Source organism: Tenrec ecaudatus, chromosome 7 (genome assembly GCF_050624435.1).
Source record: "Tenrec ecaudatus isolate mTenEca1 chromosome 7, mTenEca1.hap1, whole genome shotgun sequence".
Classification (NCBI taxonomy): domain Eukaryota; kingdom Metazoa; phylum Chordata; class Mammalia; order Afrosoricida; family Tenrecidae; genus Tenrec; species Tenrec ecaudatus.
This window is the reverse complement of record NC_134536.1, coordinates 7121768-7408485: the sequence shown is the minus strand read 5'-3', so window position 1 is coordinate 7408485 and position 286718 is coordinate 7121768. Positions and strand designations below refer to the sequence as shown.

Genomic DNA, 286718 nt, shown 5'->3' with positions numbered 1-286718 from the left:
AGCCTTCTTCTGCAGAGTGTGCTCTCTTTCCGTGTCCGTCAATTAGAGGCAGTAAGGTGGGTGGTCGGCTGACAGCCAACCCCCGGGGCAGGGTAGAAATGAGACCCTAAATTGGCACTGACTTGATGGCGGTGGATTCGGGCTTGGGTTTTTAATGTGGGTCATGCTACACGATTCATGGGGAAAGGTTGGTTCATGAAGAGTTTGAGACTCAGGATAGTGTGTGGCAGTGGTTCTCAACCTTCTTAATGCCGTGACCCTTTCAGCTCCTCATGTTGTGGTGACCCCCAACCATCAAATTAGTTTTGTTGATACTTCATAACTGTAATTTTGATACTGTTATGAATCCAGCGACCCCTGTGAAAGGGTCATTCACTCCGAAAGGGGGTCAACCCACAGGTTGAGACCCGCTGGTGTATGGGCTATCCTGCTTCCCCAATGGGCTTCCCAGGCCTCAATCAGTCCTCTGATGCTGGTCAAGCTACCCCACACAGTGCCGGCCAGGAGCAGGCCCGAGCCACTGCTAAACTCAAGAGCCATTGTTGGCTTCCTTTAAGCAGTTTATGAAAGCGTGCGTCCTCAGCCAGGCCTTTGCCGTGCCCGCTGTATGGAATAAAGGAGACGGGAGAAGAATCAATGCATCTGAATGACAGTGCTGGCGAAGGATATTGAATGTGCCGCAGACTGCCAGAAGATCAACCACATCTGTCTTGGAAGAAATACAGCCAGAAGGCTCCTTAGAAAGGGGGGTGTCTCCCCTACTTTGGATGTGTTATCAGGAGAGAGACCTCATGCTTGGTAGAGTAGAGGGTCTGTGAAGGGGAGGAGCTTCCGTGAGATGGAAGGTTTGTGAGGATGGTGCAGGACCAGGCGGTGTTTCCTTCTGTTGCACACGGGGGTACCACACCAACCTGGCCAGGAGGGGGCAGCAAACCCCATGCTTTCCTTGAACCAGGCAGTGGATGGCAAAAATCTGTTCCTCCTTGGTCCCCAGGCTGCAGCTGGCAGATGGACCCCTTCCCTGCAGGGGTGGGGGTGCTGAGAGGGGAGGATGACTCCCAGGGAGAGTGGGCAGTAGTGCAGGCCCTTGGCTAACTCCTGTCACTCTCACTTGGCTGACCAGACAGAAACCTGGAATGTAGGCCAGAGCGAGAGCCTGTATCCTGCAAGGTTCTGGGGACATGGCGGGCACCCAACAGCCACTGCCTGGAGCAAGGCAACAGCAGGCATTAGCCAGCCCCCCACCCCTTCCAGGGAAAAGATGGGGAGACAAAGCTAAGGCAATCGCTCCTGCCCTCTCCTCACTCCCCCCCCCCCGGGGCTTTGAGTGCCTTCCTCCTGAGCAACACCCTGATCTTTGATTAAGGTGGGGACTTCACCTGCTCAACACACTGCCCCTTGTCCAAACAAATCCAGGCAGATTGGCTGACCATTGGTGAGGAATTCCCCTTTCCTAGTGTGCTGATGAGTATCCTGGGGTCCCAGATACGGAGCCTTGGGACCAGAGCCTGGGGTGAAGAGGCTGATGGATTTGTGCCGGGTAGGAAGCTCTTTCTTATGTGCAGAGGCTTTCAAAAAACTCGTGGAGAAAATGAAATTAGAATTGAATGGAATTTTCCCCCTGGACTTTATTCTCAACTCAAACCATTCCTAGAACGGGAAAGTCCCACCACCAGCTGCGTCTCCTGCTCAACAAGCCCTCTTTGACTTTTCTCCAGGTTCCTCTTGTTGGAGGCAAAAGGTGAGTTTCTAGGAAGTCAGGCAAATTCGTGTGTGTTTCTTAAGTCTCACGTCTTAGCTGAGGGGTGGTTTGCTGTGAGCAGAATGGTGGTAAACAGAAATTCGTCCATCTGAAACTCAGATTCTCCCACAAGGTCTGCTTCATGCCAGCGCATTGACAGATGTCAGAGTCTCTTCCCCACAGCTCAGAACTGGGGAGGGGGGAGCAATTGGGAAAAGGTGCTTGCTTTCTATCAGCTGGTGTCTGGAATGGGACGTGTGGTCACGGATTTCAGAGAGGCCTTGCCGTTCTCAACATCTTGAAAACACCTTGTATTTGGTTTCTCTTGACAGTTAACCAACCAGCTGGTTACTTAATTGTTACATCGAAAATCCAAACCCAACCCACTGCCGTGAAGTCAATTTCTGACCCTGGTGCCCCTGCCCCACTGCACCCCCGCCCGTCCCCTGCTGGTCATAGGACAGAGTAGAACGGCCCAATGGGATGGCCAGAACCACATCATGGAAGCAGGCAGCTTCATCTTTCTCCGGCTCAGAGTTACATGGGGGTGGGGGGATGGGGGGGACAGGCGGGGAGGAGACGTCCTATTTCTATTTTAACATTTCTCACTCCCTCTGTGTACAGAGGGGCCCTGGGAGCACACTGGGCTCCTGACCTCAAAGTCAGCAGTTCAAGACCACCAGCTTGTCCCGTGAGAAAGACAGGGTTTTGTACTCTTCAGAGAGTTACTGTCTTGTGTTATCATGCAAAATGCATTGGAAAGTGGATTGTTGCAGGGGCACTTAGGTTAAAATTTAGCACCCTATCATTTGATCTCCCATATGATCCATTTAAATTTGGTTGGTTTTTAATATTTTCTGATTTCTTTTGGATTGGGGCTTTTAAAATCTTAAGGGGAGATGGGGAACTGATAACGATGAGGAAAATGTTCCAAAACTAATGGTGGTGATGGTCATGCAGCCCTTCTTGATGTGGATGAACTACTGAATTCTGTGATATGTGGATCATATGCCAATAAAACTGTTGGGGCGGGGGCAGAATCACAGCCTTGAAACTCACGGGGAAGGTCTGCCCTGCCCTCTCGGGCTGCTGAGCCAGCGTTGACTCAATGGTAGTGAGTTTGGTTTCTTTGGGGTTTTTTGCGTAGGTAAAGCAGTGAGAACCCCTGGTGGCCTAATGGTTACCAGTTGGGCTGCTAAGGGCAAAGTCAACAGTTCGAGATCACCAGCCACTCCCCAAGGGAAAGAGGGGGCTTTCTACTTTCACAAAAAGTTACAGCCTCAGAAACTCACAGGGGCGGTTCTATCCTGTCCTATAGGGTCACCGCGAGTCAGGATCGACTCTGTGGCAGTTTGTTTTAATAATTTTATATATACACTCCAATTTTTAAACATTTTATTCATTATCCATTTGACCTCGATAATAGAGAGGAGCATCTGTATCTCCTTATCCAAGCGAGCGTGTTATATAAGGGCCAGGGAAGTGTATACATCCCCTACTCAGCTCCAAAACTTCTTTTCCCTTTTTTGTTTAGGACAATATTAATCTGAGAAACAAGCATCAAATTCTTAAAGGTGCATTTTTGGGGGGTTACATAAACACACAACAAGGTAAATGCAACCGTCTCAGTCAGCATTGTAATGGGATACGTCGTCACCAGGTCCAAAGTTTGAAACCACGAGTCCCTCCTCAAGACAAAGATGAGGCTCTCCACTTTCAAAGAGCTGAACTTCAGAAACCCACAAGGGCTGCTCCACTCTGCCCTATCGGGTCTCCGTGAGTCGGAATGGGCTCGATGGCTGATGGCCCCGAGAAGGTTTGGGCCGACCAGGCAGGGTCGTCACCACTCTCGGCTGCAGTCTGTGAAGCACTGACGAGGGAAGGGGGCAGGTCCGAATGCCAGGATGTCCTGCCCTGAATGTGCTTGCTTAAAAAAAAATCATTTCATTGTGTCAAGCACATTTGTACATTGGTTGTCATCATCATCTTCAGAACACTTTCTACTTGAGCCCTTGGTATCAGCTCATTTCCTCCTCCTCCACCCTCCCTCCCTCATGAACTCTTGATAATTTACATATATTTTTTCATATCTTACACCGACCACTGTCTCCCATCACCCATTTTTCTGTTGCCCGTCCTCCTGGGAAGGGTTACATGTCAATCATTGTGATCAGTTCCCCCTCTCTCCCCTTTACCTTCCCCTTAACCTTGTGGTATCACTACTCACATTATTGGTCCTGAGGGGTTTATCTGTCCTGGATTCCCTGTGTTTCTAGATCTTATCTGCTGTACCCATGTATATGCTCTGGTCTATGGGATTTGTAAGGTAGAATTGAGGTGATGATAGTCGGGAGGAGGAAACATACAAGAACTAGAGGAAAGTTGCATGTTTTGTCAGTGCTATACTGCACCCTGACTGGCTCTTCTCTTCCTTGTGACCCTTCTGTGAGAGGCTTGTCTACAGATGGGCTTTGGGTCTCCACACCATGCTCCACCTCATTCACAAAGATATGATTTTTTTGTTCTGGGTCTTTGATGCCTCATACCTGATCCCACCAACACCGACTGATCACACAAGCTAGTGTGCCTCATCCATGTGGGCTTTGTTGCTACTCAGCTAGATGGCCACTTGTTTACCCTTAAGCCTTTAAGACCTCAGATGCTATATCTTTTGATAGCCAGGCACCATCAGCTTTCTTCAGTAGATTTGCTTATGCACCCATTTTGTCTTCAGCGATCGTGTCAGGAAAGTGAGCATCACAGAATGCTGGGTTATTAGAACAAAGTGTTCTTGTGTTGGGGGAGCACATGAGTAGAGGCCCAATGTCCATCTGCTACCTTAATACTTAACATATAAATATATGTACATAGATCTATTTCCCTATCATTATATAAAAATATATTTACATGCCTGTATTTAGGCCTCTGTGCATGCCCTTTGCCTCCTAGCTCTTTCCTTTTACTTTCCTCTTGTCCTACTATCATGTTTGACCTTCTCCTATGTCCCCTGGAACTGCCAGTCCCATTGTTTTCTCCTCCAGATTGTTTATCCCACCTATCTTATCTAGATAGACATGCAGAGACAATAATAAGCACAAAAACAAGACAAAGAAAACACAGCAACAAAAGAAAACAACAACAAAAAGGACAAAAAAAGAAAAGCCTATAAATAGTTCCAGGTCTGTTTGTTGACCTTTAGGAGTGTTTTCTGGTCGAGTCTGATGGGGTGCCTGCCCTGGGGATTTTGCTATTCCCTGGGGACTTCATTGCTTTGCTCCCCTTGCTGCTCTTTGGCATGCCCTTAGTGCAGCGGTTCTCAACCTGGGGGTCGTGGACCCTTTGGAGGGGTGAATGACTCTTTCACAGGGGTTACCTGATTCATAACAGTAGCAAAATTACAGTTATGAAGGAGCAACGAAAATAATTTTATGGTTGGGGGGTCACCACAACATAAGGAACTGTATTAAAGCGTCACGGCATTAGGAAGGTTGAGAACCACTGCCTTAGTGTTTCACCCCGGTGTGATGGAGTCAGATTGGGCACAATTCCCACACTGTGTCTCCAGTGTTGTCTCCCGTAGCGCTATGGGTCAGTGAGGTACGCCATGTCTCATGGTGGGGCCGGCCCTATGGTCCTCTCTGTCCTCTCTGCTCTGAGCAGGAATATCATCCTCTGCACCTGGTGAATTCAATCTTTTGAGTCCAGTGCTGGTTGTAGCTCTGGAGTTGGTGGTGATGGTTTGCCTTCCTCTAGCATAATGTTTCTGAAATTCATTCTTCTGTATCAGGACTTTATTTCTTGTTATAGCTGAATAATATTTCATGGTCTGTGTAGGGCTCGATTTACTTATCCATTCATCCACTGGCATTTGGCTGATTTTCCCTTCTCCGGCTGCTGTGAATAATGCTGCTAGCAGTGTTCTGGGCACGTTTTTTGTATGTTTGCTATATATTTTCAACTCTTTGGAGAATTGCTGGTTCCACACCTAAAGATAGACTCCTTCCACCGACACCCCCACCAAAAGACTTTGCTCACTCACCTGTCCCTGCCCTGTAGGGCTGGCTCGCGTGCTGCTGTGAGGCTGAAAGCTAGACCATGGAATTTCAGTACCAGCAGGGTCACCGGGGGTGACCAGGTGCCAGTGGAGCTTCCAGACTGAGCCAGACTAGGAAGCAGGAAGAGGCAGTCCATCTCTGAGGGATTCACTGCTGATAACCTAATGAATGCATCGAGACAAAAGCAAGGGTAACTCTTCAGCACTGCAGGACATGGCCACACCTAGAGACCGTGGTGCTTAGCAGACTCTGTCCATCTTACAAAGATAAATATGTAATAGCACCGGGTATAAGGAAAAACCAGGAAAAGAAGAAATGTGGGTTATGCACCACTAGACAAGACTTTGAGGGGTGGGGGGAGGGGTGTAACAGGGAGAGGATGTCAAGGAGTCCAGGAAGAACAGGAACGTTTGGAAACTGATTGTGGGAGCAAGTGTACAATGCTGCTTGATGTGATTGAACTAAGGAATGATATATCTGTATTAACTCCCAATTAGTAACAATAATAATGCTTTGATGACAACGAGGAGGCCAGGGACGGGGCAGGAAGAGGGAGAGAGGAGGAATGTGGGGGGAGTAAAAAATGGAGGGTTTCACATGCAAACATTAATTAATTAATTGCTTCGTGGGAAAAAAAATAACCTTCCAGAATCCTTACCCCTCAGATCCAAATATTGGTCTGAGCTGCTAAAATCGAGGAAAAGTAAAACTGAAATGGACTTGAAGTCTTTAATGATTTACAAGTTCATTTCAAATATTATTTTTTTAAAAGCAAAGCAGTGGAACAGAGTCTGGGGTGGTGCTGGCAGGTGTCCCTCTAGGTCGGAATCACTCCAAATATGTATGATGAGGCAAAAGCGGCCTCCTCGACGTGGAGACCACGAAGGATGTGGATAGAGCGAAGCTTTCGGGGCCTTCCTTTGCTGATGGGGAACAGGTCAAAAGAAGAACCAGCTGCAAACACTCATTAAGAATCAGAGCATGGGATGTGCGGAAAGGACATCAAGCCGGGTACAGTGGAGGGTCTGCAAGACAGAGGAAAATCTCCATCGATGGGGATGGACGGGCAGCAGCAACCATGAGCTCAAACGCACCAGTCTTGCGAGGACGGTGCCGGAGCGGGTGGTGTTCCGCAGTGCTGGTCTTTAGGGTCTCTGAGTCAGAATCGACTCAATAGCACATAGCAACCACATGGTCATTCTGGGGTCAGAATGCTCGCCTTCCCCATGGAGACCCAGGGACGCCAATGCCCAGCCAGTCCCACTTCTGTCAGGAGACTTGCATGTTGCCATCATATGGAACAGGTTTCGGCAGAGCTTCCAGATGGAGATGCGCTAGGAAGAAAGGCTAACCAATGATCCGATCTACAACCAATCAGTGGACGATGCAGGACAGGGCAGCGTGTTGTCCCCCTGTGCACAGGGTCCACTCAGTGGCAGCTCACAACTGCAACAGGAAAAATACGACACCTAAATAATTGGCTGTGTTTCACCTTGATCAATTTTTTTCATTTATAAGAGAAAACAGAAATTAAAATGAAAGGCAGTAAAATCCACGTTGTCCTGTAACCAATGGGCATAATGTGTACCTTGCTTGGGTCCTGGGATGAATCCAGCACAGGGAGCAGGTCCGTCTGGGCAAACCCACACTGAGCTTGCAGCAACCTGGGCAATACAGACAAGAAAGCAGGCATCTGTGATAGAAGGCCTGGGGGGAATGCTGGGGGAGAGTTGGGCTGCTAAGCGCAAGGTCAGCAGTTCAAATCCACCAACTGCTCTGAGAGAGACAGACGAGGCTGTCTGCTCCAGAAAAGATGTGCGGTCTCAGAAACCTTTTCTAGGATTGCTGTGAGTCATCATCACTGTTACGGGGGTGCCTTTATGAGCTATTGGACCCAGATGGATGCAGGTGGGTGGTCCAGTGAGTCTACTGGGGTAGTTTCCGTGCTGAGATGTGAAGGAAGGAGACAAGTGTGAGCTGGTGGATTGGGGCCAGGCCAACGCAGAGTCACGTGCATGGAAGGAAGAGGTAGTTTATGGTAACCGTTACTGTGAAATGCTATTGCATCGATGCCAGCTCGTAGCAACCCTGCACGACAGAGCAGAACTGTCTCGTCGGGTGGTGCTTACTGTCGTGATCGTTACAGGAGCACATAGGCAGGGCCTTCCTCCCTTCTCAGTGGCCACAAACTATCGACCTGTTCCTTAGCACTTGAGTGCTCATCTCCTTTCACGGAGACTGGGTGTGCTGCGGGGGTCGGGTGGAGGGGTGTTACCAAAAAGTGGGGCCAACCAAAACCCGAGCTCCAGGCTTTGTGGGGAGTGGCCTAACTGGATTGGCATGCCTAGCTCTGTGTAATCAGGAAGGAAGCTGTCACAGGATGAAGGCGATGGTAGTGTAGTGGGCTTCTATTGGGCTGCTAACCACAAGGGCAGCAGTTTGAATCCACCAGACACCACTAGGGAGAAAAAAAAAGGGGGGGGTTTCTGATCCTGTAAGGATTTATAGCCTCAGAAATTCAAAACACTCATGGCCCCTAAGAACAGCAGCCTGTGCTTGAACAAAGAATCCCTAGTGTCAAGGTGACTAAGCACTCATCACTGTCGCTAACAGAACGGTTCGTGGACCCAGCAGACACTCCACGGGGGAAAGGTGTGGAAACAGCTAGGGGCAGTTCACCCGGCCCTCCAGAGTCACCAGGAGTCAGAGTGACTCAATAGCAGTGCGTTTGGGAGTACTTCGACTTATTGTATACTTTCTCTTTGTTCTGAAGGGAAAGTTTTAGTAATAGCTCATGAGAAACTTCAAAATGCGACCAACAGTAAGTTGGCCTTCCCATTTCAGTAACAGCATCGAGGACGGCAGCTGCTCCGCAGGAGTCCAGACGTGCCGGTGGGGAGGGGGCTTACAATGTTAACTGATGCGGCCTGAGCCATCCCTGCTCTCCTGTTCGGCACAGATTGCTTTGCATGTTTGGGCCGATATGGCTGCGGCCCGTGTGTTTGTCTATCAGCCATCTGTGACCGTACATTTGAACAAGCAAGCAATCTCTATGAGATCTATCAGCTTTCCTGCAATGCTCCTTCCAAAGCAAAAGAAAATGTTGATTTGACTCGTTGGCATTGGGAGCAGTGATGGTGTGGTAGGTTATGTGTTGGGCTGTTAGCAACAAGGTCGGCCGTTCCAACCCACCAACCACTCTGCAGGAGACAGACGTGGCAATCTGTCAGGAATTACAGCCTTGGGAATTGTGTTAGTCTGGGTAGATTAGAGAAACAAATCCATGGACACACATATGTGTATAAGAAAGAGGTTTATATACAAGAGCAATTGAACATGGAGAAAACATCCCAGCCCAGTCCAGATCAAGTCTATAAGTCCGATATTAGCTCATATGTCCAATATCAATCTATAAAGTCCTCCTCAGACTCACAAAGCACATGCAATGAAGCCAAATGCAGGATGATCACAGGCCAGTGAGTAGAAAGTCCTTGGGTCCAGAGGTGTTGTAAGCATCTCAGTACTGGCAGGGGTCTCTCTGTGGTTTCTCCGGCTTCCGAGGTCTGGTTGCATCCATGTGGCTTATCTTCTGCAGTGTCTCCCAGGGAGTGACAGAGAGAGAGAGAGAGAGACAGAGAGACAGAGAGACAGAGAGACAGAGAGAGAGATGTGTCTTCTGCCTCCAAGGAGGGAGTACCAGATTTCCCAGAATTCTCAGGAGAAGGACATGCCCACAGAAATCTCATTGGCTATCTCCAGATTGACAGCCCTACACTCTTAATCCTTAAATTGACACCAGATTGGGTGACTTCCATGGGAATCTTATGGGATAGTTCTCCTCTGTCCGATAGGGTCACTATAAGTCAACATTCAACTCCGTGACAGGGGGTTGGATTTAGGATTTGGTTTTCCTTAAAATCAAAGGATCGTCTAAGACAAAGTACAGACTTAGACAATTAGAAGCGTAACAGCAAGAGAACACCTAGAAATCTAGCGTTATAAGCCACATTAAAATGTCTTTTAAAGCTTCACTACCCTTGATTCCAACCCATCGCCCTATAAGCCAGAGCAGAACTGCCCTTGTGGGTTTCTGAGACTATAACACTTTACAGGAGTAGAAAGCCTCGACTTTCTCCTTCTGAGCGGCTGGTGGTTTCAACCTGCGGACCTTGTGGTTAGCAGTGCAACCCCCTACACAACCAGATGCCACAGAGCACAAAAGAACCTACTAAAGGCTAGTATTTCACAAAGCAGAGATGCTTCGATTCTAAATCTGCAAGGTCAGAGTCACTTTGCTGGACTGCATGTTATATATCCTTTGAAGTTCAACACTTTTGCAAGAAAGCCATCAGTTGCTCTGTGTACTAATTTCTTGGCAGCAGTTGGATGAACATCTAGATTCTAACTTGGCTAGAGGCGGGCCTCTTTTTCTTTCCTTTATATTTTTTGTGTTTTGTTTTTTTTTGTCAAAGTGGCAATTTTCAGGCTCTTTGGCCCAGCCACGGGCACATGTGAGTGTGCGCACACGCAGACACACCACCTCGGCGTTGTTGGCAGAAAGCTGCCTCACCAAAGACCTACTTTTAGATGAGTGCAGACCAAACTATGCTGGTTTGTTGTCTTTGGGGGCGGTGCTTCATTTTGTTTTTAGGGGAAGAGCAATCTTTCATTTAAAATGTTTTTTGCAATGCGTTCCAGCCTTCTTGGGAATCATCCAGCGGTTCAGCTGCATCCCTCTCCTTGCGTTCTGATGGGTACTGGAGTACAAGGAGCAGATTCAATGTGTCGCATAAAGGGTGTCCTTCAAGAAAACAAAAGTTTCTTCTTGCTAGCCAGTTCTGAGCCATTCTGGTAACCATTTATCACAGTTTGACAAGACACACTTTTTAAGTTTGGGGTTAAGAAGGAAGGAAAAACCAGCTCTGGGTAGAAAAGCCACTCCTACACAGAACTATAGAATGTGATGTGACGCTGTACCTGACACACCCGCACTGTAAATAAATGCAAGTGGAGTCCAGTTTCAAACGCCTTCAAATACTCGCTGGGTGGAAACGAAACCATATTTGCTATATTAAGAGAAGTGAGGTGGAGAGCAAATGCCTTGAGAATGATTGGGGCAGGGAATGTATGGATGTTCTTTATACAATTGATGTATGTATATGTATGGATTGTGGTAAGAGTTGTATGAGTTCCTAATAAAATGTAAAAGAAGAAAAGAGAAAAAAATGATTAGGGCAAAGACTGTACAGATGTGCTTTATACAATTGATGTATGTATATATATGAACTGTGAAAAGAATTGTATGAGCCCCAATAAATTGTTAAAATTAAAAAAAATAAAAAATAAAAAAAAGAGAAGTGATATATATCACGGTGTGCTTATGTAAGGATACATAAATGCTTACTTTTCTGCTCTCTCCTGAATTAAAAAAAAAAAGAGAAGAAGGATGGATTTCATAAACTTATTCAGAGTGATTGTACAATGAATGTATCATCTGAAGTTCAGATGACATGTGGCTGCGTCTTGGTGGTCAACATTGTGGAGTATCAGTAGCTAGCATGCCATCTGCGGTGATGATTTTAAAATCTAGACCTTCTCTGAATTCTACCCAAACATTTCCAAAGGTGTGTCTCCTTCCAACGACCTCCCTAAGATGCCAGGTCAGTTTCACTAATATAATCCACGAAGGCAGTTTTCTACATTCCACTTCTCCGAGCAGCAACTGGACGCTCAAGGTTTGTGGGTGGCCATGTTAGGCGCAAGCATTGGCTTTTCTCTGTCTGGAAGAAAGAAGAGTGAAGAAAAGCAGACATACATGGGAAAAAATTAGTCCAATGTGTAACTGGACCCCAGAAAGATCAGTCTCCACAACTTTGAGACCAGAGGAACTAGATGGTGCCCAGCCACCACTACCACGTCTCTGAAAGAGGGCACATTAGAAGGCCCAGAAAAAGTGGAAACAAAGCAGAAGGATTAGTAGTTAGAAACTATGGCCTTGATGATAGAAATAAAGCTGGAGATCCCATGATAGAATCGTGCGATGTCAACGACTTCTTCATTGCAGATACCCTTTTTCAACAACATAAACGGTGACTATCCACATAGAAATTCCAGATGGAATAAACCGGAATCAAATTGACTCTATCTGTGGGAAGAGATGATAGAGGTACTCAATATCATCAGCCGAAACAAGGCCATTGGCTGTGGAGCAGATCATCAATTGCTCACATACAAATTCATGTTGAAGCTGAAGAAAATTAATACAAATGCACAAGCACCAAACTACAGCCTTCATTATGTTCCACCTGGATTTGGAGGCCATCTGAAGAACAGATTTCATGTGTTGAACACTAATGACAGATGACCTAAGAAGTTATGCAATGACATTAGGAACATCATATGTGAAGAAAGCAAAAGGTCATTAGAAAGATAGGAAAGGTAAGAGCCCCCCAATAACATGATTTAAAAAAAATTTATAAAAGATAGGAAAGAAAGAAAACGCCAAAATGCATGGCAGAAGAAACTCTGAAACTTGCTCTTAAATGTAGCAGAGCTAAAGCAAATGGAAGAAATGATGAAGTAAAAGAACTGAACAGAAAATCTCCAAGGGCAGCTCAAGAAGACAAAGTAGCATAGTATAATACAATGTACAAAGATATGGAGTTAAAAAGGAAAAACATTAAGCATAGCTCAAGATAAAAAAAATTCAAGCCTTGAGTGGTAGTATTGAAGGATTATGTGAAATACACACTGTACCAAAAATAATTGGTCCTTGTGTTAGACAGCATTCTCTAGAAAAACAAAACCAGGACACTAATAATTATATATATTTATATAGACAGATATATAGATAACATAAGAAATAGACAGTTAATTAAGCTATAAAGCAGTACAAATGGTTCAGTGCAACTCACTTCTGTGAAAGAGCTAGTCCACTGGCAGTCCTTCAAGTCTTGAGGGCCGCTGGGTAGTCCTCTGTAGAGCAATTCAGGCTACCTGGGCACAGGCAGCAAACAGCAAGGCAGGTCACCAACAGTCAGCCAGATGACAGGGTCTGACAGTCCCCAGCTCAAGAGATGTACCTTCCTGTGATGTGGAGAAGCAGGTCTTGATGGAACCTCAAATTACAGCAACACAGTCCACGGGTTAGGTGTCCCACAGGTAGCGTGGCTTGCAAACGGAGGCACAGAACAGGCAAGGCAGCCACACATTGGCCCGATGATCAAAAAGCAAGAGAGATAGAGTCAAGGCTCGTTGATCCATTTATCTCTCCACCATTCAACTAACCTCACCTGTGCTCATTGGCCATGTTAGGAAAGAGAATGCCAGAAAGATGCTTGCTTGTGTTTTATGGACTAGGCCAGGGCATTCGACTGTGCGCATCATAACCAACGGTGGACAGCCTCGAGAAGCACGGGGATTCCAGAACACTTCTTTGTGCTCGTGTGAATCCGTGCACACACCAAGAAGCAGTCATCGGAACAGAGCAAGGGAATACGGCATCGTTCGAAATCAGGAAAGGTGTGCAGCAGGGTTGCATCCTCTCACCGCGTTTATTCAACCTGTGTGCTGAGTGAATAGTCTGAGAAGCTGGACTACACAAAGAAGAACACAGCATCAGGATGGACGGACTTAGTGACAATCGGAGATATGCAGATGGCATAACTGCTTGTTGAAAGCAAGGAAGACGTGAGGCGCTCGCTGAGGCAAACCAAAGACTATTGCCTTCGTAATGCATTGCAACTCAATGTGAAGAAAGCCCAAATTCCCATAACTGGACTGATAGACAACCTCACTCACTAGGAAAGGTTGGCGTTGTCAAGGTTTGCATCTTATTTGGATCCACAGTCAATGCTCATGGAAGCAGCGGTCAAGAGGTCCAAGGCGGGTAATGAGGAGCTAATAATCATGGGTACAAGAATGAAGAAATTGTTCTAAAATGTATTGTGGTGATGACTGCACAGCTTTTTAAATATTTCTAAATCATTGAATGATAGGGTACGTGAATTATATCTCCGTAAAACTGATTTGAAAAGATATAAAGCATCGTACGTTGTGGGTGGGGGTGATAGGGAATCAAACGCTGTATTGCACTGAACAAATCTCCTGGACAGGACTGCAAAGTGTGGAAGAACAAGGACGTCCCTTTGAGAAGTAAGGTACACCCGCCCCACTCCATGGCGTTTTCAATCGCTTCCTGAAACCAGGACAATGACTCCAAAGAACAAAGAACTGATGCATCTGAACTGTGGTGCCGGCAAAGAATGTTGAAAGTACTCTGGGCTTCCAGAAGAACAAGCAAATCTGTCTCGGACGAAGTCCAACCAGAATGCTCCTTAGAAGGGAGACTAGGAGACGTAGCCTCGGGTACTTTGGACGTGTCAGGAGAGACCAGTCTCTGGAGAAGGACATCATGCTGGGCAAAGAAGAGGGGCAGCAAGTCTCTCAAGGAGATGCGTCGACACGGTGACTGCGATGGTGGGCTCAGACATAGTCAAGACTGTGAGGCGGGTGAGGACTGGCACTGTTCTGATCTCTTGTACCTGCCTAGCTGACTTGACGGTACCTCACAAGAACAGAGGGAGAGAAACTGAAACCAAACTCCGGATCATCAACAACCAAGCCCACAGGCTTACTGGTTGATTGGAGAGTGGGAGAGCCTCTGGGACCGTAGCCCTTTCGACACCCATCAGGTCTGGAGACGGGCTCACCCCTGTGGCTCAGCTTTCATCCAAACAAATACCCGAGTCTATAAAGGGAAAACGAATCCCAGCGCTCGGGGAAGCAGGAGTCAAGAGATCAATCCTCTCGTATGCCTGTGAACGTTGGACATTGAATAAGGAAGATCAGAGACGACCATGCATTTGGATTATGGGACTGGCCAAGAATATTGACAATACCTTAAACTACCAAAAGAACCAACAAATCTGGCTTGGCAGAAGTACAGCCAGCGCGCTCCTTAGAGGGAAGGAGGGCAAGACTTCCTCTCATGTGTTTTGGACGTGTCCCTGGAGAAGGACATCATGCCTGGGAAAGTAGAGGGGCAGCGAAAAGAAGGTTCGCAATGAGATGGATTAACACAGGGGCCCCGACAGTGGGCGCAGGCCTAAGAACAATGGTGAGGATGCCACAGGTCTAGGCAGTGCTTCGTTCTGCTGCGCATCAGGTCCCTCTGGGTCAGAATCACCTAACAGCAACAGCACCAACTCTAGGGAGGTCCCCTCACCTCGGAATCATCAACCACTTGGGATAAAATGAAACACTCATGGCTGTGGCATCCATTCTGACTCGTGGCAGCCCTATAGGACAAATTAGAACTGGCCCTGTGGGTTTCTGAGACTGGAACACTTTATGGGGATACAAAGCCTCCTCTTTCTCCCATGGAGCCACTCAACCACTACGCTACCAGGACTCCTTGAATATTGTACGGGGTGATGCAAAAGGAGAGAAAGAGCAACACACGAAAGACTTTCAAGAGCAGGCACACCTCAGAAAGCCTCTGAGATCCCTGGCCATTGAAAAGGCCACCCTCCCTTATGTTTTGAAGTTCTCATACAGAAATCAACTCAGAGGTGATATTTGCTGTATATTTTCTGGGGGCCATAGCCACTGTCTTGAGGTTTATTACTTTAGTAGTTAAACAGGAGAATCAATAAGTCAAACAGAGAAGTCAACATTCACCTGCATTTGAACCTGAGTTTTCCAAAAAGTACCACTGAACACTCCTCTTTGTGGCCACTACGTTGTTGATGGATATTGTCCAGTCAGCTCCCGCTCATAGCAACCTTGTGTGCAATAGGATGAACCCGGCCCGGTCCTCTGAGTTGGCCAGGCAGCTGTCTTCCATATTTCTTGGCACAGATGAGAGAGTGCGTCCAGGCCTGCATCCGTTTGTTGAAACGTTTCTGTTGGCATCCCATCAACTCCTGGAATCTTGTTTTTCGCTCTCACGGGTTCTTGATCTTGCCCTACCTCTTGAAATGGTCAACTGTCAATCAATTCTTTTGATGCAGTGTTTTCCTTCCATCTTCTTTGAAAGCTTCCTGGATTGCTCAATATTTAGCCCACAGTATCCTTCAACATTGCAACATGAGACCTGAATCTTCTGTTCTTTCAGAGCATGTCTTCCCTTGTCAGTAAGAGTGTGCTTCAGAAAGTTCATGAGAAAATTCCATGATGTTTTTCATGTCATTTGTGCTAGTTACATAATCTGCTGTCAATTTGAGACTTACAAGGGAAGGGGTGGAGGTCAGCCTGTCAATCAGGTTGCACCTGGATGACCTCATTTGGAGGCGCTAAGAAAATTGATAGCTCCTTGGACGTGGGCCACACGCTCAGTCCCTGTGAGACATTCTTGTTGACAAGCCACACATGGAGACAGGCTGATGGCAGCCAGAGCCTCAGAGCTGGAGATGCTACTTGGAGACCCACACCAGTGCTGAGATGCTTCCACCACCACTGGGTCCACAAGACTTTCCACATCCTGCATTCGGCATCATTGCATGGACTTCGTGAGTCTGAAGAGGAATTTCTAGATTTATAGATTGGTATAGGACTTGATCTGGACTGGGCTGGGATGACTTCTTAATATTCAATTTCTCTTGTATATAAAGCTCTTTCTGATACATATTCAAGTCTCCCTGGACTTATTTCTCTAGTCTACCTGGACTAACATGCCATTTTCCACAAACTTTTAGATGCCCTCTTGTATCTGTCTGTTCCTAAGAAGCCTGGCATCGATTCTGCTTCTGAGAGGCTTCCCCTGTCTGCAAAGCATCATTATACCCCCATGGGAAAGAATGCGTGAGCTCAGAGGCGTCTTTGTCCAAACATCTTGGCCAGCAAATTCCTTGAACTTTGGAGACACACAGGAGATGTGTGCTCCCGGCTCTGTGGAGGCGTGCAGGCAGCCCAGGCTGGAACCTGGAACTGACCTGTGAAAATTTAACCATGTAAGAAAGGATGCGTTGCTGTTGTCTCGTTCTAAACAAGCGGGAGAAACATAGGCTTTGCCCACTTGACAGTGACTTTCTTGTAACTATGAATGTAGCATGCTGAAATAATCAACTGTCGCCTACAGATTAAATTTCTGTGACTCAAATACACAGGAAAGGTGGGGAAAGGGTGAGCTAAAGGAATTTTTCCGACTCTCTTTAAATGTAAAAAGTCAATTTTATAGGGAACTTTCCTAAGTTACCTATCTGATAATTTGTCTCTGGTTTCTACTGCTGTTCTAACAGAAATCCTGAATTTTTAGTTTAAGAGTCTCAAGTTCAAACTCACTGTCATCAAGTCGATTCCAACTCATAGTGTCCCCGGAGGGCTGAGGAGAAGGGTCCCTTGTGGGCTTTGACTCTTTCTCCCATGAGAGGCTGGTGGCTTTGGCACCGCTGATCTTACCATTAAAGTGTCCTCGTGGCGCAGCGAGTTACGAGTTGGGCTGCTAACCCCAAGGTCAGCAGTTCAAAGCCACCAGCTCCTCTGAGGAAGAAAGATGAGACTTTCTACTCGCATGAAGAGTTACACACAGGGGCAGTTCTACTGTGTCCTGCAGGGTCAGTATGAGTTGGATCTAACTCCATGAAGAGTTGAGACCTGGTGGTTAGCAGCCCAAATTGTAACCCACTATGCCACCAGGAAGCAGAAAGTCCAAATTCAAGCATCAGGTCCCGGGCGGGTTCTCTCTCTCTCTCTCTCTCTCTCTCTCTCTCTCTCTCTCTCTCTCTCTCTCTCTCTCTCTCTCTCTCTCTCTCTCTCTCTCTCCCCCCCACCCCAGGAGAGTCCTTGTCTTTTTTTGATCTCCTGCTCCTAGTGGTGTTCATGTGACTTGGAATCTCTCTTGGCTTTCTTGTTTAATCTCTTTCATATCTCAAAAGAGTCTGACTCAAGACACACCCTTCACTAATCTGTCCCGTTAAAAAGACATCCCTTCCCAAATGGGATTATAACTACAAGCATGTGGTGGTGGTGCTTGGGGAGTGTGAGGGGGGGTGATGGTTAGATGCCCTCGAGCCCATTTTGGCAGATAGCAGTCTGAGTGCGACAGCAGAAAAGATTACCTGGTCCTGTGCCACCGGCCCAGTGCTTACGTTGAGTTCATTGTTGCAGCCACTGTATCGGTCCATCTCTTCCGGAGTCTTCCTCGTTTTTATTGCCCTCCTAATTCACCTGGCATGGTATCCTACCCAGTGACTGGCCCCTCCTAAAAACGTGTCCAAAACAGTCCTAAGCCAAAAACCAAACCCACTGCCACTGAGTCCATTCTGACTCTAGAGGATAGACCTGCCCCTTTGGGTTTCCGAGACTCTCCATCTTTATGGGGAAGAACACCTCCTCTTTCTCCTGGAAGGAGTATAGAGGTTACAATTGACACCTATTTGGGAAACACAATTGAATCCTAAGCAGAGTTATATATACTATTACATCCGAATAGCTCTTTCTACCTATCTTGGTCCAAATACTGGTACTTCTCCATCAGTATTATTGTGCAGTCTTGTAACTAACTCACCTTAGGCCCACCTGGTTCTCAATCCAGCAGCCTTACTGAGCCTCTTAGAACATAAGCCCCAAACCACACCTACTGCCGTCAAGTTGAATCCAACCCACAGTGACCCTAAAGAACAGAGTGGAACCTGTTTCTTCCCAAGTCCATAAATCTTCAGGGGGACAGACTGCCGCCTCTCTGTCCCGTGAAGCAGCTGGCGGGTTGGAAGCGCTCACCTTTCAGTTAGCAGCCTAATGCTTGACCCGGCGCAACATCGTGGCTTCCTTTCAGATGTGAACCCTCTATCTGAAATACCCTAACAGTGCCCCGCTCACTCAGCATGGAAACCAAAGTCCTCTGTCCCCTTCCTCAGCTGGGTCTCTGTGCGGGCAATGCCCCTCACCTGGAGTGCTTCCCAGATCTCCACCTGGCTTTTCCAGATGTTTCTCAGATGGTACATCTCAGGGTGCCCTACCGCAACCATTCTATTTAAACCTGCAATACCACCCCCACCCCTCTTCATCCCCTTTCCCATAAATCACCCCAGGACACAGTATATAAGGGGGCTGTGTATTAATCTGGGTAGACTAGAGAAAAAAATTCAAAGATACTCATGTGTATAAAAAAAAAGAGCTTTATACAAGAGCAATTGAATATTGAGAAAACATCCAAGCCCAGTCCTGGTCAAGTCCAGAAGACCAATATTAGCCCATCTGTCTGATACCAATCTATAAATTCCTCTTCAGACACTTGAAACACATGCAATGATGCCAAATGCAGGACAATCACAGGCCAGTGGGTAAAAAGTCTTGTGGATCCAGTGGCAGTGTAAGCATCTCAGCGCTGGTGTGGGTCTCCACCTGACTCCTTCAGCTCTGGCTGCCATCAGCCTGTCTCCATGTGGCTTGTCAACAGTCTCTCCCAGGGAGTAAGCAGAGAGAGAATGTCTCCCATCTCCAGGGAGGAATACTGGAGTTCTCAGAATCCTCAAGAGAAAGCCATGCCCACACAGAGGCCTCATCAGCTATGACCTGATTGACAGTCTAGACTCTACCCCTTCACTCTTAATCCTCTCAAATTGACAAATGAGTATATAACGACCACAGGCTACAAAAAGTTGGTGGGAAAACCCCATGGTCTTTTCGTTCCATTTTTCCATGACCTTTCTGAAGGCCCTGGTCTTTTTGTCCTCTGCCTTCACTGCGCTCCATGTCCATAAAATGGAAGCTGAATGAGGGCAGATATTTTTCCTGTTTAATTTGGGACTCTATAGCCAGGGCCTAGGGGGATGCCAGTGCAGAGTAGGGACTCAGGGAAGGAAGGAGGGAGAGGGAGAAGAGGGAGTTGCATATGTTCATGTGCAATGTAAATGCGATCATATATTCCTTTTGTATATATTTTTAAAGGAGCCCTTGTGGTGTAGCGGTTACATGTTGGGCTATTAACTGCAAGGTCAGCAGTTTGAAACCACCAGCCACTCCTTGGGAGAAAAACAAGGCTTTCTATTCTCTTAAAGAGTTTCAGTCTCAGAAACCCACCAGGGTGGCCCTACCCTGTCCTATCAGGTCACTTTGAGTCAGAACTGACTTGATGGCAGTGAATTTGGTTTGGGATACAGTTTAAACCTATGGTAAGAATAAAATCTATTGGTACATATATTTTTCACAATACTAATGTTTGTAAAGAGTTTGTAACAGGAAATTTTTTATGGCATAACAAATAATAATGACTTGAACAAAGCTCAGGAAATCTGGAGCCCTGGTGGTGTAGTGGTTATGTATTCAGCTGCTCCCAGAAAGGTCAGCAGTTCTATACCATCAGCTGCTGTGCCGGGAGAGAGATGAGGCTTTCTGCTTCTCTGAAGCGTTCCAGTGTCAGAAATCCACAGGGATAGTTCTGTACTCTACACTCTTCTATAGGTCTGCTACGAAGCAGGTTCAAGGGAAGCTTCAGGAGACTTGGAAGATAATGAAGCAAGCTAAGGGTCAGGCACTGGCTTTCATGGTGCTCTTGGTCATGTGTTGGCGCTGATTGCTACTGCTGCCATGGGGTGAGAGATCAGGCGCACAAAGTGCCGGCTCATCGCTGATCATTATTGCCTTCACCTACTATCCACAGCTGCATCTTGCTCTTCAGAGCTGTGCCGGAGATGACCTTGGGGTCCTGTCGAAGGAAGACTTATCTCCAAGCCAGCTTGCAACACAAGAGCCTACGTCCTGTTGGCCCCACTCTGCCCATCACTCCAGTTAGGGGTCTCTGTTCCAGGCATCCAGCATGCCAGACGGCAACCATATGGCTCCAACAAGCGAAAGGCACCTCCAAAGAATGCTGCTGCTCTTGCTTCTGCCCTTGCCTTTGACCTTCGTAGAGCAAGCCCCTCCCCCTCACACTGATGGCCTGCTGCATGTGATGGTGTTGGCACAGAATCCATTACGGCGCCACCCTCGCCTGTGAAATAGACAAGGCAGCTGCTGTCATCATGATCCTGAAGGCTTACCTGTGGCTACAAGGCCTCCCAAGTGACCTTCTCCCCCTTTGTTCATTTCTACAGCAGACATTGGCCTGTTCCTTGTCCAGCCAGCACTGTTCCAGCCACTGGAAATACACCAATCACTTTGTCCTCAGTCATACACGGTTTAATAGAAGATTGAAGACAGTGAACAAATGCCAAATAGATACTAGGGAGGTGGAGATCCTCAGGGATGTCTTGCAGGAAGTGAGCCTTGCCAGTTGAAGCAGGGAACTTGCTAAGGCAATTGCACCCTGGTCCGACCATCACAAAACAAGAGACCCGAGAACTAGAAAGATGAGGGTCACTGAGCCACTTTTCCCTCCGCCCTTCAACTAACACCACAAACTAACTCACAGGGGCTTGGGTAAGGCTCACAGAGAAGGTGACATTTGAGCAAAGATCTGATGTACGATGTCTGTCTCGTAGCTTCCTAGAGGGACGCTGCCATGAGGGCACAACAGATGCAAAGGCCCTGGGGCAGGAACGTGACTGGGTAGCAAGAACAATAAGCACGCCAGAGCGGCTGGAGCTTGGTGAGTACCTGAGGGGTGCTGGCGGGCAGGGGGAGGGAGGCACATGGGAGACACTGGGGGAGGGCCTGGAGGACTTTGCTGGCCATAGAACGACTTGGGTGTTACTCAGGTGAGCTGAGAAGCACTGACGAGTCTGAGGAGAAAAGAGACATTGTCAAACCTCTCTTTCAACAGTGTCGTTCTGGCCATCATGCTGCTTAGTCTGAGGGAGACCAGGCCAGAGCTAGGGGGCATGACCTGGAAGCAGAGTCTCTGGTTGGCAGCTTAGACCAGGGCCCTAGCCAGAGGTGTGGAGAGGGGCTTCAATTCTAGATCTGCTTTGCAGTTAGAATTGAAAAAAATCAATGAACATGGAGTTTGCAGATAGAGAGACATTATCATTGGGCTCCAAGATTTTGGATCTAGGAACTGGAAGGCGGGAGCAGGAAGTCATGTAGGCTTGGTCACTGCAAGCAGTCCAAGAAGCAATCTAGGCAAGGTCACTGTAGAGCAGAGTCTTTGGGGTTTGCTCGCCTGATGGCTTCTGCGGAGGGTGAGTTAATTTGGTTTGACTATGAGGTAGCAAGGAAGGTATCACGAAGTGGGGGGATGAAAACCACAGAAAGGTTGTTCTCACCGTTCTGGAAGCTCGGGGTCCAAAACCCAGGTGCCAGTTCCCTCTCAGAAAAGAGCCATCCTTGTCTCTCCCAGCTTCTGGTATGGATTGTGGTAAGAGATGTAAGAGCCCCAATTAAAGTATCTTTTTAAAAAGGAACAAGAAGAGAGGGGTGTGAGTAAAAGCGTAATGGAGAAGAGAGACCGCAGCCTCTGCCCACGTAAAATGCCCTTTAAGATGTAAACACTGACGCAGTGATGGATGTATATATTGTGATTAGAGCTGTATGAGCCCCAATAAAATGATTTGAAAAAACAACAAAACAAGTTCTGGAAATGCTACAGTTTACGGTGGAAGTCCTAAATCCTTGTATGAGCCTTCACATCAATTCAACTTCCATCAAATTCCTTCGCATGATTAACCAGAAATCGGAATAGATTTGCCTTGAGGCCGGGTGCATTAGAAAGTGGACTGCTACCACTCCCCAGTCAATTCAGGAGGCGGGGGGAGTCTTTCCTTAGGGACTTGCCTGCGCACGCCCTTTATAGAGTCTCCTGGTCATGGGCCACACCTGACTGCCTTGGTCAGAGGGCCCTGGACCAATCTTGTGTGCTCTTCTCTCTAGCATAATGTTCGAGTCCCAATCATGGGCCCATTTCAGCTTCGGCAATCCTGCCTGCAACTGTGATGTAGGGATCTCCTGCCGAGCATGTTTTTGTGACACTTTCCTCTGCCCTCCATGACCAATTTAAGCCTCCGGTTTCCCATACGCCCTTGGTGCCACTGGACTTCATGCTGATGGTCTCCGCATCTGGGCGGTGCGTCTTCTTCTTGTCTTTTGTGCTATAACTTAATAAATGTTCTTTTTCAATTATGTTTGACATTTGAGGTCTCTTTGTGACTGAATGCCTTTGTGAGTAACATCTTCAAAGGCCCTGCTTCCTAACAAGGCCATATTTACAGGTCCCCGAAGGCTAGGACTTCAACGTATCTTTTTGGGTGGGCACAATCCGATCCACAACAAAGATAGGGAAATCAGTAGTTCAACGTGGGCTTACAGCATTTATGGATATCCAAGTGGATATGTCCAGTGGTCAAGCTGTTAGCAGTCTGGAGGGAATACAGGGCCTAGGCTAGAGACACATATTTGAGAGATACCAGCAAATTTTATAAAACACAACCTCACTGCCATCAAATAGATTTTGACTTATTATGACTCTTTATAGGGTTTCAAAGACTGTAAATCTTTATGGGAGCAGACAGCCTTATCTTTCTCTCACAGAGTGGCTGGTGGATTTGAACCCTTACTTTGCAGTTAGTAGCCTAATACCTAACCCACAGCACCACGAGAGCACCTGATATTACACAATTCAAACAGCCCAAACCAAATTCACTGTCGTCTAGTCAATTCTAACTCATGGTGAGCCTACAGAACAGGGTAGAATTGCCCCTGTGGCTTTCCAAGATGATAACTCTTTAAGAGAGTAGACAGTCTTCTCTTTCTCCCAGGAGGTTTGGATGGTGGATTCAAACTGCTGACCTTGTGTTTAGCAGCCCAATGCATAACCACTATAGATAGATAGATAGATAGATAGATAGATAGATAGATAGATAGATAGATAGATGCTGTTTAAACCTATTGAGATAGTTAAGGTTTACTGTGCCAACCTGGCCAATAAACACATGTGGGGTTAATTGAAGGGAGGAGAGATAAATGGCTCAGTGAACCTCACCTTTCTAGTTCTTGGGTCTCTTGCTTTGTGATGGTTGGACCAGTGTGCAACTCTCTTTGCCACTTACCTGCTTCAGCTTGCAAGGCTCACTTCCTGTGAGACACCCCTGAGGAAAAGTCACATGGACTTACCCTGATGCAGCCCTGGGTGCTGGAGCAGCCACATGGAGACCCCTGCCAGCACTGAGATGCTTACTCACTGATTCAGATTTCCTTCTGCAGTTGCCATCATTGAGTGAGTTTGGTGGGATTGAGGAGAACTTTGTAGATCGGTGTTGGACATATGGGCTAATGTTGGATTTATGGGCTTGGACAGCACTGGGTTGGGAAGCTTTCTTAATGTACACTTACCCTTTATATAAAATTCTGTCTTATACATATGAGTTTCTGTGGATTTGTTTCCCTAGTTTACCCAGACTAACAAATCCATGAATGGAAACGCCTTGAAAATGGGTATAAACCAAGAAACCTGAGGTCGGAGCAGCCTTTGCCAATGTTATGGGATGTCACAGAGGCCGATACCCTTCTTAGGAAGAGATGGCATTGGAAGATCCAGGACACGGAAAGATGGGGCTCCCCAAAAAAACAGCCATTACAGTCTCAGAAACCCACGGGGCAGCTCTACCTTGTAGACTCAATGACAGTGAGTTGAGATTCTAACTAGGAGCCCTGGTTGCACAGTGGTTAAAGTGGATGACTGCTGATCTAAAGGCTGGTGGTTCAAACCCGTCTGCTGACCCAAGGAAGGAAGATGTAGCTTTCCTAAAGATACACAGCCTTGCAAAGTAAAATCCACTCTGTCCTAGCTGGTTGCTGTGAAGCAGCATCGACTCGCTGACAGTGGGGTTTTTTTGGTTTGGGGGTCTTCCAAAGTCAGCCAGTAGAACAAGGCAGCAAGACAGTTAAACACCTGCCTGAACAGCTCTGTGGTTCTGTTGTTGTAGTTCAGTGACGTTGAGTAGGTTCCGACTCACAGCAAGCTTAGGTACAACAGAGCAAAACACCGCCAGGTCCCAGTGTCCTCCTCACAAATATGTCTATGCTTGAGCGCATTGTGGAGCCACTGTGTCAATCCATCATGTTGAGGACCTTCCTCTTTTTCACTGCCCCTCTACTTTACTAAGCACGATGTCCTTCTCCAGGGACTGATCTTCCCTGACAGCATGTCCGAAGTGCGTGAGATGAAGTCTTTCCATCGTGACGTCTAAGGAGCATTCTGGCTGTACTTCTCCCACGGCAGATGTGTTTGTCCTTTTGGAAGTTCATAGCACTTTCCAAATTCTTGGCCATAATCCCAATGCAGTGATTCTTCTTCAGTCTTCCTATGGCATGTCCAACTTTTCATGTGCATATGAGGTGATGGAAAATTCTGTGGCCTGATTCAGGTGCACCTTAGTCCTCAAAGTAACCACCTTGCTCTTCAACACTTTAAAGAGGCTTTGAGCAGCGGATTTACACCAGGCAGTGCGTCATTTGATCTCTTGACTGCTGCTTCTATGAACATTGATTGTGGATCCAAGCCAGATGAAACCCTTGGCCACTCCCATCTTTTCTCCATTGATCATGATGTTACCCAGTTGTCCAGTGGTGAGGATTTTGGTCTTTACATTGAGCTTTAATCTATACTGAGGTCTGCAACCCTTGAGCTTCCTCAGCACAGGGCACTGCAGATGATTTTAATGAACACACATTTATTTTCTCACAGTATTGGGGGCTGAAAGTCCAACTCAGGGTCTTGGCCATGTCAACTCTTTGGTTGGTGTTTCTTAGTTCCTTGACTTGTAAACAGTCCATGTATGAGCCCTGTCACCCCAGTGTCTCTGTGCCTATTCTGCTCCTTTTAGAACTCAGAAATGGTTAGGTTTAGGATCTGCCTGACAATGTTATATTAACCGACCCGATAAAAGCAAACGTCTATTTCCAGACAGGGCCATCTTCTCGGGCTGAGTGGTGAGGACTTCCACACTAATTTGAGGGGGAGCACAAACAAGACCATAACACCAAATGCAAGGACCAACCCCTGGAGCTTACCCAATAGTCAAGTCATTGAGATGCCATCGTTGTCTGTGACATCACATCATTCGCTCCAGCTGGACAATCCCTTCCAGCCGTGTGCTTCAGGATTTCCAAGCTCCTTGCTGTTGGACACTCCCCCGGGGTGTCTTGATGAGCCACTGGGGTGTGAGGAAGGAGATAGCCTAGGAACAGAGCCCCGCTCCGTGAAGAATGTTTGTGGAGGTGTTTAAGTCCGCATCGACATAGAATGGGAAGCAACACAGGCTTTTCCTTAAACCTGTACTCCAACTCTTCAATCTTCTTAGCGACTTGGCCTCGGCAGATCTTGCATTCCCAGAGCACCACACCTCCTCCTTTGCCCTCCTGACCCCCAGGAGGCTGTGCTCTTCTCACAGGGCCAGATGGTGACAAGGACCTGTGGGCTCCTTAGAGGAACTGACTTCTTCAAAAAGCTTCTGCCACAAAACGCAGCCACAGCAACGTCCAAGAATGCTTAGATACGAATACAAAGTGGGGTTCTGTTTTCCCCGCTCAGTCTTGTTAGGTGCAGTCCGTTTGGCTTGGAATCACATGGATCCTGTGTACAACAGAAAGAAGTGTGTGTGTGCCGTCCTCACAACCATTGTTATGTTTGAGCCCATTGTTGCAGCCACCGTGCCAATCCATCTCATTGAGGCACTTTCTGATCCTCTACTTTACCAGGCCTGATCGCCTTCTCCAGAGACTGGTCCCTCCTGACAAGGTGTCTAAACATGAGACAAAGTCTCACCATTCAAAGGGCCCTGTGGATGAACTTCTTCCAAGACAGCTTTGTGTGTTGTTTTAGTTGTCCATGATATAGTCGATATTCCTTGCCAACGCCATAATTGAAAGGTGCCAATCGTCTGGTCATCTTTATTCATTGGTGAACTTTCGCGTGCATATGAGGCAATCAAGAAGACCATAGCTGGGATCAAGTTCACCTTAGTTCTCAAAGTGGCACCTTTGCTTTGCAACATTTTAAAGAGGTCTTTCATAGCCGATTGGCCCAATGTGGGAGCACCGCCTATGGACCTAAGTACAATGGAATCCTTTCTAGAATGAAATCTGCGATGATGTCAACCTCTCTCTCCACATTCCATGATGTTGTTTATTGGCTCAAGTGTGAGGATGCTTTTTTTCCTTATGGGGAGCTATGATCCATCCTGAAGGCTGTAGTCTCTGATCCTCATCTAGGAGCCTGATTGTTGTTGCTGTCGAGTCACATTATACAACCGAACAAAACACTCTCGGGTCCGGCACCATCCTGGCAATGGTTGCCATGTGTAAGCAAACTGTCGCAGCCCCTGTGTCAGTATGTCTCATTGAGGGCCTTCCTCTTCCACTGGTCCTCTGCTCCCCTGACCATGATTGCTTTCTCCAGTCCCTGATCCTTCTGCACGATGCACTCCAACTGCAAGAAACGAAGTCTCACCATGCCCTCTTTCAAGGAGCGTTCTGGCTGTACTTCTGGAACAACTGGACCAACAGACAATGTCATGATCGTTGGAGAAAAGATTGAGCATGTCAAGGGTTTCATTTTCCCTAGAGTGACAATCAATGTGTGTGGAAGCAGCAGACAAGAAACCAGATAACCTCTTGCCTCTGTTGTACATTGGGGTCACTATGAGTCGGAACCGGCTCGATAGTACCTGACAAGAACATTGCCTTGGGCATGTTGCAGCACAAGGCCTCTTTGAATTATTAAAGAGCAAGCATGTCACTTTGGAGACTAAGGCGTACTTGGCCCGGGCTATGGTATTTTTCAGCCGCCTCTCATGCCTGTGAGCCCTGGACAATGAATACGGAAGACCACAGTGGAGGTGCCGCGTTTGCACTATGGGGTTGGTGATGAATGTGCAAAGGGTTGTGGTCTGCCAGAAGAACAAGTAAATCTGCCAGAAGAACAAGTGTCCGTTCACGGTGCCTTATTTATGTTCAAGCCCATTTTGCATGCTGAGGAGGAACCACCTACTTCTTGGACTGCGAACCACAAGACCAGCAGTTCAAATCCACCAGCCACTTCATGGGAGAAAGGTGACTTCATGGAGTGACAGTCTCAGACACCCACAGGGCCCTGTCCTATAGGGTTGCTGCCAGTTGAATACACACAATGACAGGTCGTGGTGATTGTTTAGGACTCAGTCATATTGTGTCAAAAATTTGTATGATAGTCATTTCTTGTGAAACCATCGCTATTTGGATCCACAAATCTGCCCTGACGCTTAGGCCGCGTTTAAACATTTATTGAGACACAAGTGCACGGAAGCTTAAGCTCCACAGGGCCCTTTATCCTCATGGTTTTCGGTTACACGTTTACCATCATCTCCGGAATCCTTTGTTGTCATGGCACATGCTGCTCTCTGTTTTTCCAAAGCACAAGCAGGCCACCAAGCCGCTCTTAAAACCAACAGAGTCAGACGCACGCCCAAGTGCCGCCCGTTACATGTGTGCAAAGCAGACCTTACAAACCCAGTCCTCCTGTGTGCTGCCCGCCCTGCAGGTGTTTCCAAGCGTTATTTCCAAAGCACGCTTTGCTTCCAAGTGATGTGAGGAGGCCTAGCAATGAGCGATTTTCCAGCCGAGTCTGAAATATCAAAGGTTACTGTCCAGCGATCTCAGCGCAGAAAGAATGGGAGTTCTTGTTTGAAGACTCAGCTTTGTTGATTTTACAATCTCTGAACTGGAAGGTGGCCAGAGACTTGGCTAATGTAGTCCATGTTTCCAAAGAATCCTCGCATTTCTCGACTGTCGGTGGTGCTGAAGGACTCCTGCTTCTCGCATTGTGCACTGGTGGCGGCCGGGACTCACAGGAGAGCTGTCTGGGTAGGGATTGGCAGCACCAGAGACCTTCGTGGCCCTTGGCACATTCCTCACCCACTTGTAGGGCATCTGGAAGCCCCGGGTGGTACAAATGGTTAACACACTTGACTGCTAACCAAAAGACTCAATGTTCCGATTCACCCAGAAGCATCTAGGAAGAAAAGTGTGTTGATCGACTGGGGGAAAAAAAAAAATCAACCATTGAAAACTCTGTGGAGCCCAGTGCTGCTCAGCCACTCGGGATATATGACCATGTGTCAGAGCCAACACCATGGCAACTGGGAGAAAGTCTCTGTTTGGCCTGTCTTTTCTGTCAAGCTCAGCACCATCTGGAGACCAGAAGGAGGAGCAAAGTTCTGACACACACCTTCCATTTGGTGCTTGGCCCTCATCTTGGGTTTCTCTCGACTACCCCGTCCCCTAAGTGCCCTTGTGGCATAGTGGTTACATGTGGCTAACCACAAGGTCAGCACTTCAAAACTACCATCCACTCCTCAGAAGAAAGATGAGCCTTGCTACCCCCGTAAAACCCACTCAGTGGCGCTTAGCAGTCACAAGGAGGATCGACAGCCTCGCTGGCGGGGACCTTGCATATGCATGGAAGCAGAGCGCCAGGCCTTGTCTCCCACAGCACTCACTGCTGCGTGGGTTAGAACCACCAGCCTTGAGGTTAGCAGTTGTCGGTCGCCAACTGTGATTCTTAGGAGTCCCACTACAGAAGCAGAAAGGAGTCCTGCTTACCAACAGGACACTGGTTGAGGAAGATGTGGCAGTCACATTCAGTCAAGATTGACAGTCTCAGGAACCCTATGGGGGGCGGTTCTACTCAGGGTCTCCATGACCCGCTCAGCTCAGCAAAGCACAGCAATGCCAGCAGAAGCCCTGACCCCCAGACCCTTGCTTTGCTGGGCTCCCTTACAGGGTGGCCCCGAGACTGGGCCCTGCGCCCAGTGGTATGACTGGGAATCAGTATGCTCTGTCCTCAGGAGCACGCTGCGGTGGGATGAGGGGGCTCTGAGGACGGGTCTGGGGAGCTGCTGTTGGGCAGCAGTGGGGCAGGGAGCAGTGTCTTCGCTGGTCAAAGTGAGCTTACAGGTGATGCTCCTTGTCGTCAGGGCCGCTATAGCAGAAATACCGCGCTGGAGGGCGGCTTCCACGAGCAGGAACGATTCTCTCCTGCTGCCGTCGATTCAACCGGCCCAGAGCCAGCCGCAGGGGTCCCAACGCCCTAACTCCTCAAGGAAGCCCATTGCCACATGTTTCCCCAGCAGAGGGATGGTGGGTTCAAACCATGACCTTTAGGTAAGTGGCTGACTGGGTCGTTGCCCACTGCACTGCCGGGGCCCTTCCTCGTCGTCTGGGAAGAGGGGAGAAGTCTGCATTCAGAGCACTGACTCTGGGGGAAGGCGTCCCTTTGCCAGCTGGGGAGGCACCTCCTTGGCTCCCTTCCACACCTATAGGCCCAGCATTCCTTGGCGATGTCCAGGGGTCTCAGTATCACCCTTCCCCTGGGTTCAGGAGGTTCTCGCACAGGGACCCCGGCCCCAAAGGACACACATTCTCCTTGCTCTTCTCTCTCTGGCAATCAGGCCTCTTCTCCCTGCGGGTGCCTCCCTTCCTCTTGAGCTCTGATGAGATAACAGGTGATTGGGGCCACACCCGGGGGAACTCCCCTTTCTTCTGATCAGGGCTGTGACCTGGGAAGGGTGTTGCTGATTGTCTGGTCATATCACATCACGTCATGGTGTAAGGGGTGGGGGGGAGTGACATCAGTATAGAGCTACCAATTACATCCTCATAACTGTGAAATTCCATCATCGTGTAACTGGCAGACCACTGAGCATCGTAGCCAGGCTGACTGCAGTGCCGTGGACTATATAGCCCTTTAGATGGACTGCACGGTGCGATGGTCTGTAAATCCTAGGCTCCATGCCTGTGGTTACCGCCCCGGTTTGGAGTGAGTTGTCCACTATGCCAAGAGGCAGGATTACCGTGGAGTGTCTCGTGCGTCTCCACATTACTGGAGGTTGTGACTCAAGTTGCCACCTTTCATATCCTTGGGAGTGTGGTCTGCATCCAAGAGCTAGACATGCTCTGGCCAAGTTCTCGGTCTTGCTCTGGATCCAGCATCTTACTGACCTTTGTCTGACCGCTGTTGATTAGAACTTGAGCCAGCAACCTATCACTTGACCGGATCCAGCAGTTTCCACAATTGTTGCCTTATCTACTGCCCTGCCGATTTGGGCTGATCAGGTCCTGCAACCACATGAAGGTGGAGAATCCTCCAGACTGGTGTCGGAGCCATACAGTTGAGACTTGCCAGCCTCCACAACTGCAAGGATCATTTCCTTGACAGTGTGTGTGCTCTGTGAGAGATTGCAGCCAATTGTGGAACTTTAAGATGGCACTGGAATTAGGCTGTTGGGGAAGAATATGGACAGAATCACCAGAAGAACAGCACGTCTGTCTTGGCAGAAGTGGCGGCAGAATGCTTAGAAGGATGGGCAGTCTTGGCCTCATGTACTTTGGGCACTTTAGCAAGAGAGACCCGTCACTGGCAAAAGTCATCATGCTGGGTAGAGGGGCAGTAAAAAAAGAAGACCATCAAGGAGATGTACTGACAGTGTGGCTACAACTACAGGCTCAAATCTGACAAGTGTGATGATGGCACAGGGCCAGGCAGTGCTTAGATCGGCTGGTCACAGGATTGCTATGAGTTGGGACCAACTCATGCCCCCTAACAGCCCGAGATGGGAGGGAGAGGGGCAGTGTAGGTGGGTGATGCTAGGCATGATGAAGTGGGTCAGCAGTTTGGAGACGCTGGACGTTTGAATCACCTTTAACCTCCTCCGCCTCCTAGGAACCAGCCTTGGGCTGATTTTTCCTGAAGGAATCATTCATGCACCGGCATGTATTGGAGGGAACACAATTCTACCTAGGACACTCCCACTGGGAAGCCCAGGACAGAGCGCTCCTGGCTTCCTGGGAACACTGAGGTCGCGGAGTACTCTCTCCATGGAATTGTTTATTGACATACACGTACATGAGAGTGTGCCAATCATGAGAGGACCTCCTGATTAACTTTCACAATCTGGACTTCCCCCTACCGAGGACACATACCAAGAGACAAATCACGACCCGGCACCCTCCTCACACACCATGACATTTGACACTGGTTGCCATCCCGTCTGCCCGGATTCGTGGCCACCCCACACGTCACAGAGTGGAAATGCTTCAGAGAGTTTTCAAGGCAGTGACCTATTGGAAACAGAGCGCCAGGCCATTCTTCCAGGGTGCTTCTGGGAGCCCTTTGGTTAGAGACTGCGTGCTTCACCCTATGTGCCACCCAGGGTGTTGGGTGTTGGGCTTCTTGGTCTCGCATTTCACGGAGAGACGCACCGTGTTGTTCTCTATGGTGGCAAATCATTCATTCTCACTGCTGTGTTATTTTTCTTGGGTGAAAAGACTTCTCACAATTGATGGCGATCTATTCTGCTGCCCAGGAACCCTGTGGCATAGGGTTTACACGCTGGGTTGCTAACCCCAATATCAGCAGTTCAAAACCACCAGCTGCTCCTCAGGACAAAGATGGGGCTTTCTACTCCCACAGAGAGTTACAGTCTCAGCAGCCCAAGCGGCAGTTCTACCCTGTTCTAAGGGTCACCATGAGTCAGAACTGACTCCATAGTAGTGATTTTTTTGAGGTCTTTGACTATCAGTGGACATTTGGCTTGAGCTCGGACTTGACTTTTATGAATAGCGTGGCTGTGGACATTATTGTATAGCCGTATTCTGTTTGGTAAAGTGGAAGGACAGCGATAAATAGGAAGGCCTTCGACAAGATGGATTGACACAGGGGCTGCATCAACCGGCTCAGGAATAAACACAATTGTGAGAATGGCACAGGCCCGGGCAGTATTTTGATTTGTTGTGTATAGGGTCGCTATGGGTCGGAGCTGACTCGATGGTGCCTAACAGTAATAACATGTGTGTATATCTGCATGTATGTAGAGACATATAAATAGTGTTGGTGTGAGTGTATATGAAGAGGGCTAAATATAGATATATAATTTATGGATATATTACATATGTGCATATATGCATACAGCTATGGATACTCTTACTTTTCTATTGTGAATTAGGTGGGGGTTTACGGATGAGATCATGATTATTTTATTCAACAACTTAATCCCCCAATAGCTTACCCCATTTCCTCCCTTCCCCTTTCCCCCCATCTCCCTCTTGCAAGATATTATATCCCATCAACAGTTAGCCCCTGTCTAATCTGCCCCCTTTCTTCCTCTTCTCTCCATTTCCCCGCCCACCCTCCCTTGACAGTTGTCCAAGTCTGTGTCTTTGGGTAAGAAAATCTTTGTCCTCATTTTAGCAATATATAGCAGTCATCTCAGACAGTACTTTTTTTAAAAGCAAACATTTCCTTCCCCCTTGACCCATTTGGAGTGGATGTCCATAGTGTTCAGTGAAGAACTCTGATGCCCGGAACATTCCTGTTCCGTGCCCATTGCTCGGGGCTTCTTACCAGAGGCCCGTCTCTTCGAGTTCCTGAGGACACACTTGTGATCCTCGCAGTTCGAACAGCTTCAGTGGAGAACTGCCGGGACTGCACAGGCAGAGCCCCCAACCTCCGGGGAACGCCGTGGCTCCCGCATGCCAGCGTTTTATGGGAGAAACGCCTTCCAAGGCCGCTGGCTCTGGAGGGGTAATTAAGGACACTATAGCATAAAAACTGAGATGTCATTTAAAGGTCAGACTTAAAACTGGGATATTTATAGAATTAGACCTAATCTTAGAAGGGGACTAGGGCGTGGGCGTTCCAAAGACAAGCCACTGGTTCTTGATTATGACCTTTGTCACAAACCACTTCTCAATCTTTCTGCCTGTTCCCCCCCCCCCCCCCCGTGGAACCTGGTCGGGGGAGGGGAGCGTGAAGGTCCTGGACTGAAAGGTGCTGTGTGGGAGGAAAGCACAATTATTCCACGGAGTATTGATTCCTGCAGGTACAGTTGGCATCAGCCTGGCAGGAGGCTAATGTCACGGTGCCAGGCAGGACAAGAGGACCCTTCCTGGATGTGTCCGCTAGTAGATGTACAGCGAGCACCAAGACAATGCATGAGACTCTGACCAAAGGTACCAGAAAGCACCCATGAACCTCATCCTCTGGACTCTGCAGGCTCCCAAGGAAACTCAGCTGGTGATGCTGAGGATCAGGCTATGCTGAGACAGTCTCCTCTCAGGTTCCTCCCCTCTGGTCACTATGCCTCTCACACAGTTCATAAGAAATACCTAAGAAGGTATCAGCAGACGGCAGTTTAGCATGGCCTGGCCAGGAACAGTGACTGCAGACATCTTCATGGGCACATTCCCAGTTCTAAGCACATACAACTAAGGAGCACTGGTGGCAGAGTAGATTATGAGTTGGGCTGCTAACTGCAAGGTTAGCAGTTCAAATCCACCAGTTCTCCTGGGTAGAAAGAAGAGGTTTTTCTACTTCCATAAAGATTTGCAGTCTTGGAAACACAAAGGAGGCAGTTCTACTCTGTTCTATAAGTTCTCTGTGAATCAGAATCAATTTGATGTCAGTGCCTTTGGTTTTGGATTGAGCCTTACCTAAAGGGCCCTGGTAGCCCTGGTAGTTGGTCATGATTTGGGTTGCTAACCACAAGGTCAGTGGTTCAAAACCATCAACCGTTCCTCAGGAGAAAGATGAGGCTTTGTATTTCTGTCAAGGACAGCAGTCTCAGAAACCCGCAGAGGCAATTCTCCCCAGTCCTATAGGGTCTGTATGAGTCATCTTGACTCCGTGGCAGTGAGTGAGAGCCCTGGGGGCAGAGACTGGCTCTATTTTGAATGAATAACTTTGTAGTGTGTTGCCAGGAGCCCTGGTGGTGTAGTGGCACCGAATGGTAGCCCTTCCCACCCTCCAGGGGGTCCCCAGGGAGAAAGGTGACAGGCAGTCTGCATACAGATAGCAGCCTGACTCTGTAAGGGACTCTGTAAGGTCCCTGTGAGCTGGACTTCAGGGGCCCCGGCAGGTATGGTGTGTTGTTGGTCTTTGCTTGTTGGTTAATGTTTTGCTCTTCAAAAGGCTTCGGCCCTTTCTGGTTGATTTGTGTGTAACTGAAGCAGACAGCATATGGGACCTTGAGTGGACTTCGGACCGGCTGCTCACCAGCTGCCCCTTGGTTAAAGGAACCCCAGTGGTGCACTGGTTAAATATTCATCTGCTATCCAGTAGGTCGGCTGTTCAAACCCACCCGCCACTCTGTGGGAAAAAGACGAGGCCACCTGAATCAGTAATGATGACAGCCATGCAAACCCCTGGGGCAGGTGGCCAGGAGTCCAGGTCGACTCAGTGCTCAGGCGTTTGGCTTGACTTTGGTACTTTTTTGATGCTGGGGCTCCGCCTTGGACTCGCCCTCCTAACCTGCAAACTGGGAAGACGTTCCTGCTCTTGGAGGCCTCTCCCTGCACGCCGGGGTCCCTACCAAGGAGCAAGACTTCCTCTCAGCCTTATCAGCCCCGAGGGAGTTCAGTGGCTGCGAGCAAAGACGTTAGAAGCCGGCAGACGTCTGCTCTGGAGTCAGTTGTGCTGTTGTCTTGCTGTGTGCGATATGCCAACCGCATGGCCGTGCGCTGCATGGAGCAAGTCATCAGTGCAGAGAGCATTATGAGCCACGCAGGGCAGTTGTTGTCCGATGGTGTTGCATAGTGAAGCGCTTCTCTAACCGAAGTACCAAGTCCATTAAGAAGGAAGAGAAAATGGAATTGAAAGATAAAGGCATTTTCCCACAAACTTTTTAAAGGCCTCTGGTGCATGGAAGAGGAACTCCGAATGAGAGAGTCTCTGTCCCTGGGCCCCAAATTTAGCTCTGGGTTTCCAAGCAACCAGGGCAATAAAAGAAATACAGCAGTTTACATAATTCTCATTATCAGTTATCATTATGTGAAGGATTGGGGACCCTGGGAGCTGGAAATGTGTTGGAAATATAAGATACACGCTGGATTAGGAAGACTTCCTATTTTTTAAATCAGTCAACTCTTTGAGTAATAACCTTTTCTAACGATAACATGTTAAGGTGACACTAATTCAGACCTATTGGATTAAATTAAATGTCTGATTAAATGTCACCCATTTCACCTTTTTTAACGCGGCAACTAGAAAAAATTAAGTATCACATGTGGGTCTCCTGATGTCTCCATTGGAAAATGCCAAACTAAAGGGAGCAACTCCCCTCACCTCCCCCCACCCCCATTTCTTATTTTTCTAACTGGAATTTATTGTATAGTTTTACAAAGACTCAGTGAATAACTAGATGGGTAATATCTTCACCTATAATGTTAAAGGAAATTTGATAAGCATCTCGATGAGGGTATCAATCCTAATGAAACTCACTGCCTTCGAGTCGGATTCAACTCATAGCAACCCTCTAAGACTGAGCAGAACTGTGTCTTAGGATTCCCAAGTTGGTGACTCTTCTTCTCACAGACAAGCTGGCAGGTTCCAACTGTTAAGCTTGCAGTGAGCAGTCCAATGCTTAACCCCTGGTGCTACCAATTCCCCTCAAAAATCCTGATAACCAAACCAAGCTCACTGTTGTCCATTCAATTGCAACTCATAGCAACCTTATATAGGATTCCCAAGACTCTAGTTCTCTATGGGAGCAGACACGCTCATCTTTCTCCTGCCAGGTAGAGGCTGGTGGATGTGAACTGCTGACCTTGGGGTTAGCAGCCCAGTGCCTAACCCCTACACCACCAGGGTGTCTATAGCCATGATTTACTGAATGCTCAGTCATGGTGTTCAGGAGTAAAACCTCACCTTCCATGTAAGAGACTTGGGTTTGATTCTCATGTGCTGTCACCACCCATCTGCCAGTGAAGGCTTGAGTGTTGCTCGGACACTAAACAGGTTTCAGCAAAACTTCCAGGCTGAGACAGACAAGGAAGAAAGGTCTGGTAATCTACTCCTGAAAACCAGCCAGGGGATGTTTTGTGGACCACGGTGGTCTAATCCGTGAGGGGATGTGTCTTGGGCCGGGTTCCCCAGAGAAACAAAACCAGTGATTATATATATATATATATAAATGCTCAGACAGTAGTAGAAGCATGCAAGTCCAGGCAGGTCAGGTGTTCAGCTGGAGGCTTCTAGATTGCATGGTGGAGGAGGCATGAAGCCTACAGGATCGTAGCTGCAGAGGCAATGAGTCCAAAGTTGGCAGGTGACAGGCTGCTGAAGGCAATGCGGACCCAGATGAGCAGGCAATATGTCAGGCCCTTGGCTCCTCAAGTCCAAAGGTCCAGAAGTCAATGGGACAGTTGCAGGATCCAGACTCCACAAAAAAGCAAAACGAACTTTCCCACAGCATCCATCTCTGTTAGGAGGGGCCACGTCCCTGAAGAAACTCCCTTTCGATGGTGTGAGGGCTGTGCCCTGAGCAGGAGGAGTGTGGTAGAGCTAATGGGTGGCAGTTCTGTGCCAGACCCAGTCTACATTCCTGACAAAGGCCAGCTATGTGAAATGCTCACGGACTGTGATCATCCCTACATGAAGCCAAGACCCCTTGTTAACGTCATTGTTGGGACTGGGTGCCATCACGCTGGTTTTCTTTCATGACGAGTCCGCTTGACGGAGCAGGATCACTCCAAAGCACTCCCCCTAGACCATCATCTCTATGGGAGCAGATTGCCAGGTATTTCTCCTGGCGCAGCCTAAGGTAGGGTTAGAACTGCCAATCTTTCAGGAACTGCCACGCACATCGTAACTAGTACACCACCAGTGTAAGTTAGAGAAACCCCATTTTCTTTCCCTCCTCTTTTGTATTATTCTCAGCTTTTCAGAGGGCTGGACACCAAACAGGGAGGAGGGGGATCGCTTAGTGACGCTGATCCATAGGGTTCTCTCTGCTCCCTGAGGGCTCGGCTTCTCCCGTGCCATCTGTGTCTTGTAAAGCCTCAGAAGCTGCAGAGGTTCTAAAAGCTGAGGAAGTAGGGGACTCATGGTGCCCGAGGTTGTGTTGTGGGTTGATGTCAGCAGTTGACCAGCCACGTAGGGAAGGGCACACTCACTGCTATCGATCTCACAACAATGCTATAGGACAAGGTAAAACTGCCCCCTGTGGGTTTCCCAGGCTGTCACTCTGTCTGGGAGTAGACACCCTCCCTGTGTTTCTCCCCAGGAGAGCGACCGGGGGGTTGAAGGTTCGGGTAGCAGCCTAACTCCTAACCACCATGTCACCAGGGAAGAGCACCGTGTGGCAATGGTCACAAGCCGATCAAGCATGTCCCTTGGGTCACTGTGCTCCTGCCCCACCCTCACCGTGTCCAGTGAGGTAAACTGAGGTTGGAAAAAACAAAGACACAGCTACTTTCTGTCAGTGAAAAGTATCTGGTGGAAAGATTTTTCTTTTAACCCCCCTGCATTTTGAAGAAGGAGCAGCGGTGGCCTAGTGGTTATGTGTTGGCCTGCTAATCACGTGGCCAGTTGTTTGAAACCAGCAGCCACCGTGCAGGGGAAAAAGGAGGCGTTTCATTTCTGTACAGTCACAGTCCTCGGAAACCCACAGGGGCAGGTCTACCCAGTTCTGTAAGGTCACTGCTCTGAGTCAGCATCCACTTGATGGCAATGAACATTTTGAAGAAGCATCTTGCAACCCTTGTAAGTCTGAGTACATTGAAGAGAGAAGAAAGCAAGAGAACGCTCAAAGAATAAATAGTTCTTGCAGGAGGTAAACCTGTCCAAGAGAGTCACAGAATCCAGTCCTCTTATCTCCAACCGTCTAGACCTGAGGCCAGGACAAGGAGCCAGCATGACATTGGGAAACTTAACAGCCTGTCAAAAATATAAAGACATGTGCTGCTGTTCAGGTGAATTTCCAGACAGGCCAAGTAAAGTCAGGTTCTGTTTCAGATTTCATGACTTTCAGGAGACAGGAAACACAAATCATTCAGAAGACCTCTGAGATGACCACTGGTTTGGAAAACCTGGTACCTCCATCGCCACCAGCACCAGACAGGCCACGTGGTCTCATGGGGCGGTAAAATGAGTTCCTGTCTGGGGCCTTCTGCCTCAGTTCTTTGGAACACAACTTGAGAGACTCCTCCCATGCCCATCCCAAGCCCTGAGGAGTGACCTTTGCTCTAGTTTTCTACCCCAGAGGGCTTGTTGATTTGTCCACGTTGACTGGCATTTCCCAGGTAAACTGTAAACAACGAGATGGTTTGTCGATTCTCATCTGACCCTGGGCTGCTGCCTGGCCTGTGCTTGGTGAACACTTGGCAGGGATTAGTCGAGTTACAGAGCAACTGAAGCGACTCTGGGCTAGGCAACTGAAGAGGGGATTGGTCACTGTGGCTCAGCTGAGAGGGCCATGCCTCAACGTTCACCAGGAGTGTGCTTACTACACATGCAGACGGCTTCAGAGGTGGGGGATTAAAAAGGAGAAGCTGGAGGAGGAACCTGGGCCCAGAGCACTGAGCATGAAGTAGCAAGAAGCCTGGAGGGGTCCCTGCAGCAGAGCCGGAATGACAGCAGAAATGGGTTGCTGGGAAGGCAGATAAGAGAGGGTGGAACACACCTGGCCGCACTGCCTAGGAGCTGAGTCAGCCAGCAGAGGGAGAGTCCTGTGTGACTGAGAGAGAATGTGCACACAGCCAGGAGGAGCCTGCCCTGAGGGGAGCAAGAGGATCTTGTCCTGAAGAGACCGTGTGCGGGCCTGTCCTGATGGGATCCAGAGGAACCTGTCCGGAGGGGACCATGAGGAGGCCAGACAGGAGGATGCTGTGAGGAGCCTGTCCCCAGGGGGTCATAAAGAGGCCTATCCTAAGACGGGCCCGAGGGGGCCTGTTTAGGGCAGGGCTGTCCTGAAAGGAGACTTGCGTGGCTGAAAGGACCCAGAGGCCTGGCGGAGAAGGCTCTGCAGGGCCAGGCCTGAGGAGGCCAAGAAGGGCCTGCGTGGCCAAGAAGGGTGTGCACAGCAGAAAGAAGGTCCTCCTGACTTGCAGGGTGGTGAGGAGGCAGGAGAGCCGTCCTGCGCTCGGGAAGGAAGAGAAGGGGTCTCCACTTAGAGAGAGCCTTCCAGACTTCCTGCGTGCTTCCCGACCCTGATCCTGCGCTGCCCTTTGCTGCCGCGCGAATGCTAAGTCTGGTGTGGGCGCTCTGTGTGACCATTGCAATGGATTATCGAACCCAAACAGAAAAGGAGAGGGCGTCCTGGGGGCTGAAGAGGCGTTCTGAAAGGGTTGAAGGGGCTGGACAGTGGAAGTCGGTGTGACCGCTACCTCAGGAGTTTACACAGGTGCAGACCTACGATCGGTGCATCGCAGATGGAGAACACACTCAGTCTTGTTTTAAATTGTCATTTTATTGGGTACTCTTTTTTTAAAATATTTTATTAGGGACTCATACAACTCTTATCACAATCCATACATATACATACATCAATTGCATAAAGCACATCTGTACATTCTTTGCCCTCATCATTTTCTTTTTTTTTAAACATTTTATTAGGGGCTCATACAACTCTTATCACAATCCATGCATATACATATATCAATTGTATAAAGCATATCTGTACATTCTTTGCCCTAATCATTTTCTTTCTTTTTTTACATTTTATTAGAGGCTCACACAACTCTTATCTCAATCCACACATATACATACATCAATTGTATAAAGCACATCTGTACATTCTTTGCCCTCATCATTTTTAAAGCATTTGCTCTCCACTTAAGCCCTTTGCATCAAGTCCTCTTTTTTCCCCTCGCTCCTCATGAGCCCTTGATAATTTATAAATTATTATTTTGTCATATATTGCCCTATCCGGCATCTCCCTTCACCCCCTTTTCTGTTGTCGGTCCCCCAGGCCTCCCTGGGGGAGGTCACATGTAGATCCTTGTAATTGGTTCCCCCTTTCCAAACTACTCACCCTCTACCCTCCCAGTATCGCCCCTCACACCCCTGGTCCTGAAGTATCATCCACCTTGGATTCCCTGTGCCTCCAGTTCCTAGCTGCACCAGTGTATAACCTCTTCTCTATCCAGACTTGCAAGCTAGAATTCGGATTGTGGTAGTGGGGGGGGTGGGGTGAGGAAGCATTTAGGAACTAGAGGAAAGCTGTATTCTTCATTGGTGCTACGTCGAACCCTGACTGACTCATCTCCTCCTCTAGACTCCTCTATGAGGGGATCTCCAGTGGCCGACAAATGGGCTTTGGGTCTCCACTCTGCACTTCCCCTTTCATTCACTATGGTAAGATTTTTTTTTGATGATACCTTATACCTGATCCCTTTGACACCTCGTGATCGCAGAGGCTGGTGTGCTTCTTCCAAGTGGACTTTGTTGCTTCTGAACTAGATGGCCGCTTGTTCACCTTCTTATTGGGGACTCTTACAGCCCTTGTAACAATCATAGTTGTACATATGTTGCCAGCATCCTTTCCTAAACATTTGCTTTTTGGTTTTTTTTTGAGCCCTTGGTATCAGCTCCTCTTTTTACCCCCTCTCCCCTCCCACCTTTGTGAACCCTTGATACATTATACATTATTACTATTTTCATATCTTACACTGACCACTGTCTCCCTTCACCCACGTTTCTGTTGCTCATCCCACTGGGGTGTGTGTGCGTGTGTTATGCACCAATCATTGCAATCGGTTCCCCTTTCTCCCCCCACATTCCCTCACCCTCTGGGAATCGCTACTCCCATTTCTGTTCCTGAAGGGTTTTCCTGACCTGGATTGCATGTGTTGTGAGCTATTACCTGTAACATTGTGCACGCTCCAGTCTAGCACAAACTGAAAGGTAGGTAGAACTGGGGTCATGATAGTGGGATATGAGGAAGCCTCAAAGAACCTGAAGAATATTGTGTGTTTCAGGGGTGCCATATGGCACCCTGGTTGACTCATCCCTTCCTTGTGACCCTTCTGACGGCATGTCCTATTGGCACACCCAGACTTAAGCTAAAAAATCTCTTCACTGTCTGAGTGACAAAATATTGACCTGAGCAGCTGCGGAGTCATGGAGACGCTATCTTTCTGGAATTCTTTCAACTGGCTGATCTGTGAGCTAGCTGTGGTTGATCTGGTCGGAGGACTCTGGGCCCTGAGCGTGCTGATTGTAGCAAGGGGAACATCGCCAGGCTCCCTAGGAAGGAGCCCTGGGGCGCCACAGTTAACTGCTCCGCTGCTAACCAAATGGTGAGTGGCTCCGTGATAGAGAGCCCTAGTGGTCTGCTTCCTACAGCCTAGCAACCTATGGGGGCAGGTGCCCTCTATCGCCTGGGCTGGCAATGAGGCCTTTTCTACTTGGCGGCCCCCACAACAACGTGCACCCTAGGAAGCGTGATCTAGACCAGGCCCTGGGAGAAGGACATCCTGGCGGCAGAGGAGCAGAGTAAACGAGGAAGACCCTCGACAAGGCGGATTGATCCCGCGGCTGCAATGATGGGCTCCGACGTCATCACGCTTGTGAGGCTGGGGAGATCCCGGCCAGGTTTGCATTCTGTTGTTTCTGGGATTGCTTGGGTCGGAACCGACTGGGCGGCACCTCACCACAGCAGCAACCAGCGACCAGGAAGCAGCTCAGGATATTTCAGTCGTACCTCTTTTTGTGCCCGGCTGTGGACCTCTCACGCCGATGTGGGTGAAAATGGACAGAGCTAATCCGTTTCCCACTCAACAATCTACACGCATGTTCTTCAGGACATCAGTTATAATCCCATCGGTGCGCTAGCATGCTTCCCACTCCCTCCTTGCGCCCCTGTGTCCATCCGTCCTTCTTTCCGCTCCCTTCCTGCCTTCCGACATTGTGATGTGTATGCACATGCTGCCCTTTGGCTCCCTGGCTGATTGCTCTGAGGGCACACTCAGGAGCGCGAATGTTAACCTGACTACAGACTGGCTGAGATCCCTGGGAGTGGGTTTGGTTCCAGGTTTGCAGGTTGGCAGGGTGTCAAAGGGCCACAGTCTAGAGGCTTCCACCAGCCTCCCTCAAACCAGTAAATCTGATCCTTTTCATGATTTAGAATTTCATTCTACAGTTCTCCCTTACTCTGCCAAGGACCCTCTCTTGCGATGCTAAAGGGTGGTTGAGAGTGGTGGCTGGGCACCATCTAGTTCTTCTGACCTCAGGTCGGGGGAGCCTGTGGTTTGCACGCACCCTGATCTTATTTAGTCTCAAAATACAATGGGCAGATACAACCCAGAGGTCCAGTTGCTATTTGGTAAATAGGCTTTAGTTTGAGAAAATGATACCTAGAAATTCAGAGATTGGCTCTTGGTGGCACAGGTAGTCTCGGGGCCACAAAGAAAGCCCTCACATCAGCCTCAAGCCCTTGCGCTAAGTTTGCGGAATCGGTGTTTGGTCCCTTGAGCTTCCTGCAGCGCACTACTTGCAGCCATATTTAAAACTACTGGCCCTTAGTTAGTTTAAAAGTACCCATCCTGAAGTAGTGTATCAAGGTCCCACAAGGCCACTTTTCAGCGGTTTGATGCAGCAAAGACCGCGCCATGGTGGGCCACTACGGTGCAGTCTCCTCATCCCAGGGAAGGGACCGGCACACAAATTCATCTGACCGTGGATTTGGCAGCTCAGCTCCGAAGTCGCCCTGGCTCGCTCACCTCAACAAACGACAAGCGTTCATTAAAATGGAAAGACCTCAGTAAGGCCGCTAATGCTCAGAAACGAAGAACTGCGAGTCATGAGACCACGTGGCACACAGGCAGTGGTGGTTCTTACAGTTTGCACGTGTGGTTCCACTTCCAATAGATGGTAAATTACCAATCCATCCCTGGCAGACCGAGAGTGCAACTCCCACTCCGCCTGGTCGGCCTGATGCCCTTGTGGAAGGGCTGTTACGCGCTGCAGACTGGAGAGGTCAGGGCTTATTCTTCGCCCATGGATTGCTTGCCAACCAGGTATGTGGTGCCGAAGAAGGACCGTCGTCAACACGGGAGCATAAAACTGCACTCGTGCGCACCGGCCAGTGTTCTCTGCAGCAGGATTCACAGTAGCTGGAAAGTGGCGCACATGGGCCTCCACCGATGACTGGTTGGGGAGATGGCACACACACTCAATGGAGCACTATTCGCTCAGAGAGAGGAAAGAAGTCCTGCGACCGGAGCGGACAAGGACGCACCTTGAAAACATTATGCCCGAAGGAATGAGCCCCCCACAGAAGGATAAATATTGCCAGACCCAGTTCTGCTAACTAGTCAGAGCTTATAAGCCAAGCACAGAGACCAGAGATTGCTGGCGGGTACCAGGGACTGGCCCGGGGTGCAGTCTGTACTGAAGGGGCACTGACGTTCTCTGCAGGCCACACCCACTGCCTGCGTGTCGATTCTGACTCTTAGCAACGCTGTGCGGGGTCTCTGCGGCTGTGAATCTTCAGGGGAACAGATAGCCGCATCTTTCTGTTGGCTGGTTTGAACCACTGACCATGCGGTTAGCATTCCAAAGCCTCTGCTGTCGTGAGAGCCTTGGCACCACCCCGTCGGACTCCTCGTAACCTACCCAGACTTTTCAGTCCGAGCAGAACAACAGAGCACGTGGAGCAAATCAGGAGTGAGGCCGTGCAGTCGCAAGAGTACGAGCGGGCGACCCCAGGACTGCCGGGACAGCAGAGCCAGCCAGCTCCGGGCTGCAGAAGCCCAGCAAGGCTCTGGATGACGTGCTGCTAGCCCAGGCAGAAACCAAGCAGCAGCTGACTGTCCGGGGTTGCCACAGAAACACACAGATGCCAGCTTGGCCTCCCCAGGAGGACGGCCCGCACCCCTTGGGTGGGGCCCTTCTCCCGGTGGCAGCCTGGAGCCTGCAGACTGGCAGTGGGTGAGGGATTCCTGTGTCATGACATGGTCAGTCACCCCCGTGTTTGGAGCCAAGGGAGTGGCAGGGGGTGGGTGAGCGTGGGGGTGGGGGTGGGATGCAGTTCACCAGGGAACCCAGTGAGACAAAGAAGGTTGCCTCATGGTGGACAAGTCCCTCATGTCACGGAATAGTTAGTGTAGAAATTGTCGAGGGAGAACCAAACTTACCGTCTAGAACTTCACCCAAGCGCAGCACAATAGATATTGTACAGAATGGAAGGAGAAGGCGATTTTCCACTCACTCTCTGCCACGGAGTTCATTCCTACTCCCAGCTACCCCACAGAGCAGGTCGCACTGCCTGGTGGGCTAAGGGAGTGGAATGCCTCTTCTTTCTCCAGCAGAGCAGCGGGAGCCCCTGACCTTGCCTCAGCAGCCCACTCGCAAGCCATTGCACCACCAGGGCTCCACGTTCATTTCCAAGGTGTGGCCTATAGCAGTGTTTCCCAAAGTAGGCAAGACAGACTCCGCAAGGGGGGCTGGAACGATCAGGGGTGGGAGGCTGCTAAAACACATACCTACACTTCATCTTGTATCATAAGCTGCAGTACAACCGATTTTCATTGCGAGAGGCAGGCCCACGTTTTTCTGTATCTGAAAGTAAGTTTGGGAACCTAGGGCCGAGGAACAGGCTTCTCATCAAGAGATGGCGTGAGTGCTGAAGACAAAACGGGTGCATAAGCAGATTTGAGGACGAAAGCTGATGGTGCCCGGCTAACAAAAGATATAGCATCTGGGGTCTTAAAGGCTTAAGGTTAAACAAGCTACCATCTAGCTCGGAAGCAACAAAGCCCACACTGAGGAAGCATACCAGCCTGTGCGATCATGAGATGTTGACGGGATCAGGTAACAGGCATCAGAAGACCCCCAAACAAAACAAAACAAAAAACATATTATCGAGAACAAGGGGGATCGGAGCAGAGTCCCCAAACCCATCTGTAGAAAATGGGACATCCCCTCACGGAAGGGTCACAAGGAAGGGATGAGTCAACCAGGGCACAGTACAGCACCGATGAAACACACAATATTCCTCTGGTTCCTTGAAGCTTCCTGATCCCCCACTATCATGACTCCAGTCCTGCCTCTTACTGCGTGTTAGACCAGATCATGTACACAGGTACAGATAAGAGATAAGAGCTCATGACACACAGAATCCAGGAACAGGAATGTGAGTTGCGATACCAGGAGGGTAGAGAGGAGAGGAGGAAAGGGGAACCGATCGCAATGATCAACACATAACCACACACCCACTCACAGGGGGATGAACAACAGAAACCGTGGGGGAAGAGAGACAGTGGTTGGTGTAAGATATGAAAATAATAATAAGTTATAATTTATCAAGGGGTCTCAAGGGTGGGAAGGAGGGGGGGAGAAAGGAGCTGATACCAAGGGCTCAAACAGAAACCAATGTGTAAAAAATGATGGCAACATATGTACAAATGTGCTTGATACAATTAATGTATGGATTGTTATCAGAGCTATAAGATCCCCCAAGAAAATGATCTTTTAATTAAAAAGAGAGAGAGAGAACCTGGAAACCTGGTCATTATGGATGACGGACTCAGGGCATTGATCTTCAGTGTCCAGTGCGAGCCTGTGTGGTGTCCCCTGCAGCAGGAGGGAGGAGGTGGCAAGGCTGTGTGCCCACCCATGCCAGCCCTCCTTGTCTGCTGAGCACAGTAAGTAGCGGATCCTGGGAAAGGGAGCCAGAAGCTCCCACAGCACGTGGTGACCAGCAGCTCGTATTTCACGTAGAAAGCATTTTCCTGCAAGGTGTTGGGAGACTGTTCAGTCCAGCACACGGGCCCCAGCAGCAGAACTCTGCTCCCTGGCTTCTGAGCCAACCACCAGCTGTCCTGCCTGCTCACAAACAAGCCTGGGGTGACCTGAAGCAGAGGACACCCAGCAGATGGCCCCTGAGAATGTGGCCTGGGGCTCCCCTGGGCATCTGCTCTCAGTGAATCCAGCCAGAGTGCCACCCAGAAGCCTGCTCTGTACTTCAGGCGCTGGGTGTTTGTAGCCTGTGACCTATGCAGGACAGAACTTGGTGCCCTGCCTGGGCTTGGCAGGCAGACCTCAGGGACTACCCAGGGCATTCCTGTCTGTCCCCTTATGTGACACTGTGTCCTGAGAACCTGCCGTCTGACAGTCAGTGCCATGTGCACGCTGAATTATCGCTGCCTTTGCTCTCATCTCTCCCGAGCCCTTCTCCCCGACTCTGGGCACATGGCCGTCCTGTCCCCCAACCAGGGCACTGCCAGTTAAGTTTAATAAAATAGATCAGCTGATCATCACAGCTCTCCAGTCCAGCAAAGACTCAAAGCCAAATTCACTGCCATTGAGTCGATGCCAACTCCCAGTGACCCTATAGGACAGGATACACCTGCCTGGGAATTTCTGAAATTGTAACTGTTTACAGGAGTAGACAGCCCCATCTTTCTCCTAAGGAGCGGCTGGTGGTTTCAAACTGCTGACCTTTTGGATTGTAGCCCAAAGCGTCACCACTACAACAGCAGGGCTCTTCCACAGGGCATGGTCATTTATTGAACTCACATTTCTGCTCCAAGAACAGGATGAAATGCTTGGTGCAAAGATGGAGAGGAAGCCAGGGACCTAACATTACAACTTGGGCTCTGGGCCTGGGCCTCACACGTATTACACTATCTGTGTTAGTCTGGGTTGACTAAAGAAACAAAATTCATAAACACTTATGTGTGTCTAGGAAAGAGCTTTATATACAAGAGCAATTGATTATTGTGAACACATCGCAGCCCAGGCCAGGTTAAGTTCATAAATCCAATATTAGCCTATATGTCCATTACCAGTTTATAAATTCTTCTTTAGACTCATACAGCAAATGCAATGATGCTGAATACAGGAAGAAAGATCACAGTCCAGTAGGTGGAAAGTCTTGTGGATCTAGTAGTGGTGGAAGCATGTAGGCGCTGACAGGGGTCTCCACACGACTCCTTCAGCTACAGGGCTCTAGCGTAGCTCCATGTGTCTTCTCAACAGGAATGTTTGGCAGGGAGTGAGTGTGTGTCCCGCCTCCAATAAGCTACCTATTCCTTAGTGCCCCCCAGTGAGGTCATCAAGCTGCGACCTGATTAACAGGCTGAACTCTACCCCTTCACTCTTAATCCTCCAACTGACACCAGATTATGTAACACCACACCATTTGTAATTTGCCAATGCATATATGATTGCATGTCATTTTTCCAGTGTGCTTCCACTTCATCTTGTATGTCAGTATTTGCTTTTCACATAAAAGATGATCATAAATTGCCCTTTTATTATGGTGGTGGTAGTCGCCATTGAGTGGATTCTGACTCTGGGCAACCCCATGTGGGCAGAGTAGGGCTTTGCTGCTGGCAAGCACTTTTTAAAGGCTGTGATCTTTTGGAAGCAGATCATCAGTCCTGTTCACGAAGGCACCTCTAGGACGACGTGGGTTAGAACTGCCAACCTTCTGACTGCAAATCCAGTGCTTAATCCTTTGTGCTGCCTGGGGACTCCTATTTAACTATAATAAGATGAATAGCAAGCTGATGAAGTACTATAAACACTCATCTATGCCAAAAAATTTGGAAGAGAGCTACTTGGCCAAATGGCGGGAACAGACCCATCTGTGTGCCCATTCCAAAGAAAGATGACCCAACAGAATGCTCAAACTAGAGAACAATATCACTAGTACCACATGCAGGTAAAGTTTTACTGTGAAATTTTGCAAGTGAAGATGCAAGTAAAATCATCCAACAGTAGATTGACAGGGAACGGCCAAAAATCCAGGTCGGATTCGGAAGAGGACATGGACAAGGGATATCATTGATGTCTGATTGATCTTGGCTCAAAGCAGAAGAGACCAGAAAGAAATGTATTGACAGTAAAATGTTGGATTGACTATGCCTAGATATTCAGTTGTGTGGACCATAAAAAACTATGGATCTCCTTGAGAAGAATGGGACTCCCAGAACACTTGACTGTGCTCATGAGGACTTGTGCGCAGATCAAGAAGCAATTGTGCAAACAGAACAAAGAAATACTACGTGGTTTAAAGTCAGAAAAGGTGTGTGTCAGGGTTGTATCCTCACACCACGTGTGTTTAATCTGTGTACTGAGAAAACCATCAGAGAAGTCAGCTTATGTGAAGAAGAACGTGGCATCAGGATTGGAGTAAGTCTTATTAACAACCCGTAGTATGCAGATGACACACCTTGCTTGCTGAAACGGAGGAGGACTGGAAGCTTTTGCTGATGAAGATCAAGGATTGCAGCCTTCAGTATGAATTACAACTTAATGTTTAGAAGACCAACATCCTCACAACTGGACCATTAGGTAAGATCATGATAAATGGAGAAAAGGTTAAAGTTGTCAAGGTTTTTGCCTTACGTGGGTCCACAAGCAATGCTCATAGAAGCAGCAGTCAAGAGATCGAAAGACATATTGCATTAGGTAAATCTGCTGCACGAGTACCGAAAAGCAGGAAAGTGACTTGGAGGACTAAGGGCGCCTGACCCAAGCCATGGTATTTGCAATCGCCTCATAGGCATGTGAAAGTTGGACATTGACTACGGAAGAACAAATAAGAATCGATGCATTTGAAGTATGGTGCTGGTGAAGAATATTAAAACCATCATGGATTGCCAAAAGAACAAGCAAGTCTGCCTTAGAAGAAGTATGGCCAGAGTGTTCTTTAAAAGCAAGCATGGTGAGACGTAGCTTTTCATACTTTGGACATGTTGTCAGGAGAGACCAGTCTCTGCAGAAGGACATCATGCTTGGTAAAATGGAGGGGCAGTGAAAGAGAAGAAAGCTCTCAAGGAGATTGTGGCAGTTATATAATCTGTCAACTTGAGTGAAGGGGTAGAGTCTAGCCTGTCAATCAGGTCATAACCAATGAGGTCATAACCAATGGGCCTGGCCTTCTCCTGAGGATTCTGGGAACTCCTGTCTTCCTCCCTGGAGATGGGGCCCACACTCTTCCTGTGAGACATTCCTGTTGACAAACCACACGGAGCTATGCTGATCGTGCCAGAGTCCTGGAGCTGGAGGAGCCACGTGGAGACCCACGCCAGCACAGAGATGCTTCCACCACCACTGGATCCACAAGACTTTTTACCCACTGGCCTGTGATCTTCCTGCATTTGGCATTATTGCATGTGTTTCATGATTCTGAAGAGGAATTTATGGACTGGTATCAGGCACATGGGCTACTATCAGACTTAGACTTGATCTGGGATGGCCTGGGATGTTTTCTTAATATACAATTACTCTTTATAGAAAGCCCTTTCTTATACACCTGAGTATCTATGAATTTGTTTCTCTAGTCAACCCGGACTGACGAAGAGATGGACTGACGCAGTGGCTGCAGCAATGGGCTCAGACATAGGAACAATTGTGAGGATGGCGCAGGGCTGGGCAGTGTTGTGTTTTGTTGTGCTTAGAGTCGCTACATGTCAGAACCATCCGATGGCACCTAACAACAGCAGCAGCAACAACAATCACAATGTCATTGTATTATGATGTGTGCGTGTAATAAGGAACCCTGGTGGTGGCGTGGGACCCATGTTGGGATACTAACTGCAAGGTTAGCGGTTCCAACCCCCCAGCCTCCTCACGGGGAGAGAGATGAGGCTATCTGCTCCCATAAAGATTTATGGCCTCCAGAACCCTTCATAGGGTCACCATGAGTCAGAGTTGTGTCGATGGCAGTGGGTGTTGCTTTTGCTTCATATCCATGTAATAAAGATACAAATGTGCAATGTCTAAATAAAACACTAAAACGCATTGCCATCTGGTTGGTTTCTACTCATGGCAACCCTTTAGGAGAGCGTAGAATTGCCTGCATAGGGTTTCCAGGACTGTAAATCTTTATGGAAGCAGACTCTCTCGTTTTCCTCTCATGGAGAATCTGGGGGCTTCAAACCACTGATCTTTCAGTGAGCAGGCAAAGTTGCTTACTCACCGTGCTATTGGGAGTATTTCTGATAAATCTATACAGTCCTCACTAATAAAAGCTCAAAAGATCTGCCACTGAGTCAATTCTGACTCACAGATACCCTCCAGGACAGAGCAGAGCTCCCGCTGTGGGTTTCTGAAACTGTAGCCACGGCAGCAGAAAGGCTTTGGTTAACAAGCCAAATGCATAACCACTACACCGGGCCTGACTGCTGGGATTCGGACTCAATAATTCCTGGCTGTGGCCCAGGAATCTGCATTCCTGAGCACAGCTTTGGGAAGCTGGTGGCTTGGGGATCCTGCTAGGAGGACCAGAGGCTGGCCCTGTTCTCTGCCCAAGCTGCCCTTGACTGAGTTTGATGAGAATTCCACTTCAATCCATCTCGCTGGCAGCCAGCTTCTCTGAGTGGGAACTGAGTCACCCCTGGGGGCTTCGCAATGCAGCTTCATGGTCTGCACCCCGCAAGACTGCCCAGCGGGCCTGGTGGCCCCAAGATCTGCACCCACTAGGATTGCTTTCAGTGCATGGCTATAGCTCATTTCAGGTATGAGCTGCCCCCATGCAAAGCACCAGGAATGGTACAACAGGGCTTCTTTGTAACCAGGCTTCTGGTTGGGCATCCACAACTCACATGAACGCGTCCACTGGGGCGCATTTGGGTGTGTGCCAGGGACTACATGACCCTGCCCATTCTCAGCAACTCCAGGATTGGACAAAATCCCCAGGACTCTTGTCTCCAGGCGTGGCCAGGATGCGTCCTGGGAGAAGGCCATCAAGTCAAGTGGGAGCCCATCCACGGGGACGATTTGGTCTTTGAGAAGGGCAGAGTAAGCCACAGTGTGGTCTCTGAAGTCCTGGCGTCCTGCTGGATGGCACTTAGCACGAGGGCAGGCACTGGGTCTCCTGACCTGGGACTCCTCACTATGTGGCCTCCACGGTGTGGCTCAGGACGCCCCTCCCCCACCCCCAATGCTTCAGGTGGGCAATGTGCTCCTTGGGGTTTCCAATGGCTGATTTTGTTAGAAGTTGATTTGGGGGCCCTCTTCCACTGTGCCCCTCACTCAAAAATTCAAACACAAGGCCATTGAGTCAATTTGACTCGTAGCGACCCTTTCTGACAGAGTAGAACTGCTCCCAAGACGGTAGCTCTTTATGGAAGTAGAAAGCATAGCCTTTCTCTCAAGAAGTGGCTGGTGGATTCGAACTGCTGAGCTGGTGGTGAGCAGCCCTTACATAACCACTGTGCCACCAGCACGCTTCCCGTGGTGTCTCAGAGGCTGTCCATCTTTCTCTCACCAAGGCTGGGGGTTTGAACCACTGACCTTACGGTGGTTAGCAGCGGAATGTTTAACCAGGGCACCACCAGGGCTCCTGGATACATAGGACTAGAATGCCTTGTAAAGCTGAGGGGGTGGGGGAGGGCGGGGGTGAGCGGCGTGGAGCCAGGATAATTAGGACTGTTTGTGCCTGACGCCTGTTAGGAGCCTATTGGCTCACAATCTTTCTGATGGGCTGCAGAGCTCAGTGGAAATCCGTGTTTGGTGGTGGAGTGTGTTACGTGTCACACTGCTAATCATGAGGCTGGCGGATCAAGCCCACCAGCTGCTCCACAGGAGAAAAAGGCGGCTGTCTGTCTATAGATTCATAGCCTCAGAGACCCACAGGGGCAGATCTGTCCCATCCTCCGGGGTTGCTACTACTTTTGGGTGTGGTGCTGGCAGAGAATTCTGAAAGCACTGTGCACTGCTGAACGGACAAGTTTGTCGTGGGAGAAGTATGGCCTTAGAAGCGAGGATGGGCAGGTTTCGTCTCACCTGCTGTGGACATGTTATCCGGGGAGACCAATTCCTGGAGAAGGACATCATGCTTGGTAAAGTGGAGGGGCAGGGAAAAGGAGGCCGTCCTTTAGGAAGATGGATGGACATCGCGGCTGCAACAATGGGCTCAGGCGCGGGAACAATTGCGAGGGTGGCTCAGGATCAGGCAGTGTTTCCTTCCATTGTGCGTACGGTTGCTAGGGGCCCAAATCAACTTGATGGCACCACCACCACCTCAACCAACAACAGCAACAAGGGTTGCTATGAGTCAGCATCAACTTGATGGCAGCGAGCGAACGAGGTAAGATTTAATTTCAAAACCCATCCACGCATTGTACTGCTAATCACAAGGTCTTCGGCTCAAATCCACCAGCCACTCCAATGGGAGAAGGATGGGACTCTGTACTCCCATAAGGGGTTCTAGTTTCAGAAACCCACAGAGACAGTTCTACTGTATCATGTAGGGTCACCATGACTCAGAGAGGACTTGGTGGCGGTGAGTGAGGTTGTGCAGCATTTAAGCATTCTGCTGTTAACCGTGGCCTCTGGGAGGAAATCGAGGTGACTGCTTCTGTAAAGGACACAGCCCAGGAAATCCACGGGGCAGTTGGGCCCGCTCACATAGGGCCACGGTGAGTTCTGACTGGTGCAATGGAACCCAGCAGGGACCTTTCTTGTATTCCCATGGGAGGGATCCACGAAGCCTTTGGTGAGTGTGTAAGGGTGTACCCTCGTGATTGAGACCTTTGCATGCTATAGAGGTCTTGTGGTTGTCAGGTGCCATCGAGTAGTTCTGACCCCTCCCCATCCTGTGCACAACGGGACAAAGCACTGTCCAGTCGTGCACCATCCTATGGTCCTAGGCTTGAGCCCATGGCTGCAGCCAGTGTGTCAATCCATCCTGTTGAGGGCCTTCCTCTTTTTCGCTGCTCCTCTACTTTGCCAAACATGATGCCTTCTGCAGGGCCTGGTCTCTCCTGACAACATGCCCAGTGAACGCAAGAAAAGTCTCTCCATTTTGCCTCTGAGGCGCACTCTGGCTGTACTTCTTCCAAGACAGATCCGTTTGTCCTTTTGGCAGTCCGTGGTGCATTCGATATTATTCACCAGCACCACCCCTTTTGTAGAAGTAGGACCACTTTCCCTACTTTGTACGGAAAGTTTGTTTTAGACACTGTGTCCCTGCTTACTTGTGTCTGCCATGGAGGTCTCTGGCTCTTTAGAGATGCATGTTCAAAGCCCTCCTCCCTACGAAGCTTCTGCTCATCGGCTTGCACCCCAGTAGTTTTTAATCTTAGGTTTAATTTCCCAAAGGGGATCCACCCATCTCTCCATCCATCCATATATGCATCCATCTTTCCAGCTCATTTTCCCCAACAGACATTGTACTGACCGTTTGCTATATTCAGGACGGCATCCTAAAGAATATTGCCACCAGAGGGGAAGTGACACACCTGTCATTAACTGAGTATCTGGATTAGCTAGGCCCACCGGTGGCCCAATGGGTCAATGGCAACTCGCAGTGTCCCCGTGCTTGTTAGCACAGAGCTTCACTCTGTAAGGGTTTTCCTGGTTCATGTTTCAGAAGCAGATCACCAGACCTTGCTTCTGAGGTGCCTCTGAACTACTATCTCCATCCTTTTGGGTAGCAACCAGGTGCATTAACCATTTGCCACACGAGGGCCTCCCGATAGGTAGGTTTGTAGGTATTGCTGCAATCACCGTTTTGCAGCATGTTATGGGGACACCACTAAGGGAGGAGGCACCTAACTTTCAGGCTGGGTGCAGCTCAGAGGCTAGGGGAGACTCAACTCTATCTGGAAGACTGTCCGTCTTTGCCACTCAGCAGTGGAGGATACTGTGAATGGCCGCATTATCAGATGGAGAGGACCGTAGAGATGATTGTAGTCTAGCTAGGTTACAATGTAATATCTTGTTTAATCTCCCCTTTGGCCCATTTAAAAGTTGCGTCAGCCTTTACAAAGGGGGCTGAGGCATGCACTTGGATTAAGCCTCTGAACATAGACCAGGGACGTGACTGACCATGCTGCCATTCAGGGTGCATTGGAGAGTGAATTCTGGCAGATGCTGTCAGGTTAACTTCTAATACCTGATGATCTGATCTCCTTTTTCTTTTTATCTGATATCCCTTTTGACCCATTCTAAAGTTGGTTTGGTTTTCAATATTTTCTGCTTTATTGTCGACTGAGATTTTTCTCTACTTTACTAACTTTTTTTTCTTTCTTTGTTTTTGGATGTTTTCAGGTTTATGAACTCCAGGATGGGTGGATCTGCAGACAGTAACTGGATTAACGGCTCCTTAGGGTTCTGGCAGAGGAGGCTGGGTTGGGGTGTGTGGGGAGAATGGGGAGCTCATAACGATGAGGCCAACAAAGAAGAGCATGTTCTTTCTGAAATGGATTGTGGTAAGGATTGTTCGACTCTTCTTGGTATGATTGAATTGCATGATATGTAGATTATGTCCAAGTAAAGCTTAAAATAAAAAAGAAAAGAGCTGAGGACAGAGGGCAGAGGCATATAACCGAGGGGCTCGAGCTCCTGGCGGTCACTCGCGGACATCTGTGCTCTTCTTGGGCCTTCTCGCCTGTACCCAGGACACACTCGTTGATCTCAGGGACCTGAGAACTCTTTCGGGATGGCAGGCTGCAGCTTCACGGTCCTACCCCCCTCGCCCCTGGGCTGCTGAAGGAGACACAAAAGTCAGGGTCCCCCAGGGAAGTTCGGTAAAGATTTTGGTGGGGAAATGACAGAAACTTCTGGCTTTTAATAATAATGATAATGTTCATATGTAATATACTGAGGGCTCAGGGCGGTGGTAGGGAGGGGATATCAAGGAGGTCAAGAAGAAAAGAAGATGTATTGAAAATGATGGGAGCAGCAATTGTGCAATTATGCTTGATCTAATGGTACTATGGATTGTAATATCTGTAAGAGCTCCTAATAAAATATTTTAAAAAGAAGAAGAAGAAGGATAGGATGCCTCTGAGGATTTTTTTCTTAAAATGACCCTTCCACACATGGCAGTGTCCTTGGGAGACCACTGAGGCTGTCATCCTGGTGGATCAGGGTCTGGGATCTGTGTGGCGATCGGCAGAAAAGCCACAGGTAGAGGGTCTTAACAATCGCTGCAAGGTGCCCACTGCCGTCCAGTCCATGCTGACTCCTAGAACCGTATAGGACTGGGTAGAAGCGGCCCTGTGGGTTTCCAAGAGTGTAACTGATCTGGGGAAGTGGAAAGCCCCCTGGATCCCCCACTAAGAGACTGGAAGTCTGCATTCAGGACACCAGCTGGGGGTGGGGGTGGGGGGAGGCTGGCTCTGGAAGAAGGTCCTTCTATCATCAATCTTCCCCCAGGCCTAGGAGTGCCTCAGTGTGCAAGAGAGCCACCCTTCACCCTCCCTGCCCCCTGCCCCACTCGCTCCTTCTTTTTTTCTTGTAAGATAAAAGGTGAGGCGGGCCACACCCTGGGAAACTCCCCTGGCCTCAGAGCAGGGCTGTGACCCACCCTGAGCCCCAACAATTGACGGGCTGATCTCATTGACATAGCTCCCGTTGAGACTCAGGCCCCGCCAAGGTGACGCAGCCAAGGTGACGCATCCAGGACAGCTGCCATCCTGTCAGTCCCATCTCACGCAACCCCACCCCCACCCTGAGCGGGGTAGAACTTGGCCCCGCTGGGAAGCAGAATGCCAGGTCTTGCTTCTAGAGGTATGGCTGGCTGCATAGGCTGGAAATACCAACCTTCCCGCTAACAGCCGGTGTGTCACCCTTGGCCCCACCAAGGACTCCCGGAGCCCAGGAGACATGGGTGGCAGCTGGTGTTGGTTCTTACAGCACACATGTCACTATCTTCTCTGTGCCACCTTGTTCAATGTCAGAGGTCACTTCCTTCTCCTTGGCTCAGACATATGAACTTAACCCCTCAAAGGAAAAATACAGGAATAAAAAACTTTCTATCTTTCCTACAAAGCGCCGGAGAATCCTCAGGGCGCACAGTAGAGGCATCGCTGGTTGGTACAGGTGGTTACCACTTCTGGCTGCAAAGCCAAGGTTGTAGATTCGAATCCACCCAGAGGCCCGAGGCTTGTGAAATCCCGTCTGGGTGGAAGAGCCCACGGGTGCCACCAGAAGGGAGAAAGTGCTTTTACGTCAAATCCCAAGTAAGCTGCGAAGAAGGGCCTGGCGATCTACTCCAGAAGCTTAGACCATGTGAGATCCCTGCCAAGCCCGGCTCAATCCACGCATTTGGTCCAAATCCATGGAGAAGCAGAGGAGGACGTCGGAAATAAGGGGCCACGCGTGTCCTGGTGGGGAAAGAACAAAAACAGGTAAATCAGCTCTTAGGGAAAACCTGAAAACGCAAATAGAACAGGAGGGCTTGTCTAAGCTCGCCGCTACTCCAAAGGGAAGCGTAAGAGGAGCCTGAGATGCTACAGTGACTCTTTAGTCTTTTGTGTGTATCCAAGTCTCTTTCTGCTTTCGTAGTAGGTAGGGCTGGATGCCAGTGATCACGGCAGGAAGACACCTGGCTGAGTGCACAACATCCTTCTGTGGGCGCAGCAAGGAACATGCCTCAAGGCCCTCTGGTCGTGGGCACACTGCGACCTTCATCCTCCCTGTGCGCCTGCTGGCCCAGTGGGTTACATGTTGGCCTGCTAACGGCAAAGTCAGCAGTTCGAAACCACCAACTGCTCTGTGGGAGAAAGATGAGGCTTTTCTACTCCCATAAAAAGTCATCAAGTCTCAGAAACCCACAGGGCAGTTCCAGCCTATGCCATAGGGTCAAAATTGACTCCATGGCAATGAGTTTGGTATTTGGTTTGGTCTGTTCCCCTCTGTAGCGCTGGGGGGAGCCTCAGAGGAGCCTTGAATGTGTGTGTGGGGGTGGGGGGTGGTATGTTGGTGATCTGCGTGGAAGAACCCACACTGGAAGGAAGAAACTGCTTTCCAGTCAAAGTTAAAAGTAAAACGCAAAATTAAACACCATAGCGCATGATCAGCTGACCCAGCCTTCTACTTGCTGGGGGTTTTCTTTGAGTTTTGCTGGCCTGTTTTGTTAAAATAACAAAGACGCAGTCCTCTTCGCAGCACAGTGTGGCAGACCTTACATTTATTAGTCACCTCTTCACAAAAGCCCTAGAATTGGCTTTCTCGGTGCCCTTGACCCCCATGGGCCCAAGAGTTGGAACCTTCACAATGTTAGCAGCACCTGTCCCAGGTCGGTGAGTTTTCTGGCAAACCAGGCCGATGTGGCAGGGGAAGGTGTCATGTGAAAGGTGGTGCGTATGTCCAAATTGGGCCTAAAGTGAAAAGTGAGCCAGGAGAAAGAGGGTATTCTCGGGTCCAGCCCCAGCGCCTTGCTGCTCGTGTATTCCACGCAAGTCGTGCTGAGTTGGGTCCCTGCCAGCAGTCCTGGGGCAGACAAGCTCTCTCAGGTACGCACTTCGTCTTGGTCTCCTTAGCGCATGCTCAAAACAAACGCCCATTCGAAGGCAATGGTGCCCGAAGGGGTCTTCTGGGCCAGCTCGATTCAAGGCAGAGAAGTGGGGTTAGCTCAGAAGGAGATGGCAGCTGTATATCTATTGTTTAATCCCTAAGGGGCCATCTTGATAGATTTGTTTTTAGAAGGGCACAGAATGGTCATAAGGAAGATGTTTTTAAGAAAATGACAAACTGCCTTGGTGAGAAAAAGGGCAGGAAAGATTCTTTGAGAAATTCCAGTGCACACAACCCTCCCCACCCCCGCAAGCCTGACGTGCACTTGGTCATTGTTAGAGGGAACCAGGGATGCCTTACAAGACTTGTAAGGGAAGCTTTCGCAATCCATCCTCCAATCCTGATCTTGCCCCCTCGACTTCTTTTTGTGCCCCAAATTCAGACCCATCAAAAGGAACACTTGGGTCCCTTGGGGATATCAAAACTGCCGTTTGAGGTGGTGTAAATTAAGAAGTGTAGAACTCTCCTGGAAAGTGTGAGAGAGACTGAAACAATAGCTTCACACGTTGATGTTTTTTGTTTAAGGAAGGCTTGCTTCTAAAGCTCTGTAGCAACTGATCCTGGAAGAGTTCAATTGAAATTGGAGCTTTATAATACTTTCATTCAGATTCTGTGACTCCTTTTAAGAGGGGGAGCTTAAGTAGAGACAGGGAGCGCAGCAAGGAGAGAGTGCAAAGCAGTCCCCTGAGGACTTGGCCGTCACTGTTTTTAAGGACACGCTGAGAGACCAGCTATGTGCTACGTGGGGATGTCACATTCAAGTTGTGGGGGTAAAATTTTTAACTTCACCCAGACCAGTGTTACCTTTGTCCTTATTTCCCCAAGGGTAGCTCTAAGCCCTTGGGATTTTCCTGAGCAATTGAGGTGCCTTTTTTATCTAAACCTTACCTGAGGGTTGAAACTGATGAGCGGGGGGGCTGGTCTGACCGGCAAGACCACGATGTGGCCCACAGCCGCCGACCTTGGGGAGGAAGAGGCACGTGATCAGCCACGATTGTGCAATGCTGCCTTCCACCATGACTATGCCAGGAAGCCGGGATCTGAGCACGAATGCTCCAAGGTCTTCCTGGGCGGTGGTGTGGACACGCCAGGTCGATTGCTGCTGTTCAGAGGGGCCACTGAAGCAGTGTCCACCTTGAGTGACCGCGTGTGCAGCAGGATGACACACCGCCTGTCCTTTCACAGCTGTTGCCATGTGGGAGTGCCCACATGCAGCCCTTCCTTGGCTCATGCTATCTCCTCGAGGGTCTTCCTCTTTTCCACAGAAGCTCCACTTTACCAAGTCCAATGTCCTTCTCTCTCTTGGGGCACAGGTGCTTCACGGTGGGACCCTTCTAGACCTTGTCCTGTGTGTCGCTTCATGTTGATGTGATCTGGATCATTGTCCTTCTGCGGTTATAAACCTGAAATCCTACGCATAGTTCTGAGGGCTGTTTTGGAGTGGGAGCCAGCAGGTAGAAGCGATGGAGCACTTGGGGGCCTTGGGCTTGCAGCTGGCCTCCTGAAAGGACCCTAAGGAAAGCTGGCGTTGGCAGCCAGAAGGGCAGAAGTAAGAGTGTCACGTGGACTCCCGAGCTTGTGGCCCGCGTCTGCCTGTTTGGAAGTCTGAAGGGCAGGGTCTTTTTCACCAGTAAACAGAGAGGAATGAGGAGTGAGAAAGTGGGGACTGGATAAAACTCCCCCATTTTTTCCTTATCCACAAAAGACCAAAATTCTCATAATCTGACCAATAGGTAACATCATAGTAAATGGAGAAAAGATTGAAGTTGTCAGGGATTTCATCTTGCTTGGGTTCGCAATCAATGTTCATGGAAGCAGCAGTCAAGAGATCAAATGACATGTTGCTTATTAAAAAGCAGGGAGGTGACTTTGCGGAGGAAGGTGCTTCTGACACAAGCCATGGTCTTTTCAACTGTTTCATATGCATGTGAAAGTTGGACACCGAATGAAGAAGACCAAAGACGAATCGAAGCATTTGGATTATGGTGCTGGAGAAGAATATTGAAAGTACCATGGACTGCCAAAAATTTTTTTTTGTCTTGGAAGAAGTACAGCCAGTGGGCCCCTTAGAGGCAAGGACGGTGAGACTTTGTGTCACATACTTTGGCTATGTTGTCAGGAGAGACCAGACCCTGGAGAAGGGCATCATATTTGATAAAGTCGATGAGTAGTGAACAAGCGGAAGGCCCTTCACGTGATGGACGGATACAGTGGCTGCAACAATGGGCTCAGGCATAGGAACCATTGTGAGGAGGACACAGGGCTGGGTAGCAATCGTTCTGTTGTGCAATAAGGTCGCTGTGGGTCGGGACTGACTCGATGGCACCTAGCAACAACATCCATAACATAGTTGCTTGTTCAGGTTTAAGCATACACACGTCATGGATTTAACAATATTTTCCACGTTCCTACCATGCGTCAGCCCTGAACTCAGTAGCAGAGACACTAAGATGAAACGGTTTCCTTTGCCCTCTGGGGCCTTTCGGGGTCCTGCAAGGAGCCCCGCAGGCACAGCGGGTTATGTGCTGGGGTGTTAAGAGAGTTACAGCCCCCGCCGCCCACACGGGCAGGTCTGCTCTGTCCCGTGAGTCGGAATGGACACGATGGCAGTGAGTTTTGTGAGAGTTTGGTGTCACACGGTCCATGATGGAGGGGAGAAGGCACAAAAGGAGTCTGTTGCTTGAGGGGTGTAGGTGTTGAGAGAGGGTCTTGGGGGAGCCAGGGAGTCCCAGTGTGGATGGCAGGGGCCAGCGCTGGACTGGGCCAGCTTCCCTGAATTCTATATGCACCACAGTGAAGAGGGGGTGTGGCTACAAGTCAGTGCATTTCAGCTGCACATGTAGTCCAAGGTAACTTAGGTTCTTACAGGCGCCAGCTTAGTGATCAATGAACTGTAATTGCGTCTGGCTCCTGCCAAGTAGACAGAATGCTCAGTGGACATTGAGGACACAAGAGCCCTTCTCTGGACCAACCTACTGTGTCATTGGGGGAATTTTGGCTCAGAGAGACCCTGAACTCCCCTGGTGGGTTTTCAAGCATAAAACTCTTTATCAGAGTAGAAAGGCTCATATTTATCCCGAGGAGTGATTGGTGGTTTTGAACTGCTGACCTTGTGACCAGCAGCCCAACTCACAACTGCTATGCCACCAGGGCTGAGCCTGTGCTGGATTTGGCAAGTGATTCTGTGATTGCGCTGCTCTGTATTTTCCAGGTGTTTCTGGTACTCTGGTACCTGTGTGTGCATGCTAGTGAGCCTGAAGTCAGCAGTCCCAGCTAGGTAGAGGATCCAAGCCAAAATCTAGACACGGGCATAACAACCTGACCATCTCAGCTGCCTTCCAAGAACCATTCTGGCTCCAAAAAGTTCTAAGAACTAGAATCACAGCTACTGGGAGAATCACATCTACTGGGAGCACTTTGGAAAACTTCCTTCATGCGACCGAAATCCACCAGTAAGTGATTCTGCCTTTAGAGATCATTTTTATTGTGACAAAGTAAAATCCCTCCATTAGAACGAGTGGTTTCCAATGAGCACTTGAATGGATGCTTATCCATAGCTGGTAAAGCACCCACATTGCATTCCCCTGTTCCCTGTCCCCAGGAGTGACTAAGGAAGCAGCAGGCCAGGCACTGCCGGGAGGCTCCAGGAGTTGGCTGCGTGGCAATGCGCGGGAGGGAATAGAAACAGCTTTTGCAAAATGCTCACAAAATGAGCACAGGTGGAGCCTTTGAAGACCTGGAAGAGCCGAGTCACCGTCTTCATCCTGGTAGCGCAGAGCTATGGAGAAAAGAAAGTCAGTGTGAGAGTGATTGATGTGTTTAGGCAGAAAGCATGGGGATTCCACCTGGCAGTGTCAAGAACAGATCGGGTGGGGAATTCGGCACCCACATCTAGCTGGTGGTTGTGGGGCAGGGGATGTGGGCAGAAAACTCTTGCTGTTTGGCTGGAGTGAGGAAAATGGAGAGGAGTGGACGGAGCCCAAAGAGACTGGCAGGTAGAATCCCGAAAGGTCTTCTTCCATCTACTGGTTTCAGGGAGCCGGGAAGGGTACTCAGAGTTCTGCCCATCACAGAGTCAGAGAACTCGGGTAAGGGGCAGGGTTGAGGTCCATCGGGGTGGGGGAGGAGGAAAGGCATTCAGATATTGAGGTCTTGAATACTGAACTGCTGAGATCAGGTGGCTCAGAACAGAAGGACATAAATGAACAGAAAGGTGGAGGCAGAACCTCCCAAGTAAACTCAGCAGTGAAGGAAGGTTATTACTGGCAGGTCACAAAGAATTTAAAAGCTTGGTGGCCTGAGCATGGGCCCCAAACTTCAACTGTCTTGAGCAATTATTTGTGAAAAGATGACTTGCCATCAAAATGCTAAAATCTTTCAAGAGAGTTACTGGGAATGAAGTCCTATGGCTTACCCAGACATGTATTTCTGAAAGACATGATCAACCTTTCCTATTTATAGCATTATGTAGAATAATGCTGAGATCTAAATATGTAACTAATGAAACAATGATTGGGTAAATATAGATCGAAGAAATGAGGATTTGACTGCTACCATCACTTCTTTAAACTGGGAAGTGTCCTCTTGCAGGGATAGAGGTCATTATCAGCTCTCCGTAGTTTTGTGCATTCATTCCATCGATGCGAGGATTCAGTTGCTGGAACCCCAAGGTAGGCAACTCCAACCCACCAGCAGCTCTGCTCGAGAAGGATGAGGGGGTTTGCTTTCGTAAAGAATTACAGCCTTAGCAACACTGTAGGGCAGCTCTATTCTGCCCTATGAGTTGAAATCAATTCAACAACACTGGGTTTGGGTTTTGATTCCCCAACACCTAGTACAGCATCTGGCCCATCTACACACTCAGTAAGAACTTGTTGAGTGAAATGTTACATAAAAAAAGAATGCCAGTTTAGAGATTCAGCTATCAGGTCGCTTTGTTCTTAGATGCCCTCAAGGCAGTGCCCACTCATAACAACTCAAGACAGGACAGAAGGAGATACTGCCAGTGCAGCGCCATCCCCACATGGTTACATCTGAGCCCATTGTTGCAGCCACTGAATCAGTCCATCTCCTTGCAGGGGGGGGGCCTTCCTTTTTTTCGCCGCCCCTCTACCCAGATGATGTCGTTTTCCAGGTCATAATCATAGAATGCACTTCTTCACCTCAGAGACATTTCTGTTGCGGGCTTTGAGTAAGATTACAGCTAATCCCTAGGGGCTCTGGTGGCCCAGTGGTTATGCGTTGGACGGCTAAAGGCAAGGTTGCCTGCTTTGTGGGAGAAAGAAGAGGCTTTGTACAGTCTCGGAAACGCACAAGCGCAGTTCTTCCCTGCCCTATAATGTGGTTGCTCTCAGTCGGCAACAACCGAAGGCAGTGAGTTTTATTGTTAATTCCACATCCTTGCCTTTAAATAGAATCCAAAGTTTTCTGTCTTGCCAGTTTTTCATCCGCGTTTGCTCAGAACATCTATTTTGTGTACCAAAGCGCCAGTGAATGATGTCTTTAAATGCAGGCGAGATCCATACTTCATTTGAAACCATGCTATTTTTGAGTTAACTTTGGCCTTGCACATCCTAAGCCATGGGAGACTTAGTATATGTTTGCAAATTGGAAGTGTGGCAAAGAAAATGCTCTGGAAGAGGCAGTGAGCCAGCGGAACTTCCAGACTCCCTGGGATATCATCCTGGGCGCTTGGCACTGTTCTTCCTTTGGCAGCGCAAGTTCACGACCTTGTGATTGATTCTGCAGTTCATAACTGCTTTTTCCTGCCAGGTTGATCTGGAAGAGCTTATTATGGGGAGTTCCGGAGACCTTGTTTCAATAGTTCCCCAAATATTAATTTTACGTGTCATGTGCAGGTCAGATCCTGGGGCACCCTCAAAGCCTAGGCACTCGAGTCTGACCACGAGCTTCCCGGGTTCCAGAACAATGGGGTGTCCTTTCCTGGCGGTGATCCCTTAGCAAACGTTTACAAAACCTTAAGAGCTCCTCAACAATCACAGCCGTGCCCCAGATCCAGGGGCGCGGTCCGGGGCCGGTGGCCTTCAGAAGCACTGAAGCACTTTCCGGGAGGTTTCCACCCAGACTCCTGACGCCTGCCGGGGTGGGGTGGGGAAAAGACACTGGGCGCCCGTGGCCACGCCCCTACAACCACCGACCCCGCCCCTCCAAAACCCCGCCCTTCCCCACCCTCTGGCCCCGCCCCTCGCACGCTCGCTCCTCCTCTCGCTAGAGTCTAGCGCCCTCAGCAGCGGCCCTAGGCCCCGCCCCTCACTCCTTACAGGCTCACAGCCTTTCGTGGCCCGCCCCTCTCCCATCGGGATCCCGCGCCCGTCGGCCGTGGCCCCGCCCTCTTTCGCTCCTTCCCCGCCCATCAGAGTCCAAAGCCAACTGCTGCAGCCGCCGCCCGCGCAGTTTGTCCCTTGCCGCCCGCCGTAGCCCGGCTCGCGGCTGGTCGCCGACTCCAAGATGGCCGCGGCGGGAACGGCTCCTGCGGCGGGATAGAGGCGGAGGCGGAGCCGAGTCACTCCGCACTTTGGGGCTCCGCTCCCCGGAGCCCGGCTGCAGCTCGCTGCCCTCCGCTGCCATGCGGGGCTGCGTGCACGGATGAGAGAAGCAGCTGCCGCCGAGCTGGTCCCCCCTCCCGCCTTCGCCGTCACTCCTACCGCCGCCATGGAGGAGCCGCCGCCGCCGGAACCCGAGCCCGAACCCGAGCTTGAGCCGGATCGCTGCCCGGCGGCGAGGTGAGTGTAGCGGCCGCCGGAGGGCAGGACGCGGGTCCTGTCCTGACGGCGCTTGACCGGAGCCCAGGGGGCGTGGGGGCCGCGTTCCCGCCAGGTGGGGCGGGACGCGTCCAGGCATCGCAGGCTGGGACTGGGGGCCGCGCGTGCCGCTGGGGGGCCGGGGGTGCGGCCGGGGCGCCGCGGGCTTTGCCCGGCCCTGGGTCGGCGGGTGATACTGCGGGCTCCTGCGCTTGCCTAGAACCCTGCTGTTCTCTAGGTGACCCCGAGTGCACCAGCAAAGCGGGAGTGGGGTGGGGGCGTACGTGCAATGGGGCCCCTGCCCCGTGGGGACCACAGTCCCCGCTCCTGGGCGCGGCTTTTGCAGGGCGGCCACCAGCGCCAACAGTTCCTCCCCTCCGCCCCCATTTCTAGTGATCCAGTGGAGCCCTGCCCCTGCCCCGTCCCTCTCCCCCTGACCCGGTTGTGTCCCCCAGGAGAGCTGCTGCCCATCCTGAGAGGGTGCACACAGGCAGGCTTGCGCCTGTCTCTTTGTAGGATTGTGCAGGATGCCGGCACACGTGCACTTAGAGGAAGGATTGATTGCTCTTAAACTTCCTTTGATGTGGAACTTTGGTACCCAAAGTATTTGGGGCATAATGTCCCTGAGTTGTATTAGGTGTCTTCGAGTCAGTTTGAGTCGGAACAACGAAATGCAACATTGCCCTGCCCTGCCCTGTGCCATCCTTTGAATTGCTGTCATGTTAAACAACTTGTGGCAGGAACTTTGTCCCTTAGAGGCTCTATTAATTAATTTCCTGCATGACTTTGTGGGATTTTTTAATTGGGAGGAGACCATTCTTAATCAATTGAATAACTTCCCTTTTATGTACAGATGTCTGCATGTCCACATGCCCCGTGCCCCTCGCATTTCTGAGTAAACCTGCAAGCTGCTGCTTCCTGGCCCCTTGGGTGAAGATGCCCTCTCCTCCAGGCAGCCTGCGGGGGGGGGGGGGGTGTCTTGCTTTTTAGGTGGTTCAGGAATGAGGCTGTTAGCACCCCTCCTTTCTCTTGTGGAGCTCCCTTCCTTCTTGCCATGATCCTGTTGGCAGAAACAGATTGGTTTTGTTTTTATAAGCTGTAGATGGTCATTGCTTCATTTTCTTGACTTCTGGTATGCCTCTGTGAACTCTTAAGGACCAGCGTCTCTAAATAATGGAATAGTGTGTCCTGCAAATTCCTTTCTTCATTCCCCTTGGAGAGACACCTAACTTTTTAGAAGTTTTTGCCCGAAAGCTTATTATATAAATTTGTTCATTCATTTTTGGAGCACTTGTGGCAGCTTTAAGTAAAAACAGTAATAGCCAACACTTGTTACATGCTTATTACTCGGTCCCGTTGCCTCTCTTTCTGCCAACTCATTTGACCCTTGCTAATAACCCTGTGAGGTTGACCTTGTTCATACATCTGCATTTTACAAGCTAGGAAACTGAATCAGCGAGATTAGAATCTTGTCCAAATCTTCCCATCTAGTACTGAACTGAATGCCAGTTGAGTCTCTTTCTGGGCTCTGTGGGAAAGGTGTGATTTTGTTTTACGAATACGCAGATCTGAAGCTATAATTACATGTAATGATATTCTGGGGGAAATACACCAACAGTGGTAGGTCAAGTAAAAGGGCAGAGAGAAACGGAAGGGCATGGTAAAAAAAAGACCACCTTTTGACTGATGAACAGAAACCTTGATTTCTAGCCAGGCTTCTGTCCATCTGTGCTGTCATAAAAATAGGCCAAGACCATGGGTTGCCTCCAACTTTAAGTGAACAGCAGTGCATGGAACAAGGAGATCTTAGCAATATTTTTCTTAGCAACATTGCAGTTAATTTTACAATAGCAAATCGGGAAAACAGATTACTTGACAAAGCTGTTGTTTTCGCTTTTCACAGTCTTATTGTCACCACTTCCTTTCCAATACACAGCTGAGCTCTGACAGCCTGTGTGTGGGTCCTTGAGTTTCAGTGAACCTGCTGTCCCCAGAAGGTGCTTCAGGGGTTCTGCAGTTGTTGATCTGAGTTGCTTTAGTTTTTGTGTTAATCCATTTAAAAGCTGCTCAACAGGCACATGCCAAATGGTACTTTTTAGCACAGCAGAGACCAGTAATGGGCTCATTCCTTTTTCTGGTGAGCTGGCTTCATGAATGCCCAGCATTCCCTCTGTGTCCACCTTCTGCATGTAACTGGGTTGTTGATCAGAACAGTTGCATAAACGCACATGTCTTCTGTAGCATTCAGGCCTGCACTTGTCGGCCTGAAAAGCTGGATAGCAAGTGCAGGTCAGGCCGATGCCGGCCCAGCCCAGCTCCAGTGCACGCACGCACACCTCCTTACGTGGTCCTTATGCAACGACAGGGACACAAGCAGGTTGAGAGGTGACAGTGCCCTGTCACAGCGTCACTGTGTGCGCTGAGCTCCTGACGCTGAACTTTGGTGTCCTTATTTTTGAGAAAGAGTTCCTGGTAAGGATGGCGGTGACACCTTACAAGAAACGCTCCTTCTGATTCTTTTTCAAGCTTCTGGGCCAATTGTAGGATTACAAGGTTGAGGTTCCAAGGAGAGCAATTAAAAACAGTTTGTCACAGTGTACCTTTGTGAATTCTCGAATTTGTGTACTTAACAGCACAAGAGTAATTCTGATAGTAAAGCTGACATATGAGCACGCCTGTTTTGTAACCTTTCATGTAACATATTTATGCCAAAACAGCCTTGTTCTCGTTTACTGACCTCGTAAGTGCACGTTGTACAAACTTAAAAACATCTCTTTTAGCTAGTGACTTTGTTTTCTGTGGTCCACCATGACCATCTGCTGTTCTGGGAATGACAAATTGAAGAGGAATGCCATGATGTGCATCAACAAAAAAATGTTTCAAGATCCATTCTGAAGTGCAACACTGTCAGTGAGAGCGTGACTCCTACAAGAAAATCTGGTGAATATGATTGAATTAAATCTGGTCATACTTCTAATTTATGCACCAACCAGTAATGCCAAAGATGAAGAACGTGGAGATTCTTAGCAACTTCTATCTACAGTCTGAAATTGATGAAACATGTAATCAAAATGCATTGATACTAGCTAAGTCCTCACACACCAGCCTTTGTGAGCCAAGGATTGTAAATAATACCCAAATCTGAAGGAGGGAATGGTATCAGAGCTTATATTGTGAATCCCTAGTTTGCAGAGGCTGTGGAGGACAGTGGAAGCCCAAAATTCATTTCCAGGCCCACACATGAATTAAGCTTCCAGTGATTCCCCTCTGACTACAGTGAAGGGCTAGGAATAACCTTATCAGACAGCATTAAAAAGTTGATTATGGCAGATGTAATACCTTATTCAGTTGAGCTCACTTTGGACCCATTTGATTTATTTTTCTTTTTTTTAAATTTATTATTTTTTTTTAATTTTAACAATTTATTGGGGCTGATACAATTCTTTTCACAGTTCATACATATACATACATCAATTGTATAAAGCACATCTGTACAGTCTTTGCCCTAATCATTTTTTTCTCTTTTCCTCTTTTACATTTTATTAGGGACTCAAACAACTCTTACCACAATCCATACATATACATACATCAATTGTATAAAGCACATCCATACATTCCCTGCCCCAATCATTCTCAAGGTGATTTATTTTTCTTAATGAGTTATTTTACTGGGGGTTCTTACAGCTCTTACAGCAATCCATACATCAATTGTATCAAGCATATTTATACATATGTTACCATTATTATTTTTAAAACATTGTCTTTCTACTTGAGCTCTCCTTTTTTTCCCTCCCTCTCCTCTCCTCCCACCCTTGTGATCCCTTGATAAATTATAAGGCATTATTATTTTCATATCTTACACCATCTGCTGTTTCCCTTCACCCACATTTCTGTTGTTTGTCCCACTGGTGGTGGTGGTGTGTGTGGGGTGTTATGCATCAATCCTTGTGATTGGCTACCCCTTTCTCCCCCCTACTCCCCCTATTCCCCCTACTCTTCCCCCTACCCTCATGGTATCGTTACTCCCATAACTGTTCCTGAGGGCTTTTCTGTCCTGGATTCCGTGTGTTGCTGGATTTGTAAGGTAGAACTGGGGTCATAATAGTGGTGGTGGAGGGTGGAGCGGGGGTGGGGGTGGGGGTGGGTGGAGAGCATTAAAGAACTAGAGCAGTGGTTCTCAACCTTCCCCATGCTGTGAATCTTTAATGTAGTTCCTTATGTTGTGGTGACCCCCACCCCCAAATCATAAAATTATTTTTGTTGCTGCTTCATAACTGTAATTTTGCTACTGTTATGAATCAGGCGACCCTGTGAAAGGGTCGTTCGACCCCCACAGGGGTCGCAACCCACAGGTTGAGAACCACTGAACTAGAGGAATGTTGTGTTTCATCAGTGCTATACTGCACCCTGCTGACTCGTCCCTTCCTTGTGACCCTTGTGAGGGGATGTCCAGTTGTCTACAGATGGGCTTTGAGTCTCCACTCCAACCCCCCTCATTCACATCGATATGATTGTTTGTTCTGGGTTTTCTGATAACTGATTCCATCAGCACCTCATGATCACACAGGCTGGTGTGCTTCTTCCATGTGGGCTTTGTTGCTTCCCTGCTAGGTGGCCGTTTGTTTAACTTCAAACCTTTAAGACCCTATCACCATATCTTTTAATAGCTGGGCACCATCAGCTTTCTTCACATTTATTTATGCACCCATTTTGTTTTGACCCATTTTCAAGTTATGTTATTTCAGTTTTTAATATTTTCTGCTTTCTTCTTGATTGAGATTTTTCTGTGCTTTGCCTTGGCATTGTTTGTTTGTTTGCATCTTGCTTGTGTTTTGTGTGATTTTCTGTATATGAATCCAGGATAGGTAGATCTGCAGAGAGTAACTGGATTGGTAATTGTCTAGGGATAGTGCAGAAGAGGATGGGGAGAACTGGGAAGCCAACAAGAATGATTATGAGAAGAAAATGTTCTGAAATTGATTGTGAAGATTGCACAACTCTTCTTAATGTCATTGAAGATTAAATTGTATGATGTGTGAAGTATATGCCAGTAAGACTTTAAAAACAGAAATGCGTTGCTAATTGTTACTGGTGATGGGAATATGAAAGTCGGACATGAAGAAGGATAAGTAGTTGGAAAATAAGGCTTTTGTCATGCACTTGGGGAGATCACGTGGGAGAATTTAGCAAGACTAATGACTTACTCAATTGGAAATACCTTTGTTTTGTTTTTAAATGGCGACTGCACACTTGGGCTTCTGGACGGCATGTGTAAGGAATCACATCATATATATCCGTGGAAAGCGGTGATAGAGCTGCTTATTCTCATCAGTCAGCATGGGAGCAGACCAGACTAGATGGAAGTTTGTGCAGTCATGGGAGTTCAAGTTGAAGCAGAAGAAAATTTAAACAATCCTTGAGGACCAAAGTCTACCTTTGAGTATATCCCACTTAAATGTAAAGGCCATTTTAAGAGTAAATTTGACATTGAACACAAATGATGGAAGACCATGTGAGCTGTGCGTAGGCCAAAAAGTTTTGCTGCCAAATCATAGATACCTTTATTAAAGCAAAACATCAAAATGAAGCTCTTGTTTCTCTCCACATCCTCCATATGGGTCTATGAGCTTCTGAAGTCCATTCTTCCACCCTTCCCTCTGGCAATTCTGTGCTCTTCAGTGAGCACCGTGTCCAAAGGGCAGATACAGCAGCCTTGAGAGACTCCAGCCATGTTCCTTTCAAATATTTGAGTCTGGGAACAAAAAGAGATCCATCCACAGGGAACAGGATGAAGGATGTAAGGTGGATGGCATAGGATTGCCCAGTGAAAGTTCCTAGCACAGCCCTTGCTGCCCAAGAATCCGAGGTAGCATTGTTGTAAGGATGGAAAAAATTTCTCGGCACAACTTTGCCAGCCCTTTCCTTACTGCTGGTATTTCCAGTTTTCATACAACTGCTTCCCAACATGCCCCAGTGATTGTTCTGCGTCCTCTGAGAAAATCTATGTAGATTGTCCCTCTGCAGTTCTAAACAAGTCACCATAATCTGAGTTGAACTCTGCCTTGAATTCGTCTTTGAATTCTTCCCTGCTTCCCTCAAAATGTATGATCCATCTATGTCCCCCCGCCCCTTTTTTTGTGTGACAGCAATCTCATAAGTTGGAAAGCTTCAATGATTTGGGAATGTTAAAAATATGTTATTAGCCCTGATCTCCAAATTATTCCACCCCCTGTGGCGTAAAGACATTAACTTTTTAAAATTATAATTATTTGCAGGTACTCTAGTGATACTAAGACAAGCGTGTTACTGAAAGAACCTGTCTGCGGTCAGTCACTGGTCAGAGACATGGTTGAAAACACCTTAAAATAAATATGTGCGTATGTGAACTAGAAACCGAGTAATAATTCTTTTTTACTTTCCCTTGGATGTGAAGAAAACAAAAGGCTATTGAAGAGACGGGAAAGAAAGAAAAGACCAAAATGCTTGTTAGAGGAGACTCTCACACTTATTGTTTGAACAGAGTAACAAAGTTAATGGAAGAAATAATGAAAGACTGAATAGAAGATTTCAGAGGGCAGCTCCAGAAGACAGAATAAAGTATTGTAGTGGAACGTATAGAGACCTGGGACTAGAAAACCCAAAGTGGAAAATACACCGGTGGCGCTTCAAACTGGAAGAAACAATCAAGCCTCAAGTTGCAATATTGAAGGACTCCGTACTGGCAGAATATTGGGTGGCGGGGCGGAGTCAGCAAAGTGCAACCTCTTGGACGAAACAGGAAGCATCAGAAGCATATAGAGGTGACTCAGAGTTATTGTGTCATAGAGAGTTGGTCGATGTTCAGCCGTTTGGGGAGGTAGCGTATGATCGAGAACCAGTAACACTTTAAAGGAAGAAGTTCAAGCCGCACCAAAGATGTTGATGAAAATCAAGGCTCTAGGAATTGATGGATACCAACTGAGAAGTTTCAGTGGATGGATGCAACTCACTTAACTGTGCCAAGAAATTCGGAAGACAGCTACTTGGCCTGCTGACTGGAAGAGATTCATATGTCGGCCCAGTCCAAAGAAAGGCAATCCAGAAGAATGCTGAAATTATCAAGAGATATCATTTATATCCGATGCCAGTAAAATCTTGCTGAAGATAATTAAATAGTTTTGCCACAGTATATTGAAAGGGAACTACCAGAAATTCAGAAGAGGCCGTGGAAGAAGGAATATCCTTTCTGATGGCAGATGGATCTTGGCTGAAAGCAGAGATTATCAAAAGATATTTACTTATGTTTTATTGACTATACAAAGGCATTTACCTGTGTTGATCATATAAAATAATGGTTAACATTGAGAAGAAAGGAAATTCCAAAACACTTCATTTTGCTCATGCGTAACTGGTACATGACAGAAGCATGTGATATCGGGATTGGAGAAAGACTCATGAACAACGTGCAGAATGCAGATGACGCAATCTTCCCTGCTGAAAGGGAAGAGGACTTGAAGTAATTAAGGTTGAAGATCAAAGACTATAGACTTTGACATGGATTATACTTTACCATCACACAGAAAGCATAAGTAGACTAATAAGTAACATCATGATAAATGGAGAAAAGATTGCAGCCGTAAGCATTTCATTTTACTTGGACCCACAATCAACTCCACGGAAGCAGCAGTCAAGAAATCAAAGGATGCCATGTATTGAGCAAAACTGCTACAAAAGATATCTTTAAAGTGTTGAAGGAAGAAAATGGTCACTTTTGAGGACTGAGGTGAGCCAAGTGAAGTGGTGGTAGTTTTCGTCAGCACATGCAGGTCAAGGCTGGGCAGTGCCTGAGGAAGGCCAAAGCAGAGTTGGTGCCTTTGGATGACGCCATTGGTGAGGAAGTTTGGGAGTACTGTGGATGGCCGATGGAAAATGAAATCTGTGTTAAAGAAATTCAGCCAGAACGCTCGTTCGAAGCAAGGAAGGCACGAACTTTGTTTGCCTCCTGTACTTGGGGTGTGTTATCAGAGGGACTGACCCTGGAGAAAAAGCTGCTTAGTAAAGTAGAGGGTCAGTAAAGGAGGAAGCCCCTCACGGAGAGGGCTTGGCGTGGTGATCCTCAGACAGGACTCACACAAGGCGGTGACTGTGAGGCTGGTGCAGGTGGGATGGCAGGTTTGGCTCTGTTGCACTGGACTCACTGAGACAGAACTGGCTGCTTGGCACCCACAGCTTTGTATAAGAAAGGAACTCCCAGAAACTCCTGTCCTCTCCCAGGGGGGGGGGGGTGTTTCCATTTGAATGCTCACGGTTGTTTGCCATTGGTGCCCTGCTAGATGTTACACCGGCCTCTCCTACCTCTCTCTGCCACCCCACCCCCCACCCCCCCAGCAAGGCCAGCCCTGTGGGCTAGCTGGACCAGTAGCTTCAGCATCAGTAAGCACACCAGCTGGTGACTTTAGGCAGAGGGAAGTAGTGATGCAGCTCTGGTGATGGCAGGAGCTCTTTTATGTTTTGTAATGGGCATCACTGGCCTCTCCGGAAGCCTTGTGGTTCCCTGTCATTTTCATAGTGTTCGAGGTTGCTCTTACTTCCTTTCCAAAGGTTTTCTGGTGTCTTGCATGTCGAGTTTTGAGCTCTGCAGAAATATGGGGATATAAGGTGTTGGCTGCGTTTGGGTTCATTTGCCTTAATAACTTCCTCCTACTGAATAATTCCTCATCCCTCCGTGTGATTATCTTTTACTCACAGCCTTCTGCTGCCTCCACCTTCCCACTTGGCCACACCCAAACTCACTGCTGCCTAATGGATTCGGACTCAGACTCAGAGCAAACCTGTGGGACAGAGGAGAACTGCTCCATTGGGTTTCCAAAGCTGTCAACTTCACAGAAGCTGACCACCTCAGTTTTCTCCTGAGGAGTTGGCCATGGGTTTGAACCTCTGACCTTTCGGTTGGCAGCCAAGTACTTTAACCACTGTGCTACCAGGGCTCCCAGTTGTTGTTTTTTTGACCAGGCAATTTGTATGCTTTTCATAAAGACACTCAGGTCTCAGGTTGCCTACCCGGAGAAGAGGCCTCTTTAAAGGGAACATGGAGATGGCTGATGACACCTGTAGGTCTCTGGCCTCTTCAAACACCACAAGGCCTTGGCAGCCGTCTTCTCAGCACAGACACCCAGCTTCGTGGCCCACTTGGTAGTGCAGCGCAGCTGCCTGGAGACCAGCAGGGTGTAATTACACGAGATTGATTGGTGAGCATGAGCTCAGCAAGGGAAGCGAGTTGAATGCGTATCTCCACTGTTGGGGCTTGGGGGATGGGCAGCAGCTGCATCCCTGCAAGGTGCACCCTCTGCTCAGGGACGAGCAGCCTTGTGACAAGTCTAAGCCCCAGATCCCCTGTTGCCGTCACACAAGTTGCCTTCAGTTGGCTGGGTTATAGTGTGGTTGCTTTCCCTGCCCACTCTGTCTTTAATTGGGTCAACAAGCCATGCTTTCCTGGCTTTCGTTTGGGATCTGGTGCATCCTGTTTTCCTTAAAGCTGTCCTTCGTCTGACACGGTGGGGCTGTGCAGACTGCTGGGACGGGGTTGCTGCAGAGCTGTGGCAAGGAGGGTGCCAGTGCTTGGTATTGTGGTGCTTTGAGCGTTGCATTGCGAAAGGGAAAAAGGGAGTTAAGTGGCTTTTCTGGATTTCAGTCCTAGAAGCACACTGAAACATTTCAGACCCACAGTCGGCTTCCTGTGCAGCTCTTACAAAGCTGCAGGTGAAAAGCCATGGACCTGAGTTTCTGTTTCTAGAAAGAGGTTCAAGTACATGTGTCCACCACGATGGGCCATGAAAAGCGAGGTTCTGAGACCCAGTTTGTGGGAAATGGTGGCCACAACCTGAGGTGACTTTTGGCCAGTAACTACAGCATTTCTGTGTCTGATGCCTCTGGCCACTGCCTTTTCCGGCAATGGGAGCTGCCCTCACCACCCCAGCCACAGGACACAGATCCCAGCTGTGGGGAAGGAGCCCTGGCTGCAGCCTGGTAGCTCAAGTGCTTTCCTGGGGGTTTTCAAATGGTGCCCGGAGAAGAGGAAGTGCTTTTTGAACATGACTCCATCCTGTGAGTTCAGCCAAGCCTGGTGCTAGCTCCCTGAACTGTGGACAGTCTCAGAGTGGCAGCTTCCAGCAGCGACTCGAACTGACCCCGGGGGACAGCAGAGAGGCCGCCTGACCAGGCACAGGCCCGAGGCTGGCGGTGCTGGGTCTGCCTCCGCTTTTCTTCCGATTTGATTGGGAGCTGATAGTGTCTGTCGTTGTGCTGAAACTCTCTCATGCAGTGGATGCCCTCACAGGTCAACGAGGAGCAGATACATAGGAACCCCTTTATTCTTTTTTTTCTACAACAAGTTACATATTTTTATTTTACAACAGAAATAGAAAGCCTAAACTGGTAACTAGTCCAGTGTTCATTTGAAGTCTCCTTACTGTGAATGAAGGCACCTTGGTGGTCCTGCTGGGTGAATAGTGGACTGCGAACGGGCAGGGCGGCGGCTCAACGCCACCAGCTGCCCTTTAGGAGGCAGATGAAGCAGTGTGGTTTCGTAAAGATTGACTGCCTCAGAAACTCTGTTGCGAGTCAGCAGAGCCCTGGTGGCACAGTGGCAGATGAGCTGGGCTGCTAACTGGCCTGCAGTTGGAAGCCACCGGGGCTGCGTGGGAGAAGGACGAGGCTTTCTGCCCCTTAGCGAGTCACAGGGCCACTTCTTCTCTGTCCTGTAGACTTGCTCTAGTCTGAAGCACCTCGATGGCGGTTGCAATTGACTCGGGCAGTGGGGCTGGTTTTGACTTGGGTGGCATCGTGGGCTAAGTGTTGGGCTACCATCACACGTGTGAGACTATCTGCTCGGTTATCTGTTCGCGTAAAGATTTACAGCCTTGAAAAACACTGGATGGAGCCCTTTGCTGTGAGTCAGAACTCCCGGCGCTGAATACCACAGTGGGCTTGGGTTGGGTCTATTACTTTGAATGCTTACTCCATCGGAACCTGATGAGTTTCCATGTGTTATACAAAGAGTGTATTGTGGCCAGATTGTTGAATTAACTGAAACGTAACTTTTATTTATTTTTGGCACCTGTGAATGAAAGGACTTTAGTAAGTTGGTTTTGTGTAACCCCTTCTGACTAACGTAACAGAATGTGTAGATTAGAAACGACATTCATGGTAACAAACTAAGAAGGGTGTGCTTTATGGTGTCACTCCTTGCTGTCATGTTGAGGCCAACTCCTAGTAACCCTACGGGACAGGTGGAACTGCTTCCCCGGGTTCCCAGCCTCACCCCCTCATGCCACGACCCCGTAATGCAGTCCCTCATGTGGTGGTGACCCCTCAACTGTGACATTATTTTATTTGCTACTCTGTCATTTTGCTACTGTTATGAATTGGGTGACCTCTGTGAAAGGGTCGTTCGACCCCCCAACGGGGTAGCGACCCACAGGTTGAGAACCGCTGTTCTTTACAGGACTAGAAAGCCCTATCTTTCTCCTGCAGGGCTACTGATGGTTTGAACTGCTGACCTTGGATGAGCAGCCTAGGGCTACTATGAGCAACCTACCAGGGCTCTGTACTTTATGATCTTCTTGGATATTTCTAGAAATGCTTTTAGACTCTTCACCTGCGTCCTCAACATGTCTGCTCTGGGAAAACTTGCTCCCCTCCTAAAGAGGCATGAGGGAAGCTGCTCTGCTGATGCAAGGTTTCATTCCCCTGAAGCATTGTTTCCAAAGCGGGCAGTGCCCTCTCTTGGAGGGCCTTGGATCCCGCTGGGGCTGGGGCGGGGGCTGCAGAAGCAGACCTCTGTCCTTTCTCCTGGGCTGTGGGCTATAGTACACACACTTCTAATTGCAGGGGCGCTGAGTAAATTCTGAAATGTGTAATCACCAGCAGCGCAGGCAGACGGCAGCCTTGCATTGAGCAGGATGAATCTCCACATGTCACCTTCTGCGGGCATCAGGGCAAGGCTGAGTTCCAGGGCCCGATGGGCCTCCTGCGTTTGGGGAGCAGCTGGGAAGCTGGGAACACGTGGGCATTTAGTCAGCAAGCCACCTCCAGACACTGGACCTTAGAGCTGTGAGCATCAGCAGACACTTTCCTGGGCACAGTGCTGAGCCCTCCTGGTCAGGCTACTCACTCAGCGCTTGGAGGGAGAAGGCTGTGGCAGTCTGCTTCTGCAGGCTTCTAGCCTCTCGTGGGGGTGCTGGAGTCGGCATCCGTCTAATAGTGGGCTGGGGGTGGCTGAGAGACTAGGACCTTCTGAATCTGGTCTGTTAGAGGACAGTTAGCTGAGGAGTGGAGTTATCAACCGTTTTAGTCTCTTGGTGGAGGCGTTGTGTAAGGATATTGAATATGTCCATTATTTTTATTGTGCCATTTTAAATCCCAGGCTTTTATGGAAGCACATAAAAATGTAGATAGGTGACCTGGTTTTCTTATACAAGTTTTGAGCTAAGTGTTTGAATATGTCCGTTCAAAGAGTTGGTTCTTCCGACAAGGCATGAACGTGTCCTAGTGCAAGTCTGAAGGAAGCCCCGGTGGGGGCGCAGTCATTCCGAGTTGGACAGCTTTCAGGGTCGGCAGGTCGACACCACCACCTGCTGCAAGGCAGAACCAGGAGGCTTTCCACTTCCGTGGGGAGTTGCAGACTTGGGAACCCACAGGGGCAGTTCTACCCCGCCCCATAAGGTTGCTGTAAGTAGAATTGGCTTGGTGGCAGGAAGTGGTTGGTACAGGGGTGGACTTCTCACTTTCCATGCAGGAAATGGACTTGATTCTGGCCATTGCCCGTGCACCTGATGTGTGGCCACCACCCACCTGGCAGTGGAGGATTGTGAGGTGCTGTGGTCTTGAACAGGCTTCAGCAGAGCTTTCAGAAAACCTAGGAAGAAAAGCCTGGTGGTCTGTCCCTGAAAACCAGTCAGTGAAGACCCTGCGGATCTCAGAACTCTGGTTCTGCAGCCAGGGTGGCAGCCACTCAGTGACTGCCAGCGGCAGTGGAAGGCCTTGGGCTGGCCTGGGGGTGGGGAGGATGCTGAGCTCTCTCAGGCAGGGCTTGTACAATTACAAGGCTGCAGAGCTGGAGGAGAGCTTGGAGATCTACTCTTTCAGGCCTGCCATTCGAGTGGGGAGAGAACTGCAGCTTGTCCAGATCTGAGCTCAGTGCCTCGGCAGGTGCAGGTCATGACCCCAGGCTCTCGGTTCCCTTTCCCTCGTGTGGCCCCCACTGGTGAGGGGCCAGAGCCAAAGTGATCTTCAGCTGTCAGGCTTTCCTAGCCCAGCTTCAGCTCAAGACCACATGCCCAGTAACTGGGATTATTGCATTTGTTTTACTGGGTTGAACAGAGAAGGGGACAGGTTTCATTTGGGGGACAGGAGCAGAGAGCTAAGGAAAAAGATGAAATCTCCCCCAAACTCGTTGAACACAACTTGCATTTTCTAGGTGTTTGAGACCCTTTGATCCTTCGGCCACTGTAGGTGGGGCGAGGCAGGAGATGCTCAGCTCTTTTCTGTGCTCGTGGTTAGCAGCGAAACTCGGTGGACGCCACAGTGTGTCTATTGTGCAGGTAAACAATACCAAGACACCACACTACATCAGGACAAAACACTAAGGGCGTGCAACAGAGCAGAAAGTGGGGAAAGCAATGAAGTCCCTGGCAAATGCCAAAAATAGACTTTGGGGCCAGGGTGTGGCACCCCATCCGTCTCCACCTGCAAATACTCCTAAAGGTTATCAAACAGACCTAGAACTACTTATAGGCTTTTCTTTTTTCTGTCATTGGTTATTGTTGTTGTTTTATTTTTTTGTTTTCCTTTGCTCTTGTTTTTGTGCTTATTATTGTTTCTGCATGTCTATCTAGATCAGATAGGTGGGATAAATAATCTGGAGGACAAAACAAAGGGAGAGGGGCCACATGGGAGAAGGGGAGGCGGGGGAAAGGAAGGAGGCTGTCAACCAACCCAGGGACAACGGAACAATAAATGATCTAAAATTGATGGCAAGGAGGGCATAGGATGTCTGGTAGGGCTTGATCAAGGGCAATGTAGCCGGGAGGAATTACTGAAACCCAAATGAAGGCTGAACATGATAGTGGAACAAGATGAAAGAACTAGGATGCAAAGGGCATGTATGGAGGTCTAAATATAGGCATGTACATATAAACATATTTATACATAATGATAGGGGAATAGATCTATGTACATATATTAAATGTTAAGTATCAAGGTAGGAGACAGACATTGGGCCTCTACTCATATACTCCCTCAACACAAGAACACTTTGTTCCAATAACCCGGCATTCTGTGATGCTCACCTTCCCAACAAGATCTCTGAAGACAAAGCGGGTGCATAAGTAAATGAGGCGAAGAAAGCTGATGGTGCCCAGCTATCAAAAGATAAAGCATCTGGGGTCTTAGATGCTTGAAGACAAACAAGCAGCCATATAGCTGAGAAGCAACAAAGCTCACATGGAAGAAGCATACCAGCCTGTGTGATCATGGTGTCTATGGGATCAGGTAGGTATCAGGCATCAAAGGACCCAGAACAAAAAAGTCTTATCAATGTGAATGAAGGGGAGTGCAGAGTAGAGACCCAAAGCCCATCTCTAGACAATTGGACATCCCCTTACAGAAGAGTCACAAGGAAGAGACAAGCCAGTTAAGATGGAGTATAGCACCGATGAAATGGACAACTTCCCTCTAGTTCTTTAATGCTCTCCCCACCCCCACCCCCAATGACTCCAGTTCTACCTTACAAATCTGGCTAAACCAGACCATGTACACAGGTACAGATAGGAGCTGGAAACACAGGGAATCCAGGACAGATAAAATCCTCAGGACCAATAACGAGAGTAGTGATACAAGGAGTGGAAGGGGAAGGTGGGGGTAGAAAGGGAGAAATGATCACAATGATCTACATATAACCTCCTCCCAGGGGGACGGACAACAGAAAAGTGGTTGAAGGGAGACAGTGGTGAGTGTAAGACATGAAAAAAAAAAGAATAAATTATCAAGCGTTCATGAGGGAGAAAGGGAAGTTGGGGGAGGGGGGAAATGAGCTGACACTAAGGGCTCCAGTAGAAAGAAAATGTTTTGAAAATGATCATGACAACATATGTGCAAAAGTGCTTGACACAATGGATGGATGGATGGGTTGTGATGAGTTGTACGAGCCCCCAATAAAATGATTTAAAAATATATACCAAGACAAAACAAAACACTTAGGAAACGGTGTTTGACCCTGAAATGTGATGCAAGCTGACCATTTTTATTCTCTCAGTAGATAAAAAAACAAAAAACAAATTGAACCTCTTGACCTGCTTATTGATTTCCTTACCCACGGATGAGCTGTGACCCCGGCTGAAATGTGACTCTTCCTGTGATGGGAAGGGTGTTGCTGTGCTTGTCCCTGCTCCCTTGACTGAGTCAGGAGAGCAGGGAGAGCTCTTTCCGCTGAGGAGCAAAAGTAATTTTGGACAAAGTAGTGCTTCAGATTGAAAAGTGTCTGTTCTGTGTCTTCTCCCCCCCCCCCCCCCAATTAAGTGTTACAAATTGTTAACCCTTGTGCTTGGGAATTCAAGCCTATATGGGAATAACCTGTTCTTTCTTATGCTATTGAGGTCATATAAATGTGGAGTATGTCTTAAGCCAACCGTCTTTAAGATAGAAAAAGAGATTAGCACAGGGAAGGCATCTTGGTGGTGCATCTGGTTAAGGGCCAAGGGTTAGTTTTTCAAACCCACTCACTCTGTCCCAGGAGAGAGACCTGGTGAGCTGTGACTTCTCTGAAGATATGGGCAGTTTTACATGTGACACAAGTCAAATGAAGAGGGTACTTGCCACCTGGAGACCGCTGAGGAACTTGGAGCAAAAGCGGAAGAGGGACTCAGACCTTCCCTCAGGGCTGGCAGAGAGAGGGAGTCTTCTGGAGACTGGACCATGAGTTTGCATGTGTAGTCTCCTAAACTGAGGGGGAAGTAAGCACCTTTCTGGTCCTTAGAGCCATGTCTGCCTGGTATTTCCATCGCAGCAGCACTAGGACAGGAAGACCCTGGGCACGGCTAGACAACGCAGATGTCCTTTCCTTGAGAGCACTTGTGCTGCCCAGAGATGCCCCCGGGCTTTGCCTCACAGCGCTGCCTCTGTTCCTTAGCTGCGGAATGCAGTCAGTGTAAAGGGAGCTCAAACTTTACTTTCAGATTAAAGTTGGGGTTGAAATTCCTGCCTCCTCCTTCATGGCTCTCTTCTGGGTCAGCCTCTCCTTGATGTTCCGTGTCCCCCCGCCCCCCCCCGAGTAGATTAGGGCCTTCCAGGAAGACTACAGGGTTGACAGTGGAACTGCAAGGACCGAATTCACTGGTCAGCCCCTAGAGACCCTGTTGTCTTCCTGTGTCACCCTAGTGGCTTAGTGGTTATGCATTGGGGTGCTAACTGCAAGGCCAGCAGTTTGAACCCATTAGCTGCTCTGAGGGAGAAAGATGAGGCTTTCTACCCCTAAAGAGTTGCAGTCTTGGGAACCGACGGGGCAGTTTACCCTGTCATATAGAGTCACTCTGAGGGACTGACTGCTTTTTGAGTCTGCCATCATAGCCCTTCCCAGCCTTGGGAATTACACATTTGTGTGAATTTGCTTATGGTCTGTGCCTTCATTAGTCATTAAACGCCATTCGGGCAGGGCGTTGTTTGTGGTTTTGTTGACTTGACCCAGTGGCTAGTCCGGTGTCTACCAGCCGGCTCCCCCCCACTGTGCGTTGGGTGAAGAAGGAGATGCATGCGGTGGTTAGAGCCCAGGTTTTGGTGTCAGGCTGACTTGAAGTCTTGCCTTTGCATTACCAGCTATGCGCTGTTAGAGAAGTCACTTAACCTCTCAGAGTCTGTTTCCTCACTTAAAAGCATCTCCCTAGGTTGATATTGATTAAACAGTGCCTTTTTAGTAGTAACAGGAGAAAGACGGCCTTTCTACTTCTGTAAGGACACATCTCGGGGACTCACGGGGCAGTTCTAGCCTGCCCTGTTGGGTTGGCTTAGTGGCAGTGACTGAGCTTTCTCGTCTGGTTTGGTTTTAGGTAGTCAGTGCGCAGCAGCAGCAATGAACTATCATGAGGGCAGTTTTCCTCCTTTTTGGCCTAAGGGGCAAGAAGAGGATAGCCATTTGTAATTTCTTGAAAAGCCACTAGGTAACCTTGAGGTAGGTTCCTTTTTAAAAATACCTGTAGCCACCTGGATTATTGTTCAAGGATACCCCCACCCCCTGTCGGAAGAATATGCCTCAGAAGAGGGCTTTGGTGTCTGGCTTTCTCATATTTTCCTTTTTGGGCTTCCATTGTGGTTTATGTTGCATATTATTTCTAAAGGTGTTTGGAATTCTGCCTGGCCCAGGAGGGCCAAACTACTAAATATAAATCATGCTACTCAATCCAGAAGAGCAGCATTGCTGCTTCACATTGTTAAGTCAGCGTGCACCGCTCAGCCTCTTATTTTGGAATATTCTCTTTCCTTCATTTAACTTGGCATAGTTTTATAACTAAGATTTATACCGTTTTCAGCTTTTGAAATGTGACTGCCTTACAGGTAGGTGTGGCATGGTCCTTGAGGACAGCGTTGGACTGCCTCTGAGTTGGTGGGTGAAGATTTACTGGGGAAGGGCTCAGGAGGCAGGGCTCAGCTGTAGCTGCAGTTCAGAGTGCATGGGCTGCAGGTTCAGTGACTGTAAGCCACCTCCTTGCTGGGCACGTGGGGGGAACTGGCCGAAGAGCAGCTGCCAGGCTTCTGGTGGGTCCCCTGGTTGATGCCTGCAGGAGAAGCTGTGTAGCTGCTTCACCTGTCACCTCCCTGGGACTGATGATTCTGATCAGGTTCGCCGGGACTGCTCAGAGCGCTGTGGGCCCAGGATGAGTCAGTTTCGGGTGCCAGCATGCAAGCCCCGAGGCTCCTCGCTAGCAGAGCCGGAGCAGCATGGGTCTACATCTGTCAGACACGTGTACACAAACATGTGCTGTGCAGTGGGGTGTTCATGCAGCATCCAAGCCTCATGACACCTTGCTTCACAGAACAGCTGGGAGACGGTAAGCGACATATCTGTATATTCCAGCATAATCTTTGTCAGATTGTTCTCCTTGCTACATCAGAACACAAACGCAGTTTGTTTGATTAATAAAACTACCCAGCTTGACATTTTTCTGGTTATAAAAGCAACATATGTCCATTTTGAAAAAATAGGAAAAGTATAAAGAAAAGAACTAGTCATAATCCTGCCATCTAAATTGGCTATCCCGAACATTTTGATACAGTTCTTCCCGAGCCTTTTCTCGCTCTCTGTGTGTGTGAAAACATTTTGTACTTCAGATAATAAACGCAGATAATCTTAAAAACAAAACACTTGTGTTATGTAGACAGCCTTTCTGTGCACATACCATGATTTAACTAAGTGTTCTTGAATTGTTTTATTGTATGTATGATGTTTGTACCCCTTTCTTCTTGTAATTGATGATTCAGTGAGTATCTTTTCTTTTTTTTTCATTTTTAAAATCATTTTATTGGGGGCTCGTACAACTCTTTTTTTTAAAACATTTTAGTAGGGGCTCATACAGCTCTTATCACAATCCATACATATACATACATCAATTGTATAAAGCACATCTGTATATTCTTTGCCCCAATCATTTTCTTTTTTCTTTTTCCCTCTTTTCTTTTTTTACATTTTATTAGGGGCTCATACAACTCTTATCACAATCCATACATATACATACATCAATTGTATAAAGCACATCTGCACATTCCCTGCCCCAACAGTGAGTATCTTTATGGAGAATTCTCAGTATATGTCTGTAGATGATCCCTGGGTCATAAGGAGTTTAAAGTTCTCCTGACATGTGGCCACACTGGTGTCTAGAAAGACGCTAAATTGTTTGGCTCATGTCAGTGTGAAAGACAAGATACAGTGGGCAGTTTCAGTGACAAGGTAGCTTGTGACAAAATGACGGGGTCTCCTGGTGTATCCAGAAAATGGACCAGGAATCCATCCACAATGCTCCAAGCAAAGCCCACCCTCCCTGTTCGGGGATTCATTACATTCTCTGCAAAACGAACAGCTCTGTCTTCCGTCCTGAGCCCATCCCAGGAAGCGCAGCTCTAGAAGTCCTGAGCGCAGGTCTGTTTCTGAGTTGCAGAGACTGGCAGAAGCCAGTCATCAAGGCCTCCTCACTGCTCCGCTCCAGGCAGTCCTCCTCCTGCCAGATGCCTTCAGGGAAAAGCTGGGTGGCGCTTGCCTCGCTGTGTGCATGACACAAAGCTTCAAGGCCTGTGGTTTGCTCACTAATGACAGTTTTCAAAAGCGAAAGCTCTGATGGGGCTTTTTGACAAGAATAAGGACACCGATAAAGGAAATTCAGTTCTTTCTGTGACATACCAAGCAAGATAAAATCCACCCCAAAACATTTTAGACAAAATGATATTAAACATAAAACAATTAGGCCTATTTTCAAAGAAGAGTGAGTATTAAAAACATCTAATTTCTGAAAATGCAAACTGTCTTTACAGGGGTGGGGGGGACACTTCAGCTGTAACCTAATAACCCTAAAAACGGATATGTTATCCAAGAATACACCATGTATGCAGTCGTGCATACAGGGACATTTTGGGAATAACCAGTAAAGCAAACCTGTGAACGCAGAGTAGCCACTATCCATTGGTATCCTCATGAAACTCTGTAGGCCATTGATGCGACTTCAACTGGCCTGGAAGATGGCTGCGGTGAAGTGAAGTGGCTGGGTAGGACTCTTCTACCAGGGTCTTTGTAAACCCCACCAAAGGATGAGGTGGAACCATGCAAACAAGTGTGAGAAACTCTTAGAGGAGATTGGTCAGAAGCAGCAACAGAATCCCATGACCACCAAGACAAAAGAGCCAGGAGTTGAAGTGCGTCTGAGATGCCCGTTTCTGAGTTGTTGAAAGCAGCTGCCGAGGAGCAGCGTGGGGCCCACGAGACTGAGGAGAGGAGCAGAACAGAGATGGTGAGGCAGCTCCGGCCCGTGGAACGAGTGAAGCTGGGTGCCGCCGGGGAGGGGACTGGTTTGCAGAGTGGGCATATGTCCGCATTAAAGGATCTTTGGAACACGAGCTGGAACAAGGCAGAGGCTGAAGGACAGTGTGACTGAGAAGGAAAACACTGGTGATTCTGGTCAAATACAGAATCAATGCCAATAGGGAGATTAACAGAAGATCAAAAAGCTTGTCACAACGTCGTGTTAAGAGTAGACAAATAATCTAAGACCTTGATGTTTTTCTTTTTTTTTTGACCTTGATGTTTTTCATAGAGGAAAACCAAATTCTAGTTCTGCTTTAGTATATGATGTGCTACTATAGCTCTGTTGAGAACTTTATTAAAAAAGCCATCAAACTTTGGACTGCGATGACTTTCTGTATCAGTGGACGTGCCCTTGAAATGAACATCTTCAGTAAAAAGATCTAAATAGACCTATAGCCTCTCTAGCACATTGAAATGAGGAACAAGGGTATATAAACGTAAACTATGTGCAGTAATTAGGTTTTAATGCTGTTTTACTTAAACAGGAGCTAGTTCCTGGACGTTTGTTTCTGTGGGGAGCACAGACTTCCAGCACTGCTATTGAGTCGGTCTGACTCAAAGCATCCCCCAAGGACAGAGTAGAACTACTACGCTATGGGACTCCCAGGCAGCCCCCTCTTTCTCCCGAGGCGCAAACCAGTGAGTTTGAACTGCTGGCCTTGCTGTTCGCAGCTCAGTGACTAGCTCACCCTGCCACCGTGGCTCCTGACCCAGATATCTAATTGTTGCTATTAGGTGCCTTTGGGTTGGCTCCAGGTCACGGTGACTTTATGTGCTACGGAACAGAATGTTGCCTGGGCCTGGCCTATCCTCATGATTGTTGGCATTTTCTAGTCTGTTTTACCTATTGTGTCAGTCCTTGTCACATTGTTCCCTTGTTTTCAGACTTTACCAGACAGAATGGTCTCTCGATGTTGTGTCCAAAGTAAGAGGGCCAAAGTCTCTGCATCCTGGCTTCTCAGGAGCATGTGGTCGTACTTCGGGAGCTGTGAGGTTTGTTCTTCTGCCTGTCCACGGCATAGTCAAGCATCTCTCCTCCCTTTTCTCTGTCAAGCTTCCACATACATAGGAGGCGATTAAAAAGACCAGGCCCACCTGAGTCATCAGAGTGGCATCTCTGTTATTTCAGAACTTTCATGAATCCTTGGCAGCAGTTTTGTCCCGTGCAGTATGGCCTTTGATTTTTGACTGCATCTACTATGGGCATGGATTCTTGATGCAGTAGAATGAAATTGCTGACAGTGTAAACATTTTTCTCCAGTTCTCCTGTTATTTATTGGTCCGGTTTTGAGGGTTTTTGTTTTCTTTAAGTTCACATATAATTCATCGTAGGCTGTGGTCCTCAAACTTCATCCTTAAGTGCTTCAAGCTGTCCCCATTTCCAGCATGCAGAGTTGTGTCACCTGCCTGTCACAGTCGTCCTCCAGTCCTGGTGCTGTGGAGTTCATCCAGCCCAGCATCTCACGTGGTTTGTTCAGGAAGTAAGGTGGGAGGATGCGGTTTTGCTGCATCCCTTTTCCAGTTCTGAACCACCCAGCATGAATCTTCTTGATTCATGTACAATTTCTGTGTGAGCACAATTAAAATTATTTATAGTTTGTAGGAACTCACACAATCAAATGCCTTTGCTGATTTGCTGAAACACATGGATTTCTGGCATTTTCTACTTTTGACCAAGCTCTGTGTGACAGTTTGGTTCCACAACTTCCTCTGAGTCCAGCTCTAGCTCCAGCCGTTACCTGTTGGCGCACTGTCGGTACTGTGACTTTGCAGTGGGTGATTTTGTCGGGGACTTTCTGAAGTTCATTTGGTCACTCTTCTTTGGAATGGGCATGTCTATATGGATCTCTTCCATTTGATTGGCCAGGTAGCTGTCTCCAATCTCTGGACATAGACGAGGAAGAGCTTCCAGCATTGGGGCATGTGTTGAATCATCTCCAATAGCCGTGAATTAACTCTTAGCATCAGTCCATGAAGGTGACACTGGACCGAGCAGCATTTTGTCCCGTTATCCAACAGGTCATCATGAGCTGGAGTTGATTTAATGGCAAGGAATAACTGATAGCAACTGATAATTATGATTATCTAAAGATCTGGAAAATTATATTCAAGATGATATAATTACCATTGGAATAAAGTGTCAGAATAACAATTCAGTAAATTTACCGTTTCTATATTCTTAAGCATTTGTAGAAGTTGTTAGTTGTGGTGGAATCCTGGGAACCTGATGTCTGGTCAGTGCCATCTTCAAGAGTGCTGCTGGCTTTGAGGCCCCCGTGTGGCAGCTGTGCCAGTCTGTGTCATTGCGTGTTCCTTGATTTTGCTGACCCTTTACCTTGGACCCCCGCTGTTTCACCACTGGGCTCAGACATGGCCGCAGTTAGGAGCTTGGCCCAGGAACGGGCTTTGTTTGGTTCTGCTCCACCCGGGTCTCTCTGGAGTGGAGTGGACTCGGTGGCACGTTCTCTGCCCTTTATGCACTAGCTTTGTGACCATTACGCCTGCATAAGTTTTGAAAGGATATCCCCAACGGAAATTTTGCATACATTATACCTCACACTGACAAAGCCACGAAGACGTAGCTGGCTTTATTAAGTCAGTAATATGAACTGTTTTCAAAGATCTACCTGAATATGAACTGGAATTCTTAAAACCGTCTTTGAGTGAGTTTCTAATATAAACCTGTTCTTCCTCCATCCAACTCCAACTGAAATCAGTTAAGTAAATTTCCTTAATTTTTGAGAATCTTAGAAATATTAAATTTTCTTAATTCTTTATCTGTAAGACAATCACAAGAGGTCCTTTAAGAGATTTGATCATCTCATTTGGTAACACCGTCAGAAAATAGGAAAACACATACCGTCTATACTCGTGTATAAGCTGAGTTTTCCAGCACATTTTTAATACAGTTTTTGTGGTAAAATTAGGTGCCTTGGCTGATATTCGAGTTGGCTTATACTCGAGTATATGTGGTACTCCCAGCATGAGAAAGGTGTTTTCAGCCTTACAGACATTGGAGCATACAGACTCACAGGGAAAGCACAGAGTTTCAAGGTTTAAATTGTAGCCATGAATCCAGTCTAGGTAGAAAAGTATGAAATTCACCTGTCAGAGATCACTGCCTTGTAGCATGAAATTCCTAATTGATTGGAACTCAAAGTAGACACACAGGACAAGCCAGATTCTCTGTCATTTCATTATCAACTGGCGCCCCCCCACCCCCCCAAAAAAAGAGAGAGACAGACAAGTGCACAGGCAGGCTCAAAACCAGAAGCCAGCACCAGAAACAAAGCAAGAACTCAACAAAGACTCAAACCCTGCTCCTCTCTGTATCCTCGAGATTCAGCCGTGAGGGACGGGCCACTAAGGGATGGCTGAGGGCTTGTGCCTGAGCAGGGTGAGTGGAACTGGTTGCAAGGGCTTAATCTGCGTGATGCTGGTGAGGGAGAAGAGGCACAGCCAGTCAGGACGCTTTCAGCAGCTATCGCCACAGGGAGCATGTCCACTCCTGAGCAGTGCCTCCAAGGAGAGGGTGTTGTGGAGAAAGGACAGAGATGGTTCTTGCCTCATAATATGCCAGTACTCTGGAGGTTCGTGTTTCTAGGAACACAAGATGGTAGGGGGCTTTCAGACCCGAAATGTCTTCCTAGAGCGAAGACTCAAAAGTTGCCAGGTTACACTGTCACTAGCTTAGCATGCCCGCTACAACACTGCAGACTGGGGAGTGCATGGCTTACTGGACTCCCAAGAGCCTCGGACCATCTCAGTCCCGTCATCAAGTCCACGCTGACTCACAGTGACTCCCCTGCCCCCTGTGGGGTTCCGAGGCTGTTTACGGGAGTAGAAAGCCCAGTCTTTCCTTTGTGGGGGCTGTTGGTGCTTTCCAACTGCCGACCGTATGGATCATCGCAGTCAACCTTGAGAGCATCTCACTACACCACCAGGGCTCCAACCTTGAGGCTTAGACAATGAAATTGCTCTTTCTTCACATTTTATTTGTTACTGTTGTTGGGAATATGAGAGGCTTAAAAAACGTCATGGGGAGAAAATTCCATTATGTTTCGATTCCATTTATCTATGAATTTTTTGACACTCCCCACCCCCACCCCCATCCTCACCCCCGGTACAGCAAAGCATACCAATTAATTCCACATGTACAGTCCAGTGAGTGATTGCAACGTTCCTCCCTTATTAACATGAACTCACAGTACCTTAACCGTGGGAATGGGCTGTGTGGAAACTCTTGATAGAGGGAATTGATCGATTTTACCATTCTACTGGGTATAAAGAGCTTTCCCAAAGCAGGAACAGGGAATTCCCTGACTAACAAGAAGGAAGAGCGAGGAGTGATGTGAGTCTGTGACCCCTGTGGGGAGAGGCAGCAGAGGAGCAGCGCTGAGAGTGGGGAGCAGATCTTTGGGCTTCTTGGCCTATGGGTCAAGTAAAGTTGAATGCCTTTGGGTCAGGAGGCTGGTTTGCAGAGTAGGTGCCCTTTGGCCACTTGTCAGCACTCAAGGAGCTGTGTAACACTTGGGGATGGTGTGACTGTGAGCTGGGGACCAGAGAGGGACATCCAGGGCAGCACAGCACTGCACACCAAAGAGCTGTAGCCTTAACCTTGTGTAGCCTGTTAGCGTCCTTCATAAACCCCAGGATTGTGAGTATTGTCTGAGTTCGGCGTGGCAATGGCAGTGTATTATTGAACTAGCAGAGAAGTAGAATGTTGTGGGAGGGATGGCTGGTGTCAGAAAAAGTAAAGGAGGCTAGAGGGGGGAGATGATGTGTGGGAATCATCCTTTGGCAGACCAAGTGGAGTCGGAGTCTCCTTTCCCCTGATGTAACCAGAGGAGGTCAGATGAAGCTTCTCCATTTCTTTCTCCATCATGGACAGCAAGCAATAAACATACAGAGAACTTGAATTTAGACCAACTTAAACCTGAAACTAATCTAACCAGCTTGATTTCTAGGCTGCTTTATTCAGTACCAGTAGAACATGTATGAGGGGGCTTCAAAAAGTTTATGGGAAAATGGAATAGAAAGGAAATGGACATTTTCCATGAACTTGCATAAAGGCGCTCGGTATTAGTAGTCACTGGGGCTGTTAAAATGCACAGCGAGATAACGCAGAGGCCTGCTGGACGCCTTTAAACCAGAGCCGGGGCTGGTGCCGCTGGAGCTCTCTCACCTTGCTGTTGGGGACACTCAATGATGCCGCACTCTGGCAAGCAGTGGCTGGCTTTTCTTACAGTTACAGGGAGTTTTACCGTTTGGCCTGCCACTTCACCCACATGGTAGGAACACATGTCTACCCCGAGAGCTGTACACAGAAGGCCACTGCATCTTTACAGATGTCACGGTAGACATGTTTCCTACCTCTTGGGTAAATAGCTCAGCCACAGACGGCCACCAAGCAGATGCCCAGGGACTGGTGAGCGAGTCAGCCAACTGTGGTGCACTCACTTAATGGAGAGTCTCTCGTCATCAGCAGTGAGTGAGCTACCAGACAACACCACCGTGTGGATTAATCTCAGCAACATTCTCAGTGAAAGAAATCAGTCATTCAAAACATACACATTTTATGGTTTCATTTGTAGCAATCTCTGTGGAAGACGATGTAAAAATACAGTGATAGGAAGCCTATCAATGATTGCCTTGAGCCAAAGATGGGAGTTGGGGATTGACTGGCAAGGGCCACAAAGGAGTGAAGGAAATATTCGATATCTTGTTGGGTTCATCATTTGGCAAAACTCAGACTTTTCACTAAAGTGTGTGCTTTGTACTTTACCAATCCCTGTGCTACCCGCAAGTGAGGTGGATGAAAGCACCGTGTCTTGGGTCTGTCACACTTTGGTTCTCCCAGGGACTCCCTTGCTCTGGCACATTTCAAAGAGGTCTTGTGCAGCAGGTCCCAGTGCAGTGTGTCCTTGGAGCCCTGGGCTGCTGCTTGCGTGAGCCTTGGTTGTGGATCCGAGCAAGGCAAACTCTTTGACAACTTCACCCTTTTTTCTCTCTGGACCTGTTGGTCCACTTGTGAGGATTTGACCCTCTTTATGTTGAGTTGTAATCCATCCTGAAGGCTGCAGTCTTTGATTTTCACTTAGCGAGTGCCCCAGTGTATTTGAGTCAGTTTCACCTACTTTTCCTGTTCCTGCTGCCCAGCACCGTTTCTGTTCCTGAGGAACCTGTGTCATCCGTGGCCCCCACTCTGCTGTGCCCTCAAAACCTCCTGTTAGTGCTTTCCCCTTCGAGTTTTCACTGGCTCCATTTTCTCATGCCGTTGCTAGTGATCCAACACAATCCACGCTCTCTTTGCACGCGCTGCCCATTTCCTACCCAGCTGTCACCCTCACTCATAGTGGCTCCAGCGCCCCGAATAGAACTGTCCAGTGGGGTTTCTGATGCGGTGACTCGATGGAGGCCAACTGCCACATCGTTCCGCTGCAGCATTCAAACCGCCGACTTTTCAGGTCACAGTCCACTGCTAAGCCCTCTGCCTCACTCTGGCTCCCTTAGCCTGCCTTCTTAGAACCCACCACCCACTGCCATCAGGTCATTTCCAACACAAAGACAGAGAAGAAAACATGTAGCGCAGGATCCTACCTCCAAGGAGTTCTACCGTTGGCAGCCACACACATAAACTGTCCCTGGCTGTCTTTGGGAAGGTTTTCTATTGCAGAGAATCTTCGTGGGTTCAGTTTCCTTTGCTCTGAATTCTGCAGATCAGGAATCTGGTCTTTCCTCCTTCTCTAGGGTGTAGCTCAAGGGACACTTTGCCTAGGATACCGGCTCTTTTTATCCGGCACTGTTGTCTTTGCTGTTGACATTTTTGTGCTATTGGAAGTTTTTGTGTACAGTTTTGACTTGGAAATTGACTGTCTAATGAACTACTAAATATATTTTGGCCTCACTGCAGTTCCGTTAGAACAGTCCTGTTGTCTTCAGTGCCTCGCTGGTACCCGGTCGGGGACACTGAGTCTCAGGAAATACTTACTGCGTGCGCACGTGAATAAAGGCAGTGTGATGAATGCTGAGGAGCCCTGGTGGTACAGTGGGGTTACCAGTTGGGCTGCTAACCCCAAGGCCAGCAGTTCAAGACCACCAGCTGTTCTGTAGGAGAAAGAGGAGGCTTTCTAGTTAGAGTCTCTGAAACCCACAGGGGCTTTCTACCTGTCGTCATTGTTAGGTGCTATCCAGTCAGTTCCAACTCAGCAACCCTCTGTACAAGAGAACAAAACACCGCTTAGACCTGTGCCTTCCTCACAATTGCTGGAGCCCATTGTTGCAGCCACTGTGTCAGTCCATGTTGTGGAGGGCCTTCTCTTTCTCACGGCCCCTCTACTTTACCAAACACGACGTCCTTCCCCGGGACCCATCTCTGGATGACATGTCCAAAGAACGGATGCTCACCAGTTTTGCCTCTAGGGCACATTTTGATTGTACTTTTCCCAAGACTGATCTGTTTGTTCTGTTGGCGGTCCACAGGACTTTTAGGTACTCTCTTCCAGCACCAGAATTCAAATGCATCAATTCCTCTTCCACCTTGCTTATTTGGTGTCCAATCTCACATGCATATGAGGTGATTAAAATGTCTGTGGCTTGGGCCAGGTAAACCTTTGTCCTTACAGTCTCCTCCTTGCTTTTGAAGAGGACTTGTCCGGCAGAGGCTCCACTCTGTCAGTGAGTTCAGTGTTTGTTCGGATGCCTCCTGTGGCAGCTGGTTCTTAGGGAGCCGTGGAACTGCACAGGTAGCTCCACTGCCTGGGGGCTTGAGGATGATGCAGTTGTGAAGTGATGCTGGCCTTGGGCAGTAGGCTTGGCTGGGACCATACCTTCGGGAACAAGGAAGACATGCACCAAATTGTGGAAACTGCGTTTGGGTGATAGTCTTAACTCTGAGTATTGATAATTTACTTGCTATTGATGTTATAAATCTTTTGCTCAGAATAAAAACCAAACCCACTGTCATCGAGCCAGATAGGACTCCGTGATCCATGTGGGGTTTACAAGAGTGTAACTCAATAGAACTGACAGCTACGTCTTTTTCCTGAGAAGCAGCTGGTTGGTTTGAACTGCCAACCTTGTGGTTACTGACCCAACATTTACCAATTTATCCGACACGGCCAGCAGAGCCCCTTTAAGTATATACTAGACACACAGTATGCACCTCTCATCAGCAGCGCGTTTGCCATCCAGGTGACGGCTGTACACAGAGGCTCTGGCAGGGTTCGCTGAGAGGAGCGTGGTGTTTGGCCCTGGGCCTGCAGGTGGCAGCATGCACTGCCTTCATGAACCGCAGCGTTGGACTGTCCCAGGAAAGTAGCGCCATGCTCACAGGGTAACCTGGTGCACAGCTGATGAAGACTCACATGCCCATATAAATTTTCTCTTTGCTACTCCATGCTGCCTCCTTGTTTTGATCATGGACTTGGTTTTTGTTTTTAAACATTTTATTAGGGGCTCATACAACTCTTATCACAATCCATACATATACGTACATCAATTGTATAAAAGCACATCTATACATTCTTTGCCCTAATCATTTTCAAAGCATTTGCTCTCCACTTAAGCCCTTTGCATCAGGTATGGACTCGATTGTAAGACATAATCTGCCACTCTCTATGTTTGATCATCAGCAAGGGCACGGGCTTACCTGGTGCAATGGGTCCGTCTTCCAGCACATGTGTAGTTCCTGTATCGTTTTCTTCCCTATATACAGGTGCCACCTGTCTTGTTTACTGAACTATTTTCATTTACTTGCTTCTCATTGAAACTCACATTTGTTTGAAAAGGACACTTCCTCCTGACAGCATATATGGGAAACCAGGAATAGAAAATAGCTGTCAGAGAACTGTCCTGAGCAGAGGGTGCATGGACCTCCTCTAGCCCTGCGGCCTGCTTGTCCTTCCATCCGTCAGCCTAGAGCATTGCTCAGTGGTGGCAGATGGACCCCTCTAGCTCCTGGCTGATGCCCCGCCCCACCCCAAAGAGCGTCTCCCTCCACAGCTGCTACGAGCCAAGATGGTCACTTAAGAGAGATTTGCTGTATGTGATCCTTGTTTCACTCCGCTTCTGGCACGGGGCCACGGATCAGCATCTCCTGTAGGGCTTGTTAAAATATGATTTCAAAATCTTAACCCAACTTGTCTGATCAGAGATGTGGGTGGAAGATGGCCAAAGCCTGTTAGTGTTATAAGAAGTCTGGGAATTCTGGTGGACAGCCCAGTGTGTTGTTACTGTTATAACCACGGCTTCTATATTGTTTTGCTACCATGCTCATCAGACATACGTATAAAGGGTTAGTTAATTTTATTACTGCTGTTAAAGTTTTCATTTACTCCTAGCTCTTACTTTCTAAAGGAGCCCTGGTGTCTCAGTGGTTCCGCGTTTGACGGCTAACCCAGAGGTTACTGGTTTGAACCCATAGCCCCTCTGCAGGAGAAGGATGTGACTGTCTGGTCCATAAAATGCAGCCTTGGAACTCCTGTGGGGCAGTTCCACCCCATCCACCAGGGTCCTTCTGATATTTGGAATCGACTCAACAACAGGGGTTTTGGGTGCCCATTCACTGAAAAGTCAGCAGTTGGAACCCCACTGGAGAGATGGCAGCCTTGGAAACACTGGGCATTTCCCCTCTGCCTTGGGAGATCATTAACAACTGGAATCGACTCAGCACCTGCGCCTTTGGTCTCCTGTACCTGTGCCTAACAGCATGTGTGTGTGTGTGTGTGTGTGTGTGTGTGTGTGTGCACGCGCGCCTGCAGCATGGCTGTGGAGTGCTTCTTCCGTGCCACATGGCTAATTACTCATTTAAGCAAATGAGTTTAGAATCATTGTAGAGTTCTAGACGGCTGTAAAGTTTGTGCAGTCTTCTCTCATGACCCCTGCCCACTCTCACCTGTTGGCACCGCCATGATAACAGCACTGTGCACACTGCCCTCTGCCAGTGACCAGTGTTGGCACGCCGACTCAGCGCTGGACTTACTCCTTTCACTGGCGGTCCCTCCCACCCCCGTTTCTTAGAGCACCACCTGGCAGTCAGTCTCGGCTTTGATGGCTCCTTAGACTTGACGGTTTGGATGACTTTACTGTGGTGAGGCTGCCTGTAGACTGTCCGTCAGTGGGAGTTCAGCCGGAGTCTTTCTCATGGTCTGATTGGGGTTACGGGTTGTAGGGGGAGACCACACTGGGGAAGTGCCCTTCTCACCACATCCTGTCAGTCACGTGCTTTCCACACAGGCCTGGTGACCGAGACCCGCTCCACTGATTGTCTGCTTTCAGCGCCACTTCACTCAGTGTTCCTGGACCAGAGTCCCTCCATGTGTAGCCCACCCTGCTGGGAAGGAGGTCCAAGGACCGCCTCTCCTGAGAGGGGAGTAGCTTCATAAATAACCTGCAGATGTGGCTCTTGCCCCGTTTGCAGTAATGCTAGCTGCAAGACGCATGGTCTCGTGGGCACCCTGTTATTTATTGTGCCACTCATGTGGTTCCTGCCATGGCCCATGGGAGCTCTGTCATTGGGCTCCGTGTCCCTGGCATCGGCCCCTCTGTTTTGGATTTGTGAACACTTATTCCCCCCTCTGCTGTGACCCCGCTTAGAGTCTGCCTTTTCTCCCGGAGGGCCCCCCCACCCCCCCGTTCATTGCGGCCTGAGGCTAGACACCCGGAGCTGGCCCCCAGTGAATGAGCTCCTGTGTGAGCAGAGCAGAGGTCAGCGTTGGAAGGTCCCCAATTGTTCCAAGTTCCCGCCCAGCGACCCACCCTCCCCTTTCTATTTTTCTTCCCTGAACACCCTGGGAAAAGGGGCTTGTGTCTCCCAGCGTGTGCCCTCCAGGCAGGAGGTGGGCTCTGGAATGTGTGCCAGCCATCCCGGGCACATTGACCGTGGAGGGATGTCTGGTCACCTGAGCGCAGGGTGCTTCCCTTGCCTCATCTCTCTCCTTCGGAAAGTGGTCCTTCAGGTGCTTGGTTTCTAAGAATGCCGGTGAAGTAATCATGACAGAGTGTTTTCCCATAAAGCGGCTCTGCCTGGAGGGAAGAACGAGGGGATCATAATGCTTTTTCTTCTCTTTTTGGCATCTTTCATTGCTGGCAGTTTCAAGCTGTTCCGATTTCTCTCCACACCATCCAGTTAGGTTTTTGTTTGGTTTTCCGCAGCTCTTGACATCTTTCCTTTATGATGGCTTCAAGCTGTTCTCCGATTTATCGCGACACCATCACATGAGTCTCTGTGTGGGTTTCCTCAGCTTGAACTGAGGTCTGGGTTTCCTCAGCTTTACCTGAGATCTGCATTTCCCAGACCTCCTTGGGAATGTTGCTTTTAGGAAATATCCTTTTCTGTAGGCTTGCCATTGCTTCAGTTCCCCTGTTCACAGGGTCTCCCTCTCTTCTTTACAATTGGGCCCATCCCCGGAGGGTTTTCTTGCAGTGTTTGGATCTTCTTGGCGATCTTGACACTTAACAGCTAGACCTGGTTTTTAGAGCTTCTGATATAACCCGGTGCAGTTGAGTTGATTCTGACTCAGGGTAACTCTGTAGGACAGGGCTGTGCCCCATTTGGAAGTGCACTGCCACCTCTTTCTCCTGGAGGTCTGCTACCAAGTGCTTTACCACTGCATCACCAGGGCATTGGCATGAGAGCCGGTGAGAATGAGAGTGTGCCCTTGGGCTCAAGTCCCCACCTATGTGCAGCCACATTGTGCCTGTAACAAGAGCAGTCCATCTGTCTTCATCTGGAACACGCTCATGGCTTCAGTGCCGTGTTTCTCCTCTTCCTTTTCTCCATCTCTCTATGTGGTTTTTTGGTGAGCCAGAGGGACTGATAATTTGTGAAGTCTTTAAGTCATTTTGTAACCGTGTGTCTAATTGACTTTATAAGAACGTATTTTCTGAAAGCCTTTATGTGGGCTACTTATCATTCCTTTCCAATGCTGGACAGTTTGTCCTTGGGGAGCGTGTTCTCTTTACATTGTGTTTGTTTCTGTCTTTGTGTGCCTGCTTTGTTCTATTTCATCTAGGGCTGACAAAGTATACTTTATATGAATCTCTGAGTGTAACAAGAGACTTCGATTAGGAGGCTTCCTAAGTGTGCCTGGCCTGGTTCACCCATCTAACTAACTGCTTAAAACCAGCGCTGGCCCACCAGATGCTTCTCAACGCCACATAGCTGGTGGTGGATGGACTCTTTTCTAGGACTCCTGGGACTTTTGGTTCCCACCCGTTGAACTTGATGCTAGTCCTTGTTTGCTGCTAAATCTGTGTGAGCCTTTTGTACTTTTCAATGGTGAGCTCATAATTTAGGAAACTGTTACACAACTCTACGAAATGTGGAGGCAGAAAAGAATCGTTGTTCCTGTGAGTCTTCCTGGAGTACTGGCGGAAGGCCAAGGTGTCGGTGAGTCAGATGCCCCAATTTGCCATCACTCTAGGTGAAGAAGAGAACTGTGAAAGGTTCAGCAAATTCCTGAAAACAGAACCTGCTCCACAAAAGTCTGTACGCTCTGGCCCTTTTAGTTAAAAAAACAAACAGACTGCAGATGCTGCCTTGAACTTGTGGTGTCTGCAGTGAAGTCCCCACACTGAAAGACAGTGCCACGGCCCACCACTGGGGGAACCCGTCGTCACGGGCTTAGTGAAAATCAAATGCCTCAGGTTTAGTGAAGGTGGCAGTGAGAACTTAATGGTTAAAATCAAAACCATTTATCTGGTCTGGAGTTGGGGGGCTGGGCTTATCGTCATATTGGCTGGGGCCTGGGGCAGCTGGGTATCTAAAATAGCCTAAGCCACGGGGCAAGCAGCCAGGGTTGGCTGGCCGCTGGGTGCCCACTCACCCTGTGACCTCATCATGGCCTCTCCACAGGCCATCATTGTAAAGCAGGGAGACTGCTCACATTGTGCCTGGCGTCCCCTAGCGTACCAAGGCGGCTTTCTTAGCTAAGGCTTAAGCCGAGATGGTGCAGTACCTTTGTGCTACATTCCAGGACTTCAAGCAGGTCCCAAGGTCATCCCTGAAACAGGAGCTGTTTGTACAAGGCTGACGGGTTCACTGAGTACCACCAATGTCACAGCCTGCCACAGTATGCTTCAATTTTTAATTGGCATGCCTAACTTTTTTATTGCTATTCATATATTTGAGTGGCATGATAAAGTAAGGAAGGGGATACACCAGGTGAAAGTGCTTGAAGACAACTTGTGATAATTTAGTCGTTTGTTTTCTGACCAATTAGCTTCAAGACATAGGATATCCACCCATGTTCACTCACCTGTGCCAAAGCATCTGTCTTCCGGTGCAGCTTGTGGCCACTGGCTGGGTCAGTAGATGGCAGTCTTGGCAGCCAGGGTGACAGTAGTGCTGAAATCACCTTGTCAGAAACCGTCCTGCTTCCATGCTGGTAGTCTTCTAAGCACCACTCTGAGCCACAGGAAACTGTGGCTGGGCCTCACGTGTCACTCCAGAGCCGCCACAGGACCCTCACTGTGTCTCGGATAGACGGTGGCATTGTTGAGCCTCTGGGGGAGAGCTGTGACGAGCACAGACGGTCCTGCCCAGGAGCTGGGGCACCAGTGTGTGGGGGGGTGGCCTTCCTATTCATTCCGAATCCGTCCTGTAGGAAAACTCTGATATTAGGGAATGAAAGGCTGAGTGTCCAGCCTGGAAAGTAACCCAGAGTAGTCGGGTTCCTAAAGGTTCTCTGCTCTGCACCCAGGCAGGGGGAGATAGTGAAAGGAAGGTAAGCGTGAGGTTTGTTGACTCACCTGAGGCAAACTGATAGATCCACCTGTAGACTGATCATAAAAGTCAGCCCACTTACTATTGATCTTGCACTAGTGGAGCCCACCATGCACCCTCAAGCTTCTGCTAGTGTCCGTTCATTTATACTACAGGCCAGGCAAGTGATGTCCACTCCTAGCTAACAGCTAGAACATGCCCCCCTTGGCATACCTTGCTCTCTCCACTCTCTCAGTAGCAGAAACCACCCTGACCCCTAGAGACCCAGTAGGACAGGGTAGCACTGCTCCCCAGAGGAGGGGGTGTTGGCTGGCCCAGCACCTCACTCACCGCGCCACTAGGGCTCTTCCCATGGCAGGCTAGATGTCTGTGATAGATGCCCTTTAGCTATGGCCTAATCCAGCCAGGATGATGGTGAGCAGAGGGGGGTGAGGGTCGAAAGACTCTCATACAAGTCAGTGAATAAGACACCCTTGTAAGAATTGACTGAAAAACATTCAATGAAGCTCTTTTCATCTGAATGATTTTTTGTAGAACGACATGTTTCAGAGATGTTTGAATCTGACTCCATCCCACTTTACAGATGTGGTATTTTAGGTGCCATTGTGTCCGCACAGAACTGCCCAACCCCGTGCTACAGCGAGTTTCTTAAAATGTTACTTTCTGTCACACATTTTTCATTGAAAATGATACCAACCCCCCCACACCACCCCCCATGGATTAATTTCTAGACCTCCTTTTTGTAGACCTGAGAGAAGGATGAGGTTTACTGTTCCTGTAAAGAGTTGCAGTCTGGGAAACCCACAGGGACAGTTCTGCTCTGCCCTACAGGGTCGCCGTGAGTCAGAATGGAACCAGTGGCAGTGAGTTTGGTTTTTGAGTTTCCCTTAGCCCAGATTTCAACAAGTTCTGTTAACAGAACAAGATGTGACTTGGTTGACTGTTAGGTGTTGGCACCAGAAAGCCGCCTCACCCTGACCGTCTCCAAACCCAAGACAGTGCCTCGGAGGCACCTCTGTCTCCCTCACTGGTTTCCGTGGCCCAGGGATGGACGGGCCACCCTGCAGAGGGCTCATTCACAGGAGCCAGTACAAAGCGAGGGATTGGGCTGCGTGCGTGCTTAGTGGTTGCTAAAATACAGGTTCTAGAACTTGCCATGAGTATCTGTTTTTCCAGTTTTCCTTTTCTCCTTGGCTGATTTTAGGATTTTTGTCTTTATCTCATTGTTGTTACCAAAACCAAAAAATCAAACTTGTTGCCATCGAGCCTGTTCTGACGCTTGGAGACCCCGTAGGATAGCGTAGAGTAGCGCAGCCCTTGTGGGAGCAGAGCAGCTGGTGGTTTCAAACTGCCGACCTTGTGGTTAGCAACCCAACTCGTAGTCAGTTCTGACCGTGTGTCCAGTAGAACAACACACTTCCTCACCGTTGTTCCTGTGTTTCCGCCCAGTGTGGCAGCCCCTGTGTCAGTCTCTCTTTTTATTAAGCGTGTGGGCCATTTCCAGGGACACGCCCCTCCTGATGTCTTCCTCGCTGGTTGTGCACAGCTTGGTTTTGCCGTGCACCGGAGTGGTCCTTCAGCTGGGGCTTCACTGAGTTGGGTGGTCTGTAGAGGCTTAGGGTTTCCTTCAACTTGAGAGCGTTTTGAGCCCTATTTCATCAGAGTTATTTTCCGCACGCACCGCACGGCCACGCTTTCTCTTGTAGAACTCCAGTAATACATGTACGTGTTCAGCTACCTGATATTGTCCCCCAGATTATTGGGGGTGATTGGGTTTTGTGCATCGGCTGCCTTCCTCTGCCCCCTCCCCCTGAGTCTTTTCATCTCTTCTGTCTTGTGGGCACTTTCTTCTGCTGCGCTGTCAAGTTTCCTGATGTTCTCTTTCTCTGTCTAATATGCTGTAAAGTCCATGCAGAGTGTTTTTGATTCCAGATAGATTTCTCATCTCTCTCCATTCTATTTGAGCTATGTCTGTGTCAGTTTCTATTCAAGTATTTTTTCCTGGTTTGGAAAAAGTTCTCCTGCTTCTTTGGCAGTTTTCAATAGGGTGGCAGGCTTGGTGCATTTTATTTATTAGACTGCAGACCTTTGCTATTTCCTTAAATAGTATTGGGCTTGGTGCTGGCATATCACAAAGTTACTAAGTTACTTCGATGCCACGTAAAGCAAGACCCTTTCCAACCACTGTGAATCGCCGTCTCGACTAAGGAACCCCGAGGGAAGTGTCAGCTGCGTAGCTTCGCTGGTGTGTGAAGCTCGTCTCCAAATGTGTTTTAAGATAGAGGCATTTGATTTCTTTAATTATACCTGCATACTAACATGTAATGATATATAACTAATTATATACACGTTAGCAATTATGTGCATTTAGTAAATGCAGGGACTGGCAGCATCACGTGGCATATTTATTTCTCCCTAATTTTCCGTGACGTATGGTGATTAAAAATGGAGAAAGCAGTTCACACTACACATCATTATATTTTAAACTATCTGTGAACTCTTCATGTATCCTTCATCCATATCCATCTGTACTTCATAGATAATGTTTATGAAATATTCATCTATCCTACATTAACACTTCATGAGGTTCTCTGATATTTGCTGCTAGAATAATTAAATCATCTGGGAACACTTTGAGGTCCCTAGTAACTTTAGTATGTCCATGTGAAGGTATGCAGACATAAGAGGGCTTTGGGTACAATTAATGCAAGCAGATTAGAAAACCAGAGATACCAACAGCAGCCTCCTGAGAACCATCCCGAGATGGCGTTTCCAGTGAGGAGCTGCAGACAGCAAGGTGTCTAAAGGCACAAGCATTGGAGTCAGGTGACCTTGTATGACTCATGACACACTGGTGTGTCACTTCAAGACTGTTCCTCAGCAGGACCGTAGTCCCGGGAGTCTCCAAGGCTAGTCAGGATGACAGAGCCCACGTTCGACTTCCGACGTGGGTGGGGTCTTAAAGCTCGTGAGCAGCCGTTTGAAGGGCACCCGCCGGTTGGAGCGTAGCAAAGAAGAGTGAAGAAAATTGAAGACGCCTGGAAACAGGCAGCCCAGTGGACTCATGGGCCACACTTGACCCCAAGACAAGAAAAAACAGATCGCCGCTAGTTAATTAATAGCTTTCCCAGGCTTGGCCACAAGGGCTGGGCCCTCGGGTCACATACCCTTGTCACCTGCATAGCTGTGTGTTGAGGGATTTTGTTCAAAATTTCCTCTTTGTCTCCATGATCTGCAGCTGGGGCTCCTCCTGTCTGGCCTGTGTGTTTTAGCCACCTAAGCCTTTGCGCCCGCTGGCTCCTGCTGCTTCGCCTGGGAATGGCATTGTGGTGACTGGAAATATGGAGTATTTGTGTGCAGCGCGAAGCCATTGGAGAAAGGAAAGTCGGAAGACCCACAGTACTTCCTTCCCATCCTATTAGTAGGATGGTTACAGAGAAGTCAAGGGTTGCAGGACATGTTAAAGTGGTTTGCAGGAGGCACGGTGCTGAGCGCACGATGACGGGGCCACTCCCAGATCCTTAAGCTGACGAGGAAGGGAGTACAGGGGCTTCCAAGGCCTCTGATGCACAAAAATCATTGCTTTCAGGGAGCTTCCACAAACCCTCTGCTCGTAAGCTGATCCCAATTCAGAAGAATCCTGCTGGACAGAGCAGCCCTTCCTGTCTTTCTGCCACTGAAAGACTGGTGATAGGTTCAAGCCTGGTGCTTAATCACGGCTCACCAGTGATGCACAATTGGACTCGATCCTCGTAGATGTGGAGTCTAAGTTTTCATTATCCTGGCTTGCAGATGTGCAGCCTGGAGGTTTGCAGTCATTTTTCTCAGGCTTATAGATCCAGCATTGGAACCTAGACTCATCACACCAGGAACGCCTGGTTAGTCATCCTCAAGTCTCTGCTAAAGCGCCGCCTGCTGTCGAGTGGTTCTGAGTCTTGGCAGTCCTGGGTGGGCCCACGTGGAACGGTGCTTTGCAGGGTTTTCAGAGGTGCCTCTGGGCGGACTCCCACTTGGAGCCTTCTGGTTAGCAGTCGATCGTGGCAACCCATTTCTGCCACCCAGGGACACCAGGCCTATGGCATTGTCCACTGAAGTATTACAAACACCCAGGTGGAAATGGAACAAGTGACCTTGGCCTTTATGGCAATGCACCCCAGTCACCCGGCTCAGCTGTGTGGCAGTGAGCATAAAAGAAATGGGTATGAGAAATTTCAGGCTAATCTCTGAACTGTGTTATTTGTTTTCTGCCTTATGGTCCTTGAGTAGGTACATGTAGGAGGTCTGAGGTGACAGGGGAATCGGAAGCATTTCTGAATTTGATCATGGCTTGAGTTAGTTCACTTTTAGGCATAGAACTTGTATGTTTTTATTGTGTGCACATGTGTGGGGCTGACTTACCTGATTTTTAAAAAAATCAGTTTTTGTCCTGTTAGCATTATAAATCTATGTAAATCTCCAGCCTTGTTTCATAGTTAAAAACTTTTTTGATAAAAGCCATATATGTCTATTGTAGAAACTTTGAAAAAAACAGACATTCAAAGGAAAAAATGACGTGTAACCTCCCATTGCTCAGATAACACAATGAACATTTTCATAAATGTATTTTCTTTTCTAAGGAACACTTCTGGCAGTCCATAGTACTGTCCATGTTGTTCTCTAGTGCCATAATTCAAATTCATCCACTCTCTTTAGGTCTTCTTTACTCAGTGTCCAACTTTCATGTGCACTTGAGGCAATTGAAAATACCCTGGCCTAAATGAGGCACACCTGAGTCCTCAGCGTAACATCCTGCTAGTCAGCGCTTCAAAGAAGTCGTGTGCAGCTGATTTGCCCAGTGCAGTGCATCAGTTGATTTCCTGAATGAGCATTGATTGTGCGTCCAAGCACGACGGAATCCTTAACAACTCTGTTTATCATGGTTGTGTTAGCCTGAGTAGACTAGAGAAACAAATTCATGGAGACTCATGTGGATAAGAAAGAGATTTATATATAAGAGAAGTTGAATATTGAGAAAATAGCCCATCGCTTCTCAGCCTTTTGGCTAAGATCAAGTGTGGAGAAAATATCCCAGCCCAGTCCAGATCAAGTTTGTAAGTCCAATTTTAGCCCGTATGTCCGATTCCAATGTATGAAGTCCTCTTCAAACTCATGCATTACATGCAAGGATGCCAAGTACAGGAAGATCACAGGTCAGTGGGTGCAAAGTCAGTGGCGGTAGAAGCATCTCAGCACTGGCAGGGGTCTCCATGTTGTTCCTCCAGTTCCCAGGACTGCATCAGGATGTGGCTTCTTAGGGATGTCTCCCAGGAAGTGAGCAGAGAGAGAGAGAGAAGTGTCTCCCACCTCCAAAGTGGGAAAACAGGAGTTCCCAGAATTCCCACACAGAGGCCTCATTGGTTACATCTTGATTGACAGGCCAGTATATCCACCCCTTCACTTGTAAAATCCTCTCAGGTTGACAGCAGATTATGGAACTACCACAATGATGTTACCTGTTGATCCAGTTGTGAGGATTTGAGTCTTGACGTTGAGCTGCCATCCTCACCAAAAGCCGCAATCCTTGATCTTCATCAGCAAGTGTTTCAAGTCCCCCTCACATTGAGCAAACAAGGTCGTGTCATTCCTCCAGTCCTGCTGCCACATTCTTCTTCATATAAACCAGCTTCTCTGCTGATTTGCTCCGCGTACAGACTGGATAGGTATGGCGAGAGAACACGGTCCGACGCACTTCTCTCTTGACTCAACCATGCAGCTCTCCCTTGTTCTGCTCTCACGACTGCCTCTGGATCCATGACCAAGTTCATGTGATGACCACTTCCTCAAGGCTGTCCATATGCGGGAGTTTATGGTGCCAGCCTGGCCGATCAACACAAGTGGGATTAATTGAAGGGCGGAGAGATAGATGGCTCGGTGAGCCTCGCCTTGCTTGTCTCTCGCTCTTTAATCATCGTCTGTGCCTCAATTCAAAGGGCACACTACCTGTGAGATGTCTAGCCTGTGGACTGTGTCGCTGTGAGTTGAGGTCCCTTTAAACCTACACGATTGGAATGTACATCTCTGGAGCTGGGGACTGACGGTTGGTGACCTGTTTTGCTGTTTGCTGCCTGGGTATATATAGCCCAGCTCTCTCTACAGAGGAGGAACTGGTGGCCCTCAAGACTTAAAGGACTGCTAGTGTCTCCCTGCTTTATAATTTAAAATTTAACTGTTCATTTCTGGTATTATATATCTATCTCTCTGTATATAATTTAACGGTTCATTTCTTGTGTTATATATCTTTATAAATAAAGATATATATAAAATTACTAGCAATCTGGTTTTGTCTCTAGAGAACCCTGTCTAACACACCGTAGTCGATTATGATCCCTGTAGTTGAATGCCTTTGCATGGTCTGTAGCACAGAAGTAAACATCTTTCTGGTATTCTCTGCTTTCATCCAGGAGCTTTCTGACACCTTATGCTGCATGTCCTCCTCTGAATCTGACTTGAATTTCACTGACTGAACTTACTGCTGCGACCATTGTTGAATGATCGTCAGCAGACTTTTATTTACATGTGATATTAATGATACTGTTCGATAATTTCTGCATTCTGTTGTGGTGCCTTTCTTTGCCTTGGGTACAAATATGAATCTCTTCCAGTCGGTTGGCCAGGTAGCCAGCTGTCTTCTAGAACGAGCCAATTACCTCTAACCATAACCTTCTAAGCTGCCCTCTTTTCCTTGAATTGAACGAGCCCAGCAGGCCCCCTTGGAAGCCAGTGTTTTGATTGGACGTTTGGATCCTATTAGTAAGTTCAGGATTTGTCCTTGGTTCTTATTTGTTCCCTAACATTGTCTCCATTCACGTCACTCTTCAACCACTGATGGAAAGATGAGTTCTTGGAGTTAGCTGAGCTCTGTGTAAGCTTGCCGTGGCCCAGATCTGCGCTTCACATCGATGTCAACAGCTGTCTCCTCAGAGGCAGTTCTGAAGTCTTCCACCAGTTTCTGGGCTTCAGCTGTTCCTTCCTCCGTTGAGGGTGACGGTCTCTCCTCTCTGGACTCATCTCCCAGACTTTCCATAGACAATTGATCCATGTGAAAACTGTTGTTTTTAATCTGAGGCAGCATTCCCGTAAGCTTGGTGCAAAGCCTCAATGATTTGGGAAAGTATCCACTTTGATTTTGTTAGAAATTTGGTATGAACTCTGACCTCCACATTTCTTCCCACAGCCAAAAAAATCGATCCTTATTTTCTGAAGGCACCCTAAGGAGACGAAGGTGTGCATGAAGGCACGGCCTTGGCTGCAGCCAGCCACTGGTTGCAGAGATATGTTTAATAAACACATCTTGTTTGGAATGAGCCTGTGCTTGCATGATCTGAAACCCCAGTAGTGGCAGGTCTTTTGGACTTAACCCCGTATTAACATAACATTGTTTTTAAGATCTGCAGAGAGTGCTCCATCACATGCACAAAGGAGTAGCCGACAAGTCTCCTCTTGCTCGCCTACTGCTAGCCTGGCAGGCAGTTGTCGCTCCTCCGACGTAAGAAAATCAGAGTAATAAACACCTGTATTTCTTTGTACAAGAAAGATAATGTTTTGTTTCATTCTAATATAACCAGTTACTTAGCAATGGGACGTATGCATCCTACTAGCCACTGCACAGTGTCTCAGGCCTTGGCCTTAGGTCACATCCCAGAGTTGTGCTGCCTGCCCCGCGTTGGTTTTTACTTACGGATGGCGTGGTGGGTTCCCCTGGGGCTGCCGACTGCAAGGCTGCAGCCAGAAAGTAGCCGCTCCACTGGAGGACGGCGGGCCTCTCTATCGTGGCCAAGGTTTTCTGTCTCAGAAGCTCACAGTGGTAGGTAGCTCCACTCTGTCCCAGAGTTGCCCTCATTCAGAATTGACACAGTGGCAGTGAGTTGTTTTTTGTTTTTTATTTTACGCTCACTTTTTTATGATACCACATGCCAACAATCTAGTTTTACAAAGTTAGTATACCATCAAAAGGAATTTAGCAGCCCAACTGTCATGACCCTGGTTCTACCTTACAAATCCGGCTAGACCACAGCACGTACACTGGTACAGAAAAGAGGTCGAAACACAGGGAATCCAGGGCAGATAAACACCTCAGGGCCAAAAATGTGAGTAGTGATACCAGGAGGGAAAGGGGAAGGTGAGGGAGAAAGTGGGAACTGATCACAATGATTGACATATAATCCCCCCTCCCCAGGGGGATGAACAACAGAAAAGTGGGTGAAGGGAGACAGCAATTGGTGTAAGACATGAAAAAAAGTGATAAATTATCAAGGGTTTGTGAGAGAGGGAGGGGGCTCAAGTAGAAGGAACATGTTTTGAAAATGATGATGGCAACATATGTGGAAATGCACTTGACACAGTGGATGGAGGTATGGACTGCAAGGAGAGCTGTACGAGCCCCAGGAGAGTGATTCACAAAGAAAGGAAGAAAGTTTCAGAATCTGGTCAAAGTCAGTTGGCATGACACCATGCACTTTATTAAGCCATCTACTTGCAGAGAACTTTTGGACACCCCAATGGTGGAGTGGACTTCCTTTTTCTTTAACCCCTTGATTCTGACAGTGTTGATTTTATACCAAGATGCAAATCGCAAGGACATAGCCTGATTTTATCCCAGATGGAGTATGCACTTAGTCGTGCAAGGCCTGATGCATCTTTATCATGAATATTAGAATGAGGTAGAGCGTGGTGAACCACACTTGGAAGAGATTTTATTGTGGACTCCATAGTTCCTTCTTTGGGGAGTGTGTCTGTTTGGGTAGGAGCAGGGCATTTAGCGTCCTTAGTGTTAGCAACGCAGAGCGAGAGGCTGGCTGAGGATGGAGCATCAGCCATGGAGTTTCCTTTGATGAGGCCTTGCCTTGGGAAGAGCTTGGGCTCATCCCGTCGCTGTGGGCCCTCCCTCAGAGGATGGGGAGCCAGGGGCTTCGTGGGCTCCTAGGGGCGCTGCTGCCAAGAGGTGGAGCAGCCCTGCGAGTCAGGGAAAGGTCGGGCTCATCCGCTCAGCAGCTTGGTCAGTCAGTCTGTCTGAGTTGTATCTTCCAGTTCTTTGATCTTTTTATTTGAAATAAAAAGTTTTGAGATTTAAATTTCACTTCTATTAGAAACAGTTCTATAAACAGCCTTAAGAACCTGCCTGTCCTAAGAGCCTTGGGGCACTCCTGACTGCTGGTGGGAACGAGGCCGGCCAGTGCTACACCCTCCCCCTCCCCTACTCCCCCTGTGAGTGAAAGGTCTCCATGTAAATGCCAATATAGTCGCTGTACAAAGAGCTCTTAGTACCAATGATAAGTTATTTGCATATGAACCTACATGTTACTGAGTACTTTCTCTACGGCTTGTCCTCCTTAGGCAGGAGTGCCCACTGGAAGGCACGCCTGGCAAGAATTCTGAATCTGACCTGGAAGACTTTTCAGATGAGACCAATACTGAGACTCTGTATGGCACCTCGCCCCCCAGCACGCCGCGGCAGATGAAACGGATGTCAGCCAAGCACCAGAGGAACAGTGTCGGAAAGCCGGCCAGCCGGACCAACTTGAAGGGTGAGGCCATGGCGCTGTCTTTACATCATCTTTTTGTGACATCTAATTATCCATTGATCCCTGTATTTTAAATTTGATCTTCCTGATGCTTTCTCCCTGTCTTTAACCATTAGCAGTGTGAGGGGGCTTCAAAAATTTTTTTTTAGGAAATTCTGTTGTCTTTTCCATTTGAGAGTGCCATCGTCCGCTCCTGTCACTGGGATTGGGGATTCCAGTCGCTCTTGGTGATGGGGCACAGTAGCTAGGCTTTATTACCTCACTCTAGTAGGTCAAATGCCCTAGAGTCCGTCTGCCTAGAACTGAGGACCGAGCTGGGCATTTTGGGAGACCCTGAGGCAGGCTGCCTCCCTCAGTCCTCCCTAGCCTGCCTGCCTCCTGTCCTCCCTGCTGGGGACACTGTGCTTGGTACCCAGGCCCTGTTTTCTTCCTCACACTGGGACGAAAGGGGACCCTTGCCTTCTAACCACTCAAGGACCCTGTGACTGCCTTTCCCTGGTGTTAGTGACCCATGCTCCTGAGAGGCCCTGCCCCATGTCATTTTCAGTCTCCGCAGCTCAGCCCGCCTACCAGTTAGACCCAACGTACTCCCGGTGTGGGAGCACAGCTCACGAAGCCTTTGGGATTTAGACGTTCCTGTCTGTGCAGCAGCTTGGGCTTGAACTTGGCAATTGGCGGATTTCCTTTTTTAAGTCTACCCACCCACCCTGTTATATGTTCTTCCAGCGCCCTGGCGGCACAGTGGTTAAGTGCTCAGCTGTGAGCCCAGAGGTCCAGTGTTTGAACCCTGCAGCCACTCCATGGAAGACAGATGTGGTTATCTATTTACGGAAAGATCATAGCCTTGGGCCCCCCTGGACCAGTTCTGCTCATTCTCTGGGGTCATTTCTCTGGATCCTCCTCACGTTTCTCCAGTGTTGCTCCTTCTCCGGCTGCCAACTTGCTCACCTTGGGTCTCCGTAATACCCCTTCCTCTGGAAAGGAGGAGTACAAGAGACATGGCTTTACTCTAGTCATTCCTTCTCCCCTCCTCCCAAATTTTATTGGCATATAATTCACATATTGTACAATTCAGTCCCATCAAGAAGAGTTGTACAATCACACCACTATCAGTTTTAGAATGTTTTCTTCAATCTTGTCATCATCTTTTTGAGGGAAATCTTATCCAAAGAATGATGCCTATGTGGTCCGGAGCCTTCCTTTCCTATGAAGATCATTTTTTAAGCTATATTTTTAGTAGGATGATACCTTGGTCTTCTGAAACAGTATTGCAGTGTATCGTCTTTACAGCCTTCCTTCCCCTTTTTGTCACAGAGACCCCTCAGTGGTAGCAGCCTCTACGAGCCCTCCCCGCCCCCCCCCCCTGTACTGTTGGTCTGTAACATTTTAGAAGAATTGAGGACACTGTCCCCATTTTATAGATTAAGAAACGGAGGCTTGTGATTTTAAAGCAACTTCTTGTAAGGCCAGATGCTTGAATACAGTTTAACATGCTTGACAGCTGGTGCATGATGTCACACCAAAGCTCTTGTTCATAAATACTGAGGAAAGGTGCCGATGAAGCACCCACGGTGGCCAGGTGGCCACAGATGTGTCTATACTGTGGAGTTTGTGAGGGCATGATGGTTCTTACATGTATACTGGCTCTCAGGACAGCATGGGGCAGGAAGGAGCACCGGCTCGGTCAGCAGGCGACATGGAATCCCACTAACACGGCCTCTCCCAGGAGCAGACTCGGTGCCGCCTCTTCTTTGCCTGTAAACGAAAGCCCTGCCCCGATGCTCTAGTGAGGACTGCGGGTCGAGAAGCATTACCGTCGCCCTGTTGTCAACAAAGTGCTCTTTTCTTGTGACTGTTGCTCCTTTCTAGCCTTAAAGTACATTAAGTAAATCATGTCACTTATCCTTATTCATATCAGTGTCCACCTCTTCAGGACTTTGAAACCTAGAAGAAATGATGTTCTTAAGTCATGTCACTCACAAATTCTGGAGCCAGGACTCCAGCCTGACTCTACTCTGCTAGGAGTGCAAGTTTCTGGGCAGTTTCTTCCAACTCCTTTCTTTGTCTCCACTGTGTCTTTGGCCACCAGAGATTGCTCTCAGTTAAGTCTGTTCTTCCATGCTGCTTTCCGTCCGCCCTTGTTCCTCGCTTTTCTTCTGCCACTTGGCTCTCCTTTCTTCCCTTCCTCCCTCCCTCATTTCTCCTTCATCCTTTCCATTGACCAGAATTTGGGTGAATCCACAGTCCTACATGCACTGTTGTAGATGATGAATAAGGTACATGCTGTTAGGAGGCCAGGTGGCACTGCCAGGTAAGCACTGGACAACTAACTCTAAGGTTGGCAGTTTAAACCCACCAACGACTCCATGAACAAAAGATGAGGCTGTCTGCACCTGTGGTGATGCTGTGTGAGCAGAAAGGAGGGTCCCACAGGTGGACACGAAGTACAATACTACTTGGTATAAGTGGTGCAGGGGATCTCGTCTCTCAGAGGAAGCACACAGACAGATAGGAGGAAGCACACAATGCGAGCAGCATGGCGGGGCTTCTCTCCACAAGAAGCACACCAACCGGAAGTAACCACACCACATGGTGTGGGCAGTGTGGAGGCGCCTGCGTCTCAGGATGCTCACAGACGACCGGGAAGTACACCACCATTCAAGGTGAGCTGTACCAGGTGCACATGGTGCACTAGGTGGTGGGGAACTACTGAGGAGACCTGGGTCTTAGGAAGACTTTGGGAACTGCTGACATTTATGCTGTGACCTGAACACTGGTCCAGGAAGACCCATGTTTCAGGCTCACATGTGACTCACAATCACACACAATCTCCTCAGTATTTTGAAGACCTTTTTAGGAATAGTTGGTCAGCTGTGTTTTAAAAGTTTTCCAGGGAAATAAGAATGTGTGTATTGTTTCCTCTCCAATCAAAGGCTTTCTGAATCACACCATTGAATGTGTTGGACTGCTCACTGCAAGGCCAGTGGTTGGAACCAGCAGCCACTCCTTGGGGAGAAAGAGGAGGCTTTCTACTCCCGTAAAGAGTTACAGTCTCAGAAGCTTCAGATACGTATGTCTTAGTGATTCAATTGTTGTCAGAAGTATCGTTTCCAAATACAGTATCCCGGTTACTCGCTTGTCTTTATACTTGTGTTGGCAAGGTCTTTGGCAAACACAAGTCAGTACTTTTTATGAGGTCCTATTTATCTTGTCTTTTTCTATTATTTGTACTTTTTTTGGGTACTTTTGTTATTATATTAATTCATTGTTAAAAGCTAGGCTCAACAGCACTGCCCTTATATTTTCTTCTATGAATTTTAGTTTGCACATTTAGGTTCTTAAATGCATTTGGAGTTTGTTTCTTGGCACCCTTGTCAAGAAACAGTTGAACCTCAAACATGATCTTGGGACAGGAGGAAAGTCCAAGGAAATAGAGGAAAGTAGGGGCTAAAAGACATTGAAGGAGTTATCAGTACAGGCATGTGCATATGTAAACATATTAATATGTAATGATAGGGACACAGGACCACATACATATATTCATAGGTTATAAAGATAGCAGACGGATATTTGGCCTCTACTCAACTTCTCCTTCGATGCAAGAGCACTTTGTTCTATTAACCTGGCATTCTGTGATGCCCACCTTTCCAACATGATCGCTGAAGACAAAATGGGTGCATAAGCTAATGTGGTGAAGAAAGCTGATGGTGCCCAGCTGTTACAAGATACAGTGTCTGGGGTCTTAAAGAATTGAAGTTAAATAAACAACCATCTATCAGGGAAGCAACAAAGCCCACATGGATGGGGCACACTGGCCTGTGTGATCACGAGGTGTTAATGGGATCAGGTATCAGGCATCAGAAGACCCAGAACTAATAACCATTTCAAGGCAGATGAGGGGGCTTGGACTGGAGACCCAAAGCCCATCTGTAGACAATTGGATATCCCCTCACAGAAGGATCACAAGGCGGTACGAGGCAACCAGGGCGCAGTATGGCCCCTATGAAACACACAACATTAATGCTTCCTCCCTGCCACTCTCATGACCCCAGTGCTATCTACAAATCTGGCAGACCAGAGCATGTACACTGGTACAGAGAAGAGAGCTCAGCACACAGAATCCAGGACACATAACCCCCTCAGGACCAATAGTGAGAGTAATGATACTATGAGGCTAAGGGAAGGTGTGGGGGAGAAGGGAGAAAAAGGGGGAGAACTGATCAGTGTGCATCCTCCCCGCCCCAGGGGAGGAACAGCGAAAACATGGATGAGGAGAGATAGTGAATGGTGTAAAATATGGAAATAAAAATAATTTATAAATTATCAAGGGTTCACGAGGGAGGGTGGGGGAGAGAGGGGAAAAAAGAGGAGCTGATAGCAAAGGCTTAAGTAAAAAGAAAATGTTTTGTAAATGATGGCACCATGTGTACAAATGTGCTTATTACAATTGATGTGTGGATTGTTATAAGAGCTCCCACATAAAATGATTTATTAAAATAATTTTTAAAAAAAGAGTTGACCTGGGCTGTACTGGTATGCCCCTTGGTTCCCGAGTCTGTGTTGTGGTGTCTGTGCCTACTGTTAAACTTGACCAGGCTGCTTTTCCGTGCTTCACTGTGTTGTCGCCAGGGCTTCTCAGGTGTATCAGACTTCCGGCTCGCTCCCTTCTGGAGTCCTAGGGGATTGCTCATATTGGACTCCATGGAGCTACGATTTGTAGTATAGAGTGCACAGCTAGTATTAGGGGCAAATAGTGGGGGATACTAGGGAGTATGGTATGTTTTTAAAGCTATGTTGTTTAAAATTTTTAACAAAACAACCTCATCACCTTCACAGTACTCTCCATTACAGTTACTACATTGGTCAAATCTGTGATTCCATTCTTGGAAACATTTTTCAAACTCATCTGTTTGGATGGCTGACAGCACCTCCGTCGTCTTTTTTCTACACCTTTTCTGTGTTGTTAAGTTGCTGTCCTTTCATGTCCCTCTGCATTTGTGGAAACAAAAAGAAGTTGCACGGAGCCAGGTCAGGTGAGTTCGGTGCGTGAGGCAAGCAAAACATGCTGTTTTTTTTGCCCCAAACTGGCACACTGAAACGGCAGCGTGAGTGAGTACATCGTTGTGGTGGCAAAGCCAGTCCCCGTCTGCCACAAATCAGGCCTTTTTGTCACACACTGTTACGGACTCTTCAGAACCTCTAAATAGAAAGCTGATTCACAGTCTGACCTGATGCAACGAATCCAAATGCACTACGAGTCAACCTTTTTGTCCATTTGGGATGTTGACGGACATGCAGAACCAGGTCGGCATTTCATCTTTTTTGAAATGAGCAAACCACTCATGCGCTCCAGTTATTGCCATAACGCTCCTTGTAAGCGGTATACAATATCACAATAGTTTTCTGGGGCATTTTTTCCTGAGCAGAAAACAAAATTTCCCAGCCACATGCTGTTCTTAAATCAGCCATCACTAAAAACGAGGTTCAAGCAAAACTGCTTTTACAAAATAATTCACTGTGACCAGAGAACCTTCCAGGTGAAGCCACTGCATGTGCCAACTCAGAGCAAGTTGCTCGATGCTCGCCTCACAGGACAAATGCGCACAGTGAAAGCCTCCCCTCCGTCGGGCACAAATCTGGGTATTTTGGCTACCCCTTGTATAACGAATGTAGCAGGGAGTTTTTTTTTTTAATTCAAGGGGAAAAGTTACATTTAATTTTTGCTCCATTTGATTTTCAGACTATGGTAATTTGTGTCCCTCAGAACAGCTTGAAAATAAAGTGCCACGTGCACACCGTTTTTCATGAGACTCGTCAGAGTAACTCCACGCCATAGAGTAACATCACGCTCTGTTTCTTTTCCTACCAGAGAAAATGAGCACGCCCAGCCAGCCTGCCCACAGGGAGCCTGGGAAGACAGTGGAGAGCGTGGACGACTACAGCTACAAGCACGAGAAAAAGATCCGGGCCACCCTCCGCACAACGGAGCGCGATCACAAGAAACACGCCCAGTGCTCCTTCGTGCTCGACTCCGTGGGCAACTCTCTGCCCAAAAAGCCCATCCAAGATGTGGACCTGCACAAGCCTTACCTCAGCCTGGGCTGCAGCAATGCCAAGCTACCGCTCTCTGTGCCCATGCCCATTGCCAGGCCCGCCCGCCAGACGTCACGCACGGACTGCCCAGCCGACCGCCTGAAGTTCTTTGAGACGTTGCGGCTCCTTCTGAAGCTTACCTCAGTCTCCAAGAAGAAGGACAGAGAGCAGAGAGGGCATGAGAGTACCTCCACCTTCTGGTTCAACCGATCGAACGAGCTGATCTGGCTGGAGCTGCAGGCCTGGCACGCGGGGCGCACCATCAACGATCAGGACCTCTTCCTGTACACGGCCCGCCAGGCTATCCCCGACATCATCAGCGAGATCCTGACGTTCAAAGTGAACTACGGGAATTGTGCCTTCGTGCAGGCTGGCTTCAATGGCACCCCCTCGGAGGGGCAGTGCAGTGGCCCTCCTCGGCACGCGCGGCTGGGGGATTACTCCACTTACCACGAGCATCTCCAGCGCCAGAGGGTCTCGTTCGAGCAGGTCAAACGGATCATGGAGCTGCTCGAGTACATAGAGGCCCTTTATCCTTCGCTGCACGCTCTCCAGAAGGACTATGAGAGGTACGCTGCCAAGGACTTCCAGGACAGGGTGCAGGCTCTCTGTCTGTGGTTGAACATCACCAAGGACCTGAATCAGAAGCTAAGGATAATGGGCACGGTTTTGGGCATCAAGAATTTATCCGACATTGGCTGGCCAGTGTTTGAAATCCCTTCTCCTCGACCATCCAGAGGCCCCGAAGCAGAGGACGGGGGAGCTGACCTGGAGGGTGAGCTGGACGAGCTAGACAGCAGTGCCGAGGAGAGCGAAGGCGAGCACCTTCCTGCCCGGAGCAGACAAGAGATCAGGCAGCCCCCCGAGGACAGTGTTGATGGGCACCCCCAGGACGGCGTGCCAAAGAAACTTGCCCGGCGCGAGTCTGAAGAGGAGTCGGCAGGCTGGGGTGCTCCAGACTGCAGTGCAGAGGCAGAATTCAGCCGGCACTGTCGGACTTCTATCTATAGACCCTTTGTGGACAAGGCCCTGAAGCAGATGGGCCTCCGGAAGCTCATTCTGCGGCTGCACAAGCTAATGAACGGCTCCTTGCAAAGGGCGCGGCTAGCGTTGGCAAAGAGCGAGCCCCCCACGGAGGTAGGTGTCCAGTGTTCCTGGGTGCCACCTGGTGGTATCCCTGCCACTGGGTGTTGAATGGGGAAGTGCATCTCTGAAAAGGCGTGGAACTTGATGGGTCGAGGGTCAAGTGGTTTGCAGCGTGGAAAAATCCCGCCATAGGAATAGCTGGGGGACAGGACAGCCTCAGGATGAGTGCGGGGGAGAGCCTGGGCTGAATGGGAGTCCCTCATGAGGCACCCACGCCGATGCTGGATGTGGCGCCGGGAGCTGTGGCCTTGGCTCTTTCCTCTTTACCGTGGACCACACTCCCGGGAGCATGGCTGGTGTACGAAGAGCAGTGGTTCTCAATCTATGGGTCGCGACCCCAAACAGGGCTGCCTAAGACCATCGGAAAACACATATTTCACAATATATAATTACATATTGGTTTGTGATTCATCACTGCATTAATTATGTTCAATTTGTAACAATGAAAATATATCCTGCATAGCAGATTTTTACATTGTGATTCGTAACAGTAGCAAAAATATAGTTATGAAGTAGCAACAAAAGTAATTTTATGGTTAGGGCTCATCACAACATGAGGAACTGTATTCAAGGGTTGCGCCATTAGGAAGGTTGAGATCCTCTGGTCTAGATGCTGTCCGTCTAAGGGAAGGTTTCATTGATGTCCAACATGTGTTTTGATAGGTGAAGATGTGTGTCCAAAAGGGGGGTTGATAGTTTGCTCTCTCAGAACATCCTTCAGTTCAGGGTGATCAAGCTGGAAAGGAGCAGGTAGAACATCACTCTGGAGAGTCTGAAAAACACAAGGAGTTTCCTGCTGCGTGTTTGCACCCAGATCTTTGAGGTGCCCTAAGCCTAGGTTGAGTTTGTGGTTCTGCATTTCAGTGGGTATATGCAGGGCTGCAAAAACGTTCATGGAGATTGGAGAGCATTATGCTGAGTGAATTTAATATTTAGTTAGTCACAGAAGGACAAATACTAAATGTGTTCATTATTATAACCAGAAAAGACTTTTATACTCATAGAAACATTCTTTGATGGCTGCCAAGGATGGGAGGGAGGGCCAATCCCTGGCCGGAGTAGATATGTGTTACTTTGGTGAAGAGGAAGGCTAGGCTGTGTGCAATGAGAGAGGTTGGCAGAAGATGATGGAGGCAGAGCAAGACAGTGGGAAGTTTGCAAGAGTTAAATGCACCAGAGACAGTTGAGTACGCAATCTTGTGATCGTGGTGAAGTACAACTAAAGGACTAAAGGCATGGGTAGACTTCAGATCGATTTGGGAGGGCCATTGGCCTATGTATGCCCATGGATGTAGATAGGTTTGACATATTTGTGTTTGTGTATTTACCTTTGCTGGAAATGCATTTTTGAATGTGGTGGAATGGATACGGGGCAAAGTTATGAAAACTCAAAAGCAAGCACCTTGAGGAAATGAGTCACTGGGCCTGGAGGCTCAAGGCCACCAAGGTCAATGGGCACATAGCCAAGTTCAAAAAGAATAATGTTCTCCACGCTACTTGGGTGAGTAGTGATTGGGGACTTCAAAGCTTGTGAGCAGTCGTTTAAGGTGCAGCTGTTGGTCTCTTCCCCGTCCGGAGGGAGAAAGAGTGATGGAAATCTACAGATGATATGGAAGTAATTAGTCCGATGGGTCTAATGGCCCCACGCAGACATCAGTCACCACCAACCACTCTGAGACCAGAGCTAGATGGTGCCCAGCCACCACCACCAACTTCTCTGGAAGGGACCCAGGACAATCTCCTGGATCGAGTGGGAAAGAAGGTGGGGCAGAACTCAAAATCATACAAGGGACTAGATTTACTAGCTCGATAGAGACCAGAGAAACCCCAAGATTTGGCTCTCAGTCACCCATCAGGTCTGGAGCGGACTCCAACACGTTCTCCCCCCCACCCCCCAAAAAAAGTTAGAATTATCAAAAGCTACTCAAGATCAAAAGGGTAGCATTTCCTGGAATCAAGAAACACCAGGGAGGAGGAGGAGAAGGGGTGTTACATTGAGAGGACTACATTCAATGAACTGAGACAAAATGTGCGTGAATTGTTGACTGTAAAACGGATGGTCTGCTCTGTAAACCTCCCCCTAACTCATAATTAAAAAAAAAAAAAGCAGCATTCATAGAAAAATGCCATTATCTACTTTATTTTCCACATACTCTCTGAAGTCCACACCGGAGGCTCCTCATATCCGTCCACACGTGTGCATGTATGTATGTGTAGGCACTTGCATGTGCTTTTTGTGTCTCAGCCTCACTGCCCAGCCTGGCTGGCTCTGGGGCGTGACGGCCGTCTTGGTGAGTGTTTCTCACTTGAGGAGGAGCCAGGTCTGCTGCACTCGGGGGGTGATGGACAGCTCTGTCAGCACTCTCAGGGGAGGGCAAGGAATAGCTGGGATGTTCATGCAGCACATCCTGGGGGAGCGGTTTCTCAGTGGTTACTGACGTTGCCTGTGACTTTGATTTCGATTTAAATGAGTTTGTGTGGCTCCTGTCTGTTGAGAAGGACTCTGTGTGATTTCGTGTAGGTAGGCACATCTGGTTTTTGCTGTAAGTCCCCGAGTGTCGATTTGGCTGCTAGATTTTATTGTACTGCCACCTTCAAGAGTGGTGGACACACAGCAAGACTGTGGACATGGACTCAGGGCATCTGTCGTTGACTGCCAGTGAGGACCAGCTGACTTCCTGTCAGAGAGTTTGTTTGGGCTGGTGCCCTGTCGTCACAGACGCGTGGAGGCAAAGCAGGGCTGACTCGGGACTTTCATGTCTAAGTCTGCTAGGGGACAAAGCTGAGAGGGCACCCAAGCCCTGCTCTCCCTCCCACCACCACTGCCCCTGCACCCAGGGGTGTCGGCGCAGCAGCGGGGGAGCAGGCAAACGCGAGCGCCCCTGTGCGTGGAAACCCAGCGTGGACAGCGGCTGCAGCCATCCCCGTGGGTTGGGCTGGCCGTCACGGTTGCAGTCCCCTGGCCTCTTGTTTCTGAACACGGAAGAGGCGGTCTGTGGTTGGCAGAAAACTGAATCACAGAAGCTGTGCTTTTAGTCTGGGCTTAGGAAGTGTTGCGTGGAAGAGGGAGCAGAAAATGAAGATAGGGCTCCTTCCGTGTCGGAGACTGAAAGACGAGAGCCAGGGGTGACGGGGAAGGAAGAGTCGAGTCACACCCCACTGTTGACATTTCTGTGAGGGGAGACCTGTGCAAGGGTGAGTGTGTCCATGTCTGTACCCCTGGCCTGGGCTGGGCTTGTCTCCATCTTTGCTGAGTAGTTCAGGGGACACCTGAATTCTGGCCCCCCTTGCTAAGCCTCGTTCTAATCATATCACTTTGGAAATGACTTTATCTTTCTGAACCTAAATTGTCTCACCTGTAAAATGGGTCTGAAGTACCTCCTTCCCTGTGAGGTTTAGGAAGAGAAGCAATATAAGCAGGCAAATGCTTGGCACGTCAACACGCTCTCTGCTAGGGAGTCGCTGCCGACTCAGCGACCCTAGAACTGCTCCTGTAATTTTTACTGTATGGGCGGCTACAAAGCCTCACCTTCCACCCTCAGATTGCCAACCTTGTAGCCCAGCGAGCGACCACTACACCACCAAGGTTTCTTGACAGGTCACACACTGGCTTAGTTTTCAAGGTTTGTCACAAGCACGCTTTCTCTCCTGGATTACACTTGCCCGTTTCTGCTGCGTTGGCAGCTTTGGCAGTAGCTTCTTACATTTTGTGGATACCAGTACCCTGCTGTTAATGCTTGTGTGCTTTTTATCCAAGTGGGGTGCAGGCTGTCGACCCCGTTGTGTCTGCTGCGAGCCTGGTGCTTGGCACCTCTCGCATCCTCTAGGAGCTCGTGGCAGACACATAGAACCCAGTGCCAGTCATGTGCTGCAGTCTGCGCGCCATCCTGGCTGATTTTTTCCAACTTTTTGTTTGCAGGTCTCTGGGTTTTGCATATTGGTCTGAAATACCCATAAAAGAATCGAGCCCTAAGCCGTGATGTGCTTATTTTGTGCCCTCTCGCTTTGTGTTCCCTTATTAGATTTGTTTATATTCAGAAGAGAGTGAGGAAAGGAAACATTTATTTCAGTGTGATGTACAAACAAGAGTCCTTACCTCCAGTTCTGAAGGGTTTGTTTTGTTACCTTCTATACTTCACATTAGAAATGATTGTGCATTTATTCTAAATTTATTGGACAGTATAGTGTTTGTCTTTGGAGTCCACAGGCATTTGTTTTTTATAAACACCAGAAACCCTCAGGAAGGCTGCCATTATCCATCAGTGATCGTCACCGGTGGGGGGGGGGGTGTGTGATGTCGCCCACCGCCATCCACTGGAATCCAACTCGCAACGTGCCTGTTGGACAGGGTAGACCTGCTCCATAGGGCTGTTGAGTCAGTAAATCTTTACAGGTGCAGGCGGTCTGTCTCAACTTTCTCCTGCCGAGCGAACGCTAAGTTCAAGCTGCCTGCTTTGCGGTTAGTCGCCCACCACGTAATCCAGTGTGCCGCCAGGGCTCCTGTTTAAACACGGAAAGGCGTCGCAGCTGCCACTTGCCTGGGCTCCTGTCTGGTCGAACCGAGCAGCCCTGCTGAGTGGTGCTGCCCCCTCTCTGCTGTGCAGGCTGAGACGGTCTCACAGTCACTGAGCTAGGCATTGTGGGCCCAGGATTCAAACCCAGGACCTGGGCTTCTAGACTCTACACTACCCTGTAGTTTCCAAGCCTGGCCATGGAGCAGCACTGCCCAGTGGACTGCCTGCCGTGCATTTGGGCCAGGTTGGAGTCTCCCCAGAGTGGGACCGGAGCTGCACGGCTGGGAACCCCCCAGGGTACGCACTTGTAGCCAGGCCACTGGAAACACTAATTAGGCTTTATGATCAGTGGTTATTAGTGTAGTTAGGAGCATTAGCTTTTAATTTGTTCTAATCATCTTCTGTCTGGTTACATCCATAAAATTACACCAACTTTACTGGAGCAGCAAGCTGGCAAGCACATGCTTGCTTATTTCCATGTAGGTTTTGTTTCCCTAAAGGAGACATGAGGGCAGATTGGAAGCGATTTTTGACTGCAGCGATCCAGTTGAGGCAAGCAGGGTGTTCGGTGGGAAAGATCAGAGAGCAAGCAGGAACCTGCAGCTCGTCGCCCGAGATCTGGATCCTGTGGTGCGTGGTCTCTTCACATCGTATGATGCTGAAGTGTGGCTGCCGCTAGGTGAGCAGTCACTGCTGGCTGGGGAGCCTGAGCCACGTGGCATGGGGCTTTCCAAGCTGGCTCAGAGTGTCGTCATTCCCACCTCCACCCAAGTTAGAGTTTGTTCTCCGGAGCATTTTCAGTCTTAGTGACTAGCATTTAACAATTGGGTGATTTTACATGAAAACCTGGCTTTCTGGTTCTCGTGATATACTGGAAGGTCTGCCCACACTGGGGACGTCCTCCCTGCCCACATGGACACAAGAGGCATGAGCCCCAAACAAAACACAACCAAACCACAGCTCTCAAGTGGATTCTAACTCATATAGCAGTGTTGTTGGGCACAATAGGCTGTGTAGTCTTTGTGGAATACGACTGCTCCTCTTTCTCAGGCAGAGCTGCTGATGGGTTGCAACTGTCGACCTTTGGTCAGAAGTTAAGCACTTAACCACTGCGCTACCAGGCTTCATCTAATTTCATCTTAACTTCCAGCCGCCCTAGTTCACTCAGTTGTAGATCCTGCCTGGGCCCCGTAGGGGTTCTGTGTAAAACCACAGAAACCGATGTTTGAGTGGTAATGTGAAGGCTACTTTGCAACGACCTGCAATTAGAAAACCCAAAGAAACATGCTTAGTATCCTTCGAACTGAAGAAAAAATTCAGGCCCCAACTTGTATTGCAAGATCTATGGCCCAGATACTGAATGTTTCAGGAAGCATCCAAGGAAGATGGAAGGAGTGAGTGCACAGTTACAGTACAAACAAAACAAAACTCCTACATTTTAGGAGGTAGCATAAAATCACTAACTGATAGTGGTGGTGAAGGGAAACAAGACGCATGGAATTGATGGGGTACCAATTGAGAAAACAAGACTCATGGAATTGATGGGGTACCAATTGAGAAAACAAGACGCATGGAATTGATGGGGTACCAATTGAGAAAACAAGACGCATGGAATTGATGGGGTACCAATTGAGAAAACAAGACGCATGGAATTGATGGGGTACCAATTGAGAAAACAAGACGCATGGAATTGATGGGGTACCAATTGAGAAAACAAGACGCATGGAATTGATGGGGTACCAATTGAGATGCTTAAGCAGATGGACATAGCGGTGGAAGTGATCCCTGGTCAGGCCAAGAGATTTGGGGGACAGTTGTCTGGCCAACCAAGTGGACGAGATACATATTTGTACCCATTCTCTAGAAAAGTGATCCAGCAGAATGAGGAACTAGTCAAATAATATTATTATTACATTGCAAGTCAAGTTTTGGCATAATTTTTAAATGGCTGCAGAAGTACAATGACACAAAAGTGCGAGAAAGTTATACCAGACACAGAGGAAGAGATGTGGCGCGTGGAATGTGGAGCAGCATCGTTACTGATGTTGGATGGATCTTAGCAGAAGGGAGAGGATACCGCAGTGTTGTTTACTGCTGTTGTTTGTTTTTTGACCATCCAAAGACATTCAGCTTATAGGTCATAATAAGTTAAGGATCGCATCTCAAAGAATGGGAAATCCAGACCTCGCAATGTACTGATGTGGAATCTGTACCTATTGCACAGAGATGCTGCATGGTTTAAAATCAGGAAACGTGTGCGTCAGGGCTGCATCCTCTCACCATACTTGTTCCAGCTGTGTGCTGAGCGGTGCTTTGAGAAGTTGCAGTTAATGAAGAACCAGGGCATCGGGATTGGAAGGAGGCTCATTTACAACTTTTGATTTACACGTAACACACAAGCTTGCTTGCTGAAAGTGAAGAAGACCTAAAGTACTTACGGTGAAGGTCAGGGATGACAGCATGTAGTGTGTATTACGCTTCAACACTGAGTAAGTAGCAGATCATTGGACCAATATGCAACATGCTAAACAGAAAAGATGGAAATTGTCAAGGATTTCATGTTACTTGAATCCATAATTTGTATCCATGAAATGATAGATCACATTAAGCTGCACGAGACCTCGTGTTGAAAGTCAAGAGGCCACCTTGACCTGCCCCAAGCCGTGGGTTTTTGTTATCTCGTGCAGCGAATAAGGAAACTGGCTAATAAGTAAGACTGAAGGAGAATGTAGGGATTTGAATTGTGGTGTTTGCAAAGGAAATTGTACTATGAGCTGCCAGACAATGAAGAACCCTGTTTTGGTAGAAGTGCAGCCAGAACACTCGTTGGAAGTGAGGATGGAGAGACTTCATCTCATGCACTCCTGATAACTAAGCCTGTCATCAGGAGGCACCCATCTCTCGAGGGAAAACGTGACGCTCGGTGTAAAGTGGAGGGTCGGCCAAAAGAAGAAGGCCTTCAGTGACCGGGACTGACAGTGGTGGCTGCCACAATAGGCTCAGTCCTGGCAAGGTTTGCAGGATGGTGCAATACCTGGCAGTGTCTTGTTCTCTTGTACCTGCCAGGACCTACCAGTGACAAGAGGTGGTTAGTGACATGTCACTATTTTGTGTGCGGTTCTGTAGTGGCATGGGTGTTGCACATCTTTCCCTTGGACTTATTTGCTGTCTGTGTGTCCTCGGTGGCCAGCTGTGTCTGTTCAGATCTTCCGCTCTTGGTTTTATTCTGTTCTTTGTCTGATTGTTGACTCTGGAGAGGTCTCTGTAGTTTGGATACAAGTTTGTCATTAGGTAATGCGTTTTGCAAGAAGTTTCTCAGATCTCTGGCCTCTGGTCCTTGCATTCCCTTACCAGAGTCATTCACAAAGCAGACATTTTACATTTGAATAAAGTCCAGCTTTTATATATTTCTCTCGTGGATTGCTCCTGGTGCTGTATCCTAAAACCGAATTCCATACCTAAGATCACCTAGATTTTGTCCTATAATAATTTATTTGTTTTTTTTAATTGTCCCTTTTTCTTTTAAAAATCATTTTATTGGGGGATCATACAACTCATCACAAGCTATACATCCATCCTTTGTGTCAAGCACATTTGTACATTTGTTGCCATCATCCTGAAAACATTTTCTACTGGAGCCCTTGGTATCAGCTCCTCATTTCCTATAATAGTTTCCTAAATGTTTTATAGTTTAGCATTTTACAGATTCAAGACTGATTGATTGCCTTGCTGTGTTGGGGAGCAAATTCTCTCGGTTCTTTTCCCTCCCCTTATTTTTACATGTCGCTTTCACTTTATTGTGGATTTGCCAAATTTACAACAAATACCATGAAAATCATTGTAATTGTACTGTATGTCCATCAATGCTCTTTTATCTGTGGCTAAATTGATCAGGGGTATCTGCCATATTTGATCCTGTATTCCTCACTAGAACGAAGAAAGAGCACATAAGCCATTTCTGGCCCGGTGCAGCATCTCCCCCCCCCCCATTCTATTCTTTTAAAATAGTTTGGAATTTAAGATCCAGGCTTTTTCTTACTGTTCTCTATTTTTGATTTTCAAATATGAGGAGGCCTCAAAAAGTTCACAGGAGAATTCCATGATCTTAGAATTCTAATTTTTATGAACTTTTCAAAGGTATCCATCCCCGCCCCATTAATTTATAGAATTTGTAGTACAATCTATAGCTAAATTATCATGTAGGCTTATCTTTAAGGTTTTCCTGGATTTATTCTCACTTGCTAGGGCTTTTCCCTTTAACTTGGCCAGACTAGCACACTGTCTTCAATATTCCGTTGGTGGGTGTCCTGAGCTCTTCAAAGAGCCGTCTCTAGGGGCTAAGGTCCTTCTTCACATAGTCCTATGGACCGTTCATGCTTTCTGGAAGGATGTTTCCGTGTGCTTACATTAGCGCTCTTGGTTTTTGTTTTGGGTTTTTTTTGATAAATCATTGTATTGGGGCCTTGTACAACTCTTTATCACAATCCATACATTTATCCATTGTGTCAAGCACATTTGTACATATGTTGCCATCATCATTTTCAAGACATTTCCTTTCTACTTGAACCCCTGATATCAATCAGCTCCTTGTTTTTTAACTACCTCCTTCCCACCCTCATGAACCCTTGATACATTATAAATTATTATTTTCATATCTTACACCGTCCACTGTCTCCCTTCACCCATGTTTTTGTTGTTTGTCACCGGGGGCATTATACGTGGGTCATTGCCATAGTTTCCCCCTGTCTCCCCACACTTTCCTCCTACCTCATGGTATAGAAAGGTACTCCCATTATTGTTCCTGAGGGGTTTATCTGTCCTGGATTCCATGTGTGTTGAGAGCTCTTATCTGCACCAGTGTACATGCTCTGGTCTAGCCAGATTTGTAAGGTAGAACTGGGGTCATGATAGTGGGGGGTGGGTGGGTGGACTAAGTATTAAAGAACTCGAGGAATGTTGTCTGTTTCATTGGTCTTTGCTGTTTCTTTTTGTCACTCGGGTTTCCATTTCTTTTCCCATTGTGACCCTTTGCTTTCTAGTGATCTTCTCCGCACTTGGGCTCCAAGCTGTTTCCGATTGGGGCGCTTCCATCCCCGCTGCCTCAGAGGGCTTCCAGAAGGACTTGCTGTCCATTGTTGCATGAGGCTCTCTGGCTCCCTGTGTTACATCTGACTCTTGCAAATCCCTACCCCAAGCTCTGCTGCCTCTGAGTGTGTAGGGAGTGTTGGCAGGCAGTTCTTGGTGTGGACTTGCCTGCTGACCCCAGGCAATGCGCTTCCTCAGCAGCTGTGTGGCGCTGTCTGCCCGCTTGCCCTGACTGTCCCTTTCCCCAGGCTGGAGCCTGAGCACATGGGTGAGCAGGCAGAACTACAGGTAATCCCGAAAGAACTCCAGAATTAATTCATAGACAGTTTCCTGAGTTTTATAGAACTCTAAATGAGCATTTTCTCTGACATCATTTTCTGTAGGAAAGCGTGTCTAATGCCTCAGACTTTAAACAAGCATGTTGTAACCTGACCATGTTTTAAAATCACGAGCCTATATTAGAAATGTTTGCCCGCTATGGGGACCTTAGCATGTGGATTTAAGTGCAAACATCGGAACTGAGCATAGCAGACTGCGGCAGTCCCTTTGTGCCGGTGTGCCTGTAGAATGCTGGTCATGTCCCTGATTTGTGGGCCTGGCCTGTGGTTTGTTCCACATGGGTGTGTTTTATTCTCCCAGACATAAGTGAGTCGTTCAGTTTAGTGGGTTAAGAAGAAGGCCACGTCCGCTTTTTTGTCATGAAATGTGTGTGTTACACCAGGTCTGTAAGGATTACTGCTAAAGAACAAGGCATCCCCTTTAAAGACATCTGAACTTGCCTGAGTATTGCTTATGGCCGAGCTCCCAGTGTAGTCCAGGGGAAGGGCAGCAGAGGGAGGGAGCGCTGCAGTGCTCGGGGACACACGCAGGTCCCAGGTGTATTGACCTGGGAACCTGTGCGTTAGATATCGGTCGCATACCTGTGTGGTACCAGGAACTGAGGGTGGAGTTGGAGATGCATGGGTTAACTGAGGAGTCTGATGGTCTCACAGGGCAGGTCACTCGGTAATACGGTATGTTGTCTTAAAGCAGAATTGGCACAACTGTGGACGTACTGCCCCCCCCCCCCACCCGCAGAAAGCCCGGCAGGAAGGAAATACAGGATCTGAGGCAATCCTAGGAAGCTTCCAGGAAGGTGCCCCTGAATTTCCTTCAAAGGGTTGGAGGATTTCATTGGATAGGACATTGCCTGCAGGTGGTAACTTCTGATAGGAAAAATGTGAACGTGTTCGGAGGCACTGAGGTGTGCTGCTGGAAGGCGGTGCCTTGTCAGAGACTTATGGGTAAAGGCTAGAGGAAGTACCAAGTACCTGGTTGTACTTGTGACGTCAGTGATGTCTGCTAACCGCAAGGTCAGCAGTCCAAACCCTCCATCCACTCCAAGGGAGTAAAAAGAGGCTGTCTGCTCCAATGAAGACGGCCCGCTTCACACACCCATAGGGTCACTGTGAGTCAGAATCCAGTGGATGGCAGTAGGTTTGGTTGGTCTTTTCTCTCTCTCTTGTTTAGGCAGTACCTGGTGGCTGACCAGAAGCTGGTTGTAGGAACCCACCAAGCTGCTCTACAGGACAGATGTGGCGGTCTGCTCCTGTAACGGTTGGCAGCTTTGGAACTCCGTGGGGGCAGTTCTGTTCTGTCGTGCTGCGTCTCTCTGCCTCAGAATCAAGCCGCCAGCCTTGGGTTTGGTACTCGTCCTTTTGGGTGTGCATGGAGGCCGGTTTCCCAGTGGTTAACCTCTCGACTGCTTAGCAAAAGGTCAGCAGTTCTGTCCCACCAACCATTCCATGGAAATAGCTACACTCTGCTTCTGGAGAGTTTGCAGCTTTGGAAGCCCCGTGAGGCAGTTCTTGGTGGTCCTAAAGCGTTGCCGGCAGCGGGTACATAGTGTTCGTCATGCTGGGGAAGCATCGTCCAGCAGAAGGGATGAAGCACAACTTTCAGAACAAAACCACTTTTGGGCACCGCTGTGAGGTCAGCGGAGTGAAATGCTGGACTCAGGACACAATTGAAAAGCCAATGCGTATTAAGGCAGATAAGGTACCACTGAACACTGCCCTTGAGCCAATTCATAGTGACCCTTTAGGACAGAAGAACTGCCCCACAGGGTTTCTAAGATTAACTCTTTCTGGGAGCAGTCTGCCTCATCTTCCTTCTTTCTGAGTAGCTGGTGGGTTTGAACCACAGACCCCTTGGTTTGCAGCCAACCACTTAACCATGGTACCACCGGGGCTCTTACGTAGGTGTAAAGGACAGTGGTGATTGGCTGGTGGAACCGATAAGGCTCGTTAAACATCCGCACGCGGGGCTCAAGGAAGAGAGCAGCCATGCACGGGTGGATAGATGTGGGGCCAGCTGACAGGAGATGGGAGGCCCATACAGGCCTGCCCCCACTGGCAGCTGGGCCCTGTCTGCAGCCTCAGAATTAGGGCAGCAGGTCGGCACAAGTCTAACGTAAGGTGAGCTTACCTGTGTTTGCTCTGAAACAAGTCATGGTCTTGTGGGAGAGACAGACATCTTAATAGCAGTCATTTGATGAGCACCTAGTGTGCTTTTGAAAGCACTTAAAAATCCATATTCTGTTTAATCTTTATAATACTGTGGGGTTGGAGGCTGGCCCCATTTTTTAAATGAAGAAAATCAAGGCTGAGAGGCTAAATAATGTTTCGAAAATCACATAGCAAATTAAGCTCCTGGAACCTGATTTTCTGACTTGGGGGTGCAAGTGAACTTGACGCCCGGCAGTGTCGCCGCCTGCGTGCGGTGGGGAGAAGGAGAAGGAAGGAGTCCTGGGCAGGTCCTGGCGGTGAGCCTGGGGAATGAGAGCTGGAGCACGTCCAGGAGAGGAGCCCCCGGGAGAGGACAGGTGGTGGGCCGGGCGCCCTGGGAGCCCTGAGAGGCAGGAGCTGCTGTGGACAAGCATGATGAGAGAAGTTCAGGAGCAGCCCAGGAGTCTGACAGTGCAGCTCATTCTTTGGGCTTTATTTCAGGGGTGTGGGAGCGGGAAGAATTCAGAAGGTTGTAGGTGAGGGTGTCATTCATTAGTCACTCAAGTGCATAGTAAATACTGAGAGTTCAAGTCCTTGCCCAAGATGCTCTCCATCAGCAAGTGTGAATTCCTCGGAAGGCAGGGCCAGGGTCATCTGGGGAAGGCTCCCGGGCAGGAGCAGTGGGTGGGACTCACTGCAGGCGGCACTGAGGGGCAGAGCACTGCGGTAGAGGTTCTGGAGAGGTAGATTCGTGGGAAAGAGGGAGGGACGTAATGGGCGTAGTGGAGAGAGTGGGTGACAGGAGCCCCAGCACTCGCCGAACGCGTTGCCTGACAGGGATTTGCGCTGTCCCCTTAGGCCAGTTTCGTGATTCCTTCCTCCCTTCCCTTTCATCAGCGTCCTTCATGACCTCGGGAGACACATGGCTAGAATACTTGGCTCAACTTCGCAGTTCTTATGCTCATGGAGGTGACAGTTCAGGGTGTGCTGCTACCTGCTTTTGTCATCTCTTCTCAAATTTGAATAATCTTATGGTTTTCTCAGCCTGGAGATAACTGGCTCATACTGTAAAAAACCTTAAAATGTTAGTGTTATGGTCATTTACAAAACTATTACAGATGAGCCCGATTCTCTATGGAGAATACGTTTTGATGTAATATTTCAATTTTAGTTCTTAAGGTTTTCTAACACTTGTAGAACTTTGGGGGAGGGTCTCTGGAAAATGTTGAATTATTCTAAAGAAAAATTGTCTTCTAATAGGCTTCTGTAGCGTTGTCAGCAAACTGGAAGAGTTGTTTAGAACCCCCTCTTCAGACAGCCTAATTTAACCTGGGGGCTCCATTTTTTATGGTAGTTTTCAGAATTCCCGGACCCCATGTGGGGCTCAGATTATGTGCAGCTGCCCAGCGCTCCCTCGTCCTGTGAGCAGGAGGACAGCGCCGTACCCTGGGAGGAGCTCAACTCCATGGACTTGCCGTCATTTGAACCTGCCTTCCTGGTCCTCTGCCGCGTCCTCCTCAGCGTCATCCACGAGTGTCTGAAGCTGCGGCTGGAGCAGCGGCCGGCCGGGGAGCCCTCCCTCCTCAGCATCAAGCAGGTGCGTGCCAGAGGCTGCCCGAGGCCGCGCTGTCATTGCTGCCCCTTACAGCCCCGCATGGCAGGTGTCGAGCACATCTTCTTGATTGAGATACATGGCAGTGTGTTCCAGCTGCAGGTGCAGTGCTCTTGTGTGCACCCTCCAGGCTGAGGTCCCCCTCCCGCCTGAGTAAGAGCCAAGAGCATGGCTCCCCTTGTTGCTCCTGCTGCCAGTCTGTAACTCCGAAGAACTTTCATAAGAGATGCTGTTTACGTGTCATGTGTGTATGTATGTATGCATGCATGCATGCATGCATGCATGTATTTGGAGCGAGCATAAGCAGATATCCAAGGGTAAGTAGAAACAGTCTTGTTGGAGCTTCATAGAGCCCTTCCAGTAGGAAGCTGTTGGTTCTCAGCGTTCCCCATCTAGGTCTGGACACATGTGGAAGGTGGTATTTCCCGCTCTCTAGCCCTTCTTAGAAGAACCATGTCAGAACAGCAGTTTGGGGATCCTTGGTGGGGGCGTGGTGGGGGGTGACTCAAGAAAAAGAAGCCAGAAGGGGCAGGCTCAGACCTGTAGGGCGGCTGGGCTAAAATTTCCCAATGAAATTCTCATAGACAGCCTTTTGCTGCCTTCAGAGGTCGAGCAGGGCATTATCACAATGGGGAAAACACACCGCATATTCTTGTGTATCAGCTGAGGTTTTCATCACATTTTCAATGCAGTTTTGGTGGTAAAATGAGGTACCTCAGCCGATACTCGGGTCGACTTACACTCGAGTATATAGGTGTGCATACAGGCCACCTTTCCTGACCTTTTGTTACTCATGCAGTTTTCCATAGTCTTACACTTCCTCAGAATTAGACTCCAGGAGTGTCCTTTGTCCTTCCAGGGCATCTTTGTTAAGGTTGTTACTGTTCCGTGCCACGGACTTAGCTCGCACTCCGAACCACCCTGGCTGTGTGCAACTGAGTGAATACCATCCATGCTCTTGAGTATAAGCCGACCCCACTATCGGCCGAGGCACCTAGTTTTACCACAAAGACGGCATTTAGAAATGTGCTGAAAGCTCGGCTTATCCACGAGGCTACATGGTCCTGCGCAGCCCGGGCCACCCATCCGCACAGTCATCCCATTGTCGTCGCCCCTGAGCCAGTGCTTCCTAACCTTCTCTTTTACCACGCATGGTATCCGTCTCCGGGGACTGGCCCTTCCTGATGACATGTCCCGTTCTCACCATCCTTGTCTCTAAGGAGCCTTTGGCGGCCCTTCTTCCAAGACAGATGGATTGATTCTCCTGGAAGTTCCTGGTGCTTTCCATATGCTTTGCCAGTGCCACAATTCAGATGCTTCGGTTCTTCTCAGGCCTGCCTGACACATTGTCCACATTTCACATGCGTGCCACGTGATAGGAAGTACCATGACTCTGGTCCGCGCTCCTTAGGTGGTGCAATTACAGTTGCTGTCAGCCGAGTGCACGACTCTGCCTTGAAGTGAACCGGCCCCGCACATCCCTTCCAGAGTGCTCTTTTGATTTGACCTTGCTCTCTGGACACCTGTGTGGGTTTTGTAGTAACTCTTGTATTGTAACATAAATTAGTAGGAAAGAAGCTTTCATTGTCTGGAATTTATTTTGTATACGACTTTATTTCTATATTTCAGCCAGTCTTTGGTTGTCCGTATAGTATTTTTTCTGCTGTGCATGTGTGCCACAGTTGTACATGTTTTTAAAAGTTTCTGGTGCTGTGTTCACTGGGTCCTGTGGAGGATATATTGATGTGGACTCAGTACTAGGCTCCCTGGTGTGGGTCGTCAGTGGGAATGCGTGGGCCCTGACGCACGGGGTGTGGACTCTGCACTTGTCTCCTGCAGCTGGTGCGAGAGTGCAAGGAGGTCCTGAAGGGCGGCCTCCTGATGAAGCAGTACTACCAGTTCATGCTGCACGGGCTGCTGGCCGGCTGGGAGCACACCGACTGCAACATGGACGCCTTTGAGGATGACCTGCACAAGATGCTGATGGTGAGCGGGCGGGCGGCCGGGAGCTTCTGCGAGCACACCTGTGTGTACGCACACCTGTGACTGACTGACCACATTTTTTTTTTCTGGGATGAGGTAGATGACATTTACTTCTGCTAAATCCACACCATTCTTTTCACCACTAGACAGGTTGACAAGTCCTGCCACAGCTCATGGTTTCGTTGCAGGGGGCCATCCTCTGGCAGAGTGACTCCGACTAGACTCCTGCGATGACCTGTTTTACGTAGCTTTTTGGCGACAGCCCTGTTTTGAGCCCTGGGATGTGCCAGGGCCTTGGCAAGGCTAGGGGGGACACAGTGGTGACCAAGAAGCAGTGCTGGGCACACTGCAGCCACAGAGCATGAGGGCTGCAGGCCTGGACTCGGGACTCATGAACACAGGACATGTGCTCTAGCCGGGCCCTCAGTTCTCCCCTGGGGGAGCAGTGTCTCAGAGCCAGAGCTTAGGGTCGCCAAGGAGTCAGGCCCATCTGAGAAGTGGCCCAGGCTGGCTTCACGTCTGGCTTCAGCAGGAGCTGGCTTCTCTTCACCCCCAGCCCTGAGATGGGCCTGCTGGCCTTCCCCTGCACGCTGCCCTTGTGCAGAGCCGGCCTCTCCGCCCGCTCAGTGTGCCTCGAAGACTCCCGTCCAGTGGTGTTCAGTTTCTGAAACTTGCACAGACAACACTGCACGATAAAGACAATGATTGCCTTTGGGGAGGCGGTAAAGAGGATGGAGGTGAGAACCACGGGGCACTTGCTGTACTTGGGATGCCCTATTTCTGACTGCGGGGCAGGAGTGGGGCAAGAACTGAGGCTCCAGGACCCTCCCTGAAGGGCTGGTTCTCCCTGCTTGCAGGAATAGACAAGTTGCAAGCCTTTGAGTAGTGCCTCTGTAGGCTTGGACAAGAGTGGTTTGTTACCTATTTTAAAAAATATGTAAGAATTTGAAAGAAATTGGGGGCTGAAACTGGCAAGATTCAATGATGAGGGGCCGGGGATCAGAGCGGCTGCTGGCCGTTCGATGGGTGCTTACTAGAAGTAGGTTTTTGGTTGAAGAGACAGACCAGACCGTGCAGGCCATGAGACGGTGGCTATGAATGTGCAGAACAAGCATGGCTCCCGCCACGTGACTTTGCAGTGGCCTGCATCCTTGTGTGGGAGCCTGGGGGTTGGGGGAGCAGATCAAGCTTGGGGTTCTGACTGAGGGGTGGCGAAGGATAGACCGGGGTGGGGGGTGAGAAAGGGTGCCACACGGTGCGTCATAACCAGGTACAACGGGCAGGTGCTGTCGAAAGGAAGGAGGGAGAGGAAGCAGGGCTGGTTGGTTCTCAACCTCGTTGTAGCCTGTGACTCAGACGAGCATGCTTCTACTATGTTAATATATTAATGAGAAACACACCTACGGACATACCGGTGTAGAGAAAACGTCACTGTGCTTGGTTGCTGTTCAGAATCTGGAGGGTGGCTGTGGCCAGTACCGGGTGCTCTGTGTCACCCTCACCCTTTTGGTGGGGACATCAGCTACAAGCCCCAAAGGGGCTCCTGGGCTCTGAGTTGCCTGCCTTTGGGAATATGGGGAAAGCCAGCCCTCTGAGTTCTGCCCTCAAATGTCTCCCTCTACGTTTCTGTGTTTAAGGTCTATTTTGATTACATGAGAAGCTGGATCCAAATGCTACAGCAGTTACCTCAAGCATCCCATAGTTTAAAAAATCTGTTAGAAGAAGAATGGAATTTCACCAAAGAGATAACGCATTACATCCGGGGTGGAGAAGCCCAGGCTGGGAAGCTTTTCTGGTAGGAACCCCGTGCCTGTGCGTGTGGCCCCCATCCCGCAGACCCCCTCCCTCTGGTCCCTCAGAGTCCGCTCATGCGGGAACTGTGCCCTTGGGCTTGGTAGGCGCCCTGTCCCACCATCGTGGCGTGCGGCACTGGCTTCTGACCAGGGCTTGTCCCAGGGACACCTGGGGCGATGTCAGGAGTCACTTTTGGTGGTCTGATTGGGGGGCTCTTCATGGCATCTCGTGGATCAAGGTCAGGGGCCTGCTAAGTATGGTGGTTGTGTAGGACAGCTCCCCCAGCCTGCAAGCCCGGCCTCAGGCAGCCCTCCCGGTGAGGCCCTCTGAAGGGGCAGCAGCCTGCACAGGGGCTGCTGGATGAGATGGTCTGCATTTGCACTGCTGTGCACGTGCACGTGCTCAAGGGGAGCAGGGTGCTGTTGGTGGGCTGGTCTCTTCATGGATGTGGACCCCAGAGACAGGCGTATGCTGGGTGACAACCAGTCTCTGCTGTCTGACCCGAGTGACGCTAAGCCTTTGCCTTTGCTTCCAACGGGGCTGTCCCATCCCCCAGTCAGTCAGCTTCTTCGGGCTCTGACGCTCTGAGGGCTTCGTCTCAGCCCTTCCTTCTGTCCCCTGTGATGGTTGATGCACCATCCCTGCCGCAAACTTGTGTGCCCTGTGGTGCCACACTGAGCTCACTCTGGGCTCTGAACCCCCTTCTCCCTCCTGCAGCCCTCCCGCAGCCTGTGCGCTCCTCCTCCTCCTCCAAGTTGCCCATGGCTGGGGAAAGAGGACAGGTAAATCAGGGAGCTATTGGCCATTTGCCCATGGCCTCCCCCCACAGGGCTCAGACTTCTCCCCAGCTCCTGCTCACGGCGTCCCCGGGAAGCCCCGCCAGCCTTGGAGTCAGCTGCCTCAGAGCTTCCAGAAGAGCTCGTGCCTGGCTGCTGCCCTGCTCTGCCCTATGTCCTTTCTCCCCTGGCGACTCCAGCACCTCTCCCTCTCTGTAGTCTGTCTCTGCAGAGAGACCAGACAGGTTCTTCTCTGCCAAAATCGCTCCTCCCCCTCCTCCCTCAGCAAAGGCAAGCCTGCCTGAGCTTGGACCAAGGCTGCCGCACAGGCTGCTTGTTAGCCCTTCACCCTCCTTAACCCAGCCCTCTCCTCGCTGCCACTGGCCCTGCTCTCTCCTCCCGCGCTGCCCCAGGTCACTTGCACTTGCTGGTCACTCTGGTGCTGCCCCTGGCTGGTCAGCATTTCTCTTCTCTCAGATGTGTCCTCATGCCTGTCCGTCATGCTGACTGCTGTCTGGACTGCCCCTCCTGCTCCCAGCCTCCTGACCTTCCCCTTCAGCAAAACCGCTCCCCCTCCTCCTAACACACTTCCTCAGCCATGGCCACGGCCTCCCCGTCCCCTGCTGCTGTCCGTCTCTCTGCAGCGCCTGCCGGCACCCAGGGAGTCCTGGTCCTTTTGCCTCGCCACAGCCCACCACTCACCGTCCACCTGGGCTGCTCTGGGCTGCGCACCTGCGTGCGTGGGCTCAGGAGACTGTAGTTGAGTGTAACCATACCCCTGGGGTTCTGTTACAGATTCGGGCTTGCATGTCAGCATCGATCCTTCTATGTGTCCGCTGTGTAGGATGTTTCCTGACCGTGAAGTGACAGTTAGGTTTAACGACCCATGGTGTCACACTATGTAACATCTCAGCTTTGAGAGCGTTCTAAAGCTCCTGCCATGCACGTGAGATCGTTTTATAGAGCATCCTGCATTTAAGGGGAGATGACGTTCCTGTAATGGCTGCATAACTGCTAGGACTATAAAGAGCTCTGAGGATTATAATGAAAATCTGGAAGTAGAACCAGGTAGACACAACGGATTTGTCTACGTTTTCACATCAATCACCATTTTATACTCGAGGAAGAGTCAACGCTGTTGACATAATGCCCGGGCCATTCCGTGACCAGAGGGTGGGGCCGGGCACTTTCTCTGCACAAGTGACGTGGTGGCTTTTGTTCTCGCAGTGATATTGCGGGGATGCTGCTCCAATCCACAGGCAGCTTCCTGGAGTCCGGCCTGCAGGAGAGCTGTGCTGAGTTCTGGACCAGCGCAGACGACAGCAGCGCCTCCGAGGAGATCAGGTCCGAGCCGCCCCTCGGGCTCCGCTGGGGCTCCTCCCCAGCCAGGCCCAGCCTCTCGGCCGTGAGCCAGCATGAGCCTGCACACCGGCGGGTGGGCCAGAGGGACTTACTGAGGATGGTCTTGTCTTGATAGGAGGTGGTGCAGTGGGGTGCATGTTGGTCAGGGGCTGGAACCCACCTGCTCCATGGGAGAAAGGTTGACAGCTGCAAAATCCTCTGTCCCCACCCCCTGCTTCATGATGGAGACCACAGTTGTGGGGTTGGCTTTGGTCTCTCTGATCTCTTGGTTATGGTTTATGTTTGAAGAGTCAAGAAAGCAGTGGTCTCAACCTTCCTAAGGCCGTGACCCTTTCATACAGTTTCTCATGTGGTAGTGACCCCTCAACCATAAAATCATTTTGTTGCTACTTCATCATCACTGTAATTTTGCTCCTGTTATGAATCGGGCGGCCCCTGTGAAAGGGTTGTTGAACACCCAGGTTGAGAACCGCTGATTCAGCGGTTTGTGTGGCCTAATGAGTTGTGCCCTTCAAGAAAGCAGTGGCAGCTTAAGATCACCGCGCGCTGTAGATCACCCTAACGAAGCTCCTGTCTGCCTCTCAGTAGCCCCACCCGCCTGTTCATGCATCTCGTGACATGCACTGTATTGCGATTGTCACTACACTGTACCCACCCCTGCTGACGATGATGCTTCAAGCCCCTAACACCTTGCCTTACTCATTCGTCTTCCACCCGCTCCATGCAGAGAAGATGGAGGGTGAGTGTGGGAAGCTGGCTTGGTGACCTCGAGCCCGGCCATGGCGCCGCTGTGTGGGCATCTGCCAGCAGTCTCCCGTGGAGTAAGCTTGGCACAGATCCAGGTAGAACTGACATCGTCAGAGCAGGCGGATGTCTCTGTCAGCACTGGAAGGGTCATAGGAACCAATTTTGAATCTTGGAACCCTGGGAAGTCTCAATTTAGAGTCAGGGTCTCAGAAAGAAATCCCCTCCTCGCGCCCACCTGGGCCGTTGTTGAACAGCCGAGCAGAGGCCGAGTCTGCTGGTAGAAGGCCTTGCCCTGAGGAGAGCTCACGGGCAATGTCAGAATCCATGTGGGCATAGAGACCTACGATGGCAAACAGGAGACACTGACCCTCGGCATCTCTTTTCCGAGGGCACCTGTCCGGGGCGGGCTGGTGCTTATCTCTGCCCACTGGCGTCCCACTGGGAAGTCAGCTCGGCTGGGCATGTTTGCACCATGGCACGCGGCAAGCCCCACACGAGACAGTGTTCTCAAGAGCCGCATTTACCAGTGCATACCATGCATCATCTTTTCCCATTGGATCATGAGCAGGGACCCAAGAACTCATCTAAACCCCAAAAACTGAAGAGTAAGATCTGGAGAAAATGGAATTTACCATTATCTGAAGGCTATTTAACAGTGCCCCACTTAGATTTAAAGCACGCTGAGTTTTCTAGAAAACTGAGGAGCACGCTTCTCTTCCTAATCAGCCTGTGTTCCTGTTTTAAAATCTTCAGTCATCATTTATGAAGGAGGTGTGGACTTCTCTCCCCCTCTCCGTGGTTGGGCATCTCTCCTGCTTTGGGGATCTTCCTGAGACCTCCTAACTGGACCCCCTGCTTTGCAGGCGATCTGTTATAGAGATCAGCCGGGCGCTGAAGGAGCTCTTCCATGAAGCCAGAGAACGGGCCTCCAAGGCACTTGGATTTGCTAAAATGTTAAGGAAGGTGAGCCGGCAGTCCTGAGGAGCTGTTTCTTCATGCTCCCTAGCTGACCCTAACTCTGCGTCTCTGCCGTGTGCCCTAGGACCTGGAGATTGCCGCCGAGTTCGCCCTGTCGGCCCCCACGCGAGACCTGCTGGCTGCGCTGAGGGCCAAGCAGCATGTGAAGGTAAGCTTTCCTCCTGCCGCCAGGCTTCGCACGTGGGCCCTCAGCACACAGATCCCTACAGGCCCGGCCACCTCCCAGGTCTCTAGGGGCGCGGTGGGGTAGATTCCTTCCCACGTGGCAGTGTTTCCTTGTTTTAGGGTGCAGATGAAAATACCGTAACGTTACTCCTATTGCTTACACCATCCCTTAGCCGCTCGTGTGCACCTGAAATGGAAGAACTGGGTTTATGTTGCTGCTTCCCACCTCACCCTCCCTGACTCAACTCACACTTTGCACCCGCATCTTGGACACCAGTGCCCTGCCTGTCCCTGGGACCACTTTGAGCCGACATCTTGTTTCCCATTTATGCAGTCTGGGATTTAGCACTCCGAGCGTTGCTATGTGTTATTGTTGCTAGAAGTTTAATCTCAAACCCACCAGGCCCATCCCCAACCTCAGGATGGTCGTTGAAGGCTCTGCGTGTTGCTTCCAGGAGGAGGGCGTGCATCCTGGCTAACGCTCTCCTTTTTTCCCCCGAGTCCGAACCCTTTCTGGAACTTTCCATACTGGCACTGGTGGGGGTGGTTCCACACAGACTTCGCTCTAGAAAGATTTTCTTTGCCTTTGAAATATGTGTCCCTGGTGGAGGGACCTCACAAGGACCTCATCGTGTGTGTGTGTGTGTGTGTAATGGACGATGTGACTCGGTTTATCTGGGTGTTAGCCCAGTGTGTGTCTGTAACTGGCGACGAAACCTGGTGTGAACTATTGGGTTCCTTTTCTCCAGATACAAATCCCTGGGCTGGAGAACCTGCAGGTCTTCGTCCCAGACGCCCTTTCTGGGGAGAAGAGCATCATTCTGCAGTTACTCAATGCGGCGGCGGGCAAGGACTGCTCCAAAGATTCCGACTACATGCTCAGTGACACCTACCTCCTTCTGACCAAGCACAGTGACCGGGACCAGGAGCCCGACCATGGCTGGGGCACGTGGGGTGTGCCGCCCGTCAGAGTGGTGCCTCAGGTGGAGACGGTGGACACGCTGAGGAGCATGCAGGTGTGTACGTGCGTCTTGACCCATCCTGCCAGGGAGGCTGGCCTGAGCTACCTGCAGGCTTAGAAAAAAACGAAGTTTTGTAGCTCCTGTAAAATTGATTTAACTGTCCTAATCTCCAGATTACAGTTGCCAGAAATAAGCCTTGGTCTTTTTAACAGCTATGTTTTTGACATAGCGTATACCAAAATATTCTACAAAGTTCTCTCCGTGTGTGAAATGATACTGGAGCATTTGAAACACACCACCTGTGTTGTTTGTTAGGTCTGTGTGCTCTGTCTCCCACAGCGGGGGCTAACGGGCCAGGGGGTGCCAACACAGATACCCACCCTTCATCCTGGATTATGGGCTATCGCACAGAAGCTTCTAATTACCAAGGGGGCATTTCCCCCCCCTGAAAAGTGGCCAGTAGGCCAAATAAATAGAGGAACCCGGGATCCAAGGAGACGGTCACTACTTCTCCACCCTCGCTCGGTCTTTAAGGTTCTCCTTTTCACTATCGTAGCACAGGCTGCCACCTACCCACTTCCTTCTCAGCGCCTGTGAACACGTGTAACATGCTAATTATACCTCAAGGACTGCCGTGTGTCTGCATTCAGCTCCAGGCCAGGGTGGGGGTGCTCCTGTGTGCCTCCACCTCCACCTGCCCAAGTCGAGCCTGCAGCTCCCACCAGCCCACTTCTTCTTTTCCCTGCCTGGGAGCTGACACTCCACCTCTCCTGGTCATCACAAACCCTGCCAAGCCCAGGCCCCCTGTGCCTCTCCACCTTCACGCGATGATCTAACCTGCCACCACCATCCCCCCGGGCCCCTGCAGCTGCCTCCCTCCTGCAGTGCTCCTGCTTCAGGTCTCACCTACCTCCACGTCTGTGTTCACGGCCTCGCTGTGGCACCTCATCACATCATCGGGGAGCTCGCGCTGAAGCGGCCCTTCACCGCTGTAAAAGGAAAGCAGCCAAGTGCCCACCTCTTCCCGCGTTGAGCAGGCCCTTGCCCTGCCCCACAGCTCTGCTCGCTTTCATCCTCCCAGGCATTCCCGACTGTCCACCTGGCCTGTGCACACACCGATGCCCGCGCCCACACGTGGGCATACACATATGCTCACTCTGCCTCTGTGCACACGCGCGCACACACATACACCCACTCTGCATACTCACAAACACACGCACACACTGTCCTCCCATACACACTGCTCCTTCCCCCCCCCACACACACACTCAGACTCTTCCTTCATCCACATGTGCACACAGGAAAGATAAAGTGTTGTCTCCAAACTTGACCCGGCAACAAGCATGGTCAGCATTGTTGTGCGTGTCCGTATACCGTTTGTCATTGGCCTAAGTACGCGTAGACACTGTTTCATATGGTTGATGGTCTTTACATAACAGCGAATTCCATCTAAAAACTTTATTTACTCTCTCTCATCATATTTCACATGGTTAAGCCTTTCTGGAAATGCTGTGTTAGGTAGTGTTTGGGCAATCTGCCCCCTGTCGAGATCGCAGTCTGTCTTACCCCACACTGGAGGTGGGAAACGCCTTCGCCTGCTTGTCAGACTCTGTGAGCCGGGCGGGCATCTCGAGGACATCCACTGCTTGCGCTTTGTAGCCCCTGCTCACACGCGCAGGAGCTCCACGTGGCTGAGTTGACTTTACTGCCGGTGCCTCAGAGTCGTCTGGGCCTTATCAAGAATGCTCATGGATCTGTTTCCTTGTGCAACTGACTCCCGACCATGCTCACATGCATGCGGTAATCATTGCTGATAGACTCAGGAGCAGATGCAGGGCGGCTAATGAAGGGCCCTGAGTAATGGGCGCCTGTGTCCGGGCTGCAGTGTGGCCAGTGCCAAGGGTTTGGAAGTAGACCTGTTAGACATGATCGTCCACTAGCTAGCATGAAGAGAGGAGCCTGTGGCATCGTGGGGTACTTGTTGGGCTGCCAACCACCAGCCCTTCTGCTGGAAAAGGGGGGAACTGGCTACCCCCGTGAAGGTTACAGTCTTGGAGAAGGACAGGGCCAATTCAGCCTTCTTATCAGGTCGCTAAGAGTCAGAATTGGATCTGTGGCTGTGAGATGACAGTGGAATGGGTACTTGTAAATCGCTCAGGTTCGTAAGTAGTTGAAGCGCACTTTCCCATTCTGCAGTGTTTCCAATGTTTATACAGCTTAGTCTTTGGACGCCCAGTTGTAGTGTAATTCCATCTGAATTACTAGTGTTTTGGAGGTGCCTCTATATCAAGCACTGTTTGTGAGACTGGAATCTGTGTTCTCAACAAAACCAGGGCTCTGACCAGGTGTGATCAGAAGCGTTGCCAAGGCACAGATGGTTGAGTGTCAGATTTGTCTGGGATGCGCCGGGACAGGAGGGAGCAGCTGAAGTGGCAGTGCTGGTCCCTGCTGGGGTAACGTGCATTCAGCCAGCGTGGGTCCTGTCCTCTGCGCCCCAGCCATGCCGAGCGCACTTGCTCTGTCTCTGTCCTGTGAGTGGCCACAACTCTCCCAACGCCACCCACCCGTGACTCGGGTGCCCACTGCAGTGTCCCTGGGGGAGCAGCTGTGGCCTGGCCGTCTGCGAGGCGGCCTTGTGTGGGGCTGCAGAAGGCCGAGCGCCGAGGGCTGTTTCCATGCCTGCGCTTGGTCTGCCTCAGGTGGATAACCTCCTGCTAGTCGTCACCCAGTCGGCCCATCTGACGCTCCAGAGGAAGACCTTCCAGCAGTCCACGGAGGGCCTCCTGACCATCCGCCACGAGCAGACCTCCAGCCAGCCCGTCATCGCCAAAGCTCTGCAGCAGCTGAAGGTAGGTATCGCCAGTGTCCATCCCCTGTCATGTGCGTGCGTGATCCCGGAGGGGCTCGGGGAGCCTGCCCTCCGTCTGCACCCTGGTTAAAACGCTCACTACCTGCAACGAGGTAGATTGAGGCTGTCTGCTGCTCCAAAGAGCTGCAGCTGCAGAGAGCCCACGTAGGACTCCTGTGAGGCCCTGGCGACCCCGTGGCATCTGGCGCGTGGGTCTTAAAGCAGCAGTACTCCCTATGCTGGAAGGTGCTGGGTAAACATTTCTTACTGGCTCATCAGTTTGGTTCGTCCCCCTTACCTGTAGGTGGTCGATTGTTCTCTCACTTGTCAGCTTCAGACCCGCTAGTCCCCAGGGCAGGGCCTTTGTCGGTGAAGTCTGGGTGGATTGCGCAGTAGCACATGTTGGGGACTACACGGGTCCGCTGAAGGAGTTTCTTGTCGCCAAAACCGACTGCTCCAGCCCCGGGGAGGTGGGGTCAGAGCCACAGGGAGCAGCTGGCCAAAGGCTTGGCTGCTAATTGAAAGGTCAGCTGTTTGCACCCAACCCACCAGCTGCTCCGTCGGAGAGCTTCCACAAGGATTCACTTCTTTGGACACCCTGGCGGGCCATTCTGCTCTGTCCTAGAGTCCTTTCGAGTCAGGAACCACTGCAGTGGGCGGGGGCAGCAGCTGGGAGCTGTCCCCAGTAGCCCTTGAGCCTGGGAGCGGCGTATGTAGCAGGCTCGGGCTGGGCAGGAGCAGCTGGGCGTGGATCCAGGCCAGAGGCGCGCTCCCTGCCTCCCGGCGTCTGGCTGGGCCGTCTCGGCAGCACGCACAGTTGAGAGCAGTCAGAGGCAGGCTGGTGGGAAGGACAGTGAGGGCAGAGGTCACGTTGTCGAGAGTTGGGCTTGCCTTTTGGCTGTCCAGCTGTGGCAAGGATTTGGGGTGGCACTGCCCAAGAGTCGGTTTCGTGGTGGAGACCACGGGCTCACGGGCGTGGCTGGGAGGGACAGTGGGCTGAGTTGCTTCAAGGGCATGGAAATCCGCTTTTCGGCCTCCACTCAAATGGCGGTTGAGCCAGTCAGTCTGGCGGGGACACCCTGTGCACTAAAGGAAGTTGGCCGCCCCGGCCTCTCCCCACTCGATGCCAAAGGCATTCGAGAGTCTGGGGGGGGGTGGTCAGTGGCGGGGGGTGGTCAGTGCCAGCTGAGCGAAGACTCCCAACTGAGGGCAGGGCAGTACTGGTGAGCAGCCGTCAAGGGTGGGAGCAGGTCTCATAGATACAGCCTGTGTTCTCACTCGTGTTTGTGCCCCAGCACCCCAGGAGGGAGGGGGCAGGGGTGCCCAGGTGGTTGGCGGGCAGGTGCTTAGACACGCATGCTCATCTGCTGGGAGAGAACTGGTGCCACACTGCCGTTTCAAGTGAGCATTTCCTTGGCAGTAAAGAAAGCACCACCCAGACGGAAGAGCATCTCCCCTTTCCTCCATTCCTGGCCGTGACCTCCAAGCCAGCAAAGCAAGCTCAGACTGTTGGGGCTCATTTCCTGGCGCTGACTGAGGGGGGTTTCCAGTAGCTTCTGTGAGCACCGTGTAATTGCTGCCTCTTGGCCTCTGTAGAGCAACGCCTTAGAGCTGTGCAACAGAATCAGCGATGCCATTGACCAGGTGGACCACATGTTCACAGCCGAGTTTGATGCTGAGGTCGACGAGTCCGAGGCCGCCACGCTGCAGCAGTACCACCGGGAGGCCATGATCCAGGGCTACAATTTTGGGTTTGAGGTGGGTCCCAGGGAGAAGGGCACGCAGCGCAGCCCTTCCGGAAAGGGCTGCCAGCCTTACAGGCAGCCGACTCAGTGCTTCGCTGCAGTCACAGCTTTGTCGCAAATGCTGTGTGCACCTGCCGGCCCTTGGAGAGGCCCGTTTACTTGAAAACTGCCAGATGGCAGCTCCATTTTTATTTTGTGCTAACAGCTGTCTCCTCCCATTTCAGAGCCTCTCAGATACTTAGTGTCAGAAAAGCACATTCTTAGTGATTTCTTTGTTTCTTTTCTTTTTTATTAAACAACTGAGTAAAACAGTTATGAAACTGCATTTTGAGCCCCTGTAATCATTCCAGACTCTTTTCGGAATATGCAGGTCCTGGTGGCTCTTGCATCTGGCTCAGACACAGGGCATTCTAGAAAGACAGGTGTGTCTGCCTGCTGCGCTCTCCCTCACTGGTGTGCGTAAACTCTCCTTTTGCAGTATCACAAAGAAGTTGTTCGCCTGATGTCTGGAGAGTTTAGACAGAAGATAGGCGACAAATACATAAGCTTCGCCCGGAAGTGGATGAATTACGTCCTGACCAAGTGTGAGAGTGGTAGAGGCACAAGACCCAGGTAATGACCAAGGAGGCCCGTCCCATTTGTGAGGCCGGTGGGCTGGATCATTGTCCTCGGGCACCTGGGGCGCTCGCTAGCCGGGGGTCAAAGAAGGAAGAGGAAGTTCAGAACTCTTGGGAGACCAGTTGGTTTGTTTTTTCAAATGAATCATTTTCTCTGTAAAATTCCATAGTTCTTAAAAACAATTTGTTTCGAACTGAGTCACCTCTAAGAGGCTGGTGTTTTCCTGGGCAAGCTCTTCCAGCTCTCTGCTTTCTCCTCTCTGTTGGGATGCATTCCTTCACCAAGTATCTGGGGGAAGCAGACCTGCAGCCGGCGGGAGGGGAGGGTGTCGGGTGGTGGGTCTTTCTTGGGGGGTGTGCTGTAAGCCTCCTCGACTCTCGCCGGCTGTCTGTGTGGACAAACGGGCCTGGCTTGGGGGCACGCGTTTTCCAGCTGGGTCGCTTTCAGAGTTAGGTCGTCCCCTGGGCCACCGCCGTGTTTTCTGGGCGGGTGTGAGCATTATACTCTCTCCTATAACAGGTGGGCCACCCAGGGGTTTGATTTTCTCCAAGCCATTGAACCTGTCTTCATTTCAGCTTTACCAGAGGACGACTTTTTGGTAAGAATTCTTCAAAAGGTTTTTGTCATTAAAAGCAAGGCCTCTATTTGATCCTGGACTGGCCTTCGATGGTGTCTGTGTCCTTCTTTCTGTCCTGGTGTCCGGGTTCACATGTCTTTTCCGAGGAGATCGTTGTGCTAGTGCAGGGTGAGGAGGGAGCGGGCTAGTGGCCGGTGATCTAGATGTCCTCTATAGCAGTCCTGGGCAGCTGACCTTGTGAGTGAACAGCGAGGAACCCTGGGACTTGTAAAACATGTGTTAGCCCTGCATTTTCGAAATTGCCCACCAAGTCGTTGTGGGGGCAGTTCAGTGAGGAACAGGGATTGGCTCGTTCACTTGCCTGGGTGCCTGTGGTCAGTGCTGTCGCCATCCCTCCCCCCGGTCACAGATGTTTCAGGTGTGTGAGCCTCCGTTTATCCTCCGAGCAGTAGTGTTGGTGGCTTGAGCAGTCCCAGGCTCCTGCCTCCGCTGCTCGTGGGAGGGCAGAGCGAGCGAATTCACAGCCATGTGTCAGAGTGCAGCTGCGGGCCCCCATCCGGGCCGAGTCCGTGTGGTTGTTGCTAATCTCCGTCTGCACCCTGTCTTTGGAAGCTGGCTTGCAGGTCAGCCAGTTCGGACAGCATGCATTAAGGGTGACATGCTTCTTTTGGACGCGATTCAGCAGTGCCATATGTCCCTTTACTCCCTGCTTTCCCTGTTTCCCAGAGTTTGCAAGCCTTGATGAACGAGTGCATCGGCCACGTCATCGGGAAGCCGCACAGTCCTGTCACAGGTCTGTACCCTGGTAAGACCGCCACCGCTCGAGGGCTGGTTCTGGTGAGCAGACCTCGTCCTGGGGTCTTGCACGAGGCTCGGGGAGTGGTGGGGAGGGAGGACTCCAACGTGGTCTTTCTCAAGTCCATAGGGAGTAGAGTAGAACAGACTGCCATGCAGGGTGCACCCCGTCTGCTCTCCCGCCAATTCTGCTCCGGTGGTAGGCGGGCGTGGGTCCTGTCGAGCAGGAGGTGAATGAGCAGAATGGCCTTCCTCCTCCTCCCCTTGGAAGGAGAGGTGCCTGGTCTTGCCCTTGGCCAGCCTGGGCCCCCATTTCCCACTACTGACAGGCAGATAGACTCCCATTTTGTTTTACTTTAAAAACCATTAGGCCACAGTGTTCATCTGGCCTTAGGTGTCCAGTGAGAGCCTTGCAGAAATGTCCCACGTGAAGAGCTTTAGTGAGTAGACGTCTCAGTCTCTCACTGTTTCGGGGCCCCAGCTCCTGAGGCAGGCTTTCTGGGAGAGGTCCTTGTCCCCTCTGAGCTTCTGCTCGGGACCTTCAGCATATGGTTTGGCACCCCCCAGCCTTTGATGAATTTCTTTCATAGCCGGAAAAGAGATCGACTCAGAGATGCCCTGCACTAGTCCCGCCCAGTGACGTTCCCGAGTGGTGGTACAGCCACAAATGTGCAGGTTAAAATTTACAACATAATTCAATCCATAACATTCCGTTCTTTAGTGATTAACACCCCTACCCCACCCCATTTCATGCGCTCACCACATGCAAACCCCATCACATCATCCGGAAGACTTAAGGCCACTCCTGATTCCATATTTCATCTCTTGAGCCTCTAAATCAAATATATGCAAAATTCCTCTTCATCGATGAACCTGAGGCAAGGACCATGTTGGGACGGGTGCCCTTACAAACGGGGGACCTTGGAGAGAAGGGAAAAGGCCACAACTGCAGTAGAGCCCATCGCTGTCACTCTCAAGGCTGGACTTTCTTCTTCCCGGAGTCTGTAGGCAGTGGGGGTTGCCCAGCTCTCGGGACTCCAGGTGGAAGCCCTCTGCTCTTGGACTCTTCCCCACCTCCGTCTTCCAGGCCAGGACCTCTGCTCCCTTTCGTTTAAACAGTGCCGTTTTCCCAGTCCTTGTGAGTGGTGACCCCACTCTGTAGGCCCCAGCAGGCCCTGCTCTTCTGCCCCTTGCTCATCTCTGAGGGTCTCCCTCATGCCCTGCCACACCCTGGAGCCAAATGGGTGACCTTCTGAGCCTCTGAAACCTTGTTGGTTGTGGCCCTACCCTTTGAGGCCCAGGAGCTGGGGCAGTGCCCCCTGCTTCCTGTGCTCCTCCGCCACCTCTGCAGGTCCCCTGCTTCTCCAGGATGGGCCTTAGAGGTCAATGGGTGTCGCTCCTTAGGCCTGTTTCCCTCCTGCAGAACTCCCAGAGGTGGCAGTGCCCTGTCTTTCCGTTCTTCCTCTCCCCTTCAGTGCAAGCGCGTAGGTTTTCTGCTCTCTTGGCCGAGACTTGGTGAACACCTGGGCACGTGTCCGTAGGACACACAACAGAATCCTTGAAATCTTCAAGTCGTGTTTGCATTGTGCCCACTTCCCTTATAGAAGCTCCCCTCTTTTCTCTTGGCATTGACCGAGTGAAGAGGAAATGACGCAGTCCTTTAAGACCTCGTGTGAAGGTCTCCAATGTTGCATGTGCGTTCTAGCTTCCTTCAAATCATCGAACGCAACTCAGACAAGGTGTATGCCATCGTGTAAGAAGTCTTGCCCTTCCTGCAAAGCCTCCCAGAAGCACAGTCACAGTCTCCCTTTCTACCCACATTCTGTCGCTGGTGCTGCGGGTCTCCTCGGAGGTGAGGGAGGTGCCTTCTGGGTCCCAGTGGATGTACCCTGGGCAGTCAGCCCATCCACAGACTCGTCAAGGCACTCAAGGCTTCACAGCTGGGCATCTTGATGTCCTTCCAGCTTCTGCCAAGTACCCAACTCCAAAGTCACCCCACGTTTGAGCATCTGCCAGCACTGCACCCCACTCTTCTGGTCCCGGATTCTGTCTTAGTTGTCGAGCGCCGTTATCTCAGAAATGACAGTAACATGACTAACAAACAGAGACCTAGAAAACTAGGAGTAAAAATTTAGGATTCCGGTTCCAGGGGAAGGCTTGCTTCCTCTGTGTGCTCTGGGGGAAGATGCTCGTCTCTTGAGAGCTTGACTAATCTCTCTCATGGCTCGGAAGAGACTGACTCAAGAATCGGTCAATGGCCTGCAGCGGCCCTGCCTCCATAAGTAACAGTCACCTCTGTAAAGCTTTACATCGCAGCCCGGATGATGACTGTTGTAGGGAGGGGTCAGCAGTCAGTCCCTAACAGTCGCCTGAACCACAGTTGGCAGTGTGTGGCTTTAAGCCATACAAGCAAAGTGCCCATCAGAGAAGACTCCTAAGCACAGATCAATAGCTGTGTCTTTTTTTCGGTTAGCTGTGTCTTCTTCCATTATTCTGGAAATAGTAGGTAAAACAGTGCTGTGAGACTTAGAGTATTTGTAGATTAAAAAGAAAAACACTCAAAAACCGAAAACTTAGCAGATTGTAATGATTTAAATGAACAGAGTAAAATCTCCGAGGGTAAGATTTTCTCCTTGCACAGCCGGCACTTCTCGTGAGCTGCAGAAAGTGGATCTTTGCCCTCTGTTCCTTCATCTTCTTGTCCCGAGGCTGTTAGGAAAACGCCTCCCCACCTACGAAGAAGCCATTCGAGCGTTCCACAGCAGAGGCTCACTCTGCCTATCAGAGTCTGCCAGCACTTGGATTCCTTGATCTCCTCACAGATTGTTGTTGTTGGTGTTAATGCTGTCGAGGATGGCCCGCCATTCCACCCTGAGCTTCCCACCAGGGAAGGCAGGGCGTTCTGTGCTCAGGTGGTCTGCTGTCAGACAGAAGAAGATCCACAAGGACAGTCTTTTTTTTTTTTTAAGAGCAATTGTATATTGAGAAACAGCACAGTCCAGATCAAGCCCATAAGTCCAATATTAGCCCATATGTCTGATACTGACTGGTCCATAGATTTCTCTTCAGACTTACGCAGTACATGCAATGATGTTGGATGCAGGAAGATCACAGGCCGGTGGGTGGAAAGTCTTGTGGATCCAGGGCCGGTGCAGTCATCTCGGTGCTGGGGAGGTTCTCTTCCTCACAGATTTTTAAGGAAGCATTAATACTGAATTCATGAAACTTAGAACATTCTATTCCCTAGAAGTTAGAAAGTGAAGGCGTGGAATTGTAGGGAAATTGGAGGTGGGGAAAACCTCAAGAGCTCTTGCTGCCGTAGTTCAGAGCCACCCCTCTCCCCCACTCTCCATGGGCTGCCTGCGGCCACAGGCATCCTGGAGCCTTGGTCGGGTGCTGTGAGGGCCAGCCGTGGTCACGACCCTGGCGAGCTGTCATTGTCCAGTGCCCTTTTCCTAAGGGAAGGTAAGCAGAGTGTGAGTACCTCCACTGTGTGTCGGCTCCCTCCCCTCCGGGCCACCCACGTCACAGGCAGGAATAGTCACAGGTGGAGTAGCCCTGCACAGGCTGCATAGTCGGGTGACCCCTCGTGGGCTCAGGGTTGCCTGTGTCGCCGCCTTGAGGTCACGGTGGGTGCAGTGCTCCTGCTTTTGTCACCTGACCAGTGTGGAGGCCCCTCCCCACCAGCTCAGAAGCATCTGTTTAGTGGCTGAATCCATTGTGTCCAGTATGGGTGGCCCACCACCCTTGTCTCCCACTTCCTTTGGCCGGTTTCAGGTAATATGACTCTCCACTCCCAGAATTTCCACCCATCAGGAAGATGGTCCGACATGAGGATCTTGCATTTCCTCCGCCCAGCATTTGCTCTGCTGTTTTACCCGCGTCTGGCACCGGCCCCTCTCTCGTGCTGATGGGCCACGTGGCTTCAGGTCCCTCTCGAGGGGCGGTCATCCACAGTGCAGCCCTGCGTGGAGGTAGCAGGGCGTGTGCTGCGCCTGGGTTTCGTTTGTAATAGACTGCCCTTGGTTTCAGTTTTCACGGGAGGACGCTTGTAGTAATTTTTGGCTCCGTGGTTCTCGTATCTTTGCCGAAGTGAAGATAGCACCATCCTCACTACCATTTGTGGTGTTGATTGTGTTTCTCAGACACGCACTGTTACTGGGGGTGTTGTTCAGCTTTGTGCTGCGCTAGGCACTGCAGTGGTTGCGCTGAGGGACGGGAGAGAGATTCCCTGAGTTTTGTGTGCGCAGGCCGGACCCATGTCGGCCTGTGTCCTTGGCAGGGCTCTGCATGTGTGGGGCTTCTGCCTCCACTCCCGAGGAGAGTTGGCCTGCACGCACACAAAGGCAAACCATCTGGATGGAGAGTTCCAAGTTAGGGCCAAAGAGACAGCCTCCAGAACTCCCTGGGTGAGGAGGGAAAGTGAGGCATGGGGAAGCACGGCCAGGCTAACGTTCAGCAGGACGTTAAGTAGACGGGAGGGGAGACCATGCCCTAGAGAACGAGTCTCTTCCTGCGCCATATATGGAGGTGGGGGGGTGGAGGTGGTAGGGGCTGGTGAGTGGGTTCTGACTCACAGTGACCTTATGCACAAGGTCCTGCACCGTCCCACAGTCACGGCTGTACTTGAGCCCGTTGTTGCAGGCACTGTGCCCGTCCAGCTCCTTGAGGGTCTGTCTCCCTGTTGGTACAGCCCCCTCCACACTGCATCCGTAGTTACAGGGAAAGTGAAACTGCCAGCACTTTTGACATCACCTCAGTAAGGGCACCTCCTTCAATGCTCGTCAACTACCACACTTGCCTCTGGCCAGAATTTGCACTGGGAGAGAAAACTCGCCCTCCAAACAGATGGCTGAGTTAGCCTGTGCCTGGCCCCTGCGGTAGTCTGACAGTGACGTCCAGCTCCGTGTCCCCAGGAGTGGCAGGGACTTGCAGACCTCCTCAGGACAGCCCCTGTGCACCCTCCTGGATCTAGCCCGCCGAAGGTTTCAAGGCAACCACAGCAGAGAGCCGCTCTGTCTCAGCGGTGTGCCACCAGGCCACGCTTCTGCCCCTGGCTGAGTTGGGCATGCCCGAATTACCTATGTTTCAGGTCAACTTTCCCCACAGAGGTCTTGATGGAGAGAAGCCTGAGTGTGCAGTAGAACTGTGTTCACTTTTCACGAGTGAAAGGCCCTTTGTGTGTGTGTTTTTATGGGTGTACAAGGAATGTGATGGTGCTTGTATCATGGATAGGTCTTGGTTGCGGCAAATCATTGGCGCCACATAAGCTTGCCGGCGGGCCAGCAGCCGGCCTTCCTCTGACGCTTGTTGGCCCTTTTCACTGGCAGCTCTCCACCGGAACAGCCCCCGCCCCGTGAAGGTGCCACGATGTCACAGCGACCCTCCCAACCCCCACCTCATTATCCCCACTCCGGAGGGGTTCAGGTACTTGGAATGCCTCGTGGAAACGCCGTGACGTGCATGCTCATACGCTTAGACCTGCTGGGTGCCTGCTGGGTAACTCCCCCCTGCCCTCTGTCCTCCTGACTGGGCTGAGAGCTCCTGTCTGTGTCGGCGGGCAGCCCCAGCCCGCCCTGCCCAGGTGGCTTCCTGCCTGTCGCTCCTCTGTCAGCTTTACGAGGGCTTCCTTCTCGCTCCTCTGACCACCTCAGTAAGCAAGTCTGGACGTGCAGAGGGAACAGCAGCACTCAGCACCAGTGTGGAAGTGGGAGAGGGGCGTCTGTGCATGCGTGCGTGTGTGTAAAGAACACATGGACCCGGCCGAGGGTAGGAGGTGCTACACATGGCACACCTGTTCCATGGCCTGAATCTACTCCTCCTCCTTGTTACGGTCTGATCTCCCCGATGCTTGAAAAGGAGAGGAGGCTCTTGTTTTTAATGCCTCGCCTTGAATCTCAATTAAAGAGCCATTTTCATTTGGTATTTAAGTCTTTTCCCCCACCTCACTGTCCAGTCTTATTTTAAGCTGAAATCCCTTGAATGTCCCCCCTTCTCCCTACCTGATCCTGAAGCTCTCCTTCTCACCGCAGCACTCGGAGCGTGCCTTTGGACACGCGGAGCCACTGCTGCCCTGCCGCTGCCCCCGCCTCCGCCGCTGGGCGCCCGCGCCCCTGTGGCAGCGATGCCGTGCCTCCCAAACCCGCCAGCAGTGCCCCTGAGACCAGGTAGCTCCGCCACCACGGCCCTGACCACTGGCCCCTCGGCTCTGCCCCAGGGACCCTAGCGCAGGGCCAGGAGCAGAGCTGGCCTCGTCACTGCCTGGGGCTGTGCACCCACACCTGCTGGCGAAGCCGGCCATTTGCCAGGCTGTAAGAGCCAGGGACCACTGGGTAGGGGTGGGCAGGGAAGAAGCTGTGCCACCACAGGGGGACCCCTGGCCAGCTTGATGGTTGTCCCGTCCCTTGGGCCTGGCTCACTCAGCCGTGACTGCTCAGTCGTAGCTGGAGATGGTGGCTTCTGGCGTTTTTAAGAAGAGTCTCCATTGTCAAGTCAAATGCCCTCATTTTCAGCATTGCTGATGAGAAGCAGTTTACAGAATTGCAAAGGTGCCTCCCCAGGGTTTTCTGTCTCGTGTGAGAGTGGGTCCTGCCCAGAGAGCGAGCCAGGGAGCTCAGGCACGTGGCAAGCACAGAAAGTCGCCTGTGGCCATTCCGCGAGAAGGTGGGCTCTCATTGTCTCTTGGCAACGCACCCATCGGGGGCCCCGGGAGCTCAGTGGAGAAAGGATGTGGTTGCCGGCCGCCTCCACAGGCAGCAGTGCCCACCTCGCAGTGGGCCAGGGGACCTGACCACCGACGGTAGGGTTGTGTGGCAGCCAGGACCCTCTTGGGAAGCCGGTCACAAGGCCGCATTAGTGCAAGGCAGATAAAACGGTTCCCAGCCTGCTTCGTAGCAATCTAAAGTTCCTGAACCGTTCCCAGCCTCTGATCCATTAAAATAATTAGTTCTCCTAATCTTCAGGGGAAAAGTTCATCACCTCACGGCTAAATCTACCCACTAAACATTAACAGTTGATCCAGACGGAGCAGGGTCCCACTTCCCTCCTTGACTCTGGGCACACGCTGGCACCATTAAAACACCCTTTTCTGGCGCCCAGCCTCAGAGCTGTGTCCGTTCACATGAGCTTTGCTCAGAAGCAGACAGGTGGAGTGGGGAGGGCCAGTTATTGAAAGGTCAAAGGTTCCTGGGCTGTGGCTTGAGACCTATTTATATGTGTGGTGGCGTGGCGTTACATAGTCACGTAAGAATAAAACACCGAGGTGTCACCTGGTCAGTGTGAGTAGCCACATGTCTTAGGTGGTGTTTATCTTAGATCCCTAGGAAGTGCTTCGTATTCAGAAATTGGTTGATGGGTGCTGTGAGTCGGTTCCCACTCAGTAACCCTGTGTCCGACTGTTTTTCTGTCATTGAAATGAAATTCTCAGACATGTGGCCACACGGAAAGAGGTAGTTCCTTTAGTGGTACTTAGTGCAGGCACAAGGAGCCCTGGTGGTGCGGTGGTTACATGTTGGGCTTCTCACCCCGCAGTCAGCTGTGTGAAACCCCCAGGGCTTCCTCAGGCGAAAGACAAGGCTTTCCACTCCCGTGAAGAGTTGCCGTCTCGGAAACCTACAGGGCAGTTGTACCAGGCCTACAGGGTCGCCGTGAGTGGGCATCCACGCGACGGCAGTGGGCGTGGCTTGGTCCAGTCCAAGCACAGTGCTATGCGGCAGCCACCTTGGTTTCCAGTCTCCATGAAGTCAGGCTGACAGTGCACTCGTGGGTGACACTGAGCTGCTGGAGGCCAGAGAGGGGGCCCCCAGGAAACATATACCTCAGAGTTCAGGGGGTGCCCACCCACACCCGTGGAACTCCGTCTTCGGAAAGATGCCTCCACTGGACTGCGTCCCAAAGCAGGCTGTCTCTCTGACCAGGCCCACTGCCAGGCATGGTCGCTGACCTCTTTTGGAATATTGCAACCCACAGAAATTGGTAAATTAGCCAGAAACAGCTCCCATCGCCCCTCACCCCTGAAAATCCCTGTAGCTGTTTTCTACAACATTTAAATATCCTTCTTGTCTTTGACCCTGGCAACAATCTGCCAAGGAACTAGACGGGACTTCAGATAAAGAGGCATTAGGTCGCTTCTCCCTGAGCCTGCCACCTTGACCTTAGGGGAAGGGTCCTGTGAACCAGCCAGGTCGCAGGGGCCATGTGGCTTAGGTGTTCCTGTGGAGACCTTACAGGCACACCCTTATGGGGTTTGAGGCTTAGGAATGCCAGCAGTGACGCCTCCTTTCAGAGGGCCATTGGCTTCAGCGCCCCCACAGGTCACCGTGTACAACATGCACTCCGTCTCACTCCTCACCAGCAGCATGCTGACTTGGCTCGACTCTGAACTGCAACGCTCACGCTTCCTGTGTTGGATCCGGGGCCTTTTCTCTCTGGGCTCACTCTGGGCAGCTGAGCATTTAACTCAACTCTGGAAAGCAGCTGATTAACTTTGTTCTTCACTATGTTAAGCTTTCTGCACCTTTGTACTTTTGCTTGGCTGCCGTTTGAGAAATGATTTGGGGTACACTCCCATTTTCTTATTTTTGAGATTTGAAATCCTTTGGATCATGTCCTTGTAGTAATCTAAATAGAATTACATCTGTAAGGATAATTTGGTGAATCCATTTTTATCCATCCTGGACTAACATAGCAGAGGCTGGGATCTGTGTTAATCACACTTACTGCATCCTGCCCCATGCTTGCCTTTAACAAAGAGCATTGGACGGTGAGGTGAGATATGCTGGCTGCCATTGCCAGCCAGGTGGCCTCTCTCTTGCTATATGCCAGCGGGGCAGGGAGTGGAGGGGGAGGGGGGCGTGGCCGTCCTGAGTGGCACAGGAGTTAGGGCAGACCCTTCCAGGTGTCTCCTGTGCCACTCCTTCGAAGTGATGGCTCGATTTTCAAACCACGCAAACACAGGGGCTCCAGTGTCCCAGAGAACGACCGCCTGGCCTCCATTGCTGCCGAGCTGCAGTTCCGGTCCCTGAGCCGGCACTCCAGCCCCACGGAGGAGCGTGAAGGTGAGTGCCTGCAGTCACCCAAGCCAGAGGGGTGGGGGACAGACAGAGACCTCCCCAAGCCGAGTGGGGGTAAACACCACCTTCCAATGCCCCAACAGAAGGGCAGGGAACAGTGAGCGTCCCCTGAGGTTAGCAGATGTGAGCACGCGGTGCTCAGTGCCCTGCACGATGGCCGCTTTCTCCAGGGCGACTTTAATTTGTTCTCTTGTCAGGGCCATCCTGACTCCCGCTGTGCATACACCTGTGACCCTGTGTTGGTGATATGCTGAGGTCCTGGTTAATCCAGAACTAGCCTAGGGGTCTTTGACCTGCCCTGGTGGCACAGTGGTTAAGCACTCGGCTGCACATGGAAAGACCTGTGATTATAACTCAGCAGCTGCTCTGCAGGAGGGAGACCAGGTGCTGGCTCCCATCAGGATGATGCCGCAGGAACTTGGGGGCAGCTCTGCTCTGCCCCGGGTGGTGGGGGGCAGGATCTTAGTTCTGGGGTCTCGCTTCAGCACCGCCCCAGAGGCAGCCCCACCTGAGCCAAACTGCCTTCTAATCCCTCCCACCACATCCACGCGTGGGAATGCACCACAGGCCGTGCACGATGGAGTGTGCACAGTAGCGTGTAGGAGACTCAGTGGAACTCGTGTGCATGCACTAAAGTGTCTCTCTCAGTAATAAACACAACTCCTCGCGCTCTGTGACACATGTGGAAATGCTTCCCGCAGAGCCCGCGTATCCGAAAGGCGAGTCGAGTGCATCGGCGCGGAGAAGCTGGGAGCTGCGGACACTGATCAGCCAGACGAAGGGTAAGAGAGAGGGCCTTGGACTTGAACGTGTGTCGGCTCACATGTGCTTTGGCTTCTGAACTGATTCGACCTTCAACACGGACATTTCTTCATGTCTTCATGCCCCAGACACCTCACTTTGTTGTTTTGTTTGGTTTGGTTTTTTGGTACTCAAAAATGTTTATTGGAATAAAATTATATGTAAAAATATTCCAAAATTAAAATTATTTCATATCACATGGAGGCTTTATCTCCATTCACTTTTTAAACGCTTTTTATAGATTATGTTTTAAATAATTTGCACATCTGTAAATAAATCTTAGCTTACCAAAGATGCAATGTCTCTATGAGATATTGAACATTAAATTTAGGGATGGGAATGGGTACTACTTCTAATTGCACTAAATATGTCTGCAAAATTTTACCATGAGAAGAAAAGTAGATTAAAATAATTCACTTGACATGAGGTTTTAAGTTAGGAAACGTTTAGTAGCAAACATTACCAATGGTGAGATAAGAATATTGAAAGCATTCATAGACAATTCACTTAAGTGTTTTCACACCTAGGTTATTTTTTTAAGTGAAAAGCTAACCAAAATTTCATATTAGAAAAGGAGGCAATTATCTGATTCCACCGAGATCTGAGTACATTCTGAACCTTTCATTCAGGAGGAAAAAAAAGATTGCAAACATTCATGACCCTACCAAATAGGAAGAAAAGAAAATTAAGATTAGGACCAGCCTTTCAAGCCAAGAGAAGTAGTGAACATCACCCAGGCTGCAGACCCCTGCTAGGAGCCCTGGTGGCGCAGTAGGTAAAGGGCTCAGCTGCTAACCAGGTCAGTGGTCCGAACCCAGCAGCTGCTCTGGGTAGTCCTCTTCCATAGAGATTGACTTTTGGAACGCCCGTGGGGCAGTTCTACTAGGTCCTATAAAGGGAGCAGTGGTTGGAATCGACTTGACGCAGTGAGTTTGCTTGATTTGGTAAGACCCCTGTGAGTGATAGGATTGTTAAAGCACTGCAATACATGCACTCTGTAAAGTGGGAGAAGGAGCACGGTCCTAGCTGTGTCTGAGACCAAGCCAGAGCTTCTACAGGCCTGCTCGTCAAAGTCGGACCGCAGGGTGCCTCGGCGGCGGACATCGCAGGTCCAGCAGTGGAAGCCTCCTCCCAGGGAATTGGCCTGGCAAATGTTAACCTTACTGGTGCCGATACCCAGATTTTCAAACATTTTGATTTGAGACTTCACTAGGGAATCCACCATAACCCGTCTTTCATCAGCATTAAGACAGTCACGGAGAGCCAATTGGAAGACATCCAGAGTGGGTGGTCATCTGGGATGACTGGTTTTGGAGGAGTAACTATGGTCCATCCTGCTTTCTTGAAAAGATCAATCTGGTGACATGGTCTGTCGGGGTTGGAAAGCCCAAGGCCAGTTCTGATATGGAAGGTTGCATCGATGTGCATTGGATTGGGATCATTAAAGGAGATGATGTGCACTCTGTAGTCTGGCGCAAGATGCCTACACATCCATTCAATGCCCAGGTAGTTTGTAACCTGGCTTCTCTGAGCCAAGATAACTCTTCCAGCCCAAATGAAGTGTCAGCAGCATCGAAGCATGGCTTGGATTCAGTTGTAACAAATTTTCCTGAGCAGTCAACCTGTGCCTGTCTGCCACAGAATCCATGGATCAATCTTGGTCGTCGAGCTCATTGGCCATGGTGGGTTTCGGAGCTGTAGTGCACTTGGCCCCGCCGTGGAAGTAGTCTCTGATGATTGACCGGTATGTGCGGTCTTCCATGAAGCGTGTGTGCCACGCAATGGGGCCCCAGTAATCTCATTTCCCACAACGAGCAGGCTGGCTCGAGGCATCGCAACCCGAGAGCAGGAGTTTCGTACTTCAAAGACCAGTCAGTAGGGTCAGGTCTCCTCACTGTCACTCCTCCCCTTTTCAGAATACTGCACGTTACTTCCGTTCCAGCCACAGCCTTCTTCCACCCCCGTGCTTCTGCTAAAGCGACCAGTGCTTCCCATGTGTTGGTCTTCCCTTCCACGGTGAAGGGTGGGACACAGCGTTCTCTGCTCTGCCCACGACCACTTCCTCTAAGGGGTCCCCTTCGTTTTAAGAGAAGACCAGGCAGTCCTTGGGCAGAGGATCCGTGGCCTTGTCTTTAGCTGCACAAGTGTTCCCGGATGAAGCTGGAGCTGTCTGGGTGCTCTGGAAAGTACGCTGCCCCCATCCTGTTAGGGTTCTTCTAAGCCGAGACCTGATGTTGTGCATGGCCTCCGCACCCCTCTCCCGCCACGCAGGCACCGCACCCGCAGCATCGCCTCGCCTCGCGCCGGCCTGGTCCGGTCTTCCCGAGAGTGCACGCAGGCAGGCCATCTCAATCCCTCCATTTGTGTCATGTAGGTTGCATGTTGGGCTGCTAACCGCAAAGCCAGCAGTTCAAAATCACCAGCGGCTCCTTGGGCAAGAGACAGGCTCTCTGCTCCCATAAAGAGTTACCGTCAGCAGATGAAGGGGGAGTAGGAGAGATTGGAGCACATCCTGGCCCAACAGTGACCCCAATTAGAGCAGCCAGTCCACAGAGAGGACCACATGGCAGCTCCACTATGAGACATGAGGTCCCTCACTGACCCATGGCCCTGCGGGGGACAGCACCAGAGACACAGTGTGGGAACTGTGCCTGACCTGATTCCACCACACCGAGGCAAAGCACTGGTGGAGTGCAGCGAAACAGCAAGGGAATGGAGTGGCAAGGTCCCCAGGGAATGCTGAAAGTGGACTTTGGGGCCAGGGCGTGGTGCCCAACAGACTGGACTGGAAGACACTCCTAAAGGCCAACAAATGATCCTTGAACTAACTACATGCTTTTCTTTCTTGTGTTTTGTTTTGTTCTTTGTCAGTGATTTGTTGTTGTTGTATATTGTTGCTTGGTTTTGCTCTGTCTTGTTTTTGTGCATGTTATTATCTCTGCAGGTCTGTCTAAATAAGATAGGCTGGATGAACAATCTGGAGGAAAAACAACGGGACCGACAGTTCCGGGGGGAAATGGGAGAGGGAGAGGTGGGGGGGGGGGGGTAAGTAAGGAAGTAGTGTTAACAAACCTAGGGACAAGGGAACAAGTGATCCGAATCAGTGGTGAGGTGGGTGTGGTATGCCTGGTAGAGCATGATCAAGGGTAATGTAACGAAGAGGTATTGCTGAAACCCAGGTGGAGACGGAGCATGATAGTGGGACAGGAGGAACGTCATGGGAAATAGAGAAAAGAGCTGGGGGGCAAAGGACATTTATAGAGGCCTAGACAAAGACATCTACATATGCAAACATATATGAGGATGGGGAAATAGATCTATATGCCTATGTTTATAGGTTTAGTATTAAGGTGGCGGAAGGACATTGGACCTCCACTCAAGCACTCCCTCAATGCAAGATACTTTCTTCTATTAACTTGGCATTCTATGATGCCCACCCTCCAGACACAACTGCTGAAGACAAAACAGGTGAATAAGCAAATGTGAAGAAAGCTGATGGTGCCCAGCTATCAAGATACAGTGTCTGGGGTCTTAAAGGCTTGAAGGTAAACAAGCGGCCATCTAGCTCAGAAGCAACAAAGCCCACATGGAAGAAGCATACCAGCCTGTGTGATCACAAGGTGTAGAAGGGATCAGGTATAAGGCATCATCAGAACAATAAAAAACTTACCATAGTGAATGAAGGGGGAAGTGCAGAGTGGAGACCCAAAGCCCATTTGTTGGCCACTGGAGAGCCCTTTGCAGAGGGGTCTAGGGGAGGAGATGAGTCAGTCAGGGTGTGATGTAGCACCGATGAAGAATACAGCTTTCCTCTAGTTCCTAAATGCTTCCCCCCCCAGCCCCCGCCCCTATCATGATCCAAATTCTACCTTGCAATTCTGGCTAGACCAGAAGATGTACACTGGTGCAGATAGGAGCTGGCGGCACAGGGAATCCAGGGTGGATGATCCCTTCAGGACCAGGGGTGTGAGTGGTGATACTGGGAGGGTAGAGGGAGAGTGGGTTATAAAGAGGGAACCGATTACAAGGTTCTACATGTGACCTCCTCCCTGGGGGACGGACAACAGAAAAGGGGGTGGAGGGAGATGTCGTCGGACAGGGCAAGATATGATGAAATAATTTATAAATTATCAAGGGCTCATGAGGTTGGCACTTGGAAGCCAGCAGGGCCTCTGCCAGGGAAAGAGGAGGTCGTCTGCTGTATGCGTCACAGCCTTGGGAGCCCTAGGGAACAGTCTGACTGCCCGGTGGGGTCGTAATGAATCTGTCACCTCGATGCCTGTGGGTTTTATTATCTCTCGTAGTATGTGATTTTATAAATATGTGTTGTTCCCTCCCAGTGTGTAAATGGAGGCAAGATTGATGTCAAGGATTCCATTGTACTTGGATCCACAAGACCCTTGAAAGTGGCAGTCAAGACATCAAACTGTATTCTGTACTGGGCAGACCTGCTGCAAAAAACTGCCATGTCTGTCAAGCGGAGCTGTCACCTTGAGGACTCAGGTGCACCCGACCTGTGCCAGGAAGGAGACTCAAAAGCTGGACAGTGAAGTCGGAAGACCAAAAAGAAGTGATGTTTGTGAAGTGTGATGTTGCTGAAGAACACGGAAATTACCCTGAACTGCCAGAGGAACAAACACCTGTCTTGGAAGAAATAGAGTGCACCTTCGAAGCAAGAATGGCAAGACTTCTCACGCACCTTGGACATGTGACTCTCAAGAGGAACTGGTTGGTTCCTGGGAAAAGGCATCATGCTAGGGAAAGCACAGGGTCCCCCCAAAAGAGGAGACCCCTCATTGAGTTAGATTGACCCAGTGGCTGCAACAGTGGGCTCAGAGATCACTCGGAGGATGGTGCGGGGCGGGGCAGTGTCTGCTCCGTGGTACACAGCGTCACCCAACAAAACCACTTTGTCTTCAGTAACAGAACCCACGCCAAACCGTGAGGTCTGTCGGCATCCTCCAGACGCTCTTTCCCCCTGAGCCTCTATGCCACCCGCAGGATGGCTTTTTCCAAGGAAGGCTCCCTCCTGGCCACATTTCCAAAGTACTTGAGACAAGGTCACCAGCCTCGCTTCTGCGGGGCCATCTGGCTGTGCTTCTTCTGAGACTGTGCCACGGGCAGGCGTCATGGACGAGCGTTGGGGAGCTTTGCTAGGCTTGGGCCTGGTGGGTGGCAAAAGCAGTATCTCCAGTGGTTCACAAGTGCCCGGATATTTTCCAGGACACCAGGGATTTGTGATGCTTCTCAGATCAAGCACTCATGGCCACGTACAAGTGGGAACCATGTGGGGCCGTGTCCCTGAAGGGACAGTTACAGTTCCACACCGACCTGTGTCAGACCCGGCAGTCTGAGACATTGTTACGCTTAAAAACAAACCCAGAACAAACAAAGGAACGGATTTGCCTTTCCTAGAAATATTTGACTGGGAGTCCTTGACTCCGTGTGTCTGTCTACCTGTGCAGTGTGAAGGGGACTCGGTGCTGCATAGCAAGGTGCAGGCACAGACAGGGTCCCTGTTGGCAGGGAATGGTTGTCGCCAGAACCTGGTGAGAGCTCTGGGAATCACTCTTCTCAGATGAACTTGAGAATCATCCCATCCCCGGGACCCCAGCGAGTACTGCTGCTCAAGTGTGGGCAGTCGTCCCTAGTGGCTGTCAAGTCACTTTCATGCGGGCCGGTGCTGTGTCCGAGTGGCATGCAGTCGGTACGAGTGCTGGAGGCCACGCCTGCTTGTTTAGGAGGCTGTGCAGAGCGGCGCTGCTTGCCGCGGGTCCCAGATGAGAGCCAGTGTCTGATGGGGAAGAAGCTTGATGGTGACAACGGTCAGGCGCTGCTGTGCGTTCCTGCGTGCCGCGCACCAGGCCCGGTGCCCGTGCCCATTCCTGTGTCCTCCCTAGAGCTGTGGGACTCCGGCTGCTGCTGCAGGTCGCACATCAGGAGTTTGGTGGAGATGGGACTCGTGTGCCAGTTGTCGCCAAGCGCCTGGACAGCATTGCATCCCCGCTGTCAGGTTCCAGAGCCGGCTCTGGCCTCCACGGGGAGGGGCAAATATCCCCTTCTCATTCTCGGGGACTTCCTAGAAGGGGGTGGCGCCTGTCAGTCGAGCTGTGTCAGGTGAGATGTGCTCACCAGGCCCTGGTCTGTCGCCTGTGGCTGCAGCAGACAGGTCCATCCCAGAGTGTAGGTGTAGGGAATGTAACTGCCCCCTGTGCGGGCCAGTGAACAAGGACATAGAACTAGGTTGCTGCAGGCAAGTAGCAGAATCAGTGTGTGTTTAGTGAGAACATTCTGGCAAAGAAAGTGGTGGGAGAGGGGAGAAGGTGGAAGCAGGCAAGAGGAACAAGACTTGGGCGAGGAAAGCATGGTTCTTGCTTGGTCAGCACGTGCATGTGTGTGGTGGCGGGTGGCGTGCTCTGCAGGTAGGAGATTTCTATGGGCTCTACTTCACCTGTTCTGTATCCAGTCGTGATGGGTAATGGCCATACCCACCATCATGGGTGCTCCTGTGTGTTGCTCAGACTGTGTTACTTGCTAGAAGGCATGGGACCACGGTGACTGGCACTCATGAGTTGCCCTTTCCCGACAGATACCGCCTCTAGGCAAGGACCCATCGAAGCTATCCAGAAGTCAGTGCGATTGTTTGAAGAAAAGAGGTACCGTGAAATGAGGAGGAAGAATATCATCGGCCAAGTGTGTGATACCCCTAAGTCCTATGATAATGTCATGCACGTTGGCTTGAGGAAGGTCACCTTCAAGTGGCAAAGAGGAAACAAGATTGGTAAGGAAACGGTGCCCGAGGCAAGCTGGTCTCCACCCGCATGTCGCTCACACTGCTCCCCGCCTGCTCTACGTGCTTTTCCGCACAGAGGGTCTGGCGTCTTACTCGAACTTGTGACATGCTTTCCAAGGGCAGTAACACGCGAGGGTTTTAGGAGTTCTCAGTAGCTCACCAGGCTGCATAGTCAACCGATGGATCACTGCAGGGACTTCACACAAACCTTGTCCTCCGTAACCCTGTAAATGCTGTTCACAGAGACTGGATACAGATCCCGACAGCACAGCTGCCTTCTTTGCTACAATGTTGTCTAAAGCAGCAGCTTCCAGGTGAAGCTGCTTATAGTCAGGTAACTGGGGCAGCTGTGTGAAGGAGGAGGCATGTCTGCTGCCCTCTCCCCTGGCCACTCTGAGGTCCGGCAGGCACACAGTGGAAAAGCCAGAGCCTGGAAGGTCAGCTCCCGAGGCGAGGGCAGAGCAAAGGAGACGGTCAGGCACTTCAGAAACTGTCCCCTGCTGCTGCCCTTCTGCTGAGCCCCTCGGCACTGGCCCTCCCTCAGCCCCCTAGCTCTGACCTCAAGGAGCCCTGTCCCCTGCTCCCCAGCCTGTGGAAGAGCTTGTCTAAGAGGTAGCACTCGGGAGGGAGTGCTGTGGGTCTGGCAGTCGCAGCAGGCTTCCTGGCAGAGACAAGACCCGCCCTGAGTCCTGGTGTTACTATACCTCTGGGGAAGTGGCATCCCTGGCCTCAGGTGCTTACAGAGCTGCCCGTCCTGTTGTGTTCACAGGGGAAGGGCAATATGGGAAGGTCTACACCTGCATCAGCGTTGACACCGGGGAGCTGATGGCCATGAAGGAGGTGAGTCACAGTCGCGGTGGGAGCTTCAGTGTGGCTAAGGCCCAGCAGCCAGCGTCTTGAGAGCTGTCTGGGATGGGCCTCCCAGGCTAGACCCTACTCGGTAGCATTGGGCAGCTGGGAGCGACCCTGCAAATCCCCTGAAGCAGCAGTTATTGTGTGGCCCAGCACATTGAGTGGTAGGCTGAAGGGCCAGGAGTTGGAAGCCACCAGCCCCGGGGGAGGGAGAGCAGGCATGAAGAGCGAGGCAGGGGGACCTTAGCTGCCTTAGCCGGCCAAGGAGTCTGGAGGGGTTTTTGTGTTTGTAGATCTGGTCTTATCAGAGGTTCTGCAAAGAATCAGGGTGCAGAGGGCCAGTCCTGTGGGGTGCCCTGGCTCCTGTCCCTGGCCCTCACCCATCTCCCATCTCTCCAGAGTGAATGGGACTAGTTCAGGGCAGGCTTGCATTAGCAGCGGCTGACCAACCATGAGCAGTTTGGGCAGTTCCATTTTCAGGTGCGACAGTGACAACACTAGCAGTTATTTTATCAGATACTCAGTGGCCAGGTGACACTTGCTCACTCAGAACAACAAAGGACAGGCCGTTTCAGTCAGTGGCTGTCACCCTGGACCTGTGCGTGACTGGTGTCTGGGCGGGTCCTAAGTTGCTGGGCTCCGAGTCTGCCACACTCACTAACCAGCCCTCTCCCTGCAGATTCGCTTCCAGCCCAATGACCACAAAACCATCAAGGAGACAGCCGACGAGCTGAAGATATTCGAGGGCATCAAGCACCCCAACCTGGTCCGGTACTTCGGTGTGGAGCTCCACAGAGTAAGCCACTGTGGGTCGCGGGTCGCACTGCTCTGTGATGTTAAGGGGGTTCTCCAGCGGGGCTCCTCTCACTGTGAAGGGTAGACTGTAGTTGGAACCCACCACCCAAGCTCAGCCCAGTGGGAGGGAGCGCCTTGTGCTCGCTCTGATCGAGTTCAGAAGGAGCGCCCTGTGGGAGCGTGAGCTTCCAGGGCACGCCAGATGCCAGCTGTAGATGGATTTAGAAAACAGACCTGTAAATGGTATTTGAAGAGGCTGTGTCTCGGTCCTGGTCCTGGTCCTGCCTGCCGGTCTGAGGCGGTGCAGCAGGCTGGGTCCTGGGGCGGGGGGAGGCACCTTCCATCCATTCCCAGGAGATGCTCTCACCCCACGGGAGGCAAGGCCGGTGGGAGACAGTAAGCACAGGCCGTGTCTTCCCCTCAGGAAGAGATGTACATCTTCATGGAGTACTGCGACGAGGGTGCCCTGGAGGAGGTGTCGCGCCTGGGACTCCAGGAGCACGTCATCCGGCTGTACTCGAAGCAGATCACCATCGCCATCAACGTGCTCCACGAGCACGGGATCGTGCACCGCGACATCAAAGGTGCGTGTACACACGCGTGGATACCAGCCTCGTCAGAATGGGGCCGCGCCTATGTGGAAGCCAGGTCTGTACCCCAAGGCCACGGCTGCTTCTGAGCACATTCGTGTCCATCAGCTCCTGCTGCTTCCGTGTGATCTTGCGCAGAGCCGCTCTTCTCTGTGTGCCCTCCACCCCCACCTATCCCAGTCGCTCCTCCCCAGGCCCTGCCTTTGAGTCTGGGGCATGACTCAGAGGGATAGCGTTTTGTTTCATCAGCCTGAGCCCACCCATGTTGACTCGAACTGGCCTGAGGCCCCGGACTGGACCCTGTCTGGGCTGTTCAGGATTGCGCCTGGATCGGCTTTGGTCTGTGTGTAAGAAATATCCATGAGCCACCCACAGCCTTGTGGGCGCCTGCCCGTCCACCATGTTGCTCCTCTGCCCAGGCCTCGGCTTACGACTCAGCATCGACCCAGGCCACTGCTGGTTTCCAGCCGCTCAGCCAGACCCCACACCTGGCAACCCTACACCCAGTCTCTGTCCAGTGTCACGGTCCTAGTGGGAAGCATCAGCACATCTCGCTGACCGGTAAAGGCTGAACTGAAGGAGAGACAGTGCCATTGACCGGACTCTGGTAGAAGGCAGGCCTTCCCTGACAGACCAGCAAGGACCCAGTGTCTACCAGGACTGGCTCGGCATGTGTGCAGATTGCAGACATATGAAGTGCCAGAGACACCTCTGTCCTGGTCTGCCATTAAGCCAGTGGCAGCCTCTGCAGACCAGCTGTGAGTGCGCCGGTTCCCAGCTGCACACCACCCCAGAGGGCCTCAGATGCGCGGGGAGGCATGCGTGTTTCCCCTCGGCCTTTACAGGTCATGCTTACTGCACTGAGGCCAAATGTCTGTGCTTTGTGTAATGAACACTTGTGAATCGCACTCAGGCGTCTTCGTCTCACCTCGCAGGGAAAGTTCCACGAAACCATTGCACTTAAGGTCAGTGTTCGTGTCGTGCTAGGTGCCAATATCTTCCTGACGTCGTCGGGACTCATCAAGCTGGGAGACTTCGGGTGTTCAGTGAAGCTCAAGAACAACGCCCAGACCATGCCGGGCGAGGTGAACAGCACCCTGGGGACAGCAGGTAGGAGCCACTGGGTTGCTGGTGCTGTCGGCGGGCGGGCTCCCAACAGCAGAGTCCTCTGACCTCAGAGACCAGGAAGCTGGCAAGGGCAGGCTCTGGTCCTGAAGCCACACTAGTTGGCACGCTGTCGCATTGAGTCCCTGTGCCCTCATGCCCACTGCCAGTGAGCTGGCCCTGAAGGCGGGAGCAGGACTGCCCCGAGGGTTTCTGAGAACAGCCGGGACTCTGAACCACCAACCTGGCAGTTTGCAGCCCCGGAGTTGACCTGCTGCCCCACTAGGACGCCTTGAATCACGTAAAACTAAAAACCACACTCAGCACCATGGTGTTGGTGCCCACTCACAGTGCCTGAAGGACAGGGCAGAACTGCCCCTGTGGCTTTCCAAGACTTACTCATCTTTCTCCGGAGGAGCAAGCTGGTGGCTTCAAACTGCTGACCTTGCAGTTAAGAGCCCGACACATAACCACTACCGTCAGGGTTTCTTTTAATCCTGTAATGGAGGGAGGAAATGCCACTCTTTAGTCTTCCCAGAAAAACTAGGGTTTTGGGTTTTTTTTTGGTTGTTTGCATTGGGTTTATTAAAAGCATAGTAGTTGAAATAATGATGATTAAATGGAGATTACATTTTTAGCCATCTAGTATTGTAACTTTATACCCTCGTTTGACAGTGAAGTTCATATTTCTGTTGATGTCAGTTCATCCAGAATTGTCCCTTGAAGAGAATTCTATCTTTCTAAGATTAGAAAGCCAGTGTCAGATTTCCTTTGTCTTGGACTACATAACTTCTGCCTCTCCCCGAATGGCTTCTTCTGAGGGTGGTGTCTGGTGTGCTCAGTGCTGTGTCTGACTGTTGCAGCTTATATGGCTCCTGAGGTCATCACCCGCGCCAAGGGGGAAGGACACGGCCGAGCTGCCGACATCTGGAGCCTGGGCTGCGTGGTCATAGAGATGGTCACGGGGAAGGTGAGGCAAACTCCGTGCACGTGCACTCACACTCACACCCCCCCCACACACACACCCAGGCGTGAGCACACACTCAACACACCAGGCGCACATCTTCCACGTAGAGAAGAGGTTGAAGAGTGAAGGAGACCTTCCCAAAGATAAATGACGTGTTCTCAGTGAGAGACGGACAGAAGGAGAAATCACGTGCAGAGGTTTAACCGCCTCGCATTTCAACACGGAGAAGCGGACGTTCACAGACCCCAAACATGGGTCGGGAGCAGCCTCTGCTCATCGAGATTATGCATTTGAAGGGAAACTTTACCTTTCCTTGGTGTACGAGTGACACTGTAGATGGAAATTCCGTATGGGGGGAGGATCTCAGATATCTGTCTCTGCTGAAGAGGTAGAGGAGGGCCCACGTGTGACAGATGGCTCTGTAAACACTAAGGACGTTCAGAGATCTCCTGCGTGCCTGGGCCGGAAACGCGTTGGACAGCTGCTTACGCTCTGTGCGGTGCAGCTGCTGAAACAACAGGCTCACTGGGTCCCTGGGGCAGTGACCTGACCCTTAGCAGTCCCAGCGACTGTGCTTGCGCAGTGCATTCCCTGGAAGCCACTGGCTGAGTTTGAACTGCCAACCCTTTGATGTTGCGCCAGTGGGGTTCCTTTGAAGACCTGTCCTGTCTTCCTCTTGCCAGAGAGAGCGCGCGTGCGCATGTGCTTGCGTGGGTGCTCTGCCGGCCATGGCGGACGGAGCCTTGGTTTTTGTCTGTCTTCTAGAGACCCTGGCACGAGTATGAACACAACTTTCAGATCATGTATAAAGTGGGGATGGGACACAAGCCACCCATCCCTGAGAAACTGAGTCTCGAAGGAAAGGACTTCCTTTCCCACTGCCTGGAAAGTGACCCAAAGATGAGGTGGACGGCCAGCCAGCTCCTCGACCACTCCTTTGTCAAGGTTTGTCAGCGGCTCGAGAGTCCCCTGCCACCACGGCCGGTTCTGTGTGGCAGCTGGCACGTGAGGGCGTTTTCACACGTGGATATTAAAACTCTGAAATGGGAAGATGCTAAATGCATGCTCCATTGGGGATAGGTAATCGTTAATGGGATTTTAAGTTAGGACTGATTCGTTTCTACTCTGGGGATTGTGTATGTAGTCTGTTGGGGGGCAGGAAGGGACAAGAGGGTCCTGACTCAGCGTTCAGCCCAGCCCTGTGATGGTGTCACTTTGCAGCCCTGGGGGGAGACTTAAGGGGGCTTGTGGCCTGGGCGGGAGGGAGGGACTAAGCTGTTCTGAATGGGGCGGGGGGGGGGGCGGTGCATGCGGGAGAAACAGTGAGACCTACAAGGCGAGTGGGGCGGGGCGCGTCTGGGCTGCTGGCGCCTGAGGATGTGTGAGCTGGCAGCTGGAGAGCGTTTGGAAGGCTGCTGGCACAGCTGTCGCGGGAAGGGGTAGGCGGTTAAGTGGGGCACAGTTCTTGGGAGCTGGGGGCTGCAGCCAATGACTGATGAGTCGCGGGGTGGGGGTACAGCTGGCGGAGTCAGGTGGTTCTGTCTCTGAGCAAGGTGCCGAGGCCAGCTGCCTTTCTCTGAAAGTGGGCTGTGTGAAGCGTTGCGAACACAGGCTGGGGCTGCAGGGTGGCGTGTGGAGGGCACGATGGCCTGGCGAGAAGAGCACTTGCCGGGCCTCCTGCAGGGCCCTCTCCACACAGGTTTCTCCTGAGAAACCTCTTCTTGGGGGAGGGGACTTCAGGGACAAGCCCTGACATGCTTCAGAGCTGTTTGGATTTGTCACCACACACCATCGGGCTAGCTTTGGAGACGTGTGCCGGTGACATCATGGCCTGTCGGGGGTGTGACCCCTGTCCAGTGTGTCTGTGCTCTCCCTTGCCGCTCCCCCAGCCCCGGGCTCAGCTCTCTTCTGCCTCCCGCAGGTTTGCACAGATGAAGAATGAGCGAATCGGCCTGATGGTGTACGTTCTCGCAATCACTACTGTATGTAATACTGATATGAAGACTGTGCTGAGAGGCAGCGTACGCCTGTGACCTTCCGGGACTGGAGTCTGCACGGTGGCCGGTGGCGTCGCCTCTCCTGCTGCTGCTCCTGGCTGAGGGGTCCTCAAGGTCCAAGCAGCTGCATGTTAAGTGCCATTACTACTGTTCCCGGACCACTGCCTTGCCCGGTTCTCGTGGGACGAGAGCGGCGCCATCAGTGGTGGTTTGGACCGTCTGAGGCTCAAGTTGTAGTGTGGCCGGGCGAACGGTCTGGGCCTAGTGTTTTGATCTCCTGTCTGCCTGTCGAGTGCACTGACTGTGAACCTTCGTCCTCCTCGTCCTTGGCGAGCTTCAGATTATGCAAAAGGTCGATTGATGAAATTTAAGAAAAGCGTTCTTTTTTCAATAAATGGTTTATTTTAGGAAAGCTTGCTTGGTGATACTGTCTTTCCGTGCACACCCACACACGGGGTGCTGTGGGGATCGGTCCTCCTCACCCCACAGAGGAGCCTCAGGACCGGTGCTCCAGTGGCTCCTCTTCTGAATAGAAGGACCCCATGCTGATGTGTGAGGTGCCCTCCCCTCCGTGGTTCTCACACCTGCTAAGGCGCAGTTCATGTATCCGCTAGACTGCATAGGTGAAGGGAGCATACCCCCTGCCCCCAATGAAGCTCCTGTGTGTACCTCTTAATTTTTCTGAAGCTTGGCTTCCCCTGACAGGCTCTCAACTCGCTCCTCACACAGCAGCCCAGCCCGCCTGCCCAGGAAAGCCCTGTCCGCAAAATGCTGTCACACGAGGCCTTACCCAAACGCCTTTTCTTTAAAAAAAGATTTTAACACCCTTTGGAGAGGTCATCTAGAGTGTGTGAATGGTGTGGTTCCCGGGCCTTGCGTTCATCTAACCCTGAGCGTTGCTGTTGTCCCCAGGTCAACGCATCACCCGTCTGTCTGCGGTCCTCCCCTTCGGCAGCGGTGCCTCTGCCCTAGATCTGCCTGTTCTGGGCCTTCCTGGAGATAGTCGCACAACTTGGCTTCTTTCACGTGTTGTCGTCGAGACCCCCCGGAGTCCATTCCTGCCCCCAGTGACCCGGGTGACAGAACACCACTGCAGGCCTGGGCCTCATTGCTGAGCTTAAACCCCCTGCCATGGAGTCAGCGGCCGCCCCCAAGGAGTGACTAGGGGATTCCATCAGCTGACGTCATAGCAGCTAGTTCCCCTGAGGTTTACAGAAGGAACTGGCCGCCAAGGGGGTGGGTGCCTGCCGTCTGGACCCCTATTAGAGGGCTACCCGCACCTTGGGTTCTCAGGGGGACTGCATGGGCAGGGAATGTTCAGCTAGTGTCTGCGGCAGAGCATGTGTGCAGCCCTGGTGGAGGTATAATAGCTCATCAGGGGCAGGCTGAGAGGTGGCATGCTTTCTCCGCCCAGTGTTCCATGACAGCCCTCACATGCTCTCGCACCTGCTCCCACAGGGTGTTGCTTGTGGCTGTAGCGCTCGCCTGTGATGGTCACCAGCACCTGTCATAGGCTCAGGCAGTACTTGGCTGTCACCTTGTCACCAGGAGCCCATGTACCACCGCCAAGCTGCCCACAGTCACCTCAGAGAAGCCGGGCAGCGGGTCACCTGGAAGAAGTCAGGCCGTGGGCTGCGGAGGCCTCCTCTGCCTGGGGCCCAGCCGCCAGAGCAGGGTCCTTGTCTGGGCTTCAGGGACCTCAGGTTAGGGAAAGGTAGGCAGGGCTCTGGTGTGGTACCCCAGGGGTGGCTGGGTGGGCCACTGTCAAGTGCTGGCTGGTGGCACCCGAGGCTGCTGTGTGCTTGGCCTGAAACCCTCCAGCCCCAGGGTCTCAGTAGCTGCCCGCTCCGGCCTGACTGGCAGACAGCCTTGCTGGCGCTGTGCCTCCACAGGACTGTGGAACATGGCGGGGACAGTGGAGGCTGTCGGCCTACCTGTGCTAGGGTCGGCATGGGCCATTTTCTTCTCCCCCTCCCTCCCCCACTGAACCTGGACCGGCCCCACCCACCACAGGCCCCCAGCAGCAGGGGTGGATGATTTGTCTCCCTTCCAAACAGGGCCCCTCTGAATCTGAAGCCCCCTGCTGCTCAGGGCGGGGTTGGGGTGGCTCTGAGCCCTCCAGGGCCTGTGGGAGCCAAGCTCAGCCGTTTATAGCAAGACTGCCTGGAGGGCGGGGACTCTCGGCAAAGTGGTGTCTTACTGAATGAAAAGCAGACACAGGAAACGTAGGTGTTTAATAATTATACTGTGCTCATTATATGTGCTCATGGCCTTTGGAGGGTTGGCAGGAGCCCTGCTGCCCGCCTTCCCTTGGTGCCCCAGGGGCTTCTTTTAGAACAGGGCCCTAGTTTTGCTCCAGGAAAGGGAGGCATTGACATTGCATTATTGGGTGCTCTGTGGCCCCGCCCAGGCACAGCCTTGGTTGTCATTAGCAGCCGTTGAGTGGGTTCCGACCCATCGCAACCCTGTGCAGACGAAACATTGCCCAGTCCTGAACCATCCTTGATACCGTATCTCTGCCTGAGTCAATTGCCGCAGCCACCGGGTCAGTCTGTCTTGGTGAGGGTCTGCTTCTCCCCATTTCTGTAAATCTTTATAGGAGCAGAAAGCTGACCAGTGGAGTGAAACTGCTGCCAATAGGTAACCCACTGCGCCCACCACCACGGCTTGTGGGGAGGCACGGAGGCTAGCTCTCATGGTTGAGATGCCCTGGTTTCCCTGAAATGGGCGTCAGAACTTTGCTTTGATTTACAGCATTGTGAAGAACCGGCCATCCTGGCTGGTGTCTGTCTGCTGAGCCAGGCTTGAGGTGCTGGACAGGGAGGCCACACCAACGCCTGTCAATAGGACAACACTTGGAGCACACTGCAGTGGGAGGTGGCCCCTGGCACCCGACAGGACAGCAAGTAGGGCCTTACTGCCTGCCCTGGGGAAGAGGGCGAGGCCTCACTGCCAGCCAGGCTCAGCAGAATGGTGGCTGGCACGCTGGAGCTCTTGCGGTGGCACTACATTCCAGAGAGCCTAGCCCCCGGGAGCTCTGCCCACCCAGAGTCCTGACTTCTCCCTGTGTCTGGACGCCTGGGCCAACACTCCAGAGAGCTGGTGGGGCCTCTTGTTTACAGGAAGAGGTTCCCTACGGTGTTTTGTCTGTTACCCTTCCTCTGCTTTGCCCTCAGCAAAGCCCAGTGTATTTGCTCTGACTCTGGGCTTGGAGGCACCTGGGGCCCCGTTGGGTCTGTCACACTTGCTTTTCAACCTTTGGGCTAGTTTAAATAATGGGGATGGGACTTGACGTTCATATGACTATCTTTCTAGTTCACTCATGGAAATATTTAGAGAAACAAAAATTTTTATACCATCATCCACTATTATTTACAGCAAAGTTCTCCATCCGTTATGGGACTGAAAGTATTCAAGGACAATTCCAGGATTGCCCTGTGATCATGTGAACATCTCCAAGGTACACGTGTTCTGAGGGGTATCCTGGATACTTGGCAGTGATGGAGCCCCAGCTGCATGTGGTGACAGTCTCTGGACACTGCCCTACCATCTCTGCCTCAAAAATGCTCCGGGCGTGGGCCATGACCCCAGAACTAAAGTGACCCTGAGTTGTTGGCCGAGTACGAATGTGTGTTTCTCTGCCACACTGAGCAGACACTGGACAGACAGGAGGTAGAGTGAGCCGTTTATGGTGCTTTGGTGGGCGGTGCTCAGAAACCACAAGTTTTCCATTTTGAGGAAAATAAATACCCTGGGAGCCAAAATAGTTTTTTGCTGAAGTGACTGTGCCTCCTGGGGGCATGGGAGAGAGTGACCAGGATACCAAGGCCTGACTACCTTAAGCTCTGCATTAGGCTAAGGGGCGGCTTCCTCCTGGTTGGACTGAGATGGAGCCTCTGCCCAGAGCCCCCTGCGCTCTGCAGGCCGGGCAGTAAAGATTCCAGAGCACTTGGCCCGCAAGCCACTCGGCTGCTGCCCTTTTTCTTGGCTGGCTTGTCAATTGGTTTGGGGCCATAAGAAATGGAGACATGTCTGCAGGCCACTCTGCAGCGAGGCCTGAGGTCTGAGCAGCAGGCTTCCCGTTGCACGGACTGGGCAGCGAAAAAACAGCCCTGAGGGCTCCCCTTTGAGCGCTGAGACGGGGCAACGGCTTTCCTGCCTGCAACCAGAGCCGGCAGACAAGTAGGGCAGGGCCTGCCCAGCGGGGCCCCCTCAATACAGAGGACCCCAACTTTCTCAACGCGGGAGGGCCTCCACTGTCCCTAAGCTGGTCCAGTGGTGCATCTACAGAGTCACCGGCTCGCCGAGGAACCGTGGACACGGGGAATACGCCTCTCACGGCCCCGTGTCCCCGCTCGAGCGCACGGCTGCTGTCAGTGCGGACGACGGGTCCGGCCCTGCACGGTCTCCGTGGGAAATACGGGGCAGCACTGCGCGCCCCGAGGCCCGGCCAGTGTACAGGGTCCTCCGTATAGGCTGGATCCCGAGAGCACTAGATCCCGAAGCGCAGGCTCCACTGTGGTTCCGGAGGCCGCGGGAAGCCGCAGGGCAGCCGCAGGGCAGGGGTCCTCCGCGGGGGAGGGTGCTCTAAGATCCTGTCTTCAGGGCGCCGGGCGTCCTCAGTGGTGGGCATTGGGCAGGGCCAGGCCGAAGCAGTGCAGGTGGCCGTCCTCCGGACCCTTGTCCAGGACCCTGCTGTCCCCTCCGCTGGCGGGCTCCCCCACCAAGGCCACCCCTGGAAAACGGCGCGCCCCGCCTCCCGCAGAGGGCAGTCGCCTCCGCCCCGCCCCCGGCAAGCCCCGCCCAGCCGCGTCCCGACGCGCACACGCCCACAGGTGAGCCAGACAGACTTTAATGGTGTGTGTGGAGGCTTCGCTTCCGCGTCGGCGGCGCCCCCACAGCGAACTCCTCGAGCTCCGCCGCTCACGGGTCACAGGAACGCAGCACCGAGGGCGCGAGGGGCCGTCCCCCTCCACGCCCCCTGGCCTGTCCCCTCCGGGGTACACCTACGGGCACCCGCATGGTACACGCACCCACGGACGCACGGGCACCTGAGTGCACGGGCACACGCACGCACGCACGCACCCACACAGGTAAGGGAAGGAAAGCAAAACCCAGGACCGCAAGTGGGGACAAAAGATGGCCACATTCTGCCCCTCCGGCTGTGAGACCAAACTCCCTGCTGAGGTCCGCGCCACTCCTCCGGCGGCAGCTGCCCGGCCGTGTCACCGCGCGTGACACTCGCAGTCACCAGTCCCCAAGGTCCCCGTGGAGCCGGGCACCAGGTCCGTCACGGTCTTGGCTTGCTGTCGCCGTGGCCGTAGGCCGAGCCCTTGTCGATCTCGGTCACGCCGATCATCCAGCGCATGCCCACGGACGCTGTGGCAACAGGAGGGAGGGGAAGAGCGGCGGGCATCAGGCGCCTGCGGGGCCCACAGGCCCAGGCCCGGCACCAGCTCTCGGCTGGCTAGTCCCGGGGTCGCCTGTCACCCCAGCTCTGAGAACACGGCTGTCCACAGGGACTCAGGAAAGGCCCTCCGCTCCCTCCGACAGCCCCCAGGGCTCAGGACTCCCCGGACGCCCGGGCACCGCACTGTGCAAGAGGTGCATGCCTAGCTGGTGCCCGGCGTGCGCCCTGGTTGCTAGTGCCAGTGTCTGAGCAATAGGGGCCCCTGCCTCACTGCCGATTGTCCCCCAACAGCCAGAGGCAACAGGCTCACGGTTAACCAGTAAAGAGCTGGACATCGGTGCCCAAAGCCCAGAAGCAACAGCTCGGCTGTTTCCCCTGGGAAGGAGACCACCTCTTTGCCCCGCTGCACTTGGCACCTACCAGAGTGCCTGCCAGAGGGGCAGTCTAGATTGTGAATGGTCCGGCATGAGGTAGGTGGTATAGTCTCAGGAAATCAAGTTCACAAAGACAATGTGAGTGGCCCTCTAAGGGGCAGCGATCGGTCTCTCCTCACCCCGAGGAGAATGATGGCAGGGAAGAGACATAAGAACGAATCCCCCGAATCCCAGCCTTTAAAACCCGAGACCAGAGGAACCAATGCCCACCATTCTGAGAGGGATCACAGTGGGTGGCCCGGGCAGAGTGGAAGAAAAATGTGGAACAAAACTCAAAAAAGACCAGGCTCACTGGCCTGAGAGAGACGGGCGAAATCTCCTAGACCTGACATCAGCAAATTTTGGGGAAGAGCCAGTCTTGTCCCTAACAACAATTTAAAAATTATTCTAGAGCCGTAAATATATTATAAACAAACAAAATTCCATTCTCTGAATAATATCCTTAAACATTTTCCAGTTTTACTTCAGAGTCACGTGTACGTCCTGAAAGAGCCACATATGGTTTCATGGGCCGCAGCTTGCCGACTGACCCCTGCCTTAGACTATGGCCCTTAGATGCCCCTCGAGTGGAGTTCAACTTTCAGCCAAACGAGAGACCATCCTGTAAGATGAGCAGTAACCCTAGAGAGGCGCAGAGTCCTTAGAAAAACCAAGCGAATGAGCAAAGGGCAACGTTCACCCAGGGGGAAGACAGGCGAAGGATGGAAGGAAACAGGAAGGGCAAGAATGCTCTTAACATTATGGGGATTGCAATGAACATAACTAATCAAAATGTGTGGCACTTGCTGAACGGAAAACCAATTTGCTCTTCTGGGAACTTCCCCTCAAATCACAATAAAAAGTGTTTTTCTATTTTAAAATGGGTTAGTGGATAAATGAAAGCTTCCCCACACATGTTGACAAAATGTTGACCTTGTAGTCTAGAAACTACCCCTCAGACTTCAAAGGAAACAACTTGGGGTGAGCAGGTGGGGGATTCAGTCTGGTGCATCCCATTCGTCATGTAGAGATGGCGCACTTCTTGGGGCCACCCTAACGGGCTGCGGAACGAGCAGGTGCCCAACACCTGAGAGGGTAGGGAGGGGTTCCTTAGTAGAGATGTTCTGAACCACATAGAGAATAAGGTGAGGAGGAGGTAGGAACTGCAGCCCTCCAGGGCTGGGGCCAGGAGAGGGTTGATTTACTAGCAGATGAGCCAAGGGGATGGGGACAGGCAGAGAGAGGGCCCCGCCACTGGGGAATGAGCCGTGGCTGCAGTGCCATCGGATGACGGGTGCATTTGACATGCATCCGCCCTGCTCCCAGAATCCAGGTTGTCCTTTCCATAGACATAGAAGCCTGGGCTGAGTTGACCCCAGTTCTGACCCCTCCCACTCTCCACTTACCCACGAAGAAGATGAGGACGAGAGTGGCCAGCGTCAGAGAGGACCCGCTGCTGACCATGTTGATCAGGAAGCGGAAGAAGGGATAGAGCAGCAGGGAGGCCCAGAAGAGCCAGTTGAGCAGCGTCCAGGGCCGCCGAGGCGGCACCATGGGGGTCTCCGGGAAGACACCCTTCTGGTAGTACTCTTCCTGGAAGGCATCCTGGGGACAGAGAGGGGACTCTGGAGCCCAAGCTGCCAACAGTGCGTGCGCGTGTGGTCAGGCCTCCTCAGGGACCGGTTCCCGAACCCACAAAGATGGTGTGACATAGGACGGGAAAGGGCTGTGACTTCCTTCTGTCCTCGACACTCAGAAGTAGTTTCATGCCGTTTACGCTATGCCGCCCCACGCCCTTTTAAAAATAATCCAAAGTATTCTCCCGCTCCCCAAGTGGAGCGCCAGCTCACGAGCTAAACACTGTGTGATCCGCCCACAGGGTGGCCACAGCTGCTAAGTGTGAGGGATCTGTCCCCCCTTTAGCACCCCCGGGTGACAGAGACCTGCCCCCAACCCAGGGTTTCCTGGGCAATCATCTTTATGGACCTGGAGCCCTAGTGAGGCAGGGGTTTAGGTATCATTGCTGCTCAACGAAAGGTGGGCGGTTCGAAACCCCCAGCTACTCCGCAGGAGAAAGAGGAGACCGTGGGAAACCCGACAAAGCAGTGCTGCACTGCCCAGTGGGGTCACTGTGAGCTGCAATCAACTCAGTGTGGGGCTGGTTTGATTTCCAGACTTTACAGGAGCAGATTGCCAGACCTTGCTCCCGTGGAGCTTCTAGAGGGGTTGGAACTACCAACCTTTCAGTGAGTGGCCAGCCCTGATCACCGCTCCACCAGGGCCCCCTGCACTGACCTTCTCCTGGTAAAGTTTATGCAGCCAGGCAGCGCACTGCTCCTCATCCTCGGGCACGTCCTCCAGGGGAATCCGCCTGCAAGACAGAGAGCAGCTGGCAGGGTCGGCAAGCCGATGTTTCCAGAGCAGCAGCGATGGGCCTGCTGACTGTGCCCCGTCGGTCACCTGAGACAACCAAGCACAGCATGTCCACACTAAAAGGCCCTGCCTTGTCCCATGCTGGCAGCCTCCTCAGCCAGAGGCAGTGGGACTCCTTCGGCCTTCAGACATCAAATGACAGAACTCCTGTGGGGCAGGGGTCCTTCCCCGGGTCTGTGTCTCAACAGGGACCCCGAGGCGACCTGCTCACGAGGAGCTGTGGACTGGACTGGCAGGGGCACGACTGATCCCGAGGTTTCTGGACTGTCACATGGATGTGCTAGGGAACTGCCGTGCTGGCATGGTCTGGCGAGTTTGGACACAAGGTGGCCAGATTTCAGACTTGCCAACTCCCGCTGTTGTGCAAGCCGATTCCGTAAAATTAATCCCTCTCTGCACGCGCATTATGGGTTTGTCTGTTTCTAGGGGAAATGCAGAGGTGCTAAGAAGGCTCATGTTTAGTATGTGCTCACCACACCACAACCTGTTAGGAGAACGGACAACACTGTGAACAGGCAGGTACAACAGAGAATGACTCTATTGTGATGAATTGATGCTCATGGTTATTAACTAGACGAGTCGTCTCCATCTTAATAGAAGGCCCCTGTTAGAGGCAGAATGGTAGGTAACGAGGTGTGTTTTCCACATCAGTAAGCCTACCGCCGGGCCTCTCATGGAGCAAAGTGGAAGTGCCATGAACGGCCAAAGGAACAAAGTGATTTGTCGGGGAAGAGGTACGACCAGAGTGCTCCTTAGAGGCAGGGATGGCGAGACTTCCTCCCACGTACTTTGGACGTGTTGTCAGGAGGGACCAGCCCCTGCAGGAGCTCCTGCTTCGGGGCAGCAAAAAGGGAAAACCTCTTGAGATGGACGGACACAGTGGCTGCAGCAATGGGCTCAGACCTTCACAGTTGAGAGGACGGCGCAGGACCAGGCGGTGTTGTGTACCTAGGGTCACCCAGGGGGAGGCTGATCCGATGGCCCCTGACGACAAGCCTCTCTGGCCACACACCCAGCTCCGCATGCCGCACATTCTTCCTCGCATGGCCCGATTCTCCCATCTTTCAGATCGACTCTGATTTAGAAACCAGAGATCTCTAAACCTGTTTCCCGAAAAGGATTTCCAAGCACACAGGCTCCTTCCTTCTTTGGTGAGTGGGGCTTTAACCCCTTATCTGGCTCTTTGTTTGGCATCATTGCTCCGAATGTAACTTTCTGTACAACAGAGCCAGAAAAAGGCTTCAATACTTTCTAATTGGTTGCAAAAGCTGTATTAATGCATGTAATGCCCCTATGAGACCAGATGGGGGAGCGCTTGTCAGCGAGGGAGCTTACAGCCTTTGTAGCAGTCTGCGCCCTCCAGGTGACCTATCATCATCTGGTCAATCACCTGTGACATGAAATCATCTTGTCCACTGCCCTAGGTTCCGCCCAAATAATTCGAGCCCAGCTGGTCCCAGGTGGAGCGACTGGTCCCTGGGAAGGGTTGGTGGTGGAGTGGGCAGGGAGGACTGCAGGAACTCTGGGAGCAAAGCTGGACCTTCCTTCGTTTGTGGACATCAAGCTGCAGGCCAAATGCAGACTGAAGCCCAAACCAGACTCACTGTCATCACGTCAGTGGGGACTCAGCAACCGCGTGTGGGTTGCCGACACTAACTGTTTACAGGAGTAGAAAAGTCCAGTCTTTTTCCCTTGGCGCTGCTGGTGGTTTTGAACTGCTGGTCAGGCAGATGGCAGCCCAACTTGTAATCACTACACCACCAGGGTTTCACAGACTGGAAAGTCAAGGGAACAAAACAGCGATGGTGACGTTGCTTCAGAGGGGACGCCAGAGGGGTCTCAGGTACTGTGTCGCCCTACTCCCACCCGCCCCGTTCCATCTGCAGGGGACAGTAATGGTTGCATGCTGGGTTGCGAACCAAAGGTCAGCAGTTCGGAACCACCAGCTGCTCCAATGGAGGAAGAGGAGGCTTTCAGTTCTACCCTGCCCTCTAGGGTCCTAAGAGTTGACACGGAGTTTTTCTGGTAGCCAAAGTCAATCACTCCCACCAAACAGCCTTTCTTTGCCCGGGTCTGGTAAGAAGATGGGGGAGGATTCTGATAGGATTCCCCTGAGTAATTGTGAACAGGATTCCCTGCAGTGTCGCCCTGCTGGGTACAAAGTGAGCCCACTGAGAAGCAGGGGGACTGGGGTGGAAGGTGGAGGGGGGTTAACCGAACCTCAGCAAGAGCCAGGATGGAGTTCGGCCTCTGGCCCCAGCATCTGGCCTTTGGATTTTGACTGACCGCACCCTCCACCGAGTGAGATGTTTCCTCGAATTTTCCTGAGTTCTGTAGGTCCCAGAGATGTCGGGGGATAGACTCAAGGGAGGAGTGGGGGGCAAGATGGAGCAGACTAGCATCTTGCAAGGGCCGAACTTCTGGGACTTCTTGAATCTCCAAGTCCTCCGGGCTAGTTCAGTATTAATCCTTATAAAATAAATGATCACCACGCCGTCCACCGAATGCCTCCAAGACGGGTTCAGATTCTCACGTCCTCACGGCATGCCCACTGGACCATGTTCTGATTTGAAATGTGTTTTGTTTTTTTTTTTGGTTTGAAAACAACAAATCTGTTTGAGACGGTCTGGTGTGGTCTCCACTGGCAGGCGGTGGCAGTCGTCGGTGAAGATGATGCCCAGCCCGAGTCCAGCAGCCCCTGGCCCACACGGGGCGCTTGGGCGGAACTCCCATCCTGTTATCCGTCGGCAGCACCTCCCACATCTGTTTCACCCTTGGCCCGTGTAATACCTTATAAAAAGTGTTTTTGAGTAAACCAGCAACTACCTGGAAGGCAGCCCACCAAGGGGACGCCACCAAAGGTCTAATAAACCAGAGGGTACTGTCTTTGTCTGAGGAGGCTGCAGGCACGTGGGGTAAGTGTTGGTCAGGGGTTCGAATCCACCCCAAGACGGCTGCTGCTCCCGGGAAGACCTCACAGCCTTGGGAAACCTTGGGGTCACTTCTGCCCTGTCCTCTAGGGTCACTATGAGCTGGGACTGGCAGTGGGTTTGGCTTGGTGGCTCCAAGTCCATTCCTACAGAGCAGACACATCTTCCACAGAGGGCAAAGGGGCCAACGAAAGGCGCTTCCCATTCAAGCTCGAAGCCCAGTGCCTGCCATGGGTCCCGCGCAAGCTGGGTTCTAAGAACGGGACAGTGACAAGCCACACCACGGGCTGGGTCTCAGATGATGATATGAATGAGTCAACGCAGATGGCACACCAGGAGACGAGGCCCAGACGCCCCTGGAAGGAGGTCTCACAGCCCGCTTGTGGCTTCCTGCCCCTGGAGCCGAGCCGACTTACCTCACGTAAAAGTCCGAGTGGTATTTCTTCCCATTGAGGATCCCCAGCAGGGTTGGGTTTTCATGGTCTCTGAAATTGAGTGTACAGTCATATACAGCTGAAACTATAAAAGATAAAATAAATACAGACCAGTATGTAGCGTGCGGACCCGACTGCATCTTGTAGATAGACCACACAGGGCGATCTGTTCATGGGGGCGGCTACTCAGTGGCCCAAGTATTCCCTGTGGAGCAATGTGCCTCCCGCTGCCACCAGAAAGCCACAGGGTGGTGACCGCAGGCCTCGCGGCGCTGGACTCCGCCTGAAGCAGCAGGACGTGTGGACCTGAGGTGCTACAAGCACTGGTCACAGCTTTCCCAGACGCCCCGCCCACCATGGTCAACAAATCTGGACAGCAAGATCGATCAGTCTATAACTCACTGACACCGAGTCAGGGCCGACCCATAGGACCTGCAGGGCAGGGCAGAACTGACCCTCTGGGTTTCCAAGACTGCAACTGTGTGTGAGAGTAGAAGGTCCCGTCTTTCTGCTGGAGAGCTGCTGGCGGTTTCAAACTGCCGACCTTGTGGATCGAAGGCTACTGAGTAACCATGATGCCACCCCTGCTCCTTATCAGGCAGTAGCCACCAACCCCCGCATTGTAGGGGAAAAAAAGGGTTCAGTGCCCCCCCAGCAATGGAAAACATTTACACTGTAGCGCATAACCCAGGATAAAGTGTGGGTATCTGCTTTTGCTCCCCCATTGTTCCAGCACCCTCCAGGGGCTGGTACTGCCCACCCTGACCCCGTCCACGGCAAACTTGCTGAAGATGCGTCCCTGAACACATCATAACAACTACCCTGTGAGCGCCCATCCTCCCGAGAACAATCCGATCGCTACCCAGAGGGCTTGGATATCAGCCGGGAATTCCTTAAGGACTTGGAAGTGTAGGCAGTTGGAACGTGGCTGAGAAACAAGCCGTCTGGGTGGTGGATGGGTTTACGCAGCAGTGAGTCCTTCTGGGAGCAAACAGAAAAGCCGGGCAAAATTCCACAGCCAGTGCAAGCTGACTGAGTGGCAGGCCGGACGGTTGCACAGGGGACACAGACAGCCGCTTCCTGGGCTGTGTTGCAGGCAGGGCAAGGGAGGGGAGGGGGTCAGTGTGCAGGAGAATCAGGAGCTGCTGCCACTCTGCCTCAGTAAGCAGCAGCCTCTTCCCTGCGACGTGGGAGTAGAAACACGTCCCTCGATGCTGGCTGAGATGGTGGGTGGCTGGCATGGACCCAGGGCATTGGGCTGAGCTGGCTGAGGGCACTGTGTTACCAAGACGTCCCCCTTCTTGCTAGTGGACATGCCTTGTGCAGGCCTATAGGGAAGGTGGTGGGCAGGGTGGGTTTTGGCTACAAGAAGGATGCATAGGCCATCTACTTCCAGAGTCCCCCCAGAACCCCCTCTTACCCAGAGCTCAGGGCCAAAAGGAGGCAGTTGCTTTGGTTAACAAGTCAGGGTTCCCCAGGAGTGGCTGACAAACCAGTGGTTTGCATGTTGGCTCACTTTCAGAAGAGACCCCAAGAAGCGCCTCCCAGTGAGCCCACTGGCGGGACTGTGCAGGGCAGGGCGGGGTTGGCTCTGAGCCTGTAGCTGCCCAGCTGCAGACTGTTGGCAACCCAGAACTTACCGGTAGGCTGGCAGTGCAGGGGAGTGTACAGTCTCTAGGACAGACCTGGTGCGGTATATATGTTCCCACTGGGAAGGCAGGGAGAGCAGGGGCAGCCCGCAGACTGGAAGCCTCCCCCCTGGTGCCCACAGGCAAATATCAGTCTCCTGTCACCCCCCGGGGGCCATGAACCGGGCCTGAATGCCACAGCAGAAGCTGGACATCCCCCATCAGAGGCAAGATAAACCTGGCAGCAGTCAAGGGCCCATCAGACCCCGCCATCATCTGGTTAGTTCCCGATCCCCACCGGGCATTGTGCTTTACTGTATTTTGTCTTTCAATCCTCATCGCACCCCCCACCCCAAGGGCAAACCTAAGATCAGAGCGGTGAAAGAATTTGCCTAGGATCACACAGCAAGAGGGTGAGGCTGGCATTCCGGGCTAGGTCTGAACCGACAACCCTTGCTGCCTCTGACCCTGCTGCATCATGGGAGGGGGCAGAGTGTGAGGCCAAGAGACAAGTGGGCATCCTTTGATATGGTTACCAGGGTCAGGCATGCAGATGGGGCAGCGGGCGACCCCTGGTCCCTGGGATAAATCCAGGCTCAAAGAGGCTGGCAGACTTAAGGCCTTTGGGGACACAGGTCCCTATGAGAGGCACCTTAGGGCCCTGGCTCTGCAAGCTGAATGAGCAGCTGTCTTTCCAGAACCTGCCTGCTCGGCCGGACAGGAGAACTGGCGGACAATAGGCACTGCCTGTGTGTGCTTGTGAGGGGGCTACAGGAAGGACAGTGCCCGAGAGGCTGGTGTTGGGGCAAGGGTGACCATGGGCAAGCAGAAGCTGGACAGCAGCTGCCAGGAGAAGGCCATGGCACATTCCCAAAAGGGGCAGCCAGTGCCATGAAGGAGCAGGGCTGGTTCCAGGCCTGGGCTCAGGGGTGCGGAGCATCCCCCGTGTGCAATGGGAGGTGAAGAGTCTAGAACATCTTCCTTCCCTAGAAGCTCATTCCAGGGCCTCCTTCCCTAGGTCCCTAATCTGGGGCTGCCTTGGAGTGGGAGAAGGGTGGCCGGTGGCTGTCCTGGGCCTGCTCTCCTAGCCTCAGGGGACAAAGGTCAGGGGACTAATGGCCCCTGCTCCGGGGTTCCCTGCCGTGGGCCCCTACAGCCAGCCCCGGCCCGCCGAGGGAGTGGCCCCTGCAGGCAGCTGTCCAGAGATGGGGACAGGGTGGGGCTGCGTGGGGACTGTCTGGGAGGACTCAGCCTGGGTGATGGTGCTGAGCTCAGGAGAGGAGGCTAGAACAGGCAGAGAGCCTCACAGGGTGGGAAGCTGGGACTGGGGTCTAGCAGCCACTCTCTGCTCCACCTTGTCATCTCACCTGCAGGAATCGAGGGCCCCGAGCTCAGCGGCCCTGACCACAGGGCCTACGAGTCCCCCTATACCACCCCCCCTATTTTAGGGCTGCACCAACCTGGGCTACAGTCCAGCACCTTCAGCCCAGACCTGCGATCCCGGCACCGGGCAGCAGAGGGCGGCGCTGTCTACTCCGCCTGCATGCAGGTCCCTGGGCACGGGTGTTAGCGTCTGGGCAGCGTAGCAGTCCTTACCTACATTTCTCAAGCTCCGCACCGTGACCGCGAAGCCCTTGGTGCGGGGCAGCAGGTGGTGCTTGAGGCCTGGCAGCCCCTTGGTCTTGGCCACCTGCATGCTGATTTGGTGTTTCACCTCCGTGAACCGCGTCCCCTCGCAGTGGATCAGGAACTGCAGGGCAGGGCTGTGTTACTGTCACCGCTGGCCCCTCCTGCCCCCAGCCCCCTGCCCTCTCCCAGAAGCACCTGCACTAGCCCTCCCCCTCCCCCATTCCTCCCACTGTCCGCCAGAGGGGCCTGCTGCCTTCTGAGCCACCACAGCCCAGGGCAGCCCTCTGGGGGTCCCTGCTCCACATTCACACTTCTCGGAGGCTTCTGACACCTAGGGCTTCCTATCTGCGATGCTGGGAAGTAGGGGTGATTGTGTGTGTGTGTGTCTAAGAGAGAGAGAGAGAGAGATGGTGTGGAGCTCAGGTGCATGAGACCGTGGTGTGAGCTGAAAAAGAGGACGGTGTGTGTGAGTGTGAAAGAGGCTAAGTCTGCGTGAAAGGCTGTATTAGAGTCGGTGCGTGTGTGTATGGGATTGAGAGACAGTGAGTAAGAAGTGATATGTGAGAGCGAGAGCGTGTGGGAGGGTGTGTGCATGAGAAGCTGTGTCTGGGGAGAGGCTGTGTGGGAAACTGCATGTGTGGGAAGGCCTATTGTGAGGCTGTGGATAAGAGTGTGTGTCAGGAGGGTGCGTGCAGCACAGAGACTGTGAGTGTGTGTGTGACAGAGAGAGAGAGTCACCCAAACATATTCAGCTAGAGAGCCCACAGGAAGGTAGGGGAGGTGCCAGGCCCACATGAGGATGGGACCCTCAATGGGTGTGGGCGTTGGTGACGTTGGGGGGCTGTGGGGTGAGCTGGCCCTCACGTACGAAGAACTTCTCGGGGTAATCACGGAGATTGAGCAGGCTGTTGAGGACAGTCTTGCGGTCTTCCTCCCACTTGCGCTTGCAGAAAACCATCTCCAGGAAGTACCACATCCAGCCGATGATAGGCAGGTAGGCCAGCTCCTTCTTGGCCAGGACCTTGGAGGACTGAGAGACAGGGAAGGACACAGGGGTCACGACCAGTGCTGACGGGCCGATTCCTTTGCCTGTGGGGAGAACTTACTAGAAAACAAGAAGAGTTATCACTCACTCCAGAGGCCTATATGGACAGTCATTTCCTGTGATTGCCACCTGGGTGGGGACTAATATCAGCATGGGGGGGGGGGTACTTGGTCCTAATCTCTTCTGAGTGGTGTCTTATAAATCAGAAGAGTCACACATGGGGATTGCAGTCTAGCCTGTGTGAACATGGCCATCTCCTGAGGATTCTGGGAACACCTGTCTTCCTCCCCAGAGGTAGGACACACACTCTCTGCTACACATTTCTGTTGACAAGCCACATGGAGCCACTTTGATGGCAGCCAGAGTCCTGGAAATGCGTCCACTGTTACTGGACCCACAGGACTTTCCACCTGCATTCAGTCACTGCATGTGTGTGTGAGTCTGAAGAGGAATTCATGGGCTAATATGGGACTTATGGACTTGATCTGGACTGGGCTGGTGTTTTCTTGACACATCATTGCTTCATGATATAAAATTCTCTCTTTCACATATATGAGTATCACTGAATTTTTTTCTCTAGTCACCCTGGACGAATACAGGGATAGTTCATTGACTAGACTCAACGGAGCTGCACGGAATGCGGGAGCCACTAGATGCTCAGACATGGGCATGAGCCAGTTCTTTCAGAGAGTGCTCAGAAGGAACTGATGTGGCCAACACCCTAGAGTCCGACTGCCCCTTGCCAGAACTGTGACACGCTGTGACACGCTCCTTAAAGCCAACCTCTTGACCAGAGCAGCACTCAGAGGGGCAGCCATGACAGAAACACATGCACGAGCCGGGGGTCTGACCGACAACCACACCGTGTCTTCAGATGGGATGTCACTCTCTCTATTCCCGGCCGGACGGCCAAAACGGAGAGTACACACATTTGCTGTCTTAAAGCGCTGAGGGTGGGGGCTTGGCATGCAGTGATCAATGGCAAAGCCGAGGGCATCTGGCTTCCTAAAGGCCGGTGGGGAGCATCCCGGATGGCCCCGGCACTGACCCCCGAGACACAATTCTCCCAGCAGATGAACATGGATGAAAGCAGCTGCCGTGTGAGGAGTGTTTCCCCTCAGCCTAACAGCCCAGAGGATTGACAAACAGGATCTTATGCAACCTGCCGGGCCTCTGCTAACTACCTCACGGAAGAAGCAGATAAGTAAAGAGGAACCAGGATCTGCAGCCTTGGCTCTCAGACTATATGCATGAGCCCCTTGAGTGACCCAGTTTCCAACATAAAGTAGGTCTCAGAATGCCCAGCCCGCGATCAGCACCTAGATGATGGCTGTTGTTACCGGCCATCTACTACCCCCAAGGAGTCCTGGTGACCTAGTGGGTTACATATTGGCCTTCTAACTGTAAAGTCAGCAGTTCGAAACTACCAGCTGCTCAGCTGGAGAGAGACGAGGCTTTCTACTCCTGTACAGAGTTCCAGTCTCGGAAACCCACAGGGACAGTTCTACCCTGTTCTACAGGGTCACTGTGAGTCGGCATCGGCTCGATGGCAGAGACTCAAACTCTCAACTCACAGCCGTCGAGTTAATTCCAACTCAGAGCGACACTATAGCACAGGGTAGAACTGCCCCTGTGGGTTTCCAAGACTGGAACTCTTTATGGGAAGAGAGAAGCCCGTCTTTCTCCTATGGAATGGCTGGTGGTTTCGAACTGCTGACCTAGTGGTAACCAGCCCAAATCATAACTCATTATGCCACCGGGCAGGCTACATAAGAACCATCCACACCTGCTCCCAGTGAATGGGGTGCTAGGATGGGCCTAGGCAAAGGTTGAGAGACTCCCTGTAATCGTTAGGGTTCTGGTGCCCAACTGGCCAATAAGAACATGTGGGATTAATCAGGTTGCAGTTTGATTGGAGGGCAGAGATAAATGGCTCTGCAAGGCCCGCCCCCCACCAACACACACACACACACACACACACACTCTCTCTCTCTCTCTGGTGAATGGAGCGTGCTGGGGAGTGTGTGCTGCTGTAGCTAGTCTTTTGCTCCAAACTGTGAGCTACAGGACCTGTGGGCCAGGCCAACCAATGGATCGTGTTGCTAGTGCTTGAGGATCCTTCGAGACCTGCTTTGCCACGCTGCTTGTACAGACATCACTTGAGCTTGAAGCTGGTGGATCCTGTCACCTTCCATTTGATATCCCACCTAGACCTGCTCCGCCAGGTCTACTACTACTACTACTCTATAGTAGTAGTCCTTTAAGAGATTAAAGTTGGAGACAAAGCCATAGGCCATAGGCCCTCCTGCTCTGTAACTATCTGCTTACCAGCACACCTAGGAAGAGACAGTATTCAGTTGGGCTTGGAGTTGTACAAAGACCATGGCTCCAAAAGACTTGGTAGTGAGACTCCCAGATGGTCCTGGGTTTGAGCCTGCACTTGATGTCTGTGTCCCTCCCTCCTCACAGCTGTCTCTCCCGCCTCTTCAGGTTCTGCGTCTCCTCCAGGTGTATTAATGGGGCACCTCTGTTTCCCGTCTGCATGTCTATCTCCCCTCCGTCATCATCCTCTGGATGCCCTGTGGGCTTCTCCAAACTTCTCTGCTTGGGTCCTTCCTTCCTGCTCAGTTCTTGGCCAGAAGGAGGCCCTGAGTACAAACCCTAGAGGCTGCCAGCTGGGAGCGGTGTCGGGAGTCTGTTCCCTGTCATGCGTCCTGGTGTCAGACAGGTCAGGATCCCCTGCAACTTTTCCTCCAAAACTTTCCAGTGGGCAAGAGTCCGCGCAAACCAAACTCACTGCCATCGAGTTAATGGCAACGCCTCGGAACCCTAGAGGGCAGGGTAGACTGCCGTGGTGGGTTTTGGAGACCGAGGAGCTGCTGACCTTGCAGTTGACAGCCCAGCTCATTGGCACTATGCCACCAGGGTGCCTAGGCACAGCAGACACCTTGGCATTGGACTTGCTAACAGCGGTCCTTGGAAAAATGCTTTAACCAAGCTAAGGCTGGGGAGTTGACTTAGAAAACGCAGGTGACCAAGTCATGAGGGTTAGACATAGCATCACTCAGGTGAGCAGCATGCACGAAGCGACAGAGAGTGGCCGGTGTCACCACTCATGGTCCCAAAGCCATCAAGGAATCCAGCTGGACTCTCACGTGACTCTAAGGCCAGCCGGCTTCCTGCTACAGCACAGGGTCTCCTGCTCCACAGCTACTGGCATTTTCACGCTGCAAGGACAGGCACGTCCTGAAACCACTTGGAAGATCCCAGGCAAATCACTAGCTGCCTACAAAGGAGACTTTGAAGGAGAGGCTGGCATGTCAGCAAAGCCTACTTCCAACTGGCCGAGGAATAGGAAAGATGCATTTGCATAAGGATGCCGGAGAAGAATACCCGGTACCACAGACTGCCGGAAGAATGAACCAAGATGTTTGGGCAGGACAGCCGGGAATGCTCCTTGGAGGTGAAGAGGGCGAGACGTGGGCCAGTATCTGGAGAATGTCGTCGTGCTTGAAAAAGAGGTTGTTGAACAAGAGGACAACCCTTCTGGAGATGGACTGAGTAGGGGCCACCGCAAGGGCTCAAACATGGCAACAATTGTGAAGATGGTGCCGGGCGGAGCAGTGTTTCCGTCTGCTGCCCACAGGGTCGCCATGAGCTAGCATCCACTCACTCGACAGCACTTCACACCACGAACCAGGCGGTAACCCATTGTTGTCCCAGTCAAGCCGAAAAGACGTCACATACCCTTTCTTTCTTCCTGGACGGGAAAATGATCCTGTTATTAATCATTCCTGGCCATGACTTGGCTTCAAAAAAGGTATTTTGAGGAGGCGTCTCTCAGAAGAAACTCACAAAACTGAGAATCCTTGTGGTGGTTACATAATCTGTCAATTTGTGAAGGGGTGGAGTCTAGCCTGTCAATCAGGTCGCAGCTTGATGACCTCATTTGGAAGCTCCAAGGAGATAAATAGCTCCCTGGAGACCAGATAGGCTCTCTGCTTAGTCTTCCTGTTGACAAGCCACATGGAGCTACGCTGATAAAGCCAGAGTCCTGGAGCTGGAGGAACCAAGTAGAGACCCACGCCAGCACAGAGATGCTTCCACCGCCACTGGATCCACAAGACTTTCCACCTGTGATCTTCCTGCATTCGGCATCATTGCATGGCTGTGTGAGTCTGAAGAGGAATTTACAGACTGGTATCGGACATATGGGGTAACAGCAGACTGATGGACTTGATGTGGACTGGACGGGATCCTATTTTCTCAATTTATATAATTGACGCACATTTGAGTGTCTATCAATTTGTTTCTTTAGTCAACCCGGACTAACACACTTCTGCCTCAGGTCTTCAGAACAGGGAAACATAGCTACTTCACTGGCTTTGTTCCCAGAAATATGTTTTAGTACACACACAGATATCAAGTCAGCCGTGGAGGCATAAGGAGGAAAGCCAAGGCGTAACCCATCACACTCTTCAAAGTGCAGAGCGGTTAGGAAAGGAGGAGAGATAGAAACATCCAGCACAGGGAGGGAGTGACGTCACATCACGTCACATCACGCCACCACACCCAGGAGACAGCAATCAACGGCATGGAGCAGAACATGCATGACTGTTGAACCGGAGACTGATCTGAACTGGAAACAGTCACCCAATTCACAAGAAGAGGGTTGGGGTCTTTTTGTTGTTTGTTTTTTTAAACAAGATACTGGATACAAAACTATACATAAGCCTCGGTGTCACTGTGGGGTCAGGTACTGGAACGGTAGCCCCGTGGAGGGCAGTTGAAAGACTATCAAGATTTGTGGTGTCAGAAACCTAATACAGGGTCACTGTGGGTCAGAATCAAATTGAGGGCCATGGGTTTTATTTGGTATTTTTGGGTCTTTATTAATTTTTTTCTGGAAGCAGACAGCCACATCCTTCTCCCGAGAAGCAGCTGATGGGCTTGAACTGCCGACTTCTGGGGCATTAGCCCAACACTTAGCCTGTTCTATCACCGCCTCCCTGCTATGAAGTTGGTTCTGACTCATAGAGACCCCATAAGACAGGGTAGAAGTGTCCCTGCACATTTCTAAGATTGTAACTTTTGTTTGTTTCTGTTTGTCACTAACGACTCTGGCAGTTACATAGTTTCGTGTCAACTTGAAGATGGATAGGAGTGTATGGGGTGGATTTTCGCATGTCAATCAGGTCACAGCCTGAGGAAAACTCTGTGGGTGTGGCCTTCTCATAAGGAGGGTTCTGGGAACCTCCCTCTCTCTCCTCTCTGCCTTCACCTTCCTGATAGTGGAACCTAGTTGCTGCAAGCCCTGTGAGGCGGCCACGGCCATTGGATCCACACAACTCTGCACCCACCAGCCTGTGAACTTCCTGCACTCTGCATCAGTGTATGTGGCTGCGTGGGTCTGAAGAGGAATTTGTGGACTAGTTTTGGACTTAGGGACTTGATCTGGACAGGGGTGGCATGTTTCCTTGATATATAATTATTTCTCCTGATCAAGTTCTCTCATTCATGAGTGTTCTTGGATTTGTTTCTCTAGTCAACCCAGCCTAACACAGATTCCAAGTCCATTTCAGTTTTACTTTTCCTTCTTTATTTTATTATTTGTTTTAAAGAAGCATGGGACTGTAACTCTTTACGTGAGTAGAAAGCCTAGTGTTTCTCCCGAGGACAGGGTTAGTGATTTCGAACTGCTGACTTTGTGGTTAGCAGCCCAACGTGTGACCCACGACACCACCAGGGCTCCTTAGTATTGCTCATGAGAAGATGTGAACCCCAATGTCAAGCACGATGGAACCCAGTTGTCCAGTTCGGTACCTGAGTCCCCAAGCAAGAAAAGGGGGTGCTGCCGGACAGCAAAAGTCCACTTACCGATAAGACCCCAAATCGTTCCGCTAAGGTCCAGCCACAGAGAAAGTCGATCTCAAACTTGTGGTTCAGGACCACGATGGCGTTCTCCTTCCCGTACCTGGGGTAGTCTTGGGGATCCGTGTAGAGGGTGCACTCTGTTCCCGACCACCACTCCAGGAGCATCACCAGCTCTGTAACACAGTGCACCCAGACAGACGCCCGTTAGTTCGCAGCCCCCTCCCCTCCCGGCAGTGGTGGCTCCCTGAGTGTGGTGCTGGGGACAGTGCCGTGGGGGTCCTGTGGGCCCACCTGGATCCACTCCCTGGATTGGTTAGGAGCAGAAGGAAAATGAAGGAATGTTCCACCCTCTCCGAGAGGACCCTCGGAAAACAAAGGGCCTGCAGGCCTTGAAGACCCTTCCCAAAAAGCCCACAGAAAACTCACTGCCATAGAGTCGATGCTGACTCATAGTCCCCTTAGGGACAGGTAGAACTGCCTCTGTGAGTTTCAGAGACTGCAACTCTTTACTGGAGTAGAAAGCCCCGTCTTTCAAACTGGGAATGGGAACCTCAGCATGCAAACATGTGTGTGAGACAGACCATGAGAGAGTCGATCATAGCAGACAAAGACCTCTGTCCTCCCCACTGAAAGTCCGGCCCCGCCTCCCACTTCCCAACAAATCCTCCCAAGAAGCCACTCCGGACCAAGAATGCCCTGCCACGTGGCTTCCAGCTGCACCCCCTGTGGATGCTGGGGGCCCTGGGAAGGACCCCTACACGGTAGTGCCCACAGGCCACACGTGTCCTCCCCAAGTCCCTAGTTTCCTTTACTATTGAGCCGAATAATATGGACGAAGTTGAAACTAAACAAGCGTGCAAGTGAAACAGAGATTCTAGAAGGTTCATTTCACCCGAGTCCCTTCAACTGTCTCTGTCCTCAGGGGACACACCCTGTTAGTGTCTGAAGCAGACTACTCTGGTGCCCTGGGCACTGTGCACCCTGCCCCATCCCACCTGCAGCCATGCGGAGGACCGTCAGATGTGCCCAAGGCAGAAAATGGAAGCAGATGTTCAGGGCCTCGGACAAGGAGGGGGCCACCCACTCATCGAGGTAAAATCCCCCGGCTCTAAGGTGGACAGGGGACCCTGACTGACTGACCAACTAAGGATCCCCAGGGGGTGTGAATGAAAGAAAAAGAGCCCATAGGGTGGGTGGGTGAGGGTGCAGTGAGATGCTATTATTTGGTTCCAGTGTAAATGGCTGGCTGGTTGTGTGGTTCGGTGCTGCTGACTCGGTGCACCCGTCGCAAGTCAATGCACCACAGAATGAAGCGCTGCCCTGCCCCCTCCTGTGCCGTCCTCACAATTGTTCTCATGTTTGAGGCCATCAATGCAGCCACTGTGACGATCCATCTTGTCGATGGGCTTGTTTTTTCACTGCCCCTCTACTTTACCAAGCACAATGTCCTTCTCTGCGGACTGATCTCTCCTGACAACATGTCCAAAGTCCATGAGAGGAAATCTCACCCTCCTTGCCTCTAAGGACCATTCTGACTGAACTTCTTCAAAGACAGAAAGGAACAGACGTCTCCCTCTGGGGAAACGACTGGGTGGGGGCATGCAAATAAGGTGCAGAACCACGTGTACTTCAGCATTGGTCAGTTTTGCCACTCTGCCGTGTGTGGACTGAGCCGTCTTAGGAATAAAGAACCCCATAACTGGTAGGGGGGAGCAGGGAGGGAGGGGGAAAAATGAAGAGCTGATACCAAGGGCTCAAGTAGAAAGCAGGTGTTTTGAGAATGATGATGGCAACATATGTACGAATGTGCTGGACACAAATGATGTATGTACGGATTGTGAAAAGAGTTCTATGAGCCCCTAATAAAATGATTAAAAAAAAGAATCCCACAACCACCGAGAAAGAAGAGGCAGGAGCTGAAGCGGGTTCAAGATCATGGCATGAAGAGGAGGCAGGTGAGCCAGGTGGAGACCAGGAGGCAGAGCATAGGCCTCTGGGACCAGGGAAGTTGAGTGCCTTCAGCCAGGAGGTGACTTGCACCATGGGTGCCCTCAAGGAGCCTTGATAACACTGGTCCAAGTAGGGCAGAGACCAAGAGGCCACATGACCGAGGCTGAGGAGCAGCGGATGAGAGAGCTGTGTGTGTGCTCTCTGTAGTGAGAAGAGGTGCTTGGGACAAAAGGACTGTATCCTTAATGTTTCTGATCCTGACTTATAGTTGGGCCTTATTGAGCCGGTTCCAACCCCATGTACAACAGAACAAAACACTGCCTTTTTGTGCCGTCCTCATGCTGGCTCTAATGTGAGAGCAGTGTTTCTTTCTGTGGTATTCAAGGTCAAGATGAGTCAGAGCCAGATCAGGGAATACTAACAACAACAAGAATTGACACGAGGAAAACACACAGGAAAAATGAAAGCAAGTGGTCTTTGTGCAGATGAAAAGCATCGCTGGGGGGAAGAAAGGATAAATTAAAGTCAGTCTGTGATACCACTCTCACCAGACAACTAGAAAAGCTACTTTTACCCATACAGACAACAGTGCACCGACCTCTCAGCAAGCAAACAATCTCACAGGCATCCAGCTGATGTCAACTCACAGCACCCTCACAGGCCCGAGTGGGTTTCCGAGACTGTCAGAATCTCTCTCTCGCTCATCTCATTGCTGATTAGCCTGTCTGGGACATACTCTTGAACTGAGAAACACAGTGTCCAGCTTCTCTGACTCTGAAACTGTCTTGTTTGAGAGAACAGACTTGTGGGAAATCCATCAAACACGGGAAGGAGTTCTAGACACGGGGCCATGAAGCTCCTCACTAGTGTGCAGTTCAGTATTATTCAGAATTGTAACGCTTTACAGGAACAGACAGCTGCATGTTTCTCCCAGGGAGTAGCTGGCGGATTCGAACAGCTGACCTTGCAATCAGCAGCCCAACGCCAAATCCACTACACCACCAGGGCTCCCATACAAGGCGGTAGCTTGCAGGAGCTTAGCAGTGTTGAAGGCAAGCATTGCACCCCGAGGCCCCCTGCCAGCGCTAAGCAGAGGAGCTGAGCAGCTCAGACCCCAGTCCTGGTCCCTACCTCTTCCTCCAAATGAAAGCCCGTCCCAAGAACCCTCTATTTGGCATCTGGACAGCGGGCAGGACACTCAGAAATAGATGATTTCAGGATGCAAAAGGGCCCGACAGTCCGGACTCTAGGACATGCAGAGCATCATCGCGGCTTCGAGGAAGGGGAGCTCAGTTTGGGCTTGTTCGATTTAGAGCCTGCAAGGGACTCAGTTCCAAGCCACCAGCCACTCTCGGGGAGCAGGAAAGGGCTTTCCACTCCCTGGGCAGAGTTACAGCATCAGAAGCTCCCAGGCGCAGCTCTAGCCTCTTCTTACAGGGCCGCTGTCAGTCTGTATCGACTCGATGGCAGGGAGTTCGGTTTGCTTTTGAGAGCACGCGACAATGTTTAAAATTAGAAAGTGAATCTCAGTCAACTGCTGGCTTCTCATCAATTATGAAAATAGCTCTCTCCACACACAGCTGGGACTCAGGCGCCCGGGGGACCACGGGGCCATCTCTGCCCTGCGAGCGTTGCCTCATGCCAGCCCTCTGCAGGAACCGACGTTCCGGGTTAGAGTCATGCACATGGCCGGGATCGTGCAGGCATGGACCGCACTGTGGCTGCCCTGACGGGCCAGATACATGGATGGACGTTTGCTTTGGGGTGATTATAAGACAGCTAACAGTTTGCTGGCGGCCTGAGCATCTTCGGGACATGTTTCTGGGAAACTCTGTACTACCGAGCAGAGGGAGACGGTCTAGCACTCTGGGCGAAAGAAAGGATGCTCTGCCTGTCTTTCTCAGAAGTTAGTATTTTGAAGTTTTAAAGAAGAAGGACCGATCAGAGCTGCGGGGATCCATTTGGAGACATGTCCCCCCCACCCCCCCGTTTGGATTCTGAATCTACGGGTTTCGGACAGAACGTGATCCTTTTTTGGACTCTCGGCTCTGCCCTCAAGGAGATGGCAGCACACAGCGGCTGCTGCCAGGGGCGCAACCAGGGTGGCCATCCATTGAGAGGCTGGTGCAGGACCGGGCAGTGTTTGGTTTTCTTGTTCACAGGGCCACTATGAGACGAAACTGACTTGAAGGCACCTAACAACAAGAGGAACAAAGCTCTCTTCTGGAAAGGGGACCTGGAGACATGGGGAGAGAAGGAGCCGTTTCCTTCCATAACACACCCCAGGGGCCTGTTGAGTGGTGGGTGGTGATTCCTTCGAAAAAGAATGTTCACAAGTGAAGGCAACATGGAGTTATTCCAAATAGAAAACCAACCTCAACCCCCCAAACTCCCGCACTGGAGAAAGCGGACAGAGCCCCTGCACTGACGGGCAGAGAACAGAGCCCCGCGGCGGAAGCGCTTACGGCTGGAGATGCAGTAGGACAGCCTGCAGTTGATCTTCCTGAAGAGCTGCTTGTTGATGGGCCAGAGGGGAAGTGTGCACAGTTGGATGGCGTTGATAATTAGCCCCGAAGCGATAAACACGTAGCAGAAGACCAGGTGGCAGAGGAACTGCGACTTCAGAAATCCAGTGAGGTCCATGGTGTGGGGCTGCTTTGGTAGCAGAATAAATAGACAACCGAAGCAGAGTATGTCCAGAGGGGCAGCCCGTCCAGGATGCTGGGCAGTGTCTGAAACACAAACCAAGGCATTTGTTAGAAATCAAAAGTAGCATGTGCTTTTATAATCAGATTTTCAAAAATTTCAGAAGCATTAGAAAGAAAAATACCCTTTTGACAGGGTCGATTCCTTTTGTTTATTAGACATTTATAGAGCATTTGCTGAATGTCAGACACACTCCATTAAAGCTCCTCTGCACACAATAAGCCGCCAATAACTACTGCATCAGGTCCATTTCCATTCATATAGGGTCACCAAAGGAGCCCTGGTGGTGTAGTGGATCCTAAGCCCTAAGTTGGGCTGCTAGCCATAAGGTTAGCAGTTCAAGACCACCTCAGAAACCCACAGGGGAAGGTCTACCCTGTCCCACCCTGTCGCTATGAGTCAGCATCAACTTGATGGCAGTGAGTATTTTATTTGTTGGGGTTTTTTGGAGAGTTGCCAAGACTATCAGGAGACACTGGTGGGCTTGAACCACCCACCTTTCAGTCAACGAAGAAAATTCATAGCATGACCAGGGCTCCTTTTCTAGACACAAGAATCCTTTCAATTGCACATGCTATAAGATCTGTACTATTAGCTCACTTTATAGATAAAGGACTAGAAACCTGGGAGGGGGGTTAATTAATCACGTGCCCAACAACCTCCAAGGAGCCCTCATGGTGCAATGGTTAAGGAGTCAGCTGCTAAGCAAAAGGCCTATGTTTGAACTCAACGAGAGATCCTCAGGCAAAAGACCTGGGGATCTAGTCCCACAAGGAAACCCTGGGGGAAGTTCTACTCTCACCCATGGGGTCAACATGAGTCAATTTTAGACTCAACAAGAACCGATGTCTCCTGCTTGCAAAGGCACTAACTCAACTCTCACTGCCATCAGTTAATTCCAACTCATGGTAACCCTGCAGGACAGAGTTGAATCGCTTCTATGACTTTCTGACATTGCAGTTCTGTGGGAGTAGACAGCAGCCTTTCTCCTGCAGAGCAGCTGGTAGTTTTGAACTACTGGCCTTGAATCTAGGGGTCCTAGGTTATCAGCCTAATGCATAACTCACTACACCACCAGGGCACCCCTCGAAGGAAGGTAAGTAGCTGGTTCTAAAGGCCACATTCCTTTCCTACATTGCTCTGCTGCCTCTTGTATTCATTGGCCACACTGGAGTTCAAGTTTATGAATGCTATCTCCACTCAGCCCTTCTCCCTTCCTTCCACTCATACCGCCTCTTCAGAACTCAGCTTAAACTTCAGGCCATCTGCTAGGTCTTTCCCACACTCTATCCTGCCCTGGGCTAGCTGGAGAGCGTCCTGGGATGGCTCAGTTTCTGTGCTGAAAACTGTGAGTGGAATTGTGTCCCCAGGAGATATGTTGAAGTTTGAACTGCCAGAACCTGTCAACATGACTTTTATTTGGAAATCGGGTCTTCAAAGATCAGTTACTTTGAAGTCACCAAACAACAGAGCCTTCTATGAATCTCATCATCACAAACGGTGCTCAGAGGAGACACGGGACTTCAAGCCACTTATTTTGGACACAGCGTCAGGAAAGTCCCATGGCGAAAGAAGGACATTATGTTTGGCAAATTGGAAGCTGCAGTGAAAAAGAGGGAGCATTTGATGAGGTGGATGAACACAGGTGTCACAACAGTGCATGCACTCAAACCTATGAACCACCAACAGGAAGTTGGGCAAGACTGGGCAACGTTCCCTTCTGTCGCAGCCCAGGCTGCCAGGGGCCCGAGCTGACTCGGCGCGCGTCCTACTAGAACCACTACCTGTGCTCAGACTGAAAGGTACACTGGTTCCTCTATCACTCAGCATATCTCTAACAGGAAGGAGATGGAACATAACCTAAGGCCTGATTTCTCTGGAGCTTCCCATCCCCCGACCCCAGCACCCGGCACCAGATCCAGAACCTGCAGGGTCTGCAAAGCCACAATTCCGAGGAGACGGCGGGACCCTCTCAGACTTGGGGTTTCTGGGTGGCGAAGCACCTGACTCAGTGTCTGCTTGTCTCTTGGGAACGGGCAGGTGAGCTCCTCTGTCAATGCTCTTGACTTTCAGGAACGGCAAACACCGGACTGATTCACAGATTGACAAGGTGGCTGTTGCCCTGATTGGATGTTGAATATTCAGGCTATTTAATCATTGTGGCTTGATTAGCTGTGATTCAGCTTCAAGAACACAATCCGGCCAAAGGAAGTCAAATTTTTCACTAGGTGCTGGAGTCTAGCATCTGGGAAGTGTTGGGACAAATCCTGTGATTTGCCGATTTAATACAAAGTAAAAATAAGAAAAGGAAGTCAACGCCTATCTAAAACACAGGGGTTTAAATGATTTTCTAGTTCATTATTAAGACGTCATGATGAAAAATTATGCAGATTCCGAGGCCCCCCGTGTCCTCCAGGGAAGCCTGCATGAGTACAGCACAAGCCATGATCAGCACGATGGGGTGATGTTTAAGCGCAGCTTGGATCTAGGGGCCCTAGGCTTTCAGAGGGTTAGAAGTGACTTAGGTCAGGCGCATCTTAATCCTCAAAGTGACCTCCTTGCTCTTCAGCGCTTCGAGGAGGTCTTGGGCAGCAGACTGACCAATGCAGTACATCGTTTGTCTGCTGTGGATCCAAGCAAAATCAAGTCCTTGATGAGGTCAATCTTTTCTCGCTGTCCATCGGTCCAGCTGTGAGGATTTCTCTTTTCTTTGCACTGAGTTGCAGTCCATACCGAAGGCTGCAGCCCGATCGTCACCAAAACCAAACCAAACTCAGTGCTCACTCATAGACACCCTCATAGGCAGGATATCACTGTCCCTGTGAGTTTGCAAGATTGTAAACCCTACGGGAGTAGAAAGCCCCATCTTTCTTTGAAGAAGTGCTCACTGACTGTGTATTCTTTTTTGACATTTTATTAACGTATGTCATGCAGTATCCGATTCAATCATTTAAATAAAGAGTTGTGCAATCGTCACTACAATCAATTTCACGACATTTTCTTCATTCTTGTACACGTTATTATTAGCTCATTATCCCCCTCATATCCTCTGCGATAACCTTCCGAAAACTAAAGGAAACACTGTCACCGAGTCCATTCTGACTCATAGCGACCCTATGGTCCAAGGCAGACTCCCCGGCCCCCCCACCGTACTCCTTAGGAATTCTTATTCTAATGGTCTCTACAGGTTCAATTGAGTCTGTATCGTTGAGTAAAGGAGGCCTTGGCGGTTGGGGGTAAAATCCCCTCCAAGACCCAGTTTTGAGTCCCGTCCAATGCACCTCAGGTACAACCACCACCGGCTGTCAGTGGAGGCTCGTGTGTTGCTGTGATGCGGACATAGACCCCCGGGGGGCTTCCAGATGAAGGATCAGGAAGAAAGGTCGGATGATCTGCTTCTGAATATCAGCCAATGAAAGCCCCACACTTCACAAATGAGGAGAAGAATCGCCATCCGCGTCGACCCTTGGCTGCTTCCTATGACACAGAGGTCAGACATGTCTCCACCCGCTTTCCTCCTCTTTCTACCAACTCTTACACCGATGGTCTTTCCCCACAGCATTCTCCACTGGGTCTGTGTCCATCAGAAATCACAGGCCATGTCCAAGGCTATGTGGGGTTGGTCAGGAAAGTTAAACAGGATACAATTCAGGATCCGAAATGCTCAGGATAAAGCTCTTCCAGTCAGGACAGCCTTTTCTCCCTCTCCATTTCTCTGTCTCAGTCTCATTCTCTCTGGGCCTTAGTCTCTCAGCTACACAGCCTGTTAGCTTCTGCTTTGCTTGGGCAAGTGTTACATTCTTGCTTTTCAGCACTCTAAAGTGATCTTGTGTAGCCGATTTATCTAAGGCAATGTGCCTTTGGATCTCTTGACTGCTGCTTCCATAAAAATTGATTGTGGATTCAAGCAAGACAAAATCCTTGACAACTTCAACCTCTTCTCCATTATCCTGATGTTACTACTATTGGTCCAGTTGGGTGGCTTTTGGTCTTCTTTGATTCAGTCATAATCCATACTGATTACATACTGGTCTTCATCAGCAAGTGCTTCAAACCCGCCTCCCTTGCAGCAAGCCAGGCTGTGTCATCTGCTTCTCTCGGCTTGTTAAGAAGCCTTCCTCCGGTCCTGATGCCACAGTCCTTGTCACGGAACCCAGCCTCTCTGCTGATTTGCTCAGCATACAGAGTGGATAAGGATGGTGAGAAGGTACAACTCCGATGCACACCTTTCCTGATTGTAAGCCATGCGCTATTTCCTTGTTCTGTTTTTACAACTGCTTCTTGATCCATGTACAGGTTCCAAGTGACCACAATGAAATGTTCTGCAATTCCTATTCTTTGCTTTTATTTTATTTATTATTTTTTAAGCCAGTCAAATTCAGCAGTGGGGGTTGTATAACAACTTCAGAGACATTTATAAGTTCTGATAACTTACTACCATCGAACCAGCCATGGAATTCCCACTCTTTTCTGGGCTATCCATAGTTTGTCATGATCCACATAGTCGAATGCTTTGGCATAGTCAATAAGACACAAGGAAACATATTTCTGGGATTTTCTGCTTTGAGCCAAGATCCATCTAACATCAACAATGATAACCCTTAAACAAAAACACGATATCCCTTGTTCCACATCCACTTCTGAATCTGGCCGGGACTTCTGACAGCTCCCCGTCAATGCACTGCCACAATCATATGTAGGTCTGCAGTAAAAGTGATGCGTTTTTATTATGTTGTTAATTGGAAAAGGACCCAAAAAATCATATACGCAGAATAAGCACAATTCCAAAAATGTGTACAGTAAACAGAAGAAGGGGAAGAAAGCTTATCAAAATTTGAACAGCCATTACCTTCGTACACACACACGCGCACACACACACACACAAACACATACACACCTATGCAATCCAGCCTGATGCCTCCCGTTTGGGCCCCGCCCAGGATGGCCACACACAGCAAGTCACCGCAGTCTCTCAACATCTCGATGGAGAAACTGACAGCGCTTGTTTGTGGATTGATTGCGTCTCCTATAAGGACGTCATCCTAAGCCCCTGTACCTGTCAATGTTTGAACACATGCCCTTTGGGGGTTTTCAGTTAAAGAAACGTGAGATCGCGCGGAAGGAAAACCCAAACCAAACCCACTGCCCTCAAGTCAAGGCCTTTCCACGGCGACCCTGCAAGACAGGGTAGAACTGCCCTGTGCGTTTCCGAGACTGGAACTCTTTACAGCTCCGTCTTTCTTCCGAGGAGCGGCTGGTGGTTTTGAATTGCTGACCTCCTGATTATCAGCTCTGCCAACAGAGCCCCTACTCCCATGAAGGACGGCGGGCACATGCCACACGAATGATGTTCTTGTCTTCCCTCTGTCCCTGTGAGGGCGAAGGAGGACCTGGGAAGACACATCTAGGAGCCATGGAATGCCCGGGCTTCCAGAAGATCTTCGCTAGAGCCTTTGGCGGGAATATGGCTAATCCCACACCCCAAATCCAAACCCTTTCTTACGGCAACCAAGGAGACCAATATAGTGATCTCCAAGAGCCTTTCCAAGCCCGTGCCTGTGGTCCTAAGAGGGCAAACAATGGCTCCACTATCCAGGTCTTGTTTCTATTTCATTGTGGTCTAGCTTAAGAGTGACTCTTCCCCAACTTTCATCCACAAAGGTGGCTCTCAGAAGGGCAGGTTTCCCATGATGAATAAAGAAAAGAGAAACCAGACAGCCATTAGCTGAGAGAGCAGCAGCCTGGCTCATGGGGAGCACATGTGATGCCCTTTGTTTCTGGATCGGTTTCATTGAGTTTCATTTTAGCTTTGTCTTGTGAAGTAGGTGGAGTTTAGAGAACGGATCGGTTTTCTACTCAATCGGTGAGACATATTTTGTTTCATGTCATTGACTGCAATCCCTACGATGTAATACCACTTAGCCCGTTTTCTGAAGATGGAACAAATAAGTTTGTCTCGGACGGAGTGCAGCCAGGATGCTCCTTAGAAGGGAGGACGGTGAGACTTCCCACGCCTGCAGAGACCAGTCCCTGAAAAAAGGGCATCCTGCCAGGTAAGGTACAAGGGCAGCGAGAAAGAAGATTCTCTGCGAGGTGTACTGACATGGTGGCTGCCACAAAGGCTCCAAGGTGAGAGTCAAGGTGAAGATGGCACAAGATCGGGCAGCGTTTCCTTCTTGGATGCATTGCGTAGATATGCACAGGGACGCACTTGACAGTACCAACTGACAACTAGGCCTAGCATTCTGAGAGGTTCGGACCACAAGCTTGGGGATCCCTAGAGTGAGCAAGATTGCCCAGTGCTTTCTCAGGCCTCCCTGATACCCTGCTACCTCTCTCTTGCTCTCTCTCTCTGCCTTTTTTGCTGGACTCCTCCATAACCCCTCAGATCCCTGCCCACCCAGACTTCTCTTGCTACTGCTTGGTTCCACCATCCCTCAGCTCCTGAGTGGGTGCAGCGAGGTGAGAGTGGGGTGAGACACAGGAGAAGAGCTTCAGCCAGGTTCCATTCCGACTCCTTCCCGACCTCCCTTCTGAACTTTATCCTTAGGTAGACGCTGCATTGTGATCTCACGCGGTATCGCCCCAAGTGAAATTATTCTCCTTATAGAACTATTGTTTTGATGAAAGTTGAGCCGGAGGGGGGAAGGGAGGGAGCTCACATGCAGATTTGAAAGGTGCCTCAGGGCCATAGTCTCTGAGGTTCCATCTGCCTCTATCCAGCCAGGAAGCCTTCTATATCATTTTGAGTTTTATTCCACATTTTTCTCTCACTCAATCCAGAACCTTTTGAGAGCAGTTGAGAGTGGTGGCCGCGCACCATCAAGCTCCTCTGGTCTCAAGTCATGGAGAATCTACTACTATAAAAAAATATATCAAGAAGGGTTTCACAGCAAATGAAATACTCTTGGGAGTGTCAAAAAAACAAAACAAAACACACCAACCCCAAACTTACTGCCATCAAGTCAATTACAATTCAGGGAGAGGGTCAGGGAGAGCAAGTTACTGGCTAGAGGGGAGACTGGTGCTAACTTGGGAAGGAGAAGGTGATGAACCATTAGAGGCAAGTCAGCAAGAAAAATGATGGAGAAAGAGGAAGACACTGGAAGGAGTGCAAGGTTAAAAGGCACAGAGGTAAGTCCTGTCTGTACACATCCTATAACGACAGTGATTAATGAGGAGACAGACAGACACGCAAGCTGAAGGGGGTAGGAGGAGGAATGGGAGTACATGCAGGATATTTAGGTTTGACAGGTTATTTGTGTATATGTCGATATGTATATATATTCACTTTACTGCAAATATATTCATAATGTGGTAGAGCATAATGCCGGGGCCAAGTTATGAGAATATCTTTAGACTAACCAAACACCTTGAGGAAATGAGTCATTGAGCCTAGGAGTTTAGAACGATGTCTTCGGGGAACACTAAATTCATTCAATTGGCATAACATAGTAAAAAAAAAATGTTCTGCGTCCTCTTGGATCAAAAGAGGCAGTTACAGGAACAGAGCAAGGGAAGGCTGCATGGTTTAAAATCGAGAGAGGTTGTGTGCTATCACCAAACTTATTCAGGCTGCGGGCGGAGCAAATCATCCGAGAAGCTGGATTATATGGAGAAGAGTGTGGCATCAGGACTGGAGGAAGGCTGATTAGCAAGCTGAGCTATGCAGATGGCACAACCTTGCTTGCTGAAAGTGAGGAGATGCTGATGAAGATCAGTATGTAATCAGTGTGGATGACAACTCAAAGTCAAGGAGCCCAAATCCCTCACAAGTGGACCCATGGGGAGCATCACGGTAACTGGAGAAAAGGTTGAAGTGGTCCAGGACTTGCTTGAATCCACAATCAATTCTCTTGGAAGCAGCAGTCAAGAGACTCAAAGAAGAGTTGCAGGAAGTGAATCTGCTACACGAGACCTCAGCAGCATCTTCAAAAGCAGGGATGTTACTTTGTGGACTAAGGTGTCATGCTATTTTCAGTTGCCTCATATACGTGTGAAAGTCAGACAATGAATAAAAAAGACCAAAGAAGAATCGATGCATATGACTTCTTGGTGCTGGCGAAGAATGTCGAAAGCCTCATGGACAGCTATCAAGAGAAGCTGATCGGTCTTAAAAGAAGTAAGGCCAGAGTGCCCCGTAGAATCAAGGATGGTGAGATTCCTCTTACATGCTTTGGACATGTGGTCAAGATAGACCAGCCCCTGGAGAAGAACATCATGCTTGCTGAAGTAGAAGGCTCTCTACAAGATGGATTGACCCAGTGCCTGCAACTGTGGGCTCACGAACAGGAATCCCTGTGAGAATGGCACAGGAGTGGGCAGTGTTTTGTTCGCTTGTGCATAGGCCCACTTGATAGCACATCCTGCTTGGATGAGTATCAACCCGGGCCCAAAAACTCCTGGGCAGCCATGTAGGGAGCAGCTCTCCCAGTACTTTGGGCTGCAGAGCAGAGCAAGCCCAGGGGCTCTGCTGCCCATAGAGGAAAGGGAAGTGGGTGCAAGCCAGGGTGAAATGAGTAAGGCGGTATTCTTCTCCTGCAACCTGCAGCCCTTGGGGTCCTCTCGAGGTCAGGAGGCCTCACGGAAAGCTTGGTGGTTAGACCCGCCCCGCAGTTCTGGAAGAAAAACCAGGTCATCTCCTCCCATTAACATTAAACCCAAACTCACTGCCAGTGAGTCGATGCTGACTCATGGTCACCTTGGTAAAACTGCCCCTGCTATTTCCGAGACTGTTGCCTCACCTTGCAACCGCAGAGCTGTTGGTAGTTTTGAACTGCTAATTGCTAAAGATTACAGCCTGGGAACCCCTAGGGGCCAGTCCTCCTCAGTCACCGTGGTGTCTCTGTGAGTCAGCATTCATTCGATGGCCCTGATCACACAACACCGGAGGTGACATGCCTTTTTCCAGCAAGTCTCCAGAAGGCAACGACTCACCCAACAGAACACTGAGGCCCTGTCAGACCCTCACATCCAAGGCCGAGGTCAGCATTTTTATTCTTCAGAGTTCTTATGGCCCAAGACCCAAGACGAGACAGGATAGAAATGATTCTAGACGAACTTGAATGGTCTCTGAGACCGTTTCTAAGGAGAACATTGCTCAATTAAAAACTCATCATCCGCTACTGGGTTGGCAGAAGCCTATATAAAATTAGCTGATTTGAAATTTTTATAGAACAGCCCTTTGTTCAATATCTCCGTATGGTACATGATGTCCATTAAAGCAGATCAAACTCCGCAGACAGCCATGAATCATACTCAACATTCTCATCCTGCCCTGTAATAAAGAGCCCTTCATTCCTCCCCCAAAGTCCAATTTTAGACCAGTTAAAAAACCCAAGACTACAGAGAATGGACGAATCTAAGTATGTATGTCATTGCTGGTCCTGAGTAGTGGTAAAGAAACAAACAAATCCCGAAGTCCGCTCCTCCCTAATCCGAGGAAGCACGGCACAGACACAGATAGAGACTAGAGGTGATGTTTCTGCCATGAGGAAAAACAAAGATGGAAGGAGAATAGATGAGCTCTCTGTGGTTGTCACGTCTACAAGATTAAAACACCTGCAAGTTCAACATCACGGTTTTCTGAATAGCACCCAGCAAGAGGCAGGAAGTTACACATAACATCTCGTTAACCTTCAGGGAAAAAAACCCAGTCTCGGAGGCAGTTCGACTGACGCGGAAACAAAGGTTTCGTATGACTGGACAGTCCGTACAAGGTCAGATAACAAGATGGGTGAGATCTGTTTGCAACCTGAGCTCACGTTCCTAGCCACTCTCAGGCTGTCAATAAGACAAGAAGCTAGACGGGCCCATGACCTTGAACTTGAGTGGTGATTGTGAGCTAGCAAGTTGTTTCTGACCTAAGCGACCCCACGGCACAGTAGAGCCGCTCCACGCGGTGAGCGGGAAGTTGTCATGTATTTCATTTCATGTGGATCCACAAACCGGGCAAATCTGCTGCCAAAGACCCCCTCAGAGTGCGGGGCAAGCAAGGATGTCCCTTTGGGGGACTACGATGCACCTTACATACACGTGAGAGCGGGAGCTGAAGACCAAAGAAGAGCGGACGCTTCTCAACTGTCGTGCTGGTGAAGAATATCGGATACACCATGGGCAGCCAGAGCCACAAACCCATCTGGCTTGGGGAAAAGACATGCTTAGAAAAGAGGATGGTGAAACTTTGTCTACTTCCTTGGGCCCCCGTCCTCAGGAGGGAGCAAACCCCAGAGAGGGGCGTCATGATTGAGGAAGAAGAGGAAGACCCTCCGGGAGATGGATCGGCACAGAGGCTGCACCCATGGGATCAAACGCGGCAGTGACTGTGTGAAGGGCGAGCAAGGACGCCCCGCTTCCTTTTCTCTGCCAGAACCTCACTGTGAGTGAGAGCCGACCCAATGGCGCCCAGCAGCATACGAATCTTTGGGGCAGCAGGTTGCAGGACTTTGTGGCACGGAGGTAGTGACTGAGCCTGGGCCACTGCTTGCCACCGACGGGCTCCTGCCTGGGTCCAGCCCACAGCCAGCTCTCCTCGGTCACAGCGGGTGTGACCGCAGGGTCTCCCAGTGTCTGTGCGCGGTCAGAGGGCGGCAGCTCTCTGGTCGCAATGCCGTCTGTGAAGAGCACATGTGCTTTTTCTTTTTTTAAAAAATTATTCAATCTTTGGAGATTTCCACAAAGATCTAACACTGGTTTTTAACCTGTGGGTTGGGACCCCTGTGGGGGCGAACGACCCTTTCACAGGGGTCGCCCGATTCATAACAGTATCAAAATGACAGTTATGAAGTAGCAAAGAGAATAATGTTTTGGTTGCGGGGCCACCGCAAGATGAAGAACTGTATTAAAGAGTCACGGCATTAGGAAGGTTGAGAACCCCCTGTTCTAACAAGTCCTGATGAAAACCTCAGGCTCCTGAAACCCCCAGCTGAGGTAAATTAAGAAAAAGAAAAAAACAAACAAAACCCAGCCAGTCTTCCAGGTGAAGAAACTTCCTTCTCTGCCTTCATTGATATTCCGGCCGATGAGGAAACCTCCCAACTGTGGCCACAAAGCCAGGTGCAGATGGAATTGCTCCTGGAATCTTCATGACTCAGTCATGGCCTGGTTGTCTTCATGCCACAGAGATGATTCGGACTCGCAGCAACCGTCTGTCCCCATGTCCCCGTGCAGGACGGCGACCTGAGGGATCAGGAGCACTCCCGGGCAGCCATCTCCTGGGGCACGGCAAGGTGGGGAGCTGCCTGAGGGCCCAGCTCTGGGTCTACAAGAGCAGGCATGAGGTTTGGGGCACTACCAGCTGGTGATTAAAAAAAATACCAAAACAGTATATGCACCCCCGCCTCCTAGACCACTCAGTGAGGGTGGGTCTGGGTCTGGGTCTTTCATTATTATCAATCCTGTTGTGAAATGAAGTTTACAGAGCAAATGCGTTCTCCCTTCAGCACTGCACACGCTCTAGTGTGGTCCCGCTGATTGCTGTCCCCACGGTGTAGCATCCCTCATCCCACTCACTCCTGGGCCTGCAGCTCCTCCATGCCTCCTGCTTTCCTGCTCCTCTGCATTTGGAACTCTGCCCTGCACAGAAGGGCGCATGCCCCTTTCGATGTCAAACGGTTGATTACCTCCCGAGTGTGACTGCTCCCTTAAGACCCGTCTATTCTTGGGTTGGACATTGAGCCCCAGGAGGGGTCTACTGGCAGTCTTAGGCTGGGTCCACTTCCTTCCTTGCCACACGGCCTTCGAGTAAACAGCAGGGGAAAAGCAGCGACTGTGGACAATCTCTGGCTTCAGACACTGGTTCAAATCGCCACTGGCCAACTGGGCCAGTTTGGAAAAGTAAGGGATCCATATTTCCGAGCCTCGATGCAGGGGGAGCACCCGGCACAAAGTCCCGCCCACGGTGCTCTGTCACACAGGTCCCTGGTGACGGAGGGCATCTCCTGCCCGCCCACCATCCTCTCTTACTCACACGCTACTCAGGATGGGTTTGCTTCTGTGTGCTCTTGATCTCAGCACAGTGTCAGCACAGAACTGACTGCGCCACAGGACCTCCAGTGGCCGGTTGTTCAAGAGTGTCAGCAGGCCTTTCCTGAGGGGTCCCGCGGGGACTCAAGCGTCCAAACTTTCAGTTGGGAGTCTGGTACGGATACTGTTTGCACTACCCAACAACTCCTCAACTCAGCCCAACTCAACAACTCCACTCAACCACACTAGAGGACAGGTAGATCTGCCCCTGTGGGTTTCCAAGACCGACTCTTTACGGGAATAGAAATCTTCATCTTTCTCCCGAGGATGGTGCTTTTGAACTGCTAACCTTGTTGTTAGCAGCCCGATGACCCTCGATGTTGACTGACAAGTGTTAGATAAATAATTATGTCCTGACTTCATTCCTAAAAAGATGGCAGTTCAAAGTCATATTGGCTAATAACGGTTAGTTACCTCCCCAGCTACCCTCAGCTCAGAGCCTGCCCTCACGAAGGGCCATGTTTTCCTCTCTTGTCCCCCCTCGCCTTGTGTCCTGCAGAGAGCCTGTCCCAGCCTCCTCTCTTGTCCTCCACATCCAGAGAGTCAGCCAGCGCAGCTGACCCACATGGATGGGCTCAAGACCAAAGCCAGGAGCAAACTCCTCTGTCCCTTTACCCAAGGCTTGGTCCCCACTTGGATGGGAGTGCCTATGAGCCAAGGGGCAGCCGGATCCTAAGAGAGTGCCTGGGTCTGATTCGTTCAGCCTACATGGGGTTGCAGGTGGGCAGGCTCCCCCCACCCCACCTTGCTCAGTCCCTCCTTACCCTGGCCAGGGTACTCACAGCCTCAGCATGACATCCCCACCCCCAACCCATCTAACCCTGGGCTATTCTGTTCAGAGAGGTGGGCACTCAGCTAGCTCGGAGAGCTGGAGGCTAGCAGGAGGTTGAAGGTCAAGCCAGGGCTCCCAGGGATCCACAGATACCTGGCCTCCTTAGAAACATGAGCCTGGCCTAGTCTCCACTGTGAGAGTCCCGCCTTAATTGCAGCCACCCAAGCCACTTTCCCAGGGGACTCAGTGCCAAGCCCCAGCCTTCTCAGCCTCTGTAAGGTGCAGCCCTTCTCCGGGACATGAGTGCTCTGCTAGACAGGTGCACAGGCATCAGGGACCCTTGAGCGAGCACAGGGGACCCGTCTCCATGTCATGGTCTCAAAACTGCAAAGTGGAGATCCTCTGGTTCATGGACACCAACACAGCCTCCATGGTTCAGGCGGAGAATTTTCGCCTGGCATGCAGGAGACCCAGGTACAAGTCCCTGCCAATGTCCCCGAGTCCAGCCAATGCTGTCTGTCAGTGGAACTTTGTGTGGCTGTGGCGCTGCGTGGGTTGCAGGGGAGTTTCGGACTAAAATGACATTAGGATGAAAGGCCTGTGGATTCACTTCCAAAACTCAGTCAATGAGCACGCAGCGATAACATCTTCACGGTCCAAACTACCCCTGATCTTGGGGGTGGGGCAGGACCAGGCAGCAATGTGTCCCTTCGTATGTGAGGTCACCATAAATCAGGGACCCCTCCATAGCAGCAAACACACATCCCATAAACCCCTGGGGATTGGCCGGCATGGCACTCGGAGGATGTAGATGCTGTCTAGTGTGGCATGAGCCCCCTTCAGTGGGGAGGGGGGTGGGTGCGCGTCTGCTCAGAGGGGCAACTTTGGGAGGCAATATGCAAACGGCCTTGCTTTTCCTTCTGTGCTGAGACATCAGTGACGGGGTGGCCCCTCACTCTCCTCCTCCGTGTGTGCCCTTGACTCTCTGTTCTGGGAGGCCTAGTCACTGCTGGTCTTTGCTTTTGGGCAAGAGGTGTGTCGGGCAGGTGAGAGATCAATAGAGCTAGATTTTAAATGCTTTAGTTCTTAGATTTTTTTTTTCAGAAAGGGAGGCTACACGAGCCCCGGCAATTTCCCCGACCTGACTCATACCTAATGGACCTAGAGAGAGACTTCGCTAGGAAACAAGTGCACTCCCCCGCTTTTATGACATGAATCATTGATGGGAGGCAGCCACGGGTGGTTTGGAGGGCCCCACCGAGGCTGGCTTACTGGATCCTCGCTTCTAGAGAGCTCAGCATCATGGCCACGAGGATATCTCAGGACCCAGAGATCCGCCAAGATGTCAGCTTTACTGTGGGCTGGCGGCCATTCCTGGAAGAGTTTCATTCATAACAAGAGGTGACAATACCTGAGATGAAGCACCGGCAGTCCCTGTGCTCAGAAGCAGAGGACAGTTGGTGACCCTAGGGACGGTCCTCTCAGATTCTGTTCAACAGAGCCCCGGAAACAAGGATGCTTTGAGGCACTCAACCTTTCACCCATTCATTCATCCACTGATCACTATCTGCCTGGGAGCCTCTGGTGCATTCCTACGTTTAGAATTCTTGGACTCACACTTAGGAAGTTAAAGCTGAATGGCCAACAATGCATTAGGCTTCTGGAAATGCGGTGTTGTTGCTAGGTGCCAACTCATAGCTCATAGATAACAGACTGGAGCCTTGCCCAGTCCTGCGCCATGTTTGCCGCCCAGATTCAGACAGAACAGAATGAAACAGGTGCGTGTGTGACAGAGTGGGCTATTGCCCCGTCCACACCATCCCTACAGCATGGCTGCGTGGCCCACGGCCGCAGTTCTGCTGTCTGTCCGTCTTATTAGTCTGCCTCCTGTTCCATGACCACCTGCTTTACCAACCAGGATGCCCTTCTCCAACGATGGATCCCTCCTGGCAGCGTCTCCAGAGGGGAAGAGATGGTGTTGCTCCAGTTTTGTTTTCTGGTTGTGTCCGGTTGCATTTCTGTAAGACAGACTTGCTGCTCCTCCTGGAGGCTGTGGTACAGTCAGCACTCTCCGCCAACGTGGTGCCTCTGGTGCCTCAACTCCTCTCCAGTCGCCCGTGCCCCTGGTCCAGCTTGAATGTACCCCGGCTGCTGCCAGGCACCCCTTAGTCCTTTTGGCGACATCGTGGCCTTTTCAGGCTTTAAAGAGGTCTTCAGCTGCAGATGTCAAGACAATGAGCTGCGGGTTTCTTGACCGATGCCTCCATGGGCGTTGACCATAGACCTGAGAAGAGTGAATCCTGGACCACTTCGATTTCTTCACCATGCATCCCGATGCTGTTTGTGGGCCCCGCTCGAGGACTTCCAATGGCTTCACGTTCAGGCAGAAGGACATAAGCACTGGGAATTCTTATACAGTCCCACCCCCTTACAGGTCAAGGCCACATGCAATAAATGAAAGCACTGTGAGTAATGTTTCCTTAAGGCCACTTTCCGGGGCCTTTCAGTGATTCAATCTGAATATGCAAATGAACTAATAGAATCTCCACGCCAATAACTATTGTCTGTCATCGGCGGAGCGGTGTCCACGATCTTGTGACCATAAGGCAGTAAGTCCAGGACTACGGAATTCCCAAGGTTAGTAGTTTGGCAGAGGAGAAGGCAGAAGCCACCTCAGAACAATTTGCCTTCAGACTTCTTGCTATGAGAGGGGGTGGGGCAATTCAAGGTCTTCATTGTTTAAGCCACTCCTCATCTAAGACATGCAATAAATATTTAATTTTTGAATGAAAAACTGATGAACTGAGTGAATCAAAGAAACTACTGATGTAACAAATGTCAATAGGGTTTTCAATTAGATTCCGTGCCTCCATACTTTCTCTCAAAGAACTAGAATAACGCTGTGTTCACTCTGGAGCCCTGGTGGCAGAGTGGTTACATGTCGGGCTGCCCACTGCAAGGCCAGCAGTTCAAAACCACCAGCTGCTCTGCAGAAGGAGAGGGAGGCTCTCTACTCCTGTAAAGGGTTACAGTCTCGGGAACCCCCAGTGGCACTTCTAACACACTCAATGCCAGTGTGTTTGGTTGGAGCTTGCGCACATTCTGGATAAAAGGAAAAGCCATAGGAAATACTATGCATCGCATGAACTCTGAATGTCCTAGGTCTCTTTCCCATTCCAATAAGCCCAGGGCAGGCGGCCCGGCCGTGGATTCTCTCTGCAGAGGCCAGGCAGAGCCTCACAGGATGGCTCTACACAGTGACACTCTGTGACCAGCCTCAGAATTCTCTTCCCAGCAGCACCTGAAACCACATGAGGCAATCTATCCAACTGGCAGGAAAAGTCCCGAAATGACAGCAAATTACCTACTTAAACCCCAGTTGGGGAGCTCAGCTGTCACTAGGGAACATAATTGATTAAAAAAAAAAAGAAAGACATTGAATGTTGTATTAAAATACAAACCCCATTAAGAAAATGACACTCATGTGTACGTTCGCTGACCCAACGTCATGGGTTCTTGAAAAGTAATTTCTACCGATTGGCATAACAATTCACATTCATTATAAGGAGTTTGTAAAATTCCAGAAGGTAGAGATTCTACCACCCTAACAGTCACTGTCCATGTTTTGGTTCCTATCAGAAGGAGCCCTGGTGCCATAACTGCCAGGCCAGCAGTTTGAAGCCACCAGCAGCTCTCGGAAGAAAGTGTGTGTGTGTGTGTGTGTGTGTGTGTGTGTGTGTGTGTGTGTGTAGCAATGAATGCAAAGGAAGGAGGGGACATTAGAACCAATTGTGATGATGTATATACAACTCTTATTAAAAGCAATTTAACTATGGAAGTGTATGATATATGAACGTTATATCGAGAGAGCCACTAAAAAACATACAGAAGAAAAAGAGAAACCACACTGGAGTTACGGTCACCACGGGTGAAGGAGGAAGAGGTCTTCTTAGGGGGCATTGAGTTTGTTATGGTGGTGGAATCATTTGGAAAAGGTTATCAATAACGGTTGTACAACATGAAGAATATCGTTTAACGGGCCTGAATTATACATGAAGGCGTTGTGAAATTGAAGAACGTTTTGTCGGGTAAGTACCTGCCACAATGAAAAAGCAATACACATGAGTAACAATGAGCACGGAAGAAGATAGTGTTCTAGAATTGATTGTGGTAATGATTGTACAACTCTTCTGGATATGATTGAACTATCAACCTGTATAAATACGTGGATGAAGTGCCAATATAATTGTTTTTTAAAAAAAGAGAGTTTCAGTCTGGGAAGCTGGCCGGGGCAGGGCTACCCTGTCCTAGGGTCTCTGAGTTGGCATCGACTCAATGGCCGTGAGTGAGTGAGGTGGGTAAGTTTCATATTGACTGAAGAACCAGCCTCCTCCCCCACAGCCTCCATGAGTTGGAATGGAAGCAACCAACGACTGCCTGCCTTCACCTGTCACCCAGGCCTCTTTTGCATGTCCATTTGCATGGACTCTTCTGACTGAACACCATCTTCCTCAGTCCACTGAGGGCAGCCCGGCTTCCCAATGGGCTCGCTTACCGTTTTAACTTATGGGGCATTCAGTGAAGCCCACATTTTGGACCCTTTTCTTCTAGCCGTGAGTGCAGAGCGATGACTCCCTCCACAAGGTCTAAGCTCAGAAAGATCCGCCTCCTGCCTCCCCTTCGAGTCCCGCAGAAAACCACGTCAGTGGTCGTCCGACTGACCTCGATGAGAAAGCCAACCGTGCGCTCGAGGGCCTCCTCGTCGCTGTCCCTCTGCTTTAGCAAACAGGATGTCCTTCTCCAGGGCTCCTGGCCATGCGGCCAAAGTCCGTCAGACGGCGTCTCGCCATCCTTGACGTCACACGTCTTCCACGGGCGTTTGCTTCTGGCCTTTCCATTTTAGCTTCAACTATTTGGTCTACCCAAAATTGATTTCTACCTTTTGAGCTGACTGCTACCTTTGGCTAGAATGCTCCAGAGGATCCAACATGGCTTTATGGGGAAAGTCAGATGGTCTTGTTGCCAGGGCTCTAGTTCATTTGTGCACTAGGTTTATTAAAAAGCATAAAAAAACAATGCTTAAGCTCTGCTCTCTTGTACTCAGTGGCTGACAGACGGCCAGTGGTCATGGTCGTACACTTGGACTTGGTCTCACTGAGGTCCCTTGCAATGAGCGCTTAGCCTCGCTCAGGACGAGAGACATCCGATCAAACGGGTGGCTTCCCAGGGGAGCTGAAACCCCGGGTGAGTGTAAGGCAGAGATGCCAGCTCAGAAGGATATGGCGCTTTTCTCCCAAGGATTTCAAAAGGGTCGTCTTCACGGATTGCCTCAGAGGGCACCGGGACCATGGGGCTTATCACGATGACGTTTTGAGGAAGCTGCAGTAGTGGGAAAACGGCCAGGGATTTCCCCCCCAACAGAAGAATGAGCCTGTCTGCTCGTGGACATGGGGAACACGTGCTGTCGGATGAGCACCCCATTGGAAGCCCTAGAAGAAGCCACTCTGAGACCTGATCTGGCCCCTCCCCGCCTTGGTCTCCCCTAAACCCCAAGAGCATTTAAAAGGAACAAGATTTGAGTCTAGAAGTGCCGAAGGGCATGGGAATATCTCGCTTAGCAATGTGCAGTCCTGGGTGGAGCACAGGCTGAGAAAAGAGCCCTTCGCCTCCTGCTAGTTTGTTCAATAAAGGCTTTCTGTGAGACAATGCTTTCTGAGTCACTTCAGAATCTCTAACAAGTTATGACTAAGGAGCACATGTGCTGGAAGGGCCTTCCCGCCTCCTTTAATTCACACTATACAGTATCATAGGGAGCCCTGGTGGTATAGTGGCTACGTGTTGGGCTCCTACCCACGAGGTCAGCAGTTCGAAACCTTCAGCCGCTCCTTGGGAGAAACACGGGGCTTTCTACTCCCAGAAAGACGTAGTCTTGGAAACTCACAGGGGCTGTTCTCCCCTGTCCTCCAGGGTGGCTAAGAGTCAGCATCGACTCGATGGCAGTGAGTTTTTTTTTTGTTGTTTTTGTTTTCAGGTACAATATCATACACTGAATAGATTACCATGCATTCAAGAAAGAGATAAGAAATAAATTATAGGGACGGAGACTCTCGCTGTTCGTTTTCTAGATGAAAACTGGCTAGCCCATCGCCCGGCTGCAGAGTGAAAAGGAGGCTACTCTGAGCGCGCCCAGCTGAGCAGACCCTTGCTCCCCTTTGCCTTGTTGTAATGGCCCTTCTATCTGGTGCCCTCTGGCCCCGGAGGGAGTGTGTGGCGGATCAGCTTTCTCAGGCGCCAGTTCAGAGCTCACATGGAAAGGAGGATGCTGTGTGCTGGGTCAGCGAGCTGCACGCTAATGCAGGCCACCGCCTGCCGAGGGAAGCCGAGGTCGGGGGAGCCACTTCCTGGTCCCATGCAGCAGCCCAACCCATCCCACCAGCCACAGCGGCCACTCCGAGCAACCCTCTCTAGGAGGGCAGACAGGTTCAGTGTGGGAACCTGGGTCCGAGCAGGCTGCCTCCCCTTTCCCCCCGGGGAGCAGCTGGTAGTTCCAACCGCTGACCTCTCGGTGAGCCGCCCTATCCTTAACCCACTGCTGGCTCCGCATTGTATGTATCTGCCTAGGAGATGGTTTTCTGCAGAAGGAAGGAAACAGAAGCAGAGAGAGTGCGTGGTCTGGAGTTTTCAAAGGGGCACCGGATTCCTTAGAGACCAGGAGCCCCGGTGGCAAAGTAGGTTCCATGTTGGACTGCCGAGCTCAAGGCCAGCGGTTTGAACCGGCTCTGCAGGAGGAAGGTGAAGAAAGACTATGAGCCGCCGGAGCCCACAGAGGCCGTGGTACTCTGTTCATACACACGGCCACCGGGACTTGGAATTGACTTCTTGGCAGTGAGTTGGTTGTTGTTGTTTTGAAATAGACTGGAGGCCCAACAAGGGCAGGGATGAGTCCCAGAAGTGCAGACAGGAATGGAGAGCATGTCAGGGGCCCCATGCAGGACCTGTGGTTGTGATGTGTGTGTGCGCATGGTGATGGTGGTGAAGGTGGGGGGGGCGGGCGTTTGAAGGCACAAGTGGGTAGCCACCAGGGGCTGAATTCTTGCCTTCGCTTTATGGAAATGAGGGAATGTCTGTCTTAAAAATCATTTTTCGGTCAAAAGTGAGTGCAAATTCAGCTATGATCCAAGTTTTCCACTGTGAATTCCCAAGCTCTATGTAATTCCCTAACACCGTGACTTGGATTCTGAAACTGACTTTAAATTTTGTCTCTGCTTTGCAAGCTTTGAGCTCATTTGGTGCGAGGGACCAAATATTGATTAGAGAAAAAATATATATACAACTAAACTGAAAGCTACGATTAGAACTTAAATGGTAACCCCAGCCTTCTTGCTGCTTCTAAGAGTTTTCCTTAACTAAGGCAGCAACTCATGGGAAACCAGGGGTGAGCACATGTGGATGTCAGTAGCATGTGGATCCCACACCCCTGCCCTCGGTGGTTGTGCCCAGGTATGCCTGCCATCACGGGGCAGAAAGCAATGCTTCCCCACACTTAGGGGGAGCCTGGATGATACGGCGTCAACTGGAGTTCTCAATTTCTGAAATATTTTAAATAAAAAAAACAGACTATGCTTCACTCTGCTGATATCTGGTCATACTTTGCTTAAGAAAGCAAACACTACAGTCCATGGAAACCCCAAACCAAACTCATGACCGTGGAGTTGGTTCTGACTCGTGACAGCCCTATAGGGCAAAGTAGACATCCCCTTTCTGGATTCTGAGGCTGTGAATCTTTATGGGTTCTGTGCATCTCAGCTTGCTCTCCAGGAGCAACTGGTGGATTTGAACCACTGACCATGCAGTTAGCACTCCAACACTTAACCAAACAGCACCTCCGGGGCTCCTTTCATCTCTACTAGAGGTTGACAATGGCTTTCCAAATGGCTGAACCAATCAGCATTCCAGGAGTCCTTCAACTTCACTCCATGAAGGGAAACCTTTATCTTCTCCTTCCTGCTGCTTCTGATTATTCTACTATGAGAATTTATTGAACAGATAACATACTTACATGTAGGGTGTGTGCGTGTGGGGAGGGAAACACACTTCTGTACTGCATTTTTCAGATGGCATAAGTATGTTAACATGCAATACTTCCTGATATTTGGAAAACACTGGTTTATTGGTGCACCGTTTGACAGATAAGGGCATGGAGGCTCAAAGTAGTTGGAAGGCACAGTTTAATTTGATCAAGAACCTGACAAGCTTCCTCCCTTCTCAGACCCTCAGTTATGTCTTCTGGAATCAATGTCCACACAGACAGATCCAACACACAAGACTCTGGAAGGTACAGGATAAGAAGATTAATGTGGAATACTGAAAAATGTGAACATGATTCATACATATGTATGTGTGTGGATACACCTCGTATATGTGGTGGAATGGACTGCCATAATATGGCTCGTCTATCCAGAGCTGTAATTCCCACCAAATGAGTGGGTGGGGTTATGCAAATAAGGCATGTGCAACACAAATAGAGGGTATCGGTCCATTTCAGGGTCTACTCCCTGGCTGTGAGGATGAGCTGTCTTCCTCGGAAGAGATAGAAATCCCAGAACTATGGGCAGTGGAGCACATTCAAAATCTCTATCTGACGTGGTAGAGGCCAGGACCAGAGGCGTCATGGGCTGTGAGAAAGAGACTCTGAGACAGAGCTGCGCCAAGACTATGAGACTGCAGGGCAGAGCTCAGACTGCCTTCCTGGTCCAGGGAGCCAGAGGCCACGGGGCCAGGTGGCTGAGAGGCTGCGGACGTGGCTGCTGGTTGAGGAGAGGTATCGCTGTGGATGAGGGGCTGCATCCATACTGTCTACTGGTCCTTCTTGAGGTAAGCTATGCACTTCCTCAATGTTGTGCCGTTGTTGGGGGTCATCCAGTGGTTCTGACCCATAGAGACCCTTTGGACCATAGAAGGGAACATTGCCTGGTCCTGTGCCGTCACCACTGTTCTTATGGCTGAGCCTATTGTGGCAGCTACTGGGTCTCAGCAAGGATCCTCCTCCTTGTTCCTGCCCCTCTACTTCACCAAGCACAATGTCCTTCTCCAGAGACTGGTCTCTTCTGAGAAGTCATGAAGTCTTGCCATCCTCATGTCTAAAGAGCACTCCGGCCATACTTCTTCCAAGGGAGACCTGTTGGTCCTTTTAGCAGTCCATGGGACTTTCAATATTTTTCACCAGCAACATCTTTCCCATGCATCTCTGGTCTTCCTTAGTCAATGTCCAACTTTCACATGCATACGCGGTCATTGGCAATACTGTGGCTTGTGTCAGGCACACCCTAGCCCTCAAAGTAACGCCTCACCTTGTTGACACCTTAATGAAGCCATGTGCAGCAGATCTACCCGTTCATTGAATACACTCGATAAGGTAATCATTCGTTCAGCTACTGCCATGAGCCACTGGGGACTTTGTAGTGAGTCTGTTCTTCCTCTCTACCGAGTAATCAATATGCACGCTTTGGGGGATACAGGCACAGCCTATATGCTATTTCCCCTCTTCCAGTGATTCGATTTGTTTGTCTTTGTCCTTTTTAAGGTTTACTAAAAGACTCTTGGAGCCCTGGTGGCATAGAGACTTAGGTGTTGGGCTGCTAATCGCAAGGTCAGCAGTTCAAAACCACTAGCTGCTCCTCGGGAGAAAGACGAGGCTTTCTATGCCTGTGAAGAGTCACAGTATCGGAAACCCACAGGGGCAGGTCCACGCTGTCCTACAGGGTTGTTGTAGTCAGAGCTGACTCTATGGCAGTAAGTTAAATGGGTCTTCACAGTGGCCACCCCCGGGTGAGATTGACTTAGGAATATATACTGCTTCATTCTGTGAGCCAAAGGGTCACCATGAGCCAGAACTGACTCATTGGCCTCCACCCCCCAAGAGCACAGGAAAAACAAAAACACACGCTGTTAGAAAACCGCAAGACGCTACTCCAACGGGCCTTTCCCTGGGAACCACGGGATCGTTCCCTTCCGGATGACAAACCCCTTTATTCTCTAGGGGCAGTTTCCCTCTGCCAGCAATTTAATTCTTCAAGCTCAGCAAACGAGGCTTAAATGAGAGAACAAACACTGGCCCCAAAGCCTGGCCAAGTTCCTAGAATGCGCTTCGCTGGACCACCTCTCCTTTCCAAGAAAGCCCATGCTGGCGGCAGGAAGGACCATCTCCCGGAATGCAAAGCCTGGCTCAGAAAAGCGAGTGCCCTGAAGCTGTGAAGACCGCCTGCAGCTGCAGAACCACCTTGTGCTTCGAGCGGAAGGAGCCAGCAAATGTGACTTCTAATCTCGAGTGACACTGGGGCGGGGCACAGCCTGGCTCTGCGTGACGCCTCGGGGTGCACCGCATTGTGAGGTGCTTTCTCCTGCTTTGCAGCGTTTTTCACAACAGCACCAGTTTGCGTCACATCACCCTGTCCCATTTTGGCTGCTCACACAATTTCAAAACCTTGTTGTCATGCTAGCAGACACTTAGAGAGAAAGACAGGGCTTATCTACCCCCACACGGAGTTCAAACAAGCCAAACTCACTGCCATCCAGCCAAGGCTATGCAGAACAAGCCCCGGTGGGTTTCCGAGACTCACTGCTGATGAAAGTGGAAAGCCCAGTCGTTCTCCCACGGAGCTGCTGGTGATTCCAAAGTGCCCACCCATCCATCCCCAGGACACCACCAGGCTCCTCCCACACAGTTGTAGTCTTGGAAACCCACGGGGCCAGTTCTACCCTGGACGGTAGGGTTGCTGGGCGCCGGCACAGAATCGATGGCAGTGGGTTTGGGTGGGGCATGCTACACGTCACAGACCACAGCTTCATGCCAACCTGCCGTGGATGTGCACCGGGTGATGGCAATCACGTGAGACTCACCTTATCACTATGGTGATGATGGTGCTCAGGACCCAAGCCGGCAGTGTCGCTGAGGTGTCTTTTGGTCGCCACGCACACGAAATCCCCTTCTTGAATTCTATAGCGATCTTCCAGCATGGATCTGAGGAGCAAAGAGATTTGGAATTGAAGGCCCGAGGCATCGACGTGTCCCTGCGTCACAAACAGTTTGAGGAATGAATGCAAACCACCCATCAGGGCTCCCCAGATGCACAACACAGTGGCCATGTGATCCAGCCATCCCGCTCCTCCGTATCTATTCATGGGATGGAAAGGTAGGTCCACGACCAAACCTGTCCACCGAGTTCAGAGCAGCGTATGCACGCTAGTCCCAAAGGGGAAACGGTTCACTCGCTCATTACTTGATGAATGGAGAAACAAGCATGATCTACCTGTGCGTTGGCCTGCTACCCTGCAGCCAGGGGCTCAAGCCTGGGAAGATCTGTGAGGATGCTACAACCAGGCGGAGCTTCATTCTGTTGTGCATAAGCTCACAAGGGGTAGGAACTGGCCCCGTAGGACCTAACCACCACCTCCCAGCCAAGATGTGTTGCATCGGGGAACTGCCGCATAAAGCCTCTTCAGAGTCGTGCAAAGCAAGCATGTTGCTTTGAGGATTAAGGTGTGCCTGACTCGAGCCGTGCTATTTTCCTTTGCCTCCCATGCTGGTGAAAGTCAGACCGCGGAGAAGATGGAACCCCTCGTGGGCTGCCAAAGGGACAAACAGCTCTGTCTTGGAAGAAATACTGCCAGTGTGCTCCTTAAAGGCTAGGACGGTGAGACTTGTGGTCACAATGGGTCGGAACCAACTCACCTAACAACACCCAGCCACAAAATGAGATCACGTGCTGATCTATGTGCAGCACGGATGAACCTCAAACACACATTAAGTGAAAGAAACCAGACACAAAAGAGCATCCGTTATCGATAGGACGGCTTGTATGAAAGGCCCAGACGCGGCAGCGCCTCTAGAGGCAGAGAGCAGAACGTGGTCGTGTGGACACACCAAGATTGACCAGCCTGGCCTGCAACACACAGTGCCGGACTAGGCAAGAGTTCCTTTGTGTGTGGGGTCACCAAATGTCAGGGTCGGGCTTGGTCACAGCTAGTGGACAACAACAGGACTGGAAAGGGTGAGGTGGGGGGAGACATGGCGATGGGGCACAGGGTTTCTTTTTGAGATGATAAAAACATTCTAGATTAGATCTAATGTTCTAAGCTGAGAGTCAGCACCTTGTGAGCGTACCAGACGTCACTCTGAACAGGTGATTTCCTGGAATGCCAGCTGGACTCAGGATGGCTCTTTACAGTGTCAACGGCACCCTAGAGAGGGCGGACAGGCCTGTGGTGACAGAGCAAGTGTAGCCTCCGGCTTGGGCACCTTGTTCAAATCGAGGGAAGGAAAGCACCCACAGAGGGGAGAAGGAGTCCAAGGAGCTGGCAGCCTGCAGGGCAGAGATGCGGGGACCCCACCCTGGGCTTGGCGGCGTCATCCAACTCGGGACTGCAGGTGCAGCTGGAGGCTGTTCACGTCTCCAGGGATGGAGCTCAGACTGCCCTGACCTATTGTGAGCCCTGTGACAGGAGGCCCCCAGCCTGGGCCAGTGGAACAGGGAACATGGAGGGTCTGAGAAATACAAAGGCCTTTTGCCTGATGGTGTTGGCGAAGAACCCCGAATGCACCCCATGGCTTGGCCTCCCACACAAATCTCGGAAGAAGCAAAGCCAACACACTCCTGAGAAGCGAGGTTGGTGAGACATTGTCGCCTGGACTGTAGACATGCTATCAGGAGAGGCCGGTCCCTGGAGGACACTGTGCTTGGAAAAGTAGGGGGTTCTGAGACAGAGGGCCCTCGACAAGATGGACTGACACCATGGTTCTTCCTCGAAGACACTGATTCTCACCCTTCCTAATCCCTTTCATACACCTCCTCATGTGGTGGTGACCCCCCAACCATAGCATTATTTTCGTTGCTACTCCATCACTGTCATTTTGCTACTGTTATGAATTGGGCAACCCCTGTGAAAGGTCATTTGACCCCAAAATGGGTCTCGATCCACAGGTTGAGAACCACTGTTCTAAGCCCTTGGTGGACATATCCGTCCCTCTTCAGAGATGCTGGGGACAGGGCAGCACAGCACGGCACACGGGCTGTTTCCTGTTATTTCGTGGCATCCGGTGTCAAAGTGGTGATGGTGGGAGGAGCCCTCTAGTCAGCTCTGACTCATAACACCCTGATGGTGCCATAAAGCAAAACGTTGCCTGGTCCTGGTCCACGTAATCTCCACCCATTGTTGCGGCCACCGTGTCTGCTAATCCATCTGCTGGAAGATCCCCTTTTTCTCTGACCCTCTACTTCACCAGGCATGATGTCCTGTTCCCACTGGTCCCACCTGAGACCAAGTCTCACTCTCCTCACCTCTCATGACAACTCTAGTTATACTTACTCCAAGACAGATCTGTTTGTCCTCTGGCAGTCGATGGCACTTTCAGTATTCTTCGATAGCACCATCATTCAAAGGCATCCTATCCGTTCTTCACCCATCTTTCTTTTTCATATGCATGCAAGCTTACTGAAAATAGCACGGATTGAGCCACGGATACATTTGCCAGCAAAGGGACAGCTTTGCTTTTTAAAACCACAAAGAGGTCAATTTAAAATTAGATGAACACTGAAAACTATTGGGATGTCCATCGACCAGTGCATGGTGAAACAAAACGTGGTATATGTACTGAGCAATACGAGGAGCAAACTGAGACCATTTCTGAAGCGATCAGAAGCGAGGTACCTGCGCCCCTTTCATTCACGACCAGGCCACCTCTCCGCCAATGGCCATCACTAAGTCCCTGGGGATGGGGGATTTCCTTTGCCATCATCCCTACATCTCACTGTCCTTCTCTTGAGCCTCTGTCTCAAGGGAGAGGGAGGGAGACGCTAGTTACACCAGACGGACACACGTGAAGATTCACCAGGCTTCCTGGCTGGTGTATCATTTGTGGGACCCGGAGCAAAATGAGCAATTATTAGAAGAAGTTCAAGGTGCTTTGTCCAGGGCATGACACCAAGTTCCGGGTCCTTTGTGACCGTGCAGTTTACATACCCACGATGCTGCCTGGACTCAGAGGCGCGGGCATCTCACCCCCGAGGCAAATCATCAAAGGTGCAGCCCGCGGAAACATGTTTAATAATGGCCAGGAAAAACCCCAAAGTCTCCGGAAAAGGGAATCCATTAAAAAAGCAGTCCATTGCCGACTCAGTTGCAGAGTCTATTCCCACACGCACAGCAGTTAGGTCTAAACACCGAGTCGGGAAACGCCGCACCGCTTGTTCCTGGGGGGAAAACAGGGCAAGGTGCCTGCGAGGCTCTGGTCACACCATGCTCGTTTGCTGAGCAGCACATCCCTTTGTCATCTGTGTGGTCCTCCTTCAAGACGCTTTAATACAGTGGCCCCAAGACACTTTGACACAGACTCATTAGCATGGCACTCGGAGGCAAGAGTCCCACGGCTCATGGCTGCACTGAGCCCATCTCGCACACACACTTTCTCCATCGGGGTGTCACAGCCTTCCCACAGGTAGGAACCCGGCGCAGAACTTCAGCGCTAGCTTGGGGGCAGCCAAAAAAGTGACATGACCAAAGAATGCCACAACAAGTGAAAATGCTCCAAGTAGACTGCGGAGAGCCCTCGGAACAGTTCCCAGAGCCGAAACCGCAAGGCAGCGCCTCACCTTGCTGAGCAGGTGCGACAGGTGACTCAATTTGCTTATTCTTCTGCAATGTCCACAATGATGGCAGACATCCCCGGAGTGTTGACTTGAGGGGTTGGAAACACATCTTATGAAATAGGCAAATTCGCAAATACAGAGTCTGTGACTAATGAGGATCGATTCCAGACAGTCCCCGTGCCAGTCTGAGGACACGAGTTTAACCAGGAGTCCCACACACCACGCTTCGGGCAATGGTTCTCAGGCACACCCGGGAGATCCACTGAAGAGAGAGCAGCGGACTGATATCGGGAGCCCTGTGGGCACAGCGGGTCACAGGCTGGGCTGCTAGCCTGCTTCCATCAAACATCTATCCCCCTCTCCTCGATGTCCCTTCTGTAGCTACCGTCCCCTTCACTATTAGAGAATTCAACCACTGTGGGGTAATGGTCACTGACTGCATGGGCAATTGCTGTCACTAGCGGCGGTGGCATTGGCTCAAGAAGCTCTGGTAGCAGAGTGAGATAAGCATTAGGCCGCGAAGCAAATGGTCAGTGGTTCAAAACCCACCAGGTGCTCCAAAGGAGAAAGATGAGGCGCTCTGCTTCCACCAAGGCTTACAGCCTTGGGGACCCCAGGGCAACAATTCTACTCTGCCTTTTGGGGTTGCTATAAGGAAGAATCAACTGAACAGTAGTGGGGGGGCATTCTGTTTTGATTTTAAGGATTGGCTCTGACTCATGGCCCATATATATATAAATTAAAGCATTGTTGATCCTTTGCGATCCTCATGATGTTAGGTAAGCCCAAATCATAGTGGTGACTGCTATAGCAATCCATCCCATTAAGAGTCACCCTCATTCTCTCTCTCTCTCTCTCTCTCTCTCTCTCTCTCTCTCTCTCTCTCTCTCTCTCTCTCTCTCTCCTTTGCCAAGCGTGACATCCTTCTCTAGAGAGTGGTCGTTCCCGATGACCTGTCCAAGTGAAATGAGCTTGCATCTCGCCATCCTTTCTTCTAAGGAGCATTCCTGTTGTCTTTCCCCCCCTGAAGACTTACTAATTCAGTCTTCTGGCAGTCCAATAAATGAGACAGAAGATATAAAAATTCAGTGCACTATCTCAGCCACAGAACATGAATAAATGCTATTCCCCTTCATGTATATGTGTCTGTCTTCCCACAAGACTCAGGTCCTTAGGAGCTAAAGTTTGTTTTTGTCATTATAGCCACACCATCCAGGGTGGTTCTAGCCTGTGGTGGGTGGTTAATAAATATTCATAAAATGGATCAATTGCATGGTCAGTCACATGCACCACACACTCTCCCAGAGAAATGTCCAGCTGGCGACTTCTTAATCACTCATCCGGCGAGTCAGTGGAGGGTCTTAGCTGTACACAGATCCTCAAAATATCAGTAACAAAGCAAAGACTTCATCACCAAACCAAATCATGAACAAAACACCCACTGCCGTCAACTTGCTTCTGACTCACAGTGACCCTACAGCAGAGTGGAGACCCTAGGGTATCTGAGCCCGACAGCCTCGTCTTTCTCCCACGGGACAGCCCTCCCTGGGGTTAGCAGGTTAACCCCCGACCCTCCAGCCTCCCTGAAGTCTTCACAGGGGGAGATGTATTACTTTTTCCATGAATTAGCTAAGCTGTAGTGTTGATCAGCTACACTTCCTGCAGGAAAACTCCCTATTTTAACTCTCTTAGAAAGTAAACCTTGGTCAGAGGCAATAGAACCTTCTAGACTTTTTGTATCATTTTTTTTACCCTGTTCTTTAGAAAAACCCAAGGGATGTTAGGAAATCTCTTGAAAATCTCTAGGAAAAACCATCAAAACCAGCGAGAAAGGATTTCCCATGATGGGCTTGATCATTTTTGCCTTTTCTCCTGCATTGTGAAACTGGTCTTTAGCTTCTAGCTGTGCTGCCATGGAATGAAAACAATATTGAGCTTCTAAGAGGCGGTGTCGCATACGCATGCTAACCTCAAACTCCAGCAGCTGTTCCAGAGCCACTTTCTGATCTATGAAGGCATCTAAAACATCTGGCAATTCAAGGTACACATTTCACAATTCCATAAAATGCTCACAAGCCAAAGCCTGGCCCAGCACGAGAAAAGAGATACGGTAGACGTGAGGCACGGTCCTGTGTCGCGTGCTGATAGAAGGAGCCATCTGTGAGGCAGGCATGGAGATGGCATTTGTATTTGGTTCAGAAGAGATAACCCCAAAATGGAAAAAAAAATTCCTTGGACTGTAATTGTCTTCCAGAAGGACTGCCGACTACGCCTATCACTTTGTAACATTGACCCACCTCAGCGGGATGGGGCTGGTCAGTCCAGAAAGCGTGTCCATCAGCAGACTTCAGAAAGAGGGACCAGGTCAGTCATGGCGACGTTGCCATGTGCGGTGGACCGTCCTCCCAGTGGATGCTCTGGCCCCTTGTGGCAAACCTCTAGGGCCGTCCATCTCACTGAGGGTCCTTCCTCTTCTTCACCGACCCTCTGCTTGCCCAAGCAAGACGTCCTTCTCCAGGGACGGGTTCCTCCTGATAACATGCCCACAGAATGTGAGCTGAAGACTCTCATCCTTGCTTCTGTGGAGCTTTTGAGCTGTATGTCTTCCAAGAGAGATTTGTCTGTTCTTCTGGCAGTCCATGAGACAACCAGCGTTCTTCTCCAGCACCATAATTCAAAGGCATCCACTCTTCTCTGGCCTTCCTCAGCCCAGTTTTCACACCCATCGGAGGCACCTGAAACACCATCGCTTAGGTCGGGTGCACCTCAGTCCTCAACATGACAGCTTTCCTTCTAAACTCTTTAAAGAGGACTTTTTACAGCAGGAGCAGCCCTGGTGACGTAGTGGTTATACACTGGACTGCAATCGCATGGTCAGCAGTTCAAAACCACCAGCAGCTCCTCGGGAGAAAGACTGGGTGTTCTACTTTGCTATGAGTCAGCATTGACTCGATGGCGGCGCCTTTGGTTTTGGGGTTTACAACAGAATTGCCCGATGTAGTAAGTCCTTTACTTTCCTGAACATTGCTCCCATGTGGGGTCAAGCAGAACGAGACCCTTGACAACTTCACTACTTACTGCATCTATCACCGTGGCACTCATTGGTCCACAGTGTAAGGTTTTCTTTTCCTTATTTTGAGATGTAATCCATATTGAAGGCTGTGGCCTTTGATCTTCATCAGCAAATATCTCCAAGTCCTCTTGCTCCTCAGCTACCAGATGGTGTCACGTGCACATCCCAGCTTGTTAGTAAACCTTCTTCTTCACGTTGTCCAGCTTCTTGGATTCTTGCTCAGCACACAGACTGACTAGGCACAGCCTGAGGCTCGCTGTTCCTGATTTGAAACCAGGCTGTAGCCCCTGGTTCTATTCAAATAATGGCCTCTTGATCCGCATACAGGTTCAGCAGGGACACAAAGATGTGCTCTGGAACTCCAGTCTTCTCAAGGCCATCCATTATGTGTTACGATCAGAGTCCAACGCCTTTGCACGGTCAAGAGAACACAGCTAAGCCACATTCTGGTGTCCTCTGCTTGCAGCTAAGACCCATTTGCTATAAAAAAAAATGAAGTCCCTCATTCCAGGTCGTCTTTTGAATCCAGCCTGAGTTTCTCCCAGCGCCTTGTCAAGATAGTGCTGCAACCATTTTTCAGATTTTCTCGAGCAGAATTTTACTTGCGTATGATGTTAATGATACAGCTTGATTCCTTTCCACATTCTGTCCGGCTGCCTTGGCAATGAGCATCATCAGTTACCTTTCAGTCAGTTGTCCAGGTAGCTGTCTCCCAAATTTCTTGGCACAGATTGCTTCCGGGCGTCATCGGTTTGTTGGAACGGTTTAATTGGCATGACCTCAATTCTTCGAGCTTTGTTTTTGGTCAATGTCCCAGTGCAGGTTGGACATCTTCCTTCAGCCCTGTTAGTTTCTGGTCATACACTGCCTTCTGAAATGGGGAGCAATCCTTTTGGGTGCCATACTCTGTTGATTCATCCCATCATATGAAGTTACCTCCATCATTTAATATCTTGCTCAATGAATCTTCGGTACTGTCACTCAAGGCTTGATCCCCTCCCCTACACCCCCTACCCAAGTTCTTTCAGCTGGAGAAATCTTTGATGGGTTTTCCACTTTTGGCTTTCTCACTCCAGTCGTTGATGGTTTTGAACCGATGGCCTTCTGGCTAGCAGCCCCACATGTAACACGATGCCATTAGGCCATGTAACTACGTAACTGCGATGCCATGTAGTTCTGCTCTGCCCTATATGGTCCCTACGGATTGGAATGGATTCAGTGGCTGTGAGTTTGGATCCTTCTTTGTTTCTGGAGTTCAATTCCAATCACCAGTCCTTATCGATGAGACCTATCAATAAAAACCTTTGCATTTTGGAGCTCCAGATGTAAAACACAGCCAAGCATGTCAAAGAAGCATTCCACATGCCTGTAAGTCGGTTCAAGATGAATCAGTTAAGAACATAGGCTTTCTGCAAACCATGTTCCTCACGTCACCTGTCAGGTTTGCAATGTGGGCCTGTCCCCAGCCAGGTACTGGATTGTCTCTTACATGAGTGATGGGCTTGGGAGATGTGTTGGTTTAATCTGAATGAGATTATGACACCTCCTCCTTGTCAGAGTGCTCTCCTACAGGTGCAATAGGCCCCACCCATCAGGGCAATTCCTGGGCACCGCGTTGCACAAATGTCCCCCAGTGAATTCCACAGAGTCCTGGAGTCGTAGAGGCTACGCTTTGGGCTGGGCTGCTAGCCGCAAGGTTGGCAGTTTGAAAGCACTGCCACTGCCCAGGGGAGACACGAGCCTTTCACTCCAGGCAAGAGTGGCAGTCTTGGAAACCCACAGAGGCAGTTCCACCCTGTCCTGCAGGGACACCTGTGACCCAGAATCGACTCCACAGCCATGAGTTTACTGGTAGTTTCAGGAATTCCATGGGGAAGAGGGCTGTATTCCTGTGCGCCGGTGTAACCTGTGAATGCTATTCTTACTTCCAGACAACACTGTGTCATGCTGGCCAAGTGGCACTTCCTATGTAGGCTCAAAGCCGCTAGTTCAACAAGCCTACACACACACACACACACACACACACACACACACACACACACAGAGGCATAAATGAAAGGGCCCAATCGCCTGCCTCAGTCGCATGCCAATAGAGCCAATAAAACAGTTTGCTTATCTCTGGGCAAAGTCCACAGAGATCATTTTGTGTTTCCCTCCCCCAACATCTCACTGTAAAAGAAGGAAAAGTTGCTTAGTTCCATCACGCACCGGTCAGGTTGCTGACTTTTGGTGGCCCCATGGTGCCCTGATGGTGGAAGCCACATGACCAGTATTTGAAATCTGAGCACGGTCACCCCGGTGGGAAGGTTCCGGGGAAGCTTCCAGACTAAGACAGACTAGGAGCAGTCAGTGAAAAGTTCACGGAGACCGCAACAGCACATTGTCGGATATGGTGTTGGAAGATCAACCCCCTTGGTTGGAAAGGGCTCAAACAACACACAGAGTGAATTAGGTGTTGTGTTCCCCTCTTCGCCGTCAGGACAACCCCTCTATGTAAGCTTCCACCTCCCTGAGCAGGTCCAGGCGGGGTGATATCTCTGTGACTGGAGACCCTTAGAGCGGGGGGCTGGGTTTCTTTAGGGAAGCTACTAAGGGTTGGACCCGGTAGTGTCGTGATTATCTATTGGGCTGCTAACCGCAAGGCCAGCAGTTCAAAACCACCAGCTGCTCTACAGGAGAAAGGCAGGGCTTTCTTGTCCCTTAGAGAGTTATATCCTCAACAATCCACAAGGACAGTTCTACCCTGTCCTATAAGGTCACTATGAGTCGGCACCGACTTGCTGGCAATGAGTTTGGTTTTTTGGGTTGGACCTTGTGTTCAGATTTCAAGACATTACCAAGGAAAAGAGCCTTTCTGAGAATATGACAAAGAATTATCCAGGAGTGCTAAGAGGAAGAAGGAAAGGAGGCACTGCCTATCCTAGATACAGTCATGGTACTCACTGACGTTGAGCAGGGCAAGAAGTGGAGGTGTCCCCTGGAGACAAGGTCCCACACTACCATCTATCAACTGGGCCATCAGAGGATGGGAGACAGAGAAGAACCAGCCAAGGCAGGCTGGTGTGCATGGGACTGAATGAAGTACCTCCTACCCTGCCTACCCTTCCCACTCCCAAGCCTAGTGAAGGTTGGGCCGGTGGGGCGGGGGCTAAGAGTGGAGAAGACAACTGAAGGGCAGGGCTATGGAACCGCCACAGAAAGAGTCACCGGGACGTCAGGTAGGTTTGCATTCTTCTCCAGCATGTCTAAGGAGACCGTCCCACTGGCAGGAGAAGCCACGACCCCGCAGGGTGTGGGACAGTCTCCTTTTTGCCATTAAAAGACACAGACTTTTTGCATGTCAACCCAACACAGTCTCACTTGTTTACGTAGAAAAAAAGAAAGAAAAGTATACTCTCCTCCTGCTCCTCCTCCTCTAGGATGGGGTCAGTGTGGGCCTGTTCCCCAGCACACAGCACAAGGGACTGGGGTGGGGCGCTGGGGGCATCCATGGCCGTCATACCAAGTGCTAACTTCGGGGACCTGGTGCACGGTTGCCAAGGCTGTAAATGTTTACTAGAGCAGAATAGCCTCGTCTCTCTCCCTCGACAGGCTCGTGGATTTGAACCAAGGACCTTGTAGCTAAAACCCAACCCCACCACCACCACGGAGTCCATTCTGATTCATAGGAACAGCAGCGCAGCACTGCCCCTTGCGGACAGCCTCCGCCTTCTCCCGTGGAGCAGCTGGTGGGGAGTTTAAACCGCCACACCATCAGAGACCCTGACCAAGACGTGGGGTCGCTGCTGCCGTCCAATCATTTTTTATCATAGTGACCCGCTGCGCAACAGAACAAAACACGCCTGCGGCCAGCGCTGTCCTCACATTGTTGCAGCACGGCGTCAGCCGACGTCATGGAAGGTCATCTTTCTTGCTACATTACTTAGGAGCGCTGGTGCACAGTGCTTAGGTGTTGGTCTGCTAGCCCCAAGATCAGCAGTTTGAAACCACTAGCTGCTCTAAGGGAGCAAGACAGGACTTTCGACTCCCTTATAGAGCGACAGTCAGAAATCCACCAAGGTCGTTTTGCTGTGTCCTACGGGGCTGCTATGCGTCCCAATCGACTCCTGAGAAACAGGTTTTTCTTGGATCAGGAAGGAAACTGTGGTTCCATCCGAGGGGAGGAGTCGCCCGGGGAGGGCTTCTGTCCCCAAGCACACCTGGCAATATCAGGAAACATTTATGGCTGTCACCCTTGGGGCGGGGGCGGCACCCGGGAGGCTGCTGCAGGCCCTGAAGGGCACAGGACAGCCCCCACTACAACTGCCTGCCCCACAGGTCACCCTGAGGAGCAGCTGGGGTCCCAGAGAGGGGAGCAGCTCTGGCAGTGAGGTCTGACTTCTGGGCCCATGAACCCTCTGCTTTGTCAGACAGCGCGAGGAGCCACCCCAGGCCACAGGCAAAGGCATTTGCTCTGTGGTGCAAACGGTTAACACACATGGCTGCTAAATGAAAGGTAGGCAGTTCAAGCCCACCCACAAGCACCTTAGAAGAAAGTCCTGGCCATGGACTTCCAAAACAAAACCCAAAACTAAGCCAACCAACCACAGATCATGAGGTGGAGCACAGTTCTGCTCTGACCCACAAGGGGGCGCCGGATGGCAATTGGGTGACGGCAAGGGGCTTGGTGGAGCAAGGAAGAGATGCGCTGATGGAAAGGTCGAGGTTCGGACCCAGCTAGTGACTCAGATGGAGCCAGACCTGGGGGCCTGTTCCCATGAAGCTACAAAAGCAAGCAAGCCCACTGCCTTTGAGGCCCTTCTGATGCATGGCCCTCTAGAGCGGTGGTTCTCAACCTTCCTATTGCAGAGCCCAACCATAAAATTATTTCTGTTGCTACTTCATCACTGTTATTTTGCTACTGTTATGAATCAGGCGACCCCTGTGAAAGGGTCATTCGACCCTCAAAAGGGTCGCCACCCACAGGTTGAGAACTGCTGCTCTACAGGGTTTCCCACACTGTCGATCTTTACGGAAGCAGACAGCCCCATCTTTCTCCCACTGAGAGGCTAGTAGGTTTGAACCACTGACCTTGAGCTTGGCAGCCCAATGCTTTCCTGAGAGACACCAGGGCTCCCTCCAGTGAAGACTGAAACTTAATAAAAACACCTATTCTCTGGTCACACCTGGGGTGGTGGTGAGTCAGAACTGACGGGCACTAACCCCAGCTCCCAGGGCAGTAATTAAACTGGCCACAGTAAAGAAACAGTAGTCCTGTCATGTAAGGAAGGACACATCCAGGACAGGGTTCAGATGGTTCGGATGAAGGACGTTTGGGTGCAAGGGGACTTTCAGGAAGACAGATGCTAGAAGGGGACTGCGTATCAAAGATTACCAAGGAACCTCCGCCCCTGGAGAAGCAAGCTGGTGACCCCACCTCCGTGCAACCTAACCTTCCCCAGGGCAGAGGGAGGGAAGGTGTGCAGGGATGGCTAACGATGAGGGCCCAGTGAGGACCTACGGTTCCTTCCAAGGTCACCAGTCTCAGTGAACCTCGCTGCCCACCGGGGGCGCTGATGGGGTTGGGAAAGGACCCAAACTCCGCTCGGCTCCGGGAGCACTGCCTTTCTGAGCCCCTCTTGGACTGGCCAGGGCTGGTGGTGTCTCTGCAGAGAGCCTTGACTGGCTTTAAACTCTGGGATAGATTTGCTGAAATTCAGTACAGGAGCAGAAAGTCTCCGCCTGCACTCCCCCAGCCTCTGCAGCCATCTGAGTGGGTTCTCCCTCAAGTCCAACCCATGGTTAAACACTGATTTGGAGCAGAGTCCATATTTAATTTAATACATGGACAGCCATGCCACTCAGCATTTTTAATCACAGGATCCATCCCTCTGCCACGCCCACCACACCCCCAACCCTGTAGCATCCACCTCCCTCGCTAAACCACAACAAACACAACCCGGCCCACGAAAGCTGCAGTGGCTTATCTCAGAAGTTGGGCTGTTGGTTTCCATCTGACATCTAAGCTCGACTCTCTGTTGCAGGACTTCTGCAGAGATCAGAAAGAAGGCATGTCCAGGAAGATCCATGCGGTGGGTGTTTGCTCCCAATGTCAGAGTAGTTTGCGGCTGTCTCCTGTGTACCAGGCACTGGCTGGGCGTGGGGAGCGGACAACACCAGAGGCGTCGGGTGCAGGGGTTCAGAGACTGCTTTCCGGATCCCAGGGACCAGCGCTCCAATCTCAGCTCTGCTACTTCTCATGATATGCACGCGCTCTCGCCTTGCGGTCTCTTTAATCTGTAAAAGGGGGTGACGATGGCTTCTGCCTGCTGCACTTGGCTGCAGAGGTACAAGGAGTCGGTGGATGCGAAGGTGACATCCTCAAGGTGTTAGCGCCTAAGGCGCCTTCGATGAAGGCACACTCATCATGGTTGGGCCCCGTAGGACACACTGGGTCCAGAGATCAGCTGCTAACCCAAAGACTGGGTGCTCAAGCCGACTGGAAGCACTTGGAAGAAAGACCCAGCCATCCACTTTCACAGATTCACAGCCACTGAAAACAGCTCTCCTCTGCACGAGTCCGAATGGACTCCGCAGCAACTGGTCTCTTGCTTGTGGTCCTTGGTGCCCACCTTCGAGGCTGATGGCCCTTGCAGAGGCTACTGCCACCCCCGAGTCTGGAATTTCAGTGACCAGCTTTACCCTACCATGAAAAGAGAACTCCTCCCCCCTCCCTCCCTCTCCCCTCCTCTCTCCTCTCCGTGTGTCTTGCTTAAGGACCGGAGCTGTGCCAGCCAGTTACCAAATGGTCCACGTGGAGAGAAGTGGGGCTCTTTTGAGATTAAAATAGGAAAGAGGAACTTGCTGGAGGTGGGCAGGGAGGTTCTCAGGGTGACTCTTGTTGGGTGGTGCCTATTTTTTCTCCCCTGGAGGTGCAGAGTGAGTAGCGGGAAACTATTCTGCACACAGGAGCTTCAAGTCACCAGGAAATGCAAATGTGAAATACGGTAAGCAGGCGCGTAGCTTGCTGTTCCACGGGTACTGGATTCCCCACAGGCGTTCAGGGGTGCTTTTATTTGGATATAAGACTGGCTGAAAGCTACAAGAGGTGGAAACCTACTTGTGAAGGGGGTGCGGTGGGGATAATGACTGGTCACGTGCACTGAGAGATCTAGCACTAAATAGCAAGGGGGCCAGCCAGCAGGTTTCCCAACGTGTATATAATGTGCAGGGAGGAGGGAGGAGTTTCCTTTTACAAAATGCAACAGGCAACACACCAGGGGAAGGACTCATGGGAGATCATCTCAAACAGCTCCCCATTTTCAGAAAGCAAATGTACACATCTTCCACGAGGACCCCAGTCTCCCAGGACAGAAATCCCACTGCTGCGCATCCAGTGTAGCAACAAAGGCTCCCTGACACCAGCCATATTCCCAACCAGTGTGGAAATACGAGAATGGTGCAAGCCACTCCATCTCCTGCGTCCAACACTGCCGACCAGTAAGAGTGCTCAATAACAGGAGCATCTAGCATCATGGGGTGAGCTGGGATATGTCTCTACCAAAAATCCATCCCTCTCCTTTGTCCACATCTTGTCTACAAGATCCTGAACTTCTTTAGGGAAGACAGGCCTTCCCAGTTACTGCTGCATCCTTACTACATACAGTATGTGACACACCATGTTCAACACTGATTGTTGCATGAATGGACGAAAGGGTGGATGATTTATCTAAGTCTACATATGCATGGATGGACAGCCTTGAGAAGAGTGGGAGTTCCAGAACACTTCACTGTTCTCTTGCAGAACCTGTACATGGACCACGAGGCGGGGGGGATGCCGCACAGCCGTGTCCTCTCACCACACTTACTGAATCTGTATGCTGAGCAATGCATCTGAGAAGCTGCCTCAGAGCAAGGGAACGCAGCATCAGGATGGAGGCCGTATTGATGCAGATGACACAGCCTGCTTGCCCAGAGAGAAAAGGACTTGAAGTAATTGCTAATAAAGATCAAGGACTGCAGCCTTCAACACAGGCTACAAACGCAGCGTAAAGAAATGACAAATCCTCACAACCAGACCAGTAGGTAACACAGAGCAAAGATCGGGGCTGTCAAGAATTTCTTCGTAGTTGGATCCACCATCAGTGCTCAAGGAAGCAGCTGTGAAGAGACCAAACGACAACCTGCTTTGGGGAAACCTGCTGCCCAAGACGTCTTTACAGTGTTGAAAAGCAAAGATGTTACTTTGAGGACTTCGGTGCACCCAGCCATGGTACTTTCAATGGCCTCAGGTGCAAGTGAAAGTTGGACATTGAGTAAGCGATATTGAACTACGGTGTTGGCGATGACTGTTAAGTCTTGTGGATTGCCAAAAGAACAAACAGATCTGTCTGGAAGCAGTACAGGCAGAAGGACCCCTAGAAAACGAGGGACTCCTCCTTGAGATGGACGGACCCAGTGGCTCAAATAGCGCGGTCAACTGTAACCATGCGAGCGGGGCGCAGGCCCGGGCCGTGGATTGTTCTGTTCTGTGATGGGGCTGCTGTGTGTGGGAATGGACACGATGACAATGACAGCTGGTGCATGCGTGTGTGCAGCCATGTCTGAATGGATGGATGCGTGAAAGCCAAGCCTTCATGCCAGACGAAAAAGGAGAGCAGATTGAAGACTGAAGAACAAAGAACAGAGTGAAGACAACACTGAAACAGGAAATCTTTGTGGAGCAAGGGTGCATCTTAGAAAATAAAGAAGACAGCTTAGGAAACTTGTTCCATGAGGTTCCCCAAAACTCTCTCTCTTTGTAAAACAGTTCCTCTTATTAAGTCCTTAGCAGGAGAGGGAGACCATTCAAAGCATTGCCTCTGAAAACCTTCCGGGCGACCTTCTGAAAACGGCCATTATTTCAGCGGTTCCTGGTTAGCGCCCCCCTGGCATACGCGGGATGTGACGGATGTGACATAAATATTTGTGCCAAGAGTGAGCGCATGCTCTCTCTCGAGGCGCTGGCTGGGGCTGCCTCTCGTCCCTGGGCTCTGCTCGAAGTCGACTTGCAGATTTCCAAAGCCCACTTTCCAAGCTGGTTCTGCGTGACACGGAGATTATAGAATTACAGTCTCCCAAGCTCGGAGACCGCTGCTATTCGTAAGGCTTTCAGTGGCGAATCGCTCAGAAGTGGACAGCCTGTTCCTTCTTCCCAGTCCCTGGGAAAGGACATCATGATGGGTGTTAAAAAAAGGAAGACCCCCCCCAGTGAGATGACTTGACAAGGTGTGGCTGCAACAAAGAGGACAATTGTTAAGACAGACACAGGATGGGACAGCGCTTCCTTCTGTTGTACAGAAGGCCACTGTTGAGTCAGAACCGACTGGGCGGCACCTAACAATACCAACCACAAGGTCAGGGGAACGTTACACAATCATGGTCAGGTCTCGTTGTTGTTACTGCTCAGTGGCAGCGAGTCAGCTCCGACCCAAGCGACCCCGTGCACAACAGAACGAAACACGGCATGGTCCTGCGACATCCTCGCAAGTGTTCCTGTGACAGAACGCAGCCATGCAGCCGCTGAGCCCATCCATCTCATCAAGGGCCTTCCTCTTTGTCACTGCCTCTCATAGTACCAAGCACGATGGCCTTCTCCAGCGGGCGGTCCTCTCCTGGAAAGATGTCCACACTTGGTCAGACACACTTCTCCAAACCTTCAGGCATCCAAAACCATTCCGAAATGAGGCTGTAGTGTCTCCCTATGTTCACTAGACCTGCTTTCCCGAACAGAATGCAGTAAGCCTGCCAAGCACCCATCTGAGTGTGGCCCTGGCGTGGATTAAGGTGAGGACCTAGCCCCACCCCAAGTCTCTCCTGTGAAGTCTGCCTTGCACCTGGTCTTGTGCTCTGCACTTCAACCCACAGTTGGACTAGGAAGGACCGTGCCTTCAACTCATGTTGTCTTCCTTCTCACAGTCATTCTTGTTCTAATTTAAAAATAAGACCACTTCTCTCTGAATTTGTGTCTTCTCTTTCTTGCCCCTCCTAGCACTGGGTCAACCAGCCCTCTTCCTGTCCACAAGACTGGCCGCACCCAAGCTCTTGGAACAAGAACCTTGAACCACAATCCAACTCTCATCTCCTGTCCTACGGTCTGGGACACCCTGGCCTTCTTGCCCTGGAATGGGTGTCTCCTCTCCTTAAAACCTCCGCTTCCTGATAAGGCCATTCCTCAGCCAGATTCCCACCATCACCCCCGCCGCCTGTGCGCCCCCCCAGCCACCGCCACCCCCACATACACGTCTAGTCCTCCCCCTCCTCTCAGCTCTGAGTGACCACCTGCTCACATACCAATCCTGCCACCGGGGGTGTTCCGTGGCTTTTAAAACCCGAGAGGGGCAGTAACCCGCAGGTCTGAGTTTGCAGTCTTACAGAACGTTGCTCTACTTGGCTCCCTCCAGGGGCTCTGAATTCGCTTTGCAGTCGTCTCTGGTTCCTTGAGCCTGCCCCAGGCTGCTGCAGAGTCTGTGTTTACCAGAGCTCGGGCGCACAGACAGAAAAGCCTGCTGGCGGTGGCGATCTGCTACTTTCCTTTCGTTTGTGGTTACTTTGTTTCCCCTTCTTGCTCCTTTTCTGTTGGCCTCCATTCCCTGTTAGGCTTCGTGTGAAATTCCAGCCTGGGACCCTCTGTGGTCTAGTGTGACCAAAGGATACACGGTCAATCGGGCCGTGGACCACGGGGAAAAGCGACAGCCCTCAGGCCCATTTCAGACTAGAAACAAGACACTCAGCTCACCTGCTTTCCAGACCCTTCGAAAACATCAACTACAGCCTGGCCACGTCTCCATGTGTACTGTCACCGCCCCCCTCAAAGCCCAGTTGTCTAGTCTTTTCTATGTTTATGGCCTCCAGGTAAAGTCCATGCCGTGAGCTCTCCCCTTTGTCCCAGGTCTTTTTACAATGTAGGCGCCATTTCCAGATACCGCCATTTCCAGATCCCGCCTGTATCTGTGGGAAAGCCGGGGCTTTCTACTCCGTCCCAGAAACCCACAGGGGCAGTTCCACCCTGTCCTCTAGGGTCACGATGAGTTGGCATCCAATCGATAGTGGCGCATTTGGTTTTTTGGTTTGGCTGTATCTGTATCCTTAAGGCTGCTTGACCCATAATAAATTTTATGAAACAGAGATAATAACACATTCAGTTGAGAGTCCTGGCAAACAGCACCCATGAAAACCCCTTCAGGACCAGAGCATGTACACAGGAACAGATAAGAGTTGGAAACACGGGGAATTCAGGACAGATAAACTGCTCAGGACCAATAATGAGTAGGGATACCAGGAGGGGAAGGGGAAGGTGGAGGGAGAAAAGGGGAACCGATCAAAATGAGTCAGTGTAAGATATGAAAAAATAATAATTTATAAATTATCAAGGGTTTGTGAGGGACGAAAGGTGGAGGGGGGCGATGAGAAGTTGATACCAAGTACTCAAGTAATGATAACAACAAATGTACAAAAGTGCTTGACATAATGGATGGATGGCTGTTTTGCGATAAAAGCTGTATGAGCCCCAGTAAAATAATTTAAAAAGAAGGAAAGAAAACCCCTTCTGGGTTACTCTCAGGTTTCTACCCAGGCTTCTGGCTTCAACAGCAGGAGGCAGTGTGCGGACCGCGAGATCTCCCAGTGGGCCTTTATCGAAAATGGAAGGTTATGTTTAAGACTGGGAGATGAGATGATGACCAGTTCACCGGTCTGGGAAGAAGTATAGCCAACAAACAATTTTGTCCGGAAGAAGAACGGCCAGAATGCTCCTTAGAAGCCTGGATAGAGAGACTTTGTCCCAAGTGCTTTGGGCACGGTATCAGGAGAGCCCATCCCTGGAGGACATCAAAGGAGGAAGGTCTTGGATAGATGGACTGACAGTGGCTGCAACAACGGGTTCAACATAGAAACAGTAGTGCCCGAGCCGCAGTGTTTCATTCAGTTGGGCCATCTCGGTGGTACCCAACAGCGGGTCCTACAGGGTCACTGAGTCAGAATCAATTCCACAGCCGTGATCCGGTGATTTAGGGGCTCTGGCGCTGCAAATGGCTACACTCTCACTTGCTGCCCATAAGGTTGGCAGATGAAACCCACCCGGAGCTCCATGGGAAAAACCCCTAACGACCTACTTCTGCAAAGATCCCGCGGTAACACCCCGAGGGGGAGTCACACGGTCACGGGGGCTGCCAGGGGTAGCACAAGACTCAGCAGCACCTACAGGCAAGACTTTCAGAGAAGGGAATTCCTGTCTCCAGCTCCCGTCTCTCAGGAGCCGAGCCACGGTAGCGCTATGGTCCAAGCGCCCTGGATCAATTCCACTCTGCAGCACGCACGTGGTGGCTACAAACCAGGATCAATTCACCCGCCACTCACAAGGACGGCGGGTAACTGGGGACGCCCGAGCAAAGGACAGGCTCCGGCGTCAACAGTCCTTGGCTGTCCTGGAGGAGGAGGAGTGGTGTTGCTAGACCTGCGACCCCCGGCTGGGACAGAGACTTCTCTTCCTCACAGATGCAGGATTAGACTCCTAGCACAACAATTCTGCGCATGTCACGCGAGGTAAATCATCACTGCCTCCCTCTAAATCATCACTGCCTCCCTCGTGTCTGCCCCAACCCTGCCCCCACCAATTTGCTTAGAAAACCAATCATTGTACTCTCTTTAGAGAATATTGGGAGAAAGATGGGCTCTCTACTCCTGTGAAGAGTGTCGCTTCGGAAACTCACAGGGGGCAGCAGTTCTACCCTGCCCTCTAGGGTTACTCTTAAGAAAGTTCAGTCTTAGGGTTAATGTACCACCCCACCCCCACCACCTTTCTGTCACGCACACACTTTGTCAAATTACTTAGCATCATGTTTGGATGCTAAGGATCTCGGCGACCCTATAGGTCAGGATAGCACTGCCCCAGTGGGTTTCCTAGACTGTAACTCTCTTTCTCCCGTGGAGCCGCTGTTGGTTTCGAACTCCGGACCTTCAGGTGAGCAGTCCAAAGCCTAACCACCAGGCCACCAAAGCTCCCTATGAAGGGTAGGAGGTGGGTAAAGGAGAGCGGGTCCACCAGGCTGATGTCATAATGGGCTGGGCACGTGCGTTCTGTGGGGAATGGCAAGGCACAGAGAAGGATGGATGGCGCTGGGTCAGCCCCGTGGTACTCACGCAGACTTGCTGAACTTGGATCTTGTGCTAAGTGAAGTTCAGCCTACAGCACAGGCTCCTCGTTTAAGAATTGGGGGATTTTAGGTAAACCTGGGCAGGCACCAGCGCGCGGATGAGCGTGAATATCCAGACACCCTCTCAAACTTTGTTTGCCCAGCCCCACCTCCTCCACCACCGGGCTCTCCCCTTCACTGGGTCGCGGCATTCACCCGCTAGCTGGAGAAGCGCTGGGGTTTTCTGGGAGGGCGGACGCCGCAGCCTTCCAGAAACATCTCAACCCTGGTTTACTCAAATTCCTAGATATGATGGAGACATTCAGAGGCGGCGAATTAGGTAAATAAAGAGGTAATTACAAAGGCCCGTTTCCTTGACAACTCCCCTCCCCCCAGCCCTCCTGCCACAAGGAAAAACCAAACCGAAAATGAGGAGGGGGTACCCACCCAGGCCGGCGGGCGCGAGCAGCCCTCAGCCCCCACCCCACCCCCACGCCCCCGGCCTGGAGGGCTCCAAACTCCCAGTCCGTGCCGCGTCCATCCCTCGCCACCCCGGCTGCGTATTTTCGTGGTTGCCATAGAAACCCCAGAAACGGAAGAACATGTTGCGCGACACAAAAGTGACCAGCGTGTAACAGGAACCGCCATCCAGCGCCCAGAAAAGGGGGAGGAGGAGGGATGGGGCCAGGAGCCACCGCCGATCGCCCGAGGACAGGCGCGCTTGCCCGCCCAACACAAAGCGACCGTCCCTTTGTGCCCGCAGCTCCGCCGCCTCGGCCTCTGGGGGCCGCGCCCGCGGCACCGAGGCCTCCCTCCTCCGCCGGGTCCCCGCGCCCCGGGCCCGGGGGACGCGGCCCCGCCACGCCCCGAGCGCAGGGCCCGCCGATGGCACCGTGGCACCTACCGCGTGTCCGGCCGCCTGGATGCACGCACCCCCGGCGCGGGCTGGGCCCCAAACTGCCACTAGTTTCTGGGGCGGCTGGGGAGCCGGCGCTGGACGGAAAAGGCGAGACTCCACCCACGGGGTGGGCCCATCGGAGGGGAAAAAAGTGGTCCTGGCTTACGTCTCTCCCCGCCCATGTCACTTCCTTTTAAAGCAGCTCCGGGAGGGGAGAACGAGCGGCGAAACGGGAGTCACCCGCTGCCCCTTCCAATTGGAGCGCACGAGCGCGGGACGCGCGGCGGCCGCCTCCGGGCTGGAACCTGCTAGAAACCTGCGTCCCCCGCCCCGGTTCATCCCCGGTGTCCCTGCTCCGCCCGCCCGCAGGCTGGCCGGGGAGTCGCCCTCCTTCCGCCACTGCGGGCGACCCGCCGCCTCCCTGCACCCTCCCCGGACACAGATCCTTGGATCCCCCCACCCCCGTACCTTCCGCGCCCCAGGCCCCCAAACACCGCGGAACCTGGGCTGCCGAGATGGGAGCTGCCCTACGCCGGGAGGTGGCTGTGTTCCCGCCCTCCAGACCCAGGCGCCCAGGTCGAGCGCCACCGCGCACACGTGGCACTCCCAGGGTCTCAGAGATGACCGGGGCGGGGGCCCACCTGCACAGGCGGAAGGCTGTGGGAACTCGAGACGCGCCAGCCTGTCCACATTCCTAGAAATGTGCCTTGTCTCTGAAGTGGTGAGGCGTGTTAGCCTGGAATGTTCGCTAGGGCACCGGGGTTCTCCAGACTGCCGACTGGGCACATGTATGTGCGCCTGCTCTCCAGCTGTTGATAGGCTGCAGGAGGCGTGGGGGGGGGCGGGGAGGGGAGGGGCGTTAGCTGTGCTCACACATAACCCCTACACGCTGCACAATTGCCGAGGGCTCCCCGTGGGGGCCGGCACCCCTGCCCTGAAGACAGGGAGCTCTTTGGGTTGGGCTGGAGGAAACGCACTCAAATTCACTGCCATGGAGTCCATGCAGACTCACAGAGACCCTGTAGGGCAGGGAACAACTGCCCCTGTGGGGTTGCAAGCCTGCAAGTCCTTGAGCGAGTAGAAAACCTCTCTTAAAACCGCAGAGGGCCTGGTGGTTTCGAACTGCGTACCTTGTCGTTAGCAGCCCAGGACGAGTGCTCTGCCAAAAAAGATAAGACAATGAGAATTTGGAAAGGGGGTGGGGGTGGGGTGAGGGAAGAAGGGATGGGTAACAAGGATGGTTGAGCGTGGGAGTGGGCAGACAATCACTCCAGGCTTCGGCGTGGAAAACCACCTGTGGCAAGGGCTTGTTTTCATGTCCTCCTGGCAATAAGTGAGGCCACACAATGGTGCCTGTAAAAGATGTGTACAAGTTTTGTGTAGCCCAGACAAATGTTCCCAAAGTTCTCTCTCCAACCTTTCGAATAGCGTGCGTTTTACAACCCACTTGTTGCAAGATTCTATAGACACTTTGGAGTTTCTCAAAGAACTTTGTGGGACTAGGGGTGAGGGCGGGGGAGGGGGCTAGTGGGTGATGGCGGTGGGCTGCTAGCCACGAGGTTGGCAGTTCGAAACTAACAGCTACTCCTGGGAGAAAGATGAAGCTTTCTACTCCCACGTAGAGCGACAGTCTCACAACCTGCCCGGGCAGTTAGTTCTGTGTCAGAATTGATTCCATAGCATTGAGTTTGGTTTCTAGTGCTCAAGTGGAGTGACACTGGTTTTCATACTCAAACTTTGAAAAGGAATCCTTTCCGAATCGAAACGTGCCTAAATGTAATCTATATTTATAAGGAATGCAGCCCAAGGCTGCGAGGGAAACAGTATGAACTAAAAACTTGGGGGAGTTGTACCTTTTATTCTGATAGCAGTGGCTGGGTTCTGTTACTGTGATCATGGGCAGCCTTCACCCTGTTACAGTTTCACTTTGCTACCTAGATGATCTCATCCATAGTTGCAACTGTCTCAGAAACACAGTGAAGGATGACAGCAGAAGAAAATTCACATACGACCTCTAAACGTTGAAGATAGTTCAGCATTCATGGATTAAACCCCAGCCTTTTGCTCAGAGCCCCAGTTTAAAATGATAGCCATCTAATTAAACAAATATTTATTGAACATCGGGTACCTTGCTGAAGATATCAAAGTGTAAATAAGACATTGACATTGTTCCCAGGACGCTCCAAGTCTTAAGAAAGGAAGAAATATGTAAACAGGTAAGATACAATGTATTCTATATTCCTGGCTCCGTGCTGTGCCAGGCTCAGGGGTGGGATGGGACAAGGAAAAAGGAGATAGGGGAGGTATGCCTTGTGTCACATGGCTCACAGCAAACCGCAGCAGGACCGGGGAGGGCAGACCTTCTGCCCATCAGTGCCACAGTGAGAAAGGAATGTTGCTGAAAGAAGCAACAGTTTTTAAAAGAGACACAAACTGCAGCATAGGACCTCCAAACAAATAGCAAATAAACAAGAGAAAGATTTGCTCACAAATAAAAATACAAATTCAAGCAAAGGAAGGGACCCTTCATTTCTCTGATTATCAAACTATCACACATGCACACACTGCACCATGCTCAGAAAGATGTTTTGAAATGACACTTGCAATGCATTAAACAAGATGTGCTATGAGACTTGGGATCACCCTGGAGCAGAATGACAATAGAGTATCTGGTTTGGGTTTTATCATGAGGCTTTGAGATGTTCATAGGTTTTGAACCAGTAATTCAATCCACAAGTGTTTAAATCTAGCTAAGAAACACAGCCCGATGTATGTACGAGGGGACTTCAAAAATGGAATTCAAAGGTAATGGGATTTTCCCACAAATCTTTTGATTTATCAGTGCAATTTATCACAATAAGGACTGAAGACACTGGTTATCTGGAGAAGTGGGCTAGTCCTGCCAATTTCTTAGTATTCATAAAGTGGAGCTTCACAGAAATGAAAACTTTTGAAACCATAGGGAAACTTACATGATCGATTGCTAAATTGAAAGAGAACCAAACTATACGTATAATGTCATCTCTTTTATAGAGATACAGATGGGTGGATAGTGAGTTCTATAAGTGTCCCCCTTCCCCAAAATTCATGTCCACCAGGAACCTCAGAATAAGATCTTATTTGGTAATGAAGCCTTTGTGGATGTAATTCGTTCTGATGAGGCAATGATGGACTAAGGTGGGCCCTTAATCCAATGGCTGGTGGCCTTCCGGAAGAGGAGAGGACACAGGGACATCAGGTAGGTCACATAACCATGGACGGAGGCAGAGGTTGGAGAGACCAGTTCACAAGTCCAAGAAGTCCAAGGATGGCCTAGGCCACCAGAGGCAGGAGGGGGCATAGAATGGGGTTGGCCGCAGAGTGTCGGGGGAAACCTGTCCTCGCGATATCTTGACTGTGGACCGCGGGCCTCCTTTCTGTTTGTGACCATTTGCTTACAGCTCCCCTGGGGAACTAATAAAAAGTCATGAAATGATTCACAATGGCCAGTTCTGGGCCAGGAGGTCAAGGATGATATTTATTTGCTGCTTTATATTTTTATCGCATCTCGAAGAACGTCCTGCAAAGAACATGCATGACTTTCATAGAGGCTTGTGCTTTAAAAAGAAAGCATCACATTCCAAGTTCATTTAGATCAGAACCAAAGCATAATCAAGGACAGTGATGACATAAGTCACACCCGAGGATATCTTCCGTACCCTCTGCTAGAGGTCGGAGGATAGCGAGCTCAGAACACCTCTTCAACCTGTGTTTTTGTATCTAAAATGATCACTGTCATTTGTCTGCAATTTGGACCATTCACTCACTGCCATATTACTGACACTGACTGCCAGCTACCTTACAGCAGAGGGGAGAACGGACCCTGTGAGTTTCTGAGATGGCAACTCTTTGTGGGAGTAGAAAGTCCTTTCTCCCGAGGAGGAACTGGTGGTTTCAAACTGCTGACTTTACCGTTAGCAACTCGTCACCACCACACCACCAGGGCTCCTTATGTGCAGCATAGGCAAATACACATGTAGTAAAATGCTCAGTCAAACCTGTAACCTCACTGCCACAGAGTCAATACTGATTTACGGTGACCCTATAAGAGAGAACTGTCCCATAAAGTTTCTAAGGCTGTCAATCTTCCGGGAGGAACAGGTAGCCTCATCTTTCTCCCTGTGAGTGGTTGGTGGGTTTGGACCACAGACTTGTGGGTTAGCAGTCCAGTGCTTACTCAATAGTGCCACCAGGATAGGAGCATACTCTTTTTGGGCAGAGTTCCAGTTGCTTCAACTGTTACCCTTCATATTGAGGGCATGCCCTAGAGCATGAGTCTAATCAATAGACACTCCAAGTGGAAAGCAGAGAGTAAGAATAACTGGCTTATGAGGCAGCTAGCCAGCGGAGCATCCTCCCAGCAACTAAGGCTGTTTGGTGGGTGCTCAAACTACCCAAACTTCCCAGTGAGATTTGGGCTCCCTTTTCCTAACAATGTTCATCAAGTTTTACATGGTGTATGGCTATCATTTTTAAGATAGATGGCAGGTACCACAAAGCCATAGGCACAGGAAGAGCAGAAAACACAGCATACAAAGGGAGAAGATCACCATGCATTATCTGGATGTCTGCTTTTATCACTTGGATGCCATGACTGAGATTGCAGTCCTCCTTCACAGTCGAGGCTCTTGTTTGAACCACCGGAAACAGTGTAAACATGCAGCGATACAGTAGCAACACTGATTCTTCTCAAGCATGGCCCACTTCAAATCAAAGTGGCCGCAGTCTTACAAGTCTTGCTCACAACTCCTGGCACAGTCCAGCAGGCTTGTCCATGGACACGCCCACTCAGCGATGGCTGTGTTTGCGAGCCGGACTCCATAATCGTTTACCTCTGCTGTCTTGGGTGCAAGCAGTTCTCAGGGGCTGTCCCTTGCCGTCAGCACTCTGCCGACCTCCCTCTTATGAGATATTCCCCCTCCTTCACCCAGTCAGATGCGTCTTGTTTGCCTTATATTATGTACTTGGATGTAGGGGCCCATATAAATCTACCTATAAATTTTGGAATTGTCCTCATTATAGACTAGGAAGATAGAATCGATCTGCAAATATAATTAATCATGTCATCGCTGTTGTGCTGCTGTGGTGGATTGTGACTCCTAACTCATGGCAGCCCAGGGATGGAGCGGAAATGCCCCACAGGGTTTCCTGGGCCGACTTTCAGGGCTCTTCTCCCCAGACGATGCTGGTGAGCTCAAGTTGCCAATCTTTCTGTTAGCAGCTGAGAATGAAACTGTGGGTCCCCCGGGGCCTCTGTCATTGCTCAGAGTCGTCAAGTGGGTACTTTCTGACCCACAGCAACTCTGCATAGTCGAATGAAACACCGCCCGGTCCTGTACCATCCTCACAATTGTTATGTTTGAGCTTACTGCTGAGGCAGCCCCTGTGTCAGTCCCCCTGTGGAGGAGTTTCCTCTTCTTCACCGCTCCTCTACTGTATTATCAATCATGGGTGCTATTCCAGGGACTGGTCTCTCCTGATGACCTGTCCAACGTATGTGAGGGGAAGTTTCTCCAGACTCCCTTCTAAGGAGCATTCTGGCTGTACTTTTTCCAAGACAGATGTAATTGTGCATTCGGCAGTCTGTAGAACTTTCTGTACACTTTACCAGAACTATAATTCAACCGCACCAATTCTTTTGTGACCTTTTGTATTCATCGTTCAACTTTCAAGTGCCTACCAAATGAGGGAAAAGACCATGTCTTGGGTCAGGCGCACCTTAGGCCGCAAAGTGACATCCTTGCTCTCCAACACTTTAAAGAGCTCCGTGCAGCAGGTTTGCCTGGTGCAGGGTTCCTTTGCCTTATACTCAGTTCGCACTTGGAGTTGCTTAGGGGGGCAAAGGAAAAAGTATGCATAATAAAACACTGTTCACTTTGTATTTGAAGTCGATAATCTTGGTAAAGAGAGGGTCAAAGATGAGAAAGCCCCTTCAGGAGATGGATTCATGGCCTGGCTGCAGCAACGGATCCAGCAGTGCGACCATCGTAAGGATGGTGCAGGAGGGCACTGGGTCCCCTTCTAGGCCACGAGTAGGTTTGCTGTGGGATACAGAAGGATTTATCCCAAGCTGTCTCCCCAAATATATGCCAAACAGCTGCTTGCGAATGACTATACACTTGGAGGTCATCAAAAGTATGTCAGGGGTTATTCTCCCTGAGGGCTATCAACTATCCAGAACAAGCAGGCACCACTGTTTACCCCACAACAAATAGGGCCCACTCTCTTCTGATAAGGATAGTAGTTGTCTGTTTCCTTGTAGGAGATGCCAGAGAGGTCAAACACGGCCAAGGATGACTAAGGCTAGGCTGCCATCTTGAATCAGGGTCCGCCCATCTTGTCACATGTATATCCCCAATCCCTCTCTTCCTATTGCGTGTATGTCCCTAGACCACCCCCTCTCATTACTGGATTACCTATAGCACAGCCCCTCCCTGTGACATATGTCTTCACCTGTAATTAGGGGGCTTGCATGTCCCCAGAGAAGATAAAAAGCCTGGGAGCATTAAATAGCTCTGTCTCTCCCTCCACGTGGACCATCAGGCGGGGCTGAGGTGAGCATGCTACCATGAATCGTGTCTGACTCCATTTATTTCAATACTTCTATCTCTCATGCTCTCTATAACTTTACTATGATCTTTACTTATTATCGCTGTACAATTGCGCCGACTGGACCTGTAATGATGTGTTAGGGGCTGGCTTCCCCTGATAGTTTTCTATGAGTCTGAACTGGCTTGAAAACACCTATAGGCTTGCCATGAATCCAAATCAACTCCATGGCAGTGAGTTTGGTTTTTGGGGTTGAAACAATTACTAACAATATCTTTCAAACCTATCATAGAACATCTATGGAATATAGCTATGCATATTCCTAATAACCAAGTGGTTCTTGAAGGTGGATTGCTATTCTTGCAACCATTTTAAGCACATAGAAATAGCTTTAAGCTGAACTCAGAAAGGCCTGACTCACATCTGACAGCCAGCATGGAGATCCCTGGAGAGCTTGCTTCCACTCTGACAGTGTGGGGTCACCATGCGCTAGAACCGATTCAAGGACAGCTGTGTGTGTCCCGGGGGGGGGGGTGTGGAAGCCAGGGGGGAGGGGAATCATGGAGGAGAGTAGAGAGACTAATTTTCTGTAGGATGAGCAGAAGTTATGACATCCTATAACCAAAATATTCATGTAAGTTTAGAATCTACCAGAAGCCCATTGGTGGTGCATAGTGCTCAGCTGCTAACCAAAAGGTTGGTGGTTCAAAACCAGCAGCTCCTCCTTGAACAAATGAGGTTTCTGTCTTCTTCTGCCATGACGACAGCCTTGGAGACCCTCTGGGGCACTTCTCCCCCATCCTATAGAGCCACTGGGAGTTGCAATTGACCCAAGGCCATAGTTTTGGGTTAACCTTATTCCCAGTATTCATATAGTTCTTTCTCCCTTAGGCCTTTATTTCCAGTTCAGTGAGCTGGACTCAGGAGAAGCTTGGGTGGGCTAGTGGGTTAGATGTTGGGTTGCTAACCACAGAGCAGCAGTTCAACACCAGCCATTCCATGGGAGAATCTTGACACTTTCTACCCCCATCCAAGTTGACACTCAAGGCTTACCTGGCAGGGGAGATACCATTGGTCAAGGAGGTCATTTTCCCAGGGCAAGGCTTATCTATTGCACTCGGGATATGCTGATCCCTATGATTTTCCCAAATATGGAGAACTGGACTGCATAATTCGTGGCATTGGGGGACTATGTTCTTGGTCTCCCACACAAAAAGAAAGAAGGAAGAAAAGGAGGAGGAGATGATTTATACTCTGGAAACTCACTGGAACAGCTCTACTCTGCTATCGGGTTGCTCTCAGCCGGGACTCGCTCCACGACAGTGAGTTTGGTTTGGTTTGGGGAGGAGTCTGAGGATGCTCTCCCATCTCCTCCTGCATCCGGGCCTTAAAATGGTTTGATGTAGGGACAAAGCTATCCTGATTAGAGAAACTGAATTGACACCAATTCAACTCCTACTGTTTGGCAGCACACTAGAAGAGCTAGCAGCTTCACAGTGTGGCTGTAAAAGACAGCCTTCTCACACAACCACCAAACGAAACCTGTCTTCGCCGCAGAGTGAGAAGACAGCGCACGACACTGTGTGGTAGTTAGGATTCCGAGGATTTGTCAGAATGTAAATGACTTTACATTCTGGTCAGCACACTGTCATGGGTGTCCGTTTACTTGGATCCGCGGTCAACACCCCTGGAAATCACAGCACCTGTGGCACACGACAAATCTGCGGCCAGAGAGCTCTTCTTTATGAGTGTTAAAAACAAAAAACAAAGATGTCCCTTGGGGCCCCTCCTGTACCTGTGGAAGGTGGACGGCGAATAAGGAATGCCTGGGCCTGAAGCAATTGAATGGTAGTGTTGGTGAAGAACACTCAAAGTCCTGTGTAGACTGCCAGAAGAACACACATGTTCATCTCGGAAGAAGTCCAGCCAGAAGGCTCCTTAGAAGCAAGAATGGTGACATGTCATATTACCTGAATGAATTAAATTAAGTGAACGGGTAAACCTGACGGGACAAAGGGGGCTGTCGGTCCTAAGGACTGCGCTAAATGAAAATTAGCTGTCCTGCCATAATAAAGGGGTGGGAAAGAAACAGACACCTATGGGAAAATCCAGAACTGAGCATGCGTAGAAACAAGTCACCGAGGCCCAGGTAAAGGCACCAGCCATAGTGCAACACCCAGGTGCGCTTAAACTCAGGCCAGAAGGTCAGCCAATAGCTTCACCCATGCTGCCCCAGCGATTGAGGATAAACACCAGCTGTGGGCAGGCCGGGAGCCCGTTCTCCCCTCCCTCTCCTTCAGGGTGGCAGTGGCAAGTGGAGGGGAGATTCTTCCCGCAAGTGGGCGCGCACACGCTCCGCCCGCTCACGCTCGATTCCACCTTTAACAGTCTTATTGGCACATCGTTTACATATCATACAATTCAATAGTTCAGTCACTTAATTGTATGAAGGAGAATTGTGCAATCACTACCAGATCAGTTTTGGAACATTTCCCCTCCCCCGACACACATTTAAAAATGAGTTGTGCAAGCACAATCTGTTCTAGTGCTTCCCGCCCCCCCACCCCGCCCCCCGCTTTCATTTCTTTATTCCTGAAACCCCCTTTCTCTCCCTATCAACCACCCACCCCCTGCGTCCCCCATCAACCTTTGTATCAGTTACTATCACTGTTCACAGTCTGGGAACCCCAACAACAAACACAATCAGAAGAAGGCGGTAAGGTTAATAACAATCACGTAAAGACAAACATGCACCGTGCGTGAGTCAGAAAGAAAAGACTCCCATCAACATTCAAAAAGTCAGGGAAGAAATTTTTGTCATGGAACAAGTAAGAGAAAGAGCCCAGCTTTTAATGATTTCTATTCCAAATTATTTTTTTTAAACTATCAGTAAAGACACAACCCATGCACACTCTGATTCAGTCCATCCACTGCAACCCCCTGCATGGGCCACGTTTGTCCCATGTGCTCCCGTGCTTCCTGTTTCCATTACCCCTTTTTCCCTAGTCCTTGGAATTCTGTCCTTGGGTCCCTGCTGCTCTTTTGATCTTAAGTGGTTGATTACTCCAATGCAGAGGTGAGTTCTCTTCCAGATGAGGGGGACAGAGGCCCAGCTCTTGTGGGTCCCACTGGTCTCTAGTGTCGTCCCTATTCAAGACCAGACTAGTAACCCTGGTCTCTTTTATGACTTGGAGGTCTGTCCCACATTTTCCTCCCTCTCTATCCAAGGCCTCCTGATTTGAGCTTCTTGAGGGAAATTGGAAGTTGTAGTCAGGCACCATCTAGTCCTGTCGATCTTAGGTTGTGGAGACAAATATTTGTATTTCATTAGTCCATTGGACTAAATGCTTCATGTGTCTTTCAATCCTGTCACGTTTCTTTCCTCTAGTAGGGGAGATGCCAACACTTTTGTTAGGGAGCTAGCTTAGGGACAGGGGTGGCCCCTCCCATGCCTGCAAAGGCCCCATAGAAGAGATTGGAAAGGAATAAGGCAACCATTAGACACCTATGAAGACCCCAAACTGAGGTCACCTGGGCAGGCCAAATTAGGCCCAGGCTCATGACATCACCCAGGTGGGCCTAACTCAGCCTATGGGGTCAACCAATACCATCAACCACGCCTTCTCTCAGCCAGGGGGTGGGCTAAAATAAAGGCAGGGAGCATGCTCTGGGTCACTCTCTTACCCTGCTCCTGGTCAGAGTCAGGTAGAAGAGGGTCTCCCTCCCCTGTGTGTGTGCACATGCACCCACTCTGGGTCCACTCCAGCTGCACAGCCACTTGGCCCACATGCTCTCAGTCTCCCAGGATCCCCCAAGATCCTCATGCATGGGTGCTCTTTCCCACATGCTTGTTGGGGCCCAGGTGTGAACCCCTTTGAGGCTGTAACACCTGAAACTTGTCCTGTCCTTCAGTAAAACTCACTTGGATGACAAAACGGGCTTCGGCGTGAATTCTTTTATGGTACTAAGCCAAGAACTGAGGTGATACCGACTCCAGAAACTTAACAATTTCACCTTACATGGTTGCTCATGGGCTTTTTGTTTCTGAAGGTGTGTGTGTGTGTGTGTGTGTGTGTGTGTGTGTGTGTGAATTCGCTGAAGATTTATAGAGCAGATCACCAGTTTTTTTGTTTTTTTTTCAGATCATCAGTTTTACATTCAACAATTTATACACATTTTATTTCAACACAGCGTACCTCCAAATTCTTTCCATTATATTCCTAGACTTTCAGATTCAAGTCTAAAAAGCCCAAAAACTATTGACGTGAAAAATTGTAAAAGAGAATATTTATATAAACCCGTGATGGTATAGCATAGATGTGCTTTTAATAGACATTTAGTAGAATTCTACGTTATTAAAGGTCCATCTATATTGCATGTCTTCTGAGTTTGTAGCCACCAAAAGAAAATTAGCTTTGGAAATGGACAACTACCAGACCAAATTTAACAAAAGGTATAGGCTACCTTTTCTTCATGAAAAGATCATTTTATTGGGGTCACAGCCAAAGTCAACACTTGCTCAGTGAGTGTTAGAGCTCAATATCTGAGCTTTGGTTTGCAGTGGCGCCTAAATCCACTGTGAATCAGCCTCCGCTGAGTTCTTCCTGAAAGTTGACCCTAATGTAAAAATCTCTGTCCTTGGGCAGAGTCTCTGAAAGCGGATGACTGTAACTTCCCTGGGTGTGCCCTGGATGGGAACTGAGTTGCCAGGGCCCCATGCTCATGAGTCATGCCCAACCAACATACAGGGTCAGAGGTCACAGAACAAATCCTGTATACTCGTCTAATTTGCATTAGTGTACACGTTACAATCAGGGTCCCTTTTCTGCTTCTGGAGTCCTGCCTATCGGTGTGCTGAATCTTTGCGCCAAGTCCAATTTCAGTAGCCATGTTGTGGAGATGCTTTTGTCAACCTGGGTCTCTGTGAAAGTGTAGGGGTGGAGTTCAACTGCCCATCAGGTCACAGCCTGATGATGCCTCCTGGAGGGTGTGGCCTTCGTCTAGGAAGAAATTGGTCCCCTCCCTCCCTCTCTGGCCCTGTGCCTGGCTGCCTGCTGCACCTCTGCTTGCTTCCCAGTGGGCGGGCCCATGTGGGTTGCCCAATGCAGAGAACTGCTGGTATCCTGTCCTGCTTCCAGTGACCTTGGATCCATGCAATTTTGTACCCATTGGGCTGTGGCCCTCCAGCTTCCAGCTTCACTTTTCTCTGTCACCTCCTGCAATGACAGGAATCTCAAGAGGGACTTACGGACTGGCTTTGGATTTAGGTGCCTGAGTTGGACTAGGCTAGAATGCCTTCTTGATATGTAACTATTTCTTAATATAAAGCTGTTTCTTACACATGTGCTTCTCTAGGCAACCTGGCCTAAAGCACACACAGCCACATTATGGCGGACCAGCTCCCGCAGCTTTTTGTCTTTGTCCTACTTTAGAATTTAATAAAGGAGTCTGTATAAAAATATTGAAAAACAAAAATATAAAATATATTTAAATTTTAGGTCTCCCCCCCCAAAAAAAAGAAAAAGAAAGAAACTTACTTTTGTGACTGACTTACAGGAGAGGAGGCCGAAAGGGGAAGTTCTAAATTTTCCTCCTTGCTTTTGCCTTTTCCTTCCTCTCAGAAGGTGCTTAAGAGTGTCTTGATAGCAAACTCATTAAGGTCTGCAGCATCTTGATAACAAAGTCATACTGGTCTCCAGCAGCATGATAACAAAGTCATACTGGTTCCCGGTAGCATGATAACAAAGTTCCCCCACGGCTCCTCTGCCTCCAAGGCTCCAATAACTAGCTCAGTGCTTCTCAAGGTGGTTGATGTCACCCGCTGTGGGGGTGCTGGAAGGATCCAGGGGGCTGCCAAAGCAGATACCTATACTTTATCCTGGATTATGAGGTATGATCATATATATTTCTCAGGGGGCTGCTCAATAATTTTTTTCTGAAGAAGGGGGTGCTAGGACAAAGAAGTATGAGAGCCTATGACCAGCTCCTGCTATGTTGCTAGGGTCCTCATTGATTGCTTACCTTCCTAGAGCCTCGGCTTGCCGATGCAGAATATTCTAGGGATTGCTGTGAGGCCTAAGCAAGACATTACATGGGAAGCATCTGAAGCACTGTGGAACCTAATAACTAAATACATCTCTCCCAAACTAAAGCCAAAACTATTCCCCATCCCACTGAAATATAGTGCCTCTCGGCTATACACGTCCAGTTTAATCTCTCTCAAAAAAGTCTCCACTTAGCTATCCTGAAACAAAGAATCCCACACGCATTGCCACAGAGTCGATTACGGTTTCTTGTGATCCTACAGACCCTGTCAGAGAAGAAAAACTACCCCAGAGGGTCTCCCAGGCGGTGATCTTTATCGAAGCAGAGGGCCATCTCTTTCTGCCATCCAACAGCTGGTGGATTTCAACCACCAACCTTTTGCTTAGCAGCCAAGTGCTCAACGATTGTCCCATTAGGGCTCAAGCTATCTTAACCCAAACAAAACAAATAAAACAAAAGCTGACATCAAGTTGATTCCGACTCATTGTGACCCGCTATAGAGTTTCTGAGACTCAATCTGTAAGAGAGCAGGCATCCTAGACCAACCCACCCATTGCTGTCAAGCCAACTCTGGCTCGTCGTAACCCTATTGGGCAGAGTAGAGCTGCCCCTTTAGGTTTCCAAGGTGGTAGGTATTTACAGGAACCAAAAGCCTTTCTCTCTCAGAGTAATTGGTGGTTTCGAACTTATGGACTTGCCATTAGCAGCCCAACATGTAACCCACTACCACACCAGGGCTCCTCAGCTATTCCAAACCAAAAGCTAAACTCATTGGCACAGAGTTGATTCTGGCACACTGTGGGACCCAGAGAGGTGCCCCTGTGAGTTTCTGAGATGGGAACTCTTTATGGGAGTAGAAAGCCTCATCTTCGATCCATGGAGCAGTTGGTGGTGCCAATAAGCTCATCTCGTGGCTAAGAGCCCGATGTGTAACCCCCATGTTGCTAGGGCTCCCTGCATTTTCCCCAGTGGAACTGAATTTGTTATTGGGATGTTTCCACACTATTAGTTCATGAGAGGCATGAGCCCTGGTGATATAGGGGGCTATGCACTGAGCTGTTAGCCACAAGGTCAGCAGTTTGAACCTAACAGCCTTTTCAAAGGAAAAACATGAGGCTGTCTACTCCCATAAATAATTACAGTTTCAGAGACCCAAAGGGGAAGATCTACCTGAGTATAAGTCGCTATGAGTCAGAATGGACTCCGTGACAGGGAGTACTTTGTGAGGGCAGGAGCTTTGTGTTACAGCACACCACCACGTACCTGGCTCCCGCTGCACCTGGGAATCCTAACAGAATTGTGCTCCATAGGATGGTCCAGTGGCTGAACTTTTGGAAACGGATTACCGGGTCTTTTTTCATTATACTGTAAGGAAAATCTTATTAGGGAATTTTAACCATTGGAAAAGAAACCCAACACACTGCCTCCCCCATGTACTTGCTCATTCCTGGGACGCACCCATCTGCCGCCCGCCTTCCTCCTTTACTAAGGCCCCCCGCTGCACTAGAAATCCTTGCTTATTCTGCTTCTGGGACCTTGCAGATAAAGCATAAAAGTTACGCCCACTTCTCTCCAAACTGGGAGCAAGAATCACCTTTGTACCTGAGGGCCCCATTCAGCTGACCCTGACCCACACAAAGCTTCTGATCATGGCCCTTATGTTCCCCTGGGAAGAGTGGAGACTCCACTCAAGTCATCCTGCCAGTCATGAGAACCAGAAGAGCTCCTCATGACCTTTCCCAACATCTGAGCCAAGCACTCACCCCCAGGACCTGCAGTCAACCATGAGCCCGCTGTGAATGAACTTAAGCTGAGAGCCCAACCCATCAGGGTCTGACAGGGCCTCTGGAAATCAGAGGCTCATAAAGGGATTCAAGAACACATTGTTAGGCTCTGAGAGGATGGGAAACTTCTAGAATGCCAGTGCACCTGGAACACTCCCCTCTCACCTATGAAGAAGGGGGGCGGGGGGGTGTCCTGCACCATGCAATACCTATCGGCTGTAAACAATGCTGCAGTCACTCTGCACCCTCTGGCCTGGAACCCACATATGCTTAGAGTCTCCTTCCACCCAAGGCTGCCTGCTTTACTGTGTGGATCTGGAAGATACCGTCTGCCTAAGACAGTGTCCGTCAGCCAACCCATCTTTGCTTTTGAATGGGAGGACATGACCTCCAGAGCTCAGAGCCAACTGACCTGGACCTGCTTCCTGCAGAGGTACAAAATACACCCTCCTTGTTCTGAGAGCACCATCCACCTTGGCCTTAAAATTGCATTTGGCCAGCTTCCCTGGAGACAAGCTAAACTGGTCTCTCCTTTAGCATGTGGATGATTTGCTCTTTGTGAGTGACACCAGGGAAGACCATTTGTGATAGTCTGGGTACTTTAGAGAAACAAATCAACAGAAACTCATATGTATTAGAGAGAGTTTTATATAAAGGGTAAGTGTACATCCCAACCTAGTGCTGCCCAATCCCACAAGTCCAACATTAACCCATATGTCCAACACCAATCCACAAAGTCCCTCTCCATCTCACAAAACATACACCATGATGCCAACTGCAGGAGGAAAACCAAGTCAGTGAATGTGTAAGCATCTCAGTGATGACAGGGGTCTCGACAAGTCTGCTCCAGCACCCAGGGCTGCATCGGGGTATGTCCATACGGCTTCTCCTTGGGGATGCCTTGCAGGAAGTAAGCCTTGCCAGCTGAAGCAGGGAACTGGCTAAGGCAGCTGTACTCTGGTCTCACCATCAGAAAGCAAGAGACCTGAGAACTAGAAAGGCGAGGCTTGCCAAGGCATTTCTCTCTCCGCCCTTGAATTAACCCCACATGTGTTTATTGGCCAGGTTGACACAATAAACTTTAACTATCTCAACCCTTTTCAGCCCCTTCAGGCCAGCATGGACCATGGATCTGGCCCCATATCATAATCCTGGTAATCCCAAATGCTAAGAAAATTCCAGAGCCCGCCCTGTGGATCCATCCTACCCAAAGAAGAAGCTCACACCCCAGTTCCCCCTGGGCAGACCGCCAGCTGGACACCTTTGAATCCACTCAAACTGGTCCTAGTCCAGAGCCACCTGCTGGGAAAGACTACATCCTGCCCTCCTCACGGTACCGGAAGGTGGCTGGTGTGTGCACAGCGGAGCCTGAGCCCCTCATGAACGGTCTCCTCTCAGCGTTCCCCTGGAGGAGCTTTAGGACGAAGGCTCTCCTACTTGTCATAGGGCCAGCGGTCACCACCCTGAAGAATGGTCCATCTTGCTGAGGGTGCTCCTAGGGGCCTTCTTACACTTTTGTTTAGCCCTGAAAGGATCTCTAATCTGCTATACTCCCCACAGCCAGCCTCACACCTGGTGCTTAATGTGACTGTCTCAGAGACCCTGCTGTCCTCGAGTTTCACCCCTGCTTGCAACTCAGTTGTGGAGATTTGACTGCCCAGTGGCAGCTAGCCACCTCCGCTATCTACATGAGCCCACACACCTTCCGGGGCCTGGGCTGGGGCCTGGAAAAGGAGAACTGAAATGTGGAGAAGGGACCCGTGCGACACCCTGGCACTCACTGGGTAGACATGCTCTGGATCACCGCTTGCTGGGGCTGGACGGCTGCTACTGGCTGTCAGGGAATCAACGACAAACTCCATGTGGTCAGGGGACAACCGCACCAGCCAAAGCAGCCCCCTCCACACCCCACGCACCGAGTCGACAGCTACCCAGAGAGGACCCCGGAAGTGTTCCCCCAGGAGTAGCAAAGCATATGAGCATCCCAAGGGGGAAACTATAAGGAACATCTGAATAGGGAATTTTCATCGTCGGAAGAGAAACCCAGTGCACTGCCCCTCCCCATGGACTTCCTCATTCCTGCGGCTAGAATCCCTGCTGTGACCTTGCTGGCTTTTGTGACCTAGTGTATAAAAGCTATGCTCCTCCCCCCCCACCCCAACATTCAGGGTCCAGATCTTCCAGAACATTCGTTCCTTTGGGTCACAGGCTAATAAGTCTTTCCTCTTTCAGGTTCTCCGAGAGTGCTGCCTAACCATTCCGAATCATGGTTTCGCTGTTACAATATGTCTGGGTGACTTGAACTTGCGATGTTTGGGTTAGCCATCAAGGGTGTTGAACTACCCAATGACCCAGGAACTAAGGGCACATAATAAGGGCCAATAAATGTCAAGGACCAGTATGATAAGAAACCATTTCAATTCCTCTGAACTCAAGATTTCTGGGGTCCATAGACTTGGAGTGAGCCCACAGTGGCCATTTGCCCTGAGGTGTCCTTTTGAATATTGAGCCTCGAAGAAGCTCATCTGCTGGAGTCATTTTAAGTCAAACTGTAGCCTGTGGTTGTGTGGGAGCCCCAGAGACATAGGGGTTACACATTGGGCTGCTAGCCACAGGGACAGCAGTTCAAGACCACCAATTGCTTTGTGGGAGAAAGATGAGGTTGACTACTCCCAGAAAGATGTACAGTCTTGGAAACCCACAGGGACAGTTCTGCCCTGTCTTATATGGTCAGTATGAGTCAGAATTGTTTCAATGGCAGTGGGACTTCTAGTGGATATAAAAATGGTCTACTTTTTTATGATTATCATGAAATAAAATATACAGGTATATGAGCAATGACGAGAGAGGTGATTTCTTGGATAGTTGAAATATTTCGTTAAGTGTTTTCATAATAAACTACTCACATATCAACTATCTTTCTGACAGTTCATATTTATAACAATAGTGACAAATATACTATCTAATTATTTCACATGTTAATGACATATACCCTTAAGTCTAGGATCTGGCTGGAAGCTGTGTTTTAAGGCAAAAAGTATCATCTACCTGAAACATTTTAATAGTCCACCTATCTCCTCTATGACTTCAACAGTCTCATTATCCAACTCTGCTTTCCTTTTATATTAACTCCTTAATTTGAGTTTATGCTTGAGGTGTCTAAAAACACACCTTTCATTGTTTAAGGTGTGGTGCTTTGGGATCAGATTTGGGTTCATTGTGGAGGTCAATTTCCTCTGTAGCTTGGAGGTAGCCTTTTTCCAAAGAGTGTGAAAGTTCTCTTCTACTCTGGCTCCAGGCCTCAGAAATGGGGCACATTGCTAAAGGCTGAAGCTTCCCTTTCCTGCCCACTTGTCCCCCACCTCCCCCCAAACCTAGAACCCCTGCTCTAGGGGAACTGGAGACTTCCCCTCAAGAACCTAAGTGTGTCATCCCTAATAAATAAGTCTGGCTTTTTCTATCCTCAACTGGAAGGCTAATTTAAGGTTCACATTCAAAAATAGTGTGAGTTAAATATACTAAAAGTAATTTGGAATTTTAATCAGTTAAAAATTTTTTCCTGCTCTTGCTCCTTCCAGTTTGAGAAAATGAATTTTCATTTGCATTCTCTTTAGAAAATGTTTGTTTAATATTCAACATGAATAAAAATATCTAAATAAAAATCTCTCCACCTGAGACTTAGTCCTGGTGGGGTGGTGGGTTTTCCGATGGGCTGCTAGCTGCAAGATCAGCAGTTCGAAATGACCAGCTGCTCTGCTTGAGAAAGAGGAGGCTTTGTCTTCCTTTAAAATTTTAGTCTATGGTGGTATAATTTTATATGTTGGGCTGCAAGGTACATAGTTCGAAACCACCAGGTGCTCCTCAGGAGAAAGATAGGGGTTTCTCCTTCTCTTAACAATTGTGGGAATGCACAGAGGCAGTACAACCCTACCTGTAGCATTGCTATGAGTTGGCATAGACTTGGTGGCAGTGAGTTTGTGTGTGTTTGCATGTGTTTGTGTCTTGGAGGCAGTTCTACTCTGCCCTGTTACGCTGCTGGAGTCAGGCCAGGCTTGATGGCAGCGAGGGAGACCGTAGCCAGTTAACAGATTATCTTTAGAACCTACTATTCTGTAAAGTTGGGTTGATCTTACCAAAGAATGTTTATATACAGTTTCAGAAATCGGTCCTCCATATGCTTAGACAGCATGGTATTTTATGAGCCAGCATTTAAGCTGGACATGATTTTCTATTTCACTTTCCCCCTGAGAGGTTACTGTGTCTAACGGTTGGTTTGTAGATAAAACAGAAAACCATGACTAACCTTTTTCATAGTGCTACCTAAAAATTTCACTTCTTTTTTCCTTCCAGAAAAACTACTACTCGTTCCTGTTTTATATTCTGGTCTGTTCAGAGTGACTCTAAGGAACGTTGTCATAAATCAATCTACTTAAACAATTCCTGGTTTATATCAATTAGTCCAACAGAGCCCTACACAAAGAAAACTTAGTTTAAATTACTTCTAAAAAAATTTCTAATCCCAAGCATCCCCATAAGAAAGAGCAGAACTGCTCCATAGGGTTTTGAGAATGTAATGTTTCTTTTCACAGAAATGGCCAGCCTCATCTTTCTCCTGTGGAGCAGCTGAGGGCTTTGAACTATTAACCTTGTGGTTGGAAACCCAACACTTACTTAATCCATTGCTCAACTCTTGCCTGGGATAGCTAAATGAAATCACAATATATTCTCAAAGAACTTATTCTAATTTGCTTGATAATAAAGAAATAGTTATAAATCAAAAAGGCAGGGTTAACCTTATGTTTTATAATGCATGGACATAAAATCAGTTTATCTTTTAAAAATAACTAAGACAAAAACTTTTTTGTCCTAAAATAAAAAACACCGGTTGTTAAAAATAAAATGGCTACAGAAACCCCAAACTCCTCTGCCACTGAGTCCATTCTGACTGAAAGCACCCTGTAGCAGAACAGAACTGCCCCATTTGGGTTTCTGAGTGGATAGCAGGCTCCCTCCACTGACCTTGTGGCAGCAGTTCAAAGTGTCCACATCACCAGGTCAGAGTACATTGCAAAAGATCAAAGAAAAGTTGAATAGAAAATTTAAAAAGACAAAGTTTAAAAATATTTTTAAAGGAAAGCAAAAAGGAGCCTTATCTTAAAATAAGTATCTGGCTATCCCAGAATATAAAGCTGAGACACAAGGGTCTATGATAAGTCATAGACAGTTAGGGGAAAGTTGAGAGAGATTAAATTTTAAAAAATAATAAGAAGAGAATGAGTTGAGTTATTTTTTTAAAAAGGACAGTATGAAAAACCATGGGTATAGGGCCTGCCTCAACCAGAGCCAGCCTGACCCCTGCCCTGGAAGTGTCGGCTGCAGAGAATGACACTAGACCTTCCGGTGGGGGAGAGGACCCGACCTATCATACCCAGACGGAAGCAAACCAAGAAGGAAAAAGAGAAAGGGCAGCCGGCCTAGACTCCCTATGGGCACCCCAAGCCCGGAGGAGGAGGTCCCTGCATGGAGCTGCTGGCCAAGCCCGGAGGAGGAGGTCCCTGCATGGAGCTGCTGGCGTACAGAGAGGACTGTGGGGCTACCGGCAACTCAAGACATGTCCCCTCACTGGAGCATATGGTGACAGGGGACAATAAGGGGGACACACGGCGGCGAGACCGTGTGGGAATGGAGCATAAGAGATCGGCAGTTGGAGTAAAGCTGAGCACAGAGCCCCTGAGGAGCCCTAAGAATGGACTTCAGGTGAGGAGGAGCAGCCCCCAGATCTCCCTCAGGACCAGGGGGGACTCATGGGGACCAGTGAACAGACCTGGACCTATGTAGGGTTTTTTTTCTTTCTTTTTCTCTTTCCTTTTCTTTCTTCAATCGTATGTTTTCTTTTCAGACTAGGACATGGCTGGTTTGCCTAATTATATGGGTTAGACTATGGGAGGAAGGCCCGGGGAGATGCCAATGGGCCAATGGCCCCGGAAGGTCTCGGGGGAAGAAGGAGGCAGGGAGAAGGGTGTGGTGAGCAGACAGCATCTTGGACAGGGGAACAAGTAGGGAAGCGGAACCAGCATCCAGGAGAGGGCAGAGATCCTGAGAGCATTCGAGCAACACCAAGCTAGTGGAGAGGAAGCACTGAGAGGTGGAAGAAGGGGGAAAGTGATGGCGGGGCAGGAGGAGGCAAAAGGAAGCAGAGGCAAGCTCTAGGAAGAAAGGCATGGATAGGGAGATCAACAGAGGTGTGCGCTTATGCAAATACATTAATCCATAACAATAGTGGTATTGGCCTATGTACAAATATTTATAAGGCAATGCACTGAGGCTGCACACGGGTTCTGAGACTCAGCTCATATCTTCCCTCAATACAAGATCACTTTGTTCTAACAAATTGGCAGCGCGCAGTGCAAACAACACACCAGAGGGGATGCATCAATCAGGGTGCAGTTAGAGCACTGTTAGAGCACTAACAGGTCATGCAATATCCCTCTGATCCCTTGAGGCCTCCTCACTCCCCACCTCCCCACCTCCACCCCCGCTATCATGACCCCGTGCCGCTTCCCACTCTGGACTAGACGGGAGCATGTACATAGATATAGACAAGAGATAAAACTCACAGCACATGGAACCCAGGAACAGGGATGGGAATAAAGATACCAAAAGGGTAGGGGGCAGTGGGGGACATGTGAGGAGGGAGGGGGCACCAATCACAACGAATGGCACAGAACCACACACCCCCCTCCAGGGGAAGAACAACAGATACCAGAGGGGAAGGGAGACAGCAGTCAGTGTGAGAGATGAAGATAATTAACAATCTATAATCTATCAAGGGGCTATGATGGTTGGGGGTGTCTGGGAGGGAGAGGAAGAAAAAAAGGAGCTGATCTCAAGGGCTCAATGGAAAGTAATTGTGTAGAAAGGAACGATGGCATATATGTACGAATATGTCGGATACAATTGATGTATGGACTGTAACGAGAGTTGTAAGAGCCCCCAATAAAATGATCTAAAAAAAGAAGAAGAAACTATGGCTAAGCAAAATAATATTGAAAAGTTTATTAAATATTTTTGTTTGATTAATGGGAGATTCTTACTTATCTATAAGGCTTTATGGAAATTGAGTGGGTTCATTCATTAAAAAATTAAAACCTTAATGGCAAATATTACATAAAGAAAAAAGTTTCTCACTATTAAGACAAACATTTCCTTATTTACTGTTAGAGAATTTATTTTATGCTTATTCAATCTATCTTTTTTTTTTATTCAATCTATCTTAAAGTTAAAGATTTTAACATAAAATCCCCAAATTTGATAATACTTTTCAAGATTGAAGTCTTGAAATCTCATGGAAAACCACAAACGATGTATATCTCTTTCATAAAGAAGAAAATAAAAAGACTTTAAAAAGTGCTTGATACAATGTATTGTCAATCAAGAGAAGTACCACATTTTCTTTAAGATAAAATTTGTCTGCCAATGTTTGCCTGATCATCTTAGCATATTCCTGGTGTATCCTAACTATTTAATATTATGTCTCAGAATTATTAAATGTTCTAGCTGAAGTACTTTACAAATCAGGTTAATTATCACGTTTAGGGGGAGGGAGTACTAGAACTGATTGTGATTACACAACTCATTTTAAAGGCGATTAAACCCTGGCGAGGCAGAGGGTTGGGGGTGAGGGGTGTATTACATTTAATTGTGGTGATGATTGTACAATTCTTGATATGATTGAACAAATGCACTATTGAATTGTATGGTATATGGATTAGATGCCAATAAAATGCAAAAAATAATGATCATGTTTAAAGATATACCCAACTAAAGGTTTAAAACTATTTTTTAGCTTTGTATTTAATTGCTGTTAGGTCTTTCACTTTAAAAGAATTCTTATTGTAAGTTCCATTTACAAATCTTTGTTCTCTATATAAGTTTTACTTTACAGATTCACTGAAAATGCTTGACCAAAATTGGACCAGCTCAGTCTTAGAAGAAGGGCCCGAAAACCCATTGGACGAATGAGATCTCTGGAATTTAACAGAATTGCACGGCTACACTGTTGTCCTGAAGCCAGTAGAAGATAACAGTGGAAGAGGTAGCTAAATCCCCAAACTGAGGAACAAGATCTCATTGTTGAATTCTATGAACTGTGCTTAGTATTAATCTGCACCATTGCTATTATTTCTGATAGTGTCTAAGTAAACAGAATAGGAGAAATAAAACAAAATACTTTCTTTTAAAAATCACCAAACAGCTACTTGAGTTCACTCAGACCCTCATGTGTCTGCTAGCTTCTTAATATTTCTAGCCAACACCTAGAAGTATTAGGTTTTTTTTTTTTTTTAGTTCAAGGATCGTTTGTTGGTCTTTAGGAGCGTTTTCCAGTCCAGTCTGTTGGGGCACCACGCCCTGGCCCCAAAGTCCACTTTCAACATTCCCTGGGGACCTTGCTGCTCCATTCCCTTGCTGTTCCGCTGCACTCCCCCAGTGCTTTGCCCCGGTGTGGTGGGATCAGGTCAGGTGCAATTCCCACACTGTGTCTCCGGTGCTGTCCCCTGTATCGCCCTTAGTCACTGAGGGGCATCATTTCTCATAGTGGGGCCAGCCATGTTGTTCTCTCTGTGGACTGGCTGCTCTACTCAGGAACATCATCCTCACGGCCTGGTGGGCCAGGCTGTGCTCCACTCTCTCCTCCTCCCCCTTCATCTGCTCCTTTGTGCTCTGATCAGATATGTCCCTCTCCCGGAGCTATAGAATCAATGTTGTCCTTTGAAACAAATTCTTTCGGGGGAGGGGCAGGAATCCACTTAATTTTTGGTGCTGGGGAAAGTATTAGTTTTTATGTACATTCCTTATTATAGGTTAGATTGATTATCTTGATTATGTGAATTGTGTCTCTAATATCAATAATCAAGCTATTGTTCTCCTAACAATGCAGAAAATTAGATGCCTTAAACCAAACCAACAAAACTTGTTTTCACTGAAGACAAACGCGTGCATAGTGTTGAAGGGATCAGGTATCAGGCATCAAAGAACAAAAAATCATATCATTGTGAATGAGGGAGAGTGTGGACTGGGGATCCAAAACCCATCTGTAGGCAATTGGACACCCCCTTGCAGAATGGTTGTGGGAAGGAGAGGACCAGTGAGGGTGCAGTATGGTAATGATGAAATATACAATTTTCGTCTAGTTCCTAAATGCTCCCCCCCTCCCCCCGACTATCACGATCCCAATTCTACCTTACAAATCTGACTAGACCAGAGGATGTACACTGGCACAGATAGGAACTGGAAACACAGGGAATCCAGGACAGATAAACCCCTCAGGACCAGTGGTGAGAGTGACAATACTGGGAGGGTGGAGAGAAGGTGAGGGAGAAAGGGGGAACAGATTACAAGGATCTACATATAACCTCCTCCCTGGGGCATGGACAACAGAAAAGTTGGTGGAAGGAGATGTCTGACAGTGTAAGACATGACAAAATAATAATAATTTATAAATTATCAAGGGTTCATGAGGGAGGGAGGGGAAAATGAGCTGCTACCAAGGCCTCAAGTAGAAAGCAAATGTTTTGAGAATGATGATGGCAACAAATGTACAAATGTGCTTGACACATGGATATATGTATGTATTGTGATAAGAAATGTACAAGGCCCCAATAAGATGATTTTTAAAAAAAGATTTACTTGTATATTTATACGTGCTACAAATAAATATATCTGTGAATCTAGTATAGCACATGAGGATCAGAGCCATGAAAACTTCCTAGACATAACCAAACCCCTTGAGGTAATGAGTTTATGGGCTTAGGGGCTCAGGACTATTGTCCCCTGAGACACTAAGGTCAATTGGCATAAGTAGTCCTTTAGGATAGTGTTCTACATCCTACTTTAGCAAGCAGTGACCATCTAAGGTGCACTTACTGGTTTCTCCCTCTCTGGACCAAAGGAGAGTGGAGGAAATCCAGGATGCAAGGAAACAGTCCAAAGAACTAATAGACCACATGAACCTTGGTCTCCAGGACCCTGAGACTGGAAGCACTAGATGGTGCCTGGCAACCTCTGCTGATCATTCTGAAAGGGATCACAGTAGACAGTCCTGGAGCCAAAATCCAACCAAACTCACAGCCATCTAGTCAATTCCAACTCACAGAGACCCTACAGGATAGAGCACACCTGTCCTGTGGGCTTCCAAGACTGTAAATCTTCACCGTTGGTGGTTTGGAACTGCTGACCTTGAAGTTTGTCAGCTAACACATAGCCCACTATACCTGCAATGCTTCCTTCACTGGTTTAACTCCACTGGTTATTTTTCTGGAGAAAGACGAGGCTTTCTGTTCTCATCAAGGTTACATACAGCCTTGGAACCCACAGGGGCCTTTCTGACCTGTCCTGTAGGGTCGCTGTGAGTCTAAACTGACTTGGTGGCAGTGAGAGAGAGCTCCCTCCGGGCCAGAGTAGAAGAAAAATGTGGAACCAACACAGAATGGACAGGTCACTGGGTTAGGGATAATCCTGCAATGCCTGCTCTAGTCTGTCCTTGCCATAATAAAGGGGTGGAAAGAAATCAGGTACACTAATTAGACACCTGTGAGAAAATCCAACCTGGGCCCACACACAATGCTAGGCACCAGCGACATGACATCATCTAGGTGCGCTAAACTCAGCCAATAATGTCAACCAATGCCCTCAACCACACCTCCCCAGCTGGGGGGGCTGGGAGGGGATAAAAGCAGGCCCCAGGCCCCTCCTCACTCTCTTCCTCTTCCCATGGACTCCGCAAGTGGAGGGTGGCTCCTCCTGCGTGAGGGTGAGCATGCACCTGCATGCATGGCCAGGGTCCACTCACTCTCGCGGGGTTTCCTGTTCTTGGTTTCCGCTCATGGCTCTGCACACTGGTTCGGTGCTCCTGTTATGGAAGTCCTTCCATGGTTTTTTCCAAGCTCCCCTGTGGTGGTTACATAATCTGGTGTCAATTTGGGACTTGAGAGGATTAAGAGTGAAGGGGTGGAGTCTAGTCTGTCAGTCAGATCATAGCCAATGAGGCCTCTGTGTGGGCATGGCCTTCTCCTGAGAATTCTGGGAATTCCTGATTTTCCTCCTTGGGGGCAGGAGAGGCTCTCTCTTAAGACACAGGAGACATTGCAGCTGACAAGACACATGGAACTACGCTAGTGCCCTGAGCTGGAGAAGCCACAGGAACTTACCCTGATTGCAACCAGACCTCTGAAGCCAGAGAAGCCATGTAGAGACCTCTGCCAGCACTGAGATGCTTACAACACCACTGGATCTAAAGACTTTCTACCCACTGACCTGTGATCATTCTGCATTCCACGTCATTGCATGTGTTCCGTGAGTCTGAAGAGGACTTTAGAGATTGGTATAGGGGACATGGACTAATATTGAACTTATGGACTTGGAGCGGACTGGTTTGGGATGCTTTCTTAATGCACTATTTACCCTTTATATGAAACTGTCTCTTATATACATATGAGTTTCTATGGAGTCGGTTCTCTAGTCTACCCGGAGTAACACATTGCCTGAAACGGCCGTCTTCAGTCATGAGCTCCTACATGACCTCGTACACTTTCCAGAAGCAGTGTGTTCCTTTTGGAGATCGTACTACTTGAAACTTTCCTTTCCCTCATAAAAATCACCTGGATTTACAAGAGCGCTTCTGCTGCATGAATTCTTTCAGTGCTGCAAAGCAAGACCCAAGGTAAACCACTCCAGAAACCGAACCAAATCACAGGAAGAGCCTTGCTGGTCTGAGCGGGACCGTGGAACTCCTGAGATGGCGGTCCTTCGTCATTCGTGAAGGTGAAAATGAACTCACCCCCCAAGGCTGGACCTTCAGCCAAATGAGAGACCAACCTGAAGGTGAACAGTAAAGTACCCCCGAGCACTCAGAACTATCAACTCAAGAGACCGGGAGGACGGCCCTTGCCCAGGATCCAGCTTAGAGGACAGGAGCAGCAGGAAAGCCAAGGTCGCTGGTTGGCATCGGCAGGAAGTGGGCAGTCGCGTCAGCGGCACAAAGCTGCATGTGTTTGTTGACTGAACTGTTGAAGGCAAAGTAAGTCTGCTCTGTCGACTTTCACTCAAATAATCATTAAAGTTTTTTTTTTTACATAAAGTAAGGTCACAACACTGAAAATAGGGAACCAGAGGCAACACACACACACACACACACACACACACGGTTTATGGGTGACTCAAGTGTAACCCCCAGCCCTCCTGTATAAAAATACCTCTCGATGTACACTGGTGCCGATAGGAACTGGACGCACAGGGAATCCAGGACAGATGAACCCCTCAGGACCAGTGGCGAGAGCGGGAGGGTGGAGGGAAGGTGGGGTAGAAAGGGGGAACTGCTTACAAGGATCTACATATAACCACCTCCCTGGGAGACAGACAACAGAAAAGTGGGTGAAGGGAGACGTCGGACAGTGTAAGATATGACAAAATAATAATAATTTATACATTATCAAGAGTGCATAAAAAGATTCTTAAATACTGATTGCATCTATAGTTGGAGCCTTCTTGAAGCAACGGTCATTTGGTTTTAGGCACTAACACACAGACTGGCACCTGCCTGCGGTGCCATCCTCCTGGTTGTGAGGTTTGAGCCCACTGTGGCACCCTCTGTCTCATGGGTGGCCTTCTTTTGTCCAAGGAGGCCCGTGGGTCACACGTTGGCTGGGAACTGCCAGGGCAGCAGTTTGAATCACCCGGACACTCTCAGGAGGAAAATGAGGCTGTCTGCTCTGACAAAGACTTAAAGTCGCAGAAGCCCCAGGGAGCAGTTCGACTCGGTCTCCTGGCATTGCCACGACCGGAGTCCATCTGATGGCGGTGGGTTTCCATCTGGTCTATTTGACCACATGGCATCCTTCTCCAGGGACAGGCGCCTCTTGGTAACATGCCCCAGGTAGCGTGGCACGTGGTGACTACTTTCACAACTAGCTGACGTCTAACCTTGCTGGCGTTTTGACTCTCCTCCCGGAGAAACCACCATGAAAAGGCTGTGGTGACCTTCGGAGACTAACTACCCTGCCTGGACCTATTTAAGGTTTGCTCTCCCTGGCTTCTCTCCAGAGGGTTTTCTGCATCCTCGCTGTCTCATACATCAGAAGTTAAGTCCTATCTACTCACAATAAACACTTTGTGTTACAGTAATTTCTGGTGATTTGTCGTGTATTTAGTTTTTCAAACAATATTATTTTTTCATCAGCTGCTTGCCGGCTCCCTGCCCCACTAAACAGTATTCTTGATGATGCTTCTACCAGAAATGTATCCTTGACCTGGCTGTGGGGGAAGGTGGCCTTGGGCTGCTTCTTTGGCAGCTGTGTCCAGTTCTGCTCTGAAAGGCCTTGGTGTTGATTTAGGGAGGGAGGGCGATGCTTTGGCATCATGACTCATTGTTCTCCCCTGCCAGCACCCGGCACATCTCTGCAGCCCCATGGCTCCCTCTGCACTGAGCCCTGCCAGACAAGTGCGCACGGTTCTTGGAGCTGGCTTGGTGTGGCATGTCTCCCACACAAGGCACTCTCTCACCACCACGTCAATTCTGCCTCCCAGCAACCCTATAGGCCAGGCTAGAACTGCCCCTGCGCATTTCTGAGATGGTACCTCTTTATGGGAATCATTTTCTAGTGTCCAAAAGAGATCCCATCTCAAGGAGAGTTCAAGGAAGGCATTTATTTAGTCCAAAAAGAGACAAGGACACAGATACCTCATCTGGACGAGGAAGGTCAAAATTGCATCCAGGGATTTTTTGAGCAATAGAGCTTTCAAAAGGACGTGGGAGGACAAAGGAAGCCGTCACCAGAGCACAATTGGCAGCAGATCAGTGCATCACACTTCCAGGTGGCACCACAGAAGCAGGAGTGGGACCACCCTTGGAACACGGACATTGTTAGACAGAAGGGTTTACGAGATTGGTCCAGGGCCTTTCAACCAAAGCAGTCAGGGCACAAGTGATAGGGGAGTCATGACTATTTGCCCCCCAGAACTATCCATCAAGGACACACCTAGGCAAGCCCCTAAGAGAGGATGCCCATCCCTGGGTTGGCTGGAGAGGGAAGCAAGTAAGTCCTTTCCAAGGCTCTCTGCCTGAGGGCAAGATTACCTATGTCCTTGGTTAATGAACAGAAGGAATTCAAAGATGACTCTGCAAATGGATTTAGGGCTGTCCCTGTCACTCACACGGTCACTGAGTCGATTCTGACTCATAGTGACCCTATAGGACAGAGTGGGTTTCTGAGACTGTAAATCTATGAGTAGAAAGCCCCATCTTTCTCCTGTGGAGCAGCTGGTGGTTTTGAACTGCTGACCTTGTGGTTAGCAGCCCAATGTGTAACCACTCTGCCACAAGGGCTCTTACCATCATCACTCATCGCCTTCTGCAAATCAAGGTACTTAAAATTTAAGTTCTAATACAGTAGAAAGCTTCATCTTTCTCCTGTGAAATGGCTGGTGGCTTTGAACTGCTGAGTCACCAAAAAGTGTTTGGTCACTGGCATTCCAGAGATCCAGGTTCCCCCTTCTGCGTGGGCCACGCATCACAAGAAGGAGGGTGGGTGGATTGTAAAGCACTCAGCTGCTCACTACCAGGTATATGTTTCCAAAACCCCATACGAAGGGAGATTCCTGGAAGCCTGACACGGAGCCCTGAATGGCTGACCGCTCATGCTCTGAAAGCAAAACCCCCCAAACGCCAACCAAGGCTTAGTTACATGACAGCAAATTTTCCCTCTACGATGCTGGCGCAATTAGGACACTTCCAGAGACACAGAAATGAAAAGAATCTGTTAAAAACAAGACCAAGCGTTCCAAGAAACACTCGAGGGAGTTCTTTGGACAGAGAATCAGCCACAGCAGCAAGCAACACTGAGAGAAACACACATGACAATACCGCCCAAGGGGCCTTTAGGAGGGTGTGAGGATTTGCCTGCTGTCACCTGCCACTGTTGCTCCTGTTGATGCTGATGGGGCGATTAGAGCAGGTTATCGGGCTGCTACCTGATGGAATTGTAAGGTCTCTCTCTCCGGGCTAGATTCCAACCTCAGTCCTTGGCTCCGCATGAGAAAGATTTCACGCTGAAGCCGGGCTCGTGATCCAAGTGAATTTAATGAGAGTTAAAAGAAGCTTCAGGTTTTTCACGGCACCCATAGGATTCCTTTGACCATGCGGCCTGGCAGAGACTGCTCCGAGTCACGCAAGGATCTCTCTCCTCCCACGAAGACGACCAGACAAGCCAAACCCCTCTCCTTTTCAGTCCCTGCCTTTTCAAAGGTTCCCGGGGGAGGCATGGTGAACGACCCCAGGTCGCTTCCATTGGCTGAATTGCAATCACCTGGCCCAGGTGGGCTGCTCCAGGTGTAACGCCCAAGCCCACCGGCAGGAAAATCCAGCTTTCCTATGCTGGCTCTCCTGGGCATGCGTAAATGGACTTCCCAATTCCCTAGGCTAAGCTGCCTAACAGAATGCGGCTTGAAAAAGTCAAAAGTGGTTGTGCTCTGTCCCTCAGTCCCTCTGTCTTCTCTCTTGCTGCGTTGGTTTAGCTTCTCCTAATCGGTACTCAACTGACTTCTCAGTCCATTCCTCTGAAGCACAGCACCCCATGCTCGTCACCCAGACTTGCTTCTCTTGGTCTTTGGGGTCTTGCTGGAGAGCGTCACCAGTCCACTGTCTTGCCAGAAGTCCTTTAGTGGCTTTCTTGGGATTTTGTTGTTGTTTTTTACATTCGTATTCCATTTATTCTTGTTTTTCTATAAATGCAAATGAGCATACCATTTCCATTTATGTTAAAAGTAGTATATCATTGCATTAGATCAGTCTCTTTAGTATTATTTGTGACTTTTATTTTTTTTAATCATTTTATTGGAGGCTCATACAACTCTTTTCACAATCCATCTATCCATCCATTGTGTCAAGCACATTTGTACATTTGTTGTCATCATCATTTGCAAAACATTTTCTTTCTACTTGAGCCCTTGGTAGCAGCTTCTCATTTACCCCCACCCTCCCCCACTCTCCTTCTCTCCCTCCCTCCCCCTTGATAATTTATAAATTATTATTATTATTTTTTCATGTCTTACACTGTCTGGTGTCTCCCTTCACCCACTTTTCTGTTGCCCATCCCCCTGGGAAGGGGCTATATGTAGATCATTGTGATCAGTTCCCCTTTTCTCCCTCCACCTTCCCCTTCCCCTCCTTGTGTGGCTACTCTCAATATTGTTCCTGAGGGGTTTATCTGTCCTGGGTTTCCAGCTCTCATCCGTACCCTTGTACATGCTCTGGTCTAGCCAGATTTGTAAGGTAGAATTGGGGTCATGATAGTGGGGAGGAAGAAGCATTAAAGAACTAGGGAAAGTTGTATGTTTCAATGTGCTATACTGAACTCTGACTGGTTTTTCTCCTCCCTTCAACTCTTCTGTAAGGGGATGTCCAATTACCTAGAGATGGGTTTTGGGTCTCCACTCCGCACTCCCCCTCATTCACAATGATATGATTTTTTGTTCTGGGTCTTTGATGCCTGATAAGTGATCCCTTTGGCACCTCATGATCACACAGGTTGGTGTGCTTCTTCAATGTAGGCTTTGTTTCTTTTGAGCTAGATGGTTGCTTGTTTATCTTCAAACCTTTGAGAGTGCAGATGTTATATCTTTTGATAGCCGGGCACCATCAGCTTTCTTCACCACATTTGCTTATGCACCCACTTTGTCTTCAGAAATCATGTTGGGAAGGTGAGCATCATGGAATGTCAGGTTAATAGAACAAAGTGTTCTTGTATTGAGGGAGTACTTGAATAGATGCCCAATGTCCATCTGCTACCTTAATACTAAACCTATAAATATATGTACATAGATGTATTTTCCCCATCATCATATATAAATATATTTACCTTTGTACATGCCTGTATTTCGATTTCTAAAAATGTCCTTTGCCTCCTAGTTATTTCCTCTATTTCCTTTAATTTCCTCTTGTCCCAATCTCAAACCAAAGTCGCTGCCCTCAAGTCAATGTTGAACTCATAGCGACCCTATATAGCAGAGAGTAGAACTGTCCCTGTGGGTTTCCAAGACTGAAACCTTTAATGAGAATAGAAAGCCCCATCTTTCTCTCTCAGAGCTGCTGATGGTTTTGAACTGTTGACCTTGCAATTAGCAGCCTAATGTGTAACCACCACACCACCAACAATCAAGGTTTAGGTGACTCTTAATTACATGGTAAAATCCACTTAACATGACCCAAAGGAAATGATCTAACGTACTTTTATTGCCCTTAGGAAAGTCTCCACAATAGTACATCAGCACAGAATTTGGAAACTCAAGAAATTCTTGTTAGGATTTAGAAGGACATTGACACCACCAATCTCTTTGGGGGAAAAAAAGGAATTGAGAGCTTTAAATTTTTTTATTTTGGTTGAAAAGGTGTCATTTTTTCCCCTTCCCATTCCCTTTTCTATCCACCCTACCTTTCTTTCATTCTTTGTAACCTTAGCCTTGCCCAAGCTGCCCCCTTCAATAGAATGTCTTTTAGAGCCACTGTATCTGAGGAGGGCGGGAGAGCACACTCAGCAGTATATTAGAGTCCCTTGTGGGACAAGTAAGAAATACTGACTAAGCAATAAAATGGATAAGGACTAGAAAAGAATTGCTTCTTCTTCAGCCTTCCTTATGCACTGTCCAACATGGCTTGGGTCAGGTGTACTACAGTCCTCAATCTCCATGCTTTTCAACATTAAAAAAGTTTGGGGGGGGGGCTTGTACAACTCTTATCACAATCCATCCATCCATTGTATCAAGCACATCTGTACATTTGTTGTCCTCATCATTCTCAAAACATTTTCTTTCTACTTGAGCTTTGGTATCAGCTCCTCATTTTTTCCCTTCCCTCCCCACCCCACCTCCCTCATGAACCCTTGATAATTTATAAATTATTTTTTAACATGTATTACACTGTCCAATGTCTCCCTTCACCCACTTTTTTGTTGACTATCCCCTAGGGAGGATGTTATATGTAGACCCTTCTAATTGGTTCCCCCTTTTTACCCCCACCTTCCCTCTACATTCCTGGTATCACCGCTCTCACCACTGGTCCTGAGGGGTTCATCTGTCCTGGATTCCCTGTGTTTCCAGTCCTTATCTGTACCAGTGTACATCCTCTGGTCTAGATTTGTAAGGTAGAATTGGGATCATGATAGTGGGGGGGAGGAAGTATTTAAGAACTAAAAGAAAGTTGTATGTTTCATCATTGCTACACTGCACCCTGACTGGCTCATCTCCTCCCCACGGCCCTTCTGTAAGGAGATGTCCAGTTGCCTACAGATGGGCATCCCCCACTCTGCACTTACCCTTATTCATAATGATATGAATATTTGTTCTTTGATTCCTGAAACCTGATCCCATACACACCTCATGATCACACAGGCTGGTGTGCTTCTTCCATGTGGGCTTTGTTGCTTCTCAGCTAGATAGTCACTTGTTTACCTTCAAGCCTTTAAGACTCCAGACACTATATCTTTTGATAGCTGGCTACCATCAGCTTTCTTCACCACATTTGGTTATGCAATGGAGCCACAGCTCAGGGAAAGGGACATGTCTGATCAGAGCACATGGGTGCAAATGAAGGGGGAGGAAGAGAGAGTGGAGCACATCCTGCCCCACCAAGCCGTGAGGACGATATCCCTGCTCAGAGCAGCCAATGCACAGAGAGGACCATATGGCCGGCCCTACCAAGAGACACAACATCCTTCACTGACCCATAGCCCTACGGGGGACAAAATTGGAGACACGGTGTGGGAATTGTGCCAGATCTGACCCCACTACACTGAGGCAAAACACTAAGGATGTGAAACAGAACAGCAAGGCGAGCAGAGCAAGGAAGTCCCAAGGGAGTACCAAGAATAGACTTTGGGGCCCGGGTGTGGGACTTCATCAGACTGGACCAGAAAACACTCCTAAAGGCCAACAAACAGACCTTGAACTATTTACAGGCTTTTGTCTTTTTTTGTCATTGGTTTTGTTGTTGTTTTCTTTTGTTGCTTTGTTTTGCTCTGTCTTGTTTTTGTGCATATTATTATCTCTTCAGGTCCATCTAGATAAGATAGGCTGGATAAACAATATGGAGGAGAAAACAATGGGACCAATGGTTCTGGGGGGATATGGGGGAGGAGGAGATGGGGGAAAGGAAGTGGTATTAACAAACCCAGGGACAAGGGAACAACAAGTGATCCAAAATCGGTGGTGAGGAGGGTGTAAGAGGCCTGGTAGGACTTCATCAAGGGCAATGTAACTGAGAGGAATTACTGAAACCCAAACAAACACTGAGCATGATAGTGGGACAAGAGGAAAGGAAAAGGAAATAGAGGAAAGAATTAGGAGGCAAAGGGCATTTATACAGGTCTAAATGCAGGCATGTACATATGCAAATATATTTATATGTGATCATGAGTAAATAGATCTATGTGCATATATTTATAGGTTTAGTATTAAGGTAGCAGATGGACATTGGGCCTCCACTCAAATACTCCCTCAATGCAAGAACACTTTGTTCTATTTAACTGGCTTTCTATGATGCTCACCTTCCCGACAAGATTGCTGAAGACAAATGGGTGCTTTTCTACATTTCAAAGTGGTCTTGTGCAGCAGATTTACCCAACACAATGTATCATCTGTTCTCTTGATTGCTGCTTCTCATTACCTGGTATCAGGTAATCAAAATACACCATAATCAACTATAGGAATCTTAAATTAAAACTGGTATGCATAATAGTATCTCAAAACTCAAATACCCTGAATGAATCTCATGAGGGCTGTGCAAACCCTTACATAGACAACTGTCAAAGAGATCTATGAAGAGAAAGAACGCAGACACAAACATTTGGAGGAATATGTCAAGGGCATCAAGTTAAAACAGTCATGGAAATGTGGGGGTTCTCCCCCTAAATGTAACAAAACAGCAAAATCAACAGATTCATACATGTGAGCTGATAATGACATTCCCATGTTGTGATAGTTGTGTCATCTAATGTCAACTGGATACATAAATACAGAGGGGGAGGCCAGCCTGTCAATCAGGTCACAGCCTGATGATGTCTCCATGGGGATGTGGTCTTCTCATGAGGATTCTGGGAACATCCTCTCTTTCTCCCTGGATGCAGGCCACACACACACTCTCTCTTTCTCTGCTTCACTTTCCTGTTGACAGACCACATGGAGCCACACTGAGACCTAATCAAATCATGTGGCAGAGACCTGAGACAGGTGGTGCTTCCACCACCATTGGATCCATAAGACTTTTCACCCCCAACCTGTGATCTTCCTGAATTCTGCATCATTGTATGTGGTTGTGTGAATCTGAATAGAGACTTATAGGCTAATATTAGATGTGTGGACTTGATCTGGACTGGGTCAGGATGTTTTCTTGATATACAATTACCCTTTGATTATAAAACTCTTTCTTACACATAGATAAGTGTCCCTGGATTTGTTTCTCTAGTCAACCTGGTCTAACCCACATGGAAATGCAAAGGGTCAAGAATAGCCATAAAGAAACACAAGGTCAGATGGAGGTCCTTGTCCGAGTCACTCAGAGCGGTGGGTATGCATTAAAAAGCTGCATTTATAGGTTCCCCCTGTGACCGCCTCCCTGGGGGACATACAACAGAAAAGTGGGGGAAGGGAGATGTGGGACAGAGCAAGATATGACAAAATAATAATTTATAAATTATCAAGGGTTGATAAGGGAGGGGGAACAGGGGAGGGAGGGGAATAATAAGGACCTAAAGCCAGGGGCTTGGGTGGAGAGCAAATGTTTTGAGAATGATGAGGGCAACAAATGTACAAATGTGCTTTACACAATTGATGTATGTATGGATTCTGATAGGAGTTGTATGAGCCCCTAATAAAATTATTTTTAAAAAATGAGGAGCTGATACCGAGGGCTCAAGTAGAAAGCAAATGTTTTGAGGATGATGATGGCAACAAATGTACAGATATGCTTGATACATGGATGTATATATAGATTGTGATAAGAGTTGTATGAGCCCCCAATAAAATGATTGAAAAAAATCTGTATTTATTAACCGAGGATGGCTTTGGTGCAAGACTAGAAAACAGCCCAGTGAAACAGAGGCAAAGCCACAAATAGGTCCACACATTTGTGGACACTTGATTTATGATGCCGTTGACACAATGGTATAGTTGGGGGATGTCTTTAACAAAAAATAATACCAATGCTGAGTCCTTTGGACATCCACACAGGAAAAAAGAAAATACGTTTCCTTCCTCATAAGGAGCAAAAGCATCATTGCAGATTTACATGTGGAAGACCAAATAAGAAGTCATCTGGAAGACCAAGCCCGGAAACCTCTCTCTGACTGTGCTCGGCTGGGTTGTCTAGAGAAACACACCAGCAATGCTCATCAATGTAGAAGAGGGAGTTTTAGATCCAGAGGGAACGTACTATTAAGAAAGCATCCCAGCCCAGTTCAGCCTAAGTCCACGGGTCCGAAGCTAGTCAAAGGATGATGCTGCAAACAGGTGAAGTGGGATCCAGGGTGATCACCGACTGGTGGGTGTAGGCTTGTATAGGTCCAAGGTTGGGGAAGCATGGCACGGCACTGACTTTGAGGGTGGCAGCCCTCATGGAGCCATCCCTCGAGGCGGATGCAAGGTCCCAGGAAGGATGAAGGCCAAAGGCAAGAGAAGAAGTTCTCACTGTCACTCCCCGAAGAAGGCATCATTAGGCTATGACCTCATTGACAGGACGAACTCCCCCTATGCACTTTCATACCAATGCAAGTTGTCATAAAATCTACCTACCACACTAGCTTTGAGATAAGGGAAGGTTTCTTCCACGGAATTCAAAGAACATCAGCCATCAAGGAAAAGATTGGTAATGGGGATTATTGGAAAATGAAGAATGTCTTACTCATCAAAAGGCACCGTTACAAGAGCCAAAATGGAAGAAGTACTTATCACCCTTGTAACTGACGATGGCCTTGGAATCGATGAAAACACTCGTCAAGTCAACAAGGAAAAGTTAACCCCCTAGATAAATGTGAACACTCTGAACAGGTACTTCATAAGCGAGACTGTCCAAACGGTCAACCATATTGGAAAAGATGACTGACCCCATTTGGAACACGTTCATCAGCATGGCTCCACAGCCCAGCAAGGACCGTCTCAGAGGAGGACCAGATGATGAAACAGCTGGCATTGTCCAACGCAGCTGGAGGGAGCCAGGGCGGTGTAAGCACTCTGGAAAAGGCACGCGGTGCTTGCTAATTCCGACAAAGAGCTCTGTGACCTGTGGTCCTACAGGTCCAGCCCGACCACATACCCAGAGTGACCTTCATGCCAGCAGCGTGGGCACCAGAGACAACACAGGGCTCGCCAACCACTGAGTGAACACACGCTCTGCGAGACGGATGCACGGGAGGCATTTCTCAGAAATGGGGACGAATGAAAATCAGCTGAGTGCCGCAGCGTGGATGAATCCCATGATGTTGCTTTGACCAAAATAAGCCAGACACCTAAGGACATCCCTCCCGTGATTCTACTGAGAAGTCCACCGCCAGGGAGAAATCATCTCTGTCCCCCGTGGGAGAGTTGCTGGAGAGGAGGCAGAGGGAGTGAGTTGGGGGTGGGGTGCATATGAAAGGGCTCCTGGGCTCTGGTAATGGCCTTGTCTCTTCTCTTGGCAGTCATTGCATGGGTGATTTTCTGTATTTTCTGATTTTCTATATGCATATTGCTTCCGTGAAAAAGCTAACCAGAAAAGTATGCACCCCAATTTCACCATCTGTTACCTAAGAGGAAGCTCCCGGTCTCCCCTCTACAACAGCAGCTCTTGGGCTCTATCAGCCCAAGGGCAGGCATGGATTTAAATTTCTCTATGGTTCAGCATATCTGAGAGTGGAACTGGTTATAGTTTTGGTTTATTTAAAACATTTCTGAAAGATAATAGTAGGTTCAATCCCACTGCCATCAAGTCGATCCTATAAACGGAGTAGACTCCCCCCTAGAATTTCGGAGACTGCACGTCTTTAAGGAAGCAGGCTCACTTCTCTCCTGTGAAGGGGTAGGTGGGGTTGAAGTGTCAACAGTGCAGTTTATGTTTAACCACCTGGTTCGCTAGACCAGATGACCATGAGGTCAACAGTTCCAACTCACAGCTGCTCTCTAGGAGAAAGATGAAGCTGTCGCTCCTTGGGAGATTTAAAAGCTCAGAAACCTAAAGGGGCCATTGTGCTCTGTCCTATAGGGTCACTATGAGTGGATATCCACTCAAAGGCAGTGGGCCATAGGGTTTTCAGTGCCTCATTTGAGGAGGTAGATTGCCAAACACACAGTGGCTGGACTTGAGTACAAGGGAGTACCACCCCCCTAACCCCCACCCCCACCCCTACCAAAATGGAAAAAAGCTCCGCTGGGCAGAGCTTCTGCAGTATGCGTTTTTCTTGTTAGGCCAGCATGGAGAACTGGCTCTGAGCTAGTGCACCCAGTGGTGTCGTCTGGGAAGGTTCTCTCTGGTCACAGTAAATTTTTTCATAAAAGCAGTTTTTGTTTAACCCTTGTTTTTTTGTGTGTGATAGCTGGTTTAAGAGAACAGCATGCAAGGTCGACCTGGTTAGACCAGAGGATGCACAGCGGTGCAGTAGGGATCTGGAAACACAGGGAATCTAGGACAGATGAACCCCTCAACACCAGCGGTGGGAGTGGCGACACCGGGAGGGAAGGGGGTGTAGAAAGGGAGAACCGATCTTGGAGATCTATGTGTGACCTCCTCTCTGGGAAATGGGCAATGGAAACGTGGGTGAGGGGAGACACTGGGCAGTGTAAGAAAAGATATAATAATTATTTATAAACTATTAAGGGACCAGGGGGAAGGGGGGAGCGGGGAGGGTGGGGGAGGGGAAAAAAAGGAAACCGAGCTGATTCCAGGAACCCAAGTAGAAGGTGAATTTTGAGAATGACGAGTGCAAGGAATGTATAAGGGTGCTTTGCTCAATTGATGTATGTATGGATTGTGATAAGAGTTGTATGAGCCCCAATAAAAAGATTTATTAATTAAAAAAAAAGAGAACAGCGTGCAACTGTGAAATTTTGTTTCCTGCTCTGGAGAAATGTCGCAGAAACTGTTCTGCTGTTGAACACAGCTTACAAGGACAGCGCTATGGAAAAATCTCATGTGTATTAGTAGTTTTCTTGTTTCAAAAAAGGTGAAACGTCGTTTGATGAAAAACCTTGTTCTGGACGCCCGTCAACTTCCGGAACTGATGAAAATGTGGACTTGTAGTGCAGTTGGAGTTTGTTACAACAGTCAGAGTGTTAACCAGGCTTTCTGTTTAGAGGTTCCTAAAAGATAACACAGCAGTGTGCAACAAAAAAAGGCCTGCTTTCTGGCAGAAGGGGGCTGGCTTTGCCACCACGATGCACCTGCTCACACAGCCATCTCAGTGTGCCAGTTTTTAGCAAAGAACAGCGTGCCTCTCTTGTCCCATAGACCCGACTCGCCTGCCCTCGCTCCATGCGATTTCTTTTTGTTTCCTCGAATGCAGAGGGACATGAAAGGACAGAAATAGTGAATGGCGTAGAAGGGGTGAAGAAAAAAAAATGGAGGTGCTAACAGCCATCCAAACAGATGAGTTTGAACAATGTTACCAAGAATGGAACCCCAGATTTGACAAACATATGAAGTGTCATGGAGAGTACTTTGAAGGTGATAAGGTTGCTTTGTAACAAAAAAATAATAACAAATGCATAGCTTTGAAAAAATTCCATTTTGGGGGGTACCCCCTTGTATATAAATGATTATGAAGATGGCACAGGACTGGGCAATGTTTGGTTTCGCTGTGTATGGGCTAGCCAACAGTAGGAGCCAACTTAGTGCCAACTAACTCACAGCAACAACATCCTGTAGGCCAGAGGCTCTCAACCTGTGGCTTGTGACCCCTTTGGGGGTCGAATGACCCTTGCACAAGGGTCACCCGATTCATAACATTAGCAAACTGACAACTATGAAGTAGCAACAGCAATAATTGTATGGTGTTGGGGGTCACCACCAGCTGAGGAACCGTATGAAAGCGCTGTAACATTCGGAAGGCTGAGAGCCAGTGCTGTAGGCCATCAATCTTTGGAGCCAGAGGCAATCCACTTGATCTTGCCTCTGCTCCCCAACACCAGGCTTTGAAGGGAGGTTTGATAAATCTTGCCCGAGAATCAGTTTTATAATTCAGAATGATTCTGGGAAGAGGTTGTGTCCCACATGCACATAACTTGGCCAGACTGCTGCCTTAAGATTACAGGCTGTTCCTGTGTTGTTCTTGTAGGAACACTCAAATCTCTGGCCAGGACGGAGCTGTTTTCCATTGAAAACTCCTCCCTGGCTCCTGGACCTTGACTTTGCTCAACAGCATTCATGAAAGGAGACTCGCGTCCTCCAGGGAGAGGAGGGCCACCTTTCTTTGGAAGGCACCTTGTGGACGAACTCTTCTCTTAGAACAGCTGCCCGCATCTGTTGTCGCTCACGTCTTAGAGGAGGGAAACAGTGGCAGTGTGCTGGGTCCTCTCTGTGTGCAAGGCACAGCGCCAATTCCGGGTCGTGGGCATTCTTGTTTCACGGGGATGTCACTGCAACCCCTCGCCACAGAGCCCCGCTTTGCAGAAGGGGAACCAGGGTGCAGAGAGGCTCAGAACCCGCCAAGTTCATAAAGGGAAGCAGAGCTGGCCCTCGTCCAGGCCAGTTAGTTCACAAGCATGATCTGGCAAGCGCCCCGCTGCCCTGCCCACTACCGCTCACTTACTAAGGGCAGTGGCTCCTATGCTGCTTGGCGGTCTCCCACACACTTGGACCAGCGACGGCTTTCTGGCCTCTTATTTTCATCAGGATGGAGAATCACTCTGTCAACACCCGCAGTCAGGTCTTTCCTTATTGTCTCCCCGACACATGACATCCCTGAGAGTTCCCAGAAAAAAAGAGCAAAGAAAAAAGTGCACGCCCTTACCCAGAGGGCTGTTCTTGCTTAGTACACCCAGTTGCTTTTAGTCCACAGGCAGGAGGAGCGGTTTCAACACATTCCGTCGGTCTCCGGTGGCTCTCTGTGGGTTCATTAGCCCCTGGTATGGCAATATAGGGACGGAAAGCCAAAGAACAAACAGTACTTTGCACGCCATGGAGTTAATGATTGGTCTAGAGCAGGTGTGTCTGCAAACAGCCAGAGCAGCTCTGTGATAAGGTGTCATCCTTCCAGGGGTATTTATCCAAGTGCCCCCTCAACAAAACAAACCAACTTACTGCCATCAAGTTGATTCCGATTCACAGTGACCTCATAGAACTATCCCTGTGGGTTTCCTAGACAGTAGGTCTTTGTGAGAAAAGAAAACCTTGTCTTTCTCCTGTAGCACGGCTGGCAGTTTCGAACTGCTGACCTTGCAGTTGGCAGTCCAACACATAACTCATTGCGCCACCAGGTTGAAGTTGATGTGTATGGAGGAAAAACAGAAAGAAAGTTCAGAAGAAGCTCCAGAGGTGATGAGTCCATTGAAATGCGAGTAGGGTGATCACTGCATTGAGGTGATATTTCAGCCAAGGTTGGAAAAGGCGCAGAGTTATTTAGGTGGATAGATATGAGTGAAGAACATTCTGGAGGGAAGGGATGCTGGGGGCAAAAGATCCAAAGCAGGAGCACAGTAGAGGACGCAGGAGTGAGGGTGCACGAAGAGGACAGAGGGAGATGACGAGAGAGGGCAGCAGGGTGCTGGGTCCTGGGGCGCTTGAAGCACAGTAGCCCTCAGCCTCCCAGCCACATGGTCCCTTGCCCTTTGCTCACTGCCCCCTCCTCCCCCATAGGTCAGCAAGGCAGCTGGCCTGCCACTCTGTCTCACAGACCAGACGAGAAGGCATTGCCCCTCCACGTCTTGGCGCATCTAGTCATGGGGCCTCCCCCACGTTAGACAGAGCTGCTTTTGCAAACGGTCCTGGGATTTCTCTCTGTGTCCCAGATAGCTCTTATGAATTTGAGGAATGGCTTTGATGGAGGTTCAGTTTGCCTTTTAGTCAAACATACCGCCAAGGAAAATGAAAGAGGGTGTCTTAAGCCACACCTTCTAGCAAAGTACACTTTAAAGCTGGCCCCAAAATGAACAAAGGGTGTGGCTTGGCTCATCCCTTCTACTAGTGTCAGGTCTTCACCCCACCCTACTCTCGTCCATTAGTAGAGTGGAGAGCGCCCCCGAACGGGAGTCTCGCCGCAGGCATGGAGTTCAGAGTGACGTTACGTCACATAAGGAGTTAGGGTGTCGTGGTTATTGCTCTTCTCAGGTGCCTTCACGCTGGCTCTGACCACAGCAGCCCCATGCACAGCCGAAGGAAACCCTGCACGGTCCTGCGCCAGCCTCACACTGTTCCTGGGCCTGGGCCACTGATGCAGCCACTGTCCGTCCGTCTCCTTGAAGGCCCTCCTCTCTTTTGGTGGCCCTCGACTTTACCAAGCACGATGTCCTTCTCCAGGGACTGGTCTCTCCTCACCACATGCACAAAGTGTGTGAGACCAAGCCCCGCCATCCTTGCCTCTAAGGAGCACTCTGGCCCTACTTCGTCCAATACAGCGCCTTTTGGCCTTTAGCAGTCCTGGTACTTTCAGTATTCTCCTCCAGCCCCCAGCTCAAATGCATCAAGTCTCCTAGGGTCTTCCTTATTCAACGTCCAACTTTCACATGCAGGACGATGCAAGGGAGAATGCCATGGTTCAGGTCAGCAGCACTTTATTCCTCGAACATGCTTGCTCTTCAATACTCTAAAGAGGTCTTTGTGCAGCACATTTACCTAATTGAGGTAGTTTATTGCGCCAACCTGGCCGATAAACACATGTGGGGCTGATTGAAGGGCGGAGGGATAAATGGCTCAGCAAGCCTTGCCTTTCTAGTTCTCGGGGTTCTTGCTTTGTGATGGTCAGATCAGGGTGCAACTGCCTTAGCCAGTTCCTGCTTCAGCTGGCAAGGCTCACTTCCTGCAAGGCATCCCTGAGGAGAAGCCACGTGGACCTCACCCAATGCATCTCTGGGTGCTGCAGTAGCCGTGTGGAGACCCCTGCCAGTGCTGAGATGCTTACACATTCACTGACTCAGCTTTCCTCCTGTAGTCGGCATCATTGCGTGTGTTTTGTAAGATGGAGGAGGACTTTGTGGATTGGTGTCAGACATATGGGTTAATGTTGGACTTGTGGGCTTGGGCAGCACTGGGTTGGGATGTTTTCTTGATGCCCACTTTACCTTTACATAAAACTCTCTCTTCTACCTATGCGTTTCTGGGGATTTGTTTCTTTAAAGTACCCAGACTAACACACTAATACAATATGTCTTTTGACCTCTTGACGGCTACTTCCATGCACATTGAGTATGGATTGAAGAAAGACAAAATCCTTGATGGCTTCAACCTTTTCTCCTTGTCATCACGTGCCCTGCTGGTCTAGTGGTGAGGCTTTTGGTCATCCTTGGTTTGAGTTGTCCTCTGTAGTCCTTGATCTTTGTCAGCAAGTGCTTCAATTGCTCCTCACGTTCAGCAAGCGAGACTATGTCAGGTGCATTCCACAGGTTGTTGGTCGGCCTTCTTCCAATCCTGATGCCTCCCTCTTCTTTATCGAATCCCGCTTCTCTGATGACTTGCACCGCTTGCAGATTGAACCAGCATGGTGAGAGGATACAACCCGGACGCCCACCTTTCCTGATTGCATCTCACTCAGGATGCCCTTGATCAGTTCTCACAGCGACCTCATGATCCGCGTACATGTTCCGAATGAGCACAGCGAAGTGTTCTGGAATTCCCATTCTTCCCGAGCATATCTGAAACCGAAAGGACTCCCGGAGTTGTGGGCAGAAGGGTCCCAGTGCTGGGCTCCGTTCCACAGGTTTAGGAGCGTTCCTCAGGCTGCCTGCCATGCGAAGGAGGAACTGCTGGCCAGAGGAGGGAGCAGGGGCATTCACAAGTGTGAATGCAATTGTTCCACAGGAGATGCTGATGTGCAGACCAGGTGGGGGGTGGGAGAGAGGGAGCGGAGTGATTCTTCAAAGGTGGTCTCACAAGGATCTCTTGACAGCTTGGATGTGGGGTGAGAACGTTTTAATTCTCTTGGCATCCAGAAGTCGGGGGCCCGTGGGGTTGGAGTAATCTGCCAAAGCCATTACCCGTTACATGTCCTTTGGACACTTGCGCCTGGAGGAAATGACCCTCCTACAGGCTGCCCTGAGTCAAACAATGGTCCGGATAAATTAGTAAGACGACTTTGCCTTGGACATTGTACTCTTTGGAAGAATCCAGACACTTTTAGGAAACTGAGGCTCCAAAGGTCAGACTAGAGCTATTGTTTTAGGTTAAATCGGTAATGATTTTAATTGTCCCTCAAAATAACATGGTATGAAATCCTTCCTGGCTGTAAACTCTTGCTCGCTTCTGCTCTGGTTTTCTTCCCATGGAGCCTTTGTGACTTGTCTCATCTTTGCCACGTTTCTGACTCTCCTGTCAAGGTGTTAGCCCAAGTTATGTATCAAATTGTATATCAACAAAACAAAACAGAACTAAACAGGGTTAGAGCTGTCATCTGGTTCGTGGTCACCGCCAGTGGCCCAGCACTGGTCTTTTGCACACGCTCTGTTGGGAAGCGTGGGTCACAAAAATGCCCTTGATGGAGGTATGGTTTTTGCCTTCTGCCGACCAACCCCCCCCCCCCACCGCCAGGAAACAAAGGGAGGTAACTGGAGTCACACTTTCCAGTAAGGTGGGGACTCAAAATATATCACACTTTAATCCTTTCTCATTAGCATAACAGATACCTCCCTCCAAATTAGGATGGTAACCAGAGGTGTGTTGTTGTTGTTGCTAGGTGCCATCTAGGAGATTGCTACCCATAGCGACCCGATCTATGGAGGGTCAAATGAAACACCGGCCGGTCCCGCGCCAACTCTGCGATCATTCCTCTGCCTGAGCCCATGCTTGCAGACACGGTGTCCGTCCATCTCCTCGAGGCCCTTCCTCTTTCTGTTGCCCGTCCACTTCACCCAGCATGATGCCCTTCTCCAGCGACCCGGCTCTCCTGACAGTGAGTCCAAAGCAAGGGAAACGAAGTCATGCCATCCTGGCCTCCAAGGAGCACTCTGGCCTTACTTCTTCCAAGACAGACCAGGTCGTCCTTTTAGCAGTCCCTGGTGCTGTCAATGCCGTACTGCACCCGAGCGGCAGAGGTTAGAGTTTACACGACATCACAGAAGGGAGGAGCCCCGAAGCAGGAGCCCTGGTGGCACAGTGTTGACACGGTGGGCAGCTCAGGCAAGGTCAGCAGGTCCAAACCAGGAGCTTCCCTAGGGGAGGAAGATGAGACTTTCTCCTCCCATAGAGGGTTAGCGGTCGGGTTCTACTCTGTCCGAAGCAGTCATCTGGCCAGCAGGGAGCGTGGGTGCTTCGTGGGTCGAGGGCACCATGGTGGGCTGTTGGACCGCCAAGCATGGTGTCAGCGGCTCAAAGCCAGGAGAAAACGGAGGCAATCTCTTCCCCTAAAGCTCGAGCCCCTCAGAAGCCTCAATGTCGACTTCCTGTGACGTGGACTTGACTTGATGACTATCAACTTGTGGCAAGAAGGGCTCTGAACCGGTTCCAACTGGCTTCATCTGGGCGGATGGAGACAAGGGCAGGGTACACCCCGCCCGGCATCCCCATCTCTCGGTGTCAGCTTTGAACCCACGCTGGAAACAGGCAGTGAAGCTCTGCTCAAAGATGGTGGCCTGCTGCACCGCTCGGAATGCGTCGGCCGCCACCCGTGAGCGGTCATTGCTGCCTGTTTTCTCAATCTCGAACGCACCGCTGCGTCAGTGTCCGATAGGGCACAGCGGAACTGCCTCTGTGGGAGTAGAAAGTCTCGTCTTTCACCACCGAGTGGCTAGTGGTTTCAAACTGCTGACTTTATGGTGAAGTTGTTCAACGCAAACCACGACGCCACCAGGGGTCCTGTTTTCTGTTTGGTTTCAAATCCACCACGTACGAGATTCGGATGCTGTGCAATATGTCGACCGTCTTTGTTCCCATTGGCCGTGACTGCGCCAGGGTGCAGAGCCAGAGACAAACTCCAAAGTTGGTTATTGGCTTCACAGGATTTCTGTTTTGACAGGGCCGCGAGCAAAAGAGCGGACTGCAGCATGAACACAGGGTTGGGGCGGAGCGCACCGGAGGGTGAAGGTATCTGTGGGCAGCGGAGTGTTGGGGAGAAACAGTAGTTTCTTTGGGCTTGTTGAGCTTGAAACACCTATTAATTATCCCAGAGGCAATGTCCTAGGCAGTAGCGCTTTGAAGTTTAGACTCAGAGATCAAAGCTGGAGATCACATTTCTGATGCTAGCTAAAGTCTGACAAAGATGGGCAGAGGCCAGCACCGGTGCACAACACCCGGGGACATTTGAATTTCAGATAAACAGTGAGTCGTTTTTGTAAGTATATGCATGCTTCATAAAATATTGCTAACAACTAAGTACTGGGGACCATATGACATTTGGGACAGTGATACGATAGAACTACTTGTTATATATCTCGTATTTAAATGTGAATTAGTGCCTCCAACCAAAGGCATCGGCTTGGTTTGCAGGGAGGTCTGTGGTTCCAGCTCTGTCTTTGAAAGAGCTGTAACGCCATCCTGAGCGATCGCCACCCACTTGTGACCATTGCACTGCTGTGGTGAAGCCCCAAGGAGCCTGGAGGGGCAATAACACCGAGCATTCACCCTGACAATCTGGGGATTCCAGGAGGGCCACCCTATGTACTCGAGTATAAGCCGACTTGAACATCAGCTGAGGCACCTAATTGTACCACAAAAACTGCATTAAAAATGTGCTGAAAAACTCGGTTTATACACGAGTATATATGGTAATTTGCCTCTGGGAAAGACAGATAGATGAAGCAGCCACCCACACCAAGTAAGAAATATTAGCCTATGGTAGTCCTCATCAGAAGTAAGATACTTGCCCTCCGCCCCCCCCCCCCCCCTCACCGAGCCTTGCTGGCTTGGTGGGTCAAGAACTCCCAACCCTCCCAGAATATCCTTAACACAACAGCTTGGAACCAAAGACCTTGGGAGGTGGGGGGGGGGAACTATTGTTAAAAGTCACAGGGTCTGGACAAAGTAGACACAGCAGCTGCATCGATGGGCTCAAAAGTAACAACTGTGAGGATGGACAGGACCAGGTCATCTTTCATTCTGCTGTACGTGGGGTCGGGGGGTTTCTGTGAGTCAGAACCAACTTGATGGCACCTAACAACAACAACAACAACAACAACAGCAGCAGCAGCGCCATAGGATCGCAACAAAGTGCATCGACTCAATGGCAGTGAATTTGGTTTTTGGTACTCTTAAACTTCGGCTTGTCTATTGAAAGGATCAAACCATCACTGAGTTGGTCCTAACCCACTGGTCTGTGTTGTTCTTGGGATTCAGGCTCACATCAGGCGCCCTGGTGGCGTAGTCGAGCAGTTGGAAGCCACTGCACAGGAGACCGATGAGGCATGCTCCTCCCATAAAACGTCACTGTCTCGGGAGCTCCCAGGGACCGCTTTACTCGGTCTGCTGGGCTTGCTGTCAGTCAGGATGGCCTCTGTGGGAGTGAGTCTGAGGCAGACATAGCTCAGACGCATGGCAGTCTGCGTGCAACCTCTCCTTTCTGCCTTTTTAACAGCTAAGTTGGGAGTGAGAGAAATAAGAGAAAAGGTCTGGGGGTGAAACCTGGGGTTCTAAGCGACTGGAAGTCGGGGAGAAGGGACAGTGAGTGACTGTGACCTGTGAAGCAGGCAGAAGATGGCTCATGCAGAGGAAGCACTAGCAACTCTGTCTCTAGTGAGACAAGGACTTTTTCTGTTTTCCAAGGAGTGGCTGGTGGATTGGAACAACTGACCCCGTGGTTGGCAGCCCAACTCAAAACCCACTGATCCACCAGGGCCCATAGAGTGTGAGTCTAGTGTTTATAAATGACGTTCTTGACAACCAAAGCCTGTGGCCGGCAAGCCCATTCCAACTCACAGTGACCCAAAAGACAGAGTAGATGTGCCCTATGGGGTTTCGTAGGGTAACTAAAGCCAGTAGGAAAAAATGGTGACATCAAAGAGCTAAAGAGACAATGTTAAAGGGCAGCTTGAGACAAAGTCAAATGTTGTTATAATGAGATGTTATCATGAAATGTGCAAAGACCTACAATGAGAAAGCCAAGGGGGAAAAAATGCTCAGCCTATCTTAAATGGAAGGAACTCAAGAAAAAACAATTCAAGCCTGGAACGGAAATATTCTATTGGCAAAATATCAAATGATTCAGTAAGCATCTCCCAAAGATGGAAAGACTACATAGAGTTAATGCAGCCAAAAGAACCAGTCAGCATCCCACCATTTCAAGAGGTATCACATGAGCAAGACCCAAGGGTGCTGAAGAAAGAAATTCAAGCTGCCCTGAAAACATGAGCCAAAAGCAAAGCTCCAGGAACTGATGAATTATTGATCGCAAGGTTTCAACAAGTTGATGAAGCACTGGAAGCACTCATTCTTCTATGGAAGGGAATTTGGAAGACAGCTACTTGAATTTGGAAGAGTGAAAGAGATCCATATTTTTACTTATTCCAAAGAAAGGTGACCCAACAGAATGCTCAAACTATAGCAGAATATCAGTGATATCACATGCAAGTAAAATTTTGCTGAAGATCATCCAACAATGGTTGCAGCAATACATTGACAGGGAGCTGCCAGAAGTTCAGGCTGGATTCAGAAGAGGACATGGAATAAAGGATATCATTGCTGATGGCAGATAGATCTTGGTTCAAAGCAGAGAACACCAGAAATATGTTTACTTGTGTTTTATTGACTATTCAAAGGTATCTGACTGTGTGGACCATAATAAACTACGTAAAGCCTTGAGAAGAATGAGAATTCTAGAATACATCATTGTGTCCCTGAGAACCTGCCATTGACTCAACGTCAGTGAGTGAATTTCTCTCTTAAGCTAAGCCTGATGTCCTTCCCTAGGGGCTGATCCTTCACAGAAACACGTCCAAAGGAAGTGAAATGAAGTCTGCCCAGACTCACTTCTAAGGAGCATCTTGGCTGCACTTCTTCCAAGATAGATTTGGTTGTTCTTCCAGCATTCTACAGTGCCTTCGGAATTCGTCACC

At 50.1% G+C, this 286718-nt stretch overlaps 2 protein-coding genes, 1 non-coding gene and 1 pseudogene across 7 annotated transcripts; 2 read left to right on the top strand and 2 right to left on the bottom strand.

Annotated features, from left to right (window-relative positions):
• The first annotated feature begins 64108 nt into the window (after nucleotides 1-64108).
• On the top strand, nucleotides 64109-167495 carry MAP3K4 (mitogen-activated protein kinase kinase kinase 4). 4 transcript variants are annotated; one of them, XM_075554290.1, is made up of 27 exons: nucleotides 64109-64425; nucleotides 107640-107830; nucleotides 113697-115057; nucleotides 128506-128748; nucleotides 130603-130749; nucleotides 132384-132541; nucleotides 134544-134660; nucleotides 136289-136388; nucleotides 136468-136551; nucleotides 137318-137584; nucleotides 140230-140379; nucleotides 141975-142136; nucleotides 142602-142735; nucleotides 143261-143339; nucleotides 144045-144111; nucleotides 149444-149540; nucleotides 150146-150280; nucleotides 153069-153169; nucleotides 153886-153966; nucleotides 160575-160766; nucleotides 161548-161618; nucleotides 162310-162426; nucleotides 162850-163009; nucleotides 164003-164125; nucleotides 164983-165089; nucleotides 165852-166031; nucleotides 167008-167495. In XM_075554290.1, the coding sequence occupies exons 1-27, from the start codon at nucleotides 64289-64291 to the stop codon at nucleotides 167026-167028; spliced, it is 4782 nt and encodes a 1593-aa protein (XP_075410405.1). In that variant the 5' UTR covers nucleotides 64109-64288; the 3' UTR covers nucleotides 167029-167495. The 4 variants fall into 4 exon arrangements, with proteins under 4 accessions (XP_075410405.1, XP_075410404.1, XP_075410407.1 ...); XM_075554289.1 differs by having other exon boundaries at nucleotides 144045-144123; XM_075554292.1 differs by lacking the exon at nucleotides 150146-150280.
• LOC142452619 (glycine amidinotransferase, mitochondrial pseudogene) lies at nucleotides 154875-156274 on the bottom strand (annotated as a pseudogene).
• A 4420-nt stretch (nucleotides 167496-171915) lies between the features above and the next one.
• On the bottom strand, nucleotides 171916-238864 carry AGPAT4 (1-acylglycerol-3-phosphate O-acyltransferase 4). Of its 2 annotated transcripts, none has more exons than XM_075554288.1 (10): nucleotides 238740-238864; nucleotides 217231-217351; nucleotides 193295-193561; nucleotides 188883-189052; nucleotides 182829-182990; nucleotides 181928-182081; nucleotides 178686-178788; nucleotides 175202-175277; nucleotides 174313-174511; nucleotides 171916-172462 (listed from the first exon to the last, which is right to left on the bottom strand). In XM_075554288.1, the coding sequence occupies exons 3-10, from the start codon at nucleotides 193470-193472 to the stop codon at nucleotides 172374-172376; spliced, it is 1131 nt and encodes a 376-aa protein (XP_075410403.1). In that variant the 5' UTR covers nucleotides 193473-193561; nucleotides 217231-217351; nucleotides 238740-238864; the 3' UTR covers nucleotides 171916-172373. The 2 variants fall into 2 exon arrangements, with proteins under 2 accessions (XP_075410403.1, XP_075410402.1); XM_075554287.1 differs by lacking the exon at nucleotides 238740-238864 and adding an exon at nucleotides 238105-238234.
• A 6867-nt stretch (nucleotides 238865-245731) lies between these two features.
• LOC142453867 (U1 spliceosomal RNA) lies at nucleotides 245732-245894 on the top strand. Its single transcript, XR_012785446.1, has one exon. It is a non-coding gene; the product is annotated as a U1 spliceosomal RNA (small nuclear RNA).
• Nucleotides 245895-286718: the final 40824 nt, after the last annotated feature.

Bases quoted from the DNA above. Each gene is read 5' to 3' on its own strand.
- MAP3K4 (XM_075554289.1), top strand. From the start codon at position 64,289: ATGAGAGAAGCAGCTGCCGCCGAGCTGGTCCCCCCTCCCGCCTTCGCC. The intron at 136,389-136,467 runs GTGAGCCGGCAG...CGTGTGCCCTAG, and splicing joins TTGCTAAAATGTTAAGGAAG to GACCTGGAGATTGCCGCCGA. The intron at 165,090-165,851 runs GTGAGGCAAACT...TCTGTCTTCTAG, and splicing joins TAGAGATGGTCACGGGGAAG to AGACCCTGGCACGAGTATGA.
- AGPAT4 (XM_075554288.1), bottom strand. From the start codon at position 193,472: ATGGACCTCACTGGATTTCTGAAGTCGCAGTTCCTCTGCCACCTGGTC. The intron at 182,082-182,828 runs GTACGTGAGGGC...CCTGCCCTGCAG, and splicing joins ATTACCCCGAGAAGTTCTTC to TTCCTGATCCACTGCGAGGG. The intron at 172,463-174,312 runs GTAAGTGGAGAG...CTGTTGCCACAG, and splicing joins CGTCCTCATCTTCTTCGTGG to CGTCCGTGGGCATGCGCTGG.